Below are 243,871 nucleotides of genomic sequence, written 5' to 3'. Positions count from 1 at the left end.
GACAAAGAACCGTGGAATAGTACAGATAAATAACTTAACCAATCCATCACTCAAATGATATTGGCAATAAAAGCAGCTTTACACAGTTGTCTCTCCAAACACATGCAACTGAACTGATACAATCACCAAACATCACCTTGCCAGTAAATTAATGGCAGCATTCATAGCAGCTGTGAACTGTGTACTGTGCTCGTAAATGAGTAACATCACACCAAAAGGCAAAGTCCATGTTAAATAAGATCCTGGATACAGTAATAGGTTTTTACCCTTTCAACTGGTACAAAAACTGATACCTTTATACAAGAGATCATGTTTGCAATAACTACAACACAAGCAGTCAAAATGCTAACAAAAAGAAACAACTTTGATAATGAAATGCACTCATTATCATTATCAGAGTTGTTTCTTTTTGTTTGCATTTTGACTGCTTGTGTTGTGGTTATTGCAAACATGATCCCTTGTATAAAGGTATCAGTTTTTGTACCAGTTGAAAGGGTAAAAACCTATTACTATATTTTGCCACTGGTAAAGGAGATGTCTCATAAGATCCTGGATGTGGCTGAACCGTTGAAAAAGACAATGTTTTGTAAAAAAGAAAAAAGCCCTACAGACTCGAACTTTTTTGGCTGAATGGCTGAGGGTCGTATCGAAAGACAGGTCTAATTTGGTACACCCCAATCTTGGGTTGAGGGTGGTTAACACTTGGATGGCTCATAGCCTGGGAATAAGTTGTGAACTGGCTAGGAAATGGCGGTACATAAAACAATAGATTCCTACATATGTGCTGAGCATTGAATTGTTACTCATTGTATGCATGTGCTCTCTCTCGAGGGAATCTTGTTCCATAACATGTCAAAAATTCACAAACTCAAATTGTCCAAACATCCCAACAATTGTGTGTGCCTAGCCTAAGAATTAGCAGGCATCTTGATTTAAACAGAGGTGGCGGGTGGCTACAGCTAATTGGACTTAGGCCCCTCGAATCTAATCACCAGCAGGCATTTAAGCACAGCCTAGAGAGGAAACTTTCTCTAAGCTGGACTTGGCAAAGAGGCGCTAAGATCACCACAGGTGGAACACGTGGTAGACTACTGCAGCAGCGTATTCTGTGGCCTGAGAGCATTCAAATTAAGTAAGCCATATTATTGGCATGCAAACATGCAATGCATTTTTGCATGCAATTTAAAAAAAATTAATTTAACTCGTAATTTATTTCAATTTCACTTTCTTTTAGCCATCCGACTGATATTTTCCCCCACCACCGATGTTTAAGATTCACTTGTTATCCTGGGTCTGGTCTATAAACGACACCACGCCATGTAGCTCAACAAAATCAGGTCAACTGTTAAAGCACAAGGTGAGGAGAGAAAGCGGGGGAATCACAGTAAAGTTAAACTTAAATTCATATTGTACACTCGTAAAAAGTCAAGTGTATCGCGAGATGTTAGCTACCTCGGCTGGTTTACAGGACAACATGGGTTCGACACCTGGATATTTGGAGATTGCATGTTCTCCCCACAGTCGCGTGGGTTTTTGTCTGGGTCCTCCGTTTTTTTTTCTCCATATGTGTTTAGAGTATTTGGCTGCTATAATTTTCCACGTGGTAAGCCACTTTGTTGAGCTATCATTTGTGGCCAGGTCGCTTCTGAAAAAGAGCTATATAGCTCAGTGGGCCTTACCTGGTAAAAAAAAATAGTTCATGGTCGTTTTATATTTGTATTTAAGTTAGTTCCATGTAAGTGCAGACATTAATTTTAACCACAGTTCACCGGTTCATTCTTTAGTGGATATAGTATGGTGTAGTCTCTTGCCGCCACACACACATAGCATCCTCCCATCCCCAATTATTATAATCACACACACGAACAATATTTCCGCGGCAAACTTTTTGTTGTTCAATTTTGTACGAACTTTATTTTTATTTTTTTCTTCTTTATAAAATTCAGAGAACGTTTAGTGCCAGAACAGACAGCACTGAAACATCAGTAGAAAACACACTCGGACTTTATAAAAGAACTCGCATCCATATACAAATACTGTGGAGTCTGCCGTTAAAATGCACAAAATTAACCAAGTCACTTGACCTGCAGTGTTGGTGCCATTAAAAACGCATACTTGACGTCAATGGCTTTCGCAAGTATGCACACGAACCGACGACATCTTAATATAATCGGGGTGCAGTATATACATCCGTATATAAAAAGCTAAATGTTTAACGATATTAGCAAATTAAAGAATGAAGATATATTTGGAGTTATCAAAAGGCACGTACATTACTAGGCGTGATTAATAGTTGCAAAATTAATTCAAAGGAAATAACATAAATACTATTGACTCCTATTTTACATTAAATACACTGAAACAAAAAAAATTAAGTGGTCTCTTACAGGCAGTAGTTGAAAAAAAATGTAATTACTGCAATGCATAGTTAAGTGTGGGTAAATGTATGCGGGTACTCATGATAAAATATTTTCAAAATCACAAGACAGATTCAGTCCCTCTCCTAGCATGTGAATCTCCGCATTGGCTTCCGTTGAAGAACGCTATCCCAGCAAGTGTTTAGTGCGTACCTCGATTCTCCAAAGGGCTCGGAATGCAAGCTGTCGAGTTACCGCAAACAGGGGGTACCGTGTGAAGATTTTGCAAACAGCAAAGTCCGCTATGACTGCGAATCGCACCGCAATGGCCATGACCATCGTCACAGACTTCGTCCAGATTTCTACGTTCCTTTCTTGGTCTCCCACTCCTGTGCACAACAGAAACACACGGGTTACTGTTATCTTACTACCGAGGGAAGACTCACCGAGTCTCAAGACTCTTTAACAGAAGGGTCCTGCCCGGTATTTGTCGGAGGCAGCGGTGTTGCTGGGTGTTTAATCCAAAGTGAGGAATTTGCAGATCATTTTGGCCAATACCAGTTTAAACTGTGGGTTTTCAACTTCAGAAGAAAACCAAAGAACCCACAGGGTAACCCATGCAGAACAGGAGGACAACATACGAACTCCACACAGCACGTCACCCGAGTCGGGAATCGAACCCAGGCTCTTCTTGCTACGACTGTGCCACCCTGCTTAACTCCAACACATGGCTCGCTGGCAGCTCCACCCACTTTTCTAAAGCCCCACCCACTCAACCACTAGCCCTGCTCACAGCGAGGCGGTAGTCTCTTGCTAACGTTGGTACCGCCTACTCTGCTTAACTCCGCCCACCACTCAGGTAGCCAAGCACCTTTTGCCAATGTCATGAATCAAGCACCACACCAGAAACATTCCAAACTGGGGGGGAAAAAAAATCTCAATTTACGCCAACGTTTCAGGACATTGGGGACAGCTTTTCTGAAACTGACACCGGCTCCACCGAACCGAGACCGTTTGACAGCCGTAGGACATTAGCGTGTATCTCCCCCGTACCGAGGAGGCTCTTACAGAGACACCAACGCACCCCGTGCACCGTTGACTTTCAGGCGCCGTACCTTGGCCTTCTGCAGGACAGCGCCGGAGCAGGCGAGCGCGTAGATGGAGAGAGGACGGCGCCGCATGGCGGCCTGGCTGTTCACGGGCAGCAGTCGCACCTCCGAGTCGGCCGTGTCGCAGCAGGGCGAGTCCCTCCGACGTCCGTCGGGCACCTTTGGCGGAGGAAACGCACACGCGCACACAACAGACGCACACGCGCACACAACAGACGCACACGCGCACACAACAGACGCACACACGCACAGAACAGTTGTTGGTCTCGTCACCGCCGGTCAACGTAACTTGACGATGACTACACAAACTACAAAATTGATGATGTCATAAAACCACCAATGAAATGTCTTGCCGAGTACTTACTTTAAGGATGGGCAATAACAATGTTTTCCTAACTTTGTTGTTTCAGAAACATTTTGCGATGACATAAAATACGTAAAAAGAAAAGATAACTACATTTTGAAACAGACGATACGATTATTATGAATCTAATATCGTTCGATACGCCGTACACATCACTGCATTGCGGAAACCCCTATCACAAGTCGTGCATGAAACCGACCAACATGTAAACGAGGACAAAACCCTGATCCTTCACCAATGCTGCCAGGCGATGCCAACAGAACAGCCTTACGGTAATGTATGTATGCTGAACTTATTTCACACCGTACGCACCCCACCGTGCGAATAGGAAGTGCGGGGGAAGGACAACAAACTAAAAACATAAGGGAGTTGTGATGAGTTTTCAATTAAGATTTGAAAGTGCATAACTCCAGTGGCTCCCTATTATCGGACGGAAGGGCGTTCCACAGAAGCGCATCTGAAAACGCGCGATGGCGGTGACCACCTTCGTCCAACCAAAAGCTGCTGCTGCTGCGAGGATGACCGGAATTCGCGTGATGGTTTACGCTCCTTGACGAGATCAGCAAGGTATTGTGGTCCGTTTATGGCAAGCACTGGTGCGTGTAATGAGCGTGTATTCGTTCGGCAGCCGGAAGCCAACGCAGCTCGGCGAGCACGTGACGGGCCACGGCCGCGCACCTTGTAGGAACGATCGGTACCGTCGCGGCGGCAATGAAGGACGGTCGGCGGCCATTTTACCTGGGGGACGGCGTCTCGCTCGGCCGGCCGGGGCGAGATGGTGAGCCCCAGCGAGGGTCCTCCGGAGAGCGCGTGCTTCAGCCGCTCCATCACCTCAATGAGACGCAGCTCCAAGTCGACGCGCTCGCCCTCGCACGCGCGACACCGCTCCTCCAGCAGCCGCAGCGCCGCCGCCTCCGTCTCCCCCGAGGCGCCCCCGTCTGCGGCCACATGGACACCCGCCGCTGTTTCAATTCCGTCCAGCGATTGGGATATCGATGGATATCGTCCGGGTCGCTGCTAACACTTTTCCGTTCACGATGACGTACGTGTAAGTCGTCAGTTTTTTCCTTCCGATTCCGTTCCGATGACGCACGTATGTTTTCGAAACTTTATCAGTACCTAGGCTCCTACAAGGCCCTGCGGGAGGGCGTGTGGCACAGTTTGTCGACAGCTGTTGCTACAGTTCTCTGCGGTGAGTACAATGTCTTTAAAAACAACGGCGTTATGCTCTCGATATATAATTCGCGCTTAACCGTTTGCGCGTTCCGAGATTTAGTGGTGAACGGGACCCACCCTGCAACTTCCAGTCATCTCGGAGTGAAAAAATTTGAAGATAGGAATGGGCACATGATTAATAGCCATAGCCGTAGTGACAAGTTTACTGGTTGTGGTGTGCCAGGCGTGGAAAAACTGTCCGGGTTGCTGACCCAGAGACACATCCGGCTGAGATTAATTCCTGGTTATAGCCCTGTAGCTTCGGAGAGGGGGGCTCAGCCCCCTCTTGCATTTAATATTCAAAGTTGGTTTAATGCTGACTATATCATGCCCCCGGGTGAGGTTTTGTATGATCCAATTTAAACAAGGTTATGCAAATGGATTGTTGTCTGGTTCATCATCATCAATACTACCACCACGAACATGATGACCGTCCCATTGGAAGGTTGGCAATTCACGTGTTTGGTCAGCAGGGGGCGGTATATCCACTACCATGGTGGCAAGCAGACAAGTAGATACGCCCGTCGAGTGATTCAATGAATTGTCACATTTGGGGGTATCAATTTGACTCAAAATCCGATTATTGTTTTTTTTGGTCAAATATTTACCGCCTCGTTTGTATCAGTTGCATAAAAAACTGGGTACAGTATTGTTAGCTCCATATATTAATGTATAAAACGCCAGTGCACAGCTTATAATAAACACGGTGCAACACAAGTCTTGGCCAAACATCCCAATGCAGAAAAGATACCTGCAAATGGGATCACACAGAGCCCTCTACTGTGAAGACTTGGCAGGATCCTCTTGAAAACGAGTCCTGAGACTCAAAGGTAATAATTTCGTCATAACATCTGGAGAGCGGGTCAATACCTCAGTGGCCATTGCCTGGGAGGATGGTGATGGTCTAGTTTTATTTGAATGTTTACCTTTCTTGCACTTTGCACTACTGTCATGTTTTGATACTGTTTGTGGTTGAAACGTTCTTGTCCGCCATGACTGGACATCTGTGAAAAAGAGCTTTATAGCTCATCGGATTCCTCCAATATAAATATTCTGATACAATTGCTAGGAAACACTGTCCCTGGCTGCGTCTTAGGGCATTGCATCGGCGATGCTACCTGTGAAGGCAAACGAACCATCCCTCTACCAGACGGTGGCCCTACTGCGCTGTAGCTGGGGGGAGCGGGGGGTAAAATTTACCGCGGGGGTCAGTGACAGTGGCAACATTCCTCGCTCTGAAATGATGTGAACCGCTGAAGCAGGACACATTCCCATCAAAAAAAGATCCCAGAGTGGCAGCATTTTATCCAATTTTGGCAGCGCTTTAGCCGAACGCATCACAGTCAATAAAAATCACAAGCGAGCAGGAAAGGGATATTAAAAAAAATGAAGTGGAACAAAAATGCCTGCGCAGGTTCATGGAATTGTAGCTTCAGCCATAAATCGTGAAATTTGCTTACAGTTGTGTCCACCGCTTGTCACTTGCAGTGAAATTGATAGTTCCCACAGCTGGAATTTTTGTTGGGTCAAGGGGCAAAATCGTGACCAATTGCTTGTGCGGTTAAAATGCCAGTGGCATTACATATGTGTGGACAATGTATCAATTGAGATTTGTTTCCTCTTCACAACAAAATCGCATTGTTACAAATGGTTTGCGGTTGACTATTTTTGTCTCTTTCTGCCTCGAGATGTGTGTCGTTCATGAAAGGGTTCTTTTTTTATTTGCAACAGCTACAATCTAGATGATTGATTGGTGCTGCGCATTACCATGAGTTTCATATTCTGAGTGGAAATATTAGCGTTCAACGAGTATTCCACTTTTACCAAAACGCATCTCAGATGATCAACATTTGTAGTCGTTAGGCGGCTCAGGCGTTGAGGTTCCAAGCCGGCACCGCTAAATTCCTGGGAATGGATCTGAGTTTCAGCCGCCCATGATAACACCAGGTTTACAAATGCAAGTGAGTGATAAGCAGTGATCAGTTCTCAGCCTGGTCATTAATGACGGCTAAAAAAAACCCGTTACATATGAAACTTGATTTCGGTAAAGTCACGTAGAAAGAAAATAAGACCAGGACACAGAGGCATTGGGTCTCTGTGTATCTATGTTGTGTGTCTCTCTCTGTGTGTGTCTCTGTGTTGTCTCTTTCTGCTCATGTGTCTGTTTATGTGTCTCCATGTCTGTGTTTTGTCTCCCTCTCAAATTTAGTTCTACCTGTTGACAATTGCTTGTGTTGCCATCGAAACGTCGTATTCTAATATTAAATGTATTTTCTTTCTACGTGACTTTACCGAAAGAACCAAGGAGTAGTCACATATCAAATTCGGTTTTCCACTTGGCCTGCTTTAGCTGAGAATTACCGATTTGTGTTTACATAACAAGTGAACACTCGTTGCAGGAAATATAAAAGGTGCACCCATAGTGTGCTTTTTAAATAATTTCAGAAGTAGTTCTTTGACATCAACTTCCAGCGACAATCGTTGACAAAGGTTGATGTGATGCCAGGCATGAAAGTTGTGAGCACGACTTTGCACCGATAGCACAAGTGAAAATATAATTGCGTAAAAATAAGACGAGACTCCCAACATTGATAAAACCACCACCACCACCACCACCACCGGTGCATCCAGCCCTACAGCCCCCATTATGAGCGCACGCCCGCACGAAAACGCGCGCATCAACGAGACGACTCGGCGCGGTGGAGCGGCACGGGAGACACGGCGAGGGCAGCACGAGGAGATTCAGGGCGGCAGCGTGGAGGCCACGTGCGCAGCGTTGGCGGGGGTGGGCCCTAGGGGTGGGCCCTAGGGGTGGGCCCTAGGGGTGGGCCCTAGGGGTGGGCCCTAGGGGTGGGCCCTAGGGGTGGGCCCGAGTACGTACCGCCCTGCCTCGCCTCCGGCGCCTCGCGCGCCTCCCTGCGTTCGCGCCGCAGCTCGGAGAGGCGCGAGCGAACGTCCTCGCGACGGCGCTGCAGCTCCAGCGCCTCGGCCTGCAGGCGCGCGGCGTCGGCCTCAACGCGCCGCCGCCCGTAGCGCTGGCCTAGGCTCGGCTCCGCCAGCAGCGCCGCCCTCCTCTTGCTGTCCTTGTCGCGCGGCGCGTCGCCCCTCGCGCCGCTGGCGTCCGCGCAGCACGAGGAGGAGGAGGTGGTGGAGGAGGAGCAGGAGTCGACGTCGCAGGAGCTTCGCTCGGTCTCCTGACGCGCGCGGGGCACAAGCAGCGTGGATGAAACAAACGCTCCCCGTCGAGCATTCGCTTTCGGATGAATTTGATTAGCGGCATGAGAGTCGATGAGTAGCCGTCGGGTTTGGGTGTCCAGGTTTTGCGCCACTTTTTGATGAATGACCAAGTTTCAACGGGGTTACTCTCTAATACCAACACAAATTTATATATACAGATCCATTCATATTGCATCATATTCACGTGAGTTATAGTGCACCGTCGATACTGTGTTATGAATGTACAGTCAGACAGGCAAGACTGGAAAGACCAAATACTAAAAATAATCATAACAACAACAATCGTAATAGTTCACTCCTTTGTCAATTGCTGAACAAAGACCTCCCCTCTCCATGCCGTGTTGTGCACCCTAAGGGTAACAATAATAATTATAACGCAATTTACGTCCACAGGAAACACTCGGGTCAAGAGAGTTTTGCCTTGGGATGTTTGGTCACTTCCATTGTGACAAGCAGGGGGGGAGGAACGGGAGCCCCTAAAGAAAATCCAAACCTGGTTCAAGGTCAGGTTTGGAGTTGATTCTTTCTTGTCTCATTTTCGCTGGCAGATTAGACGTGACATTACCATTTAATTTAAATGAAATAACTCGCATAAATCATGCATCGCGATTGTAAGAATATACAAAAAAACTGTTGAATGAGTGTGGAACAAAGTACTTTATTCATGACATCACGGCGCTAGCAGCATCTGTTTCACTATGAAATGTTGCTATTTCACGAGAAACAATGGTTTAATAATTTATTTTGTGGGCGGCTTTAAACGAAATTACAGCTTTTTCTACAATGCCGTCAGCTCTCAAATGCACGGAAAGGAAACTGCAGCTGCGGCTGCGAAGGTTTTGGTTCTAAATTTAGGGCTCACTATATCGCATTTTACGGCTATTTTAATTCCAACCTTTTCCTGTTTCTCTCAAACCGAAGGATGTTTTTACAACGTCTTGCTCGGCAATTAACACAGTGGCCGGCAGACACAACGTGAGAGTATGCACTCTCGCTGTTTACTGCGTCGGCTGGGTGGCGCTTTAGAAGATTCCACGTGCCAGGGAACAAATGGGTCTTGTCTGATATTTGCACATTTTAATTACTCTGGGAGCCACGGACAAATCTAAGCGGACGAAACGAACATTTCCCGTGGTTTAATCTACATCTCATTTGCGTTTAAGAGCGTGGCATTCCGTAAGAGGGCGTCTTTAAATGATGGCACCAGAGTGCTGGAAAACAGCCAAAACTAATGACTATCATCAACGAGACGGAGAGCGGGCGACACGAATTCAATAATTTCACTGCCACCCTTCGCATCTGAATACGATACCTAGTGACTTCTCCAACCTGCACTGATCGGTGTGCTGATCAATCTACCTCCATGACTGACAGAGGAGGCTTTTTGGCCAGCAGTGGATTGATAAAGGACTGTAAATTTTTAGGCAAGGCCTTGCAATTGGTGGAAACACTATCACTTCGGGGACCTCTTGAAGAGGCCCTCCAGAAGGTATTTTTGGCCTACTCTTCCATGCTGGCCATACGTCTTGGAAGATGTGGTCACTACCACACTTTAGCCCACCGCTCGCGACCTGACGATCGACTAACCTGCCGCCAACCCATTGACACCGCTGGGTGAAGAGAAGCGGTGGGAAGCTCAATAAGCGTGCAACGTGTCGCAATTTCCGCGCCCTAGGGCGGCATCAAACTGGTGACTTCGGGATTTTAAGTCCATTACATCATCTACATCATCATCATCATCACAATCCATGGGTAGGTGCCCACTGCACATTGCGTCATTTGTTTCCACTTTCCGCTGTCTTGTGCCAATTATGCTCAAGTAGTGCCACATCTTTCTGACAGCAAACCTCTTATGTCATGACATCACCCTTATATATATTTAAAAAAACTATCGTCATTATTATTATTATTACTTCACCGTACCTTGTCGCAGGGCGCAGGAGAATCTCTCTCGTGCCCCTCCCCAGTGGCAGCGTCCCACTGCCGCGAGGAGCCAGCGCCGCCACCACCACCGCCGCCGCCCTCCAGTCCCCGCGCGATGCTCAAGTAGTCTCCGGGATCGTGCAGCAGGCGACCGCCAATGTCCCGCATGATCTCCTCGGCGAGCTCCCGCAGCCCGGCGTCGTCGTCGCCGTCGCCGCCGTCCGTCCCGCACGGCGGCGGCGCCGGTGGCACCGACGGCCACTCCGATGGCGCGCGCTCCTCGGGGGTCGCGGGGTCGCGGGGCCCGTCGCTCGCGGAGCGGAGGGCCCCGCCGGCGGTGGCGGCGAGGGCGAGGGCGCCGTCCCGCGTGAGGTTCTCGTAGGGGTCGTCGGACGGGGAGTGATCCCTGCTGCGGCACGGCGGGCCGTCCGTGTACACGTTGGGCGACGATGCCTGCCGCACCTTGATGCTGCCGACAGAAAGTTCGGAGGCGTCGTTTGTGCCGCGGCATCGTTCGGCTGAACTTCAAACCACGGATGGAATGGAAAGCGTTCACACTCGGGAAAACAATCAGCCGCCGATGACCAAATCGCCCTGGATGGAGCCAATCTTGTAAAATCTCGGAAGCTAAGCAGGGTTGACCCTCGTTAGTGCTTGGAGAGGTGACCACCCAGGCTTGCTAGATGTTGTATATAAGGTGGCAGGGCTGATTGTCTTCCCTCTCATTTGTGTGGGTTTTATTTGGGTAGTCCGGCTTCCCCCCACATGCAAGATGCGAACGCAATTGGCCAAACTCGATCCCAATCTAGCAGGACTCTCCTGAAAAAGACTTGAGGGTCAATGGGTCTTTTTAGTGGGTAAATAAATCGTTGTTATTATTACCGCTCGGCAAGCCGATCTGAAACTCACATCAAGAGTTTGAACTCAACACCCTCCCGCCCCCCCCTCCCTCCCCCACCGATTAAAACAAACACTTCCGGCCCGGTACTTTGAGACTGGCGCCAAGTTGGCCCTTCATTTATTTATGCGTTTGCGTGTTTCTACTCGTTTGCTCGTTCCGCCGCTTGGCGCAGCCACCGCGGGCCGCTCGTACCCGCGCGAGAGCTTGGCGGCGTGCAGGAAGCGCGACGACGTCTCGGTGTCGACGTGCTCGTAGAGCAGCGACTCGGGCTCCGTGCCGCAGCCAGTGGTGGCCAGCAGCAGGCCCACCCAGCGCCCCGTCTCCACCCACGAGGCGGCCTGCACCCGCGTCACATGAACGCACGCTCGCTCGGTCGGCGGACGAGAGGCAGGGCTCCGTCGGGCCCGAGCCAAAATAGCGCGGCTGAAGAAATTCGACGACGGACAGCCATGCACCTCCGATTCGCGTGGTTGGCAGCGTACGGTGTGAAAGAAGTTCAACTTGCATGCATGCATACAAAAGTGGTGGTTCGAGAGCCGCGATGTGAAACCGGTGACCCGAGTTTTGTTCCTGGGCCGAGGCTAACATCAGTGGTGAGTGAAGTCTTGTTAAGTTCAATTATTTTAACCAGGTGAGAGAGAACTCAACAACAATAACAACAAGCGTCGAATCCGACCGTCACTTTGCCTCGAGCATAATGAACGAGCGAATTAATTAGAGACTCTTCGCACAAGTGAGCAAACAAATGAATGACAGGATTGCTCAAGAAAAAAGAACAAATAATAAAAAAAACGAATTGCGGGATGTTCAACCGAATGAATAAGCGAGCGAATGAACAACCAAACGAACGAGAGAGCCGCTTCGAGTGAACGGACAAACGAACTAGCGAACGAACGAAACAAGAGGACGTTCGGCGCGAGAGCCGCCGCCGGCCGAACCTCAAGCGTGGCGACCTCCTTGTCCCCGCGGAGCAGGCGGAAGGCGAGCGGATGTTTGGGCACGAGGCCCGGGGCCAAGCGGCAGCCGTGCAGGGCGACGTTGCCCACGGGGGGCTCCCCCTTGGCGCCACCGCCGCCGCCGCCGCCGCCGCTGCCCAGGAACAGCGTGCTCCCCTCCAGCGAGCCCCAGCACTCCTGCCAGCCGCTCTCCGTCAGCACGCTCAGGCAGCCTGCGGCGCGCGGTTCCGCGGAGACGGTTACGGAGGGCGGGAGGGAGAGCCACCGGTCGTTAGGTCATTTTGTTACGTGTCATTAGCCGCGCGATGATGCGTCAATGAAAATCTATTTGTTTTGGGATTTTTTTGAATATATATAACCTGTCGTTATGTGCGTGTCTCATCCTCAATACAGACTGTGGGCGAGATTCACATTTATTTAACTGTATTTGGATTCCCCGCACCCACCCCTCCACCCTCAATTTTAAGCCAATTGCGTTGTCTGTGTCATGTCACGAGGCCATTAATCTGTTTGGAACTCCTGCAGCGAATTGCAACTATGTTAGAGAACGGCCTTCTGGTGCAGAAGAGATATCCCCGAGGCCCCTTCAATTGACTTTTAAATCCACACACTCCGCGTTTTCACAACCACCCTGCTACAGAGTCATGTTTATTACATTACACTCAAACCCAAATTTTAATCGAGGACTTTTTTTGCACATTGGTGACTTTGCCAAGCCCATCAACTCACGACACTTGAGAATCCGGTTTAATCACAAGTGGCCACAGGTCGCAAACGGGTTTTGATTCCTTACCCATACCCGTACCCGGCCCCACCAGGGTCGCAAACGGGTACCCGTATCCGTACCCGGCCAGGTACGGGTAGCCGGGTATCGGGTAGGGTACGAGTATCGGGTACCCAATTGCGACCTCTGCAAGTGGCTGAAACCTGGATTCGAACCCAGGATCTCAGCAGTGCCCAGACCTCTGAACCACCCGGCCAACACAAATTCGACTAAGTCCATGATTAATTAATCGAATCGTGCATTTGATAACCGATTCTTTCGTGAAATGATGATGCATATTTAATTTAGGATAGTGGAGGCAACAAACCTTTTCAAGGGCGGAAAATTGGAAATAAGTAAAATGGCATTAACCAACAAGAGAAAATCAAATCGATTCTTCAATTGAATCACTAACACTGAATTATGTTATAATTAATCGATTTGCGTGACTGGTGAAGCATCACATGACTAGAAATCGCCACGATTTAATTGTTTTCCTTACAATAACGAATACTACGTGATCACAGCAAAATCTCGATGCACATTGCATCAGGATCCACGTGGTGTATTTGTGTGCGCACGCCTCTCTCCCGACCAGCACAGCGTCTATTCACCCCTCTCCGCTCCCTTATTTCACGGCGAAGAGAGTTTTATTCACGTCTCCCATGGCGCTGGCCGGCGCTCAGCCAATTTTTTCCACGCGCGCCAAACTTGACAAACCCTGTTCGTTTGTTGTGCGCGAGCTCGCGGTGGCACGTGACCACACGTCAGCGGGGTCGGCCGTGACGCTGGCATCCGTACCAGAAGCGTCGGCGTCCCCCGCGCCACCAACGCCGCCGCCGCCGTCGCCGCTCGAACCGCCGCCCCGCGCGCTCCGCTGCGGAGACTCGGGCAGCTCCTTCTTCTTCTGTCGTCGCCCGATGATCTGCGTCAACCTCTTGCCCGTCGCCTTGCCGAGAGACCACCCGGGACGGGCCGCTTTGCCTAAGGAGAGGGGGGCAATGGCGCAAGGGACCGGATGGGTATGAGTAGGCAGCAAGCAGGGTAACATCCATCCACTCTACACACCACCGCCTTAGCGCGTTGTTTCCCTGCGGCTCAATATGCGTGCCCCACCTCTGGCGACGCTCATCCCACAGTGAACGTGTCGGACACCGCACCAAATTAATTGCGCGGAATCATAACAGGGTGCCTGAGAGCCAGCCCTGTTGCCTGCCTATGTGCACTGTCTGGCATAGCGGCCCCTAACATCAGGAGGAGAGTAGCAGGTGACCACGACCGGCAAGTCATGGAGTGGGACCGTCCGTCATCCGCTACGTGGCCATCAGCCAGCACGACCGTCGTATGTCATCCAGAAACAGCTTCTTGTGCTCGACCGTACCACTGACCACATCACCAGAGTCTGCCAGAACTTCCCCGTGGCAAAAAGAGTTGGGAAAACTCAAGCGACAAAACTGCCGAATGGAGCCGGCGAGGATTTGCGCCCAGTGAGGAGCTCGCGTTCGGCTCCAATTCCAAATGGCTCACGTGACGGAGCCTAAACAGGCACGAGATTGTTTTGGCAGATGCAACTCTCTCATGAAATCATGGAGGGTGCGGGGGGGGGACTTCTGCACAATCGAACAATGTGCTTGGTCAGGAGAAGCAAACCATGGACCATCTTATGAATGCCCTGCAGCACCACAATGCACTCCTCAAGATTTGGCAATGCCAACACCAGAAGCGGTGGCCTGTGCAGACTATTGAGAAAAGACCACAGAGGTTGGATAGGAGACACGAAGAAGAAGAGGAGGAGGAGGGTAACGGCAAGAAATGGTACCGCGAGCGCATTCGCCATCGCAGTCGGGCCGTGATCTAGCAATGCATGTACGCATGCATGTTGAACTTATTTTGCACCGTACATAGCCAACCATGCTAAGAGGAGGTGCGGGGGAAGGACAGTAGACGACACGCAAAAAGCAATTCTAGAGAAATTAAGTTTTACATTTTTACTTAAAAGTGCATAGCTCCAGTGACTTTCTAATATCGTGAGAAAGTGTGTTCCAGACGGCCGCAGAAACGCATCTGAAAGTGCGCGATGCAGTGAGCGTCTTTGTTCGATGGCTAGACAAAAGCCTTTGCGCGAATGACGTGAATACCAAGCAAACTTATTATAATTATATTGCGTGCGTACACGTATGTTCGCTTTGTCAAGCCACCTCTTGAATAAGGCTTCCCCACGCCACTTGGGATGTGGGGGCCCACTAACCATATTTCACCACGATGGGTCAGCGTGGGTTGGTGATTGCACGGAGCACAGGCCTGTGTGAGCATAGAAGTACAGTACAATGGCTTTTCCTGCGCTGCCCTCTGTCGCCTACCAGAGAGCCCCACAAGTTGCCGCCTACGCATCGCAGTGCAATCCATGGATTATAATCAAAAACTAATTTAACTGAATTAAAAAAAAAAACTTACCATCGCTACCATTCCACCTTATTGTACGCATACACGTACGGACGGCCCCGTATTTGCCAGACGGGCCCTTGGGGGCAAGTCCCGTCGGCGAGCACCTATTCACACGCTTAGCATTCACGCACGGCTGAGTCGCAAGCTTACTTCCGTCTTTCCCGTCCGCGTCGCTCGGCAAGCCCTCACCGCTGCTCACGGTCACGATGCTCTCAGCGTCTGAGCCCGGAGTCTCCAGGGAACACCTCTGCGAGCAGGCAAACAACGGCGGAAGGGTTGCACGTGGCTCCCGCACAGACGCTCGCGCCGTTTGCAGAGCGGTGTAGTGCGGTGTGGTGCAGGGGCACGGCCGCTGTGGATGTTGTGGGTGTCCGGAGACCACCAACATTTTTTTTAGAAATTGCTAAGAGACACCCACAACGTTTTGCGTTCCTATCATTGTCGGTACTCCAGCGCACAGATACATTCACACAGTCAGCACACACACACACATTTACACAGCACACACATTTAAAGAGTCAGGACACACACATATATTCACACAGCAAACCAAGACAAAGATCCCCCGTGTAGCCTCAACAGACTATTCACCCAGCCAACACACACACACACACGTAATGTAGCTGCACCCCTGGTGTGATTGGTTGCGAGGTGGCCAGGCTCTTGCAGCACGGCTGTACATTCGTGGATCATCAGATGGGGAACTTTGGAGATGTGCGGCCGCTCCCAGCTAGCAGTGCAGTGCCCTGTGATGGTGCGCTGTGGTGCAGTGTTGTGGGGTTCACTTTATCAATTTCCCTACACATTGGAAAACAACAGATTTTTCCATGGTGCGTGCACACTCTTAAGCTGACGCGAAGACATCATTAATCGATGGGTTTCCGAACGGAATTCTACCGGGCAGCTTTATCCAGAGCTTTCGAGTGGGCACCATAAATCCACCTTGGCACACTTATCGGCGCATACTAGCAATCATCGCAAACATTCGCTGACATGAAAAACACAAACACTGGCCAAAGCGTTTGAAAGGCTGGACCGGCGCCTCTACCTTTTCAAGCTCCTCCTTGGCCCGAGGCAGAGTGCCACTGGCCTCTGCCGCGGCCGCCGCCGCCGCCGTCGCCGCCGCTGCCACCGCCGTTTTATTCTCTGGGTCGCAGATTTCCTGAAGCACCTGTGGAGAGCGATTGTGCTTGAGCGGTGAACGGAAACTTTCCACCAGAAAACGTCCCACGGGCATCTGACTCTTTGTTCTGGGGTCACCGTGCCTACGCCTTTTTTGATTGGGCACGATGGTTGTTCTCTCGTGCCACGCGGCATTCCAAGGGTCCAGCACCCTACCCTCACCACCACCACCAACCCCTCCTCCCCGCTCCGTACCCCTTTCGCGAACGCCGGGGTCAACTCATTGAGCTATGAGGGTCATTTGCTTTTCATGCAGGCAATGAGGGAGGCATTTAAACCCGCACAATGCAATCCCACGGGCAAAAATAAAACTAGGGCCGCCTTTGTGTCGCAAAGTGGCCACGGGGAACGATATCATGTGAGATAGCACGAGACGAGCCTTCCAAGTCTGGAACATCTGCTCCAAAGAATGTAGCCCCCTTAAGATCCCTCAGAATTTGCGAGCACGTGTGCTCGGCGAACACCCGCGAGCCCCACGTTACCGACACATCAAAGTGGACGCAAAGCATTTAATCTCATCCTTCGCCGTGTACGAGTAAAGGTGATTTTTTTCTCCCCCCAAACTGCAGGTGCGCCGCCTTAACTGATATATACCGATACCCCCGCTGTGCATGCATATGTGCACACACGTAGGTTGAAATACACTCGCAACCAAACAATGCTGCAAATAAGCTAAGCATTGCACGTAGTACGCATTCGACACATTTGAATTGCACGTGGCATTTAAACTGAATGCGTAATAATAAAACCCATAGCAAGTTTATTGCTATGCGTATCATGAAATATACAGCTATATTCAATGCACACCCAATACATTAGGAAGTGTGACAGTAATTGTCACACTTACGCAGGACTTCAAACATTCACTGCTTGAATAGTACGTCGCAATAGCATCGCGCTTAATTCTCAAATCGCCAAATCCTAATTTTGCAACCTTTCCCATTCGCTAGGCCTTGCCCCTCACACCGTCACGCCACCGTCACGCTCCACCGTCACGCCACCGTCACGCGCCACCGTCACGCCACCGTCACGCCACCGTCACGCCACTGTCACGCCACCGTCACGCCACCGTCACGCGCCGTCACGCCACCGTCACGCCACCGTCACTCCACCGTCACGCCACCGTCATGCAACCGTCACGCGCCACCACGCCACCGTCACGCCACCGTCACGCCACCGTCACGCCACCACCACGCCACCGTCACGCGCCGTCACGCCACCGTCACGCCACCGTCACGCGCCGTCACGCCACCGTCACACCACCGTCACGCCACCGTCATGCGCCGTCACGCCACCGTCACGCCACCGTCACTCAACCGTCACACGCCACCACGCCACCGTCACGCCACCGTCACGCCACCGTCACGCCACCACCATGCCACCGTCACGCCACCGTCACGCAACCGTCACGCGCCACCACGCCACCGTCACGCCACCGTCACGCCACCGTCACGCCACCGTCACGCAACCGTCACGCGCCACCGTCACGCCACCGTCACGCGCCACCATGCTCACCTGCCTCCAGTGCTCCGCGTGCTCCCTGCTGGCGGCGGCGAGCACCAGCGGATCAGAGTCGGCGCGGGAGATGCGGATCTCGTGCCGCGTCTTCCGCCTGCCAGACTTGACCGCGTACGCCACCGTGCAGCCTCCCAGCGCCAGCTCCAGCTGCGGGCTCTTCTGCCGCGAGTTCTTGTAGCACTGCGTGTGGCGCGGAGGAGGCGAGGACATTGTCATGGCGCTGGGGGCTTACGCATTCGCTCGCTCGCTTGGTCCGTCCGTCCGTCCGTGATGGGCGAGGGTGGCACGACAACCCTCGTAAAGATGACTGCGCTTCTGATTTGTTCCCGCAACTCCAATGCGCACGGGTTGGCTATGTACGGTGTGAAAAAAGTTCAACATACATGGCACGATATGATTTCAACTGCCGTATAAAGTTGTGTTGCTATTCGAAACTCACCCTATTCATAACTGGACAACTTGGAAAAGGGGTATTACAGTCATCGACCAATTAGACCACGCAACGGTGGCCGGGAATGTGAACGTTTATATATTAAACAACGCGTTGGGGCACAGCAGTCTTTTTATTATCGACGCTTTCCATCTAAGATTGCGTTTTTTGCGCGAGATCTGTCTGTCAGTCGGTATCAAATGTTTGGTAAAACCCCGGAGTCACAAGCCAGAGCAAAAAGTACCATTCGCTAATTTGCGAGAGCACTTTGCACTAATTCATCCTTTCCAAGAACAAGTGCATTTTGGGAAGAGTTCCACAATACGTGTATTATTTTTCCAAACTCGTTTGTTTGTTTTAATTGTTTCAACAAGTGAGACATTGACCGCAGCAAGAAGATCGTAGTTGTTGTGAACACATCTTCCCACAATTGCGTTGGGCTTAAGTAAGGAAACAGCTGGTGGGGTGTTGGTGGTGGATGGGATGGATATTTGTGTGTAGAGCTCAAAGGACAATCCAAAACCCATTTTATATTTGTCTATCTACAGATTGAAAAGCCAATTAGAATGTTTTTTGTTTTGTTTACTCCCTGGACATTGAAACAGAGATGTGGATTGGCAAATCGGGCACCAACGAAGGCAGATGCCTCCTCTGTTAGCCCGGACAGCCTGTCAGTGGTACCAGCCGACTTTGCCGTTTCATTGATTACAGCAAGTCACAAACTGCACACGTTCTGCACTTATGTCCAGTTTATTGCACGCCGCAATAAACTGTTGTTTTTAATGATCTCCGAGAGTTTTGCGTCACATCCCGTGCAAAGAAAAAGTGGCCACAGTTTGAAATGAACCCGAAACACCCAAAAAAGGAGTTCTCTGTTCGTATTAATAACCGACAAAGAAGAAAAATAAAATGTCAGCACTAAACGGCCTTGGCAATGGCGCTAATTTCTAAAACCACATCCAGTTGCTGTCGCTAAGCCGCATGTCGCATTCATCCCCGCGCTGCTCAACGCTTCCCCCCACCCACCCACCCCTCTCTTTACGTCCCAACTATGGCACAATAACATCACTTCCTCTGGGCTCCACGCAAACAGGCCGCCTCTTGTGTTTTTTTTTCTCTCGAATGGAGTCACTGTATTACGTTAGGCCCCGGAGCTGCCACCGCCGCTGCAGAGGAGGAGCTGCAGGGGTGCGGCGGGCGGGGAGGAGGCAGCAGCAGCTGCAGGATTAGCGGCGACAGCATCTTTGTTATTGTGTCTCTAGCAGCGGGAAGTCTCTGGGTCTCCATGGGCCGAAGCTGTGCTCAATTTGTTGCGTTTTTTCTCTCTCTCTCTCGCGCGTTCTGGATCATCATCGCAGTTCCGGGGGCAAACGATTTCCTCAAGAATGACAAATTGCGGCAGGCGATCGCGCCGCAAACATCGGCGACGCCGCTTCGCTTGTGCCGCAGAAAGTTCTGCGTGTGTGTCGTGAAACGGGCGTCCTGCCACTCCGCCAACATGTCTACATAAACATAATAATAATAAAAACACCCTCGGAGATCGCCATGTCGGAGAAACATGGGAAGCAAGTTGAGTCTCGCATACTGGGCCTCATGTTGTGTGCACAGCGCCCAAATGCAACCCTCGTCTCAAGACTGTGCACAGAAACAGCGTCCTTTTGGAGTGACACGTGAGGAACCGGACACGCCTTGCAAAAAGATCTTTCATCTCAAGGGATCATCCAGGCGCACATCTCCTTTATGAATGGAAAATTAAAGACAATCCCCAGCAGTTTAATCGTGGCCATGCTACTCAAATTATGTACTGTAGAGTAAACCCACTGTGGTCTGCACTCCCTCACTAGCGGAGGAGCAGGCAAACTACACAAACTCTCTCCTGAAGCCCTCACGCGGCTTGCAGCCCTCGACATAGGCATTTAGATCCTGAGCATATTGCCATCATATGCAAGAAATAGAATAGAGCCCACGTAAAATATTGAAACAACAAAGATATATTTTCGGATGTACCCACACCTTATTGATCAGCTGTCGGACACTTTATTGCCACGATTATTGCTCTTAAGTTTGTGTTTGTGTACTGCATCGCCACGTGAAACGGAGCTAACGACCGTGAAACAAACGATTGGAATGGAACAAATGTGGAAAAAATTGGTCCAACACGCAGCTGCATAGGAGCCGGCTGAAGTGACCGCTTTGTTGCAAGAAAGAGCAATTTTGATCGGCGGTATTGAATTTTATTGCAAGGCTGAGAATTATTGAAATTGCTGACATTGTTTCTGGCAGCATGCTCAGGATGTGTTTAAAATGTACTCGCTTTCGCAACGGTACGGACACTTGAGGAAAGGGAGACAGGATTCGTGCTCTCGACTCCCTGCGCCAGGCTCCAAGTCCTCATTTGCCAGTAAAAAATATGATAATTGGTTTTTTACCCTTCTATCTGGCAACAAAACTGACACTTTTTTTTTTTACAAGGAGTCATGTTTGCATAGACCACAATACCTGCAGCCATAATGCAAACAAAAACCATAACTCTGCTAATATGCTTACCCCGAGCTCTCATACTCTGATGGTGCATTGTCTTTGAGTTGTGCGCCTTTTGGCGTCATCTGGTCCAACCCATGTGAGACTAGGCTCTAAGGAAAGCTGTCTCGGGTGTGAACCAATCAACTTCAAGGACAGTGCATACATTATCAGAGTTTTGTTATTTGTTTGCATTATGGCTGCAGGTATTGTGGTCTATGCAAACATGACTCCTTGTAAATAAGGTGTCAGTTTTGTTGCCAGATAGAAGGGTAAAAACCAATTATCAGGCTCCAAATCCTTTCCTTTTTAAATCCTTTATATTAAGTTCACTTGCTTGCGCGCTTACGACCGTGCAAATCTTTCGGTCGTTTTTAACCCACTTCCCGTGATCCAATCGACATTTTGCACACAGACTCGTTGTGCGTAACAATTTATTTTGTAAAAAATTTTTTCCAAAATGTTACACTTTTTAGGAATTTTTTTTTTATATTTAATTACCAATTGCTTAATGGTAGCAGGCAATCATCTGACCCATAGGTGGCAGCCATCTCAAGCCAGAGGACGAGAGGACTCTAGCCGCCACGCATATAAAGGATTTATAGTGAAAAACTTTGTTTTTACGGGTACATTTTTTTACCCCTCTGCCTACGACTCCCTGCCTCCACACACAAAACAAAAAACGCACACCGTTCTAGCGCAGGTCGCTGCTACATTTAGACGCCCTACAAACCCACGCTGCATCGCACTGCAAAGAGTAGTGGGGGCAGCCGTGCGATACATGCTGACCTCAACGACGGCGGAATGACCCCCCGCTAGACGGAGCTCAAGAGACCCTTTCTAGCGTGTGCTCAGCCTACTCTTCGCTCGTCTGATGTCGCGGAGGAGGGCGAGAGTACCCACACTTGACTGCGGTGCAAACATCTCTACCGCTGGGTGGAGAGAGGCAGAGAGAATCGAACAAACGTGCCCCGTTGTCGCAGCTGAACGAGATCGAACGAGCGACCTCCGGATTGCGAATCCGTTGCATGGACCATTACAGCACGGAGGCAATTCCTGAAAAAAAGATATTTTACAAAAATATATCCCACCTCGAAGGTATCGCACCGCGTTTTCATGTAAATGTTTGCAAAAGAGCGTGCGATGGAACGTTGCAAACGCGCGCAGAATATTTCGGGCAGTTGAACGTCTTTCCCAACTTCAGTTTCGAAGTTCAACCTCGGCTCTGCCGCCGACTGCCGCATGCAGAACGAAAAGTGGTGCAACTTGAAAGTGGGGGAAAAAAAGAGGCAACGGTTCCGGGAGAGGGCAGAGACGCGCGTGTACACTTTGGGCAAACTCACCAGCAGCCGGTCGCCCCTGAGCACGCACAGCTGCTTGGCCCACTGCCCGAACCGCTTCTTGCGGAGCATGAAGGCGCACATGCGCGAGCCCTGCGCCAGGCCCAAGGACGCCTCCGGCGGAGGCCACTGAGGCGTCGACCTCTGACCCTTCCCATCGTCCTCCTCTTCCTCGTACGATTCGTACGAGCTGCTGAGGGCGTCGGAATCATCTGGGAGGGTTCGGAGGAAAAGTGTGAAGGGGATCGGGGCGGAGAGGTCACACGCGACGGCACCTCCGTTCGCATCGCGAAACTCAACAGGAGGTGTGCACGAGCTCCGTGAGCAAAAAAAAAACTCCAAACACCGTTGAATAAACCTGTCCTGCATCGATTCGGGAGACGGCCTGACGTTTTACGCCGTTCAGTTTGTTTTGTTGCATGGTTACACCGCAATGCAGTGCACGTATTGAAAATAGCAGGCAGCGTGGGAAAGTTCAGTGGAGGAGAGGTCACGTGAAGTGGCCCACGTAGTAGTTTTCTGACATCACATTCCACAGGCCGTCATATTCTTAGGTTTTTTTCGGTAAAGTCACGTAGCTAAAAAAAAAATAATTAATAAAAGTAAAATTAAAATAAAATAAAAATCACGACGTTTCCGAGGCAACACAAGCTTCCGTCTTCAGGTGGAACCGTCACAGCATGATAGCTGTATCAAGTAACTTCTTGCGGAGCATGTAACTTGATACAGCTATCGTGCTGTGACGGTTCCACCTGATGACGGAGACTTGTGTTGCCTCCGAAACGTCGTGATTTATTTTTTTATTTTTATTTTACTTTTATTAATTTAAATTTTTTATCTACGTGACTTTACCGAAAAAAACCTAAGAATATGAATCCTTGCAGTCACGAAAGCTTCAAATCTAGAATTCCACAGGCCGTTCTATGGCGTGGGGCGGTGCGCCCCTCTCTTTCGCGAGAACCCAACGGACACTTTTGTCCTCTGACAAGACACCGATGGCCCAATTTGAGAGAATAAAGATTGCGAGAATACAGCAGAATAGAGCTCTTGTTCTATACGAAACTCACCTCTGTTGTCTGGCGTGGTGGAGTTGGGGGTTGGGGGGTACGTGGCGTCTTCGTAACAGCCTTCAGCATCCACACTGGAGGCTGTGGCTGGACTCGTACAGTCTGGGATACGACAATGAATCGACCTTTTATTTACATAGCGCACTTCGCATCAATAAATACGTCCAAGAGCACTTTACATAACGTGAAATATACACGGAAATGCCCAACGCTTAGAATATATAAAATATCGACAAGGTAACGTACCCTCGGCAACATCATTTTAAGTTAATTCGTGAAAGATTATATGATAACGAAGACCTCTGGCTAGAATCAAGCAATTGTGCAGTAAAAGCATTTACGCATCTCTCCTCGTGTGTTTGCACCGTTGTAACAGATGCGCTTAAGGGCTCGGATTTTTAATAAACATTTAAATTTATTTAAACTATCTCTAAAATATAAAACATCGGGAACTCACAGAGCTTTGCCCAGCAGCCATTCATTTTCCATTTTAACATCATAAAAAATGTTTCTACTGATATAATTTTTTTTACAAACTTGGGTTTAAGGATAAACATTATTTTTGGATTGTGGTATTTCTATAGATAGCAAAAGAGAAAACTTACGCTTGAAAGTTAAACAGAGGGGGAAAACATTTAGACCCTTCCCAACTCACGACACACTGATGATCGCCAGACTGCGCCGATCGTTAACCACACGACATTGGAGGCTTTGCTTTACGAGGAACTGAAATCCCACTCCAGAATATCCCTCAATGTTTACTGCATCAGCAAAAGTCTCCTCTAATCCTCTGCCAACCGGCCCTATTTGTTACCCTCGCCTCTGCACGCAATGAAAGTCTCTCATCTCACCGAAGAAGTGGTTGAACTCTGGGAGTATTCCCGATTCAAACGAGACGGCCTCTTCGTAATGATCTTCCGGAGATGAAGGAGAGCCTTCCTCGGGATCCTGACCACACAGACGCATGCAACACAAACATCCTGTGTCCAAGGGCTTGCAGACTTACTGTGGCATTGCTGTTATGACGAGCATCTTTTAGAAGGCTGCAATAGTGCCAGAAGGAGTTGGTGTTGCAAACACCGTGTCGTGACTCCCCTTTGTCTACACCCAATGCTGACGTGAGCACAACAACCGCGCCAGGTAGCCGATCTAAGAGAAGGTCCCAGGCATGGTTCAGACCCCAACAGACACCATCCAGGCACCGCTATCCAGGTTTAAAAAAAAATCTGCACGGCTTCCGAGATCCGACGAGATTTGGCGCAAGATTCTGTCAGCTACATTGAACGTTTGTCAACATTTATTTAATTAACAACGCACACTTGTGCTAGAAACATTATCAGCGTCGCATGGGGGCCGTGCTCTTTTCATTTCCTACCTTTCCCGCTACCTCTTCCGCCCGTGAAGAATCGCTCGTTCAGACCCCCGCTCTGCAGCCCACACAGTGGGGCAGGCTGCTGCTTTTGCCATCATGCGTGTGTGTGGTTTTTTTTTTACCTCCAACCCATTGGAATTCTTTTTTTTAATGAAACTCAGTAGACCGACCTGCCTCTACTGCCGTACAGTGCCTGCACCTCCCCTACGGCAACCTGGGCCGTTTGACACCCCAGAGTCTGCCGCACATTAATATCCAAGGAATGAGATCATTGTTTTGTACGGCCCTTTTTGACTCCACCACCGGATGAAGGCTTCTCCCATGACTTGTCAGTCACGGGGGGAGGGGGGGTGGTGAACACAAGAACGGTTCAGATATCACTCACCACTGCTGCCCCATCTGTTAAAGGTGATCCCAATAGAAACTTCATTTAAAATATACCCCCACCCCACCTTAATCCCTGCAATGTGCACATCCTCCTCTTTGTACAGAGCCTTGATATGCTATTTCGTTTGGACGTTTTGCAAATTAAAATCGTAATCGGTTAGGACGAAATGTGCAGTGGACATTTCGTCCTCTGCCCATGGATCGTGACGACGATGATGATGATGAATTGGGTAGGAACAATGTCTTGCTGCCAATGATGAGAAAATCACCCGAAATCGACACGATCTCATTCGAGCTCAAGAGCCGAGAGGGGATCAGCCTGGATACTGCTTCCACGGGTGATCAGTTTGCATGTTGCAAGCATTACAGGTTGTGCGCTTACGAGGGGAGCGGGAGCGGAGCGGTTAGCGCGCTGCACGATGAACCCGGCGACCCGAGTTCGATTCACGCTCACGGCCAACACCAGTGACGATTATCTGAACCGGTCCCTGGCCTCCCCCTAGGTCGACTCAGCCTCAAATTAGTGCCTGGTGCGGTGTGTAAACATCGCCACCAGGGAGACAAAGGCGGCCGGGCGTGGTGCTGGCCACCCACCCCCTCGTGTGCCTTACCAGCCTTCATAGGTGCTCGCTAACAGCACTTGCTCCAACAGTCTGTTAAGGCATTACGGGGGATCTTTGCTTTGCACTTATGTGGCAGGGAGCAGAGAGGAGTGCAGTAAAATCCATTTCAGTGTCGTACGTCCACACTCCCACACCTTCACCAACCCGCACTGACCAGGGTGGTGAAGTATGGTCAAATTACAGCAGGAGCAGCGTGTGGGAGACACTCATCCAGCAGCGGATTGCCGAAGCGCCGTACGCTGCGTTACCCTTAAACCTCTTCCGTGATATATTTCACTGCAGGTGGGGAGAAAAGTAGCGTCTGAACGTTTAAATTACTGCAACAGATTCAAAATAATGGGGGGGGGGGGGGGGTTGCAGTGGTGTAGTGGTTAGTGAACGGCACTGTGAACTTAGTTGACCCTATTTTGATTCCTGCCCACGTCTAACTTCAGTGGCAAGTGTCCTGGGGGCCCACCGACCCAACCTTCAGCAACCCGCAAAGCACGGTCAGGGAACGCTGATGGCCAGCACGGCATGTGCAATATTACTATTCTAAATCGTTATATATTAATAATAACGCTTTAAGCTTTCCATTGTTTGTGCTAAGTCCGACGAGGTGGCGAGCACGATGAATAGCCCACAGCACTCAATTGGATGCAGACTGCAGGCGGGGCAACATGGAAAGTTTATTCTCATGGATCGGCAGACAATGTCGTGGACTCCATGGGCCAAAGTTCATGTTGCACCAAGGGTATGTTCAACTGTACCACGAGACCCCAGGAACGCATTGTATACTGCAGTCGTTGCACAGAGAGAGAGCGAAAGAAAGAAAAAAACCACCCCACCACCAAACACAGAACTTAAAAACGCAAACCATATGCCATGTTCACGACGAGCGCAAATTCTGACGTACGGTTTGTTATTAAACAACAAAAAAGCAACGCCGCCAGCGTGGCCAGGCGTTTTAACACGAGCAAGTTGCTCGGTAGTTCAAGGATCCTGGCGGCACATTTGCAAAGCCTTCGCCCGCGGAAAACCGTTTATCCGCCCGTAAAAGCGGCCTGCGTTTATTGTGCCGTCTCCATTGTGCGCTTTGAGCTTCGGGCCCCGCGAAATGTGGAAGCAATAAACACTGTTGCAGTGGTCTGGACTCCGTGCTACTGGGACATGCAGGGCTTATTCCAGGATGCCACTTGGAAGCAGGATGAGAGGGCCCATCAAACGTTTAAAAAAAATATTAATTTTATTCCTCCAAGTCAGTAATAGCCCAAAAAGTAATCAGTGAGTAGTGCAAGGCCTGGCCAAGAAAACAGACATTCCGTTTCAATATGACACTAATTTCCACAAATGAAGGTTTTTGTCCGTGGCATAACAAGAAGAGCACCACGTTTACCCTGAGCCATTGCTGGCAGTTGTCCGGCGAACGAGGAGCGGTAAGTGGACAGTAATTGTGGTAATTTTATGGTAGCCTTTAACAATTTCCTCCAAGGAGGCATCCTCTAACTCGCCGGCCACCGCCACCACGAAAAAACAAACACGCGGCACAAACAACGGGAGCTGGGCCGACTTCCAGCGCGCGTAGGAGGGACGGACCGAGCACGTGGACAGTGGTGCCGGGTACTCCGGCCGTGTTTGCACAAGTGGGAAAAACTTCAAAAAGCCAGCGGTGGTGAAGAGATATTCAAGAAAACGGGACAGTTCAAAGGCAGCAACCTAAAAAATATTTCAACAAAACACACACATCTAAAGTAGGTGCTTGCGCAAATATTTTTGCCCGCTCAAGAATGCTTGTGGATTTCAAGCCTTTTTAAAAGTAAAAAAAAAACCGACGTCAAATTCTAGCCCTGGATGTCAGGCTGGGCACACGTTCACACACAACGACGCACGCGCAAAAAATACCTTGGCTGGCAAAAGAGCAACGGCGAGTGGGAGTCGCGACTCCGCTGAACCGGCCAAGACCGTTCGGAATTCTCGGCAAACTTGCGAACCTTCCCAAGCAGTTTGCGACATCTAGAACAGTGACAATAAACGCAGAAGCCCACCACTATAATCATTCCGAGTTCAGCTGCACAACTGCAACCCACTTTAGTAGGGGGTGAGAGGGGAGGGGGGAAATAATTTAAAAAGTCGCAGAGAAATTTGGTGCCCGTCAAATCGCCCGCAGCTTTTTGACAAGTGAAGGTCTCCGATAACGCTAGACATGTGCTGGAGAATCGGGGCTTGTGCGAGATATTAACTTATGCCAAAGACACATTGGCACAAATCTCAGCCGGCTCGACGCTCTGCTCCATGGTGAGTTAACGCCACCCAGAACCAGACAGCCTGGCCCTTCTGTGGTGCGTCGATGCCACCCAGGGCTATTTTACTATTGTTATTTTTACCAGGTAAGGCCCACTGAGCTATGCAGCTCATTTTTAGAAACTACCTGGTCACAAATGATAGCTCAACAAAGTGACTTATCACGTGGAAATTTATAGCAGTCAAAAAAATACACGTGATCACGGGGAAAGAGACATGTAAACTCCAGGGTAGAGATCGAACCCACGACCTCCTGCATACCAGGTAGACAAATTACCATCTTGCTACCGTCGCTAAACAGCGTTGCCCCTCTGTGGAGGCACTGCAGACAATCCCCGGGCGAGGGTTGTGATTTGTGTTAGTTTTTTGTCAAGACCTTCCCCTCGAGGGACCAATTCTTTACTGGATGAGAGAATGGGACTGCTCGTGTGTTCTCCCAGTTGTCCTTTTCAATGAGTGTGCAAAACTTAAATTGTGACCAATGCAATAATGTAGCCCAGTACATATGCTTTGCTGTTAAGAATTGAGCCACTGATAATGCCAAAGCAGTCTTTTTTGGTAGTCCAAGTTTTGTTGAAATTTTTTTCACAAAGCACAACTGCCTTTTTTTTTAAGTGGGACAAAATGCAGAGTGGCCGGGTGCAAGACCCAACATCAGTGAACCTTCATCTGCACACCCTAATGGATTTTTCTCATGTTGTAAAGAATACAGAAGCGAGGGCAACGGAGGGCAGGTTAACCGGGTCGGCGCGGGCGGTCACACTCGGCTTTTGTACACGCGGCAAGGAAGCCGGGCCCTGTGTAGTTGAGTGGACGAGTGTACGAGAGAGAGAGATAAAGCAACCCCCCCACCCCTCCCCCACAGACACTGTCATGGCCTGTACGGCTCCTGCGGTTCCGGCAACGTCGCCGAGACAGACGCCTTCCTTTGTGGATCCTCTCGCCGGGCCACGCGCCCCCAACTCCGCTTGCCATTGGGGGGGGGGGGCCCACAGAGGAGCACGTGTCGACAAACGCCGCAAGTGGGAGGACGCGAGTGGGTGGGTGGCCGGCCGGCGGCTCTAACCCCCGACGGAAAGTCGGGAGTCCAGTGCACAATCGCGGCCTTTCTTAAGTCACCGGTCCACCTAGGGTGAGTCACGGCGATGAGTCACCATCGCCAAACAGAGGCAATGGGGCCTCACAAGCAGCGGCACGCTGGAAGCCAACGCAGTGGACGTCTCCGCCGTGGGTGGAAACCCGAAGCGGTCAATAGCAAACATTCATCCCACGATCGTCTCCTCTCCGCCACTCGGATGCGCGTACAGAAATGTTGTCCACAATTGTATTATTTTTGTGTCAGCTTCCCGACGTAAAAACTGACGTACGTGTAACGAGCGTCAGAAGCACAATGCCATTCTGACACAAAATGAGATGCAGGCCGTAACTTGACGTCAGCCAAAAGGGACTCCCATCTCTGCTTAGATTGGAGAATAAAACACAACCTACTCGGGTGCTTTAAGCCTCGAGCTCCAACGGTCTGCGCAATGCATTTGTTTCCCCAACCCCGACTGGTGCTTACGTTCTGTCATTGTACTCCTGTGCCGAGCCAGACAACCTGAAGGCAAGGTCAATCCCGAGACAGACAAACTGCGCACACCCCCTGCCACCCCCCCCCCCTCTCTCTCTCTCCACGGGTCTGGCCCTCCTCGCTGGTGGTTTGTTCGCCCGATAAAGCAGATGTGAAGTGCAGTGCGCTGTGGCCCTGCTGCTTCTACAGCAACCACCAGCAGCGCCTCCCCAAGCCGAGTGATTGCTAAGAAGGAATTGTCAGGAGGGGGACTTCTACCCCCTCTCTGCCAATAAAACAGGAGGTGTGTTAAGATCTTCAAACACTAAAGAGATGTACTATTTTAAGGCGTCAAGTCTGCGTTGACCACACGTACTTGTGTTAAAACGTACAAACAAACGTGGTATATGCCATCAGAGCGTGTTTGTTTAATGAAACAAGAATAGGTTTTACCCTTTCTGACAATAAAACAGGAAGTGTTAAGTTGTTCGATCACTCAATATATACCTATTGCAAGGCGTCAAATCACACAGGCGTCTGGCAAAACATTCAAACAAACGTGGCATATGCCATCAGAGCGTGTGTGTTTGCATGTTTTGTCACAAAGCATGTGTGTTTAATTGCAACAGGTATCGATCTGGTGTTTAAACAGCTTAACACCTGTTTAATTTCCAGTAAGGATATGAAGCTCATTCTTATTTGTGTCATCATTTTGACACTGCCATAAAGGTCCCATAGGCCCAAGCAGAGGTCTGAAGCGGCGCACATTCACGCTCAGAGACGGGAAGACCCCCCCCACTCCCCCATATTGGCACAAAGTGGCTGCTGCTTTAAACGCTGTGAGAGAGCATCTGTAGCGCTGCACTGCGGTTGACTCAAAGTGAATCCCTGTATCAGTGGAAGAGGCAAGCCCCGATTCCTGTGGCACTGACCTGTGATTGGCTGAAAGTGAATCCTTGTATCAGTGGAAGATGCAAGCTCTGCTTCCCCCTACTCGCCTTCACCAACTTTCACCGACTAACAATGTATTATACTCTGTTATTATGTATGTTTTACTTTACCCAGGAAAGACTCCCCGAGTCCCGTGACTCTGTTTCAGGAGGGTTCTGCCAAAGTTGTATCAGGAAGGGGTGCGATGGCTCCTACGTATAAACTCCTTATTGAGTAAACTGCGGGGAAATATTTCTAATTTGGGAAATGTGGACCGCGACGCCTTGATCTCTAACGTCCACCATGAAGCGGACGGCGTTCATGTTGCGGTCAATACACTACGGCAGTATTAACCAGGACGGCCGCTGGATTTCAACCGCGAACCTCTGCAACAAGCGGTGAGCACACGACCGCCAGGCCATGCGTGTCCAAGAAACCTCACCCAGCGGCGGATTGTCAAAGAGCTTCAAATTATTACTTGTAAATAATAACGCTCTCGTCATTGTTGCCGTTTTCCTTCAAGCAGCTGTCGCAAAGTCAAACGACGCAGCCACGTGAACATAAATCCCCACCCTGGTGTTGTGCATGGGTTAGCGTGCACAAGCGTATCGACTTAGCTCAGTGTCCTAGGCAGGCCCCAATAGAGTGACTCGTGAGCAACGAGTCACCATCGTCGGTCCCTTCCGCCCACTTATAACACTGGTCAACACACTTTTTCTGGCATAAGCTATTCCAACGGGTTTAATGTAATTTTGGGGTGCTGAGTCCAAATCTGGCATCAGTTTTTGTCTATCACATCAGGTTTTTGAGATATCAAATATTGCATTTTCAATAAAAACTGCATAAGAAAAATATTAAATAAATGTGGATATCTACATAAAATGATATTATAAACACACTATCCTAAACATACAGCACCATATTTTAACACTAAAGCAGTCACTGACTCGCAACAACTTGCAATCATAAGTGACAGAGTTAATTTCGGGTAAAATCAATGAAAATGGGGTATGCCCATAGCATAAAAATGAGATGTAATAGAGCAAATCTGAGATCAGATTTGGAATCAGCACCCTGAAGTTAGTCTAAAACAGCTGCAAAAGTCCAGGCCAGAATTTTTTTTTTTTACCAGTCTTATCGATGATGGGGCCTAACAAATGGATGTCTCCTTCAGCAAGTATTCCTGCTTCACTCAATTGATTTATTTTTCGTTTGCGTCCAGCTCTTAACGCTGCACCTATCCACCAGGTGTTCCGTCCTTCCCCAGATCCCGTTTTCCTTCCGCTTCCGTGCGCCACCGTCGCCAGGCGCATGATCTCGGAGCATGTCCGGACCACCGTCCTCTTTTTCCCCTCTCTACTTATCCAAGTATCCAGTCGAGCAGCTGTATTAAGTTCACATCAAACGCTTTTGGCTTAAATTCAGAAGCCACCCCCCAACCAACACAGCAACTGCAGGAAACGCTCACAACACATCTCGCATGCTTCATGTAGAGCCAGCAAAGATAGCCGCGGAGACTAAAGCTTCCGAGTGCAACGTGGTTTACTTTGCTCGATTTCTTTTTTGAAAAGTCAAGTTATTTTTTTTTACACTTTACATTTATAGCAGATGAGAAGAAACTATTGAAACGTAAATCCCATAAATGAAGCGTATTCTACTTGTGCCCGGGGTGGCATTTTAAAAATTATGTTAACTTTAATACAAATCTTTTTTTTATCTTTTTTTCAATAAAAATATATTTCAATCACTCTGAATGCTTTTCAGCAGTAAGAGTATAGATGATGGAGGAAACATCAGCATACACACATCCACAAAGGCAGTTTTATTACATCATATCCTCGTGGATGTAGAATAACAATAATGATCCTGCTACTGTTTCACGGAAAATCAAGTTTGCCCTTCGAGATGTCCGCAAATTTCCATGGGCAGCGACGTTAAATTAATTTTGGAAGCCACTCCAATTTGTCACATCACGATTACATTTCTCCACGCTTGGGGGGGAAAAAAGGTAATCATTGTGAAATATATATATACACAACTTATACAATTTTGCAATGTACAAACCGAGAAAACTTGAGCATTGCTGCTCTCTTAAGTCGTTGCCTAATCCACGAGCACTCAGGTACAAGAGCGGAGACGCGGAGGATGAACGGGCGCACCTCTCGGTGTGGCGGCGGCGGTGGCGGCAAGCCGCCGTTACAACACGCAGAAGGAATGTGCGACGAATGAAGGCCGGAGAGGTCACGCTGCCGTGAAGCAGCCTCGTCTCGACGTCGGCACTTTGTGTCGGCTCGTAGGAGTGACAAGCCAACGGGGGCGGGGGAGGGCGCTATGGCTCGGCATCGTCGCTTTAATGCGCTTCGTCAAGCTCGTTATCAGCTTTTTTTGCACGCGCATAAGTAGTCGCTTGTGTCCGGAGTGGGTTCCCCGTCTCCGCTGTGCAATGGGAAAGCGTGCCCGTCTATCGACATGAATATGCAGCCCCGGACGCGCAATGCCACCTGCCTGCCGTCTCCGAAAGAAACCACCAGTGCCGACCACGGCCGAGGCATGCCGGGAGTCCAGCGTCCCCTCAACCAAACAAAGCATCGCAGACGGCTCAAATTTGCCGACGGATCCTTAAATCGTCGTGAAAATATCACCTGCGACCAATTCACACAGACTTTGGCCGATTTCGTCGAACCTCGCAAGATGCTCAGGTTTGAGCCACGATAGCACTTGGGTAAGGTCTTATTGACCCAAGAGAGATGATGAATTGAGTATACCCTAGCAGGAATTAAAACCTACCATCACTTCAATCTCAATTTGAAGCTTTCGTGACTGCAGGAATCCATACTCTTTGGTTCTTTTGGTAAAGTCACGTAGGTAGAAAAAATAATATATCACGACGTTTTGATCGCAACACGAGCAATCGTCATCAGGTGAGACAACCACGGCAAGAAAACTGTTGTGGTTGTCTACCATCACTGCTCTGCTATTAGAGCTACAGCATTTCCCAGCCAAAGCCTCATAATGATGCTCAAGTTCAAAAAGGGGAAAAAAATCACGCATAAGAATGGGTTGTGCATCACTTTCTATCACGTGTTTGTCCTTGGAAGTGTTTAATTAGCTGTGCGGACGCTGTAGGGTAGCGATCAGGACAACATGTTTTCGCATATGTTAGCGTGGTTTATGTCGACATTTCCGTAATGATGATATTACATCATAATTACGAACTATCAGGGTTGCACGTTGTAGGCAAGCAAACAAACGGACAGGCAGACGTAACAAAATTAACACGTTCAACCGTAGTTGAGAAGCATAACAAAAATAGTTGTTGCCGAAGTGAGAGAAAAAAACACGTTCTATAAGAGTCAATTTTCAAAAAGACAAATTCAAGGGCATGAGGATCAGACTACCAAAGCGTTCGCTCTACTTACAGGCGTGGGCAGCTCTGGGATTCTGGGCAGTGGAAGTTTGGGCCGTGGGAGGGTCCGAGACGGGGGAGTCTTGAGCGGAGAAGGCCCCGCGCTCTCCTCTGCAGTCAAAACAACACCGACATTCACGGGCTGAAAGCTCACCATCTCGTACAACCATCAACCACTCGCTTTCGCAAGATACACATTTTTTCGGGGGTGGTTTAACCGCCCTCCCCCAACCCCAATTGTATTCCTATTGCACACTCCCGTGTCTGTGTCGTGAGCTATTTCCGCTCAAGACTCTTGCAAGCTAGCAGTACACCACCCCCTCAATGAGATCATGGGCCTGGAAGACGGCTCGAGAAGGGCTGCGAGCCGCCGAGGCATGCGAGCGCCCAAACAAATACAACATCGGTATCCCTCTTCTTGGTTCTTTCGGTAAAGTCGAGAAGACAGAGTCTGACAGACCTGTTCTCCACCTGAGGACGGCTGCTTGCGTTGTGGCCGAAACGTCGTGAGAATTATTTTATTGTTTCATTTTTATTATTTTATTATTTCCATTCTACGTGACTTTACCGAAAGAACCAAGAAGATGAATCCCTGCAGTCACGAAAGCTTTAAATCGAAATTCATCGGTATCCCGTTATCCCAAACTACTTCTGGAGTCACTTTCGGTAGGCCTCTTTGCCCACACGACGGGCGCACGCCCCCCCCCCCCCTCTGCAAATCAGCGTTTGCTGCCAGTCGATCGAAACAACGCTTCTACTTAAAGTGGCATAAGCGCAAATGTTAAAACCACATGCATTTACTTTGCGGACGGAGGGCGGAAGGCGGGGGTTGTGCAGTTATTGGGGAATCTGGCTGCAAACATCTGCTCGCTCCACTTGCACTCAATCACGAGTGGGTACCCACACTCGGACGCCGCATCTCGGCGTTGCCCGCTCAACACCCGACTCGTGAGCAGCCCAGGTCAGCTTCCTCAAGATTCACCCCGATGCACGTCCGTCATCACGGCGAACACAACATTGAATGCTAATTTAGTTAACGAGCCTTTGATCGTTTAAAATACGTTGACTTGCAAGTGGTTTGTGAAAAGTCGACAATTGTCTCGGTTGGCTGCGTACGGCGCAAAAGTTGTTCGAGATGCATACATACAAGTGATCTGCACAACCCAAGCTAAAGTATAACCTACCGTTCGCATGGAACATTAAAATTCGCAGGTGCACGATCGCGAAACGTAATGCTTTGGGACAGTCTTAGAAAGCTGATTTATTCTGCGCTGTCCGCTTGCAAGAATTTATTTTTCCTCTTGAGTGCAACGCAATTTACAAAACTGTGTTCCCAGAGGGTGGGAAGCGGCACGGGCGGGTAGGTTATTCTCATATTTTATTCCTTGAGAAAATACGCCACGCCAGATGGTCTTGTTTGCTTGTTTTTTTATGAAGCTCCGGCAATGGGCAGGTAGTTACGGAGCGAGACGGCATAATTCAAACAACCCCCGGCGTACGTTATTGTTTCGACGAGCTCAATCTAAAAACATTTATACAGTTGTCGCAATGTGTGCGCTCCTCGCTCAGTGCGCAAACACGGTGCAATCCCGCGGCGACAAAATAAAATAATTCAGAAACATCCGAGTCGATAGTTTTCATACTTGCCGAAGTTTCATCTTGATCGGCTGAAGTTTGTTTACATTTTAATTGGTAGCGCACTTGCCCAGCAGATGCACGTGGTTCTGAAAACCCAGGTGTGATAGTTTGTAGGTCGTACTCCCTCGGAAAGAGAAGTTTCAAAGCTGACCTCTGCTCAAGCAACGGGTGCCAGACTCCCTCGACCGTTTTCCCATGGCCACCGAGTTCAATTAATGATCTAAAGATGCATCGATTCAACAATTAAACATCGATTCTCGTTTTGAAGCTTTCGTGACTGCAAGGATTCATACTCTTAGTTTTTTCGGTAAAGTCACCATGTAGGTAAAAAATTAAATTAAAATTAATAAAAATAAAATAATAAAATCACGACGTTTCGGAGGCAACACAAGTCTCCGTCATCAGGTGGGACCGTCACAGCCAGATTTGCTGTATCAAGTGATACGGAGACTTGTGTTGCCTCCGAAACGTCGTGATTTTATTATTTCATTTATATTAATTTAAATTTCATTTTTTACCTACGTGACTTTACCGAAAAAACTAAGAGTATGAGTATCGATTCTGGTGCTCAAGATACTGACTCTAGTGTGAAAAATGTATTCTATATATTCGTATAATATACGGCCAATTTGTCGATCAACTGCTGGATGAGGGCCTGCTCCATGCTTCGTCTCTCATGGAGCATGCTTGACTGTACTTCACCACGCTGGTCAGTGCGGGCGGGTTGGTGGGTTCGTGGCGAAGGACCAGTGGAGATAGCACATGCGCCCTGGCTGGGAATCAAACTTATGTAACTGGGTTTAGTGCGGGGCGCTCACCACCGTGCTACTGTGCCCCCCCCTCCCCCCCCCCCCCCATTCATGTATGTTTGAGGTAATGCATTCACATAACCCTTGCTGCCATTTGAGGCTTTACAATGTACTATAATGGGAAAAATATATATTCTTAAGTTGAGTCGCAAACTTGATTTATGCCAATTCATTGAATCGCGAGGAAGGATCGTCACAGGCCTGCAAATTATCTTCCCTGAAGCACACATTAAAATACTGTATTCTTCATCTTCATAATGCACTTGGGCGCATATCATTACCATTGTGCACAAAGCCAGTAATAGTACATCTCAAACGACTGGTGGACTTGCTGCTGGGTACCCACACATTTACACGCCCAATACCTGCGCAACTTAGTAATGGAAAGCATCCGAGAGAATGTTCATCGGGGAGATGGAACGGTGAAATCAGTTTGTGCGCCAGTGCCGGGTGGATCGTTGCATCACAGGATCCTGAGAGGTGGCGATGGTTGCTTGGGAAGGCCTTTATCCAGCAGTGGATTGACCATGGCTGCCAATGATTATTATTATGATGATGATAATCATCATCACGGACACCACGGTGGTGAGATGTTAACTACCTCCCCTGATATGCAGGAGCTCATGGGTTCGATCCTGACCTCAACATCTATATATTTTGAGTTTGCATGCTCTCCTGTGGTTACATGAATTTTTCTCCAGGTTCTCCAGTTTTTTCCTACGCATTTATAATCAACGTGCATTTAGAGTATTTGGTTGCTATAGATTTCCACACGATCGGCTGCTTCGTCATTTGTGGCCATGTCACTTCTTGAAAAAGAGCTTATAGAGCTCAGTAGGCCTTACCTGGTCTCATAAAATATTTTTTTATAGTTTAGTTTTAGTTTATGATACCCAAGGATGCTGTTACTCTCTCTCTCTTTGTTGTTATCGTAATCGTTAGACGGGCAGGCGAGCCGCTTGTGTGGGCCCCAGCACCCAGGTGATCAACGGTGGCCTCACCGCCCAGCAGCGGAACATGTGTAAGAGGGTCCCACATGTCGGCAGCTATGCCAGGCAGGGGGCCCGGAGTTTATCCAGAAGTGGGAGTTATAGCGAGACACGTGGCTGGAAGTATCGCCACGAGATGACTGCCTTCAACGAAAATGTGTTTCTGATCGGCCGCCTTTACAAAAAATACGTCATCCGAAAATAAAAATGTGCGGGACAGGACGTAAAGGCAATAAGATATTTTTTTTTCAAACCACGCCTGGGCGTGCGTTCAACAAACGCTACGTGACAGACCAGTACAGTTGCCGGAGCCATTACTCGGTGATTGCAGGAAGCTACCCGATTCTGCTTACCGATCGAGTTTGCGATAACGCAGGACTGACCGCCGAAAGTACGCGCAATAATGAGTATCCTGAAGCACTGCAGCTTTGGCTGGATGTGCTTTATCCGATTGCAGCGGAAAATCTTCGCCAGCGCGCCAGTGCGACGTTGGGACTCGAGGCACGTCATTGCAACGCGAACGTCGCGCGAAAGGCAGCGGTGCCGCTGACGGGTTGAACTTTTTCATTGGATGCGACAACGCTTTCAGTGAAGGCCGACGACAAACAGAAAACCTTTTTAATGGACGCGGCTAAAAACCTGCTCTAAACGTACACAGATGTTAAGAAATTCTTTGATTTTTTTTTTTGCCCCGCGGGCAATTCAGGTGCCATGTGCCACGCGTTTTTATCGTTGAGCTTCCCTACCGTTTGCAGAGGCGGAGGCCCTCTCCGCTATTAACGTCTTCAGGGTCGGAGAAATGCTGTTCATGTACATGTACTCGCCATCGTCTCCTGGATCAATCACACGCGGAGAACAAACAAACACACACGGGCACGCACACGCACGCCCGCACACACGGGGATGTGTAAGAGCTCGCGAAAACACAGCAGAAGCAGGATAAAAGCATACCAATTATAAGCACAATTCTCATATACAGCAACAGATGCTTACATCGCACTGGTGGTAAGAAGGGGAAGGGCAACTTCCCCTTCTTACAAGCACACAACTTCGGATATAAGCACAGCTGGCCTTGCTCCCCATGGGGTGTGCTTATATACAGATTCTACTGCGTGTAAACACACCGCAACGCTCGTGCACGCGTGTGCACAGACATGCACACAATGCACAGCAAAGAGCCCGTGGGAGGCGAGCAGTTTGGAAAGGAGTATGAGTTAAAGCCCCATGATGAATGGGGATGTACGGATTTAATACTTAGACTCTCAAAGTACAGCTTATTCACACATCAGCAAACGTGATGAGATGGGGGGGGGTGTGTCCCAAAATTTGGAGACTTGGGTCTCAAAACCAGGTTCCGTCTCTTACTTCAAAGCAACTTGACCAGAAATCATGAAAGGGCAGTCAATTACAGGTAAGTATCTCTGACAGAAAATATCAAAGCCTCTTTGAGGCACGCATTGAAGCGTAACACATTAGAAGAGAAAAACAACAACCTCCGGGGGGGGGGGGGGGATATCCGAAACAAAGCATAAAGACACGTATTATTTAAATGTTACTCCTTCATCCGTACGAATTGTAGGTCTCGAAATTATAGATACACCGGAATGAAACGGGCTGCGGGTCTGCTGTGGCTTTAGCCTGCGCGGGATATAAAACCACAGCATTCCACATTGACGATGACCACGTGAAGGCAACGCGGCAGCTGCCCGTGGCCCTTTCAGAGCCCGCGCAGGGGGCGAGGTCTGGCAGCACGAGGCGGACACCAACGACGACTGAGCTTGAGACGGGCCACAGGTTCAACAGCTGACTGACGTTGGCCCATATTTGGTCACAGGGGCACAGAATAAGTACATTTCGATTTAAAGCTTTCGTAACTGCAGGGATTCATCTTCTTGGTTCTTTCGGTAAAGCCACGTAGAATAGAAAGAATAGAATAATAAAAAATAAAACATAATAAAATAATTCTCACGACGTTTCGGCCACAACGCAAGCAGCCGTCCTCAGGTGGAGAACAGGTCTGTCGAGAAGACAGAGTCTGAATGACACACCCCAGGTGTGTGAGAATTATTTTATTATGTTCTATTTTTATTATTTTATTATTTCCATTCTACGTGACTTTACCGAAAGAACCAAGAAGAAGAATAAGTACAGTTTGTTTTTGTTTCCCAAGAAAATAATCGCAAATGATCACTGTCAAATTAGATCGGAATAGACCACGCTAGCAGTGGCTTTATTTTTTTCCTGGGCCCCAGTGTCCTAACCTCCTCTGTTAGTCCCCCTCGGGACTTCCCAGCAATGCGACGGGACTCGGCAGTGCTGGATTGAGATTCATGGTGGACCCAGGCCTTGGACCTGTCGGTTCTGGGCCACATTGACACCGGCGCACCCCCTGTGGCCTCCTTGGTCACAGGCGGTAAACATTCTCTGGATAAAAACCGAATTCATCATCGAATCCAATTATTAGGACCCCTGAATTACGGCGAACCACCTAAACGTGAGAGGGTGGGTGAGGTGGATTACCACACGGCCAATCAACAATAAATAATGACAATGAATCCAATTTCAAATTCTTCACACGCACAAACAGACGCGCAGGTAAAAGGAAACGTGGCACGACGCCGCTTCCAGGTAGGCCATACCGGACGACGATTTGAGCTGCTGGATGAAGGTCTGTATGAGCTGCTGCTTGCGTCGAGCGGTGGTTCCCAGCGGCTCCTGGTCGATGATCTCCAGGAAGGAGGAGAGTTCTGGCAGCAGCTGCTCCAGCACTGCCCAGGTTTCCCGCACAAGAGCACGCGCCGCCGGTTAATCAAGCGCCACGTCTTCCGTGCGAAACGTCAAACCTACGTCAACGGCTTTTTTTGCGCGGCGCATACCGAGCGCATTTCCCAGGTTCCCCATTGTGAATGAGACCTGTCATCACAACGGCCCGTTAGCCGGCTATAAATTGAGGGTTTGAGTGATTGATGGGTTGATGGTCAATTGCCCGTGCAAAAGTATAAGCCACCGTGGAATTGTTGGGTAATAAAAGGCACCGGAAGAAGTCGAATCGTCACCACCGCTCAAGGTAGAAGGTAGCCGTGCCATGCCTAAGAGCCGACGTTAAGTCGGTATGAAAAAGTGAGAAGTTTCATGTTTCCAGGCGGTTAGACATAATAATACTGAACGTGACCCTTTGCTGCGATGTGACTTTTATTAACGTTATGCATTCTTGGAATTTATGGCTGGTAGCTACAATGACATGTATTTGTGCTGACATATTAGCCAAACAGTGTTGATACATTTTGTTAAATTAACTCAAAACACAGCTTCATAGACATGTGGTAGCTAGCAGAATGTTTTATTACACAATATGTCTACTTTATTTATAATAGAACATATTGTGTTAACAAGTATATCTCAATGTCCATAAAAGTGTTTGCCCGTATTCCCACTTATTATTTTTATTTTTTACAAAAAACACATGTCACGACCAAGTGTCCGTTCGGTTAACAAGACGTTACATTAAACATGAGAAAAAATACACTGAGCACGAATGCAAAGAGGCCATGGACAAACTGACACAGAAGCTCAAGACGTCTCTTGTGCTGTTAGAATGCTTGAACAGGTATGGAAGTAAGTGGCCAGTTTCCGGGAGCGCACGTTGGCATGCATCTTTTTTTTGACCAAAGCCATAAAAAGGCCTCCCTTGTCCCTTCCAGACCCGTTGGCAAACAACTAAAAAAAATGGCCCACCACAACAGACCCTCTTAAATTCTTTCAGTCTCAACACCACTGGACGGGCGATGCATTGAATCCCTCAAACAAAAAAACACAAAATTGCCGCACTGTATACAAACCGAATTACAATCGAGCGTTTTGATCAAAACACCACGTCCTACATTTCCCTTGATGCCCCACGCGGTACACAGAGAGCGTCCGCATTTCCGATATCCCACTCGGTCTCTCGCTCTCTCGGAGGCAGCTTTCCATTGCTGCTTTAGTGTGGCCAAGTTGACCACCAACAAAAATATTGAGCCCATATTAGGAGCACGGCAGTTACTGGTATTTATCATTATATACAGTAACAAGCCACGTGGGCGGTGGGAAGAGAGATCTGATGTCCTCTGGCCTTCCGTCAACACGGGGTTTATAAGGGCATACGCTCTGTGCTCCTCCCAGAAGGGATTGATGCTGCTTGACCCACGCCTTGACCCCAGCAGTATACAGAATTCCAAAACCGTTTGCGGGAACCAATTGAAAGATCTTGAGTGAAACAAAAATACGTATATGCGAGACAAAAACGAGCTGCACTGCTCACGAGCATATACTGGGAGAAGTTTCCCAGGAAAAGCTCAAATATTTTGAACGGCGTGTTTATCTAAAATATTTACGACTGCTTGAAGTTTGGAGTACATGCGCAGAGCGCTTTGTCAATCCAGGGCCTCTCCATGCTGTGAAGAAGGTCATTCCGATTTGGTTTAACGGATGCTATGTCCATTCTAGTGGCTCAGCGGCAGAGCGAGCGGCTCGAAGTCGGAAGGCTGCCTGTCCACATCTTGGCTGGGGTTTGGACCCAGCCCACCATCCTTCCGGGTCAACAAAATATGTACCACTTTGTGGGGAAGTCAACGGTGCTTGTTGCTGTGGGTAGACTCGCCTCTGTAAATTCCCATCACTGGCTCAGGGCTCGAAAGAAGAGATGAGCACTGTCTCAATGGTCACTTGAGCAGGCGATAACTTGGACTTTAAAAATATATATATTTACCAGAGTGCACACACAGCTAACGCATTGGGTGTCTGGTGTGTTATGGCAGTTTAATTAATTTGTTCGTTGTTGAGCCAATGTTGGTGATGATAGGGGGCAACAAAACAACGTGGTCTGGCAGGTCACCCCAGCAATCGAGGCCATGATAGATAAACACGAGCAGACGGGTGATTAGGGCACATGGGGGGTGGAAGATGACAAGACCAATCTCAGCCATAGACAGCGAGGAGATTGCATCGCACATGACCTCAACTAAATATTTACTTTGCAAAATATGTCCAAATTGAGATGCACAGGCAGTGTTTTCAAAAAAACACGCTATCACTTTATTTGTTACAATAAGAAAAATTCGTTTTCACCGAAGAACATAGACTAGATTTTTTTGTTACATTGTCTTGGTTGCTTTTTCAATCGTTTCCAATTGTTGCCATGGGTATCGTGTGATTTGACATGAAAACATATTCCATTGGGAAATCTCATACAGCAGTGAGCGTCCATGTGTCAGAGAAAGGCCTGCAGAAGAGCTATTTCAGCAGACTTAAACAAATAAATCCATGTAAGGCCATTTTATCTTCTCCACAGTAAGAGTCACACTCTCACACACGAAAACACTCCGCTTCGAGAGTTTTACGACGACAGTCAAAACAACACTTTTACATTTTCAGAGCTGGAATTTAGTCAAACAAATGCACCATCACATTTCACGTCATTCTCTTGTATGTGGTCATTGACGGACCGGCTAAGAGCACCACCAACTCGCTATTCCGTACTTGAGAACTAATCAATACAATTAATTAATCACGGCGGGCTCTAAACACGGAATTAAACCTAGGCTCTTTCGCAGCTTCAACGTAATACTCCGACCACCCTTAGCCACCCGGTCATCTTAGAAAACGTTGAAGTTCGAGCAATCGGTACACAGATGATCGTAAATCGTGGAGTCAGTCTGTCAGCCATTGTCCTGAATCACAGACAACTGCCCTCTAGGCAAGTAAATAAGTGTGGTTTCTGCATGGAGACAGCGTTATCCTGCCGAGTGTTTCTCCATCCACCCTCGTGTTGGTGTGGTCTTTTCAATTCACGGAGCACTTGCACGGGTTGACCTTCCCAGGTGTAAGTGGTGATTAACAGGATAAAATACACGGCGTAGCTTTTGGGATGTACCGCGCGTTGTTCGGCACAATGTCCGACGTTTCGCCACACGTGCCTGGAGCAAGGTAATCATTTCGTAATGTTTCGCCCCACGTGTTGGGAGCGACTTTGAGAATTGAATTCAGCGCGTGAAATCGAATTATTTTTTCCCGGGGAAGCTCAACAGCACGTGGAACGAAACGTCGGACATCGTGCCGAACAGACCAAAAAAAACGGGGCACGCGTCGGAAACGCGTCACATTGCAAACCCCAACGGCAGTGAGCATGCCCAACGGTCTTCCTCGGCAAGCCTCACTGGACGCTCTGCGCACATTCACCTTTCACTCCATCTGACGCACGCACCCACAACCGGGTCCCTGGGGTTGGGAGGAGAGTGACCACCCCAAACCCACCCCCCGACTCCCAGACGATGACACAATTGTCCTTTCAGCAACCCCGTTTGCTCGGGTGGAGGCGGGGGAGGCGGGGGGGCACAAGAGCCTTTAATGCTCCACGTAATCAGCTTTCAGATCATTCTCAATGGGGAAAGCAGGTGGTGGGCATAGTGAGGAGAGACGAGCGCGTGCACCAGATATGCTGCCCCAACCGTGGCGAAGTAAATAAATAAATAACGTTTTGCTCGCACGTGTGCAGCTTTCGCGAGAGATCGCAAGCCGCGCTGCAGCTGTGGAGCGGGATTCAGCGTGGGGCAATCCAGTTGGGAGGGGGGTGGGGTCTTTCTTTACTTTGTTGGTGCTAGGGGCTGTTTTATATTTAACCAAACCTGAGTTCCCATCCGTGGAGTTTTAAGGGTGCCTGTGCAAATGTACGGGCCATTTCATTCGGCACCCACACTCACGATTGAAGTATATATTGACACGTTTCAAAGAGGTGCTGCTAAAAAGTTCAGCCGTGAATTTGCTTCCTCGACGCACTTCTGGCGGAAGCGCCTCTACTCGCGGAAGCTCAGTCGAGCCCCCCTCTCTACTCTACCACGCTGGCGAGATGCCTCGGAAGAGTTGGCAGTACCCATGCTTTAGCCCCTCCACAAGCAACAAGTTGATCGACTGTGCCAACATGTGAACTACCTTGCCTAATGTACAGGAGGTTATGGGTTAGATCTCGACCCTGACCCCTTGTATATGTGGAGTTTGCGTGTCTCTCTTCCCGTCGTCACGTGGTTTTTTCTCCGGGTCTCCCGATTTTTCTCCCCCACATTTAGCAACGTGCGTTTGGAGTATTTGACAGCTAGAAATGTCCACGTGATAATCCACTTCGTTGAGCTTTCATGTGTGGCCGGGTCGCTTCTGAAAGAGCTACATAGCTCAGTGGGCCTTACCTGCTGAAATAAAGCATCGTTTGCTCTGGTAACCATTTGCAATGATGGGTGGATAGAGGTGGGGTTCTAAAAGGGGGGGGGGAGAGTTCGCGGATTTAATCTATTCAAGAAAACTGGACCATTGTTTCAACTGCCAGGACGCAAGATCGAATCTAACCGATGAACTTACGGGGCTAACCAGAACAACATTGTAGGGATATGAAATGTAAAAGAGTCTTATGTAATAATAATATATATTTTTAAAGATACCAGACATTCCATTTGGTAGCATGCCGCTTGAATTTTTTTGTTTGGGGCCACCAGGTGTAGATTTACAAAAAAAAAACCTCTCCAGCTTTGCATGGTAACACATTGCATAATTTAACTCGGGACATCGGTTCTAAGTTTCCTTCCAACAGCACGGTGTTGTCAGTTACAAAACAAACTTCTTCATAGTCACGCCGAGGCATCAAAACATTCTTCCTTGTTTGTGACCAGAGTTCATCGTGACATTGACATACTTCACGTTGGTCAAACGACGAACACTATGGATAAAAAGAACTAGCGATATTTAAAACGGGCATATGCCTCAAAAACAACTTTATTAGATGAAGTCATCCTTTCATGAAAAAGGTATGCTTTGGCGCATGATAAGTGTCAAAACGTGCGTTCACACATTGTTATTTTTTACAATAAATCAAAATTACACGCAAATCATGGCATCGTTATGGAAAAGGAGAGGAATGGAAGAAAATGAGGGTGGTCTTGGCCCAGCAATGGAAACTTGCAGGCTGATAAGACCAACAAAAGCAGCACGATATACAAGTCGTGTAAAATGTATACCCTGAGGCTAAAATAATAAATGAGATGAAACAAGACAGAACAAATGAGATGGGCACTAGAGGACAAAAAAAATAAAAAAAATGAAATAGAATCGTCACCCCCCTTCAATTCGTAATTCTTTTTTTTTAAATTCACCAACGTGACCTCACGTGATGAGCAGCCACACAGCGTGTAGTGAGCGAGCGTCTGTTCGCATTGGAACTCTCTGGGAGCAGCCTCAATGTTTTTTTCTCACGTGAATTTTAAAGCACGAAGACGAGCTCCCCTGGCGTTCCCACACCTCCCCGCAATGCCACGCCAAGCCTCACATCACCGCCCGGACTGTTTACGTACCCAGATACCACCGCCGCCCAGTATCTCAGTGGAAACTTGCTCGTGGTCCTGCTGTGCCAAGCAGGCTGGAATTTTTCTGAAGCTCCAACCAGCAACCCCCCCCCCACCACCACCACCACCTTAACATGACTGTGTGAGTGTGTTTTTATTGTTTTTCCATTGCATCAGGGGGTCACGTTTCCACAGTGACCCACACAATAAGGTCGTTGAGAAAGAGGAAAAAGAAACGAAAGTTATCCACTGCCGCTGGCCCTTATCAGTTTGGGAAAAGTCACGAGAAAAGCCACGTGGCCATTTCTCGACGACAAGTCATAGGCCCTCCCTTCCATCCTATTTTACTCGACTGTTTAAATTTGTTTATGTCGCTGACCAAAGGCTCAAAACGCCAAGCGTCCAGCAACAAACAGAACTCCTAAAGTTGCACCTCCGATTAGCACGGTTGACTACGTACGGCGCAGACAAAGTTCAACGTACATGCATACGTACAAAGTAACACGCGTCTTATATTGGGCAAGGTTGTAAGAACTTGGGGAAAAATCCGATGGGAGGGAGAGTTCCAAAGTGGAGCAGTGCGAGGGAAGAAGCAGAAAGAAAAGCATCGTGACCTGCGGTGCGGTGGTTGAATACAGCCAAGGATGAGACGGAAAAAGCCAGTGTGGCAGTTCAAGTCTTCAAAGTGGGTGCAAAAATCAATGAGTGAAGTTCAATGGAACAGTGACAACGGTAGTCGTGGTTGTGATTGTGCTGGACATGCACTTTCATAACTCGGACAATTGTTTAGATACATCTCAGCATCAGCTACTTAAACTAAACTGAAAGTTACGGGGAAAAAACTCAGCTTCTAAGTATAATTTAGGAAACTCTGGAATACATCTCTGAAACGGATCCTGTATCCCAGCGAAGGTGATTTTGTTACCACGCGCTCTGGAATCACATTCCAATCCATGTGACACGCATATCAACCGTAGCATTAATAATCGGAGCCAAGCAGAAGGAAAGGTCCACGTTATAAATTTAATACGTATGCTTTCAGAGACTGGCTGAACAGAAATAAGTCTGTTACAGGGGGGGTGGATGTGGGGGTGGATGGGTTGGTGGGATGAAAACGCCCCCCCCATGGATGCACTTGTGACACGCCCATTGCCGGTCACTGCTCTCCCACGTGTCCGGTCACAGCGAGCATCAATGTTCGATTCGCAGTGATGTCAACAATGGACTGAGCTACGGGTGACGAACAAAAGAGCGCTGTGTCCCTCTCGCTCGGCTGAGATGGGGGGGTCACTGTTTGAATTTGGGAGGCCCTCGGGGTTTTATTTTTTTTCGAGAATTGAGGAATTTCTTCAGGATTGCTGCCAGCGTCGATGTCCGCCACATCCCACGCTTCAAACTCCCCCCAACGAAGGAACGAGCGGGCAAACGAGCGAGCCGCCACTGCTGTCGCTGGTGGGAAAAGATACGAAAAAAAACTTTAAGCAGCGGCTCTGCAGGTTGTAAACACGTGGGGAAACCGCACCATATAGCGCGTGCCAGTGAACCATTCTACCTTTGAGAGAAGCCGCCGAGTCAGCTCAGACGGCGTTAGACGTTAAAGTGATTCACGAGGTCAAGAGGCCCGAGCATTGGGCTCCGTGCCGCTGAGAAACTTGGGTTTGAATCCGAATGCGAGTGCTTCAAACCGGATTTTCAAGTGATTCGAGTTGACAATTTCAGATCGATCAGCCATTAAATTGTAGGCCTCAATAAAAAAAAACATTGATTTAATTATAACGTGACAAAGAATCTCATCGCAGAATGTCGGACCCCTGCTGTGGGAAGGATTGTGGAGACACCTGAAGGCGTTTGTGGGAGAAAGTGAGAAATCTTTGCTGCAGACACCGTGGGAATAAACTGACAAAAAAGACGAAAATGTACAAAAATAAAAGTAAGCCACGCCAAAATGTGATAGCGCACAGGAAGTGTAGAAAACCAACTCAATTTGAAGATAAAAAGTGACGGAGCTTTGCGTTGTACGCGCCTTACACTTGCCTCTAAAGCATTGCGCTTGATTTTTGCCGGACCACAGAGAGCGACGTCGCACGGGGAAGGGCGCGAGCTACTGACACTGGTGGCATCTGTCTGTTAAGCCCTGGTGGCCTACCGACACGCAGTGGAAAACTACCAAGGAAATCTAACATCAGCGACATGTCATGTTCCGGTGCAAGTTCTGGCAGGATCAGTTTATAAAATCTTCCTTTTAATCATAGTGAGCCCACAACGATCAACAGACACACACCGTTCTGTCGCGCGCTCGCGCACGCGGAACAAATGGAGTCTAAAGGGCTTAAGTTTGACACTTGTAGCCTCACGGGTGCCTTGGCTGTTGCCGATGAGGCATCACTCGTGGCAAGTAAAGCCACTCCTAAATCCGCACGGCTGGGCAACTGTAAGTGAAGCTCTGTTGAAACGGACTCACGCCCGGACTGTTACTTAGCACGGCCCAATTTAGCACGGGTCCCTTTTTTTTCAGTATCAAGATGGTGAGGAAGAAAAAAAACCCGTAGATATAGCTGCTCAACTCGAGCTATGAATGTCTTGATGTTTGCATTGCCTCTGTGCCGTTTGAGTTTTGGACGTTCTTTGGTCTAACGCTGGTGCAGAGACAAGGCCATATAGGAGGCCCCGTCTCTGATGTAGGCCAAACACTTTCAAGGACAATGCATACATAGTCAAGGACAATGCATACATAGTCAAGGACAATGCATACATAGTCAAGGACAATGCATACATAGTCAACAAAGTAAATGTGCTTACACGATTTACCGCAAGCATGTGTGCTCAATGCTGCCTTGATTGCCTTGTAATTGGTGTCTACGTGGCAGAGGTGTGGACTCGAGTCATGTGACTTGGACTCGAGTCAGACTCGAGTCATGAATTTGATGACTTGCGACTCGACTTGGACTTGCATAACAATGACTTTGTCCCACCTCTGCTACGTGGTGTTTGAACACCTTAAACACATGCATTCGTGCCGGATATGGTAAAGCCGATTCCCTTTTCATTACTTTAGCATGAACGGAATAGGGAAAACACATTTTGAGAAAAGGAACGGCATTGTGGCCGGCGCACCATATGTTAATGTTGCTATAATCCAGGTTCCATTTCAGTTTCTGAGCTCAGAGGAGACTTCCCCTGGGTGACGTTGGCAAAAACGAGCCCCTGGTGCCGTGAACGCAGAGATCATAAAGTGGTGGTAACGTGTCATTTAATTACGCATGGTAGCAGAGAGGCGTGCAATATATGACTTCCCACTCACCACAGCGATTCTAAGCAGTGTCACAAAACTGGATTTTTATACAAAACTGTATTACCCCCACCCCCTTATTACCATCTTAGTTGAATTGTTTCTCGTGTTTTTTTCCGTCGCATTCACGCAATTTTGTCACTAACATTGAAACGCTGACTTATGAATCGAGTGCCGTAAAATAACCGATTCTCGCGGAGCAACGAATCGACGCGTCGGCTCGTCGTCACGTGCCCACGAGCAGAGCCTTCGAGCTCCCGTTCTTCGCCGGTATCAATACCCCTGCTCTTAGCATTGCTTACAAACGTTCGGTTTTACTTGTGCTCCCGAAGAGCTAACGACGCTTCCCCTTCTGATGTCCTTACGCAGCTCGTTCTTGTTGCCACGCAACAACCCCAAAAAATATACCCCCGTCGAGGATGAAATGCACTTAGCCGGGCCTACAAATGCAATTGCAGAATTTCACGTGACCTCATCGTTGGCATATGAAGAGGAAGAAAAAATCACCCGAAATGAACCCCACCTATGTTGCGCGGCGATAATTTATAGAAAATACGTTTCGGGTGACAGCATTAAAAAAATCTTTCCCCAAAGGTGCTCTCAACAGATGACACCGAGATGGCCATCCCAGACGCTGAAATTCCCCAAACCCCCACCTAGATTTTTATGGCCCGTATATTTAAGCCGTTGCTCAAAGACCTCAGCTTTACGGACTCAGCCAGGAAAAGCCCTGACCCCCATTATGTTCACATCATACACTCGTAGCCTCGTCACAAAGAGGCCACTGTAGAAAGACCTCGGTGGGATTAGAATGAAATATGACCACGGCGCCTCCAGCGATGGGTCCAAATGTGCGCTCCACCTTGCGGCAAACGGCACCTCGCCCGCGTGCGGTCACCATTGCCGTGGAACAGTCGACGTGATCAAAGCCGGATTTAGTTCCAGGCATAACCAGCGGCCGTTTGACTGCTGTCATCAAAGAGGTAGTTAATACAAAGATCCTTGTCTGGCTGTCTGTCTGTGTTATAAATCAGACGTGGCGAAGACGATTCAAGGAAAGTGCCCTCTCAGTGTCAGCGGCCTCTGTTTTTGTGCTGCTGTTGCTCGGTGTATGTCGTCAATTTAGCATTGAGCTGGTGCCCATATCCTGTTCAAATCGGTTGAGCCAGTCGTGGGAATTCCACATTCCTATGGCGGGGACTAGTCTTTCCATAGAACAACCACTTGTGTTATAGAACCTGTAGGGATGATGGAGTTAGTGATCCCCGAAGCAGGATTTGAACTTGCGACCTTCCAATTGCGAGCTGCTTCTCCATCGCAACACTGGTTATGGCGTGTTCATGATTTTTTTTTTATTGAAGATAGGCGACATGTGGTTGAGAAAGGTTTACCAATGTTGGTATTCTGCATGAAAGTGTTGATGTGCCTCTGGAAATTATTTAGGCAGTCGGCTGCGTTGCGGCCTAACAACTGCTGTTGTCGAACAACAAATATCGGATGGCAATTTTGGCTTCAAAGAGAACCTCAGGGAGAGGTTTATATTGAAAACATCTCATAAATAAACTTCAAAGATAGAATTTCACGCACATTAAAAAATAATGAGAAAAACTACGATGCAGGTAGCTATTTTAAAAATATTTTAAAAAGTTTAATTACGTTTTAAAAACACACTACTGAATTCAGTTTCTATCGGTATATATAAAATTTTGGCATTCCTATCGTATGTTGTTACATTGGCACCGAAAAACGTAGTCATAATGAAGCTATCAGTAAGCTGTCAGATGCTTGAGCTGCACAAAAGCTCCTTTTAAAGTGGCACAATCTGTTCGTGTGGGCGCTCCGTAGGCTGTGCAAAAAAAGGGGAGCGCATTTCATTATAAAACTCTTCGTGGGGATAACGGAGGCAGCTGCTCAAGGGACACGCGGCCGCTGCTTTACATTGGCAAGAATATTCCCCGGGGAAAATGCAGGCGACGGCGAGCGATCATTTGTTTTTTATCCCAGTCCAAATGCGACACGGCGCCTCAGTTGAGCTCCGATATTTTCCACGCAGGTAAAGCGTGAGGGGGTCGTTGGTGCGAGGCGTCTGTGCCAATGGTAATCAAACACAAAGTGCAAAAATGCAGCTAAAGTTTCGAGGTGGATGGCCCAGCTGTGCTGCTTAAGACGGACCACTTCAACAGGCACACCCCCCTTCCGAGCCCAGCGCACCAACCTCTGCAGCATGCAACATTCACACTGGCATTACCATGAACCTTATGGAAGCATGGGGAAAAGTGAATGGCTGCTCAAGCAAGATCGATTTCTTGTTACCAGCACGAGGCGAGACTTTTGACCATAAATGACAGGACACCTCGAAGCACACACACACACCGACAACCGAGCATCTGAACTCACAACTATTTGAACCCTACTGACAGTGTACAGTACATCGAAACATGCACACGCAGAAATGAGCGCACACCTGAAGGCACAATTATTGAAAACGCAATTGTAAACGATGAGCAACCATACCAATTTGTTGTTTTTGATTAACGATTCCAAAATACAATGTTGTTCTGGTCACATTGCTACACCGTAATGGGTTGTTGGGCAATGCAATGCATCAGAGCTGAGTTGCTTTAGTGACTATCTTCGAAACGTATGAGTCATTAAAAAAATTCTTGTTTTTCAGTGATTTTCCTAGAAAGGCTACATTTGGCATAAATCAACTTCAAGAGGCAAGACCCTTTTCCCAATAACCTCCCCTTGGGTCCCTGAAAGCCAACTCCCAGAACTGCCATTGTGATGATTTCTCCCTAGTGCAGCCCAATACAATACAATTTGGATGTATCGTCATCGGTTTGGCATGGTCAATCAACTGCTGGATGAAGGCCTCCCTAAACCAAGTATATACTGTAGCATCTAAATGCAACTCCATCTCAAGACGCTGTAGATAAACAACGGGCATACTTGTTTTACGATGTATCGTTTTGTTGAATGTCATGCCCTCATTTAAATTTGAAATAGGGGTTGTATTTGCCAAAAGTCACAAGGATTGCGTCTAACTTTTTTTATTACAGTAAGGTAGTTGTAAATATCCATCCCCCGCACTCAAATAATGAACGGGTGTAATTTAGTTAAGAAAGTGTCCAGGCAAAAACAATCTGTTAACAGAACTTTATTGGTACCATGTGGCTAATGAAAAGCCTAAAAAACACATTCAATATTTTTTTCATCCTATAAACCGATGACCTTAAACATTTCTTAATCTAATTTTATTCGGATATTAAAAGTGTGCTAACATCCGTATAGCACATAACTGCTATCTTGTCTAAATATCTCCAAAATTATCATCATCATCATCAGCCATGATCAATCCACTGCTGGATGAAGGCCTCCCTAAGCCCACCGCCATCTCCCACGATCGAGTGATGCGACCATTTCCCTAGCACCTGCACACAAGCTGATTTGTCTCCAGACTATCAATACAATTTAGGATCCAGGGGAAGGTAGTACGATAGGAGGCCAGTACATTATATGACCCTCGTGTGACCTCTGTGTTTGGAAAAGGCACTCCCATTACAAAGCTATAATTACCTTTCAACATAATTGACCACATGCCCGTTTCAATGACAACAAATTTAATAATGTTGTACAAAAATGTTAAAAGGTGTTCTTCTCATTGAAGAAATGCGTGCCTAATGGATACATTTTTAAAAAAATCTAAATATTGACAATGCCTTGAAGGAAAATGAAAGAGAAAAACAGTAGTCATGTTTGTTGGTCGTCAGAAGCCTCCAACTGGGCATGCAAAATAGACTGCAAAGACTCAGCACCTTTGTTGATGCTGTATAATCCCCTTGGAATGCGATAGGGTCTACATTAGCCTTTATGCCACCACCTAGGTAAACACATTTTGAAACAAATCTCCGCAAAGAATCCCAGGTTATATGCAGGATCCATACGCAGATGTCCGCAGAAATAAAACACATTTCAGTACATCATTATTGGACTTGCTTCTGTGGTCACACAGTGGTTGTTAGCGGAGTCCAATTTAAACCAGACCATCTGAGTTTGACTCTAAGCCACGGCACTGAACATCTATGGCGGAGTGATATCTGAACCAGTCTGCCCCCCCCCACCCCAATACCTTCGCCATCCTGCAAAACGAGTGTGGTGAATATTGGTCAACGACCCTCAAGACCGAGAGGCAAGAGAAGGCTTTCATCATGCGGTGCTGAGGGAAAGGCCTGTACATTGTCAAAATATATGGTTATGAATGGCAACCACATCTTTTTTTGCAACATTTATACATGCACCGCTGGGGAAAAAACTGTCTAAAGCATGTGGCTACCATGGCCGATGCAACAAAAGAAGATAAGTTGTGGCCAGCAACACAATTTTACAAAAGTCTAGCGACAAAAATAACACTTGTTGACATCACTGCTTAACAACAACAACAACAAAAACATAAATAAAGCTGATGTTTTGGAAATAGATTTTCTTCAGAGAAGACAGATCGACTGACTTTTTTTGGAGATCACGCTTTATACAATGTATGGACTGGAAAAAACCAGGACGTTATAAGTAAGTTTACATTCGAATTACTTTGAATTCACAGGAGCAGTTTTCCATCACAGCGATAAGTTCTCCATTGACTCTGTTACTTAATGTTTGGTACCAATATTCACCCGAGTCATGCTTGCAGTAGCCCACACCAAGACTGCGATGCAATGGTCCGCGAGTATGCACGGCCATTCACCACAATCCACTCGCCCGTGACATCATGCGCGTGTTCACGAGGTGACTAGGGTACATTCGCGTACTCACGACGTGACGAGGGTCGCGTGAAACTGTTGGGAGCTGAACAACCCACCCACCCTCTTTCGGTGACTCGAAAACATCGTCACAGTTCAAGCATCAAATGTGTTTTTGTTGTTGTTGTAAAATGGTGACCTGTAGTGGCCTCGGGTGGCTGAAAGGATCACATTAACCCAGTACAGTAAAACCTTGGATTGCGAGTAACTTGGTCTGCGAGTGTTTTGCAAGACGAGCAATTTTTTTTAAATAAATATGAATTTGATAAACGAGCGAGGTCTTGCAATACGAGTAGTACATATACGCTATGTCTGCCGAGCGTCACGTGATCACAACTGACATACAAGTGCTTTGATATACGAGTGCTTTGGATTACAAGCACGTTTCCGGAACGAATTATGCTCGCAATCCAAGGTTTTACTGTATATACAACCTCAACTTAATCAGCCATGATCTATCCACTGCTAGATGAAGACCTCCCCAAGGCGTCACCCTCACTCGCGTTCTTTCCATGCAACCAATGTCGCACCCGCGCACGTCCCAAACTGACCAACAAAACGCATCGATCCTGACACGATTTGATGGTGCACGTATCTGAGCGTTTAAAGAATGTACATGTAATCAATGAAGCGATGCACCGCTGCCTGCGCCGCTTGCAAAACATTGGCAAAAAAAATCCAGAGATAATTAAACAGGAGACAGACGTTCATTTGGGAGTCTCATTCATTTGCAAGGAGCTTGGTAATTCCTACCCACTTGGGGGTGGGCGGATTAGAGTTTGTACTTTGTTGGGAATAGCTTGGGGGGGGGGGGGAGAGTGGACATCGGGTGGGACGAGTGAGGGGGATGGGGTAGCCACAGACAAAAAAAAACCAACCCAACTCCCCTCCCCTCACTATCCCCAAAAAAATCTCATCAATGGCCACAACCACTGCTGCTGCTGTTGCTGCTGCTCACGCGAAGACCGTATGCTGAACCCACACACGTGTCAGCACAGCGCCGCGAATCATTATTGAGGGCAGGGAAAGAGAATGTGCAGAATTACAAAGCATGCCTCATGTTTGTTTTAAAACAAATTGCGTAAACACGGAGAGGAAATTGTTTGGGTTGAAATTGTCTGTGCGCTGCGTGCACGCTGTGGCCTGGCATGTTAAGTCGCTTACCTCAAACGAGTTCTTTTTATCTGTTATCAATAAACAGACCTCCTCAAATATGTAATTAATGTTCCGTTGCTACCCAAATCGCTTCCGACCTTCTACGGCACGGAGTATAATTCTTTTCCGCTTTTGTGTTTAAGGAGCAAAAGAAGACTAAAGTGCTGAGTCTGTGAAAGTTAGAGTGTGGGTGTCGGCAAGTTTTAATGCAAACCACAGCAACAACAAAAAACCTCTCAACAAAGGACACCAAGGCTTTGGTTTACCTGCTGGAGAGAAGGGTTTGCATTTCACACTTGTGTTTCACTCCATTAGGTCATATCCTCGCTTTGTTTATCTGTCGATTTTGGTTTACTTGTATGTGTACACGTTTGCGTTCAAAAATACAGCAACCTCACTCCACACACACACATACGCATGTGTGAATATGCAGTATGTTGAACTTCTTTCGCACCGTACGTAACCAAACCGTGCGAATCGGAGGTACGGGGAGGACGAACGACAAACGAAACACAAACGGCGGTTCTAAAGAAATGAGTTTTATCAATATAGATACAAACACAACCAAAACTGCCAAGCTGCCGTTTGCAACAAACATCTTTTCCTTTTGCTGGTGACGTCTCCCCATCAACTTGTTGGGGACGTTTGTAAAGTGAGTAGCAGCCCCTGTGCAAGCGAAGCAGTCGCAACTCATACACAAAAGACAAAGATCCCCCGTATAGCCTGGACAGACTGTTGGGGCAAGCGCTGTTCGCGAGCACCTAATGAAGGCCGGCACGGCACACGACAGGGGCGGGTGGCCTGCACCACGCCCGGCCGCCTTTGTCTCCCTAGTGGCGATGTTTACACATCGCACCAGATACTCATTTGAGGCCGAGTCGACCTAAGGGCGGCCCACACAAAAACACACGTGCAACCATCCAGGTGCACACTATCCGGATGTTTTTTGTTATTGTTGGCATGGCAAGTGCAATGCTGTAACAAGTGGAAGCAATGCACAAGCGCGCGCACGTACACACACACACGAGCGCACATACACACACACACGCGCGCACATACACACACGCGCGCGCACACACACGCGCGCGTACCTCGTGTGGACAAAGACAATCAGGCGCAACACGAGGCGACCAACGAAGAGTTTCAAAGGCAACTCACCTTTTCCCTTTTCCATCACAGCCGTTCGGCTCGTCCGTGTCTCCTACGGCCGGAGAGCTCTGTCCACTCACTCACGCTGCCACTCTCTCTCTCTGACTACGCGTGGCTCTTCTTCACTCGTCGGAGTCCGCGGGATAGGGAGAGGCTGGGCTAAGCCGCTTTGGGGAGGGGCAGGGTTAGTCGTGGTGGTGGATGGAGGCTTTGGTCGGTCTGGGGAGGGTAGGGCGAGCAAAGGCAGTCTCACCACGGTTATCTTGAGCTCGACAAACACCCGGGACTTCGGGAGCATGTGGGAATGGATCGCGTCAGCCACAGGTTATTCCACTTAATCGCAGCTTCGCCGTGCAGGGATCTCTTAAGTCTGGTATTCCCTAAACGTCCACCAACTCCTGCCCCACCAACTCGCTCCCCCCACCAACTCCCCCTCCCCATCAGCCCCCCCTCCACCAACTCCCCCCCCACCACCAACTCCCCCCCCCACCAACTCCCCCCCCACCACCAACTCCCCCCACCACCAACTCCCCCCCCCACCAACTCCCCCATCCATCAACTCCGCCCACCCACCAACTCCCCCCCACCATCTCCCCCCACCACCAACTCCCCCCCCACCAACTCCCACCCCACCAACTCCCCCCACCCACCAACTCCACCCCACCACCCCCCCCCCCACCAACTCCCCCCCACCAACTCCCCCCCACCCACCAACTCCCCCCCACCATCTCCTCCCCCCACCAACTCCCCCCCACCCACCAACCCCCCCCCCACCAACTCTCCATACGGGAGAGCCCGACTCTACATGACAGCGACTTAGACAGGGCGATCCACTTCTAGACACCCCCCCACCGATTACTAATTGACCCGAGAAAAATCAGAGCGGCTTTGTTGGACACAAAGTGAATTAGAACAGAGGTTTTTTTTTTCTTCCAATATGTAATAATTGCATTGAGATTGGTGGAAGATATATTTGCATTTTCGAGGCTATGCAATAACGCGTTTGCCCCAGAACATCTCCCCTGTTATCTGGGTGGGATATCTATAAAAGGATCAGCCTGTCACAAAGGCTTCTTGTCTACTATCACCAAAATCTCTCGCAGGAATGCGCGCCCAGTCTGGTCGGATCTCGCAAGCTAAGCAGTTTGCAGCCTGGATGTTGTTGTTGTTGCTGTTGTTGTTGTTGCAGACCGTTACGTGTTGGACGGGCAGAGGGACAGTGCGGCAAAAATCCATTGTTGTACCCTACCTCTATGCGCCCATGCCTTCGCTAAGTCGAACTGACTTGCGTCGTGAAGTTATAATCGACTCCTGATCCACCCATGATGTAACCGCGACCCACACGGGCAGTGGAATGACAAAGGGCGGCTGTACACACACACACGACAACTGTGTCGTCGCATTTAAAGGTCACGTCAACACTCGCCATCTTCTCTTCTTTCGACTTGAATCGTTTTCCTTGTGCGTTTGCGCACGCGCGTGGAAAAGTAGACCAATGCCCTCTAAGCGGTGTTCCCTTTGGTGAAGGCCCTCCACCAGCAATTGCAGGGCTGCGCCTCTAACTGATTATATTAATTCCAGTTACAAATAAAAAAAACGCTGGAGTCCATCAGCCTATTGGCTTTCACGAGCACCGTTAACTCTCAAGCAGTATTTGTTTGAGCAATCAAACTCTGGGCCGGTGTCAACAGTCTGACTCTCATCATCAGCAAAGTCACGCTTGTTGTCCTTGTGATGTTTACTTCATTCTTGCTGCGTAGGCATATTGGCACGAGACAGAGAAAAGTGGAAACAAATGACGCAATGTGCAGTGGACACCCACGGTCTATCTGTCCACGGACCGTGATGATGACCACGATGATGATAATGATGAACGGGCACGTCAGATCTGTGAGACCGGATAGCGTCCTTGAGTGTACGGAGTTCTCCGCTATGTTTTCGGGGGTTGCATACCACACGAGGGGCATCGGTAGTGTGACGAAATTCACGTCTCTGATCGCGTTGCTCTTTGCAGTGCATGGCTTTGGCCTATTACCGATATCCGACGAGGGTCGAAAGCACGGATTTATCTGCGTCCATCTGTCTGTCCGCCTGTCACGGGAGGGAGCGGTCGAATGTCGCATGGGTAAAGATGAATCAACGTGAAGGAATCTCGAGTTAAGGTGTGCTACAATTATAGATTTACCCGATTGCAACCTGGCCAAATTTGTCATTCGGTCTAAAATAAAGAACAATCCACATCTCTATATACAGCTAATGCCTCCAAAGTGCATTACTTTTCTGTTTGTGTTCCTTTTGAGGTTGGTTTGCCTTATTTATTACACTTTGTTTCCAACAAAGGCTGAAAGCGTGTATGCATTAGTTATGTCCGTCCGCAGCAGCGAAGGGCACAATAACTCTTGTAAAGATGATCTAATATCTCAATGCATTTTGAGTATAGAGTTGTGTGGCCATCAATGAATTACCATATTCAAGCCTGACAAACTCAACACATTCATCAATTCTAGATTTGAAGTTTTCGTGACTGCAAGGATTCATACTCTTTGTTTTTTTCGGTAAAGTCACGTAGCGTAGATACAAAATTTAAACAAATTAAATCACGACGTTTCGGGAGCAACACAAGCGTCCTTCTTCAGGTGGGGACAACTTATCGAAAGCACGCTTAAGAAGGACATTCATCAATAACACTGCATTGGCCCCTCTGTTTCAATGCACATTGAAAACCGATCACATCGAACAAAGCGATCCCGATGACTTACAACTCCGCCACCATAAACGACACCCGCCACTGGTAATAATCACCCCACTCTTCAGTGGCGTAGTAATCAGATGATAAACAGCTCAGGGGGTGCAGCAATCGGTCACGTGGGGGCCCCGAATTGATTTGTCTCGCACGGTCGCACCTAGAGGCTACATCACAACGTTACGCTCACGGTCTCGAGCATTTCACGCTGTAGGGGCGCTCCGTCTTCGCAAAACCCACAGCTCCGTCTCTCACGGTGGTTGTCGAGGGGGCCCCCAAAAGGCACACCCTGACCCCACGCTACTGCCACTATTTATTTCAACAACGATCATCCTATGCACGATTTTATCAATGTTGTCAAGCGCCTTGGAATAAGGCGCTGAATACATCTGTATAAGATGCGTTCAGCTGCACAGGGACCCTGTTGAGCAGGACGCATGCCCATGCCACGGCAGGTGGAAGATAGGAAGACTTTCTCTATGTGCAGTGTTTTGCTCTCCTATCGTGGTTTTTGTATTGTTTGCTGTTGTAACTTGCTGACCCGCCCATTCTGGATATCTGTGGGAACGAGCTTCAGAGCCCATTCCTCCTGCAGCCCAAAAAAAGATTCCGAGGCGATGAGCAATTGATTCTCAATGTCTCCGGAGAGACCATTCCACGTGTCATCTTGATGTGGGGCGCTACGGTGGTGAGATGTTAACTACCTCGCCTTGTATGCAGGAGGTCGTGGGTTCGATCTCCGGCGCTGACGCCTGCTGCTGTATATTTGGAGTTTGCGTGTCTCTCTCCCCCGTGGTCGCGTGGATTTTTATCCGGGTCCTCCGGGTTTTCCCTCCACACTTTTTGTTTTTTTCGGTAAAAGTCACGTAGGTAAAAAAAAATAAAAACATTAAATCACGACGTTTCGGAGGCAACACAAGCTTCCGACTTCACATTGAAAAAGATGCGTTTCGAGTGTCTGGCTCACTGGCTGCTATACATCTCCACGTGGTAAGCCACTTGGTTGAGCTATCATTTGTGGCCAAGTCGCTTCTGAAAAAGAGCGATAGAGCTCAGCGGGTCTTACCTGGTAAAATAATAAAATATTTCTAGTTTTACGATACAGGTTCTTGCTACGATATGAATTACCTCATTGTGTCGGCAGACGGAGTATTAGGGCAGGCACCAACGAGGATAAGCTATCAGCCAAACTCAGCATCCATGAGTCAACAGCCACCACAAGACAGCTTGTTTTCGTAATTTATTGATTGGCTTCATTGGCTTTGTACCGTAAAGTCCCTTTGGCAAAAGTTTCCAAGTGATTCATTTCAGTGTGATTCAGACGTTATAAACACCCCGCCGTAAGGGTTAAACCACGGGCTGTCAAAGCATGCACACAACAAGAGCAAAACAAGACATGCAAAAACAGAGGTCACGAGAGAGACAAACGCACATCCTCTCAGTCCCAACAGTGGCTACAGATGTAATCAGCAGCAGAACATCATCTTTCTACTGCTGGATGAAAGCCTCCCCCAAGACGCCGCCATCCTTTGCGGATCCTGTGACGCAACAAGCTTCTCGTATCCGCACAACAAAATCAGGCTTCGTTGCTCCGTCTCCACCATGGGCGTCCTCTAGGGCGCGTGAGTTCCTCTCGCTGGCACTCAGTCGCTAGTCGCCTTCTGTTGACGTGTCCAACCCATTCCTAACAGCGTGCTTCAGCCGCACCGAACCTCACAAAATAATATTCAGGGCCTACCTTCGCTCCTCCCACCCTCAACCAGTATATATACAAGGACTGTTTTCTTGGAATTTCTCTCACTTGATACAGCTATCGTGCTGTGACGGTTCCACCTGAAGACGGAAGCTTGTGTTGCCTCCGAAACGTCGTGATTTTTATTTTATTTTACTTTTATTAATTTAAAATTTTTACCTACGTGACTTCACCGAAAAAAACCTAAGAATAACAACCCAAGCCCGCTTCATATGACGATGTCTCTAAACCTGCGTGTGGGTTGTCTCTATCACGCTCGCCCCTACTCAGCGTGCAACCGCCGCGACCCTCACCAGGACGAGCGGATTGAGCAACGAACGAACCGACGTTTGCACGTACTGCAACGCGCCTGTAACGTCGGTTGAAACCGGTGCCGATTTCGAAATGTCACTGGTCCCGAAGGCCCATTGGCTGAAGAACCTAAATTTAATGTGTTGGTGGTGAAACGTAGCATTTGTAACCAACCAAGGCGTTGCATAACACAATTCCCTCGGGATGATCCGAAATTGAGGACGACACGTTGACAAACACGGCGAGGCATATGTATGCGTTGTACATGCAAGTACAATACTGTTGGGCAGAAGTAAATGTTTGTCAACAGTGGGTGAGGTTGATTTACGTATCTCGAGTACTTATAAACGAGTGAGTTTTGAAGTATTGTAGGACGACATCAAGCACCGCCACCGCATGGCGAGTAGCCGTTTAATATACGACGCACACAAACAGCCTCGTTAGCATATCCACTAGAGCAGTGGTTCAATAACCTGGGGTGCACTCCTTGGGGGTGCGAGGTGTTCTTTCTGGGCACGTCAGTACGACTACTTTGTTTCATGAAACCTATGTATTTATTAGGGGCCGTCCATAAATGACGTCACGCACCTATGGGGGGGGGGTCTGTGACGAGGCGAGAAATGTGACGTCACATCAAAATGCGCAAATTTACATAAATATAGACAACACGTTCTATTTAATTAAATAGACTTTGTAATAAATGTTTTCTCCTACAACATCAGAGTGCAGCGCCACATTAAATACGCACTACAATGACAATAGTTTAAAGCGATTTGAAGCATGTTTTTTGGGGGGGGGGGGGGCAGAGCGTTGTGACGTCATCTTTGAGGGGGGGTCTGACTTTTTGTGACGCCGTGTGACGAGGGCGGGGATAGGTCAAAAATCCTCCAAAATTGCGTGACGTCATTTATGGACGGCCCCTTAACGTTATACAAACGTGTAACGACGATTGAGAACCTATAAGGTGCAAGGCTGCACTGAAGGTTAAGAATCACCGCACTGCAGCTATGCCAGGCGCAGCTATTCCAACACAACCTTCCGTCACTCACGAGTAGCTTTGTTACGACCATAGGCTGTTGAAACTCTGCCTACGCGAGCACTGAGAGTCGTGTAATAACAACAAGCACAGCCCACACCCTCGGCTAATGGAGGGCGTGTGACAAACCATACATCCCGGGCTTACGTGATCACACCCTGGGCAGCTTTTAAAACGAAGGATTAAAAAGCAAAGTGTGTGGTGAAGTTATTCGCCGACATTCACGTTTGAATGTGCGTTTCACACGGTAGCGGCACCAATTATAATTTTTTTTCCCCCTTGATAATGCCACGTGGGAAAAAAATAATAATACCGAAAACAATTTCATATCAATCACTCACTGCTAAAAATAAAGACGACGTCTTTTGACAGCCCCTCCAAAAAAACCACAATGCCAAAAGATGAGCAGTGGAAACAGCTCAGAAGCGTGACTCGCAGGCACGCCAAGCTGCCACGTGGCCCATGGAAACCACTCGCAACAGAAGAGAAAAAAACACGAAGCAAAGTGACTCCAGCTGAAGCTATGACGTCGCTCAGTTTCATCATCAGCCATGATCTATCCCCTACTGGATAGCGGTCTCGTCAAGGTGTGGCCAGCTATCGTGTGCGATGTAGCAATCTACCGGGCTTCAGGACACGAGCTTGATGCTGGCTCCCATTGTGCGTCACAGTGAACAGCGTGCCACTCATTGACATGCTAATTTCTCTAACCCCTCCCTCTCTCTCCGCCCCCGCCCCCTCTCTCTATTTAAGGCCTCGACACAGAGACGTGGTTTCTCTGTGTGCCTATGTACGTATCTCTCTCTCTCTATGTATCTCTGTGATATCTGTCTCTACTTATATGACTGTCTATATGTCTCTGGCTCTGTGTTTTATCTCTCTCTCAAATGTAGCATTCTCAGGAAGAACGTAATCAACCAGGTAGGGTGTTGACTGTTATGTTATCCGACTCTCTGTTGTATTACATTACATTTCTAAGTATACTAGATTTGTGTTTCTATTTCATTTATACCTGATGATGATTGCTTGTGTTGCAATCGAAACGTCGTATGCTAGTATTTTTTTTTTCTCTTTATACGTGACTTTACCGAAAGAACCAAAGAGTAATTCCTGCAGTCACGAAAGCTCCAAATTAAGTATAGAAGTTGTGCAATCCATGCGTCCCCTGTCACGCAGTATAATTCCGAGCGTTCACCTCTCCACGCTTTTTTTATTTTACAACTTTTGTTTCATCTTCCCTATCTGTCTCTCTCCGATCCATGCCCACGTTTTTTTTGTATCCATGATCATAGCACCTACTAGGCATCGGTCGTAAACGCCTCTTCTTCAGTCGGTTACCGGAAAACTCAAGCCGTGACAAACACAGAGCCAAACGACGAGTGGCCACGTGACAGCCACCGGTTCAGTAACTCAAACCACACCCCAAACACAGAGAGAGAAAGTGTGATTGGAACCCTTTTGCCAGGATCAAAATATATTGAAAAATAAGAATGTGTTTACCTTTCGATTTAAAGCTTTCGTGACTGCAGGGATTCATCTTCTTGGTTCTTTCGGTAAAGTCGCGTAGAAGGGAAATAATAAAATAATAAAAATAAAACATAATTAAATAAAATTCTCACGACGTTTCGACGCTGTCTTTCCGACAGCCCTGTTCTTCACCTGAGGACGGCTGCTTGCGTTGTGGCCGAAACGTCGTGAGAATTTTATTTTATTATGTTTTATTTTTATTATTTTATAATTTCCCTTCTACGTGTTCAAACACCAAACAGAAACCTTTATGCAAGGAATCAAGTCTGCATTAACCAGACGCAGTGCTTGTGGTGAACATTCAAACAACCTTTTCTAATGTTTCATAGAGAGAAAGTGTGGTCTGCGCGGAAACTGCTGCCACTCGAACCGTGACATGACGGGACAAATTCAAACTTGAATCAGTACAACGGACAGCTGACAGCGACTTCAACCACGACGCCGACATTGCACCAAGTGGCTTGCAATCTCTCGCGGTCCTGCGAAACAACAATCCATGACAGCCGTCTTCATTGCAAGGCTCGTGCGCCACTGGCGGTCCTGGTGGTCTTTAGTGCGCCCCCCGACAAGACACACAATTAGGAAAACACCTCCCATCATCATCATCATCGTGCTGTCAAACCCCAATGGTTTCAAATGTGTGGCGGCCCCTCGAACTGATGTCTTATCGGCGAAAGTGCCCCCCCCTAAACCCCTCTCTGAAAACGAGTTAAGAACACCGATCCACACGGCACACGAGCTGGTTTCATTGCTCTGTCTCGGCAGTGGTCATCCTTTTGCGCTTGTCCCCCCTCTCTGGCTGCCATTCTGTTACTAGTCTCGTCCACCAGCCATCGCATCTTCACGTCCACTTAATATTTCTTCGCAGCAGTCGGTATGATCTTCTTGGTTCTTTCGGTAAAGTCACGTAGAAGGGAAGTAATAAGATAATAAAAATAAAACATGATAAAACAATTTTATTATTTTATTACTTCCCTTCTACGTGACTTTACCGAAAGAACCAAGAAGATGAATCCCTGCAGTCACGAAAGCTTTAAATCGAAATTTTGTCGGTATAATGTTACCCATGTCTCCGAGCCTCATCTGTCATTCCAAGCGGCCACCACTTCATGCGCTTCTATGCACGCGTTGTCACGTTTGCTCCGTTTTCTTGATCAATCTGCATCGCGTATCTCTGATCCGTGTCTTGGCAGGAGATATAAAATCAACGTTAATAATGAAAAGCGACATCCCGTTGTGACCCAAAGAAGCATGTTTTAATTCGCGTATGTTACCCGCAGTGACACACTTGCACAACTATAAATACATGAACACCCGCGTAGCATCGGTGCGTAATGCTAACTTTCCTTTTATTATTTTCGCAGATCCAAGCCGTTGCAAAACAAAAAGTGAAATTACAGAGTTTGAGACAAATCAACGCATTGTTCAGTCACTTTAGATACGTTTGAAAATACAGTTACCGTACGAATAGAAGTCTGGCAAACGAAACGGAAAAAACAACAATTTTAAATGTCTTTCTTTTAGAATATACAATACGAACAATTCATGCTAGCATGTACAGCGGAGCTAAAATATAATGTAATCCACTTCTAAACATCTGAACGTAAGACAGCATCATTATCCTAGTTTGTCTGGGTTTACGAACAGCTTTAGTGTAAACCACCTTGGCTTTGTCATTATTCATGTAATCATGCTCTGACAGCCAGCGCCGCAATCGAGATGCTACGGTTGATAAACAGAGACATCAAAGATTATTTGCAGTGGAGAAAAGGATCGTCATTATGCATACGCCATCTCCAAACTAATTGATAACCGTACACATCAAATGGAAAATGCTTCATTTAGGCTGAAGCGTTGGTTAATGTAAATTTTCGTGAAAATTCCACTCGGGTAACAGTTTCTTTCCACCTGTATTTAATGTAACCATCATGCTACGGCAGGCATTGTGAAACATTTTTTAAAAAAGGGAATGCCCAGTGTGGCTTATCTTTTTCTCGTTGTTAGATTTTCCACTGGCATACATCGGAAATGCATTTTTGCATTGAAATTCATCAAAAGCCCAGATCATGATATACAGAACGTGATTAAGTGGTTTCTTGACAAATTGAGTGTGGGGTGAGAACCAATCTTCCCGTTCACATCCCTCACTTAACCAGAGGTGGAAATTTCACATTTCTCATTCATGGACGAGGTCCCACCCAAGGAGACCCACTGTTGACTTCCCCAAAAGGTAGTCCAGAACAAAATCAGATCCCGCAGGCATGGAGGATTGAAACGCCACACCGTATAGTGTACACATCAATCGAGTTCAACTTAATTAAATCCGATTCATACTTAACCACTTTATACTTGGTATCAGAAATCTGCGTTTGCACTTTCATCCAAAATAAACTGTAAGGTTGTGTACTATAGGAACTCGGCAGTATTTTATGTATCCGTTCCTCAACATTAAGATGCAATTGAAAATTCGTATTGAAACTGCACATTTAAAAGAGTACATATTGCAACGAAGCTACTATAATGTCAATATGTATTCGCTAAGTGTGTATGCGTAGCCTGTTTCAAGCTGGCCTTGTCAAACAGCATTATAATCGCAATTACAAAAAGAAATGTCATTAAAAGTGTAAATGTACATAACTTGTGAAATATTATAGAGTTCAACCCCAAATATGTATATGTAACAATCGTTTGCAATTTCCAAAGTAAATTCAACACACTCGGGTATAATTCAACGGGGGGTTTTTTTGTTACACGTGCTGCAAACTTCTCAATGAAATTTTTCAAAGGCCTTAAACGGCAAGATAAACACTCGTCTTTGTGCTTGTCTGACGACAGCATAGTGAGAGCGTGCAGTGCTCCAGATAAGATGCATACCGTGCGTTATTTACGGAAAAAAATATAAATGAATTATGCATTATAACAATAGTATGCATATGCATCGCAAACTTTGCCACGCACTTTGAACTCGCGTGACAGAACCAGCGTGGAGGAGCGGTCACGTGATCCTTGGGTCACTTGAAGAGACGTTCGGTAACTTACCCGAGATAAACTGCACTTACGCATCTTCTTGGTTCTTTCGGTAAAGTCACGTAGAGTGGAAATAATAAAGTAATAAAAATAACATTATTTTATTATGTTTTATTTGTAAAAAAATTATTTTATTATTTCCACTCTACGTGACTTTACCGAAAGAACCAAGAAGATGACTCCCTGCAGTCACGAAAGCTTTAAATTGCACTTACGCAGTTTTCATTTATTTTGGAGTAAAAAAAAACAACCGAGGTTTTATTTCTTCCTCCGTATTGTGGGCTGTTATCGTAAGACCAAATTTAAGTACAAGAGTAAAACAATAAACATTACAGTGAGTATACAAGGTTCTACTTTACGCGTAATCCCATAAGTGAGCATTCAAGATTGTACTTCTTCATCGGTCAAAATTAAAGGGGAAATTACTCTGGAGATCCACGACCTTATCTGGAGCGCTGGCAGTGCTGATCTTATTTTAAAAGGCTTTGGAATCAAACAGACAACGCATCAGAGTAAAGCTCACATGTAGCACAGAGCTCGCATACCGTACGTATAGAACTTAAGTAAAAATCGCCTTAATAAATGGTCCACTGGCTGAGTGAGCAGGCACTCATCCTATTTCTATTACACACAGTCAGCAAATCTCCTTCTCCTTTGCATTGTTGTCGGAAATTTCACAAACCGGTTGCTTTCTGGCTTTGTCAAAATCTGCACGAGCGTTACTGCAATGACTCAAGAGATGCTCTGCTTTCGGACTGGTCTACTGTGGTTTGTGCCATAATCTGCCCGACATGTGCCTTGTCACACTAAACTGCCATTCAAGCCAATTATGGACCAAGCTAAAAAGAAATTGACGTTTTACACCGATGTCAACGTGTATTTTGTTTAAATATGTATATGCGCAGTTTAGAACGTACGTTTAGTGTCGAGATGATTTTGATCCCGTTATATTTTAAGCTGACCGATATGTAAGAATGTGTGTCTGTGTATATATATTGGGACTTACGCACATACGTAAATAAATTACTCAATAACAACGGTGACGATCGCATAAGTTAATGCGTTCCTCGACTGGGAGTAGGTGCTGTGTAGTACGACGCATTGTATGTGCTCATACCTAGCTTTTTCTACCATATGTATGTACACGGACTAGTGTTATCTATAATAAATATGGTGTACTATATCACCAGCAATATTTAAATATTTCAATAGTACATATACGAAAAACAAGTCCTCGTGTCCTTAGCATCCGGATTAATAAATGTTTCCCAGTGCAGGAAATGTGTTTTAAGTGCTTTGTTTATGGAAAACAAAACCAAAAACCAACACAAACATTTTCAGTAATTCATCTGTTAAATTATTACACACGAGTGCCACTTTAATGTGAGTTTTACGCACCTGCAAAAGAAGCGAAGACACACCCGTTATATCTACGTCCTACCTAAAACGTCGCACCTCCCTTTCGCAAGGTTACGTCTCGACGCCACGCATCTACGTAAAGTATGCCCCATTACCGCCTCCCTTTTAAAGCTGCGGAGAGACGCCGGCAACTTTTTACTTCGTTGGCCACATTAGCTCGAGCCATTGGTCCACCTCACAGTTGGGCACAGGTCGTGACCTCGTGCCGTTGACACGCTCACCCCCCCCCCCCCAACTTATTCTCCCTTTCTCACTCGTCTCGCAACACTGACGGTAGCACCGACTGCCGGCGAGAGCGGGGAAGGGAACTCGGCCGTTGTCGGATTCCGACTCGGCCGTTCGGCAGAGGTCGCAACCGGGTAACCCCGATACCCGTACCCTACCCGATACCCGGCTACCCGTACCCGGCCGGGTACGGGTACCCGTTTGCGACCCTGGTGCGGCCGGGTACGGGTACGGCTAGGCCATGAGTCACTGGTGAGTAACTGTTTGTCACTCATTTCCCAACTTCTTGTCTCTTCTCACAATTCAAGTTCCTAGAATCAACCCACCCGCGCCTGCAACATGGCTTCATCCCAGAGGTCGCAATCAGGTACCCGATACACGTACCCTACCCGTACCCGGCCGGGTACGGGTAGGGTACGGGTACGGCCGGGTACGGGTACCCGTTTGCAACCCTGGTGCGACCGGGTACGGGTACGGGTAAGGAATCAAAACCCGTTTGCGACCTCTGCCGTTCTGGTGGTTCAACGTTGAGCCGCGTCGCGTGGCAGATGATGCCGCGTCGCGTGTTTCCCCACGAACGCTGTCACAAACGTCGAGACGTCCCACTCCTCATCAGATCGACCGCCAAGGCAGCGCCGGTGACACGGGGCCGCAATCCACGTCAGCCCCGCAATTTGGTCTGGATCCAAAGCCGGCCACAAAGAGGTGGCGCGGATAAACGCGGCTCGGGATGTGATCGCGAGGACATCGTTTTGGAGACCGGTAGAATTCGCCCGTGCGATGGCATTCCCGCCTCTGTCCAGTCACATTTCTAAGACACCATGACCCTGCTCCTGACCGCAAATGTTCCCCGTGCTAGGAGGTGTGTGGCTGGAGGGTGATTAAGGTTTATGCGCTTGATGTTGTTTTCGCATTGACAGTCAATTTGAAAACAATAGTGCATGGAAGAATGAATCCTTCCATTCTTATTTGGCCACATGTTAACATATTATTTAGTGCAGGGCATTCGAAACTTCACCACTGACTTTCCCATTTTCTCCATCCGCCTGCGAGTCCCGACGACTCCATCTTCACATTCACGAGGACAGCATTGCTTTTTGAGCCGATTTGGCATAATCGGCCACAGCTTCGCGCAGAATTGCAAACGTAAAGACAAAATATCGAGCCGTGAATTGGATCCTCTCGGTCCCATTGCCTGCAGCCTTTACTCGGGCTTTCACTGCCCATTAGTGCGTGCTGTTGGCAAGATAATGTGCCGTCTAATACCAGAGCCTAACCAGCCCTTGGAAGAAATGTAGAAGCTCTCTAACAAATTGAGCAATATGAATTTCTCCACAATAAAATGTATACTGGCAAAAAAAAAGTATGACTAAGTAAATTCCTTTGAAAGTGTACATGCGTAACTCATTTAATTTTCTTCAAAATGACACAATGCTCATAGGAAGTCCGAATGAACGGGTTCTTCCGTTAGTAATTCAAATATATTTTATATAGCTACAGGTTTTTGTTTATATATAAAGCAAAGGCATCCAAGCTGATTTTCCATTAAGGAGGAAAGAGGAAAAGAATAAGTGTGACATCAACCCAGTGTTACATGTAGAAATGTTAAAAGTTAACACATACAAATGAACTCCAAGGGTACGAAACAATGTAGCCATTTAAAATGATCTTAAGTATCATTATTATACACCTTGATGAGAATCCACTGTACAATTTGCTAAATTTTGTACAGTCCATCAAAGACGTGTGTGGTTGCCCCTCTTTCTCTCTCAAAGTGGATTTCCTCCGTGCATCTCATTTCGAGCCGGATTGTTTTCGCAAAATTCAAAAGAGCCTAAGCCTCCTCTTCATCTCGTTCTTCTTCCACAGGGGCAGGCGATCAAACTCTTGTATGCTCATCCCAAACAGCTGGTAGAATTCTTCTGGAGACAAGTGGCGCTGCGACGATATCGGGGGGGGCGGGGGGGGGGGACCACGGTTATTTAACAAGCAATAAAAAAAACATTAACAAAAAAAACGGACTGTTGACAAATAGGGGTGGGAATAATGCATTGACCACCCTTGATTCTTAACCGCACGACACAGGCACAGACTGACCCATCTGATACGTATGCCACACGCGACGAGTTGAGATCGCCCGTGCAGCCGCGAGTTGCGGCACTTGCCATTCACCGCAACGTTGAAACATGTAATCAACGCTCGAGTTCATTTGCAACCCCGAAGTGCGACAATTCAGCGAATCACAGGGAGGACAACGGTTCCACCTCTCGTGACAATTGTACCGGTGTACAACTGCAGTGGCATAGCGCTGGCTGCTGGCGAAAAAGGGGATCTGCGGCGTACGGCAGTCCTGACGTCAGCAGGCCACGTGATACACGAGAGGGGGGATCTAGGGGAAAGGTCACAGAAGGGGCCCACCAGGAACCTGCTGGTAGGTTCCAGAAAGGGGGCGTGGTCAGGGTGGGGCCAGGCCACGCTGAGAGTGTGAGAGGGGCCCTGTGGGGGGACCTCGGGGCTGTTGCTGGAGTGACTTCCCCGTCGTGCTGCTCAAGTTCATCGCCACCGTTCTTCTCGTCATTGTCTCCGTCTTCACCGTCCCGGGGTGCCACTAGTCAGACAGCCTACCAGCTGTTCTAGCTAGGTAGTGCCGCCGACAAAAGACGGCCTTAATAATGAGTGTGTTATCCCGGTGGTGCTTGTTAAATAAAGAAGGGCCTCCAAGTCTTACCGTCTCCGAGTTAGTTAGTACACAACTATAAATGCTCATTCTCAGGACTTGTAATATTTTTTAGGCTGCGCTCCAATTTATTAATTATTTGTCAATGTGTCACGCTTGTCACGTTTTCCTTAGCTTGAGGGTGTTGGTGGTTTCCAATGCGAGGGGTGTGGACCGGTTTAATTTGCCGGTTCCATTCAATTACATCTCGACTTAAAGCTTACGTGGCTGCAGGAATTCATATTCTTTGGGTCTTTCGGTAAAGTCACGTAAATACGTTCAAATTAATAAAAATAAAATAAACAAAAAACTACAAAAATATGGAGCATGAAGCGTTCCATATTTTTGACACACAAATTCGTGAAGCGTTCCATATTTTTGTAGTTTTTTGTTTATTTTATTTTTTATTGATTTGAACCTATTTACGTTACTTTACCGAAAGACCCAAAGAATATGTTCAATTACAGGTAGCCATGTAATTGAAATACAATTGCGACCAGGTTCTACATTCTGAGAAGCAATTTGGTATTAATATCCAAATTCCCAAATTAACCGAATGACCCGGAATGTCTCCTACCCCATCAGATCTCAGAAGCTAAGCAAGTTTCAGCCTGGTTAAAGCTTGGATGGTTGCCCACCATGCACACCAGGTTTCCATGGGTGGCTACGGGGCTGCGGCGCTACCATGGCGATTAACAAACGACGTCGTTGTACTGCGCTTCTATGCTCCGACGTCCGCGCTCCCCACCTCCACCAACCCGCACTGACGTGCGTGGCGAAGTGACTCATCCAGCAGTGGACACGTACATTTAAATTCCCAAGCTATATAAGGAAAGACGGCGCCTTCCCATAAAAAAAAAGCCATACATTCTCTATGCGAGCTAACTGAGCCGGGGCAGTAAAGAACGGTACAACTGAACATCGATTGAATGACAAAATACATTCACCCGCGCGTGGCGTGTCGCACGTGGCGTGTCGCACGTGGTGTGTCGCGTGTGGTGTGTCGCGTGTGGTGTGTGGCACGTGGTGTGTGGCACGTGGTGTGTCGCACGTGGCGTGTCGCACGTGGCGTGTGACACATGGCGTGTGACACGTGGCGTGTGACACGTGGTGTGCCGCACGTGGCATGTCGCACGTGGCGTGTCACACGTGGTGTGTCACACGTGGCGTGTCACACGTGGTGTGTCACACGTGGCGTGTCACACGTGGTTTGTCGCACGTGGTGTGTCGCCACTCACCTCTAGAGTGGTCCTGTCCACGGCGCGCGGTAGTTTGCTTCGTCCGCGAGTCGTAACGATCAGTATCTCGTACGGGTATATCTGCGGGGGCGTGCACTGGAATCAGCTTGGAAATACCAGGCACCGTGCTCTATCCACTGCTTAGGATAAGGCTGAAAGGTAGGGCGTAGTGGGTGAATTAAGTATGTCGTCTTCGTCAGACATGATAAATTCCACTGCTGGATGAAGGCCTCCCCCCCCCGCCCGCCCCCAAGCCATGGTCATCTCTCACAATCCCACAATCCCACAATGGAATAATCCACCTAGCCCTATGCACAATAGCTGATTTTTAATCGCTCTATTTCCTTGCGTGGATGCCCACTGGGGCACATATGCAGTATGGAGTGCCTTAACATTTGGCATTATCCTTAGTAGCACTGCTTTCTTCAATACACCCTTTTTCTTTATTAAAGCCTTGTAAATTAAAAGTATTCGTGACCACATAATACCCATTCAGTCATACTGTACCATTGTCAACAAGCACCTTCAAGTGACGAGTGATACATCAACCACTTCGCACAGTTACAAAGGCGGGTCTCACTCGATAACATATTTGTTCTTCGAGGAATAACGAAGTTTAAATGGGTTTATTTCAGCAGGCCAAGTGATGTTCAAACTCCCTGCTGACACGAGTAAACTGCTGCCAGTAATAGCCTCACGGAGGCAATGTGAGGAATTTTTACAGCGAAATCCCCTGCAGAGAGACGGTGCCCACGCTAACACAACCAAGAAGGGGAGCCCATAAGCCATCAATTTTAACTAATCAGGGACAGAGTTATGGGATTTCCCCCCCCCCTCCCATGCTCTCCCAATAGCTGTCTCCTTATACTTCTCTTTTGCCGAGGTTATTAAAGCTCCGTTCCTTTCGACCTACGAGAGGTACACGTCTTGCCGAGATAAAAAATGTACCTCATTTGAAGCGTACATGCTCGTTGCACGCTGAACACACCCGATGATTGCTAAACGTATCACACACATCATCTTGGTTCTTTCGGTAAAGTCACGTAGAAGAGAAATAATAAAATAAAAAATATATAACATAATAAAATAATTCTCATGACGTTTCGGCCACAAAGCAAGTAGCCGTCCTCAGGTGGAGAACAGGTCTGTCGGAAAGACAGCGTCTTCACCTGAGGACGGCTGCTTGCGTTGTGGCCGAAACGTCGTGAGAATTATTTTATTATGTTTTATTTTTATTATTTTATTATTTCCCTTCTACGTGACTTTACCGAAAGAACCAAGATGATGAATCCCTGCAGTCACGAAAGCTTTAAATCGAAATATCCCACACACGTAAGGTTTCGCAGCGTGTTGGGAATTTCTTCTCTCAAGCTTTCACCTTGCACTACCGAGGGCGTCATCGAAGTTAGCTTCGAAAGATGCCCACAGTGGTGATATGGCAGCTCCCTCGCCTGGTATGCAGGTCGTGGGTTCGATCCTGACTCTGATGTCTGTATATTTGGAGTTTCCGTGCCTCTCTCCACGTGGTCGCGTGGATTGTTCCTCTGGGTCCTCCGGTTTTTCCCTCCACGTTTAGAAGCATGCGTTGATCAATTTGCACTTGATAAGCCACTTCGTTGAGCTATCATCTGTGGCCGGGTCGCTTCTGAAAAAGAGCTGCATATAGCGCAGTGTGCCTTACCTGGTAAAATGAAAATAAAATGTCTGAAATAGCAGTGCGTGTTAAAGCTTTCGTGACTGCAGGGATTCATCTTCTTGGTTCTTTCGGTGAAGTCACATAGAAGGGAAATAATAAAATAATAAAAATAAAACATAATGAAATACAATTCTCACGACGTTTCGGCCACAACGTAAGCAGCCGTCCTCAGGTGAAGAACAGGGCTGTCGGAAAGATATTCGGACGCTGTCTTTCCCACAGCCCTGTTCTTCACCTGAGGACGGCTGCTTGCGTTGTGGCCGAAACGTCGTGAGAATTGTATTTTGTTATCTTTAATTTTTATTATTTTATTATTTCCCTTCTACGTGACTTTACCGAAAGAACCAAAAAGATAGCAGTGCAAGGTGAGAAGAAACGCTTAACAGGCAACCCAACTCCAAAATAACCACACATGCATGGCTGACGATGCCGACGACGATGATGATGATGATGACGACGATGAATTTTCGCAATACCTTTGGCTCCAGAATGTTTGGCATAGACACGCCTTTCTCCATTCGGGACGCCCGTGTTCCACCGCCCGCAGCAGGCTGTGGCACAAAGCGAAAAGCTCTTTGCGGCGGCTCGCACATGACACTCGTATGCGTGTACGCGCGCGCGCACACACCGTGCGCACACGTGAGTATCGCGCGCGCACGCACACACCGTGCACACGCGACACTCGCGTGCGCGAGCGTACACGCGATGCGCGAGCGACGGTCGTGGCGTAAATCGACTGCGGCCCCGCGCTATATCATTTTTCCCACACTAACTTCGAACAGCTTTCTCGAAGTGCGGTCGTATATAAACAGGGCATTCCCACAGCGCTATAATAGAATGAAGATGTGACCGCGAATGTAATTGGCACTGATTACGCTCGGGCGTTATGGGGGCAACAGCAAAAGAGCGTACTGCAGTGTGGCAAGTCCAGTTCGCATATTCACAGCAGCTGGCTACGGTCATATTTTTAACACATTTTCACGTCTCTGATTAGCACGGTTGGCTACGTACGGTGCGGAAGAAGTTCAACATACATACAACAACGTGTCGATAAAGAAAGAAGTTATACGTTAAAGTAAAGTCACCACGAACCGTCATAGTTTCCTCTATTGTCGATGGTGGCACCTGGCAAAGAGTAATGATCGAGACAAACAACATCAGAAACGCTCGCCGCACCCCCGACGCTAACAAGTGCAGCCTTTAAGTGGCCTAACAACAATTCCCCGTTCTGATCACGCGAATCTCAACCGAGCACCACGTTATTAGTACAGAAACGCACTATGCATTATGGGTAAAAGCATATAGAAGCAAGAACTCCGTTCTCTGTCGCTACAAATAAACACAAATGTGTTTCAGTCCATCGGCCTCTTGGCTTTCAAGACCGATGTAATCCGGCGACCTTTGTTAAAGCAAGCACGCAATGGATCAGTTTTGACCTTCTGGGTCTCACCGGCAGTCACATTTATTCGGGTTAGCCAGGTGTTGCTAGGCAATGCCGCAGCCCGATTGTCGCGACCCTTACCGTCGTACCCCGCAAGCCATTAAAGTGCGCTAATGGGATGAATGGCACTGGGGCGTGGGCCCTGTGAAGCGTTGCCGCACACGGTCACGGCGCGTATATTTTTTTAAGAAAACACAAGTCGCCCCACAATGTGGCAATGCTGGCACAACATCTGACAGCGCCGCCATCAAAAGTGACAGGCCGGTTCGATTGGCAGCAGTGGCATTACAGTACTGTACGAGAATTTTAATTTCCTTTCCATCCTAAACATTTATACATTAAATGACACCAAAGACGATTCGTATGTGCCGGAGGACATTATGGTAATGACACATAAAATAATCGGATGAAACATGAAATAGGAAAGGGGATTATTATGTTATTATTCATAAATATGTTTTACTCTATTGATTTTACTGATTCTATGCTGTTTAATCAATGGCACTTATAAAATGTGTCATATATTACGCTTTGTAAGGGTAACCAAATGATTAAAAATTGTATCTTGACTCAAGCATATTGTATTTTTTTGTGTTTGCAAAGTACTGTATCCCTAATTTAAAGGGAAGCGTCCCCTTACCTGGCAATCTACATGGAAGGAGATGAGAAGGGAAATAAAACCAAACACAACGAAAAGGAACAAAGGACAAGAAAACAAAACAACAAAAAACAAATGAGAGGCAGTTAGTGAGAGTTGCTTGGTCTCTCGAAAAACCGCGACAATACTCGTTCATTTACTACATCTTCAAGTACATTTTAATCCATTCTTTACGGTGCTGTGATCCAATGCCTACGGTTCCCGCGTCCACCAACACGCACTGACCAGCGTGCTTAAGGAAGGTTGAACATAACCCTCACGATCCGCGCAGTGTGCGGAGGCCCTCATCCAGCAGTGGATTGACAAAAATGGCCTTGCGTGTACGTTTCCATGAGCAGTATTATACGGGAGTTCAAAGTGCAACGATGCACAGCTTTTCAAAAGGTGGCCAACGTTTTTTTTTTGCTTTTTCTATCAATTCAGCGAATTGTTGGTAAATTGCGAGGTTTATTTTTGTTGTTGTGCAGCGTGAAACGAATTTAATATTTCCGTTCCTACATTCTGCGACTTGCGTTTGGGACAAGAGTCCACCAAAGGCGTACACGAGGCGGATGGGAGGTGGGCGGGTGTACCCGTTGTGTGGAATGTTTTTCATGTAACACAGAATGTGCACACGCAACGATGCATTTTCAACAAATGGACATTTCTCAATGCATCAAACGGCGAAATGTAAACCACCGATTTCCTCCAACACAAGCACACGCGGACTAAGTTATCCGGCACATGCAACAGTACTTACCTTTTTCAGGTCAAATAATTATAACATACGCAATTGTATTTCTTTAAACATAGACTGCATTGTAACCATGTATTTTAAAGGACACGATAATATCCATTCGGTGTGCTAGAATTAAAACAGTGATACTAACTCTAATTTGCAGCACTTTATCGTATAAGATAAAAGCCTTCCCACGGTACGTCGAATTTGGGGGAGGGGTGTTTGACCATACTTCACCACGCTGGTCAGTGTGGGTAGGTGAAGGTGTTGGTTGGGGCAGGGAGAGCTGTACCTGGTCAGATATCGCTCACCAATGACGCTAGCCACATCTGGGAATATAACTGGGGTCTGCCAGGTTCAAAGCGCATTGCGCTCACCACTGGATCACCCACTTGGTTCACAGTGACGCAATCCTTTTTAAAATGCCAACATATCTGGGGTATATTCACGTGGAATAGGAGTTTTAATGACAAGGTCAACCTTAAAACACAATTTAAATTCAACAGCAATTTTCAAGACGTTTCACTACGTCAGACGTGACTAAGGAAATCAACGACGTTGGGGGGGAATTGTGAAGCATGAAGCAGATGACGTCAACTGGATCACGACGGATTCTCAGATCAACTCTTGAGCGAGGTCGCGTCACTTTTTGCTGCGTGGCCACGGATGCCTTTGTGCAAAACAAACATGATGAAAAAATTGCAATACGTTGCGGTGTTATTATCAAATGCCTCTCATCTTACCTCGGGGATCTTGGTAACAGTTTCCATGGACGTGATGGAAATCTGTCGACTGGGGCTGTAGGAGAAAATGAGCATAAGGCACGGGACACGTTAATTTACCAAATGATACGTTTCTGTAAAAAAAAAATTTAGGCTACTAATTGCGGTTCCAATAAAGGAAATTAGACAGAAAATGTTTGACAGTGGCATAAGTTCAATTCTCAACAGTGCCTCAAATTCCTTACGTCCCTCGGCTAATTGCGGTGAAGATAACGGTACCCTTTGTGGTCAACAGGAAGTGGCAAAGGAAATAGCCAAACTGTGCGAAGTGTAAAAATAAAACCGAGATGAGGGCATTCATTATAGTTCCATTAATTGTAGTTCCAGGCCATACACACGGGTTTGTAAAAGAGCCAACAGTTTTTTTCCCCGTTTCCTGAATTACATGAGCAGTCTGACCTTTGGCAGACACTTCATGATAAACGGCTGCGGTGCGTGCACTCCTCGTGCATGCCAGTAATGAGTGTTTATCATTCCCGAGTGCCTCATTTAGGCTGGCGTAACCCCCCCCCCACTACAAAAAGCATTATCCGAGGCCGCGGCTTTCAACTTTGCATTCTTTTCTATGCCACCCCCTCTGCAGCGTCGTTGCGGCCCTGCTGTTTGTTGTCGTTCAGCGAAACCAAAGAAAGCGATTTTTCAAAACGCAAACCAAAATCAAGAGCACAAGATGAAAGTTGAACCAATGTCCTTACCCGCTGCAGACCATTCCTTCCATAACCTGGAAGGGAAGAAGACTTGGATGGAGACCCTGCACACAGCAGCGGAGCGCGTGTTAGTTAGGCCCCCGTAAAAACGCCCGCTACTCGTGGCCAGCAGGGCCTGCACATTAAACCAATGAACACTCTCCCTTGGCCTGCACATTAAGGCAACGAAGACTTTCCCTGGGTCTGCACTTTGAACCAACGAACACTCTCTCTGGGTTCTGCACTTTAAACCAACGAACACTCTCTCTGGGTCTGCACTTTAAACCAACGAACACTCTCTCTGGGTCTGCACTTTAAACCAACGACGACTTTCCCTGGGCCTGCACTTTAAACCAACAAAGACTCTTTCTGGGCCTGCACTTTAAACCAACGAAGACTTTCCCTGGGTCTGCACTTTAAACCAACGAACACTCTCTCTGGGTCTGCACTTTAAACCAACGAACACTCTCTCTGGGTCTGCACTTTAAACCAACGACGACTTTCCCTGGGCCTGCACTTTAAACCAACGAAGACTCTTTCTGGGCCTGCACTTTAAACCAACGAAGACTTTCCCTGGGTCTGCACTTTAAACCAACGAACACTCTCTCTGGGTCTGCACATTAAACCAACGAACACTCTCTCTGGGTCTGCACTTTAAACCAACGACGACTTTCCCTGGGCCTGCACTTTAAACCAACGAAGACTCTTTCTGGGCCTGCACTTTAAACCAACGAAGACTTTCCCTGGGTCTGCACTTTAAACCAACGAACACTCTCTCTGGGTCTGCACTTTAAACCAACGAACACTCTCTCTGGGTCTGCACTTTAAACCAACGAACACTCTCTCTGGGTCTGCACTTTAAACCAACGACGACTCTCCCTGGGCCTGCACTTTAAACCAACGACGACTTTCCCTGGGCCTGCACTTTAAACCAACGAAGACTCTTTCTGGGTTCTGCACTTTAAACCAACGACGACTCTCTCTGGGTCTGCACTTTAAACCAACGACGACTCTTTGGGTCTGCACTTTAAACCAACGAAGACTCTTTGGGTCTGCACTTTAAACCAACGAAGACTTTCTCTGGTTCTGCACTTTAAACCAACAAAGACTTTCTCTGGTTCTGCACTTTAAACCAACGAAGACTCTCTCTGGGTTCTGCACTTTAAACCAACGACGACTTTCCCTGGGTCTGCACTTTAAACCAACGACGACTTTCCCTGGGTCTGCACTTTAAACCAACGACGACTTTCACTGGGTCTGCACTTTAAACCAACGAAGACTCTCTCTGGGTTCTGCACTTTAAACCAACGACGACTTTCCCTGGGTCTGCACTTTAAACCAACGACGACTTTCCCTGGGTCTGCACTTTAAACCAACGAACACTCTCTCTGGGCCTACACTTTAAACAAACGACGACTCTCCCTGGGTCTGCACTTTAAACCAACGACGACTTTCCCTGGGTCTGCACTTTAAACAAACGACGACTCTCCCTGGGCCTTTATATTAAGCCAATATTAAGCCAATGAATATCAGAATCTTTGTTCATACTGGAGGAATGTGATGAGCTATGAAGCTCTTTTTCACAGATGTCCATTAAACCAACGACCAGTCCGAAAACGCGTCGGCAAAAACTGACTTGCGTCGAAATATTTCGTGTTTTTTTGTATTTTATCTTACAAATAAAATGTTATTTACGTGAATATTTACTTTTTAGAGACCTGCACTGCAGACTTACAAGCTTTCAGATTTTGCCTTTGGACATTAAAAAATTACGGAATAAAGTGTTACTTTTACGATTTAGTTTTGGTCTGTTTTTATTCATAAAATCTGTATCACTCTTGAGGACCACTTGATTTCCTTGATACATCTCGAGCTCTGGTTTTAAATATTGTAAATATAAGGTTTCACTGAAGCCCTTGCTTCTGAAATGTTGGGGCTTGGAAGTTAATCACGTCTGTGTCTGCTGTAAGTGCGATTTGTATTATCATGCATCGCCAAGTTTACGCGATAATGAACATCACATTCACTGGTCATGCATAATAAAACCGTCTCTAGCTCTCTTCTGTAACGAAATATATTTAATTGCAACGTGACACTGAATTTGGTCGAAGCTTATTGTAAATGTGACAAATTAAGAATTGTATCTGTATTTAGCACTGTGGTGAATTGTGGTGACTGTGGAAACACATGTGCACCAGTTACATGAAACTTTATTTCAATCAAAATCATTGCTTCTTACACGTCGGTTTCAATGAACATTGGTAATCCTAAGATGATATATTCATCGACAAATCGTTGCATTGTTAACCACTCTTACAGCACAGTGGATACATGGCTCTGTTCTTACAAACTAAACGTCTTGCATGTTTATATTCTAAGTGCCGGGCATTCATGTAAATGTAATTATGTGTAAAGCACTCCGCCGATATGCCTTTATGCATGTGAGGTGCGCTATTACAAAGAAATATTGATTGATTGATTGATTCATAATATTTACCCTGCCTGGTCGCTGTAAGGCAATGGTTCTTAATATTTAATGCAGCCTTGTACCCCTTTGGTTCTCAACCGTTGAAGAAAAGAGTATAATGTTAATAAACACATCGGTTTGATGAAACAAAGTAGTTGTACCTACGTGCCCCCCCCCCCCCAGGTTAAGAACCACTGCTGTAACGAAATGTCGCGGGGATCTGACCATGTCCATGGAGAGTGAAAGGCAGCCCATCGAGAGCCACACCAGGCGCATAAAGTCACTTTAAGACGCGTGTGTGTGTGTGTGCAAGTGTACAAACCGCTGCCCGTTGATTGGAAATCGTTCTAAAACTGCATCCAAGAGCCAGCGGTTGTGACCACCATGCCAAAACACGAATGCCCAACCAATGCACAGGCACTCGCGAACGGACAGACAGACACGCACTCGGCACGGAGGGCCTGAGGTCAAGACCAGAGTTGTTCAGAGTTACAAACTAGAGCTGAAAAGGAAGGCTAGAACCAAGGTTCAATGTGTATACATTCATGCGCATGGTGGAAAGATAAGGGTTAAGGCAATTCTCCATAACAATATACCCCTTTTCCACTAGCCCGTCCGAGCCAAGCCAGCGTGGGACCCTCAATGTACGGATGGTTTTCCACTGGCTATTTGACAGAAGCAAACCGTGATGCGCTGGCCAGGGATAAATTGTACTTTCACAGAGCACGTGACATGAGTCAGTGCACACCGAGGACGGTGCCACCGTAAAGTCTACACGTGTGTCGACACGTACACGGCGTGTGACGTCGGTGGAATGGCATGGCGTGGCTCGGCTTCTGCAGTGAGTAAATAAATACATGGGAACTCCTGAGCAGTGCCGGATTATCCTAGTAGCAAAAGGAGCATATGCTACGGGCCCCGCACTTTCAAGGGCCCCGCGCTAAATGCTCTCAAGCTAAAAATTCCGGTTCAGTGATTCTGCACTATAGCACTATACTGCCTTCAATTTTTATGAACGACTGGGTGTTTAAGGTTAGCGATTTGTCGTATTATATGGCTGTACAGCAAATGAAAAAATACAATTACTTTACTATGCAAGTTTAAAATGTATGTGTTTTAATATTTAAGTGTGTGTTTTTAATTAGGGCCCCTTCATAACAAATGCTACAGGCCCCGCACTAGCTTTATCCGGCACTGCTCCTGAGTCACGTCGGGCTGGCTCGGCATGGCCCCGGTATGGCTTGGTTCTGCAGTGGAAAAGAGTTATAATTGTCTCAGCTAGCCGTGGATAAACAGTGCTCCTTGCCAAAGGGTCAAGACACTGATTGAAAAAAAATGTCCCCAAACAAACAGACATGGTCCTTGGTCCTGCCCATGTATTAATGGTCACGGTGGTGGCCTTGTGTAAGTTGTGTTACAGACCCCAGCCTTGGCCCAGAGATAGAAACCTTGGCTTTCATCCCAAAATCATGGTCTTGCTCACAGGTGTGCACGTGAATAAATATAAATGTGAATTGGAAATCTCTCTAAAAGCCAAATACATTCACCCCTAGAAGTGTCAAAATTACGCCACGGCACGCATTCCAACATTGATGCCTTCCTTTTTGTCACATGTGCACAAGGCCAGGCCAAAATGTGAAAGGCGCTCTTTAAATTCGTTTTGGATGAGACAACTTCTAAGGTTGATCATATCTTTACCATTTGCAGCGGATGTGGTCACCAACCATATGACAGCACAGTGAATGACTGATTCACATCTGCGTTACACATTGGCAACACTTCATTTACTCATCGTCATTTTGCAATATCAAGGCCTCAGTGTTTATCGGGGAAAAAACATTTATTTTAACGTAGGTGTCAAAGGCGATGCATTGCAATTAATAGTTTGACGCCACTGCTGGCGGTAGGGTCTTCAAAAGAGGGAGCTCAAGAGAGCTTCACTGCAGTCATTTAATTGCACTTATAATATCCTAATCAGGAAGGAGTTTGTTTGAACATTTACTATTTCCAATGGCATGCTTCACTCGGTCATTGCAAAAGTAAAATTGCAGTTTAAAGCTGCTGAATTTGCCATCGAAAACGTTTAAAAGGGACAGATATGTGACTGACGAGCAAAAACAAAGTGTTGCCAATCCTTTCCGTCATTTTCCCCGTTGAATAATCAGAGACAAGCACGACATCAATGAATGAAACACAGGCACGCACGCACGCACGCACACAAGTTAGGACGAGACGTTGATTTTTCATGACAAAGACGCAATGCTCCATCATGATCGTGGGTACCTACCCTGCTCCTCAGGGCACAGACTCCTTGATGGAGCTTTCCAAAAAGAGCACCACAAGAACATTGATACAGGCAGATAAAATATGTGGAGCAAGCCGGCCAAAACGTCCAGTTTTTTTCCCTTTCCTTTCTCCGATAAAAAGTAAAATTCCCGCTCCAAACGATTTATCTTACTGAGCACATTCAATCATAGTCAAGGCACAAAAAGAGGTAAAGGTGCGGCCCTGATATTGTTTGCTCACGCCACTGTTGTGGGGTCTTGCTATGTCACGGGAGCTCCATCTAGAAGGTATTTGGCCTACTCTTCCGCACGGGCCAGACGTCTTGAAAGAAGTGGGAGTGCCCACACTTGACCCTGCCACGCACGACTTGCCGATCGACTAAATGTGGTGAACCCATTCACACCGGTGCATTAAAAGAGACGGGGGGGGGGGGGGGGGAGATAAAATCGAACCCGCATCCTCGGGATTGAAAGGTCGGTGTGCTGACCGGTAACACCGTGGCAGAAACCCTTTAGATGAAGTCAAAAGCCAAAAGTTAGTTCGTGTTCAAATGAGCAATGAGGCACGGCTCATATCTTGTTTACAACCCGCAGCCAGTGGTGGAATTTACACAATCCAATGGGGGCAGGGGTGACTTCCCCACAAAGTTGTAGTCATTTTATCGACCTCAAAGGTAATGATGGGCTGAGTCAGCCCCCAAATCTTTTTTTTACTTGCAACCTTCCAATTTAAGTTGCAACCTGGCCCAACACGCTATATGTGAATACATCAGATGGGAGTAGAGCAGGAAAGTTATACTGAACCATGCCACGGAACAACCTTGGCTATTCACCTGTCTGGTGCCATCATGTGGCATCACTGAGCCAGGTGAGATAAAGAAACAAAATAATCAGGAGGGCTGAGCGAAGAGTCACGCGTACGTTACAAACCTTTTTTTGACACATATCCTTGTCCGCTTATAATCGAATACTATAATCATATAATATCCATTTAATGTTTCTGTAAACTAGTTTTGCAATTGTCCTCTGATCAGTCGAAAAATAAGCTGCCCGAGCCGACTTGCGACCGCTTGGTAAGGCCTCATATGTACGTCTGTATGTCGCAACTTCTTTCGCACCATACGTAGCCAACCGTGCTAATTACATGTGCAGGGGAAGGACAACAAACTAAACACATCCAGCAGCAGTGGCTCCGATCCACAGCCGATGACGACGACGACGCCGTGTGAGCAATGTAACGCCTTACACGCATGCACGGGGGAGTCGAAGCGCGTGCGCTGCGAGGGCTCGCTGGAGGCGGAGGGCGTGCGTGACGACGACCGCGGGTCCAGCTCACGCTGGTTCTCCATCTCCTCCCGCAGGATCATCCTCCCGAGGCCCGACTGCACCTGCCGACGGCCACGGGGCGGAGCGGGGGAAGCGACGCGGGTCACCCGACGCATCCGGGTGAATGCCAAGTGGTGTGTTAGTGTCGCGTGGCCAGCGACGTGTGCAGGCGGTGCAATTGCACCGGGTAAGGGGAGGGGGTGGGGGCTGTAGGGCCGAATGGGCACCGCAGGTATCGGGTGATGATGAAGGGGAACAATGGATAGGGGGTGGACCCCATTGCATTCCTTGCAGCAGGGCGTGTATTCCAACCACGTGTGCTCTTATTGGAGGGTAATGTTGGCGCGTCCAACGCTGCTGTCCAATTGATAGAATACCGCGTTGTCGTTGGACATTGACGATAGTGATTACCGTTGCTGTTGTTGTTGCTTTCCTCATAGTGATTACCGTCAACATCAGCCACGATCCATCTCAGTAAACATGGCCGGTATAAAAAAAAAGGTAAATAAAAAGACACCATTTGTTTTGTTCATCGTAACACCGTTCCTTATCTGCCTTTGATTTTTTGCAGTTCAAATAATATCTGAATCGGGATTCGTGTGTGTCTTTTTAGTTTGCACGGAATGTAATGTTTTAAAACTCCCAGTGCGGAGTGCACCACCTTGCTCATCTCCTGCTCGTGAACGACGCGGCGCCGCCTCGACTCCTCCTCCTCCTCCTCGTGCATGGTCCTGTTCTTCCGCCACTCTGTCCTCACCCAACACCGTCCACCCCCACCCCCACCCCAACGGAGAAGCAGTCAAAGACTTGGAATGAGGGTAAAAAGCATTTCTGTGTCCCCCACATACAAATTATTTGGCCTATTTTCTTTTCAGCGTCGGTGTTGTCCGGCAGCGTTTGTTGCACCAAGAAGATTGCGGAGCGGTCTAGACCTTCTGGGGATCATCGGCAGAGTCAGTTTTTGTTAAAAAAAACTAATTCTGCCGTGTTGCCAGATGTTATTGGCATGAATATTATATCCAAGCTACGGGGGCCCTGGTCAATGCACTATTTAATTCAGACTCGTTATGCATTCATATGAGTAGAACCTCGATCTGGTTTTCCGAATTGATAATATTTTTCCCAAATTGAATAATAACGACCCCCGTTACATTCTGCACGTGCGTGATGACTGCTAAACATGTCCCACACAATGTAATATACACACGCACAACCCTACACACACACACCAGGCATGCATTGGAATCTACACTCCCTTAAATTTTACATGGAATATGTTTCTGAATGTTCAAGAATGTGAAGTGTTTAGTGAATTCATTTATATTTGAATGAAGGAAAATTTGTGAACTTCACAGGACATTTTGGTGGGTCATAAGGAGTAGAATTATGGCATTATATCTGCCATGACCAGATATAATGCAAACCCTGGCCAGATCAATCGTCTTTTTTGCACCCTTTGAAAGTAATCCACTGTCATTTATATATTTCATTTCACTCATGTGCACGTGTGTTACTCATTAGATACACGATTCAAGACACATTTTTTTTTCAATAGTGAAAATTGTGATGCTCTCTCTACGAATGTATTCTCGGTGCTTCCTTGGGAGCTTTGTGCTCTGGGCAGCTGCCCGATCTTGCCCACCCCTAAGGCCGGACCTGGTAAAGCCCCAATGACATCCGAAGAAACGGAGTCATAAATTAGGCATGTATGTATGTACACAAAGTGTACATGCAGCAGAAATAACTGCTGTTGCCATTACGTTTGAAGCAGCTCAGGCCTGGTATGTGGAAACATTAACAACTCATATTCGTGAGCAGGAGAAAACTACGGAGCCACCCTGCAGATTCCGCACATTCCAGAAACATGCCCGTAAACGCGTAGGAGTCGGCACTCTAAGAGTAAAAAATAAACATTTTTCATTTGAGCCCTTTTGTTTAGCGGCTGCGTGTTATTTGGGGAGATCTCCGACAGCCGCTTTGAAACACAAACCATGCCACAATCTTGTCATTACTCATCGACCTCCAATAACACAGACTCAATCGAGCCTTAGCGTGACTCCTAAACCACCTCATCGTGTAAAAGCTAAAATTCATTTCAACTTGACAATTTTTTTTATTTTATCAGGTCAGGCCCACTAAGCTATATATTTATTTTTCAGAAGCGACCTGGCCACAAATGATTGCTCAACGAAGTGGCTTATCATCACGTGGAAATTAATAGCAGCCAAATACTCTTAACGCAAATGTGGAAGAAAAAAAAACGGAAGGACCCCGAAAAAAATCCACGCGACCCACGGGGAGCACACCTTGCAAACTCCAAATATACAGCAGGCATCGTCAGGGTCAGGATCGACCCCACGACCTCCTGTATACCAGGCGAGGTAATTAACATCTCGCCACCGTGGCTCCCCTGCTGTTCATCCACGCCCATCAGAGGCATCATGCCGGGGAAGGCCTCACCGACGGCGGCGAGAGAAGGGGGGCAGGGCCAGTAGTCGGTCTCGATCTTGGCGGGCAGCGCGGGATCCGGGGCGTGCGCCGCCGGGAATTTGGCCGACTGGATGACGTCCTCCCCGACGACACGACCGCCCGGCCCCGACATCATCGACGACTCTGCGCACCCAGCGGCGGTAGAATCGGCGGCAGCGGGTAACAGTGACGACGGCTCTAATGTTCCAAGCGTAAGAGTCCACATTATATTTTTCATTTCTCACAGCTGAAAGTTTTGGTGGAAATTGATTGAGGGCAGAGGTAAATTTAAAGTGATGTTTTAATTCCGCAGCCACCGGCTAATGGGCTGAGACCATCAACTCACTGCTACTTGGAACACCCCGGTTTAATTCGAGGTGCGTGCCTGGATTGTAAAACCAGGATCTTGGTGGTGCCAAGCTCAGCAGTCTGAACCTCTGAGCTACCCTGGCCAACCTAGGAGGGGAATTTTCAGGTTTCCCTGCGCCAATGAGCTTGCTGAGGCAATTGTGAAAAAGTCTCCACTGCTCGAATGAGTAAAGGGGTCGTTGCCATCCCCACTGGAAAGCCGATAATCAATTGTGGAAATTCCACATTGCAATAGTGGAGGCCAGTTTTTCCCCTTAAGGTCATACGAGGCATGGCCATATATTTGAGATATGAGCTCTGGCCAACAAATATCCACCCAAATAACCTACAAGCCTCTGTGTTGTGTTCTTATAATGGGTAATGTCAACTTTACCGTACTGCTTGTAGACGGGCGGCTTCCTGTAAATATTGGAGCTGTCTTCTGCACAACGGACCAAAAAAAATACGGCGAATCAATGAACATCAGCGTATCGTAATAGCGAAATTAACAAATGCAAGGAGCTTAATGACTAATGCCATACTTTTTCATGTATCAAGTTGTTGCCGTATTCTCCAGATTGTAAGACACACTTCCCCCCCCCTGCCCCCTGTATTGTTTAAGCGAGAGTTGGTGGGTGTATCTTATAATCTGCTGGTGAGTGCGAGTGCTTGTGTGAGACTAACTTTGGATAACTTAGTTGACACTGGGCACGGTTGGAAGCTGCGTCCTTACTTTCCGGAGTGTCTTTAAAATCCGTAAAATTGGGTGACGTTTCAGAAGTCAGCAACACGGCATGTTCAAGCATCAGAATACAGAGGCGAGCAGTGAACCTGAATAATGCTATTGCCCTCTGGTGGGCAAACAGTGCGGTCCTTTCCTTTTTAACACAAAGCTAAAAAAATAAACGCTCCACCCTGACGTGAACAGCAACAACCAGCCGTCAGCTACAACGAGGGTCAGGCCACTCGGTGATTATTCCACAGCGCCGCATAAAAGGGGTCAGGGCAGGCGGGGAGGTACGCGGGGAAAGGGATGAGGTGTGGTGAGCGGAGACGGTCAAGGAGACGCAGGAGGGTTGGGGAGGATCAGGCGAATGAGCGGCAGAGATAGCCGAGAAAAACAGTGAAAATCGAGTGTCTCTCCCTCTCCCTGCTAAGCGCCGATTGTGAAGCGAGGTTCCGGTCTGCGCTTGGCGTGCCATTGTGCCAGGAGTCTTAGTGAAGCGGTCGCGGTCGGGCCCGCGTGGCGGTAACGAAGCGCACGCGCGAGCGAGCGATGTCACCAAAGTCAATTTTCTTGGTTCTTTCGGTAAAGTCACGTAGAATGGAAATAATAAAATAAAACATAATAATAAAATAAAACATAATTCTTCTTTTATTATAATGTTTTATTCTTTATTATTTTATTACTTCCATTCTACGTGACTTTACCGAAAGAACCAAGAAGATGAATCCCTGCAGTCACGAAAGCTTTAAATCGAAATCAAAGTCAATTTGTTAAAGGCCACGGGCTGCGGGGGAGGTGACTCCAGGCATGGTGCAGCCTGAACCGCAGGGGGCTGACGGTGTTCCCGCTATCCAATACCAGAAGCTCATTGCCACCCCCCCCCCCCCCCCAGATTGTATCAAATCACTTGATGCCAACCTGCGGGGCTCAGATCTCCCGACTCCATCCACCCTCCAACCCTCGACTAAATGGAATGCCTCGAATGTCAGCGCTAGCAATCGTCACGACGCCACCGCTCGGTTGTGACCATCATGCGCACGCGCACACACACACACACACGCATATGCACGTATGCGGTCGTTGTGCGCATAAGAGCATGCAATTTCCACATGAAATGTTCCGTTCAGGGATGAATGCTTGCTTTGGTGACACCCACCGAGTATCAAATGATTCTAAATGCTCATGAAATGAATAAAAAAAACATTAATATCCAAGCAACTTTCCGGGAAATTGCCGCAATTAGTAGTTGTACGTTAGATAAATGAGAAAAGGGGAGGGGGGTTCGTTTTTATTATTATTATTATTGTATGTACAGTAATAATAATTGTAAAAAAAAATCCAATGTTCTCAAAGCGAACTGCGATCTCTACGGGGGGTCACTTGCAGGAGAGGGGTCGTACCTGGCAGGTGAAAGTGTTTGGGAGACTGGGGGGGGCGGGGGGAGGGCGACTGCCCTAGGGACCGCTTTTGCGAGGGCGAGCTGTGTGTACTTGTCGTGATCATGCCTCCAGGTCGGACGGGGGTGGGGGTCAACGTGATGTGGAGGGAGGGGGGGAAGGAGGGGGGAGGGAGGGGGGAGGGGGGAGGGAGGGGAGGGAGGGGAGGGAGGGTTTGAGGGGGGGGTAGAGAGGGAGGGGAGAGGGAGGGAGGGAAGGGTAGGGAGGGTTGGAGGGGAGGGAGGGGTGAGGGGGGAGGGAGGGGGGAGGGAGAGAGGGAGGGAGAGGAGGGGGAGAGGGAGGGGAGGGGAGGAAGGGAGAGGGAGGGAGGGGGGGAGGGAGGGTAGGGATGGACGGAGGGAGGGAGGGGAAATTGAGAGTAAACAACAGATGTATAAAGCAGGATCGATGGCTCGAGAAAAAGGGTGGAGGGGTCGTAATGTGCGGGGTGAATTAGAGATAAAGAGAGGCACAAAAGCAGACAGAGATGACATGAGGAAGAGATGGATATAAAGAGACAGGCAGAGTGTGAGAAGCGGTGTGAGAGGGACGGTTGCATAGTGACCAGGCCAGTGGGTGGTGGAGTGATAAAAGGAGATAGGTGTCGGGGAAAAAGAAAATCAAAATTAAATGAGCAACATAAAATAGATACTGCATTGATAATAAAACACAAAATAAAATAAAAACACGATATACCCAGTAGTGTAGCGGTGCGATAATTCACCCCCTGACCCTGGCGATTTGATCAACTGTCTCAATTTCAGGCCACGATTCAATTCCAAGAATCAATTAATTTAGTTTAACATTGCCATCAATGGGAGCGCTCTAGTGGTCATGTGAACTCAGTACATGTACGTATAAAATACATCAAATCTGACAGGTGCTATTCAATGCATGTGACACGAGCTCAAGACTGGACATTAATCGACGCTATTGTTAGACCCCCATCCAGTACAATATGTAAAAAGTAACATTCTGCATCACGTGCAAAATACATTGTGAATACGTGCAAATCAAAATTACTTCTGACAAGGCGATATTGTTTTGACGGCTCCACACACTGGCTGCGGCAATTTGGCTCACACCACTTGGGCGATGGTCTGTGAAAGTCCATTTCAAAACAGCGTCGTTGCCCCGACAGCGATCAAAGCGACGTGGTGCGAGCCGCTAGAATGCCACGGTGACCTTGGAGGCAAGCCCACATTAGTGAGAATCTAGCATAACATAACGAAGCTGCCATGGCCAATAATTCCCAAACCGTATGTGGCATTGAATGCAGAGAGTTCAATCTTTGCATGGGTCGCTCGGCAATTATGCGCAAGCACTGCGTTACACGTGCCCTTTGGAATGACCTCGTTCTTCAAGAGATGAGAGGCTGACGCTGGTAAACATGGTAACTGCAGCAGCAGCAGCATCAGCAAAGCTACAGTCAGCGAGGCTTAAGGATGAAATAATTTGGCTTCTCTGGAGAGTGAGCGAACTGCCAATCGCGTTGCGTGCACGTGCTCCAAATAACTTGAAACTGTGCAGCAGCACAACAAAGGAAACAAGCTGAGCGAATCCGATGCATTCGTGTAAGACCCACCCTTCATCTTGTTTGCCGCCGTTGTGTGAATGTTTAACGTTTGCGGCCAACATTATCCATAAGAGGTTTTTGGGTTAGATCGCGTGGATATAAATGTGCCGTTAAACCCGCCACCACCCGACACAGCCAATGAGTAAGGTTTGTCACGTAAACAAAAACATGGCAATCCGTTACCAGTTCAGTACACCCGATGTGTTGGGGAGTCATTGTCGATGTTGTGGGTTTACTCTCCAACACACCGGCGTGCTGTAAATTGACATGTTTTGTTCACGTGACAAACCTTACTTATTGGCTGTGTCGGGTGGTGGCAGGTTTAAAGACACATTTTAGGCGATCTAACCGAAAAACCTCTATTGTGGTGTGAATGGTTTGCACGCTGGACTTCCAATCCAAAGATCGCCGGCTTAATTCAACTTTACGGCACGGCGGTTTAAACGATGGGATAATGCCTTAAATCCCCCACAGCCTCTGTACAGCAAATACACGGGTACAGAACAGGCGGGGTAAAGTGTTGTCGCTCCCACTTCTTCCAAGCATGGAAGAGTAGGCCAAATTCCAACTCAATGGGCTCTCTAGAGCTGCCTCCAGTGGAAGCCCTTCTGCCAACAGCGGCGTGTGAAAGCAATTTTCAAGGCTGTACATGCAGTGTTTTCCCTCCTCTGACCTTACTTCAACTGACCTCTGCTACCTCTGCACATCACAGTTTGGCCATGTTGGTCACGGTTTCGCCTTTTCTGGAACTCATGGTGGTTGCGGTGGAAAATGATCAGAGGGGAATGGGTACCTGGGATACCTGGGCAGTGGAAGTGCTGCGGCGATCGCGTGGCAGAGGGAGAGAACCCGTGGCGGGCGTAGCCGGGAGAGCTGATGGTGCCGTGGCTGGAGGATCGTCGCTCGAGCCTCTCATGCACCTCCACCGGGCCCTGGGGGGGGAGGGTTAAGAGGGCAAGGGCCCAAGGCTGTCACCATAATAGTGCTGACCCTTCAATGCCGTGCAATGTACGCTCTGGCCATCATCCAACGGCCCTCCTCTCCAGCTTCCCTCCCCCCCAGCTGCCCTCCCCTCTAGCTGCCCTCCCCCCCCCAGCTGCCCTCCCTCCCAGCTACCCTCCCCCCAGCTGCCCTCCCCCCAGCTGCCCTCCCCCCATCTGCCCTCCCCCCCCAGCTGCCCCCCCCCCGAGCTGCACTCCCCCCCAACTGCCCTCCCCTCCAGCTAACCTCCCCCCAGCTGCCCTCCCCCCCCATCTACCCTCCCCCCCATCTGCCCCCCCCAGCTACCCTCCCCCCCAGCTGCCCCCACCCCGAGCTGCCCTCCCCCCCAGCTGCCCTCCCCTCTAGCTGCCCCTCCCCCCAGCTGCCCTCCCTCCCAGCTGCCCTCCCCCCCCAGCTGCCCTCCCCCCAGCTGCCCTCCCCCCATCTGCCCTCCCCCCCAGCTGCCCCCCCCCCCGAGCTGCACTCCCCCCCCAACTGCCCTCCCCTCCAGCTACCCTCCCCCAGCTGCCCTCCCCCCATCTACCCTCCCCCCCATCTGCCCCCCCCAGCTACCCTCCCCCCCAGCTGCCCCCCCCCCGAGCTGCCCTCCCCCCCAGCTGCCCTCCCCTCTAGCTGCCCTCCCCCCAGCTGCCCTCCCCTCTAGCTGCCCTCCCCCCCAGCTGCCCTCCTCCCAGCTACCCTCCCCTCTAGCTGCCCTCCCCCCCAGCTGCCCTCCCCTCCAGCTTCAGTCCCCCCCCAGCTGCCCTCCCCCCCAGCTGCCCTCCCCCCCAGCTGCCCTCCCCCCTAGCTGCCCTCCCTCCCAGCTACCCTCCCCTCTAGCTGCCCTCCCCCCAGCTGCCCTCCCCTCCAGCTTCAGTCCCCCCCCAGCTGCCCTCCCCCCCAGCTGCACCCCCCCCCCGAGCTGCCCTCCCCCCCAGCTGCCTCCCCTCTAGCTGCCCTCCCCCCCAGCTGCCCTCCCATCCAGCTTCAGTCTCCCCCAGCTGCCCTCCCCCCAGCTGCCCTCCCCCCAGCTGCCCTCCCCCCAGCTGCCCTTCCCTCTAGCTGCCCTCCTCCCCAGCTGCCCTCCCCCTCAGCTGCCCTCACCTCCAGCTGCCCTTCCCAATACAGGGGTGGGGGGGGGTGATCATATTCATATAATTAACAAAAATCATAATTTTAACAAGAAAAAAGCACTTGTATGCACGCAGAATTACAAGTGACAAGGGTGTTCACAGTTACATTACAAATATTAACCCCCCGCCCTCCACAAAGGTTCATAACCAAAACTTACATTTATTTTCTGTTTTTTATAATAATCCTACATGGTGCAATAATGTCACAGGAATTTGGAATTCCTGGTGGGCCCCAAAAGGCATTTTGGAAATCCTACAGGATTTACAACGTAAGGGTTATAGTGACATTGATGAATGGTGTTTGGGTGGGATTTTAAATGATCATATTTTATACACAGGGAGCTGGGAATTCCTAATCGAATGAATTAACAACTCCCAGGTGCCCTTGCAGTGTTAAAAATGCAGTAAAAATATAAAGTCAATCCAATTTGTAGCCCCTTAACCTGTCACATTGTTTGTTTCCTTGACTGAGACTTAAGACCAAATTTGAGTTGACAAAGCAAATCAAATAAAAATTCGACATCACAAATGCTGAGGATTTTAAAAAAAGCTCGTGCTCTCGTTCAGCCAGAGAACCGTGCTGCTCCTGCCAGGCGAGCCGGACGGAGTGAAATAGGGGTGCCAGTGCCAACGTGAATTTGATGTCGCAGAATTCCCTGCGCTCGTGCAGTGACAGGTTCTGGGAGGGCTGCAAAGGGAAACGAACATGGAAGCATGCATGCACACACCTGCTCTAGCCTCTCCCCGGCATAGCGAGACTCGTACGTGATGAGATCGGGCCGTTCGATCTCGTAAATGGCCTTCACCCGCGGGATGGCTGCTAGGTCCTTATAATCCATCGCCTCATTGTCCACTCGTGCCTGGTTGGTAACCACCACCACCACCACCACCAATCCCCCCCCAGATCCACAGATTCGACCATCACCACCCACCAGTTCCAACACCACCCCCCCAACCGACACCACCACCACGGCAGAGAACACAACCACCACCGCCGATCCACACACCGCACCCCCACCGGGCAGAGTCGGCAAAGAGATACCAACACCGGCGTGGATAAAAGTTCCACCCCCCCCACCATCACAGAGTGCCCGGGGGGGGAGGGGGGTGGGGGGAGGAGAGGCGGCAGGGGATGGAGGGAAGGTTACACATGAAACACGGCGACAAGAAACAACGTTCAGACACACAGCAATGAAGCTAACCTGCAGTTTAGACAACGCTCAAACGGCAATGAGCCTCACGCGTGAAAGCAAATCCGGTGTCCCGAATGACGAGATGCGTACAAAAATGCGTGGTTCGATCAGCAAGCATTACCACTACGTGGAGTCATGAACGCGTTTCTCTCATTTGTCGTTGAAAACACGGGTGTAACTTTGTCGGCGTGCTTGCACGACGTCGTATAGGGACACACACATTGGAGCACACGGCGATGTGTGAGCGATGCGGAGCCACGGTGTGGAGGGTGTCAACTCGGGGACATTGAGAGAGACAATGAGAATTGCACTTTGAGCAAAGAAATATACGTCTAAACAACATTGTCCTTCATACACGCGTCGAAACAAGATCAACGATCGTTATTGATGAATAAAAATACGAACAAAACAACAACAACAACAATAATAATAACAACAACACAATTGGAAGACGAAACAGTTGCACGATTTTGAAAACGCGTAGCATGGAGTGGCAGGCCAAGGGGACAAACAATGAAGTGCCTAGGCAGGTAGCTAATCGTGTAGGCATATTCACTCTATAACCACAACAACAATAACACTTTACAGCCCCACGAGTCCTAAATGCTACCAAAGGTCCCCACGTTCACCGGAAGAGCTGTCTAAATCTGGGGGGAGGCGTTCACTCGGTGAGCAAGGACAGGGACCGCCGCGCAAGCTGCAGATGGGGCACTCACGTAGAGAGAATGACTCGGGGAGCCTGAAATGCTGGAGCTGGGCCGGGAAGGAATGCTCTCAGCCGAGACTCGCTGGAGCCGTGGTGCAAGGGAAGGGCAGGCGGTGGAGGAACGGAGGGGCGGGTGGTTGGGTGGAGTGTGTGGAGAGGGTAAGGTGGGTGGGGTGGGGTGGGTGGAGAGGGCAAGGTGGGTGGGGTGGGTGGGGTGGGTGGAGAGGGTGAGAGTCATGTGGGTGAGACGTCGATCCAAAACACAGGTTGGTCGCATTAAGAGAACCTTTGCTCTGCCAAAGAGAACCACCGCCTTGTGGTCGTGCACAAACCTGGCCAGTGGCACACGCTGGAGACGACAACAACACGGTTCAACATTTTTTGCATTGGACGGACGGTGGCGGCGGTGTGCAAATAATTGTGGGTTGCGCGAGATCAATCCATGCTCCATGCGGTGGTCCGTGTCGGTGGGTAGCATGCGTGCGCCCGCGTGCGCGCACTCACGCGCTTTCGCTCCTCGGCCCTGGCCGCCTTCTTGCAGTCCGGGTGCCACACGGAGGAGCCTGCGCCACAACGGGTAGCCCCCACGTGGCGACAGAGAAACGAGGAGGAGGAGGAGGGGTGGAGGAGGAGCGAGGTTATTAAATCACGCCGGGCACGATGACCCAGAGGGGTGGTTGGTCGCGGACCGCACGGAGTTGTACAGAAGTTCTAGATTTGAAGCTTTCGTGACTGCAAGGATTCATACTCTTTTTCGGTAAAGTCACGTAGGTAAAAAAAATGTAAGTAATAGAAATAAAATAATACATCACGACGTTTCGGAGGCAACACAAGTCTCCGTCATCAGGTATCACTTGATACAGTAAATTTAGCTGTGACGGTCCCACCTGATGACGGAGACTTGTGTTGCCTCCGAAACGTCGTGATTTATTATTTTATTTCTATTATTATTTATATTATATTGATTTTTACCTACGTGACTTTACCGAAAAAACCTAAGAGTATTGTACAGCAGTGGTTCTCGTAACCACTGAATCACAGTTCCTATGATCACTGTTACATTGTTTTTATAGCTTTATTTTGGTGATTTTGAAAAGTTTTGGTTTAGCCATGTTTGTTTGTTATAGTACAGAGTTAGCCTGATAACTTTAAGCTACATTTTCTTATGGTTGTTATTGTTTGACTTGCATCCCACTGGGATTTTTGCACACAGCGTTGAAATACGGTGTTTTTTTCTGGAAGACTTTGCAGTTTTTTCCAGGATTTTTCTGTTGCGTGTAGTCACTTTAAGATGTTTCTTGTTCATGTTTTTGTTTTGTTGCGGCTGCACCCGAGTCAAGAGCCGCATGGCTCACAGGGTTATACCTAATAAATGAAACTGAAATGAAACTGAATGCAGAACAGATATAAAAGTACCATTCTAAACTCATTAATCATTAACAATATGGTTTCCAAGAGGAGCCAGCGAGCGCGAACACATGACGTCACGCGTGCAGAGCGTCCGTTGATGTTTTTTTTTTATTCGCTTGAAGTTGTTAGCTAGGCAGGATACCTCACAAAATGGACAATTGGTTAAAATATTGATGTTCATTATTCACGCATTGATTTCTCAGAACCATGTTGGGTTAAAACTAAATTCAACAAGGGGTGTGCACAGTAGCCGTTGAGAACCACCGTTGCAAAGCGGAGCCCAAATCTCACGGGGGAGATGTGATGTGGTCAGATGACATGCGCTGCGCGGATTGTTTCTTGGATACAATCGCGAGATGCTCTAACAGTGCGTTTTCCACGGGAACTTTTAGCTTCTTCCCACTTGCCCACAAACGATCATTAGTGGAACATGACCAAACATTGACATTGCAAGGCCCTGCTTGAAAAAAAAATCGAGTCTCAATGAGGTTGTCCAGGATAAACAAAGGAGGATGTATTATTGCTACTTCACCGATTTGTTTTATTGTGTTTCTACAAGGACATCTAAAATGTTAAAAACTTGTCATGAAACAGCTGCCTACACAAAGAAACCCCATTTATTACCCTACTCTGGTTTTATTTGCATTCCCTGTCTTAACTCCCATGTGCTCAGTTGACCTACATGCCATAGATGTAATTAATACAAGCATATAGATATATATAAGTACATGTATTATTTAAACTAACTTTGGCTTGCAGAGGGTATATATTAGAGTTGCCACCTGTCCTATTTTTCATAGGGCATCCTATTTTTGAGGAAGCCTCATGGGAAATATATGGGTCTTCACAGGACATTAAAAGACCCGGTTGTTGTCAGTGTTGCAACCATGTACCACTTAACCTCTGTAGCCAAGTAGATATTCCCTCTTCTAGTCTTGTGAGATATGCTGATGCCCGTGATATGTCCTGGGTTTTTTTTGTCACGTCAAGTTCTCACCTGGATAAACAAACTAAACTGGAAACCTCAGAGGTAGCAACCCCAATATGTACCGATGGGACATTGATGATCATCTATAAAGACGTCACAACGTTTTTTTTTTTACTCATACCCACAAAACGGCCACTTGTTGTTTTCATCGAATTTGATGTATACGATACATGTATGTGTGCGACCTTTAACTCCACCGAAATTAAACTATACAAAACTGGAAATGCTGATTTCAATAAAGAGGATGCCAGTGAGTGTTTGAGAGGCAGAAGCACTGTACGTTGGCTTTAACACGATCATCATCATCATCGTCCACGATCATTCCACTGCCGCATTACGGGCTCTGCAAGCCGCCGCCATTCTCCCGTGATCCCTTCTACGCGACAACCCACCCCGGCACTCCACGCGCTGGGCCGATTTCAACGGTAACCACTCTCCGCTAACATCACGGACGTTCTTGGGCAACAAACGTCACAGGCTCCCCACTCCCCCCCACCCCACCCCCCCCGTACCTTGCAGGAACATTTCTTCGCCCTCCGAGAAAATATGGTGACACCTGAAGCATCGCGCGCAGCTCGGGTGGTAGCGCTTGTCCCCCGCCTGCGCGAGACAAACCGCAAGGCGATGCCGAGGGTTAGGATCCGCTCGCGACGCCGCTCCTCCACGCCGAACGCTGCCCACTCGCTCGCTCACCCGCACGCCCACAGCAGCAGCGAGCAGAGGCCGTCACGTATGCGCCCTGACCGATTACACTGGTCAACACACTTTTTCTGGCATAAGGTATTCCAAATCTGGCATCAGTTTTTGTCTATCACATCAGGTTTTTGAGATATCAAATATTGAATTTTCAATAAAAACTGCAGAAGAAAAATATTAAATAAATGTGGATATCTACATAAAATTATATTATAAACACACTATCCTAAAAATACAGCACCATATTTTAACACTAAAGCAGTCACTGACTCGCAACAACTTGCAATCATAAGTGACAGAGTTAATTTTGGGTAAAATCAATGAAAATGGGGTATGCCGATAGCATAAAAATGCTGTGATAGAGCAAATCTGAGATCAGATTTGGAATCAGCACCCTGAAATTTGTCTAAAACAGCCGCAAAAGTCCAGGCCAGAATTTTTTTTTTTTTTTGACCAGTGTTAACCGCCTGCACCGAGTGCAGTGTTTGTGTGACATGGTCGTCTATAAGAAGCTTAATGTGTTTGACTGTGAGTTATTATGACAACTACAGGACTTGGTTGAGTTGATTTCGTTGTAGACTTTTGTGAGGGCTGTCTTATGATGAACTAATCGTGACCTATGACCTAAGTAACAAAAAAAGTTTTCTTAAAAATGTCCACCATGCTAACCTCATGGGGGTTTTAGTGTTGGAATCTAAAAATCCCATTAATGTGGTGGATAATTGGAATCAATGCGAATACCTGAAGCTATGCTTATTATTGAATATGCCCAATATTTTATTATTATTTTATTATATTACACTTGTCACGTAACTTTTTAAGAAGGGTCCTGCCAAGTTTTCACAGTAGCTGCTGATGATGATGTTGCCATCTGTAAATCCAACTGAGTAATATGCAGGTCATTTTTTCAGCATTGGGATGTTTGGCCAATAACAGTAGTTTACATTGTACGTTCTCACATCTTGGAATACATTTCGATATGCAAAGATAGAAAAATAAACTGTGTGACTTCCCCTTTCTACTGCTTTACTACATTACAAACGAAGAACAATTAATGCTTGCGCGTTTTTTGTTGTTGTTGTTGTAACTCTTGAGAGTAAGCTTACAGGGTGGGACAGGAAACAAACTACTGCAGAACGAACTATCGGCAGAATGTGCTTCACGAGGACCCTTGAATTGAGAACAAGAGAGCAGAGAGAGGCAGACGGATGACGGCAGCCACTCCACGCGCAGCCCGGATAAAGCCACAGATTTCGCCTCTTGGGAGAGGTCCGAGTTGCCGGCGATCAATACGGCAGCACAAAAGAGGCCCTCTGTAAAACCCGCACAGACGCGCCTTCCCCGGCGGACGAGGAGGACGGTATCTCCTCTCTGCTGTGGCCGTGTGAGGCGTGGCGGCGTGGCGGCGTGAGGCGTGGCGGCGTGAGGCGTGGCGGGAGAGCGAGAGCTCTCGTGAATATGTTACGCAACCAAAACAAATGAAGGAAGAACGAGAATAATGGCAGTGGGGAAAAGGAACACGCGCACCGGATTAATGGACCGCAGATCATCGACTTAAGACGCTTCTGAGCAACGGACACAAAATCAAATAAAAGCTACTGGCGACAGCAAAATGCAAGCAGCCTGTGGTTGCTGAGGTTGTTATTTTTTCTCCCTTCTTCTCCTCCATATCCTCAGCGAGTGTAACTCTACACCCAACTCTGCAGCGGGACCTCGCGCACTAATTGTGGCATCTTAAGCACCGGGAGGGGGGCGGGGGGGGCACGGGCTTCACGTTAATGACCAGTGACCGGCAAGCTCTCAAGAAATAAGGTACTCGATTTAATGAGCCGCCACATCACGTGGAATGGGCCCGGCGGAATGTTGCCTGCAGCGAGACATATGTTGAACATTTACCCCCATCAAATACATGCAATTAATTTACATGCCTTAAAATAGACTCAACAGAACCGTAAACATTCATTGATTGCGACCCATGAATGTCGCCCGGTTAATGAACATACACGCGCGGTGCCACTTACGCCTACGCAAACTATTAGATGAAAGAGCGCACGGTGAGCGTGCCCATGGTCTAGCGCGCTCAAGATCGTTCGTGATTTGCTACGAAAACAGTACAGGACGCTGTTCGCCCGTGACATATGGAGGTAGGAAGACACGAATCTACAAGAAGGCAGAAGCGGGTTCACAGCTTTAAACCTAATTTTGGGGAAGACGTGGGTGGGTTGGTGGGTAAGACATGAACAGTGCCTGCGCAAAAGAAATAATTATACGTGATCAATGTTCACGTGACTGTCTGAAGTTGCTTGGCAAAATGCTTGCAGTGCTGATTGTTTGTACAGAGTGTGTTTGCAGCAGACGGCGCGCTCTTGACAGCGGCTTAGCTGTATAAACAACTCGATGTAAAGATAACACCAGATAATCATTAGCGTTGTTGTCGACAATGTAAATAACAAAACAGACCAGGCGGACTAAATGTTTCTTTGGTATTCCTGTCTCCGAAAATAGAGACTACTACGCAATCAAATCGGCTCCACGGCCTGCTGCTCGGGCGGTCTCAATTCACGACACAATCGCAGATAAACTCGTGCGCGTGTGGGTCACGGTTAAGGTCAAGAGGTGATCGCGGGCAATGCCACTGACACTCGATCCCCAGAGTTGTTGTAAAGCTGACGCGTGACCTCCAAGGTATGCCCTTGAAGCCTGCCCTGCCATCTGCCTTCTGGACGTCGCTTTTGATCGCCCACCCTCTGAGTGTCACTGCTATGCGCTGTCTCGGTCACCTTCGCTCCTCCACCCTCTGTTTCACCCTCCTCGAGCCTCCTCCTCTTCCCCATTGCATTTGCAACGCCTGCTCGCAAGTGCGTCTGTTAATTACTGAAAACACTTACAACAACAAAAAGCCATTGTACATAGAGAAAGATTTACGTTTGTGGATGTAAATAGAAATTTATATCATTGAGATTCTCATAAGCTGAGGGGTTAAAATGAAAGGCTAAACTAAACGATTATGTTACCAGGTAAAGCCCACTGATCTATATGGCTCTTTTTCACACGTGACCTGATCGCAAATAATAGCTGAACGAAGTGGTTTATCGCGTGTGGACGTATAGCAGCCAAATTCTCTAAACGCACGTTCATAAATGTGGAGGAAAAAACCGAAGGAGCCAGAGAAAATTCCACGCGACCACGGGGAGAGAGACACGCAAACTCCAAATATACAGCAGGCGTCAAGGATCGGGATTGAACACAGGACCTCCTGTATACCAGGCGAGATAGTTAACATCTCGCCACCGTGGCTACGTGAAACACATGGCTGGATATAAAACGAACACAATAAAGATAATGAAATAAATATTCAGGTGACACAAGGACACGCTCACGCGCGCACGCACGCGCAGACACACCGCTAGATTTGATGCTTGAATGGATAAAGCCAGGAGGAGGACTCTAACGTGCGCCTCGCGTCTGACCCCCCGTAACCCCGTCCACGGGGTTTTACAGCTGAGCCCCCCACCCACCCCTCAACTGCATCTCTGCGCCTCCTGGGAACGTCGCGAGAGAGCGACTGGCGCCCAACACAATGCGCCGCCTCGGCCCAAAGCGTGCGGCCTCGCCCGTAAACCGTGGGCAACGAGATGAAAAATTAAAATTAACTACTTACTTGATACAGCAAGTGTGCTGTGACGGTTCCACCTGAAGACGGAAGCTTGTGTTGCCTCCGAAACGTCGTGATTTTTATTTTATTTTTTATTTTATTTTCATTAATTTAAATTTTTTACCTACGTGACTTTACCGAAAAAACCCAAGAATATGAATCTTTGCAGTCACGAAAGTTTCAAATCGAAATGAACTCCCCGATACGTCTGCCACTGCCTACTCTGTGACCGAATCGTCGGGGCAGCATGCGCACAATCACGGCAGATTTCGGATGCTGAAGCAGGCTCGGATAGCCGCTTGGATGGGAGACCAGCATGCAGGAGGGGCTAAGCTCTGTGGATGGCAGTGCAGTGAAAAAGAAGCCGCTGCTGCACTCGCTGAAATCGTTAACCAAACCGATTCGATGCCACCGACCGTCGAGCACGGTTTTTGAATAAAAATGGATACATATGCGAATTTTATTTTATTATTTTTTATTATTTCCCTTCTACGTGACTTTACCAAAAGAACCAAGAATATGAATCCCTGCAGTCACGGAAGCTGTACTCGCATAAAGACGGTCTTAAAGAACCAAATAAAATAAATAACATTTTTGTTAAATTTCGATTTAAAGCTTTCGTGACTGCAGGGATTCATATTCTTGGTTATTTCGGTAAAGTCACGTAGAAGGGAAATAATAAAAAAATTGAAATAAAGAAATACAATTCTCACGACGTTTCGATTGCAACACAGGAACAATTTCTTGCTGTGGTTTTCACACCTGATGATGATTGCTTGTGTTGCAATCGAAACGTCGTGAAAATGTTATTGTTTTATTTTTATTATTTTATTATTTCCCTTCTACGTGACTTTACCGAAAGAACCACGCATAAGAATATGTCCGTCTTGTTTTTCTACGCTCTCGCATCTGCGCACTCCAAAGCCTTCACCAAATTGCACTGGCAGGTGCAGCCAAGTATGGTTAAATAACCGCCTCAACGACCCGCACGGCACGGGAAAGCCCTCATTCGGCAGGGGGTGGACACAGCAGGGCTGTACGTGTACTGTGCCATCGAGGTCAACGTGGACCTATTCACAGTGTGGAAAAGTGGATATTTTGCACGAGTGCCCCGAAAATGTGTGAACTATTTTCTTCGTGTTGCTTTTAAACCTTGACGTGCTTATTTTTTCATTTTTATTCCTCAGCTAAAAACAATGAATATGCGTGTATATATCTATTTTTTAAACAGGTTCATGCACAAAAATGTTATATTCTTGGTTCTTTCGGTAAAGTCACGTAGAAGGGAAGTAATAAAATAAAATAAAACATTCCCTTTTACGTGACTTTACCGAAAGAATCAAGAATATTAATCCCTGCAGTCACGAAAGCTTTAAATCGAAATTTAACAAAAATGTTATTTATTTTATTTGGTTCTTAAATGCAACTGCATCTATAAGCGGTTTACAAAACACACGGAAATAACAACAACAGTATTAACACGACAGCAATCGTATTACAAAATAAATCAAAACGTGTCTTTGGTAACACGAAGAACCCAGTGTAAACACGCAACGTTGGGCCCACCACCACCTTGCCCGGTGATTGGAACCCTTGGCCAAACGTTCCACATTTTCCGGGAACGCACGTGCACAGTTGATGTAGCATTACTTTGTGTGTGTGACAATCTATTGCAGTGCTGAGTTATGATCGTGAAATGCATAATGGATGGCTACAGTAATGGGGGAGATCAATAAACATGCTTTCAAAAATGTGATACTGTACTCGCAGAAAGATTGGCTACGACATTTATGGGAGACTGGTCAATGGACATAAATGGATTAATGAGATCCATTAGCTTTTAAGGTAATGTGTCCTGCCGTATTGCTTTAACATCGAGTAAGGTACACCCAGATCCTGGCTGTCTGTGACAAAATCACCCGAAGTGCACCCAGCAATGGAGAATGCTTGGATGCGTGGCCACCATGTGTAACAGGTGCCATAGGATGCTGTGGGGCTATGCGTTGGGCAGCAGGGTGCAGTGCAGCAACAATGGATTGTTCCTCCGTGCGTAGGAACGTCCGCGTCTCTGCGGTCCACCCTGTCACCAGCCCGCACCGACCGGCGTGGTGAAGTAGGGTCAAACAACCCTCCACGACCCCATGCCGCGTGGGGAGGACCTCGCATAGCAGTGGATTGACAGACATGGCTGTAGGTGTGCATTTCCCGTCACTAAAACCACGTCTTGTCCACGTTCACGATTGCGTCCACCTCGCCGGCACTTTGTATTCACAGTGATCAGCCTTGTGTACAGTGGCCTTGTCTGTTTAAGCATTGTTTGGGCTCTGCGGTAATTGTGAGGTGGTTATTTGCGATATCGCGTGCTCATTTTCTTGCAGGGTTGTTGCTCTTGTGTGACCTTTGTCACCCAGATCTCCCTTGAAAAGGAGAACACACACACGAGACCGCCTCCTTTCCACGGCCCCATTTCTTCCGATTATCCGCGGGTTATCCGTAAAACGGTCAAGTGCCGCATTTTTTTGTCCAACCTCTTTTTAAGTTAAGCCAGCTGTGATTTGGAAGGAAAATAAATTCAACCGAACGAATACCGTTTGCGCGCTCATCGTGGTACGGCCGAGTAGATGAGCTGCCGGGTCTGAAATTCTAAACCGTTCTGAATAAATCGTAGAAAAAAATATATATAATGACAATAAATAAGAGATTTTCCGCGCCAGCGATTCAATTCCCTGCCCCTTTATCCATCCACCGAACCACCCAGAAAGGTCGTTTCCAAGCAATTAGCACGTCTGAGCAGACCGGCGTGAACTACGTGTGTGGTACACAAACCCGCAGCATGCGTATCTAAGCCAGGGAGCTGGTGGCACAAGCGGAGAGGGGGCCATGGGGAAGGTCGTCTCGGGAGTTGGGGTATCGCCCCAAAGCGACAGTGCAGTCGCAAGGTTACATCTTTGCTCTGTAAATTTTTTTATTTTTACTGAACAGTTTGATTCGTGAACGATTGTGACGATGACTGGTGACTCACTTGCAATCTCACAGCAATGAACATTACCTCAGGCAGCCGACCACTCACCCCCTCCTCCTGACTTCATCCTTCCCACACACCCTTCACAGTGGGGAGTGGAAAACCGAACTGAAACTGGCAGTATTCCCATAAGAGCTGAGTGAGTCACGTCGGCGCCATGGTGATTTCGCCACAGACGAATTCGTATGCAAGCATACAAATGAGTGCCAAACAGTCAACGGTGTGTGTGTGTGTTCGTGGGGCACTTCCGATCTCGTTAGCATTCAATCGTCGTGCCGGTCAACCACCTTCGTTAAGTTAATTCGTTTATGCCGAACGGAAGCAAAAAGCACTTGCGTGCCCGTTCATTGAATATAATACATCTGATTTTCATCGTCACCATCTCTGCATTTCCCTTGTGGACATATCAACCAAAGACCGCCCGATCTTGTCAGATGTCGGAAGCTAAGCATGCGCCGTGACTGGACAGTGCTCAGATGGGTGACCTCCATGAACAAACAGGTTGTCATGGGGCGGGGGAGACAAGTGGTGGGTAGCAGACGGCAGTCTGGTTAAAATCCATTGCCGTTCTGTATTTCTATGCTCCCTGCCATCAAAATCACATGGACCAGCATGGTAAAGCATGGACAGACAATCTCCATGGCCCACAGAGTTTTGAGAGGCCCTCATCTAGCAGTGAATTGAATAAAGGATGGGACATGTTCCTGCCTACATTTCATACACGTGTAAAAGTATATCGGTGCTCTTTCAATCCTCTAGTGGAGCTCTTTATAGGAAAGCCTGAGCCAGCGGTGGACACTCCATGTTCTAAGGGTGGGGGCTAGGCTCTATCTGCGATAACCGCTTGTGAATTACCAGCAAGTAGTACTGTTACTCGTTTAACCAATGCTAGAGAACTGATGATCTAGGTCAACTCATGACCTAAGAATCATAAGCCTAATATTCTCATCATGGGACCTCCTTTGCCAGTACCAAAATATGATAATATGTTTTCCCCCTCTTTTCTGGCAACAAAACAGGTGCTAAGATGTTAAAACACCAAACTGAAATATTTTAATATTCTCGTGAGTAAAACATTCCGAGTCAATTTTATGAAAGCATACAACAAAAAAGCACGTGTCTACATTATATTTGTAAAGGAAAAATAATGACTGGTTTGGAAGTGGTGTACAAGCACAAACCAAAATGCAATGAACTCCGAGTTTGACTCTTCGCCATGGCTAACTTCAATTGCAAGTGACATATGAACTGGTTCAAAACGGCCGCCCTTCACCATCCCACACTGACCAGGTGGTGAAGTGATGGCCAAACAACTCCCATGACAGACACAGTGTGGAGAGGCCTTCATCCAGCAGTCGCTAGACAAAGGGCTGTATATTACCATCATTATTATTACTACCACGACGACATACTAATCTTATACACGAGGCTAACGTTTCGGGCATAGACCCTTCCGCAGAGCAGGCAGACTGAGCAGACTGAGCAGAAAGTCACTGTAGACACATCATCTAATTTCACCAAAGCGGGGGAGGGGGGGAGGGAGAAAAAAAAAGTGGAACGTACCTGTCGACCGTTGCACGACGCCACCTTTCAGCCGCGCTGCGTCAGCCGCGGAGCACCGAGCGCTCTTAGCGAGAGCGCCGAGTCAAGTGACGGCAAAAAAAACCAGGCCACTCCTTCCACTCGGCCACACTCACCACGGCAACCACCGCGGTTGGAGAGGATGGCGAGCGAAGGGAGGGGGGGGGGGCGCGAGCGAGGAAGGGGGAGGGGGGCAAGGGGAGGCTGGGGTACCGGAACCCTCCGAGGATCGTACCTAACCGTGCGTACGTGCGTACGTGCGTACGTGGGTACGTGCGTACGTGCGTACGTGCGTACGTGCGTACGTGGGTACGTCGCAGACCCGTGGCCAAACAAAAGGATGGTTCATGGGTTTAAAAAAAAATTCTGTCTAGCGAAACAACGATCACCTTGCCCTGCACCAGGACACACCCTGGATGAAAGGCACGGGTGGGAGGGAGGCGGGAGGACGGAAGGTGTGGGCTATGGGGGGAGGGGTGCATGTTATAGCCGGGTCAATCTCGGCGTCGTGACGACACAACAATCAGTGCATCGCGCAGCCGGGCAATACCAATTGAACCCAAAAAGGGGATTCTAGAATTTTCCCCCCATCACCGTCACCGCCGTCAATTATTGCAAATTTGCGGTGCGATCAATTTCGTCGGCACAGGGGCGGTTATTTTTATTTGCAATGTTAATTGTAACGTAATTAATTGTCAAGCTATGCTGTGTAGAATAACGCAGCCGTTAGGCCAGTCCCATAAAATGTCGACGTGGTGGTAAGCGGTTAAGGACACGTATGCAATGTGCACATCACAGGGCCACTCCTTGCAGGAGCTATCCCTGGTGCTGAAGGCTCTTTCCATTTGATGCCTGCAATCATTGACCTTCAGGAATAGAATGAGATTCTAGAGGTTACCCACATTTTAACAATGACGTTTCAACGTTCAAAATGAGCCCATAGTCCCGATCAATTTCATTTTACGTCACTCAATTTCAGACATAAGAGTGATTGCGGTGTAGTAATTGTAACTAATAACTGTACCCTATTACATTAACAAATGGCATTTGTAATGACGATCAGTTCAATGATATCACATGGAGCACCGATAACGCCAGATCTGAGTTTCAATTAAAACAGTGAATATAATACGTATGGCCTCAACAATAAATCCCCATCGCAACAGTCTCACGCTGGTGAGCACGTCGGCAATTAGCAGTGGACTATGCAACGGCGGCCTCGCCCTTGATTAAATGCGCGAGCATGGGAGAGGCGCTCCCTTGTGTACGCGTACATCTGCGCCACATGCATCCCGGCGGACCCCGTGAACCAGAATAGCCCTTCGTATAGCGCCCCCCCCCCCCCAATAAAACCCAGCCGAGGACGCGAAATAAGCAGGCGATTCTGGGCAAGCGCCAATGCGTATCGCACGGCGATTCCTTTTCAGACGACTCTATGAGGGCAGCTGAGACGAGCTGCGCACAGTGCTCCAGGGTAGGGCTGTACCACGTGACGATGTGCCCCCCCCCCCCCCCCCAATTTACCGTCGGAGGGTCATCGTTTATTTGTCCGCAAGCAGCACAACTGGAGGGATGGGGACCCGTCACAGCCCCCCCCCCCCCCCCCCGGATCCCTCGCCGCGTTTTGTTTTGCAGCTCTGCCGTCGCCGCGATGCGCAACTTGCCTCCAAGACTCTGCCGGTGATGTACTTCTCACAGCCGTCGCACAGAACGCCAAACTGGGAGTGGTAGTCCCGCTCGCAATAGGGCATCCCGTCCCTGCAAGAGAGACGGCCCTGAGCTCTCCGAGATCAACGGGTACATGAATTGCCATCGGGCAACGTATGAATGCACCGGTTCGCCGGTTGATGTCAATTCTGATGCTCATAATGCACGCGTAGTGCTGTGCGCATATGGATTGATATAATTTGTCATGAATGCAAGCGACTGAGAGGTGGATTAAATGACATGCGCTGGTTAAATATATCATGTTGACTGTCAATAAAAGTAAGTCGGCTTGCACAAGACACACCGCTGGACGGGATGATGGACGAAAATAGATGCGGATTGGCAGCCCAAAAGAGACAAAGGGCAGAAGCGCACGTCCACTGCGGAGATGGAGCAATGAGATCAGCGCAGCGTATGTGCTGGGTGGATTGCCGCATCATGAGACTATGAAGGATGGCGGGGAGCCATGGGGAGGCCTTCATACAACAGTAGCTTGACCATGGCTTATGGTGATGACCTTTGGGCACGAGACGCAGTACATGACAAACAATACAAACGAGGTGATAACCATGAGCTAGAAAATAAAATAAAAACACATTTCATTTGATCATCATCCGTATCGTGACTACTCAACAAATTGCTGCGGAAGACGGATCGTTGAATGCTCATTTGTAGTCGTTACAATGCCCCCAATATCTCTTCCACACTCGAGATCCTCCTCTTACAAGCACACGGTGCAGGTATCCCATATAAAAGAGGTACACGACCAAAAGGTTGAGTACAAATTCTAAATGGTATATTTTTTTAATCTGTCACTGAAAGGAAAAAATGTCAAGAGATCACCCAAATGGAAATCCTTTAGAGGGAGTGTCACACTTTTACTGGAGGAAATGCATAGGCTTTTAGTTAATATCATACTAATTATGTTAATGGAAGAAAAAGTCGTGGCGATATTGATGGGGGAGGGTCAAGTGTGCTCAGAGTGGGAGGGGATGTCATAAATACCTTTCAACTTTTCATTTATTATGAATCTATTTATTTAAAATAAAGAGATCATATATATTTATAGATTCCCCTTTCTCCTGGTTAACTAAAGGATACGGTATGATCCTTATGCCAGCAGTATTACAATGAATGTGAAAATGCAATGGGCACTGGATATGACATGCGGTCATGGTATGGGGTATAGGGAGCTATACGGACTTTCACAATGTATGTTAAATGAGGCATAGTGCGTTTCGTCTGTCGGTGCCAAGGCTTGGATCCGCTCAAGGTGGCTAAGTGGCTGTGGAGTTTAATACCGTGTCTGAGCAACGAGCTGGCATGGTGGATATCTTTGGTCTGAATCTGAGTAGCCAGCCACCCGCGATTAAACTTTGTCATCAAATGTAGCGAGTTGATGGCCCTATCCAAATCACCATGCAAACAACTATCACATTACAAATGTGCGTGGGATTTAAACCTCATTCGGCTTATTTGAGCTCGTAGAATAATTTAAAAAATTCCATCTCGAATCCGCTACATTTGTTGGGCGGTGTCTATTACCTCTTCCCATTCCTCGTGTCGTCCAACGCTCGATTCACCTCGGCCCACCCTGCACTGCGCTAGAGACCTGAGCGCCTCGTGGGCGGAGGAAGAGGCCGAGAGGTCGGACACCACGGGCGTTGTGGTTGCGTCAGATCGACCGCTACCGGCGAGGCTCGGGGAGGGGAGAAAGGGGTCCGCCGCATGAGGGCCTTGCCAGGAGGGAGCTCAAGGGGTTGTGTCCTAAGGGTGGATGCTGCTACGCCTTGTCTGGGCGTGCGCCTCCCGCATTTGACGTGGGTTTTAGGCGCTTTCGGATGCCGTACACACAGTCAACTCTCGATTGTCTGGGGTATTGGGGCAGTGGAGTAGCCTGGATTGAACAATAACCCAGTTCGTCTTCTTGGTTCTTTCGGTAAAGTCACGTAGAAGGGACATAATAAGATAATACAAATAAAACATAAGAAAATAATTCTCACGACGTTTCGGCCACAACGCAAGCAGCCGTCCTCACAGGACTCACAGGACGGCTGCTTGCGTTGTGGCCGAAACGTCGTGAGAATTATTTAATTATGTTTTTTAATTATTATTTATTATTTCCCTTCTACGTTACTTTACCGAAATAACCAAGAAGATGAATCCCTGCAGTCACGAAAGCTTTAAATCGAAAAATAACCCAGTTCTTGCAAAACACAGGTAAATTAAGCTGCAAAAACCTATTGTTCCCTTTTCCTTTTCATAAAATGGGGGTGAAGGCGTAGGATGTGTCATCTGCCTTTCATTGGTTCTCAGAGCAATCAACAGGTTTACCTGCCCACGTGTTTAACGTCACCCGGCCGCCTCGACGGGCGAGGGGAACAGCTCACAAACGAGCACGTGGAGAGATTGAGCGCGGTTAATCCGCAAACCCGGGTAATCTACCGTCGGGAGTTGCCCGTAAATCCTCACTCTCGCCCACTCACTTGCTGATGTATTCTCCGGTGAGAACCTTGCCGCACGCTCGGCACTTGAAGCAGCCCAGGTGCCAGTGCCGCTCCAGGGCAAGCAGCGCCTGCCCGTTTTTGATGTCTCGTCCACACCCAGCGCAGTCTAAAGCCACACAGTGCAGAGCGACACAAAAGAGGTGGGGTAAATTCGCCAAAGCGTCTAAATTCACCCGCATATCTCGGCTACGTGTGTGTACTGTGTGTGTACATATATTTAACACTGAGACGTGGAGAGCTGCCACGCATTGGTTAGCACCCAGCGCGATGAGCCCGGTAGCCCGAGTGTTGATTCCTGGACGCTTGAAAAGCATCAGTGGCGAGCGATATCGGAACGGATCCTGGGCCTCCAGTTCAACGTCCCCGCACTGACCATCGTGGCGAGGGTCACAGAAGCCCCGTGGCCTATGCAGCTTTGGAATACACTTATCCAGCGGTAGACGGGCCAAAGGGCTGTATATTAATTTATTATATTTATTTATATTTGGGACACTTCACCGGGTCTTGAGCCGCTACTTAAACAAGGGAGTCATCAGCACTGATGGCTTGGGAAAAGGAGCTCCTAGTACTAGGGAGAGCAGCAGAGGGGTGACCTCCTCATGCAATAATCATGAATTAAAAAGCAGTAGATGTATTGAAGGTGATTGGCATTCAGAAACCTATCGAGTGAGTGCAGAACTCAGTGTCTATTGAAATGCTTGGTTGTATTATTTGTTTGCACGTTTTATGGTTTGTTGAGCTTAACATTTATGATGTGAAAATGCATTCATCACAAAACAGCAGCACTTGGGCTGGTATCATCAGCAGCAGGTCAACGGGCCACCCTTTTCAACACCAACAGATGCCTAACGCATTATTGCTAAACAATAACGCAGCAATTAATGTTTATATATTTATATTAGTGCACGCAAACCACATGCCACCAAGACAACGTAACAGCCATCCACGGGCCAATTACGGAACGAACGAAAGTTGGCCGGAGAGGCATACGCTCAACGAGGAAAATGCCTCTCGTTGTAGACAATTACCGAGCAAGGCAAATTCGCGTTTGGACTTCACCGTCCGTGATGGTGCGCTGCTACGTGAACAGCCAGCGAAGCAGAGCGAGGGGTGGGTGGTGGCGAAGGGGGAGAGGGAGCTGGAGGGGGGCGGGGTACGCGTGTGGGCACTGCGGATGAGGTCTTTGCGGAGGGGGGGGGGAGTGCGAGCTGGTTTTGTATGCAGCCAGGACAACCCCACCAATGGGTTTCCTTTCTTACGTGCGCCTCCCTTCGCGACGCTCAAAACAAAAACAACAACAACAACCACCACCCAGCGCAGCCACAATGCACGCGATGAATGAGAACGGAGTGTACTTGGCCGTAGCTGGGATGGACGGCCCTGACCATCGGGGACACCGCGAAGGGCACAAGGATAACCACCACCTCCCCCCTCCCCCCCAATTCCTTCACCGCAGGTTCCACGCCGTGTCGGCGGTGCTCGCGGGAGGCGCATAACGACGCATCGGATTCGATCGCCGATCGAAATCGGTTTCTCCCGCGTTGAATCGCGCGAGTAGCAATCGGTTTCCGAAATTTGCGATGTGTGCACATTTAATGAAATGCTCGGATATTAAAGCATGCAAACAAAACAATTGTGAAGGAGACGAAGAAACGACCAAGGGTCAATGCAAACAAGGCGGTGAAGACGAGATGAAAATATATGAGCCTTGAACCATGACATTGCAGGCTTGGTTAACATGAACGTGTTGCGTTTTAAATCACTGAGAGGTTTTTGCGAGCCCCAAACAGCAAGCACAGCAAGGGTTTTGTGTTAAATTCTGGAACCCGGAAACAAATAAAGTAAAATCAAACTTTACTTGCGTAGCACAGTTCGCGCATACAATGCAATGCTACACAAAGTGCTTGACAAGACAATTGAATAGCGACCGACACAATTTTAACAACAATAAGATTGATACGTTAAAGACATAACATTATAATGAACTAAAAGTAGGAAGAAAAACGCATAACAAGCACAAAAATCAGGGCACCCTAATTAAAAGACAATCAAAAAGGTTACGTTTTAAGATGTCGTTTAAAAACATTCACTGATCCTAATGCCCTCGGATTCTGCGGCAGGCCATTCCAAAGGCGACGGCCGTGGGAGCTAAAGGCTGTCTCGTCACAAGTTTTAGTCCTGGCTTTTGGCACAACCTCTCCGAATGTATTCTGCTACCGCAGTGACTGCACATGCATTCTGAAACTTATAAAACAGGATATAGGCCAAAATAAATTTGAGCCTTCTTGAAGTCCAACTTTCATTGTGGCATATTTGCAATTCTGTGCCGTAAAATGAAATTGGTATGTATGCGTGTATGTTGAGCATCCACACCGTACATAACCAACACGTGCCCATACGACATGGGCACGTGTCATACTGATAGAATCGTGATTTTTAAAAAGATTGCCCATTCTAAACCCACCGCCGCTTGTTTGACTACACGTTCATGAAAACAGGTCATTTACCCTTTGATTCACTGCGGTGCACCAACTGCTGGACGAAGAGAGACGAGCGGATTTGGCCAATTTTTTCGACTGACTGCGATCGAAGGGGTGACCTCTGGATTGTAATTCCAGTGTAACAACCATTACAGCGCAGAAGTACAGAGGACTGCGCGTGTGTGTGTGGCTTTTTTTTGTTTGTTCACGGTCTCCTAGACTCCACGATGATTGTTGGCATTTGGCTTCTAAAAAGAGTTGCCTCCTTTAGAGGCCATGTGCCAGCCCTGGTGCGGTGTGACCAGCATGGCATGGAAATCCCCAGCGCTGCGTTGTTGTTGTTGTCGTCGTCGTTGTCGTCAGTGAACTCGCCAGTAACCAAACAGAGGTGACCCCCCCCCACCCGCCCCACCACTCATAGCCATGGTGCATGAACCAGTGCACTGCCGTTGCCCTATCACACACAACAACAACAACCGCCATTCGCCACTAAGTGGCGGTGACGTCACCACGACGCTTGTGCCAGGCTATGTGCACCTTGAGGCCGCGTGAAGTGTCGAACGCCCGCTGGCAAGAGGTCACGGGGCAAACCCAGGTGCCACGGGTTGACTGGCTGAGACGACTGGCTGATGCACCACCTGTGCCCCCTACTGTGCCAACTTGCTGTGTTTTAGCCACTCGGTGCTCCGCTCGTTGTTGTGAGCGTCGCTCCTCCGCCCTCCGTTGTTGTTGGAGGGCGACTGCCTCCAACTGCCCAGTAGCGTCCTTCACGAGCCTCCTCCACAGAGGCCGATCTTGACACCGCTGGTACCAGTCATCGACAAGTCCGCTCAGCTCCACGTACTCCTGTACCACATCACTCCATCTCTTCTCTAGCCCGTGCCGCGCCCGTTTAGCCCCCTCGATCCGGCCGAACAAAAGCTGTTTAGGCATGCGGTGGCTGGGCATGCGGGCTACATGACCCAGCCAACGCAGCCTTGCTTGCTGGAGGAGCTCACCGATGGAAATTTGTCCACATCTTTCAAGGATTTGTGAGCTCCTCACACAATCCAGCCTGGTTAAACCCAGGATGGATCGTAGGCAGGCCAGCCTAAATGTTTCTAACCGGCGAAGATGTTCCATTAGGGGGGTCCACGATTCGCAAGTGTAGAGAAGGAAGGGAATGACCGTGGCTGAGAAGACCTGAAGATTCGTGCAGAGTGATAAACCAGGTAGCTTCCACCACACAGCGTTCCGCAACCAATGAAAAGATAATGCCGCTTGACTGATTCGGAGTGAGACCTCTGCTGTTAAACCGGAGCCGGTCATGAGCACACTGCCAATGTATGGGAAACTCTCCACTCTCTCCATAACTGCACTATCACCAATTGGAAGTTGTGGGGGTGGAGTGTCCACTGGTACAAAATACCCAGGCAGGTGCTTAGTTTTGGTGGGGCTGATGGTAAGGCCCCACCTCTTGGTGGCAAGCTCCAGGTTCAGCAGCAGCGCCTCCAACTCCTCCTCTGAGTGAGCAGCAATTAGCAAATAATTGGCATACATAACGTGATTGAGCAATAGGGAGCCATCCCTTGACCGCACCCGGGCATCAATCAGCCTCCCACTGTATCTGTACCAAATGGAAATTCCTCCGGTACAGCTATTGAAGGCTTCACGAACTACGTGGTCAAAATGGATGTTAAATAATGTGGGAGCCAGAGGACATCCCTGTCGCACCCCAAGGTGTACAGGGAATGGCTCTGACTCCCGGCCACGTAGTTTTACCCAGGCCCGCTCACAATCATGAAGGTCCTTAATGAGTGTGAGCAGAGGGTCAGGGACTCCGAAAGCACAAAGAACAACCCAGAGCCCAGGCCTACTGATGGTATAATAGGCTTTGACCAGGTCAATAAAGCAGAGATGTAAGTCTTGTTGGAATTTCCTATACCTCTGCTGTAGCAGACGGACAGAAAATATGGCATCTGTGCAGAACCGCCCTTTCCTGAAACCGCATGTACTACAACAACCAAAATCACGTGGTAAATGTATATGAGTGGTAAATGTATATGAGTATATAATGAGTGCAGTGAGTGCAGTACATTAGGTCACGTGACCAAATTTTAAAGGAGAAAAAAAAAAACCCAACAGCCCAAACACATTCGTAAGCAGACTCGCACACAAAAGCAAATCAACAAAGAGTGCACCCTAAATGCACATATTGTCCATTCCATCAGCACATTTAACAAAAAAGCTTCCATTGTTATTATTAAACCGGGTACACAGTGTATGTTCATTGCCTCTAAAGCCGTATTTATTCATTATTATTATTTTCATCATTACCTTGTAAAGGTGGAACGGAGGTTAGCGCACTGCCGCTATGAACCCAAAGGTCCGAGTTCAGTTCCCAGACATGGAAAACAGCAAGCGGTGATGGGTATCCGAACCAGTCCACCCCTATCCCACCGAACCCCGACCCCAATTCACCAACCCAAACGAACCATCGTGGCGAAGTACGGTCAAACGGCTCCCAGGAACCACACGCCCTCTTCACACCCCAGCAGCGGATTGACAAAAGGCCAGTGCAGTTGCCTTCCTTAAACAAAGGCATGGTGTATTTTTCCAAAAGTCAATCCGTCGATTGACGCGAGTGATCGCGACAGCGTGATCGTAATGTGTCCAATTATGGGTGCACCGCGGGAAAGGGTCAGTGGTGGTGGTGGTGGGGGGGGAGGGGGCAGCCGAGTGGCCCCAGGCAACGTTCGCCGTGCCCAGCTGCGTGCGGCGAACTCCTCATGGCCAGACGCGGAGCGCGTGGTGCCGCTCCTGCCGTGCAGTGTCCGCCACGGCGCGGCAGAGGGCATCCGGCGAGTGTGGAGAGGGAGGGGTGGAACGACTCGTGGCTGGATGTGCACGCGCAGCGCTCTCGGTGCGTCATCGATTTGTCCACCGAAATGGGGTTCTCGCGCTCTCGCGACGGACGCAGGGGAAAGTCCGCGCGGGCATCGGCCGCTTGCGCCCGGTGACAGCGGCGTGGCAATGGCGCAGCAAAGCGTGGCGTTCAGGCCGATGGAGCGAGAACGACTGTGTGAATGAGATGGGGGGGGGGGGAGGAGGGGATTCAATATAAATGAGGGGGTAAAAAATTAGATGGGGGGAAAAAATTACGTGATGGGATTTTATATAGTCGAGACCCCGAATCGTAAGAAAAAATCGAATTACTTTGGGGGGGGTGTAGGTTGGGGGACAGAAGAACCAGTCAATGCCAAATGTATTATTCTCAACATTATTTAGCGTTATTACATATTATTTATTCCACAGCTATAAATACGTGTGTGAATTGGCATCACTTCGGGAAGAGAACGATCATTATTACTGCATTCGCAGTTGCAGACACACGGACACGCGCGTGCACTGTGAAAAATGCATCCGTGTTTGCCCGTGGAATTAAACACAACGGTGTCATTAGGCTGTTTGGAGAGGGAAAAAATCCCTTCGACTGCTCTGCCTTGTGGGAATAATAGCCTGAAAAATGCCCTACGGCAGGTGGTTCATTTAATCCCATCAGGTGGAGAACATTGTTGGATTATTTTAATTTTAATTTTTTTACATCCTGCAGAGGATATGACTTACTGGCGTCTCGTCGTCCATGCCCCACAGCGCTGGGATTATCCACGGCGTGCTGATCACACAACACCACGGCTGGCGTTTAGCCTCTAAGAAGGGGCGCTCTTTTAGAGGCCAAATGCCAACAATGATCATGGAGTTTATACGACCGTAAAAAACACACACACACACAGTACTTGATGCTGCCATGCGGTAATGGTAGCACAGCTGGGGGTGCAATCCAGAAGTCGCAAGTTCGATGCCATCTCCCGGCACGGCAGTATCAAACAACGGGCCAACTTTCTTAAATCCCAACGATTCACCCAGCGGCATTAATGGATACCACAGTTAGTTGATTGGCAGGTCGCTGCAGGGTGTGGTATTAAAGTGTGGGTAACGGTACTCCCACCTCCATGGAAGGCTTTTGGCCAGCGTAGAATATTGGGCCAAAAAACCCTCTGCAAACATCCTCTAAAGCTCCGTCGAGTGGAGGCCCTTCTCTCATCAGTGGTTTGAGCAAGTAATTGCGGGGCAGCGCCTTTACTTGATCGTTCATTATTGTTATACAGCGTATGACAGGTGATGGTCGTGCCTTAACAGAACCAGTAGGCTAAGGGGCTTGAAAAGGTCACCCTGAATGTGCCCTATCCCATCAAATCTCAGAAAGCTAAGCAGCCAGAGCCTGGTTGTAAGTTATATGGGATACTACCTGGGAATTCCAGGTGCTGTAGGCTTTGGCTGTGGGTTCTTTAATGTGTGTGGAGCTTTGACTGCTGCTACCCCCTCATGTTGGCTTTCTCCAGGTACTCAAATTTCTTCTGAAATGCCAAACACTCATTAGCACACATGATTTACTGCGATAGAGATTAAAGGACTCAATGACATTGTTTTATTAACCCTTTCCCATTCCGATGACGTACAAGTCATCAGTTTTTTTCTTCTGATTTTCTTCAGATGACGTACGTGCGCGGCGTCATCAGAACAGAACTGCAATAAAAAATAAGATAAAATTACTTGATCAGGACCGAAGCTCCCACAAAGCCATGCAGGAGGGTGTGTGGTGCAGCTTGGCACCAGCTTTCATAAAGTGCAGTCGTGTCGCCAAAGTTCTCTGCGGTAAGTACAATGTCTTTAAAAACAACGGCGCTACTACGCCTCTCTAAATAAAATGAAGGCTGAAACCCTTGCGCGTTGCGAGATTCAGCGGTGAACGGGACCCCACCCTGCAACTTGCAGTCATCTCGGATTGGGAAAGGGTTAATTGGTGTGAATAGAAAATAAAAAAAATTGAAAGTTGTGTTTTATTTTTACATGTTCTTTGTAGATACGATTCGCATAACGAGAGCATCATTTGAACCCGCGTGCCATCACTGAGGCTTCTATGGGCTGAAGTGTAAAAAAAAAATCACCGTTAAGAGAAGAGCAGTGGTTTCTATGTGTTTATCGATGACAAGGGCTCTTAACATTGCACGTTAACATCAACGGGATCCACTCAACATGGGCAACCCCCCCCCACCCCCTCTATATCCGACCCTCTCCCACCTCCCATTCGAAAACCAGGACCCCTATCAATGTGGCTTTTGTAGCCTGTTTTTGTAACGTTCGTTTCTAAAGAGCCGTGTCACTTTTCCCGGAGGCAAAATGAGACGGACAGTCTAAATTTTGTTTCCGAAACAAAGCCTGAGCGGTCTCCGGGAGGGCACTTTGGCTCTCCATCCATGATGAGCCGCACAAGAGCGTCGTTTTAGAATGTTTCAAGCGGCTAAACATTACACTGCCCTTTCTCGTGCCAGCGCCTGACTTCTGTGTCTGGGAAATGCCTCGCATGTGAAAGCAAAAGAACACGGCACAAGAAATATCTGTTCGCCATTTCAGCAGGGTGTTTGTGCGTGCGTGCTAGAGCGTGTGTGCGTGAGTTGGGAGCGGTGGCGTAGCAGTTCGCATGCTGCGCTACGAGCCCGTGGACCCGAGTTCGATTCCTGCTCACGGCCAACACGAGTGATAATTATCCGAACTTGATCTGGACCGGGCATAGCGCTGGTCGCCCATCCCGTCGTGTGCCGTGCCAGCCTTCATAGGTGCTCGCTGACAGCACATGCCCTAACAGTCTATTCAGGATATGCGGGGGAGATCGTTGTCTTTTGGTTACCAAACAGTGCTATGAAATCGGCGACCTGGGTTTTATTCCTGTCACTGCTATCATCAGTGGCGAGCGATATCTCAACTGGTACTGGGCCACGCCTAGGTTGACTCAGCCTTTTAGTGAGCAACGGGTGTGCTCTGAAACAACATCGGCACTGGGGAGACAAAAGTGGCCCAGCGTCGTTCTCGCCATGCCACCAACTCGTCTGCTGTTCCTGGCTTTAATAGGTGCTCGCTAGCAGTATTTGTCCAAATGTAGGCTATATTGGGGGGGGGGGGGGGCAGGGGAGATTTTTTTTTCTTTGTGTGTTTTACGCGTACGTGCCGTTTCGCCACTGGAGGGCATGCCATCATCATTCGGGGCAACACTGGGCCGAGGGGTACGTCGACCTGAGAGACCTGAGCATTTCCACTCCATTAGTTTGGGGGGCAAGCCCTCGTGTTCAAAGTAAAAAAAAACAAATGTGCCCTAATTAGCCATCACGTAAATGCTGACCATATATAAGGAAAATAGCCATCGGATATCGGTGGGTCCAATTACTCGACTGCGCAGGAGATTTTTTTTTATTGCTCGAGTAAAATTAGCTCAAAATCAGCATTAGTCATGAGCGTATAATTAATGCCGGAATAAATTACATGCGTCCCGAGCATGATATGAAGAACGGCGTTTCTCAGTTGGAACCGCCTGAAGGTTGTGCCTCTAGCGACGAGCATGAAAGTTGCACCATCGTGGATTTGCATTTTCAAACAATATTAGAGCCTTTGATTCTTTTGATAATGTCACGTAGATAAAAAAAATGATGGTAAAAAAAGTTTATAAAAATATTAAAAATGAAATGAAAATTATTAAAACAAAAAAAACACTCATGTAGACTGTAGCCTGGTTCTAAATCGGAGTGAGTGTACTGGCAGTCTTAATGTATACTGTAGCCTGGTTCTTAACCTTGGTGAGTGTACTAGCAGTCTATAATGTATACTGTAGCCTGGTTATTAAGTTTGGTGAGTGTACTGGCAGTCTATAATTTTAGACTGTAGCCTGGTTATTAACCTTGGTGAGTGTACTGGCAGTCTATAATGTATACTGTAGCCTGGTTCTTAACCTTGGTGAGTGTACTGGCAGTCTATAATGTAGAATGTAGCCTGGTTCTTAACCTTGGTGAGTGTACTGGCAGTCTATAATGTAGACTGTAGCCTGGTTCTAAATCGGAGGGAGTGTACTGGCAGTCTATAATGTGGACTGTAGCCTGGTTCTTAATATTGGTGAGTGTACTGGCAGTCTATAATGTGGGCTGTAGCCTGGTTATTAAGCTGGTGAGCGTATTGGCAATCGATCATGTAGGCTGTAGCAATGGTTATTAAACTGAGTGAGTGTACTGGTAGTCTATAATGTAGATTTATTCTGGTTATATCAGTAATAAAAATAAGAAAAATACTAAATAAAAATCTTCTTTACGGATTATAATCTGGGTGGTCTAGCAGCCGAAGGTTTGAAGGAAAACCGTTTGGTTTGTTCAATTAATGAAGCTGAATCAGTGGTGCTACTGTTCGTTTTTGTAAAGAGGCTGTTCTCCCTTATCTCCGGTTGTAGCCAATATTTTCATGGAAAATTTTGAGAAGGACGCCATCCAGGCATCCACTCTACGCCCGTCCTTGTGAAAGAGGCACGTGGATGACACGTTTGTCATCTGGCCACATGGCCGACCAGCTCTGAACCAATTCCTCAACCACATCAATTCCATACACCCAGCCAACAAATTAACCATGAAGGTAGAAAAGGATGGCATGCTACCTTTCTTGGAAGACCTAATCAAAAAGAGACCTGATGGCTTAATGAGCCATTCTTTCTACAGGAAAGTAACCCATACTGACGCCTACCTACAAGCTGATTACCACCACCATCCATCCCAGAAGAATTCCCTCATCAAAACGCTACACCATAGAGCTCAATGTATCTCCGACCGTGAACACCAAACCAGTGAACTTAAACAAGTCCACCAAGCTCTCAAGGTGAATGGATACTCTGACTACATAATCCGCAAAGCCATCATCCCAACCCTGAGGATGGAGTCAGCTGAGGATCCAATCAAAACCATCACTTTGCCATACATAGCAGGGGTAACCAAAAAGATTTCCAAAATCATGAACAAACACAAGATCCAGGTCCGATTTAATACAGTACATAAAATTTGTGATCTGATCCCATCTGTGAAGGACAAGATTCCCGGCGTCTACAAACTAAGCTGCATCTGCGGCAGCAGTTACATTGGGGAAACTAAGCGACATGTCTCGGACCGTGTTCGTGAGCATAAGACAGATTTGAAACACGCCTTTTGGCGTCATCTGGTCCAACACCAATGGAGACTAGGCTCTAAGAAAAGCTGTCTCGGGTGTGGACCAATCAACTTCAAGGACAGTGCATAGCATTATCATTATCAGAGTTGTTTCTTTTTGATTGCATTTTGACTGCTTGTATTGTGGTTATTGCAAACATGATCCCTTGTATAAAGGTATCAGTTTTTGTACCAGTTGAAAGGGTAAAAACCTATTACTATACTCCTATTCACGTCTCCACGTAAAACTCCACGTAAATTCCATTTGCCCACGGGCGCTCGAGACCAAAATCGTCCGCCAGCATCTGTTCCAGCATTCAAACTCTGGACTAGCTTTGATCCACGACGTTAAATGTGGGGAGGAGAGCATGGGACTATCTTTAGCTACTGAAAATACACCGAGAACATGTCGATCGGAGAACACACACGCGCAAAGTTCGAAACGTCACGTTGACCGTTCAGAAAGAAATAAGCTGGCTTGGACAGGACACGTCGATGGTAGGGATGGTGGCCGGAACTCGAGATTAACGGCGGAGTGGCAGCCAAAGAAGGGATCACCCCTCGAGAGGAAATCTACCACAGAGATTAAATACTAAACTCGGCTCTTGTGTAGAAATTAAATGGATCGTTGCATCCCGAAGCCATGAGAGAATGCGATGGCTTGGGAAGGACTCCATTCAGCAATGGATAGATCACAGCTGATGACGACGATGATTATGATGATGATGATGAGATATGTACATTGGCTTTAAGACAACCAAACTGCTGAGGCGTTAGAGAGGTGGAGGTTCAGGCGGCTGGGTCACCAGGACTCACTGCTGGGGTTGCTGGGGTCGCGCAGCATGGGCGAGATGGGCTGCGTGCACTCATGGCACAAGCACTCCCTCCCGTTGAACGTGACACGGGCCCCTGACGGGAACGGTTGCCTGGGGGGGGCGTGGGAACAGAAATAGAACACGGGTGGAACACTGCTGTTACTCATGGTCCTCACCCAGTGAGAGAACAGATCCCCGAGTAGTGCAGCAGTTCGCGCGCCGTAGCGGTTTAGCGCTACTCTGCGCTATGAACCCGGGTGACCTGAGTTTGATTCCCGCTCACGGCCAACACCAGTGAGGATTATCTGAACCGGTCCTGGGCCTCCCCTAGGTCGACTCAACCTCAAAGGCCACTGGTCGTGGTTGCCGGTCACCCACCCCCGCGTGTGCCATGCCGGCCTTCATAGGTGCTCGCTAACAGCACTTGCCCCAACAGTCTGTTAAGTCTATACGGGGGATATTTGTCTTTGTTTTTGTAACCCAGTGAGAAAACACATCCCCGAGTCTCTCTCTCTCTCACTCCCACCGCGGGTTATACACGTGCAGACATTAGAAATGATGCAAACATTCACGAACATTATAAAAAAACATTTATATTATTATATCTAACCGCACAATACAATTTGGATTTATAAAGTACCCACACCCATGACCAATGCACCCCAATCTCGTCAGATCTCAGAAGTTAAGCGGGGTTGGAGCGACCTTCACCAACCTGCACGGTGAAGTATGGTCAAGAATAACCGACGTGCTGCGAGGAGGCCCTTCGTCCAACGGTGCATTGGCAAAAGGGGCTGTACACGTACGAATATAAACGCAAACCATCTACCCGCGACCGCATCTCAAGACGCCGTACCGACAGGATAATTTCCATCGACAGCCTTGCGGAAGTTTCCTCTACAGCAGGGAATCGTGGGCATTGAGATGATCACATTGTGGCCAGAGAGGGCACCGGGAAGACATTATGGAACAAGCGTGAATTGTAGATGCCCCATGGAGAAGACACCCTTCCCAAGGCTACACCAGGGGTAGAGGCGGCGTGCCCTGGGGCTACACGAGCAGGCAGGCACGCGCTCCGTGATAATGAAGCGAATTCCATTGTCCGCTCCACGTGTAGCAACAGTTACTGCGGACCAAGGGCAAAGCGTTAATGGTTATTTAGTATTCAGCACAACTCCTGCCCATTGCCTATGACCCTGCAAATGTCCGCGCGCAGTGTTTTCTCCGACGTGAATTGAAACCTGGTGCAAATGCGATGCATGTCCTCACTTTATTTCCACACCCGCCAAGTGAGCGCCAGCTTGAAAGCCGTCGATTGCTCACTCCAATGGTGGCTTTCGTGAGTGAATATTTACATATATATAAATTACATCATCATCTCGCATCTTACCCCCCCCCCCCACCGGGGGATAGAAAGGTGGAGCCCGCGCTAATCAAAATAAATTCTCTGCATGCCTTGGACATTCCCGCCAGAGCAGAGGAACATCTTGGATGCGACCTGATTTGAGTGTGCGGTGTGATTAGACAGGGAGAAGAGAGGGAAGGGAGCACGATGGCGAGTAACTGCGTCGATTTGGCGGCCCGGCCCACTCGTCTTGATTTAATCTCCTCTGCAAGCGTCCGTGTGGTGGTGTGTCACCTCGCCAGGCTTAGACGGAGCTGACTCCTGAACACAACAACATTGATGTGTGCAGCGGGGCAAATCCATGCAATATTCAACAGTAAATGGTGTTGTTGGAAATACTCTGGGGGGGGGGGGGGGGGAGGTTGGGAGTGTTTTCAGAGAAAGTTAAATTGAGACTTGAATTAGGCCAGTGCAGCTTTGTGCTTATTATCAAACAATATCGGCCCGCTTTTCCAAACTGAATCGGGTCGCGTAATCCACCAAGGTCTTCCAACTTGCCCTGTCCCTCCGCCTAGCGGCATCAACCGTGGCTCCCGGACCGCCGGTCTCTCCTCGGCCAGGCGGCACCGCCCCGGTCTTTCCAGCGCGATTGCGGCGGCCTCTGGGTCTATTGCCCGGAGGACGTCCTTCGAATGCCTCCCGTTCGAAAGACGTCCTCCTTCGAACGGGTTTGTGGCGAACAGACTCGGGGCACCGTCCAGCCTGCAGGGCGCTCACCTGCACACGGAGCACACGAAGCACTGGGGGTGGTAGGTCCTGCCGAGCGCCGTCACCACCTCTCCCTCCACAAAGTCGCCGCACGCCTGGCAGCGAGTGCCGTAGAGGCGCTGGTAGTCCAGCGTGCACACGTACTCGCCGTTCTTCACGAAGAAGCCGCATTGCGCCAGGTCGCAGCCGCACACTGCGGGGGCGAGAGACAAGCGAGCCGCAGCGCGGGCACAGCGGGGCGGTGAGGAGGGAGGCAGCCAGGCAGTCGGCCGCTCTGACGCGTGGCAAACTGAGCGGGCGGTGGCATTAAGGCTGAATTAAAAACCGAAATATAAAAACACACAACTCCGATCAGCACGGTTGGCTACGTACGGTGCGAAAGAAGTTCAACATACCTACGTGCATACTTACACGGAACAATAATGTCAGGATTAATCATAAACTCACTCAACATCGTGTTTCACCAACCTTTTGTCTCCTAAGGGTCAAAGTTTTCCGATTAAATGACATTTCAGGATGGACGGGGCAGGTGATTGGCCAACATGAAGAGGTTGCCTCTGGGACCACGCTGCCAATGATTCACCCACATGCCCCACTTCGCGAGGATACATTATTAAATATGCTTCTGCATGTCCGTCTGGTAAACACACAGCCTTATGCACGCTTATAGTCCGTTAATCCACTGCTGAGCGAGCCTCCACCCACAACATATTGCCAGTAAAAGGTATTTTACCATACTTCACCAATATGGTCAATTATAGTGGGGGGGGGGGGCGTTGAAGGTGGGGGGAGGTACAGAACAACATTCATTTTTGCTGCACTGCCCTCTACTGCCCCACAACGCCAACTCCGCCTGTCCGTCTCCGTGCTGAAGTGGTCGGACCTTGCAAGCACTGCCACAGCCTCATAAGTTGCTTCGCTCTCCGAGGTCTGACGGGACCAGGCACATTCCGGACGATTTGGTCAGCCCCCCCGCCCCCGACCCCCTGTCCAGAGAAGACATTCTCGATTTTTTTTTTCTTTTTCAAAGCGGTTTGGCTTGATTTCGATTTAAAGCTTTCGTGACTGCAGGGATTCATCTTCTTGGTTCTTTCGGTAAAGTCACGTAGAATAGAAATAATAAAATAATAAAAACTAAAACATAATAAAATAATTCTCACGACGTTTTGGCCACAACGCAAGCAGCCGTCCTCAGGTGAAGAACAGGTCTGACGCCTGCTTGCGTTGTGGCCGAAACGTCGTGAGAATTATTTTATAATGTTTTATTTTTATTATTTTATTATTTCCATTCTACGTGACTTTACTGAAAAAACCAAGAAGACGGTTTGGCTTGAATTTCCGAAGTATTTACATTTGTCCAAAAGGCCATCCTCAACGAGAACGCAGCGACAAAATCGGCGGCCATAAATCCGCGCGCATCAATTTCCCGCGCCCGCCTCTCGGCCGGCACGCGCTGGATGCATTTCGTTGAATAATTTTTTGCGGTAAAACATTTTTTTCCCTCTCTCCCCTATCGGCGCGACCGCTCGCCTCGCGCGATCACTCGTCGGGCCCGTGGCGGCGCGGCCAGTGAGAGGAGCCTCGGTGGCCGAGATTGACCGTTTTAATTAAGTCTCCGTGCAAGTTAAATTTCGATTTAAAGCTTTCGTGACTGCAGGGATTCATCTTCTTGGTTCTTTCGGTGAAGTCACGTAGAATGGAAATAATGAAATAATAAAAATAAAACATAATAAAATAATTCTCACGACGTTTCGGCCACAATGCAAGTAGCCGTCCTCAGGTGGAGAACAGGTCTGTCGAGGAGACAGAGTCTGACAGACCTGTTCTCCACCTGAGGACGGCTACTTGCGTTGTGGCCGAAACGTCGTGAGAATTATTTTATTATGTTTTATTTTTATTATTTAATTATCTCCGTGCACGGCTTGCGGAGGAGCCCGCGTCACGATCAAAAGGCTGGTGGTGCTGGAGGAGGAGGAGGAGGAGAGGAGCCGGTGGAGAGACGGGGGGAGGGTCGTTGCAGAGCAACTAGGTGAGAACCGTATGTCATCGGCACCCAGCGCTCTGCTCGCGCGTAAAAAAAAATAGCAACGTTCATAACGCAAGTCCCTGCCTCCCGCGCGCCCACACTGCCGCTCCGACGCGACGTTTGCAGTCACGGGCGCGGGGACGGAAATAAATGCCCCCGTTAATTGCCGGCGCTCATAATGTTACAATATGAACGGAGAGAAAATAGGGCGCCGCACGTACCCTGAGAGTACGCGACATGCAGGGAGGGACGCGCGAGCCAAGGTGACATTTTCAACGTTACACATGTTTTATTTACAGCCCCCTTCATCGATCCGTCGCTGGGTAGGTAAAGGTTCCCGACGTCGCATCAGTCGTGGAGGTTGTTTGACCATACTTCACCACTCTGGTTAATGCGGGTTGGTGAAGTTGGGGGGGGGGGGGGGTTCCCATGACCGGTTCACACATTCAGCACTGATGTTGGCCGTGGCCGGCGATAGGGTCATAACACATCGCCCTCATCACCGCACTACAAGGCCGTAGCCATGGAGTCAACATTGGGGGGACCAAATCTTCCAGGGGGTCTGGGGGTCCCCCCCCCCCAGAAAAAAATATAAATTTGAAAACAAATTTCCTGCCTAAAATATTTAAAAACTTCACTAACACACAGGATGGACTTTATTTGTTTACAATAATGTCTAATAGTGTATTGTATTACATTGCTGATTTTCTTTTTTACCTTTTCTTGTTTCACTGTATGTAATGGCAGAGATTAGGGATTAATAAAGTACAACCATAACCACAATCATATAAACAGACATCTATTTTATAGCAATATATTTGGGGGGACATTTTGAGCATATTTGAATATTGGGGGGGGGGGGGATGTATCCCCGCCAATAAATATTATAATTACAGCCTTGCCGCACTACCAGTATACTCCCTACAAATAATGTATATACTGTGATTGATTCAGGATATATTTGTTACTTATACAGTATATAACAAATATACAGAGGTTCCCTTATCACATGGGATGCATTTGGGCTGCTTTGTCGTCTAAAAGAGTTAGCCATACCAGAGCTCTTTCTCGCAGTTTTGTTTCAGCAATGGACTAATCTTTGCACACCAAAGTGCACACGGTACAGCCCTGTTTAAACAAAAATAAATTAAAGCACCTCTCCCTAATGTTTTTTTACCAGGACCTCTACCACATGCCCGTGCTTTGATAAGACCCTATATTTTACAAAACAAAAAGCCAGATGGGGTTAGTTTTTTTTGGCCCGACTTAAATTCCTTTCGCCAACATTTATATTTTTAAAAAAACGAAAGCTTAACTTCCTGCAGAAGGACCCAGCGTTACTCGCACTGTCACTCTCACCGAGCACAAGGACATCCGGCTCAACGTGAAAGCCGTTTCTCCGTGCCGACGGCGACCTCTTCTGTGTCTCTCATCGCGAGCGCCGAACGCGTGTCTGGCCCTACACGGGTAGCGTAGCTGGTGAGTGTGCAGGCGGTGCAAACGCAACAAGGACCCTCTGGCCAGAGTGACCGAAGAACGAGGCTACAAGGAGCAGGGGGAAGGTCGGGGCAAGCGCCGGGCTACGAGAGAGGGGGCAAAAATTGGAGCGCGGTGGTGGCCCCATTTCATTCGCCGTACCAGGCCTCAAGTGGCAACCACGCGGCCTGCGGCCACACTGCTTAGCGCCATGCGGCTGTTGTGCGCGTTTGATCATCACGTTTGTCGATCAGAGACGCACAGCAGAGGTTCGTGAAAAAACACGAGGCGTTTCTACGGGAGGCGGAGGTAATGGCAAGTAACTATTGGACCAGCCCCGTATTTGAAAGCGCACCTTTCCATTCGAATTGGGCTGCCGAGGTGAAACCTTAAAATAAATGAAGCCCGTGGAATGACGTGCCCCTCCTCCATCATTATCATCATCATTCATCATCCGCCATGATAATTATCACCATCAGCCATGATCTATCCACCGCTGGAAGACAAGGGCACCTTGCACAAGCCGCCGTAACTATTGTCACCGCGTCGCAAGCCAAATTCACAAAGCCAGTGGTGAATGTTGAACGCGCGAATCGCAAAGTAACTCCTTTAAAGCTTTCACCTTTCCTGTGTTTTTTTATTTTATTTGCCACTCTAACCCTCCGAAGGTCTTTTCAACTCACCACTCTCGACGTCCGCGGCCCTATTTAGATCGATAGGCTCGCGTTCCGTTACCCCCCCCCACCTCCCAGACCGTTTGGTGCCATCGCCGTGGATTAACGCTGCTGTCATTCGGACACAAACCAGCAACGAGGGCGGGAAATTGTTGGGTTTTCCGCGCTCGATCAGCACTTTGGATTCCGTGGGGGTTTATTTACTGCTCCGCTCCAGCTACATAGATTTCGACTCACAATTCAAAGCCAGGCAGGCATGGGGTCAACATGCATAACTTCCCTAAAATATATATATGGCTGTACCGCCAACTAAACTAAAACTCAACTGGTTATAGAGTCTGCAATTCTCTGTTGTAGCTTTTTGTGGCTTTAGGTCCTTTATTAAACTGTGGCCATGACATAGAACAACAACTCTGCTTATGATTAATGTATAAAGAATATATGTTTTTTATTATATTTCAAAATAAATATGTGTATATACCCTCTCCAGGGTGGAATGGTGTCATATTATTTAGAGCTCATCACCATGAACCCGATGACCTGACTTTGATTTCCGGCCATGGTTATCGGCAGTGGCAAGTCACGTGTCAAGCGTTCATGGACTCTCTCTCTCTCCTCCCTTCACCAACCTGCACTTACAAATATGGTCAAGTTTCGATTTAAAGCTTTCGTGACTGCAGGGATTCATCTTCTTGGTTCTTTCGGTGAAGTCACGTAGAATGGAAGTAATAAAATAATTTAAAATAAATAAATTGTATTATATTATTATATTATGTTTTATTTTTATTATTTTATTATTTCCATTCTACGTGACTTTACCGAAGGAACCAAGAAGAGAAATATGGTCAAGTTTGGTTAAACAACCACATGGCCAACAGGTCTTAGAGAGGCTTTCATCCAGCAGAGGATTGACAATAGGCCATACAATTTTATCAATTATAGTTAATCATGTTGTTGTTATATCATTAAGCCCTTTACAACATGCTAATTTGCCATCCTGGACACACAAACGACCGACGACTATTTTTTTTTTACAGCGGGGTAGAGAATGAGCGCTGAGAACTTTAACAATGTTTACATTTCCACAACCGCTTCTACATTGCCACAAACAGCATGAGACAAATGAATGCTACGCGCGATGTTTCCTCATAACGAACTAAACATCAGTGAATCACAGCCAGTGGGGGAGCGGGGGGGGAGTCTCAGAAAGGCTGCCAAGTGGGCGATTGTTATGAAAGTTTCAGAACGGTGCTCGGTTTTCTGCACAAGCGCTCAACATGATCGGCGTTGATTTGTTTTTTTTCTCCGACTTGCTTCTGATCTCGCCCTCTCACACAATAATGTACAGGGGATGCGTTGCGCATGTAGCGTGCGCAAGTTAATTATGCATTCCTCTCTCGTCAAACAACTGGAGCTGAACGGGAAATGTATCGGAAAATCACATCATCAATTAATGTTGTAATTCTTTACCTTGAATTGCATCCAAATTCAAATCTGTTTAATCTCACGTAATATATGAAAATGTCAATGCGACGGCTTTGAAACTTTGTCGTGTTGTTGTTTTTTTGCCGGGGAGATTGTGCTGCGTGGACGAACAAACGGGGCGCGGGACAGCACAATGGCACAGACACACGGCGAAAAAACGCTGATGGGCATTACAGAGTCCAGATTATTGGGGCAGGATAACGTCATCTTTGCAACAACAACAACAACAACAAAAAACACAACGCACTCTTTATCTGCTCCACATAGCAAAAACGTTTTTTTTTCACCGTAGAAAACACAAACGCAGTAATACCAAAATTCATCTTGGACAGGACAGGACAGACACCTGCTATAACAGCTACGAGCGAGGGACTGGCAGCCTAGATAAATGGGGTTCAGGGGAGGGGGCCCAATGCTAAATAATGAACGCCGGCGAGAGACGTACTTTCATCGTCGGCCAAAATGCATACGAGCCCAGGAACATGCCCGGGCGTAACGGGACAAGTACGCAGGGCCACAGGGAGCCCGGAGAGGTACCGACGGCTCGAAAATTCTTCGTCCCAAAACGGCCCCTTCACGATCCCCCAGTGTGCTTTGCACCGGTCAGCCGAACCGTAAAATCTGACGGTGCGCAAAACGCTTACACCCCCCCCCCACGCGTGCATAGTTCTTTGTTCGGATTAAAGCAAGTTATTTTGCGGAAACTACAGTTACTGTTGTTGTTTTTTTAATATCCCCGAAACAAATTTTAAAGTGGTGTGTTCGTGACTAATCATTTAAGCTCCTTTTGGGTTAGATCGTGGAGGTGTAATGTGACAAGATCTAACCAATCGTGTACCATGATATTGGCCGTGAGAGTCCCACGTGTGAAATGAGCGCGTTCGTACGGTATCCAAAATGTCCACAGCTCTCTCACACACGTTTAAATACCCGCTCTTTCAAAAGTCACTCGCAGAGCAAGGAAGAATAACGTTCTCTTCATGTGCCAAACACAATCATCTTGATTCCATTGGACTGTCGGCTAGTGCAACAATTAATGATAAAAAAAACACTTCCTTAATGTGTGCGTGTGCGGGCAGTCCATGAATTTTTATGCTGTAGGCAAGAGGTCACGAAGAGAAAACCTTCCCTTCACTCTCCTGCGTCTGTTGCAAGCCCGAGGTGCATGACACACATTTTGAGAGCCACCTGGCGCTTCTTACTCACGGAAAAGTATCAAAGTCATCATATTTATTTATACTGGAGGAGTCCTATGAGCTATAAATCTCTTTTTCACAGATGTCCAGTAGGGGCAGTTAAGAACGTATAGGGAAGCTCAATGTTGAGCACTATAGTTTCACGACACATCAAAAAGATAAATGCCCTGTTCCCACAACCCAGGAATGGATCTGGCCCAGGTACGAATCTGGACCATGCTAGAGTCATCGGATCAGTCTCTCACACTTTGTTTGTTTGTTGTAGTACAGAGTTAGACTGATGGCCTTAATCTAAGCTGTCTTGTGGTTGTTGTTGTTGTTGTTTGACTTGCATCCCACTGGGATTTTTGCACACAGCGTTGGTGTACGGTGTTTTTTCTGCAATATTTTGCTGTCTTTTCTTGGATTTTCTGTTTGCACTTAGTCACATATTCACTTTAAGATGTTTTTTGTTCATGTTTTTGTTTTTTGTTTGTTGCGGTTGCACCCGATTCAAGAGCTGAATGGCTCACAGGGCTATACCTAATAAATGAACTTGAACTTGAGCATGGCTCTGAAAGCTCAATCCCTTCCGCTCTGTAATCCGTACCCATCTTTCCCCATCCAAACCTCTACGACGTGATTTTTCAGAAAGAAAATAATCATAATAATCGTTAACTCAGGCTTAGGGTAGGTTAGGCTATCCCAAGCATACATTATTTTCGTTATTTTTGCACGATGTGAAAGCCCAGGATAATTCATTGGTTCAATTGGAGTTGGCATCCAGCCTGCTTGGTGCCGGATTTGCCCGGACATGGCGCCACGGAAACCCGTGTGCAGTAGGCTGGTTCACAAACCGAGCGAGCCTGGCTCGCTTGCCGATGGTCACGGAAACGTAGCAGAAGAGTACCGTGGAGTCTGCAACGCAGACATCTTTGATACGTCTTCTTGGTTCTTTCGGTAAAATCACGTAGAAGGGAAATAATAAAATAATAAAAATAAAACTATAAAATAAAATATTTTATGACGTTTTATTTTTATTATTGTATTATTTCCCTTCTACATGACTTTATCGAAAGAACCAAGAAGATGAATCCCTGCAGTTACGAAAGCTTTAAATTAAAAATCTTTGATACGATCTGTTCACCGTCATAATCATCAACATCAGCCATGGTCAGTCCACTGCTGGATTCAGGCCTCCCCCAAACACCGTCGCCGTCTCTTGATCTGGCTTGTGTTTGCCTCGGCTGCGCCGCGCAAAAATGCGAATTCTCTCTCTCCGCTGACTACAGGAACTGGAGCACAGGCAGCGCTGAATCTACGCGACACGCGCAGCGCAGACACACTGCCGGACTCGTTCTTTTTAGCCGACGAGCGCACTGAGCGCTGATGAAACGGACGTCGTGGAGGAGAAAATCGGCCGTGCCGGTCGGTGGTAGCGCGAGCCTGAAATCCGGCACTAGCGGAGACGAAGGCTCGTGGCTTGCAACTTTAGAGAAGCTCCCCCCGTTGGCCGTCGAGGGGCCACACCCTGGGCTTGGCAGGGAAATGCGGATGCGGTTGTGCAAAGTGCAGACTAATCTCATCATCCATCCTTTCTGCATGAAAGACCGTGTGTTGCTCTCCCCCCCCCCCCTTACGTGTGTGAGATTTTCTCAAGGTGCTCCGGTTTTCCTCCCACGTGTATAAACATCCGTTGACTGGCTGAAAACACACGAATAAATAGAGGATTGCAGAGCATGGGCAATTGTTGGTAGCGCCGGCTCACCAGCTGGCTTGCCTTCCAGCTTGGTCTGTGGTTCCTCAGCGATTGTGAGACGCAAACTTGCGCGAACGACGCTAGAGAAAACTAAACATTATTATGAATATGTGCGGTGCGTGTGCTTAGAGGCAACTGCAAGGGGAACAGAGAGTTGCGTCCCAAATAACACGGATTATGCGTGCTAACATTTCTGATGTTTAGTGAAGCGTCGGGCGGATTTCCAAAGAGATATTTTGCGTGTTGCTGCTATCAGAGGAGGCCACTTCCGCTGAAACGCTGGCAACGCCGTCCGCTCAGTCGATTGAAAACAGCTTACGAGGGATGGCTTAGTCGAGACAATATGAGCAATTAATGCACAATTTGCATTATGGAAACACTGGGATTTGCTGAGGGGGGAAACAGCATTTCTGTGCTGAAGCCATGATTGCTATAATCATCAAAGGATAAATGGCCACAGATGCAAAAATGTCAGTTTATTGTCACGGATCACGGGATCTCCCTAAGGAGGAGAATATTATTCTTATAATTACTCCTGCATGAATAACATGTTACAATATGTCGCACGAGGATAATGTGTTTGCCATGTTGAATGAGCACAGTAAATCATTACTCTCGTGTACCGAGCAATCCAATTGCTTCGCTATCTTCCTTTTCCACCGTCACGCTGCATACCCCGGTTTCAAACGTATCTCGAATACATTTGACGGTGAAATGTACGAGTGCTCAGACAGTCTGAGGCACAACGCGCATTCAGGAAGGTTTGCCTTTCATTGTCACTTGATTTTTTTTTTCAAACCCAACGGAATATTCTTTTGAAATATTTCTTTAATTTAAACTCAAATAGCTTGCGTAAATGTCTTATCGCTCGGGTCACCATGTGCCGTTTGACCTTTCGTGTAACAGATACGCGTGAACAACAATGACAGAAAATATATCGAGTGGCAGGAAGAAGAACACATGGACTCGAGAGAACATCTGCAAGTTCAAACATCGCACATTCTAACTCTGTAGAAAAGTAAGTCTGTTTGGGCAAGACTTGTCGCTGGTTGGGATGATGGCCCATGGCTAGTCAACGGAGTGGCAGCCAGGGTAAGGAATTGCGTCTGGAAGTATGGCTACTGAGGAGGTGGGGCGAAGAAATGGGTTCGTGAGCAGGTGGATTGTGATGTCGCACGACTGTGAGGAATAGCGCCGACTCTGGGGTGGCCCTCATCCAGCAGTGGCTTGGTCATGGACGACGACGACTGTGAATGAGGGAAGAACAGTCGTGGACAACACTTGATACAGCGAGCGTGCTGTGACGGTTCCACCTGAAGACGCAAGCTTGTGTTGCCTCCGAAACGTCGTGATTGTTATGTGATTTTTTATTTTATTTTATTTTTATTTTATTTTTATTCGTTTTAATTTACATTTTTTAGCTACGTGACTTTACCGACAAAACCTAATAATATAGTCGTGGACAGTACTTTGAAAGCCGTGGACTCAGAAGAAGTGTCGTCTTAAGTGAGACGTGGCGATGCACCTTTACTTATCCGTTTCATCTTCATATTTTCGCTTCTGGTGTAACATTACATTGCAATTCCATTCATTAGGAGTGAAGTGCAATGCTGATAAGGCGTTCTGCCTTTTGAAATACGTCAAAACCTGAAACGTTAACGTATTTATCATTAAATTAAGCAGGTTACTTATTTCGCGGCATCACATATGCAAACAAAACAACACGGGATACTATTTATCCAACAGCGTTATCGGTCAATGGCCACTGGCCACTGCAGTGTGACCGCACTCCGCTTCGTAATTGAAACTGTGGCCGGCGCTGTTCCTCGACAATTATTAAATTCTATCTCCAGGGCCATAACGACCATTGCCTTGCGATCCCTGAGCGAAGAATGCCAAACATTCAGCACCATCAGCGCTCGTGTCAACGGCCGTAAGAATCCAAGGTCCCAAGTGATTTTCTCAAAACTAAAATTTGCGGGAAGAGAAAAGTAAACTTTAATTTATTTATGTTTCACGTGTGTGCTCTATCTGAGTATCGGTGTTTGACGTGGCCTTGAGAAAGGACGTTGCTAAGCTCGGAGCACACGCTGCGTTTCGACTCCGGGCAGGGGACGCAGCCAAACTGTGGAAGTTGGGAGCATTCGGTGGTTCTTGGTTACATTTCAGATAGAGCCCACGAAGTTCGCTCCCCCCCCCCCACAAGACAAAGACAAAGATCCCCCATATAGCCTTAACAGACTGTGGGGGCAAGTGCTGTTAGCGAACACCTCTGAAGGCCGGAATGGTACACGAGGGGGTGGGTGGCCAGCACCACGCCCGACCGCCTTTGTCTCCCCAGTGGCGATGTTTACTCACCGCACCAGGTACTCATTTCAGGCTGAGTCGACTTAGGGGAGGCCCAGGACCGGTTCAGATAATCGTCACCGGTGTTGGCCGTGAGCGGGAATCGAACCCGGATCGCCAGGTTCATAGCGCAGCGCGCTAACCGCTACACTACCGCTCCCCACCCACACTTCGTCACAGACATGAAGAGTTCAGCTGCACTCCGACAACCGTATTCTCTGGATTATACAACGCGCCGCAAAGTGACACGTATCCCACTGCGATGAACACGGTTGGCTACATTACAGCACGAAGTTCAACGTACGTACATACAATACAGTTGAACGAACGTGGTCGCAAATGCACACCGAATGCTGGATACTAAGACACACTCACAGCGTTTGCATTAGAAATCAGGGTGTAAAATCCGAAAGAAAGTCAAATATATTAAAACTTAACAAGCGCTGGCGGCTGACTTGGCATTGACGTGCGAGTTCTACTGTTTGTGACCGACTGTGTTCCGTTACAGGGCGCTTCATCGGCATTGGTGTCACACTGTTAAAAGGGGGAGAGAGAGAAAATAAAAACTTGACTAAAAAAAACCCCACAATAATTTACGTACAAATATTTTGTCCGGACGCCCATGACACCCGCAAGTAGCTGCATCCCTGACTCTGAGAGCACGTCCTGGCCACCAGGAGTGTCGGGACACAAAGCCTCAAGTGGCCCACGGGACCAAATAACAAAAAAGGAAACGAAAAAAGAAATCTCTTGCATTGCCGGTTGCACTCGAGTATGAAACGATTGCAGCTGCGTCAAGTGGGGTGCCGTGAGCTGTGTGCGAGCACCCCCACGTCTTTAATCTCGTGAGTCCAAATTGAAGCCTTGTTTGCATTTCCCAGACAGCCTTGGCTCCAAATATGTTCAGGCAACTTCTTGGTTCTTTCGGTAAAGTCACGTAGAATGGAAATAATAATTTTAAAAAACCAAGAAGAAGATGAATCCCTGCAGTCACGAAAGCTTTAAATCGAAAAATGTTCAGGCAAGTTTGTTTTCAGATACATTGCGAAAGATTATTCTATTAGACCGATTAACGATTCAATTCGCTGCTGTACGAAGGCTTCCCCGTGCCTGTCATTGGGGTTGTTTGGCCATTCTTCACCACGCTGGTCAATGCGGTTTGTTGCAGGGGATGTCCAGGACGAAGTCAAATGTCACCCGCCGCTGATGTTAACCGTGGCTAGGTATCAAACTTACATTGCCGGGGTCATTGCAAAGTGTACAATTACACCGCTCAAATTCCTTTTCAGATATCTCTGTTCTCACGTAGATTACTGCATGTTAAAAAAAATATCACACAATGAATGCAATCACAAACCCTTCGCCTACATTCCCACAATGTTCTAGATTTGAAGCTTTCGTGACTGCAAGGAATCATCTTCTAAGGTTTTGTTTTTTTTCGGTAAAGTCACGTAGAAAGTAAAATAAAATAAAAACAAAAATCACGACGTTTCGGAGGCAACACAAGTCTCCGTCATCAGGTGGGACCGTCACAGCCAGATTAGCTGTGATACAGCTGTGATACAGCTAATCTGGCTGTGACGGTCCCACCTGATGACGGAAACTTGTGTTGCCTCCGAAACGTCGTGATTTTTGTTTTTTTATTTTATTTTACTTTCTACGTGACTTTACCGAAAAAAAGAAAAAAAAACCTAAGAAGATGATTCCCACAATGCATAAAAAAACTAATTGTGACTTATAAAAAATAATGAGCCTTGAAAAATAACTTTTAAAAACTATTAAATGTTTGCATCTTGTTTTCATGATACATCTGTTGGCGTTATAAGGTTACGACTCCTTCCTCTTAATAATAATTAAGGTCGTTTGTTTCATTATTTTCTGCCAGACTTAATTCAAGTATATTTTTTTCCCTTTTGCCTACTAAAAGGACGGTATCCGTGACCACTCTCATTGGGGCCCTATTAGCAGGCACAAGATGGCTTTGCGGCAGGACAGGTAATCTTCTTTAAATGAGGCCATTTGAGAGCTGAAAGCATGCCTTCAGGAAGAGAACAGTGGCAGTGAAACATGAAAGTCACGCTGGGGATAAAAAAAATTCCCTGACGGAATCCGCCGCGAAAGACGTTGGCAAGGCATATAGATTTCAGGATTTGCATACAAAATGCACACTTCCCTTGCATGCCTGGCTGAACAAAAGTCTATTCAATGTGGGATCAAGTGGGTCAGGAATAACATTTACATCATTTCAAAACGAGATGCTGCCGTACTGTAACGGTTGTCGCTTTCGACTTGCAACCCACGAATCGCCGGTTCGATGCGATTTCTCAGTGTGGCAGTTGAGAAAATTGGCTACTGGCACGTTTATTAAATCCCCCCCCTCCTCCTCTTCAGATTGGGGCGAGAGGGGTGGAAGGCCCAGGGTGGGAGGGCCCAAGTGGGCTCCATTTATTTCCTTGCAACAGGGACGTGTGTTCTGAGCACACCAAACACGAGTCTAAAGGCTTAGGAAAAATATATAATATTAGCCTACTTTACCTGAAAAAGCCCCACTGAGTCTCAAGACTATTTAAGAAGGGCCCTGCTACATTAGGATGTTTGGCCAATGCCAGTCATGATTATTTGGATTGTGAGAGTAAACCGGGAGAGCCCGGAGAAAACCCACCGTGCGCATGAGAGGGTGACGCTCGGCACGGCCATCTCCTGGTCACGCTACGGCCCCGCGCATCTACAACACCTGGTGGGTCAAGCCCTCGTGGTCAGCCATCCAATTACTGACCAGGCTCAGACCGGCTTAGCTTCCGAGATAACCCGACAAAATCGAGCACGTTCAGGGCGATGAGGTCAAAGTGAAAAACCGATATCGCTCACGGTAACAAGACATGAGATTTTCAATTCGCGTGAAACATCCCTTGGCCAGGGTGCACAGCGGGGGGAGGGGGTGAAGGGGTCACGGCTCCTCCGTTTCGCCGAACAGTTTTCAGATTTGACGCTGGAGGTCACGAGGCCTCGCTAAAAAAAATTGCGCCATGACGGTTACGGGCGGTGCAATCAAATCCCAGGCAAAATAAAGATTAATTGACGGCACGTAGGCCGCGTGCCTTGATTATCGATGATCAGCTTCCGTTTGCGAAGCCATGGTGACCCCTGGCAAGAGGACGAGGCTTGAAAAGAGAGAGGCGGACAGTGAACAGAACGAAGAGGTGAGCTGGGAAGTGTGCCGTCTATCTGCAGGGGACAGCCGAGGAAGATGCTATTTTAAGACTGTATAACTCTGTGATTAAAGTGCTGCCGTTGCAGTGGTCATAGGTGTGGACTACTAATCATAGAATGTACCATGTTGTTTACACGGGTGCGTGCGTGCGTGCTATCCTGTTGTTTTGCCGCATCGAGTCAAAGTGACCGCGGGACAACATGATGCCCGGTGGTTTACACGCATTCTCGTGTATTTGAGATTTCATTTGCCGCGTGAAATCGAAGTAACCACAATACTCCATAGTTTTTCAAATCAAACGCCTCCCGGTACCACGTGTTATTGAGTGCGAATCTGTCGCTGTCCGCGATGACTCCAGGATAAGAGAGCTCACATCGTGGGTTTCATCTGCGAGCGGGTGGGTGGGTGGGTGGGTGTGTGGGTGGGTGGTTGGGTGTGTGTGTGTGTGGGTGTGTGGGTGGGTGTGTGGGTGGGTGGGTGGGTGTGTGGGTGGGTGTGTGGGTGGGTGTGTGTGTGGTGGAGAAACAGGAGTAGTCGGTTCACAGTACCCCATCCACCTGGCCCTTGGAAAGAACAGGCAAGTCGGCCAAATAGAACCGGGAAGTATCAGCGCAGGTAGTGGCGCCGTACCCACAACAGTGGTCACGTGGGGCAGGGCAGGGCAGGGGCAAGGCACGTCGCCGGGAGAAGCGACGGTCGAGATCAGCGACGGCGTGGCAGCCAAGGGAGGGGACGCACCGAAGAGTACACGCCCCATCGTGGAGACAGCGTGGGGGGGGGGGGGGGTAGGGGGTGTCGCTCGCTACTTGGAGCTCTCCCACCTTTGCAGGTGAAGCAGGAGACGTGGAAGTGGCGATTCTCCACGCGGAGCACCTCCCCGCGGCACAGGTCGCGGCACTTGTAGCAGTGGATCGCGGGCTTGTCCCCCAGCACGCTCTGACGCTCGTCCTGACTCTCGGCCACTGCTCATTCCATGGGGGGGGGGGGTGCGATTGTTTTGGAGGGGCAAATGGGGAGCCGGGGGGGGGGGGGGGTAGGGTGCAAAAGGTGAGACGGTGAAATGCAAACATTGCACATGAGACGATTGAAATGCGGTTAAATTGCATCCGATTTGGTTGCGAGACTTGTTGTTCAACTTAACGGAAAGCTTCAACAGTGACGAATTGGCACGTTAAACGCTGGTGCACTTGGCAATGTCGTACTGCGTTTCGCTATGCCAGGTGGCGGAGGGAGTCACGACACGAATCCGGCCAGATAATCACTTGGCCTAACCCAAAGCTCAATTTTTAATCGCAAACAAGGCTCTTGACGAATATCGGCTCCGTGCCCGACTGTTCGCTCCACGTGCAAGGGAGCTTCTTCAGGAGCCTTGAAAAACTTTGAGCAGCTCCCAAGCAAGTGGGAGCGGAACGTCGGACACGGCAGCGATCAACACACGGTACGAGCACAAAGCACTTTGGAGAGCTACAGGGCACAACTGCAAACACCGCCAGCATCGAGAGCCATCAGTTTCTACCCCAAGCAAGGCGACGTGGCATGCGTACCCTAACGTACGCCGATTTGCTCGTCACGATCTTGTTCCTTTCTTTCTCACTAGCCTACAGTGTATTTGCACTAAATCTGAAATATTCAATCGAAAATAATGTTACGGTCATGATTATTGGGTCCATGTTTGTGGGGAATATTATCAATTTTTTATACTTTTTAGGCATAAGCAATAAAAAAAAATAATACTTAGTACCCAGGAACAAATGTAAATCAACAACTTTTTTTTCGTGGTCGATCGGTTGGACTCGGATACAATTGGCGACCGCCTCGACATCCTGGCACCCCGAAGGTGGGAAACCCCCTGTGCCGTCGCCCCAACCATGGCCTGACTGGTGATGTTGACGACGTCATCAAGCCCCGCCCCCTCACCTCCTGTCCAGCGGCACACGTGAAAACGGAGGTGAGACTTTTTTTGTTTGTTTGCCAAACTCTTGGTCGCATTGTCCAATTAGCCGATCATCGGCAGGGGAATCGATTGCTAAACATAATTAGAAAGCCCAGCTCTGGAATAATGCCATCTCAACCCCACCCGCCCATCGTTGGGTACGTTACTTGTACCCCGACCTCGCTGTGTCAGGGGGGGCATGGCCTGGGAAAGCTGACATCCACCCCCCACGATCACGACCCTGCTCCCGCTCAATGTATGCCATGAAATTACCGCCGGAACTTGTAAAACTGGAGCATGTAAATGCTGTAACTTCTCACGACCTCGGCTACGTTCGACTGCAAGCTAATTATTATTTCGTCGTGAGCTTACTTTTTAAGTCTCGTAAGGCCCTCCCAGAGACAACACTGATTAAGCATATTGTCCCTTGGCTTTGCACAAGAGTGGGCCCAGGGAAAACCCACTAACGAGATGCCAATTCAATGGCATCATTATTATCATCATCAGCCGTGATCTCTCCACTGCTGGATGAAGGCCTATCCAGGCCATTGGCATCACACACAGCCCCGTGATGCCACAACATCCATTTCACTCCCGCACATGAAGCTGGAGTCTCTGCTATGAAAGTCATCGCCCAAAACATTACCCTGTTATATATTTGTACATGTAAGGCAACGTTATTGACAATGTATTGAATGGTTTGTTATTGTGGTGGTCATCCTCGTAGGCTTGATTCTCTCCTTTTTCTGCCATTCCATCACAAATCTCGTCCATCATCAGTCATCGATCCTTACTTCCCAAACTTGCGTTCTTTAATAGTCACTATACATGAAGACTAGAAGCTTATACGTGTACGTACATAGAGTATGTGTAGGTGCATACAATTAAATGAGTGGGTGGGCAATCTATGGGCTGGTTTTGACCACCCGGGTCTCATCAACATGTGTGTGAACATTGCTAACTGAACAACATTAAGTTATTATGCAAGGTGGATAGGGTGATAAAATAACAACATAAATTGTCATGGATGCCTAATGACGGGCAGCAAATACCTTGCAACCTCCCGTGGAATGAATGAATGATCAAGCGTGTACCCCAACACAGTCACGATGCGTGTCAACCTGCTTTGTCTTTACAGCAAACGCAAGCAAACGTCGGCCCCTGTCCACAGACAACCACAATCCTTCCCATCCCACACCACAAGTGCGACGTCACTGTTGATGGAACTTGACAAAGGGGCCGTCCATAAATGACGTCACACGATTTTGGACGATTTTTGACCCCCCCCCCCAGGTGACGTCATTTATGGACGGCCCCAAAGCTGTCCGCGTAAGCGTTTGTACATTAAAAAAAGACCGCATATACGAAACCGACAAAAAAATCAAGTGAGAATTAGCATCGCCATACGGGGAAAGAGACTAATAGCTTCCAAGTTCACTGGATGCTATTCCAAGTGCAATGCGTGCGAAAGAATTTCATTATCGGCGTCACACCTACGAGGCATCGTGGCAAAAAAAAAACCCGACAGCCCAGTCACCACCAACGTCTGCCCTACTTTCCCCTACAACAGCCCGCGACGGATTCCCGCTGGGCATTGCTGACGTCACCACGTGCTGTACCCCCAGCAGTTGGCTTCAACACTAAACCTGTCTCATTTGAATTATAATTACGATTTTTTTTTCTAAATCATAAATAACCGTTGAATAGCGTACACCGATCCTTTATAGTAGAGAGGCCGTATGTTCGCGTAAGGCCAGTTTCCTGCTTTGTGTTTCTTGACAGCACCAGGTCCACTCGTAAAAGAACGTTTCGCAAAAACTCTGCGCGATGACCCCACATTGCTATCGATGGTAGGGTCGGTCTCTTTTAGAGACGTCGCAATGTTTAGCCGAGCGTGTTCCCAGTTATGGCAGGAACCAGTAGAAATACATCTGACAATTTACCATTTGGACTCAGATGCTGCCATGGGCGTGATCGTTTGCACGCTGAGCTTGCAATACAGATGTCGCCTGTCCACATGTTACCTGTTCACATGTTACCTGTTCATTCTCTCGGTGGGGCGTGGCAGTCGAAGCAATGGGCAAGTCATTTTATTTCTTGCTGTGGTTGTCCCACCTGATGACGGAAGCTTGTGTTGCTTCCGAAACGTCGTGATTTAATTTAGTTATTTCTATTTTTGTATTCTTATTTTATTTTTTCACCTACGTGACTTTACCGAAAGAACCAAAGAGTATGGATCCTTGCAGTCACGAAAACTTTAAATCTAGAATGGGCAAGTTTCTTCATTCCCCCCACCCCCTATCCTACCCCATATCCCCCATGCCTCTGTCTACCCAACAGTGCTGTATGAATGTGTGCTGCGCTATTAGTCGATCGGCAGGCCACGTGCGTTTGGGTAGATTGTGGGTACTTCAACCTCCTCCAAACGAAGGTTTTCCTGCCATTTGCATTCCAACTTCGCCGGACAACAGCCTGTGGAAGGTGACATCCCAGAACTACAATTGAAATTTCCTTCAATTGCCTCTTATCCACAACGAGATAAAAAGCAATTGCACATCGTGTGGGAATCAAATCGATCATTTACGTTTCAGAATCTGAAATTGGGATATTAATAATTTTCGTTAAATAAATATATGTGATGGGTTTTGTATGCAGTCATTGGTGACCAGGATGAGAATATCAAGTCACTAGGGTTCAGAACTCAGTTTGTTTCTGGGTGGGAGAAACACAGATTCAACTCCTGACACAAAACCAATCCATCGAACCACATGGACCCAACCCCCGCTTTGTCTACATTTTCAAAATTATTTTACAACAGCGCATTTCTACATGCTGAGAATAGCTTGTGGAAGGCGATATCATCGGGCTCTACTTTTGAGATTCTGTCCAGTTAACTGCTTTAATCCACACGAGAAGGGGGAGGGGGGGGCAGGAACCACTTTCCCATTGTCACACGATGACGAACATTTAACGTGATAATTGTTTGAGCAGTCGTTGATGAATAGGTTCAATACGATCAACTCGGCCACACTTGAGAACCCAGTTCAATAACGGGCAGCGGGAAGCCAGAATCAAATCTGGAATATCACCGTTACCAGCTCAGTGCTCCAACCCCCGAGATCGGCCAGCCACCTCAAGTTTGTGTAACTTCTCAAAGAAATTCAACCCTCGGGAAAATGCCTCCACTGCCTCGGCCTCTGTATATTGAGCGATAGAAATGGCGCAAACAGCGGTTGTGTGACTGGATGGCTTGTGGTGGGTCAGAATTAAGGTTAACCCAACCCTTTATAAACCCATATGGCTGCAAGAAGAAATACGACAAACTATGTTCCGAGAGAGGGGCGCACCGCAGTGGTGAGATGTTTACTCCCTCACCTGGTATGGAGGAGTTCATGGGTTCGATTCCCACCCTGACGCCTGCTGTATATTTGTAATATCCATGCTCTCCCCGTGGTCACGTAAATTTTTCTCCGGGCCCTCTGGGTTTTCCCTCCACGTTTAGGATCAACGTGCGTTTAGAGTATTTGGGTGCTATAGTATTTCCACAAGATAAGCCACTTCGTCGTTGAGCTATCATTTGTGACCAGGTCGCTTCTGAAAGAGAGCCATGTAGCTGAGTGGGCTTTACCTGGTAAAATTAAATAGTTTAGTTTAGAAGTGCCCTTTGCATGCAGCGGTATGAGAACCGTACATGGGGCACTCCTTTACAGTTTCCCAATCAATATTATTAAAGGGAAATGGTCACACACAATCCCGCTACGCGCGCACGTTCCCACACATTCGCCGGGCACACTCCCATTCACCCACACAATGCCACACTCACTTACTTGTCAACAAATAGACTCGGTAGTTCTCGCACTCTCTCCCCGTACAGCCCCTTTTACGGAGGTCACTGGGTCCATGTACTTACGGCAATAACCTCAGCAGTAATTCACTGTTGGCGATCATCATTATCATCATCATCATCATAACTCATCTGTTGCTGATAATTGCTTGTCATTCGTCTCTGTGTAAGTGCCTCCTCTTCCACTACATCAATTCATATTTGTCTCAGCCATCCTCTTCTTCTGTTGCCTTCCACTAACACTGCCATTGCTTTTGCTCGATTGCTGTTTGGTGCCATGTTCTTGACATTACCAGGCCATACAGCAGTCTTTTTGTTCAGCAGAGGCCCAAAAGCTCCAAACCACACAAAGCAGTCAGCAAGAAACAGGATTTTTTATGAAATCTTAAGAGACGAGTGGAGATGATTCCAAAATGGAGCAGTTTCAACTTCTGAATTCCACCAATAATTTATATTATTGCTCGTCCCACCTTAGAGTTCCTTCTCGTTAGCTCACACATTCGGAAGACTTGCTAAAATTCGTCCCGGCTGCCCCTGCACGCGAACTTCAGGCAGGCTAAATTTCGATTTATTACTTCTCTTCTACGTGACTTTACCGAAAGAACCAAGAAGACTTCAGGCAGGCGTTCGCCCGCCCGCCCGCCCGGTTGCACGTACGCCACCCACCAATGTGAGCGATCATCCGTCCGTCCACGCACGCTCGCAAGGAGCAGTGGGCGATGGAGGATGCCGTGTGCTCGGTGGCAGATGACGGGGAGCTCTGCATGCTGATATGAGCTACCCGTCGGAGGCCGTCGGACTGCGAGAAGGGCTGCGTGCAGAACGAGAGAGAGCGAGAGAGTGAGCGAGAGAGTGAGTGAGAGAGTGACCGAGAGAGTGAGCGAGAGAGTGAGCGAGAAAGTGAGTGAGAGAGCGAGCGAGAGAGCGAGAGAGTGAGCGAGGGAGTGAGCGAGCGAGGGAGTGACCGAGAGAGTGACCGAGAGAGTGAGCGAGAGAGTGAGCGAGAGGTGGGGGTTTTACATAAAGCTAAGTTTAAAAAAAAAATTATGAAATGATGAACGAAGCAAAGTGCCGAATACACCGAGCATCTTATTGTTTCCACTGATCGTAAAAAAAAACAATCGTGGGACTGACCGAGGAACCGTCTGATTATAACCGTCATGGCCCCCAGGGGGAGTCGTGCTCTCCTTGGTGGAAAAGCCTTTGATTTATCGGAACACTTTCACTTGTAGCAGATGTATCCAGCCTTCTGGCAATCAGTGTGAATGGGGATAATTACTTAACGAGAGGTGGACATTGGCAAAGGGACACTAATGCAGACAAGGCATATTTAGGAGCAAGCGGGTTGGAGTGTTAAAGGTGGCTTTAAATGCTGGCACGGTCCATGACAACGGAAGATCCAGCGTAGAAAATGCTAAATTCTGAATTGGTATTTTAGCGGCAAATGTGTACACGGTGTCTGCTCCATGTTCAAAAATAGCACACAGCTGCTATTTATACCCTCAGTGACTTGGTGTTGCACTGAATCACTGTGACTTGTCATTCATCACTCACCCACCTTCCCGCACACATACACGCCCACACACGCACACACGCACACTACCTAACTACGTGCACATTATAGGAACTCGTCATTCTTTGCGACAATTTGCACACGTCTAGCGATGGTGCAGGACGCGCTGTATCCCCAGAAGGAGTGACAGCGAACGATCGACGAGACTGATGATGGAATGGCAGCAGGAGGAACGGTTCCGAGGCGGACGAACATCACGGAGATGGAGTTGTGAGCTTCAGCTCGTGTGCTGGAAGCTGGAGGGATTGTTGCATTGCGACGCACTGTGGGGGAATGGTGAAAACTCGGGGAAGCCTTCATCCAACAGAGGATGCAGCATCGCTGATGATTATCGACGGATGTGTATTTTATATAAAAAAAATATGCTGCATCAAAACATGGGACCTTTTTGCCGGTATAAAAATATGAAAAAATAGGAATCGCTTTAACACTTTCTTTTGATTTAATCCTTTCTGGCAATAAAACGGGAGGTGTTCAGATGTTCAAACACCAAATAGAAACCTTTTGCAAAGAATAAAGTCTGCATTACCCACACACAGCACTCGTGGTGAACATGCAAACACACATGGCTCTGATAATATATGGGCATCGTCTGTGAAACTGATTGGGCTACACTAGACAGCCTTCTTCATGGCCAAGCCTCTCCAGTGTCAGACCAGAGAACGCCAAAAGGCGAACAGCACCAAGACAATGCCACACGCATCAGAGCATTGAGAGCTCGGGGTGAGCAGCTACATGACGGGACCTTGCTTGCCAGTATCAAAGTGTGAAAAAATACTAGGTTTACACCATTGGAACCTCCTTTGCCAGTAGCAAAATGTGATAATTGTTTTTTTACCCTTTTATCTGGCAACAAAACTGACACCTTTTTTTACAAGGAGTCTGGTCCAACACCATGTGAGACGAGGCTCTAAGGAAAGCTGTCTCGGGTGTGGACCAATCAATTTCAAGGACAGTGCATACAGGTATTGTGGTCAATGCAAACATGACTCCTTGTAAAAAAAGGTGTTAGTTTTGTTGCCAGATAAAAGGGTAAAAAACCAACTATTATTAAAATACTAGGTTGTTTATTTGCATGTTTTGTTTGCACTGTGCATGGTTAATGCAGACAAGATTCCTCGCAAAACGTTTATATTTGGTGTTTGAACATCTTAACACCTGATGAAGGAAGCTTGTGTTGCCTCTGAAACGTCGTGATTTATTATTTATTTCTGTTATTATTTATCATTGTTTATTATTTACTTATTTATCCTTACGTGACTTTACCGAAAGAACTAAGAGTATGAATCCTTGCAGTCACGAAAGCTTCAAATCTAGAATCTTAACACCTGCTGTTTTATTGACAGAAAGGGTCAAACCGATTCTTATATTTTTTTCATGCGAAACCATGTGTGCTGTATATTTGGTTAATGTGGCGCTGTGGATGATATTTTGACGATTTAAAATTAAACAACATGAGTGCGATAAGATACAGGGGCAAGGTTTCCAGTTCAAATTAAACGCACCGACTACTGACGAACAAAACAAGGCAGAGCGATGTCACAATGAGTAGACTTCCCAATTAAATGTAAAACCCCCATGAAACAGAAAATGTATCTGACAACCCAGTTGGCACTTCACTTATTTATTTTGTTATTGATGCCATTACATAGGTCGCATGCAGCAAAAGCACTCAATCAATGCATTCGCCCAATTACTTTTGCGATGATGACCAGATATAAATGACACGCTGCGTCAGCCAGTGTTTCAAACCTTCTCACCGAGCGCTCAGTCACTCACGGGAGAGACGTGTGATCGTGTAGACGCGTCTCATATTTTTTCATTACAAGTGGCAGACGAACTGTTACCTCCAGGAGCTTTGTTCGCCCCGGATAATGTTTCTCCTTCCAATTTCTGGTGGCAGATGCCCTTCCCATTAACATTTCAGCCGCGCATTAAATAATAACAACCGATGACACCGTGCGTACGCAACTGAAGAAAAGGAAGAGAGATGTGATACTGCATTATTATTTAAAATGTAAATGCAACTTAAAATACTGGGGGGGGGAACAAAACGCAACAAGCAAGAACGCCTACGCATATGATAGAATCGAACAGTGGATATTCACGTCAACCGCGAAATTCAACCCAGCGCACATCTACACTTGCGATGCATTATTAACGAGGCCCATTTGACCGAATCAAAAGCATTTATCTCGCAGGAATATCCCGAACGGCTGATGCGTGTGAGGCGGTGTTCCATTGCCGACACTGCGAGGTACAATCCGAGGGAAATTTATATCCGGAGCAAAAGACGCTGAGTCCCATTGCTTTGTGTGCACGAGTGTCGAACTCTTTTCAAACCGTACGAAGCAAACCGTGATATAATCGAAGGTACTGGGGCAGGCGGGGGGACAAATGTATTCGGAGAAACTTTGTTGTGAAAATACTTTGCAAAATGTATTCGTTAAGACTGATTAACGATTCAATTCGCCGCTGCACGAAGGCTTTCCCCTGTACCGTGCCGGTTGTTGGAGTCGTTGAGCCATACTTCGCCACGCTGGTAAATGCGGGTCATTGCAGGGGACGCCCAGGACGCAATCAGATGTCACCCGCCACTGATGATAGCCGTGGCTAGGTATTAAACTTACGTTGCCGGTTTATTTGCAAAGTACATTAAAGCCTAATGGAGGGAGAGAGAACACCACACTCCTTCAACGCTGTGTGCTGTTGGCTCATTGGCCCACGTTGATCTGCTAACGACATTCTGCGCCTCCATTGTTCACGGAATTGTATTCTAAAAGAGCCCTCCTGACTTGTTGCCACAAGCGATTTTCAGCATTCAGAAGCTCGTGTTATGTTGAACAAACGGGAAAACAGAATCGTGTCGATGTGTGCAGGCGAACATAATGTGAGCGTTGAATTGTAGTTAAACGCCAGCGGTAATTGTTTGTATCATTAGTTTACGAATACATGATGAGTACATATTCAGAAGTTAACGATGCATTGATTTTTAAAACAACATTTTTTTTTATGCTCGCAATGAATGCATCGAACCATTTGCACAAGAACCGAATATGAAGCAACAGAATCGATGCTTGAATCATAATTGCAATTCCGAATCATGACAATCCATGGAATTGCTGTGCGAGTGGAATCACAACTTGCCTTATCCATTTGTGTTGTAAAATAATAATAGATTTGCATGATAGTTTCACATTAAGCCAGAGTTTAATTACAAAAAAAAGTATTAGACAATATCTTTTAACAACGATAATTTTTTTCCATTATGCCAGCTTTGTTTCCATATCGCCCAACATTTTTTTAAATTGCTCTCAATGGACTGGTGAAATTTGCTAGCCGTCTTAATAATAATAACGGCCACTATTCTAAAGCCACATTTATCAAGCATTTCTCACAATTACTGCTTTGGCAATGAACTCGAGTGCCATTAAACTGAGAAGAAAATATATAGCGTAGCACGGGGAAGGCACGCTTACCCAAATTACCCGCCATCCACTCCGCAATGGACTGGCAAACACATCGCCACAGGGAGCAACGCTAAGCAAAGGGTATTGAATGCTGCGCAGACAACTGACTGTTCTCTATAGAGCCTGTCCCGTGGACCACCCACTGTGTGAGCAGTGAGTGTGTAGCCCTATACGTTAAAGATGCACAGGATCTAATGAGGGTACAGGGAATACTCAGAGTTAAATAGAGTTAAGATTCATGAACAGAGAGGCATTGAGGGTGGGTTGGGTTACAGTCTATTCTAGATAAAACTTTGTGAGCCGTTTGCTTAATCACAAAAGACCATTTGAAATTTCTGCACGCTGCTTTGAAACATTATCAGTTTCGGGAAAAAGCTAATCAGTCCAAATTGAACTTACTTGCTGTTACGCAATAAAAATTGCATTAAATTCTTACAAATGTATACGGCCATCTCAAGCGGGAGGTTATGTTCTTGTGAAGATTACGTTTATTCGGGTTTTGGCTGAGTATAGAGCATCCACGGCTGGAGGAAGTCAAACACATTGAACATTTGACACATGTGCGGGGCGCAGCACTTTTGTCAATCCAGTGCTGGATGAGGGCCTCCCCACGCTGTGTGCGGGTAGTGGGGGTTATGTGACAATACATCAGCACGGCTGGTAAGTGCGGGGTAGGTCAAGGCGGAGAGATCAGGCGACGGAACATAGAAGTGCAGTACAACAACAGATTTTACTGCACTGCGCTCTGCTACCCACAGTGCAGCTGGGTGGTCACCCATCCAGGCACTATCCAGGCTCAACGTGTACTAGGCTTCCGAGATCTGACGAGATCATTTAAATGTGTCGGCGATTTTGTTACAGACAAAAATCTAAACGGCAGCCTCCTGGAAAAATCAACACACCGCATGCCCCGTACTCTGCAGAATTCCTCACGTACAATCACAAATGCCTCACCGTTACAGATTAAAACACGTGACTCGGCCTGCCAACTGCACAACCCAGCCCCTACAAATCCCGGGCTGCTGTGAATATTTTAGTCCGGCAATGTCCATTTGAAGGTCACGTCGGACATTTGAATAAATGGCAATGGAATCCTGATGGCAATGTAATTGCCGGGCGCCTGTGAGGCATGTGAAGTGGCAAGGTTGCGATTCAAAGGACATGAACTACTCGCACTGTACATGAAAGTGTGACCTCTGAACCCTCAGCCGCGACCCTCTTGAACGGACTCATCGGTCAATATCTCACGACCTTCGCTTGTAACAAAAAAGTCAACATCGAGGCTATACCTCAGGTTAATGCTTTACCCACATGCAATGTTATTTTTTCATTTTTGTGGGTTATTTTTTTTATTGCCACAAGGTAAATATCTAAAAAGCGCTACTATACTTGGGGATTGTATATTTGCATTAAATTTTCACAAGTTTTATTCATATTTACCTCATTAACGTGCATAATCAGGCTGTGGAGTTACGTATATATTGCCTAAAATATCTAACATTTTAGTTTTTTGTTTAGTTTCTCTCTGAGGGTGGAAAACTACAAATTATAAGGTGCCCAATACAGACGCGATATATTTCCTGTATCCCTCTCTCTCTCCTCTGCACACACACACAAGGCATACCTCACCAAACTTGGGATCAATTTAAAGCCAAGGCTGTATCTTTGTAACCACGTTATATTTTAAAACTTTCAGATGTTTTTACTTTTCTCCAAAAACATTACAAAAAGTTTACAGTTCAGGATAAGTAAGCAAAATATTGCAGACATTTTTTGAAAAGATAAATACATGACATCCGGTTGCACACGCAATATCTATGGGAAAAAAAAAAACTATAAACTATTTTTATTTTGACTAGGTAAGAACCACTGAGCTGGAAAGCTCAACGAAGTGGAAATGTATAGCAGCCAAATAAATACACTAAACGCACGTTTTTAAATGTGCAAACGACCACGGGGAGAACAACGACAACTCCATATATGATCAGGTTCGGGATCAAACCCACGCGGCCCCTGTATACCAGACAAAGTAGTTAACGTCTCGATACCGCGGCAGACTTCTGGAGGGACACCCCCACAATTCCCACAATCTCCTCCCTCCCCCAACACCGCTTCTATCACTGGGTGTTAATGTACGTTTTGTAGTATTTATTTATTTATTATGTGTGTGGCACCGCGTTGGCGAGATGTTAACGACCTCGCCAGGAATACAGGAGGTTGTGGGTTCAATCCCGACCCTGACGCCTGCTGTATATTTGGAGTTCGCGTGTCTCTCTCCCAGTGGTCGCGTGGATTTTTTTCCGGGTCCTCTGGTTTTTCCCTCCACGTTTAGAAACGTGCATTCAGAGAATTTAGCTGCAGTAAATTTCCACGTGATAAGCTACATCTGAAAAAATTAACCCGTAAAAACAAAGTTTTCCACTATAAACACCTTTATATGCATGGCGGCTAGAGTCCTCTCGTCCTCTGGCTTGAGATGGCTGCCACCTATGGGTCAGATGATTGCCTGCCACTATTAAGCAATTGGTAATTAAATATATATATATTTTTTTCCTAAAAAGTGTAAAGTTATGGAAAAAAAATTTCACGAAAATAAATTGTCACGCACAACGAGTCTGTGTGCAAAATGTCAGGTCGATTGGATCACGGGAAGTGGGTTAAAAAACGACCGAAAGATTTGCACGGTCATAAGCGCGCAAGCAAGCAAGCAAGTGAACTTAATATAAAGGATTTAAAAAGAGCTATATAGCTCAGTGGGCCTTACCAGCTAAAATAAAAACAGTTTCTAGTTTTAGTTTCATAATGCATTATGAGCGAATTTGCACAGCATGTGGGGAGGCCTTCATCCAGCAGTGGATGGATAGCGTGCTGCACATGACATTATTGCTGCTCGCGTGCATGGCAACCAGGAACGATTCAGACATCACTCGCCACTGATGTCAGCCTTGGCCATGGAATCCAACTCGGTCGGTTCGCTGCAAGTTGCCTCGGTCGCACTCGAACCATTTCTGTTTTAAAATTATTAAGACTCGGTGTGAATGTTGAAAAACGGCCAGGCTCAAAACTCATCGAAACATTCCACAAACGGCGGGAGGACAGGGCCCAAGCTGTCCAGCACAGCTGCCTTGTACACTCTCTCGCAGGGAATGTTTGATTACCAGTAGCTCATTCCAAGCAGTGCATTGTGCATACAACACACAGTGGCAGGGAGCAGGGAAGCAGCAGGCCATGAAAGCGTTCACCATTCTCACCCTCCCGCCGAGACATGCGACTCTAATGACTCGCAAATAGGAAATGAAAAGTTGGACCTTGGGTGTCGGCACAATTCAATCGCTGCACGTTGCCAACAGCTAAACTCCATTAGCGATATAGAAAAAACAAGTCATATTGCCAAGTCATAATTGATGTCAAGGCCACCGAATCAATGATTCAATGAAACAGAGTGGCAGCCAAGAAAAGTAACGCAACCGAGAGGGTCGTTCACTTTGGAGATGGAGCGACCAAAGGCGATCGTGGGTGTGCATTCGGTGGATTGTTACGCTGCAAGGATTGTCAGATGGTGGCGACTTCTAATGGAGGCCTTCATCCATTAGTGGACTGACCAAGGTCAATGGTCGCAATGATGATGTTTCATCTTGTGGAAATAGTTGGGTTTCAGGCAGAGGGACTACATCTCCAAATCGGGTACAAGTTGAAGTGAAATTAATTGCATGTACACCGTTCGAGAGTACAATATACACAGAGTGCAACCATTAAATATTGCCGAGCAAAATGGCGCAATTTCATGAGAACACTTTCAAGCGACACTCAAACATTTTCATCGTGACATCATTATATATTTTTTGATATGCAGTACACGTATGTATATGGAAGCATTCTCTGGGTTGGAAAGGTTCGGGAGGATTTGTGATGCATGGACCGCTGCAGGACTGTGAAAACACCATTAATCTAAGTTTCCATCCCAGAGGCAAAGTACATCGTGATCTGATACTTCAGGATAATCGATTTCCCCCAAGCAGTCGTGACCTGTGGAATCAATTTGATGGCTTGATACACCCATACGCAGGTGAATTGCATGCGTGCGTGTGAGGAGTGGTAGGACAGCGGTTAGCGCGCTGTGCTTCTAACCGGGCAGCCTGAGTTCAATTTCCACTCACAGCCATTATCAGTGGCAAACAACATCGGGTGGCAATTTAATCAGCAGTCACGCATTTTCACGCAAGCCTCTAACCTCTGTGTCTGGGAAGTGACTCGCAAGGTGAAAGCAAAATCACAATAAATATATGTTATCCATTCTGGCAGGGTGTGTGCGCGCATGCTTCCGTACTTGATTGCATGATTGTGAGTGTTGTCATTTCATGATTGTGATTGTGTGTTGTCTTTTGCATGATTGTGTGTGTGTGTTGTCATGTGCATGATTGTGATTGTGTGTGTTGTCATTTGCATGATTGTGTGTGTGTTGCCATCTTCATGATTGTGATTGTGTATGTTGTCATTGCGTGATTGTGTGTGTGTTGTCATGAAGCATGATTGTGATTGTGTGTGTTTTGTCATCTGCATGATTGTGATTGCGTATGTTGTCATTTGAGCACTGAACTACAAAACTCGACGAACTGGTTGCATTGTTTTCACGGCGATCATCATAGAAGTGGTCGTGGGCCTCCTCTACGTTGACGCAGCCATTATAAACATCAGCACCAACTCGTGCGCTGTACCGGCCTTCATTAGGTGCTCGCGAACAGCGGTTGTGCCCAACAGCCCGAAAATGCGACTGCTAGAGATCTTTGTTAGAAGATTGGCGTATGCATACACCATAGAGTACGTGTCTATTAAACAGAAGCTGCAAAACGCTAAATGACTTTCGTATTAAGAAACGAAGGTGCCACATTTTGAGCAGTTTATTCCCATGAGCATTTTGACTTTAAGAGTAACTCATTAATTCATAAGGCCAGCTGACCAAAATGTCAAGTCTTTCCGTACTTCAAAGCGTTATAATAAAAAAAAACTACACATTTTAATAATTCATTTGAATTAATATGCATACGCTAGTAGTATCGTAAATGTTATTTTATCGCTTTAAGAGAATGTCGTATTTCACAATCTCTGAGAGCATTAACTTTATATACATAATAAAGAGTCCCATGAAACGGCTTGAGAATTATACTCTTTGGTTCTTTCGGTGAAGTCACGTGGGTAGAAAAAATAATAGATCACGACGTTTCGATTGCAACACAAGGAAATGATTTCCTCTCGCCTCAGCAGTCCGCCTGCTGTATTGTTTCACCTGAGGACGATGGCTTGTGTTGCTTTCGAAACGTCGTGATCTATTACTTTTTCTACCCACGTGACTTCACCGATAGAACCACAGAGTATGGATTCCTACAGTCACGAAAGCTTCAAATCAAGATTGCCTTGAGAATTATTCGTCGCAATCTCAAAATAAATCACAATTAGCATCTCGCCACCTCAATCCACAAACAGAACAACAATTGCCGTGGACCGCTAAGGAGGTATTCTTTAATAAATCCACACCGGACTGTGCACGACGCTGCAGAAGAGACGGTCGGAAATTTGTCCCGACCGATGCGGACAGCAAAGCAAAAATGAAGAGTGGCGAGAAAATAAAATTGCTTAGAGCGGCGTTTCAGCCGCCCGGCTAAAAGATGAGCCTCATGCCTTCAAAGTCCGCTCCCCGTGCCACCACGGCCGTCGCAAGCGGTGCAACGCACGCTGGGAGCCTGCCGTGAATCAGATGGACAACAAAAAACACACACACACTAACACACACACACAAACACAGCAACCGACAGGCAACGCGTTTAACATTTACAATCGCCCGATGAGAACAATAACTTTCCCCGGCTGCACATTTGCCGTTGATCTTGTCACGGTCGTGCACATTGCACATAAAGAGATCACGGCAGCCAGCAATGAGAACGGGGGGTGCGCCCCTGTGCATGGCGCCCTGAATTCGCCTGCCGCAACCGTATTGTCTCGGATCCATTCTAACGTCATCGGTGGCCCCTGCCCGCTTAGAAACCGAGCAGCCGATCGATGACGATGCCTCGAGCTGGATTTTGACACCAGTAATCCCTGCAGGAAAGGGGAGGGAGCGAGGGAGGGGTGAGGCTTCCGTGTAAGAATACCATTTAACATAACAATGTCATTTATTTACGCAAGAAAGCCTCACCGATACTCGCTTTATTCTTCTTCTTGGTTCTTTCGGTAAGAAGACCAGGTCTGTCGGGGAGACAGCGTCATTCAGACGCTGTCTCCCCGACAGACCTGGTCTTCACCTGAGGACGGCTGCTTGCGTTGTGGCCGAAACGTCGTGCGAATTATTTTATTATGTTTTTTTTTATTTTATTACTTCCCTTCTACGTGACTTTACCGAAAGAACCAAGAAGATGAATCCCTGCAGTCACGAAAGCTTTAAATCGAAATTTACTCGCTTTATTCTTCAGGACGATCATGCGTTGGGGTTTCTGGACGACTTACATCGAAGAGTGTTTGGGAATGTGGCAGGAAACCTGAAGAAAAACTCACTGACTGCGATCGTCTTGCCACGAAACAGTCCGAGCCAACAACAGCCGTAATTCCCAGCCATGCTTCCATCCAAATACTAATCAGGCTCAAACCTGCTTAGGCTTCACATATTTGAAATTGAGTGCATTTAGAGTTGCGGCCATGTGAAATTGATTTTAGACAGAGATTTAGCCTAAGACACCTAAACGAATATTCATGTCACTTTGCATAGATATATTAAGGAATGTCAAAATATTTTAGTTCATTCTCTAGCCTGTCATTTCAAAATGGTAACACCATATGTTGCACTATTTCTCTGAAGGATGTAGAACTACCGACCAAATTCATTTACACAGTGTGCAGTTTGCAAAATAGAGGCTGCTTAACAGATGTGTGGAACATTTTGTCTTCGTATATTGTAAGCATTCATATATTTTTCATTTTTTCACACGCTCGGGGCTTCATTTCCAGCTGGATCTGTCCGCCGGGTCGGCTACCCAGAAAATATTTCCATGCCCCGGCACACCACATCCAGGATAGCTTTCGCTATGGCTGTGGCTCCTGGTCAAATGGCACCTACTCCAGTTGATCCAGAAAATATTTCGTGAGAAATTAAGCCCTGCAACCACTGTATACATATATATATATAATTCCATTGACCGCAGAGAGCCTGAATTATTCAAAAACTGGCGCATCTTGAACAATGTGCTATGGTTATGGTGAATTACTGGATTTAACACACATAAGAGGCACATGGGGGGGTGGGGTGGGGGGCTTATCATCAAATTCGATTTGTGTATGACTTGAGCAGCCCAAAATCAAATTAGAAAGCACATCGGCCTTATTCGATTTCGGAGCTGTATCTCAATCTGCAGATAACGCAATATTTGAGAATATGCACGGACATGGTGGGAGCACGGTTTTAATAATCCAGAGCTTAATCCTCTTAAGGCTTCCTAGAAAACCTTGCATATGCAATATGAAAGGAGCGTGTTAATATTGCTTTTGGGTAAACTGACTTCCTTTGACAGAATTGACACCTGGGTGTGTATTTGCGGCAGCTAACATGCTTAGGTGGTGGTTGTCCTTTCAGTAGTGTAGCGGTTAGCGCGATTCGTTCTGAACCCGGCAACACGAGGGCTTCAGCTAGGTCGACTCAGCCTCAACTGAGTACCTGGTACGATGTGTAAACATTGCCAATGGGGAGACAAAGGCGGCCGCGCGTGGTGCTTGTCCGCCCACCCACCTAGTGACCGCCGTGCTGCCCTTCATAGGTGCTCGCTACCGGCACTTGCCCCAAGAGTCTGTAGCGGGATGTAAGGACGTGGAGCGCCTTTGTCTTTGGTGTCGTTTCACACAGCTGGGAGTGGGGGGTGGCGATCAGCAATGGTTATGTTGAAATGTTACTCGCTGGGTTGGTGCAAAGCTTAATAGGAGCCCCGTGTCAACAGGCAAAAAAGTCACACTTTAAAACAATTCGTTTTCATCTTGGCCTCCTGCCAGGAAGAGAAGCCGTTTGTCCTGTAACTTTTTTTTCTGCTATAGTACAACGCAAAGCAATTTGGATTTCATCCACGGTTGTGTATCATGGAGAAAAGGGATATTGTGTATCTTTTGTGATGTGTTATTTAAACAGAATAGCCGAAGGTATCGTCGGCATTAAATATTCACCACCACACAGAATGCGTGGCTACAATTAATATCACTAAGCATTGTAACCACTCCTGGGCAATTGTTCATGAGTACACAGGTTGAAAGAGCCCTAATATGCTTACCTAAGAATACTTAATGCATTCCTGACAAGCAATCTTGAAATTGAGTAATGTGGATCAATGCCCCCACCACCTCCACCACCCCCACCACCCCCACCACCCTTCATGCTATTTCATCTTCAAGATAAATCGATATGAGAGTGTGTTCACATTCTTAAAATGCCCAAATCGCCCGAACACCGCCCTTTCTGCTTTCCCAGGGAGGGTTACTTTCTCCAAATGAGGATGTGAACAGCATTGGCGTTTGTTTCTAAGTAGCACAAAATGATAATAAATGAAGCAACACCATTTATGTATTAATAATTATTGTTACGATTGCCATTTAAAATCAATTAGGAAATCCACAGAAATAGAAAAGAACAGAGAGTGTCTCGGACAACAAAACGCACCCCCTCCTCCTCCCCCACCCAATTAGAGGAAAGGCTGAGTCGGCCATTGTGGGATTTGCACGGAAAAATGTCCAAGAGCGAGGTCGACCCAGCCCAACTGCTCTACCCCCACACCATCTGTCGCACATGTTTTTTGTTCGTTTAACACGTAGGCTTTCGCGACCAATATTATTCATAATCAACGTTTTTGGGTTTAGATCGCGTTATTTATAAATGTGTCGTAACCCTCCACCACCCGACACGGCCAATCAGTAAAAAAAAGTGTCACGTTGACAAAAGACAAATAGTTCACTGCTTTAGCCCACCGGTGTGTTGAAGCGTGCTGCTCCAAAAAGACATGCTCGCGTGGGCGGATAACTGGTTAATCGACACTCGCCCATTTGTAATGTACGAAACACAACGCACGTGTATCTTTCACAAGCCCTCTTGTTTCACGGTAACGCAGTCTCGGTCGAGAGAGAGAGAGGCACGGAGGGACGCGGCGTCGAATTGGCAACAGAAACCCACGATTTCTCAAGGGCTTTACGCCCGCTGCGAACATCAAAAACTTTACCTTCTTGCCCGCCCGCCCCAAAACGAAAGCCCAATTTTTTGGGGGGGATTTATTCTCCAGCAGCTCGCCGCTTAGATTATAAAGGGTGAGAACAAAGTCGTTCGGTTTTCTGCCGCGGTTCCAGTTTGTTTTCACAGAGTTGGCAGAAAAAAGTTGCGGTTTCTTGCAAGGGGCCACTGTGGGTGTTCACAACGTTGGTGTCCGGACACCCAGAATATAGATTAATATTTTTAACAACTGAACACATTCGAAGATCACACTGTGGTCTTAAAAGAAAGTTTATAAAACAATGGGTGGCCCCTTCATCACAGACCAAAACGTTGTCAATTATAAATGATAAGTTGTTCTTTTAAAGGCAGTACTTTTGATACATGTGTTTTTTTTCTGGCAGTGCATTACTTATTAATTTGTTCAACATTTGTTTTATACATGGTGAACAGACACCCGCCGACGATTTAGACCAAGCGTGTTTTTTGACTCTTGTGAGTTTTATCCATTCAACAGAGTGACATGGCGGCTTATTATGCCGATGATGGAAACTTTAAATCCACAGTAGCGCACCAAGTCGGCTCCGTACTGGTGAGTCACTCATCAGCATTTGTTTGGATATAATACACCTGTGATGTAGTAAAGTAGTTTAGTTTAACACACATTAAATAACGATTGTCAGTACGTCGTAAGACATGCCGTCGGTAATTCACGAGCAAATGCCGGATCACCGTGCGGCTGTAATCTAACCAGTGGCCACCGCGAACCATTCGCCAATGAGGAGGACCCACAGTTTCCCAAAGTGTGGCTGCATCCCTACGTTGAGGAGGAGGAGGCGGGGGGGGGGGGTAGCGGTGTGGGGAGGAAGGAGCAGCTGCACCCACCGCACACGGGCACATCACTGGCGGAGTAGTCGCCCGGGTTGATGCCGAGTGGCGGCGGCTGCCTGCGCACGCAGCTCTTGGGCGCCAGGTAGAGCACATTAGTGACTTCCCCATCCACAATGACGGCCAAGCTCTTGGCCGAACCGTGTCTCCGACCCTTCGTGCGCTCGCCCCCATCCAGCCTCGCCCTCTTCGGTCGCAGCTCGGTGCCACACGGGCAGCTCAGCCCCAGAGCTTCCATTTGTTCCCGTCTTCTCTGCGGAGGCTTCTTTTCCGCCGCCTCCTCTTCGTCTTCCGTCTTCCCGTCCTCTTTGCTCGAGGTGAAATGGATGGCGGTTGCCACTCACCCAGACGACGAGGTGCGAAGGCCGGGCTACAGCGGAGTTGCGGCACCAGACGGAAAACTCCCGAGACTTTACCGCAAGGCCCCTCGCCAAAGGCTTTGCGTGCGATGGATGCGCTTGGTCATTTGCTCGCACCGCACCGACCCAACGGTGCGGTGCCATTCCGAATGTGACATCTGGATGTTGGCCGACTTCCACGTCACGTCAGCGCTGTGCGTTTGCTGTATTACGTAGGCCCATGGAGCACTCTAAAACTACGATTCTGAAAGAGCGTATTCAAAAAAGAAATCTGCAACGCTAACATTGTGAAAAGTCTCACCTCGAAGTTGTCTAGTATTTTTAAGCAAAAAATTTCCTGAAAGAATTACACAAGTTCCCAAATATTTAAATAAATACGGTACAATATAATATCCTAGACTGTACGTATCCTAGATCACGCGTTTGCTTGAACAGGCAAAAGAAAAATCCTGTTCACATCCCCAGGACACTTATTGATGAACAAACATCTTGAAGGTTTAGAGCAGACAGCGGAAACGGTTTTGACGTGATCTCCACGATGGGCTCTCCGCAAGGGGCTCTCCATGAGGGGCTCTCCGTGATGGGGTCTTCGTGACAGGCTCTCCGTGATGGGCTCCATCCAAACTCCTCACCATCCTCCATGCCACACGAACAGAGCCACCGTGCCGAGACGCTGCAGGGGCTTGGTGGTGGAGCGGTGGTGCGGTGGAGCGGTGCCGCTGTGAGATGGCCGTCCTCACAGAGGGCTCACTGATTTGCACCTGGCTTAAAGATTTATTTTGAGACGTGGATAATCTGATTATAAGCTCAATCTTTGACACGGGGGATATTCTAACAAATAACACTCTTATTTCCTTCCTAATCCCCTGATCTAACCTTTGGAACTGAAATCTCCTTCACCTCTCTAAGTTCTTCTTAACGTTTAAAATATTCCCACCCTGCCAGTTCAGAGAGGAGTCAGTGCATTGCGTTTTTCCACCTGGCAGGGTTTAGTTGGGGACGACAGGGCATTGCGTGTTTCTACCTGGCAGGGTTGAGTTGGAGACAGGGCATTGCATGTTTCACCTGGCAAGATTTAGTTGGGGACAGGGCATAGCGTGTTTCCACCTGGCAGGGTTTAGTTGGAGACAGGGCATTGTGTGTTTCCACCTGGCAGGGTTTAGTTGGAGACAGGGCATTGTGTGTTTCCACCTGGCAGGGTTTAGTTGGAGACAGGGCATTGCGTGTTTCCACCTGGCAGGGTTTAGTTGGAGACAGGGCATTGCGTGTTTCCACCTGGCAGGGTTTAGTTGGAGACAGGGCATTGCGTGTTTCCACCTGGCAGGGTTTAAAAAGTTCACTGGTTTTGCATTTAAATGCTGGTAGTAGGCAGCGGCATTGAAGATTTATGAGGAGAAATAAATAAATCTTAATTTATTGCCTCAATTTCATACTTATAGTCATTATTTCTGGGTTTTTTAGATGTCCTGCCAAAAAAGATTTACATAGGAATCTAAAGATTAATTTATATTTGTTTTGTTTTAGGGTCTACTTAAGATTGCTATATCTGCAGTTATGCTATGTCAACAAGTTGTAAAACATGTTTTTTTACATAACACATTAATAACTGCTGCACATTTGCATCTTGAAACACGATTCCTATATTAACAGAATTATAAATTCTGCTTTTAACAAATGTTTATTTCTCCCTGCGACGACATTATTTTCATAATCTGGCTGAGCATTGTGTCATGGGTATTTTGTCTCCAATGAAACCAAATGTGCAATTTGTTATTAATTCACTTAAGTTTTTCGAACATCCACCACAATCCTTGCATATCTCATTATTCTAAAATAATGAATGAATCACTCTTCAACAGACATTCATATTTCATTTTAATTTAAAAATAACGTATTTGTTAGGTCCTTTGTTCCCTATGACAGCATGATGCTCGGAGCGTTCAAACATGATCCCTTAGTCTACACCCCTGCACCACGATCATTACATGGTAAAGAACCCCCCTCTAGAATTAAACACAAATAGAGACCGTGAAAGGAGATCACTGCAACGCGGAGAACCGTGTCACGACAATCGACCACAGTCTAATCCCGCTTCAATCCCACCACGACGAGGATATAGTAATAGGATGTTTAATCAACTGGATTTTCAATGCACTCTGTTTCATGCGCGTGGGTGTGCATTTGTACAGAGGGGTGACGCAGAGACGAGCACAGGGCGCTGCAACCCCAGCAACACACCCTTGACAACAAAAAGATAATCATCACTGGTGTTTGGCCCCGAGCAGGAATCGAACATTGGTCGCCGGATTCATTGCAGCAGCACGCTAAGCGCTGCACTACAAATGGAATCAGATCCTGGCCTGGCAACACCCAAAGTAAACACGGGCCCTGCTGAAGGAAATCAATGGGGGGGGGGGGGGCAGTCTGCCTTCCCACCTCCCCGTAGCCCAGCACGTGGAGACCCTCTGGCACGTGTGCCCCCCCCCCCCCACCTGCACGTTCGACAGCTCTGCCACCGAACGAACACACAGCCTGAAGGAGAGGCCTGGAGAGTGGTGCGTCAAGCGCTGACTGACATCAGCACTCGGCAGCACAAGGTGTCTCTGCGTGAAGAGCTGCCCATGACCCGCTCTCGCACGTGCTGTGCCACCCTTTAAACCCCGCTGTGCACGAGAAAAAAAAGTGTCCATTCGAAACTCCCGCAGGTGCAGTGTTCACCGTGCGTGTTCGAAAATGGCCAGTGGAAGCAGATGTTGCAGAACTACGTGTGAGATCTCTTCAAGTGGCAATTCCTTACCACGGACTGGTCGGTGCAATTTCCCACATCTCAGAGATGTAATGCAGTCATAAGTGAAAATACAAAGTCTGCGTGTGGATTTTTTCTTGTGCATTTTCATAGAAATGGGCTGAGACCAGCTCACGACTCTTGAGAAGTTGGTTTCAATCACAGGTGACTGAAACCCAGATAGGAACCAAGAATCTCAGTGCTCTGCCACCTGAGCCACACAGGCATCTATCCACCTCCTTTGGAGATTATTTGAAAAGGCGATTCATGTCATGGACATGGCTTCCATGTAGTCACCGTTAACATCAACACGTGCTCTGGTTGTGTGATTGGACGGCTTGCGGTGGAGTTTGAACCCAGGATCTCAGTGGCGCCGTCTCGGTGCTCTGATGCCCAAGTCAACCAGAATGACAATCTGTATTTATACTGGAGGAATCCGATAAGCTATGAAGCTCTCTTTCACAGATGTCCAGTCGGGGTGGGTCGGAACGTATCAACAACAATACAACAACATGATAGCAGAGCAAAGTATAGAAAAGGTAAGCAAATCAATGATGTCAGCCACGGCTGGAATCGAACTCAGGTAGCTGGATTCATAGTGCCATGCGGTGACCACTCTACGCCTGTAAGCCATCACTTTAACTTCCTTTCGAGTAAGTACTTGGCTACATCCCCATTGGCAATATGTACACATCTTAAATTTAAACAATATTGTATTTTGGTGAAACTGTGTTGGCAGTGGTGTACCAGCACAAAATGCATTACTGGCAGTGACCCTACTCATAGCACAGTCGTGAGATATCTCTACCATGCAGAAGGGTCATTGCCCGAAACGCCACCTATTATATATATGTTTGTTCCTTCTAGGGCCACAGTGCTATTGACAAATGTGTCGAGATTTAGTTTAAACTTTTGGGACTTAGTGGAAACAGCAGCACAGATTCTGAGTACGGCACATGCATTATCGCGCGGCACACACGACCCATCTATTCAAGACCCAGAAGTCATGACAATGGCTAGGTGCCTCGCAGCCGAGTTACATCCCAAAGCCTTCACGTTGTACTCCTAATATAAAGGCACTATCAGAAGAAAGTTAATGTCCTGTGAAAAGCAGCTTACCTTAAGAAGTGCTCCAGTATTTGTGGAGTGCATTAATATTTCATGTGTCTATGAGTTGAAGATCGTGTCAAGTCCAGCTTTCCCAATGCCCGGTTGGAATGCTCTTCTACGTCAATCAAATAGCAGCCATGCTCAATGTACTTTATGCAATGAACGCTTGGCGTCTCCGTGTACATGGAGTTGTTTTACAGCTGTTGAAATGCAGGAGTTTGCAGATCAAAAGACTTGGATGTTAGATTCACCATCCTGGAACACCTCAATGTTACCTTCCAGAGCATGAATTTTGTAAAGCACATAGTTTAAATAATAAACGAGGTTGATTCAGTGGCGTTGAATTTATCTGCGTACCTTGAGACTAAATTTTGAAACAAATTAATTATTGCACGCTGCAGATGTAATCAGCACATCTTGCCAATAAACATGAATAATGCGGAGTATACATTAAAAAAAAATCCCCAACACCTTTTAATCACCATGATACTTAAAACCTAAACACCACATTAAAGTGGACTTCAATTATTAATGGAACTGTTTGAAATGCACGGTCTAGGCAAGCCACCGCAGGATTTTATGAAGATACGAGAATGTGGTCACGTCTCCCCATGTATATATATTTTTTTATTACAAATAAAAAAAAGAAACCATGACTGCCCCAGCCGCTCAGAATAATGCCGCATACTTGTATCACCAATGAATCATTGACCGTAACCTCGAATATTATACAGAAAACGTCCTCGCTCAAAACCATCGGGAAATTCAACAGCATTTGTTCAAGCGAACCTGACTGTTGGCGAGACACCGAGTGGAGAAACCGGTCCAAAGTTCTGCTTGGATAGAACCAATGCTGCTGATAAGATACACTCCCAGAAGGCCGTGCAGTCGATGGATTGTGTAAAACAAAATACATTTTTTTACGTGGAAAGACAAATAATAGATGTTAATTAAAATATAAGGGTGTTTAATCCAATCGTTGATTTTAAATGGTAATAATTTTCTTAAAAATGCAATATTAATTTACAGTCCTTTGTCACTCGACTGCTGCATGGACTCCCCACACGGTTTTGGTCACGGGTGTTGTTTGTCCATACTTCGGGGTTGAGGTTAGGAGTAAAAATGTTGTGTTTTATTAATGAAGGGGGTGGGCCCAAGACCAGTTCAGATGTCGCGTTCCACCGATGTTAGCCCTAAATGGGGATCAAACTCTGGTGGCTGGCTTTCGTGTGCACTGCACTGACCACTCCGCCACTGCTCCCCACACTCCCACAGCACCCCACCCGCCTATAATTGATTTTATTTTGTTCAAAATGACAGCAATTGTATCGCAAATGACTCGGTCATCTTTTTTTTTTCTTCTCCGGGAAGAAAAAAATGCAACGTTTTGCACTTTTAAAATGGGACAGCCAAACAAAGATTGCATTTTGAAAGTGAATGGATTTTTTTTTTTCAATATACAATTGAACAACAATTGAGAACCATTTAAAATGCCACTGGCCACTTCTGCTGGCCGCGCCGCCAAACGTCGAAGGAGTCATCGTCGCGGAAAAGCACTCGCCGATTCACCTTCTACGGACAAACACAACGCTCGTTGCGAGACCCGTTAGCCTCGCACGCTTCCGTCAGCACAAATTGAAATTCCGGGGCAAATGGGCCTCGTTAAGAGAAAGTAATTGCCCTCGCCTCATGCTCCGGCAGTTGGTTTGCCAATTAGGCCACTCTTTCCCAAAAAATAGTTCAGTAGAAAAAAAACAAATCGTCATCACCGCCTATACAAATGTGCTCATCAAATTTTAACAATATATTGTACAAGAAAAAATCCGAATAAGATTCAAACACGTGCTTTGACACCTGCAGAGTTTGTGATCTACGCATGTTAACGCTGTCAAATGGGACACTTTCCTAAGTGCAAAAAATATCAATCTACCGGATGTTGTCACTTTTGCAGAGGTGGCCAGGTGAATCGGTACTCGAGGCAGCACTGGTTTGAGATCCTGGGTTCAACACCTGGTCACCGCCCATAATTACCTTCATGTTTTCCTGTGTAGCGGGTTTAATGAGTACATTTCATCTCTGGTTATTCTCTATTGTCAACTCACGGTCTCATTCACTAACAAGACGAAGTGTCTGACTGACTGACGGAGTTCCAGACGCTCCATCTCCTTGTGCCATGACTACCGAACGATTGAAAGATATTTCTCATTCATCTTATAACCTAAAAAAAACTGAACGCACCGCCATCTGCAAGTTTCAAAGCATTAGATACGCAGCTAATACCCAACTACACGTTATGATAACGCGAAGAGATAACCCGGAGATTGCACAACATTCATCATTCATCCATTGCAGAGAACGACAGCCTGCTTGTTACGTATGCAGCCACAGTGGTGTCAATGCCAGTTTTATTATATGTTTTTAAAATTAACAAAAAATCTACTCTGTCATAATGGACAGCAGGTTCCTCAAGTAGCGCATGCTACCGGATCATATCCCTGCAATCAGTGGGCATGGACCAATTCTCGAAAGAACTCCAGAATGAATCACTGCAAATTGGCCATGAACAAATAGCTCATGTTTGTTGTTCGATGAAACAAACGGATGCCGATTTTCAGTCGAAGTGTATAGGTCCGTGAGCATGTAGTTTAAACGTTTTACCGTTTTGCATGCACTTCAAGATGTAATGCCAGGCTAGGTGTATTCCAGATATTTAATTATTAGTATGTTTTTTCATTTTAAAAAATACAGTCAAAGGATACAAGCACTGCAGTCAGTTGATGGGCAGGTCACGATTGGTTGAGTGTGGGTACTCCCACCTTTCAAGTCGTCTGGCCAGAATGGAAAAATAGACAAAAATTATCCCCTCTAACTGGAGGGCCTTCTGCCAACAGTGGTACCGGCCAGCAATTGCAGGGCTGCAAGCACACAACTTTATCTGTGATTATGTAAGCGCATAGCTTTATCTGTAATGAACGCTGCACTTTCCATCGTTTTCTTGCAGGGGGCGCTGCAAACCTACGCGCCCCCTGCATGAACGACGGAGGTGCAGGGACAGACGTTCGATTACGTTGGAATCGATCTGCAGATGGCAGTCTTCTCGCACGGCCAGCAGCTCTATGTCGCCTTATCTCGATCCCGCAATCCACAACAGGTGAAAGTCCGCATCGAACCGAACCCCCAGCAAGGCCATCTACTTAACGACGAGAGAAAATTCACACGAAACGTCGTTTTCAATTAAGTCTTCCAGATGTAAGATGATATAAGCTCTTAATGAAGAAATAAAATTATCTAATTCAAAACATAATACGATTCAAAGATGTTTCATTTTAAAACTTCAAAACGGAGCATCGGGTGCTTGCGTGAATGCGTCGTTCGTGTGCAATTTTTTCGTGACTTTCCTGGCCGAAGGCCGTAAGCAGTTGCGAGGGGCGACTGTGGCGCCTCCGAACAACCCCGAGTCGTTATATAAAAGCAGACACCATCGGCACCGTTGCCAAACGTAGTCAGCAGAGGGATAATCTTGCGGGCGCCATGGGTTACCGCCAGCCACCGCCCACTTGCCACTGGCGACTGGAGGAGCCGGCGGTCACGCACAACGGGCACGCCCCGAGCACTTTCATCGTAACGTGGCGGCGGTGGTGGTGGCGGTGATAGTGGCGGTGGTGGCGGTGGTGGCGGTGGTGGCGGTGGTGGTGGCGGTGGTGGCGGTGGTGGTGGCGGCCAGGAGGGTGGTGGTGCGACGCCGGCGGAGGGTGCCGCCTCCCACACGCGGGCTAAATATAACCGCACAGCCCGCCACGCTGACGCAATTGGCACGAGCTCGCGGCGTGAATGCGTTACGGCGTAACTGCCTTATTGTCACATCAATCAAGGCAGGCGAGGGTCCAAACATAGCGGGGATGGTGCACGGTGGCGAGGAAGATCAACTCTGCAGCAGTCGTGACTGGGCCAGTCGTCGTCGTCGACAGCGGCGGCGGAAGCGGTGGCAAGCAGCAGCGTGGTCAGGATCGATTTACTGCTGGATGAAATTATCCGCAAGCTGTGACCATCTCCCACGGCTCTGTGATGTGGCAATCCGCCAAGCACCTGTACACATTGAGTCATTGGTTCATCCCCCCGATGGACGGTCCTCGGACACATTTCATTCCTTGGCTACCAGTTTAGTTGCAGTATAGCCAGACGAAATAATATTTATTAATAAGTATTTATTTTTATGGCGCGCATACATTTTAATCTAATTCATGTTATACCAAAGATGCCGAACAAATATCAGTGGATTTTTTGTGATGGAATAATTTACGATGCTAAATCATTTGTATATGTTTCCCACTGTAGTAATAATAACATATGTAGCTAGACACATAGAGAGACCATTCAATTGCACGTGGGCCACATTTAGAGCAGCATGTCGGCCAGGAAGAGCAGCGAGCGATGTGCTCCACATCTGGGCATTTTTTTGTGCTCACCTAAATAATTCAGGGTCTCGGTGCACAGCCACGTGGAAGCGCGTGAATAAAATATTAAACCCAACTGTCGGCGCCGTCGTGCCAAATATTAAGTGTTGCGGGTCTGCGTCGTGCTGAGTGAACAGAGGGGGGGGGGGTGGACAGAGTCACGGGGTTTGGGGGTGCTCGGTGCGGGAGGCCTGCGCTCCACGGAGGAGACATGTGCATCCCGTTCATTGTTTCCTGCAAAATTGCCGCTCATCAAACGTTTCTCCTGCGACAGGAAAATGTAAACGTGACAGCCACATCAAGAGTTCTAAGGCCTCCGGTTGGTAACTCTCGTCTGAGACTATTCTGGGGAGAATTTTTATTTTGCAAATGTATTTTATTTCAATATCTCCGATTAAAATCTTCCCGGATTGCTTTCAATAGTCACCAGGAGATCGATGCCAATTCCGGTAGAGATGCACGGACAGTCCGTGAGGATCGGCAACTCTACTCAGGCCACAAAGCACCACTGGCTTCTGGCCCAGAAAACCCATTGCTCCTATGTTGCACAACTCTGCCCCATTTTATGAGGGTCAGCCAATAGTAGCCCTGCAATGTTTGCTTCTAGATTTTTGCTAAGACGACGTCTACCCGAAAAGATGGAAGGATGAATTCAGTTTGTGCGGAGGTGCCATTACAGAGCAGGATTATCTGGTGGTGGCAACTTTGGAAGGCCTTCATCCAGCAGTGAATTGACCACGGCTGATGACATGACCATCATCAGCCATGTTGTACTAGCAGTCAATAATGAGGGCACGTTATTAAATGTAGGCAAATATTGTATATTACATATTTAAAAAAAATGGTTACCGCTAAAATGCACCACGCTATAGGCATTGCGATATCAGCTGCAAGCCTTGCGCGAGTGGCTTTCCATTAGAGGGGAAATTAATGCGGATGCTTAAGCATGACGAATTATTCGGCAGTGAATAACCTCGGGTGATCACGGTGCAAGACTAACAATACAATACATCACCTTGGCCGTCCGCACAGCCACGCTCTTGACAGACAATGCATTGCATCGCCGGCCTCCCAACGCCGCACACGTTGGCATAACGTGCGCCGGGATTCGCAGTGAACAGCCTCTCCAGCCGAAAGAGCTGCCAGCCTTGCCAAGGACGCTGGCACGCAAATCGTTGCATTTCAGAAAAACTCCCGGGATGGTGCGCGGTCCACGAAACGCGCACGTCCGCGTCTCTGCGCGCCGTTATTGGCTGAGGGGCTGCTGCATTACGGCTCGGGGAAGAAGCCACCACGGCTAGCGGAGCGATCGAGCGAGCGAGCGAGAGCACGGGAACATGGCTGTGATGGCCGTCCGCGGGGTGCAACGCTCCAACAGTGGATAAAGTGAAAGACTCCCCCGCGCGTTCGCTTCCTTCATCCTGCGCACATCAAGAGAAAGAAGGCCGGGTCGTATCGCGCGCCCAGGCACTGCAGGGGGGGGAGCCTCCTTACGTGGATTCGGAAGAATAATTTGTTGCTGCGAGGAGTTGCCGCATAAATCAGATGTGCGGAGCACGACTTGGGCAAAATGTAGACTACAGTATTCTGCGCGAGTGCTGCAATGCAAATTGCGGCGAAGGATGGATCTCATTGCCGCATTTCTGCAGCTGTAGCTGTGACTAATGCTGATAATTAAGCGTAGCTTGTGCTTGCTGAATCACAGGGGACAGTTCGAATCTGACAACAACATACCACCTCCTCGTTGTATACACTGAACGCCAAGTCAAATAACGCAATAGGCGTGAATCATGACACTCACGTGAAAGGAAATGGATAGATTCAATATTCATATTACTATTTGCTTTCTTTATCAGAGCCCTGCAGTTTAACGTTGCGAATAAAACATTGCAGGCAATTCAGCTTTGTGTGCACGTTCATAAAAACCTCACCATTTCTGTAATATTCGCTGTGATTGTATTGAACCAAAATCCATAGCGTCTCCATGTAGGATTATTTAATTGCTCCACCAGCGCTGTATGCATATACGTATGTTGCACTTCTTTCGCACCGTACGTTGCCAACGGCACGAATCAGAGGTGCAATTCGCGCGGTAGGCTGCGACTCAAGATTCACAGTGTGCTCCAACTATTGAGTGCACAGGCGCTGCAACTGCACCTGGTGGCACACGGGCGTTATCATGCAGAGCTTGCCATGCTGTGATCCATTGGTATTGTCTTGGTACAGCCTGGGATGGACCCAAGCAGCGAGCTACGAAGTAGGTGGGGAGTGGGGTGGGGGCAGTGGACGGAGGGTCTCATGTCGTCCCTTCCAGCAGGGCCCCCATGGCACTGTGCCCAACGCATCATTTTCTCCCATGTGGGCGTTGTCGATTCATCGCTGGATCTCTCCAGCGATCAGCTGTCCTTGTTTCCAGCGACACGTGACACGAATCTCGTTGGGGGTTTTTTTTTCTTCCAAATTGTACTTTCCAATTAAAAGCACAATTAATTTCTTTCGCAGCTGAATTGTAAAACGAAAATCAACGCGTCAAACGATACATCGTGTTCAATTCATAAGTGGCGTGCGTGCCCGAATTGGGATAGCGTTGATGGTAGCAAGCATCCTTTTAAACATATAGCAAGGAAAAAAGTGTTTTGCAGAACCTTTGAATATTTTTTTACATGAAATACTCAAATCTATTCGGAGCAAAGCATGAAGAGCATTGCACCTTAGGCCGAGTCTCGTTATTTTACAAAAGAGTCACTGAAAGCCTACGACAAATAATAAGCGAGTTACAAGATGGGGGCGGTAGAAAGCATTCCCATGAAATGCACTCGTGATGTCATCGAGCTACGAGCTCGGAAATAATTCAACTCTCACAAAGCTGCATCTACATCTGGGAGTGAAGTCGTAATCTATGTTTTATCTTTGCAAACTATGAATAGATCACCGCACAAGCTCTACATGATAATGCACATACGTTCATCGCCGCATGAAGTTATGCCGCCTTCGTTAATCCACCCTTAAAACGATGAGATATTTGTTTGGAATGAATGATATTTTGTGTGTCTCTCTCTCTCTCTTCCCAGTCAAGTTTTGACAATTTTAATCAAACCCGTAATCGTGTTTATGATTTGAGTCTGGCACATTGGCCGTTATTTCCTCTCGCTGTAATTTACTCAACATATTCATCCATATCACTGCCCTTAAAATGGAAAATATATAATCGGCAACGTTTTGGGCAAAGGCTTTAATTCATCGCTTACAAATAGCGAGACCAAGAGAGACAGAGTGGACAAAAAATGTTCATTGGTGACTGCAATTTACACGATGGTGCCGGATGATTAAAAAAAATACATTCTGATAACCACTTTCAAAATTGCCATGTCAATAGGTACCGAAAAACAACCCTTTGTGGACAGATGTGTTTACAGATCTCACTAGCACACGTGGCCATGGCATTGATCTGCTTAGACTCTGAGGTCAGACGAGCTCAGGCTCACCTCAAGCGATTGGTTCACAGGCCGTCTGGAACGCTCTTCCTTCCGACGTTAGGAAGCCACTTGGAGCTGTGCACTTGGAAATCTCGACTGAAAACTCATTTCTTCAGAAGTGCTTTTGGTGTTTATTTTGCTGTCCTTCCTCCCACACCTCCAATTAACACGGTTGGCTACGTATATGGTGCGAAAGAAGTTCAACATACATACACACACTGCGAGGACACAATGGTGGCTCTGTGAGACTGATTTAAGGGGACGTGGTTCAGCCCTTTTCGGTGACCAATTGCCTCGTGGTATCCCGACAGCATGCGTGACATGCCGCCTGCGTGGCCGGCGTTACTCCAGGCGGCTCCAGGCACAGAAAAGCCCCCCCCACCCCCCCCGTGCTGAACCTGACCATTTGGACTCTTCCCATGTGAGAGAGAGAGAAAAGATCATTCAGCACGGACCGGTAAGTAACCCTTGCAGTGCCAAATGAGTTTGTGCTTCTCGCCCTGATGTTGCAATGTTTGTGTAATGGGTTCCGGAGACACTTGTAGAGGTAACTTCGTATTTACAATATAACACTCCAACAGTCCTGATACTCTATTACAGCCTAGGGACACAGCCTAGGGACACAGCCTAGGGACACAGCCTAGGGACACAGCCTAGGGACACAGCCTAGGGACACAGCCTAGGGACACAGCCTAGGGACACAGCCTAGGGACACAGCCTAGGGACACAGCCTAGGGACACAGCCTAGGGACACAGCCTAGGGACACAGCCTAGGGAAACAGCCTAGGGACACAGCCTAGGGACACAGCCTAGGTACACAGCCTAGGGACACAGCCTAGGGACACAGCCTAGGGACACAGCCTAGGGACACAGCCTAGGGACACAGCCTAGGGACACAGCCTAGGGACACAGCCTAGGGACACAGCCTAGGGACACAGCCTAGGGACACAGCCTAGGGACACAGCCTAGGGACACAGCCTAGGAACACAGGAACACAGCCTACTCTAGCTACGCTCTGGGGTCCTCTGGCTACAATTATCCTAGGGGAGGCTACCTGACCCGACCCAGCCAAGGTGCGGGTCTAGACTCAGGATCCTAGAGCCCCCAGCAGCCCCTCCCCTCTTGGGCTGGCACAGTGGCCTCTCCCCTGGGGGTCCGAGGTAGCTGCAGATGGGTCCTGTCCACCACTGCAGGTAAGTGTGGCCCACCTATGGCACTACATTTGTACAGAACGCCTCTCGTCCGCGGCCTTTTCACACGCGACTCGTATCATCCGCGAAAGCTGTAGCGTCAATGAAGATGCCCGTTATCCGTGGCCCTATGCTTCCAATTATGTTATTTTCAGTGGATTTTATTTTTCCCCGTGGATAAGTGAAACCATTTTTTTGGAATAATCCGACATAGTATGAACGCCACAGATAAGAGGAATTGTTCTCTGCTCGTTTGCATCACACAAGTCGTTTCGGATAATTTTCCAAATGAAATGATGAATTGCCTTCCAGAAGCATTGCGGTTCATACGTATTAGTGTCAATGGGTATTACACGGTGCCCATATATAATGTATGATCGGTGAGATTTGATACAAATTAGACTTGCTGGGAGATATTAAGTAACACGGCAGCACCCGACATCTGTACAAATTGACTGCAAAACCAATACACCTCTTGAAAATTCGGATCGATACAGATTATATTCAACACTGTAGCTGCCGTTTTGTCACGCATTCCTTTTTTTGCATTTAAATACGCAGGCACATTGTGGATTTTACGAACGGAAAATGATGGTGCAGTTGGTTAGTCCACTGCCCTATGAACCTGGTGTCCTGAGTTCGAATCCTGTCCAAAGCTAATATCAGTCTTAGTTCTTTCGGTAAAGTCACGTAGGTAAAAAATGAAATTAAAATTAATAAAAAATAAAATAATAATAATAATTATTAATTTTAATTTCATTTTTTTACCTACGTCACTTTACCGAAAGAACTAAGAGTATGAATCCTTGCAGTCACGAAAGCTTCAAATCTAGAACTAATATCAGTCCCCCGTCCCCACCCTTGTTTCACCAACACACACCAACCAGCCTGGCGAAGTATGGTCACAACAATCCTCGTGACTGACACGGTGCAGGAAGACCTTCATCCAACAGTGGATTTACGAGAGGTGGTAAATGAATGAATGTTACCATATTAGTGTCATCTGACGCGTCACTAACACAAACTACACAATGCAGTACATGCCCTACTAAACGCTACTGAGTGGGCTACCTAATGCAAATTAAGGGGCGAATAGTTGAAAACAAACGCGGCAATGTCTTCATGCGACAGACAGTAAGCTCGACACACTTGGAAATGTCACGTTGCCCTCTCAACCCCCCCCCCCCACCGAACGCTGCACGGTTACAATAGCCGAGACCACTTTATTGAATATTTATAATATATAAAAGCACTCTGAGAGAAAGCGGAACAATATGCATTTTTAATCAGCTTTTTGTTGCAGAGCGCTTGATTGATGAGGAGGGCCCACGTGATCATAAACGCACGCGCGTAAGTGGCTGCATAATGCCTACCCCGTTCATGACATTTTATTTTTATTAAATTACCGTATTCTCTGCACGATAACAGATGCTCGGGAAAGTAAGACGCGCTCTTAACGTACGCCCAGTGACAAAGTTATCCAAAATCTGGTCACAAACACACACACACGTCTACCCAATTATAAGACGCAGCTCCAACTTTTGCTTTAAAATACAGGGGGGGGGTGGGGGGGGTGTGCCTTATCATTCGATGGACCGCAGACAGATTGGCAATGAGAAGCGAAGGAAAAGCACGTACAATAAATCAATCTTCATTTTACCTACCAATATCGCCCTCAAAACGAGTAGGCGTCAGTGTGTATAATTTACATCCGCACGTCTTTAATTGTCGCGGACAGCTCGTGTCTGACTCTGCTGGTGAGCCCCAGAAGGTCGAAAACCAGGTGGGAGTTTTCATGCTTCAACAACTTCTGCCTGTTAATATCAGCCTGGCAGGCTCGTGGTCAGATGGACTGACACATACTGTATATATAAATTGAATTTTGATTTTGTATTCGTTTCATTACACACGATGCCCGAGCTACGTCAGAAGTTGTGTACATCTATGCACATGTGCACGGTAGGCATCACAGAATGCATTGCGACGTTGGGTCAACGTGCAGTTGGAACCGTTGGACGAACGTTGACTCAACGTTCGTCCAACATTCCTCGTTTACCGAGATGGCCCCCGTTGTAAGCACTGAAACGGGGCTTCCCGTTAAATACCTCCCCTCTCTTTCAAGTACAATGCCAGGGGTCCCTCTGGGCCGTATTGCACCGGTGCAGGTGCACCCCCTGTGCACGCGACAGATTCCACGCTCTGTGTAGGTCCTATCTGCAGGTAACACACTTTGCGTTGTTGGTTCGCGCAAGGGCAAAGCTTTAAAGGCAGGAACATCAAACAGACTCGTTCACATTATTTAAGTAACACGCACGACCCTCCGCCCCTCCACCCCCTCTCCAAACACCTCCGCCGCTCTACAAACCGGTCTTTTGTTTCAATCAAGACGGGGGGAAATTGAAAAGCCAATTAATGAGTTGGAACCGGCTCAGGACAACATTCCAACGTGATTCCAGGTCTCCATAGAGACACGCCTGTTGCCGTTTCTTCATCTGGGCACCGACGCGATACCCCCTGGGAGTGCGTGATGCCCTTCGTGGGGGGTGCGAGACGTGGCCAGAGGGTTTTAGAAGGTAAAATCATCGAAACACAAATTAAGCACGGACACATAAGTACAACTACTTTGTTTCGTCGACCCCATGTATTTATTAACTTGGTTAATTGTTAACGATTTAGAAACAAAGGGGTGCAAGGCTGCAGTAGATGTGAAGAAGCACGCTGCTATAGCACAGCAGCTCATTATTGTCGTGCCACGTCACGTGTCCGACTCGCTGGGGACTGAGCTTGCAGGCGGATATGTGAAAAGGTCAGATATGCGAACACCTGTGGACAAATGACAGTGAAAGCGATGTGTGTACAAATAGGTTAGTGGACTTAAACAAAGCACACGTTTCTTTAACCATAGGGACGTGTGTCAATGCGCTCCAGAAGCGAGCGAATATAAAAATCAGCGAGATTAACAATACAATTTGTGAACATCCACAGACATTGACAGTTGCACTGCGCGCAAATGCTGCACTGGGCGTGGGCGGTTCATTGGCCGGGTCGGATATGCGAATGCAGCAGTGACCAGTCTCCCGTGGTTTAAATCGTTCCTGGTATCACCGGTCTTTCAGCGCCCTTGTGATGGGCCCGCTATGCTATGGCGCGCTATATCAACCGTCTATGTTCTTGTGTATTATTATTACTATAAAATAAATGTACGGCAGAGATGAACAACCCCAAAAAACGGTATCCTTGTCTTCTTGGTTCTTTCGGTAAAGTCACGTAGAATGGAAATAATAAAATAATAAAAATAAAACATAATAAAATAATTCTCACGACATTTCGGCCACAACGCAATCAGCCGTCCTCGGGTGAAGAACAGGTCTGTCGAGAAGATTATGTTTTATTTTTATTATTTTATTATTTCCATTCTACGTGACTTCACCGAAAGAACCAAGAAGATGAATCCCTGCAGTCACGAAAGCTTTAAATCGAAATTTAAGGTATCCTTGTCATCAATAAGATGACAAATCCAAAGACTGTTTCTTTGTTTAGCGTTGTCCTGCCCCTCCCGGACATGCGAATGAGACTGTCTCCTGTTGCTTAAACCGCGCACGGCATTCGTGTGACTTTTAGCGCCCTTGTAATGGGCCTGTTGTGTTAATGTCGCTATTTCAACTGTCTTTATTATTATTATAAAATACATGTACGGCAACGATGAACGACCCCAAAAAACTGTATCTTAAATTTCGATTTAAAGCTTTCGTGACTGCAGGGATTCATATGTCTGGTTCTTTCGGTAAAGTCACGTAGAAGGGAAATAATACAATAATAATAAAATCTTTTTTACAAATATATTGTTTTATTTTTATTATTTCCCTTCTACGTGACTTTACCGAAAGAACCAAGAATATGAACTGTATCTTAGTTTTTCATCAACTGGATGACGAAGTAAAAAACTGTCTCTGTGTTTCGTGTTGTCTCCCCCCCCCCGCCCGCACCTTCGATTAGCACGTTTGGCTACGAAGGCTGCGACCGGAGATCTGCATACGTGCACGTTTCGCCTAGCTGCGGCATCATTCAAATTGGACAGGCACGCTGAGAATGCATCTCATCTTACCGCAAAGTCTTGACGCTCCCACGGGAGGATTTGATTTTTGAGAATTAGCAAGAAGAGTGAAATTTGGTCTGGCTGAAAATCGTATTTAGCTCAAATGAGCCTTCGTCGTGGTGCCAGCCGAGGTTGACACGATCTTTTCTCTGTCGAAGAGTGAATTGGGGTGTTTAATGTTCACAGGCAGGATCCCAGCTTTTCCATCTCATCGGAAAAAGAAGCCACTTCCCACAATTTCCAGAAATGTCAGCACAGTATTATCTTCCCTGATTCATCCATTAACCCTGAAACAAGCCCCCCCACTACCTGACCCCCCACCCCTATTCACATTCCAGACATCATTTATCAGATGTCTTTGGCCATTAAAATCAGCAACTGAAACCTTTATCATTCAACTATCTATTAACATGTCATCGTCAGACATTGTCAATCTACTGCTGGGTGAAGTCCTCCACCAAGCCTTTGACATCTCTCGCGATCATACCATGCAATGATCCATCCATCTAGCACCTGCGCATGAGCCGATTTCAAAGCTGCATTTACACAGCGTAATATGTCGGCATGCAGGTTGAACTTCTTTCGCACCGTACGTAGCCAACCGTGCTAATCGGAGGTGCGGGGGTGGGAAGGACAACAGACTATGAACTCTTGGGCACATTCTCTCCCTTGGCTGCCACTGCCATTATTCTCAACCACCAAACTATCGTCCCCTTCTACCCCGCGCCCTCTTAACTTCTCTTAGCAGTGGCGCACACCCATAATCCTGCACTATGGGGGGCAGCGAGGGGTTTCGTGGATTGCACAAACGTTGAGAAACTCCCTTCTCCCACGGGCGTGGAGGTGCCAATTGGAACCACAATACCTTGCTGATCTCGTCAATGAGTATAAAGGGCATCATCACGTAAACTCCGGTCATCCTCCTCGCAGCAGCCGCTTTTGGCTGGCGAACGAACAAAGACGGTCACCGCATCGCGTGCTTTCAGATGCCCTTATGCGGCCGTCTGGAACGCTCTTCCTTCCGATATTAAGAAGCCACTGGGAGCGATGTACTTTTAAATATAGATTGAAAACGAATTTCTTTAGAACTGCTTTTTGTGTTTGGTTTGTTTTCCTTCCCCCGCACCTCCGATTAGTGCCGTTGGCTACGTACGATGCAAAAGAAGTTCAACATACAAACTATGCGGCAGAGCAAGTGGATTAATCGCCATCTGTTCCATCTGTACGGGGATAGAGTGCTGCCACCTCGTGTGCGTGGGTTTCCTCCAAATTGTGCAATAAATTCATTAATTCTCCAAAAAAACATAATCAAATAAAAAAAAACTAAATGCAAGACCCTCCAGATAAAAAGAGTCCCTAGGAGTCAGCGTCACTCTCCGGATACCAAATAACCTGCGCAACGTAGATTTGCTTACGTGTCACGATTGGCATTCGTTCATTGGCTACGAATGCTGAGCAGTTGGGAGGATTCTTCTTTCCCGTCACCAAATACGCATCGTGTTCATTTTCAAGTTGCGTCCGTTTCAGTTTGCCGAAGCAGGAGTGCTCATTTGAATGTAAATACTGTACAGGTGAATGTGCCTCCTACGGCGTTGTCATGACTAAGTCCGTTCTTGGCCAACGTAGTGCACGTAATGGCAAAGGCATACTGTATAATGGGGAGCGGTGGTGGAGTGGTAATGGCGCATTGTGTTACAAGCCCGGCTATCCGGGTTTGATTCCTAGCCATGCACATCAGTGGTGTTTGTGAAATCTAATTCTAGTTTGGGTATCCCCTAGGCCAGGGGTCGGCAACCAAAATAACAAGAAGAGCCATTTCTTTCCAATTCGGTACAAAATTCAGTATTTCAAGAGCCGCAATGCATCTATGTACATACGTACATATCGTCAAGAAGCAGCCCGTAAAGAGCCGCATGCGGCTCCGGAGCCGTAGGTTGCCGACCCCTGCCCTAGGCCAACTCAGATTTAAAGAAGTACTCTATTGCACATGATGTGGCACTGGCACCACACGACCTCCCATCGTGTTCTTTTGCCAGCCTTAATAGGTGTTCGCTAACATTCGCTTCTTAGTCTACAACCCTAAATGGGGGTTCTTTGTCTTTTTCGAATATCGGCTGCCATTCTCTGTACACTGTTGGATGAAACTCTCCACACACTTTCTTCACCGCCCACCGCACCCCCCCTATTCTCGCAATTCCACAATCGATCTCACTTCTCCATTTCACGTGAAAGTGATCCTATCGTCGCTACATTGGCAAAGTGCTCGCCCTCTCGGGCGCGTTCCTTCCTGAGCCTTGGCAGCCGTGCCCATCACCAATTGTCTTATCCATTGGCCCACCCATCCATCCATCCCTACCGATGCACGCTCCTCTAGCCAAAGCCGCGACGTCTCAACTGCTCCGCAGAGGGAGATCGAACCGACGAAGGCCCCCCCCCCCCCCCCTGGGGATTGCGACTCCAGCTGCAGTTACCCCCCCCCCCCGTTACAATCCCGGCAGCGGCCACGGGCTGACTTGGTCACGCGCCCTTGCGATGTGCACGTGCGCGAACCACGACACGCGCCCAGTGGCAGCGTTATAACACCGCGTGAGCGTTTGATGTCGACGCTGGCTGCATACCGCCTCGATGGGGGGGGTGGGGGGGGGGCACGTTGCGGGCTGGGTTGGTTACCAGAGGTCGCAACCGGGTACCCGATACCCGTACCCTACCAGATACCCGGCTACCTGTACCCGGCCAGGTACGGATACGGACACCCGTTTGCGACCCTGGTGAGGCCGGGTACGGGTACGGGTAGGCCGTGAGTCACTGGTGAGTAACCGTTTGTCACTCATTTCGGGTAGGGAACGGGTACGGGTACGGGAACGGGTACCCATTTGCGACCCTGGTGCGGCCGGGTACGGGTACGGGTAAGGAATAAAAACCCGTTTGCGACCTCTGTTGGTTACCCGCTAGGGTCTCGCTGGAACTCGACGTTTCATCTCTGTGGCGTATCCGACGCACCGTGTCCAGAATATTTTAAAAAATCAATATATTTAGATATTAATACTGATGTAAAATTTGCAACCCGTAACGTTGCCAGTCATTGAATACGTTGACTATACTTCACCGCGCTCGTTGGTACGGTGGGGAGGAGGAGGGGGGGGGAGGAACACAGGACCGGTTCACATATCATTCGTAAGTTGTGATGTTAACCGTGACCGAGAATCTAATTCGGGTTCCTTCATATCGCCGAAGAATCGCCTCTCATCATTGCGCCACCGCTCCCATACCCCGCATCTCTTTACCGTCGGTGATTTATCATTTACAAATATTCATCGTGCAGCCGCGCAAGCAGCCAAGGGTTGCGGCCGAAGTAAATGTGTACACGAGCAGGTCGTGGTCTATAGCACGTATGGACAAGTCACCGGGAACGTGTCCGCTACGGTCCAATGCGATGTGGCTGATCAGTGGCAATGGGTGGGCAATCGCCGTGCATGACGGGTGCTATCGGCTTTGTACGCAGCCCATACGACAAGAAATAGGCAATACAACAAATATCGCCTTAGCAGACTGTTGGGGCAAGTGCTGTTAGCGAGCACCTATGATGGCCGGCACTGTGGCACACGCGGGGGTGGGTGGCCAGCACCACATCCGGCCGCCTTTGTCTCCCCCAGTGGCGATGTTTACACACCGCACCAGGCACTCGTTTGAGGCCGAGTCGACCTAGGGGATGCCCAGGACCGTGAGCCGGAATCGAACTGGGGTTCGCCGGGTTTCGTGGCGTAGCGCGCTAACCGCCGCTCCTCCCCACAGGCACGCACACCACGACAGACACTCCACATGCCGTTCAAGGCTGCGTCGCTGGGTCGTGCGTGGGAGTTGTGCTCGGAAGAACGCGTGGCTGAGTCACCGTCACCGCCACCGACTCTCTGGAGTGCTACTCAAAGGGGGAAATTGAGTTTTCAGGTCCATGCGGCGTACAGCCGTTTCCATGTGGGCACAAATGTGTTCTTTTATTATTAAGTTGTTTGTTTCTTCCTTGTGATGGGACCTTGCAGGATGAACGCTGAGATGTATAAAGGGCAGGGCGTGACCAATAAGGTCTGAATTGGTCTGTAGTAAAGGCAGGGGGGCACTGATAAGGGGCTGACAGGTGTGGAATTATAATATGATCCGCAAAGTTAAAAAAACGCACTTCCCAATTTGTACCCCCCCCCACAAATTATCTGCTCACACACGCACACACTTCCCGGATTATAAGCCGCAAACCCCCAATTTTTACTTTGAAATGCAGGGGAGAAGGGCGCAAAGCACGGCGACCGCTGTACTGCGGTATGTATCGGTGCAGCACGGCCCCTTTCCGTTTATCCACTGCTAGATGAGCGCCTCCTACCCTTCGCTCGTCCATGCCACGCGGTTCGAGTTCACAGTGCGGTGCGCTAATCAGTGCACCACCGCTCCGCTGCCGGTGGTGTACAAGCAATGACCTTTAACTCATGAAACAAGGCTCCATCTCTCAAACACTGACCACAAGCGCTGGTCAGTGCGGGTTGATGGCGGTGCTTAGCGCACTGCACTGTGAACCCTGGGCGAGCCCACTTCGATTCCAGGTACAGGGCTCTCACATCGCCGGCTAGCATTACCTGAACCGGTCTTGCCATCATTCAATCCCCTCCTTCACCAGCAACCACCCACCACACTTCACACCAAGCCGCACTAACTAACCCAGCGCGGTGATGTATTCACAGCATAAATTTCGATTTAAAGCTTTCGTGACTGCAGGGATTCATCTTCTTGGTTCTTTCGGTAAAGTCACGTAGAATGGAAATAATAAAATAATATGTTTTATTTTTATTATCTCCATTCTACGTGACTTTACCGAAAGAACCAAGAATATGGACAGCATATCCGCCATGACCTACACGGCATGGGCAGGTCTTCATCCAGCAGTGAATTGACAGAGAGATGTTCGAACCATGCGCGGTTCCAAAAGTGGTGTCAGTGGCAAGATTTGACAAACCAATGGGGGTAGTGAGCGCGCCACCGCGCGATGAAGCCGGCTGCCCCAGTTTGATTCCCGCTCACGGCCAGCATCGACGACTAAGACATATCTGCAACGGGTACCCCAAGCTTCCCAACGATGTCGACAAGCCTTCGTTGTCACGAGTACCTCGTGCGACGTGTAAAAACACCCGCAACTGAAGAGACAAAGGCGGCCCGGGCGTGATCCTGACCACCAGCAGCCGCCTCGCTATGACCCTCCCTATCGGCGGTTGGCCCCAGGCAATCTGTGTGGCTTTACGGGGGATCTTTTGTTCACCTCTGTGTGTGTGCGCGCAAAGAACAATGACTGCTGGGCAGTGAAGTCAGCCGAGTCAGCGGGTTGTGTGTAGGCAGGAGGCGCGGGTTCTGTGTGCGCGGTAAGCGCACCAGCGTGGCGAAGCAGCGCGGCTCTCGTTTTATTTCCACATCGAGCGAAGGAATCAAGCGCAGCTATCGCGTAGCGCCGGCGGTGCAACTGCGCCGGACATCAGGGGCATGTGGGTGGTGGTGTTGGTGGGTGGGTGATGATGATGTTGGTCGGTGGGTCGGTGGTCGTGGTGTTGGTAGGTGGTGTTGGTGGGTGGGTGGGTCGGTGGGGTGGGTGGGTCGGTGGGTGGGGTGGGTGGGTGGGTGCTGTTGATGGGTGGTGTTGGTGGGTGGGTGGGTGGGTGGTGTTGGTGGGTGGGTGGTGTTGGTGGGTGGTGTTGGTGGGTGGGTGGTGTTGGTGGGTGGGTGGGTGGTGTTGGTGGGTGGGTGGTGTTGGTGGGTGGGTGGTGTTGGTGGGTGCAGTTGATGGGTGGTGTTGGTGGCTGGGTGGTGTTGGTGGGTGGGTGGTGTTGGTGGGTGGGTGGGTGGTGTTGGTGGGTGGGTGGGTGGTGTTGGTGGGTGGGTGGTGTTGGTGGGTGGGTGGGTGGGTGGTGTTGGTGGGTGGGTGGTGTTGGTGGGTAGTGTTGGTGGGTGGTGTTGGTGGGTGGGGACGGGATTGGCCGTGGGAGGGTTGGGTAAGGCGTCGTTTCGTGGGTAGCGGTGAGCGCGCTGCGCTGCGAACACGGCCACCCGAGTTTGAATCCCGCTCACGGCCAACACAAAGTGACGATTAATTATCGGTCCTGGGCCCCCTCCCCTAGGTCGACTCATCCTCAAATTAGTACCTGGTGCGGTGTGTAAACATCACCACTAAGGAGACAAAGGTGGCCGGGCGTGGTTAATTGCCACCCACCCCCTCGTGTGCCGTGCCGGCCTTCATAGGTGCTCGCTCTCAGCACTTGCCACGACAGTATGTTGAGGCTACACGGGGGATCTTTGTCCTTGTCTCTTCAGGCATCGAATTCCGTGGGACCAAGGCCCATGCCAAATACACGTGGGCAACACTTCTCAGTTATCCGGAAGGAAAAAAAAACGCCGCTTATAATCCTGATAATTAAATTGCCTGCGCGTTGATGATAACAAAAAAAAAACAAGGCGGCACAAATAATCCGGTATAACTGCGTTGTTTTGTGTGCGAGGAGCGGTGGCGCAACGGGTTGGCACACTGCGTTATATATCAGCTCCCGAGTTCGATTCTAAGAGAAGGGTAAACCAATCCGGCCCCGCCCTTTTCATCAACCCACACTGACAAATGTGGTGAAGTATGGTCAACTGCCCCTATCGTCGACACGTTAATTGACTAAAGGGGCATTAATTTATCAAATTGTCTGGTGCGCGTGTCACTATGGTGGGGATTCATAGGTCCCACGTACCTAATAGCGTGCTATATATATAATGTATGAAACATCTACAGTGTTCATATTCTTAGGTTTTTTCGGTAAAGTCACGTAGGTAAAAAATTAAAATTAATAAAAGTAATTTTAATTTTACCTACGTGACTTTACCGAAAAAACCTAAGAATATGAATCATTGCAGTCACGAACGCTTCAAATCTAGAATCTACAGTGTTACCAGCGGTTTAACGCACATATATAAGGAACTGCATTTACCGCAGTGTAGATCGTGTGATTTTAGGTCAGTACAGAATATGGTTTTGGATATGCACTGGAGACAATCGTGGTGTATTTTTAGCAAGACCCTTCTCCCTGAATTCTAACCCTCGCCTTTACACGTACCAAGCACCGTCCTGTATCAACCACATTGCTGTAACTGGAGTCGCAATCTCACTGTGATAGGACTCAATTCCCAGCTCAATATTTTCCAGAACGCTGCTAGGCTGGCTTAAAATCTTGATAATAATCGGCATAGGGCACTACCAATAGAATACAAGGTACGCCCGTTCATAACAATCCTATGTTATTGTGTCATATGTTCCCGCACACCACCACAGGATCACACGGACAAAATAAGGCGAGATGGACTGTGGTTTGCTAAAAAAAAAAAATCCAAACACAGCATTCCATCGCGACTATTCCAGCTAAAATTAAACGCCGAGCAACGAGTATAGGCGAAAGGCAATCATCGCATTGTTCTGTGCCAGTCATTTCATCGTGCCCGATTTGTTTCCGCCGAGCAGAGAATAATGGGATCCTGCCCACGCGAAGGAGACGGTGGCGGAAACAGTTGCGACGAACCGGGGCATGCCCAATACTTACATCCGCGCTGCAAAGTCATCGCACCTCGGTCCACAACGCCCACTGTCGCATCTCGACTCCAGATGCGAAGCCACTGGCGACGGAGGCATGCGTGAGAATCGCGTGCCGCGCCCGTGAACTTCAGCAAGGGGGAGTGAGCCTCTCTCGGAATTGCCACGCGCCCACAAGCTTTCTCGCGAATAACGCGATGGCCTGAACATCGAATCACACCGAATGCGGCGCCCGATTTCGTCCGATTTCGAAAACTAATCAGGGGTTTGAGCCTGGCGAATTGCTTGGGTATGGGTGAACGTCGCCAGGGCTTGCCAGGTGTTGTGGGCGTTGTGGCCAGGGGATGGCAGTGGTGAGCGTCTCCCGCTCGTATGAGCACTGCAGTGGCGTTTTCTCCGAAATGTAATCCGCTCGTGAACGAAAAGGTTTTTTTTGTTCGTCTCTGTCCAAATCGCTTGAAGAATTTTGCATCTTTAGTATAGCCCACGAACTGAATTCAATGTTATAATGTGCGTGTGTGTATCCCGTCAAATTGTCCGTAATGTTGAATGACGGAACATTTATTACAGCACAAACAGCAAATAATACCATATAATCATTCACGGCCCTTTGCCAGTCCACTGCTGGATGAAGGCCTCCCCAGCCCGGTTCAAGCAGGTGTGGTTGTTAAACCAGGAGGTATGGTTGTTGAACCAGGAGGTATGGTTGTTGAACCATGAGGTATGGTTGTTGAACCAAGTAGGGTCGTTAAATCAGGTACGGTCGTTTAACCACACCTCACCGGGCTGGTCAGTGTGGGTTCAGATATAACTATCGTATAAAGCACACCTGGCCTCGGCACTGATGTCAGCCCTCTCCTGGAATTGAACTGAGGTAAGTTCTAGTTCACAGAGCATCGCGCTAATCATTGCGCCACCACTCCACCCAGTAACCAACGCAATAATGCAGCGGGGAAAACAATAGACTGTACTGCATTTGCAATCCAGACATTCCGACGCACAAACAATTAGACGCGACCGCTACTGGCTGTGTGTACGTCGAGGTTGCTAGCAATCACAATGATCTATTATATTCTTTGTTTACGCAGGAAAGCGAAACGATTAGAGCGGCTGTCTACGTACGGTGCAAAAGAAGTGCAACATACACACATACAATGAGTCTCAAACCCCCGTTTGTCAAGAAGGGCTCTCCTGCAATGGGACATTTGGCCAACACCGCGTCGGAAGAAGCAAGCCACCCTCCTACGAGGGTGGCTACTCGGACGCTCCGCACAGGTAAATCCAAAATCCATCCACAAATCAACAATTAATCCATCTGTGGATTGAAGCAATTGCTGTACCGGCAGTACTGCCACATCCTGGCCACCTCGCAGCCCACGCATATGACACCTGGTTTTCCCAGACAGTATCCCATCAAAGTAGCCGACTAACCAGGCTCCCCACCTGCTTAGCTTCCGAGACCTGACGATTCAGAATGATTTCGCTTAAACAACAAACCCAAATGAACACCTCGTATCGACAACCACAGCTCCGTCTAACGCAATCACACACACACACACACGTGTATATATCATCACAAGCCGTGATCAATCCACTGTTAGATGAATGCTTCCTTGAGCCGCCGCCGCAGCCGCCACCTCTGCAACGAAGCACCGACAGCCTTCCCGTGGCGCAGCGGCGTGACTGCTTCAGTCGACCTGGGTGACTCGATGGGGTAAGGGGGCACCACCCCAAAGCAGTCAGCCACTCGGCGAGAGGCGAGAAAAAAAAACGCATTCCTTTCGCCCAAACAGCACTTACCAGCGTGGTGAAGTATGGTCAATTCACCAGCTCCACTCTCACCGCATGACCAACGGACATAAACGTATTAGCATAAACGCAGACACTACGCGCGCTATGCATGCGAAGGACGCCGAAACGACATCAACTTACTGGAACTTCTCGAGCTCATGATGTCCGGCGATGGATGATTGCGGGGGGGGGTCCCGTTTTCCTCTCTGCCCTGTGCCGAGTCTGTCGCTTCGTCACAGAGCGCTGCGCAAGAGGGAAGCTGGCTTCGTTCGGCTAAGCAGGCGGGCAAGGCAGCCACCACCAGGGGTGGGTGAGCTAGAGCGGCGGCAGCACTAGCGCGTAGACTGCTGCAAGTGCAGCAGCAGAGCAGCTGGCTGGCCGCACTGCCAGAGCTGTTCTCCACCCAGCCGGATCGTTCGTTTTGGGCGATCAGCTGGTGGAGAGAGATTGGACGGGAGGGAGAGAGAGGGGTGGGTGGGTGGGGGGGGGGTGAGGGGAGGGGGTGTGATGGAGGCTACAAGGTAGCGGGCTGGATGTTGCTAGAGAATTAGAACGCGGAATGAATAAAGGACTCGCTGATCGCAGCCTATGCATTATTGAACATCTTTTATTTCTGCTTCAGCGCAAAAAAAAATCAGGGCCTTAAAACATGCTTTTTAACGTGATCAATTACAATAATTGCAATCTTTCCGATATCCCCGCATATGTGAGTGATCATCTACGTCATACGTGTGCATGTATACATGCAGCATTGACAGATCAATTCGCTTGTGTGGCGAATTCATTTGCCTTGCGTCTTCCTGCCACTCGGCACGCTGTACCGCACGAAAAAAAAACATCGCCCGGAATTTAATCAGGAGCCTCGGACCTAACCGGCAGGTGCCCACAAAAAGCAACACAGTCCCATGACGTCAACCTCTGAGCGTCTCCTGCCAGCAATGTCTGTGCTTAAAGCCCCCCCTAGTGGTTGCGACAACTGGAGCCAATCAAGAGACGTTCGGGCCATGGTAAACTCCACTCCCATGGTAAACTGGACTCCCATGGTCAACTGGACTCCCATGGTAAACTGGACTGCCAAGGTAAACTGGACTGCCACGGTAAACTGGACTCCCATGGTAAACTGGACTGCCACGGTAAACTGGACTGCCACGGTAAACTGGACTCCCATGGTAAACTGGGCTCCCATGGTAAACTGGACTGCCACGGTAAACTGGACTCCCATGGTAAACTGGACTGCCACGGTAAACTGGACTCCCATGGTAAACTGGACTCCCATGGTAAACTGGACTGCCATGGTAAACTGGGCTCCCATGGAACTGGACTTCTATGGTAAACTCGACTCCCATGGTAAACTGGATTCCCATGGTCATGGGTCGTCAAACGAAAATAACAAGAAGAGGCATTTTTTTTTTATTCGGTTAAAAACTCGATATTTCTAGAGTCGCAATGCATGTGCATACGATGCGGTGATCCTTAATAAAGACACGTCACGAAGCAGAGCCTCGGGTTACCGACCCGTGCGCTCGGAGGTTAGGGGGTGCAGTGATGCGTCGATTAATTGATAAGACACCTGGAAACCAACATTGAATCGAGCGTGGTATAATTCGCTGTTTTTTTTATTGAATCACGCGGTCAATTTTATTTTATGCACAGAAAATGCCAATGTTACAAGCGAGGCTGTTGGAACGGGCAACATTGTAAAAACGAGTCCCAAAAAAAATCGAGTAGCTTCTTCAGCCAGCTTATGCAGTACGACTAATCACATTGTGCAATTTTTAAAAAACGTTTCAAGAATACAGTAGAGACATGCATTGTTGTAATGGCGAGCAGCACAGCAGATTTGCAATCCAGAGAATGCCTGTACAATGTTTCGACATCAGCTGAAACGCAGCATGGACGGGTTGTGCTTTTTCTGTAGGATTTTATTGTTTACGTATGTGATGTTTATATTTGTATACAATTAATTTTAGGTGTATCTTGTAATTGTATTGTTTTTTTGCGGTTGAACCCTAACCAAGTGCCGAATGGCTCACAGGGTAAATCCTAAAAAATGACCTGGAACTGGAAACAATGGGAATATCTTTCGATTTTAAGCTTTCGTGACTGCAGGGATTCATCTTCTTGGTTCTTTCGGTAAAGTCACGTAGAAGGGAAGTAATACAATAATTGAAAATGTTTTTATTATATTATTATATTATTGTATTATGTTTTATATTTATTATTTTATTACTTCCCTTCTACGTGACTTTACCGAAAGAACCAAGCAAATGGGAATATCTATTAAACAACTCCTGCCTCTGTCCACCCAGCAATGTGCTCACATGTGTGCTGGGGTAAAGTGTGGGTGTTGTCACCTCTTCCAAGACTTCTTGCCACCGTGGAATAGTCGGGCCAGATACTCTCGAAAAATGCCCTTTTTAAAAGTCCCTGCCATCAGCTCTGGCGTGAGCAGGCAACCTTTGCTTTTTTTTTATTTTACATAAAATATTCCTTTCCTCTCAGTGACAGTAAAGATTCTAATTATTCTCAATTAACCTATGCATTCCACAGGTCACATCATCACTCATGCCTGAATTAATTTAGCATTCACATACGTCGTCTATTATATTAAAAAAAAGAATCGTGTATGCTAGGCTCGGAAAAATAACAATTATATTACGCGGTATAGTAGTAAGTTTTTACCCTTTCAACTGGTACAAAAACGGACACCTTTATACAAGGGATCATGTTTGCAATAACCACAACACAAGCAGTCAAAATGCAAACAAAAAGAAAAACTGATGTCATGGAGCTGGGTTTGAATCCACGCCTCCATTCGGAGATCAGAAGTCCCCGCGTTGAGCACGGAAGGCTTCCTCGCCTTGAATCTGGCTCCCGAGACTGCTCGGACATCCTGACCACGCACACCTCGGCGAATTCACAAACAGCCATCACGTCGCTTGAGTCTCAAGCCCCGGGGATGACCTCCACGGAGACGGAGCGACGAAATCACAACACGAGTCCAGTTGCTCGAAGGGAGGCCGAAGGCTTGGCAAGACTAAATGTTATAAAATAAAAAAGTATTGTCAGAAGTGGGGTTCGAACCCACGCCTCCATTCGGAGACCAGATTGCCCGCGTTCAAGCACGGAAGGCTTCACTCGCCTTGAGTCTGGCGCCTTAGACCGCTCGGCCATCCTGACATTGGGAACCCCAGCCCAGCCATGTGCTTTATCAGTGGTATTCAACGTTTAACCTTCTCACGCCGGCTTGTGCCCGCCCTCACAGTCGGGCATATTTTCGGAATACACCACGCCGCCGTTGACCCTGGCCATTCACCGAGCAACCCAACGTTCCTACCAGCTCCCTCCGCAGCAATGTGTTTTACCCCCAAAATAACCTCACTAGTTCTCGAGAATACGATTTCAGGAGGGTCCTGCATCGGGGACGTTTGACCAAATCCTCGACGAAGCGTCTTGGCTTCGTGTGGGATTCCACTGGAGCGCGCACCGGTGAGACCCCCACCACAAACGCGATGCGATAACACTCAAACGTCCACACGTAAGGGCTCCCAGACCACTTGATGTACTGTCACCCCACAGGCGTATATCACCAGTGTATGTGAAAGGGACAAAGGCTGAGCCCTTGCCCAAGCCACCCCAGTTGCATCCCACTGGAGGGAGCTGTAGATAATCCCTCCAGAAGGTATTTGGCCTACTCTTCCACGCGGGCTAGATTGTCTTGGAATAGGTGGGCGTACCCACACTTGGCTCTCATCACACGCAACCGCTCGATCGACCAACTGTGGTGCGTTACTCAGTTGTACTCGAGGGGGTTAACCCGCGTCTGCTGCTGTGTGAACCAGACTACACTGTTTGGAGTGTGACCGTGCATCGATACATCGACCGATTAACATTGATATGGAATCTCGCGTGTTATAAGAAGCGATGCCTTTAGATTGCTACATGCTGCGCGTATTTGGAACACGTAACACTCTCGGCTACTTGAGGCCGCCACATTTGCAACGACTTACAAAAGAAACGGTGAGGGGGACAGCACAGTTAAGGTGAACCAAAAGTTAAACACGGAATGAGTAACGATACGATTTGGTCATGTCTACAATGCATTCTGCTCTCTCGCCTACTCTGTATATGATGAAAGGCTGAAGAAAAATGCGACACCATTGTTCAATATTGTACCAACGTTATTTGGCTCGATTAGAAGAATTTGACTTGCCAGATTTGCTTTGTGGAACCATACCGAAGCAATATGTAAAACTTGTTCGCTAACCCACTCCCAACGAACAACATTAGCAGAGCCCAGGGGTTGCAGCTGCGAGTCATATTTATACATTCAAATATATCCGCGCGTGTGAGATTGAAACCGCCCGTAATATCGTGGAAAATTATGCCATTGAGTCGGGTCACTGCCCGTGAATTCTTAATGGGCTACGGCATGGGTGGGGACATCTTTTCATTTACCCAGGGCCGAATAGGACTTTAAAATAGGTATGGTGGGTACCCATACATTTATCACACACACACACAGAGTCAGTAATGTATATCACTGCAAGATGGCCTTGCAGTGATGAAAGTAACTGAACGCGCTAAATTTAGAAGCACGATATGATTTGCCGGGTTAAAAAAAAAAACGTTCCCCCTATGGTACGCAATGAGTTGCGGCAAAGACGTGACCAGCCGGCTATTTTTTGTTTATGAAATTTCATCGCGGGTCCGATGTCGCCCCATACATGGGCAGCCTCGAACCAAAGTGATACGTGTGGTGGGACGGAGCGATTGATTAATCGAATTGCGCGAGTCGATGTTCAATTCCTATGCTGTATAATACACAACAATAGTCATTGTAAGCATCGGCATCGAGAACATAACACAATTGATAAGTGGAAGATACGTCTCGTGAATATATCTGTGTCTCCACGTGAAAATGTTTTGTTCTATGCACAATAATCAGTCCAACCGCCTTCTGAGAGTGATGTGTGGTATATGTACACTGCATAGTTACGAAAGGCGCTTACGCGAACCCCTGCAGATATTTGTGGGCGCTATATCTTTCAGAACGTGAAAATAAAAAAAATATTGTTGATCGAATCACGCACCATCGAATCGCCGAGTGCGGGTAGTGGAAGGGGGTGACGCCGTTCACCCCCCGTTCTATTTGAATGGGTGACAATCAGGGCTTGCCGGCTGTTATAGGTGTGAGGCTGCAAGGCCGCGTTGGCGGGGTCATGTAGCCCGCATGCCCAGACACCGCATGCCCAAGCAGCCTCGATTTGGCCGGATAGAGAGGGCTGAAAGGGCGCGCTACGGGCTGGAGAAGAGATGGAGCTGATGCGGTACGGGAGGATATGGAGTTGAGTGGACTTGACGAAAACCGGTACCAGCGGTGTCAAGATCGGCTTCTGTGGAGGAGGTTCGAGAAGGACGCTACTGGGCAGTTGGAGGCAGTCGCCCTCCAGCAACAACGGAGGGCAGAGAAGCGACGCTCACAACAACGAGCAGAGCGCCGGGCAGATAAAATACGGGAACAATTGGCACAGTGGAGAGCACCATTGGTGCATCTGCCACTCATCTCAGTCAGTCGACCAGTGGCAGCTGTGTCTTACTCGTGACCTCCTGCCAGCGGGCCTTCGACACTTCACGTGGCCTCATACGCGCACCTAGCATGGCACTAGCGCCGTGGTGACGTCACCGCCACTTGGTGGCGAACGGGGCACGTTGTTGTTGTTGTTCTTGTTGTTGTTCTTGTTGTTGTTCCTGTTGTTGTTGGCGAGCCATGTGGCTTCTGTAAAAGACGCGAATGACTCAGCGGGCCTTACCTAGTAAGATAAAACACCGTTTAGGTTTATTTGTATATATAATTTAAAAGTCATTTCTTTACCTTACCTATAATTTGCACTCCTATCGTTTTGTTTATTCGTTGTTGTTGTTGAAACGTTCTGGAATAAATCAATGTTCTGATTCAAATATGACAGTGCTGAGTGTCACCCACTCCGTGGTGTGTATTGGAGCTTTCCTCCCACACGAAGCCTCAACTCAGTCGTGGTACCGACCAAACATTCCGACGCAGGACCCTCCTGAGAAAGGAGCCTTGATTTTAGGGCACGGTTTTGCTGGGTTAGGTAGTAGCATTACTACGACAGTACTATTATTTGCAACCAGCGGTTTGGCAAAGGGTCATTCTGTATGTCGGCAGTTCATAGCCACGATTGCACGCACAGTTGCAGTTTGCCTTTAAGTAGAGAAATCAATTTCCATGCGGATGTTGAAACGCGTGTCAATTGTCAGTGGCTGCATGCTGCTGCCTTTGCTTCAACGAGTAAGCGCATCGCATACAGATTAGTGCCTGCGTGCGTCTGTGTGTTTGTGGAGAGAGAGAGAGAGAGCGGTGAGTGTAGCGGTTAGCGCGTCGCGCTACAAATCCGACGACCCGAGTTCGATTCTCGCTCACGGCCAAGACCAGCACCAGTGACGATTATCTAAAAGGGTCCTGGGCCGACTCCGCTAGGTCGACTCAGCCTCAAATGGTGGGTACCTGGTGCGCTGTGTAAACATGGCTGCTAGGGAGACAAAGGCGACCGGATGTGGTTCTGGCCACCCTCCCCCTCGTGCGCCGTGCCGGCCTTCATAGGTGCTCGCTAACAGCACTTGCCCCAACAGTCTGTTCATGCTATACGGGGGATCTTTGTTTTTTGTGCAAATAAGTACTGTCATGATAAAGCTGGAGCCCTGCAATTGCTTGCTCACGTCACTGCTGGCGCCAGGACCTCTACAAGAGGGAGCTCGGCTCAGAAAAAATGAAGAATTATATTACGCAGTGTTTTGGAGTTGAACAAAAAATACCGTACGTGGTATAAAATAATACTGGCAATTGTGTACCCTCCAGAGGGCATTTGGTCGGCTCTTCTTCCACGCTGACCACCACACGCGACCTGCCGATCGACTAACACGACTAGATTAGTTGCAATTACATATGCGTTACAAATGAATGCACTCGTGGGTACAATTCGTGATCGGCCGAGATGTCTAATTTTACGCGTACAAAGTGCCACGGAGAAGGTCCATTACCAAAAACGTCGTCTCGTATTTTCCATCTTGCCGAATGGTGTGAGTTTATTTTTAAACATTATTTTTATTAATGTTTGTGCTCGAACGCTACTGTTAATGCAGCAGCATGCATCGAAATAATTTGCCAAACTTAGCACGGACCCCAGGGTAGTAGCCGCTGGGATTGCGCTCGGCAAACCTCAGCCTCAATTTTCACACCCTGATGCTGTTCGTCGCAGAATAAATATGTTGAAGTCCCCACGGACGCCCTGCGAGGTGCCAGCCACCAAAAGCAGTTATTGCATCTGGACCACGAGCCAATTCGCACCAGCGGTGTACGGTGTAAGATCAGGCACACGTGGGGCGTGACACGCGCACGCGGGGACATTGCGGATCCGCCTGCAAGAAGTCGCGTTGGCGGCCGCGCAGCAAAGAGTGACAAGTCTGTACCAGCCCGTCGTGCTGACGAGGCGATGCTTTTAGAACTTATAACACTGGTCAACACACTTTTTCTGGCATAAGGTATTCCAACGGTTTTAAGGTAATTTTGGGGTGCTGATTCCAAATCTGGCATCGGTTTTGGTCTATCACATCAGGTTTTTGAGATATCAAATATTGCATTTTCAATAAAAACAGCTGCAAAAGTCCAGGCCAGAAAAAAATGTTTTCTTTTTGTTGACCAGTGTAATAAATGCATCGTACGAGTGGCCTGAATTGTCGTGAGGCCTCGTCCCGTCCCCCACCAGTCACTTTGTTTTTTTTTCCGTTAGATACAATACCACGATGTGTCCACAAGGGGGCGTACCACTCATTGCAATCACTATACTGTGTTAGGAAAAAATAAGTTTTGCTGGCTGGAGAGAGGGAGGGAGGGAAGGAAGGACTTTAACAGACGGTCACGTTCATAACACGAGCAGGCTGACAGTGAGAATTACAAACAAACCTACAGTCACGTGTTAACGTACGTAGATCATGGTCGTGCTGATCTCATCATCAATACCATGAGGTCCCTGGTTCTCTATAGTCAAAATGTTCCCTCATTCGACAGAGACACAGTTGAGCCATTTCCATTGCGCTATGTGACTGACGCCGTGTGACGAAGGGGGGGGGGGAGGGGGTCAAAAATCGTCCAAAGTCGCGTGACGTCATTTATGGACGGCCCCTTACGAGGGCGACAGGAGACCATGACAGCGACACCCAAAACGACGAAATATTTGCGCAGCCCTGGCGGGGTTTCTTCTTTGTTTTCTTTGTCCGACAGCTGGACTCATTGCACATTCACCTCGGCGGACGCCGCCGGATTAATTCTCAACCTGTATAGAGCACATGCCCACGTGCACTGCAGCAAGCGGTGACGTCAAGCTCCCCCCCTCCCCCTCCCACCGCTCCCCCCTCGAATAAAACAATCACAACGATCTGTGTGCACTGCAGTGCATACCAAGGAACACAAAGACCCCCCCACCCCCGGATAGTCTTAACAGACTGTAGGGGCAAGTGCTGTTAGAGGGGACATATGAAGGCCAGAATGGTACACGAGGGGGTGGTTGGCCAACACCACGCCCGATCGCCTTTTGTCTCCCCAGTGGCGATGTTTACACATCGCACCGAGCACTCAGTTGAGGCTGAGCCGACCCAGGGGAGGCCCAGGACCGGTTCAGATAATCGTCGATGGTGTTTGGTCGTGAGCGGGAATCGAACGCGGGTCGTCGTGTTCGTAGCGCAGCGCGCCACCGCTCCCCACCAAGGAACACGCGCACACACTCACACATCCCAGCTCCATAAGTCTATAGCGCAGCTATGTCTAACGGTACCAACTGTCCTCCTGGTGTGGCCACACACAGCCCAAGTGGTTTGAGGAAGGATGTCCCAGCATTCCTCCCCCTTACCCCATCCCCTGCCCACCCCCCCCCCAAGCATATTTCTTATCACACTTGCTAACCACATGCCCAAAAAAAAGACTCAAAACGCCAAGCGGTCAGAAACAAACAGTGATGTCAACTTTGCAATAGATCAGAGTAAATACGTGCCTCGAATTGAGCGACGTTATCAGAACTTGGGAAAAGAGACGGAGTATTGGCTAGGGACTCCAATGCCGAGCAGTGCTAGGGGTAATAACAGAAAGTGCTAATTTAATTATCCCAGCTTAAAATGTTCTGAGCGAGTGGGTGCCTCTTTATACAGCCGAGTAGTTGGGCAGGACTGGCAGAGGAGTTGGTGTGGGGGACGGGGAGTACAGGGACTCCTCTACTTACGAACGAGTTAGGTTCCAGAGGTTCTGTTCGGAATTCGATTTGTTCGTTAGTCCAACTTTACTGCTGTCGATTCCAAACATGTTGTACGGCATGTACACTAAACACGGGTAATATATTTAAAAGTTGTATAATCTCCTGTAGATGTAGATGCCACTGGTTCTTCACGTTCTGCAGATGTAGATGCCACTGGTTCTTCACGTTCTGCAGATATAGATGCCACTGGTTCTTCACGTTCTGCAGGTGTAGATGGCACTGGCTCTTCACGTTCTGCAGATGTAGATGCCACTGGTTCTTCACGTTCTGCAGATGTAGGTGACACTGGTTCTTCACGTTCTGCAGATGCCACTGGTTCTTCACGTTCCGCAGATGTAGATGCCACTGGTTCCTCACGTTCTGCAGATGTGGATGCCACTGGTTCTTCACGTTCTGCAGATGTAGATACCACTGGTTCTTCACGTTCTGCAGATGTAGATGCCACTGGTTCTGCAAGTTCTACAGATGTAGATACCACTGGTTCTTCACGTTCTGCAGACGTAGATGCCACTGGTTCTTCACGTTCTGCAGATGTAGATGCCACTGGTTCTTCACGTTCTGCAGATGTAGATGCCACTGGTTCTTCACGTTCTGCAGATATAGATGCCACTGGCTCTTCACGTTCTGCAGATGTAGATGCCACTGGTTCTTCACGTTCTGCAGATGTAGATGCCACCACCGCCATCTATTGCGCGGCGGTTGAACTTACGACTCTCGGTCCGAAGAGGCAAACTGGACATACGGCTCGGGTTTGTTCGCATCTCTGAAAGTTCTTGTGTCTAATGTTCACAAGTCGAGGCGCACCAATAAAAGCGGGTGGGACTGCTGGAGGGAGGTACTGCCAGATCACCATGTGTCCAGGTTGACCCTCCCGGAGACTTTGAAGCTTTATACATCGGTCCGTCAATTGCAAAGGCCCATGACACGTGTAGTGCGATCGGTTGCGTGTGTAAAGAACCAATGTTTTATTTTTTAGATTCATGTAAATGTTACAGGCAAATCACAGTCGAATGTTACGTGCCTAGGCCAGCGGAGCAAGCACAACTTCAAGCAAGACGAAAGTGATTAGAGAAACAGGACAAATGGGACGACAGAAACGAGACAGGCAAAACAACTGGATTCTTGAACCGTCTTGTGGTGACGAACCATGACGATTCATCAAAGCGCAGGGAGGGGAGTGAATCGTTGAAAGTCATCTGCTGTATGATTTAGGCATTAGGTATTGTAGATAAGAGGTACCCGAGTAGCTGCGACTAGGGTTAAAGGATCCAGTATGTCGTGTGAGTGCCGTAATTATCCCAACAGTTGTATTTTTGAGTTATCATTGATATGCTATTTGGAGTAGTCACATGCCAGTAGTCTGCAGTAGATGTGTTAAACCCATAGCTGTCACGTGGGGTGTCTACCAAGTACAACATTTATAGATTCAGGCAAAGCAGCATTCGGTCGCAGGGACGTTATTTACGCGCTTTCAACGGGCAGCGTCTTTCATTGGCTTAAAAATAAAGAATTTTATTTTGGCAAAGCACCTCCTGCTCAAATGATGCCCACGACGAAAGCCGTGCTTATTCAGGGGATGCCCGATGCGCCCCACAACACGTGTTATTGCACAAAGCATTCCTTGCGCGTTCACAATTAAAATTTGCACTCGGAAGACGGTGGCCCACACGTCAGATGCCTCGGTGTATAATGGAATCGCGGTATTGAATGTTTAAATCCACGTGCCAGCATCAGTCATTGCCGCACCTTCCCGTTACAGCATGTGCTGTATTGCATTCCAATGTCACTCTCTGCTGTCATTCTCAATCTAATGATTATAATTTGCATGCATAAAGCCGTGGAATTTGGCACGAAAGCCATGGAATTGGGAATATTGGTGAATAATTGGCAATCGTGAATGTTTTGTACGTCACTTGAATACAAATCTCATTTTAACTCGGTTATTTACAATTGTCGGGGAAGTGTACGGCACTGCCAATATTGACGCACTGCGCTCTGAACACTGCGACCTAAGTTCGATTCCTGGCCACGGCTAATATCAGTGGCGAGTGTTATTCCAACCGGTCCTGAGCTCCCCATTCATCAACGCACACGACTGACCAGTGCGATGAAGTATGACACGAAAAAACCCGCATCAATGACAATAATTGGGGAGGCCCTGATTCACCAATGGATTGACAACGGGCTATCGATGGTTATTTTGCTATTACTATTATCATTACTACACAGAAGAAAAAAATCTGGCAAATTAGTGCGACGGTTTTGAAAACATTATCTATCATCGCAACTGGCCGATGGGTATGTGAATGCCAACACTGCACGGCACAGATGGCACACTGCAGCAAACGTCACATCTCCGCAGCGCCCATCATCCATAACATAATCAACTAGCTGAGCCCAAAACATCAAACACTATTACCGTGCGGTAACATCATTCTAAATAGCAGGTCAAAATTGAAAGTCATCTTTACAAAAAAAAATATCCCTGGATCGTAGCTGATCTCCAGTTCGTTTCCATGCATTCGCCTAAACCGCAGCAGATGTCCGTGTCTTAGCCTGCCCGCTTTGGGCTAGTTTTGTGCGCTGTTGATAACATTGTTCATCGCCGTTTTAGTCTCATTGTTCATTGGTGGAAGCATATCTACGGCAGATTTTCCAGTCTGAAAAGAGAAAAAAACACACGCACGCAGTTTGTACAGGGATTTTGCAAGTTTTGCACACAAACAAGGCAGTGCTCAAAGTTGACATAGGTTACATTATTGGTGCGGTTTATAACCAATGCACGCGCGAGACCGTGACGATTGCAAATTCTAGTGGTGCTCTAGAAATCTGAATTTTGGCACAAATATAGTTGAGTCTGTCCCTGCAGCTGTATTTAGAATTCTGGCCCCATACATTATGCTCCGCACATTAATTCATCGAACAGGGGGCCCACCAGAACGTTCTAAACGCTTTAGGGTATTTTGCTAAACACTTAAAGGAGTGTGCTGCTACCAGTTCCCAGTAAGTCTATATAAATACGTGCGCACGCAAAAAAAACCCCCACCGTACAGCCGCGTACATTGTAGGAGCACGTATTGTTAGACATCGTCTATTAATGTGGAAGCCATGCCCAAGGGTTGCGACGTAGTCAGCACGACACCTGGCCACCTTTGTCTCCCCACGGCTGATATTTATACACCACCCCCAGGCACTCGTACGAGGCCGAGTCAACCGAGAGGTGGCCCCAGGAAAGAGTTCAGACACCATTTGCCACCCACGTCATTCGTGGCCAGGGATCACTCAGGTCACCGGGTTAGAGTGCGGTGCGCCAATCGCCACACACTGCCGCTCCCCACTACGCACGAAGACAAAGATCCCCCGTATAGCCTGAACGGACTGTTGGGGCAAGTGCTGTCAGCGAGCACCTACAAAGGCCGGCACGGCACATAAGGGGGTGGGTGGCCAACACGCTCGGCCGCCTTTGTCTCCCCAGTGATGTTTAGACACCACACGAAGCACTTTTTTGAGGCTGAGTCGACCTAGGGGAAGATGATGACCAGTTCAGATAATCGTCACTGGTGTTGGCCGTGAGAAGGAATCGAACTCGGGTTACCGGGTTTGTAGCGCAGCGTATCGCTAACCGCTACACTACCGCTCCCCACCCCACCACAAAGATCCCCGTATAGCCTTAACAGACTGTTGGGGCAAGTGCTGTTAGTGAGCACCTATGAAGGCCGACACAGTACACGAGGGGGTGGGTGGCCAACACCACGCCCGGCCGCCTTTGTCTCCCAAGTGGCGATGTTCACACACCGCACCAGGTACTAATTTTAGGCTGAGTAGACCTAGGGGAGGCCCAGAACCGGTTCTGATAATCGTCACTGGTGTTGGCCGTGAGCGAGAATCGATCTTGGGTCGCCGGGTTCGTGGCGCAGCGCGCTAACCGCTACACTGCCCCACCACACACACACACTCACACACATGCGCATATACCGACACGGCCACTCATCACTCACGTAGTTTTTGGCACCAACGCTGGCACCCGCCGAGATGAGGAGCTGAGCGAATTTGGGGAGCGCCTGGCGCATGACCTCATGGAGCGGCGTGTCCCCTTCCTGCACAAGGCGGCGGGGGGGGAGGAAAGGGCATGCGAGGAGACACGGCTGTTACAAATACACACACATGCCCACTCCGTGTGCTACTGCCGGAGCGAGTCGTTCACTCAATTGTTTCATCTATTAAAGAATTGCAAGCGACTACCATTTTCCGCCGTGAAAAGGACGGCCCACTCCCATCATCCTTCCTGCCGAATGCGGGAAACCCCCTACGAGCCACGCCTAGCGTGAAGTCGCTGATGATGCCGATAACGCCGCCTATCAAATCTCATATAGTGGCACGTGCGGGAACAGAGGTGAGACTTTGTATTTTTTAAAATATATTTTGTGTTATGCAAATGGTAGAGTAATCTAAGCAATTAATGTACCGATTATAATCGGTACAATTAATGTGAATTTAATGTAGCGATTATAATCGGTACAATTAATGTATAATTAATGTACCGATTATAATCGATTATAATCGGTACATTAAGCGATAACTTAATTAATCGCATATCCCAGCTGCGCTTTCCATCCTCCAACACAGTTGATATTTACAAAATAGAGCGTCTCAATGTGAATGCATCTCAATGCTCTGCACGGAAAGAGCTGCCCGAAAATATCGTCAGGCACTGACAGAGAAACCACATATCTCAAAACCACACGTGGAGTACAAAGCCCAAAGATTATTTTGTTTTTCATCGTCACTTATTGAACTTGCCTTAGGAAGCTCAACATGATTGTTTTGAGTCACATGTGACTATTTGGCAGTGAGTGCTACTGCACTGTTATAATCCAGTGACTTAACGGCAGTTGATAGATGGATGTGTTGATTTTTTTCCCCAGTAATTCCAGTTTTCTCCAAAACGCAATACACTCGATATAGCAATGACAATATAACTGTATACAGAGTTCTCCTGTTAAATAGTCTTGAGCCTCAATTATTTTACTTTTTTGCCTCAATTATGCTTTGCTCGGAATTTATTTTACAAAAATTGCGTCCACATTACATTTCATTTGTGATATCGGCAGTATGTTGTGATTGTGCCGTGCAGTGCACTACCTGGTATCAAGGAAAGGATTTCAAAGATTATCTTATGGACATACTTTTAAAGTCAATTCCATAAGCTACTTTATTCATAATACATATTGTATTCCTTGAAAAAAGTATTTGTCACGTGTCAATTCAATATATAATGTTTTATATTAATAGATGGTATCAAATCAAAATAAGTGAAAACTCAAATTCAAGATGATGATTTTTCTTTTGGTGCATCAACTCTCTCTTGCTTGCGAACCTGTGTCAAGTCACAGGTGGTTGCAACATTGATGTGGATCCAGGATCTCAAGTGGTTCCAGCTCCTCAGGTTCATTGACATGGCTCTTAGCCTCCGGCGCTCATCCGACCACCTAATCTAAACACGCATGTCCGATCCCAATCGACGGGTCCTTCTTGCCGGCACGCACCTTGTCCTGGGCGTTCACGTTGGCGCCACGCTCGATGAGGAACTCTGCCACGTTGTACTGCCCAACGCGAGCGGCCACGTGCAAGGGGCTGCTCAATATCTGTGAGCGAGGAAATGCAACGATTAAACTGCGGTCATGATGATGCGCGATTATATTATGATGAGATGTACGATTACACTCCGCTCGTCATCCTCGCAGTGGCGGCGGCTTGTTGGCTCGCCGTCGAACAAAGACGGTCAGATGCGCTCCTGTGGCCGTCTGGAACGCTCTCCCTTCCGATATTGGGAAGCCACTGGGAGCTATGCACTTTTAAATCATCTGGATCAGTAGTTCTTAACCTTTGCTGCAGCCTTGCACCCCTGTGGTTCTCAATCGGTAAAACACATTTATGTTAATAAATACACAGGTTTGATGAAACAAAGTAGTTGTGCTTATGTGCTTGTGCTTAATTTGTGTTTCGATTATTTACCCTATTTAAAAAAAATCTGACCATTTATCGCACCCCCTGAAAGGGCATCTCGTTCCGCCAGGGGGTGCGTCCACCCCAGGTTAAGAACCACTGCTCGAGATTGAAAACTAATTTTCTTTAACTCTGATTTTTGTGTAATAGTTTGTTGTTCTTCCACCGCACATCCAATTCGCGTGGTTGGCTATGTACGCATGCCTATCAACCCATACGGTTTACCCGTAATCTTGTAAAGGGAAATTGAGTTTTCAGGTCCATACGTTTCAATACGGGCACACAAAAATTGTCTATTTGTTTGTGTTTCTCCCTTGTGATGGGACTTTGTAGGGTGAATGTTGAGATTTGTAAGGGCACAGGATGACCAATTAGATCTGAAATTGTCTGTAATAAGGTAGGCACTGATAAGGGGTTGAAAGGTATGCGTACGGTGCGATAGAAGTTCAACATACATACATACTCATGACGGCAAGCTGCGGCACGCCAGACTTTTAGTTGACCGGCGAGATGTGTATAAACATTCTACTTACAGCGAGGGGATCGCAGTCATCATCGGTTGTTCTGAAATATCCCCCACCACCAAGATATGATTAAGTTGGCACAACCCCATCAAAGGACGGGAAAAATAATATGGAAATGTAAGTCCACAGCTCAATTCCCAATCTAACCCAAGGACCCACTGCAGTTTAGATATGTCTCCACATATACATGCAAATCATCATTTACAGAATAAATAAACAGATCTCTCTTATTTTATTTATTTGCTTTGTTACCCATACTGCTCTGCAAAAATTCGTGAGGTTTTTTTTCCGTTCACCAATATCACGTGGGAGTGGGTTGACTGTGGAAATGGATTACAACTGAAAATTGAATTTGCTATTTCTGTCCACCCCAATCCACCCACGCTGCCCCTGATAGGTCTCAGGTCTGTACCTACTTAAGCCCGTTGTGGTAAAATGCACATGTGCACCATTGATGACAATCTATTTGCTAATAGGGTTTTTCCCCTTTTTTCTGGCAACAAAACTGACACCTTTTGCAAGGAATCATGTCTACATTAACCGCAATACTTGCAGTCAAATGCAAACAAAAAACAATACTCTGGTAATGTATGCATTGTCTTTGAAACTGATTGGTCCACACCAGAGACAGATTTCTTTAAAAAAAAAAGTATTGTGTTTTTTGTTTGCATTTGACTGCAAGTATTGCGGTTAATGTAAACATGATTCCTTGCAAAAGGTGTCAGTTTTGTTGCCAGAAAAAAGGGGAAAAACCCTATTGGTATATTTTGGTACTGGCAAAGGAGGTCCCATAATCTATTTGCTGTAGTTAAAACTTATCACTCATTAGATGTGAGAGTGGGTTGGGTGTTTTCATTGTTTTCGTCAATATTATCCGGATCCCCACGATGTTCCCCGAATCTTCTGTGGAATTCCGAGCATTCTCATGTCGAACACTCTGCCTTAAATACCTGTCCAGCCACACTCCAGTTGGAACCACGCCGCAAAAAGCAGGTGTGGTTCCGTTGAAAACAAAAGTCCGTCTTGCAAAGCGAGACCTCGGGATGAACGAGCGAAGGTGGACCTCGAGTCAAGGTGCCCTTGAGGTGGACAAATTGTTCATCTGCTAACGAGTGACGCTGATCGGAGGGCGATGACGGTGATGGTGACGATGACGATGCCATGTCGGGCGGTGTTGCTGGAGATCTGCCTCCCGGCGCTGCTGCATCAATTCTGCGTAAGGCGTGAATCTGTCAGCGAGGCACGGGGCGTTTGTTTGCTTTTGAAATGAACCGGGTAGTTTAATATTGATGTCACCACATCCCTCGAGACTCCCAGAGCCAGCCTTTGAATATTTTTTTTCATAATTGTTTTTTTTTCCCCTTTTGCAGCGGCCGCAGAAATGGATGAACGCGCGCGTCGCAGCATCACGCACTCATTGCGCCTCGGCCTTCAATGAAAGGACTCCTCAAACCGCGTATTAATGTTCGCTCACATTTTCCCAGGTCCACCTTGTATGTATATGTACGTATGTCAGAGGTCGCAACCGGGTACCCGATACCCGTACCCTACCCGATACCCGGCTACCCGTACCCGGCCGGATACGGGTACGGGTACCCGTTTGCCACCCTGGTGCGGCCGGGTATGGGTACGGGTAGGCCGTGAGTCACTGGTGAGTCACCGTTTGTCACTCATTTCCCAACGTCTTGTCTCTTCTCACAATTCAAGTTCCTAGAATCAACCCACCCGCACCTGCAACATGGCTTCATCCCAGAGGTCGCAATCAGGTACCCGATACCCGTACCCTACCCGGCCGGGTACGGGTAGGGTACGGGTACGGCCGGGTACGGGTGCGGGTACCCGTTTGCGACCCTGGTGCGGCCGGGTACGGGTAAGGAATCAAACCCCGTTTGCGACCTCTGACGTATGTTGAACTTATTTTGCACCATACGTAGCCAACCGTGCCAAATCGCGGTTCTCCCTTGGCAAAACAGACTTTTGCTTGAATGAGTTCTCGTCTGGTTTCATGGGAAAGTAGCAATTTCAACTTTCGTGTGAATCAGACGGGTATTTAAGGCAGGCATAATGTCTGCTTATTTTGTTTGCATCATAGAGTTGTGCATTTCACAACGAAGCTAGAAAATGCAGGGCCGCGCGCAGAATGTTAGGAACGTCACAGAAAATTCGGCCAAGTAACTCGAAAGTTCATCTAATAGAATGTGGGCAAGTGCTGTCGGTGTACCGAGAGGAAGAGGGGGAGGTTGCCATTGGGGGGGTTGGTGGTGTAGGCAGGAGGAGAGGGGCAGGTGACACCAGTGCCGGATTATCCTAGTAGCAAAAGTAGCTACGTATGCTTCGGGCCCCGCGCTAAATGCTTTCAAGCTATCAATTCCGGTTCAGTGATTCTGCACTTGCTCTATTACTATAGTACTATACTGCCTTCAACTTTCATGAACAACTGGGTGCTTAAGGTTAGCGATTTGTCGTATTGTCTGGCTCTATAGAAGATGAACAAATACAATTACTTTACAATGCAAGTAAAAAATGTGTGTTTAATATTTGTCTGTTTTCTTTTTTAATTAGGGCCCCTTTATAACATCATATGCTACAGGCCCCGCACTAGCTTAATCGCAACGGAGCGTCGCGCCCAGAGGTCAGCAACCAAGAGGGAGAATTCAACCCAGATGGTAAAACATCGCAAGCGCTGTCGTTGAAGGCCGGGTTTCAACTTTTCTCACCATAATGGGATCGAGCGGTAAGGAAAAGGAGCCTTGCCGACGTGTGATTTATATCTACGGCGTCGGACATGAGGATCTCCTGTCCTCCCCTCTCTGTATACGAGCAACCGTTGCGTAACGCCTCCCGTTGAAACGCAGAACTAATTGCACGCCTCGATGGCCCATTGATAAGTTGAACCCCCACCGAGGCTCCTCTATATGGTCGCAACTCCGGTGAGCTGGAACTCACGACCAAACTGCGCATGAATAGCCCAGATTAGGGGCCGTCCATAAAAGACGTCACGCGATTTTGGACGATTTTTGACCCCCCCCCCCCCTCGTCACACCGCGTCACAAAAAGTCAGACCCCCCCCCCCAAACCGTATTTCCATTTTGAAAATAAAACATGCTTCAAATCGCTTTAAACTATCGTCATTGTAGTGCGTATTTAATGCGGCGCTGCACTCTGACGTTGTAGTAGAAAACATTATTTAAAAAGTATATTTAATTAAGTAGAACGTGTTGTCTATATTTATTTAAAGTTGTGCATTGTGTTGTGACGTCACATTTCTCAAACCCCCCCCCCCCCACCATCGTCACACATCGTCACAAATGTCTGACCCCCCCGCCCCCCCTAGGTGCGTAACGTCATTTATGGACGGCACCTTGGGTCCTCACTCAGCCCCTCAGCAAATTGTTGCGGGCGCTGTCACACCAATGACTCGTGCGCACGATGACCCATCGGCAGATATAATGATGACATTACCGAGTCTGTCGCCTTGATGCTGGCGCCGCTGTCCAGGAGAGTCTCGAGCACCGCCACGTGCCCTCCCCGGGAGGCGCAGTGCATCGCGGTCGACTTCAACTGGCGGATGGGGGGTGCGAGACGCGGGGCGAGTGGTGGGTGGGTGGGCAGTGGAAGAGGGGGGGGGGGGGATTTACCAGGTTAGGGGCCATCCATTCAGTACGTACGCATGGAGGGGACAGGGGGGCGTTAACCCAATTGCGTATGGGGGGTCTACTGACAATGTACGCATCGGAGACGGGGGGTGTGGGGTTGAAGCCTCGATGATGATTTGTCTACATTGGCCTTCAAATGAGTTAGATCGTCCGGCGGTGGACAATCTGTTTGCTTAAACACGTTAATATTATTAATCCTTGATCGTTTCTGCGTTGATTAAATATCGGCCGTTCTATAGGATTCGGGGGGGGGGTTCGTCAGGCGAACGTACGCAGGTGGGGGGAGGGGTGTAAAAAGTCCGCGTGCGTACAGGGAGTGGGGGAGGGGTCAAGTTTTGGCAGATTTTTGCGTACCTACTACATGGATGGCCCCTTAGCCGGGGAGTCAAGGGGGGGGGGGGTGTTGGCCGGGTATAGTGCGCTCGCATCATCTGCGCGAATCTGCCTATGCCCCCCACCCCCTCCCCCCAACGTCAGCTATGCTAATTAGTGCGTAACGCTTCATTCAGTTTCGTGTCCATCGTTCCAACTTGGATCGACGGCGACCATTTGTGGGCACAAGAGGCCCGCGCGCGGGCAGTAACGATGCTCAAATCACCAGCTGTGCCAAGAACCTCCCCCCCCCCGTCTCTGGAAGATGACACGGGGAGCAAGATGAGGCGAGCAAAAAAAATCGGTCCCTGGGCGAGATAACGTGATCGACACGTCGACTCACGCCGCCGGCTGGGAGTAGCGTATTACAGCTGTGTGCAATGGGGCACACGCACACGCGCGTGTCTGTCTCTGCGCTATGCGAATCGCTTTAAATCACCACTGCCCGCATGTATTGTTGTGCGCAGGGCCGGATTAAGATTTTGTAGGCCCCTGTCATACAGGTACTGTGAGGCCCCCAGTAATATTTTCAAATGGGAAACAAAGTTAAAGAAAGGCTAACAGAAAATAAAATTCAGCATTCACAACTTAATTTAAAACCAAGCGAGATGTTAGAAAATATGTCCGTGAACAGAACTTCAACTGATAATAGTTTTTCCCCTTTTTTCTGCCAACAAAACAGGTGTTGAGATGTTAAAACACCAAACTGAAACCTTTTTACAAGGAATCACGTCTGCGTTAACCACAACGCTTGTGGTCAGAATGCAAACAAAAAGCACACTCTGATAATATTTGCATCAAATGAAATCACTTTTCACTTCATCTCTGGAGGCCCCCCTCCAGTTGGCGGAGGCCCCTGGGCTTGCAGCCCCAAAAGCCCCGTGCCGTAATCCGGCCCTGATTGTGCGCGATACAGCTGAGCTATTTATAGATGGGCGCTAATTTAAACAACAAAAAACGTCGCCACGTGTGTCCTTCGCGCCGCTTTACAGCAACAGACGCGCGGCGTTCTCGTGCGACGGGCGGTTCTTGAGAGAGCAGAGCGAGAGAGACGTCGGAGAGATTTTTTTGGCGACGTCAAACTTTTGACACCACGGTGAATTTAAAACACACACCGACGTGGACGCAAACTCTTTAATGCAGCCTCAGGCTCTTGAGTCATTCTTTACGCTCTGCGCAGGAGAGAGGCAGTTGTCTGAAACATCCCATTACGGTGTTTTATTATTGTTTCGAAGACATGTTGAACAATAACTCTAAGTTCAGAGTTTGGAAGCACTCTGTTTCAGAAGCTACCAATTTTCAAAATGGTCGTTTGGCCATGTTTTTAAGTTACTCAAAATGTAAAACATAATCACAAAGCCAACGACTGTGCAGTATTAAGCCAGCAAAGAGTCTCAAGACTCTTTTTCAAGAGGATCCTGCATTTGGATGGTTGGCAAATGCCATTGATGAGTGGCGTGTGCGGAAGAAGCCTGGGATACAATCTGGATGCATACGAGAGGGGTATAATCACTCTGCACTGCCATCTTCTTGCCACCTTTGCAGCCCCCACGCCTACTACACTTGGCAAGCCCTGATGGTCACCCCCATCCAAGTACTAACCAGACTCAACCCCGCTTTAGCGTCTGAGATCCAATGACATTCGTGCACATTTAGGGTGATTTGGCAAAAATAAGCAAACGCACCTTGTCTTTATTTTCCAATTGAGCTCCTTTGTCAATGAGCTTCTGAACCACTTCCAAGTGCCCGGCCTGGCTGGATTGATGGAGAGCCGTGCGATGGGTCTGAGTACACGGTACATACAGGAACAAAAAACACAAAGATCGCTTGTGTAACCTTATACAAGCTGACAAATACAGTGTAAATAAAACAAAACGTGAATTACACTGAGAGACGGAAACACGTGGATCATAGAACCAACACGGATTAGATGCACAATATTGACCAATGAAAAAAGTAATTGGGCTTGTCCGACACACCTCGGCAGAAGGGATTAATGATCGAAGTGATAAGTCCCGTGATAATCAAAGGCGGGAACTCCCTGCTGTAGGGACAAGTGCTGTAAGCGAGTAGCAGCGGCTTTGAAGGCCGCTAGGAGGGAACGCACCCAAGCGGACGAACACCATGAGCATGGATCTATGAGATCAGTTCGTTTACAGGAAGTCGGGTAAATTGTCGCATCCCAGAACTGCGAGGGATGGCGACAGCAGTGGATAGAGGATGGTAAATTATGATGAAGCAGCTGCGGGCGAACATATATTAAGACATATTCTTAGGTTTTTTCGGTAAAGTCACGTAGGTAAAAAATTTAAATTAATAAAAGTAAAATTAAAATAAAATAAAAATCACGACGTTTTGGAAGCAGCACAAGCTTCCGTCTTCAGGTGGAACAGTCACAGCACGATAGCTGTATCACTTGAATTTCTCTCACTTGATACAGCTATCGTGCTGTGACGGTTCCACCTGAAGACGGAAGCTTGTGTTGCTTCCGAAACGTCGTGATTTTTATTTTATTTTTATTTTACTTTTATTAATTTTTATTTTTTACCTACGTGACTTTACCGAAAAAACCTAAGAATATGAATCCTTGCAGTCACGAAAGCTTCAAAACTAGAATATATTAAGACAGCCATGGCGCAATGAGAGGGTAGTACGGCCAGCACCACGCCCGGCCGCTTTTGTCTCCCCAAGTTCGGAGGTCTAAGTACCACACCGAGGCTGAGTGGAACTACGAAGTGCCTCGGACAGGTCCATGTACCACACACCCCTGGCGTTATCTATGGGTGGAAATTGAGCCCAGCGCACGGCAAACGACTGCAGCACCGCCACCGAGACACACCGCACACACCCACTGATTACCAAAATAAGACCTCCCGTTTAACCTTACAGACTATCGGGACAAGTGCTGTTATTGAGCACCTAGTAAGGCCCGAATGTGCGGCCGGCGCCACGCCTGGTCACCCTTTGTCCACTTAGTCAACTGAGGAGAGACTCAGAATAAGTTGAGCTGCGAACGGATTTATAGCCGCCGAGTTCACGTGTGTATTTAATGTTGTGTAATTGAAGCAGCCATACGTGGTGTGGTTGTCAGCTTTGTGTGGACTATTTCGCACGGAGATAATTACAGCATTGACCACCGAGCATGATCATCAAAAACATTTTTACTTGAGCCTCACTGGGCTTTCATCGCTTCTAGATGCTCTCACGGGGGGACAGGTCCGTGCTGTGGATACAATGGCCAATTTTACCAGTGTGCCTACTCATACAAATGCATTGCTCTTGCAATATCCGTCCTTTGGAAACGTCCCTTTTTTGGTTGTGACTGTCAAACGTTTCACCGCTGTTTATGAGAGTTTCAGTACCAGCTTGTGGGGAAGTCAACAGTGATTGTTCTACAGAAAACACATTCCCTGCCAGAGGAATGTGGAATTTCCACCACTGGTGCAAGGCTGTAAACAAGAGATGAACACCACTTCAGAAGAGCTTATCTAAGCAGGAAATTACGCTGACTTGTTTGACTAAATGGCTAACGTTTAGGAAGTTGTAACAAAAACTGAAAATATTCTATTATCATTTAATTTATTTTCTTTCTACGTGACTTTACCGAAAGAACCAAAGAGTAATTCCTGCAGTCCCGAAAGCTTCGAATCGAGTTCAAAAACTGAAAAGTGCACAAATAAGTGCTTGGGAGATGCACGCTTTGATTTAATTACATTGAGAGACAGAGAGATGGACAGATGGACTCGGGGACACGTGCAGGTTTGAGACATCTTTGGGCAAGGGGACGTCGCCAGAAAGGTGGTTGCAACGGGTGATATTGTGGCAGGGAATGTGACCCGGAAGATGTCCACCGCAGAAAGGGAGGGATACATCATTTTGTGCACAAAGTCCCCGGTGGATCGTTGTTACCGAGCACGACCATGAGAGATTGGCGACGGCTTGGTGAGGCCTTCATCCAGTCGTGGATTGATCACAACTGATGACGACGACGATGATGTTGATGATGGCAATTGGAAAACTAACCGAATCGCAAGAGTCAGGGTCACCACCCTGCTGCAGGTACTCCTCCACCACCTCCACTTTCCCTCGAGCCGCAGCTTTCAGGAACTCCGCAACACTCACCGAGTTCTCCTGATGTCCAAAGAGAGGAGAGGAGCAGGATGAACGGTGAAGGCAAAGCTGATTGATCCATCACAAACCAATATTGTCTTCCGTACTAACCATGATACCTTCCTTACATGTGGCATAACGCAATTTTAAAAACATTGTCCCCATTCTAATGAAATGTATTCGTCCAGAAAAGCCTAAGTTATTCTCAGTGCTCTTTTCAGGAGGTCCCTATACATCGGTGCGTTCGACTCATCCTTGTGTTAAAGGGTGTTTTGCTTAATGTGAAATGAATCCGGAGTGCTCGCAGACAAGCTGCTCATTCGAGGGGACATAGCACTCAACAATTTCGCACAGATGGGGTTGCGCTCGACACTCTAGCTGCGCGGCCTGGCTAAGGATTTTCAGAAACCTGCGTGGTGTACCAGCCCGCGCCTGCGTGTGCCACCACAGGCAGCTATAGAGGGGCCCATTGGCCGGAGGCTTAATGCTGTTTGGTGTTCGCGAGCCAGCGGTTACAATGTCACGTTCTTGTGCCGAGGAGGGTCGCTTATACGAAATGAAACAATGTTGATTTCCCACGAAGTGCTCTTCACATGGTAATGCAGTGACGTGGTCATAAGTTGGCAGCATTGCTATGGATTTCGAATCTATCTGTGCGGAAGCTTTAAGTATTCATCCGATGTACGTGTGGTTTTTATTGGTTTTTTCAACACGCCGCACACTCAGTTATGAAACTGGCCAAATATTGTAATATAGAACACTCCTTACATAGATTTTTCCGATTACTTAAGGCTGGTTAAATGAGATTATTCCAATATGTTTGCTATCTAAAGCCTTGCTGAGTCTCAATATATTTTTTTCACCAAGGCCCTGAATTGGTTCGTTTGACCGATTCCATAATGGGAAGAAGCTGGAGAACTGGGGGAAAACCAACACATAAATCGGGATAATACTCAACATTTCCATCTCATGACCACATTGCAGATAACGTTCGAGATTTGGAGATGGCTGTTCAAGCTGCATCGTACGTGATTTGGTTCATGCATTTAGCAAAACCAGCTAAATATATTTCTATATCGAGTAATATACAACTTAATTATATAAAAAAAACATATGCGAGGCATGATTTAAGTATGATGTAGATTTCCACTTGAACACAACATTAATCACAGATGAAAGGAATATTGTTTTTCGATATATTAAAGTATCGTTCAGGAAATCGTGAAGATGGCCAGTCCACTAAAATCTCGATTCGTTTTTTTATCCCAGTAACTTAAATCACGCCACTACTTAATCTGCAATTCAATAAGGATAATGCTTTGTATTCACACGGTGCTTAAATGATAATTTAATTAATAACAAATATGTACATACTGTACCTGCTTGCGATGGCTTGCTTTTACATATAATTAGAAAAAAAAACTCAAAACATTATTTTTATTGTTGTGTGTAAGAAACTTTTTTTTGCACAACACTATATATCCATGAGCTCAAATTCACCGTGTCCCCCCACCCCCCGCCCATATGTAGGCACACATACAAAGTTTCACTGATAACAGATAAAGGATGACGCTAAAGCGGACGAGATGAAAGGATCGCGTCGTGAGTGAACCGGTCACAACTTCGCCAAACCCGCACTGACCAGCGTGGTGAAGTATGGTCAATCAAAAGCCCACAACCGGCACGGCGCGTCGGGGGAGGCCTTTGTCCAGCAGTGGAATTTTAATTGATCTCAAGTTGACGCGTTCTCATTTGGTGTGTAAGAATTTAATTTTATCATTATAATTGTACTCAAAAATTGTAAATGTTGTGGTTTCACGTTTCAACACACCGGTGGGCTAAAGCAGTGAACTATTTGTCTTTTGTCAACATCACACTTTTTTACTGATTGGCCGTGTCGGGTGGTGGAGGGTTACGACACATTTATAAATAACGAGATCTAACCCAAAAACGTTGATTATGAATTATAATTGTTGTCATTATGCATATTTGCACACACCCAGACATTTGACGTTGTGGTCACTTGAACATTTGCTAAAACACTCATCGTTGCACTCGTTTTCGTTACATAACGACAGCATATCAGGTGTACAAACGTCACAGCAACGTACCGTCTCCTCCTCGTCAATAAGAGTCATTTTCTGCGCTCACAGATGACAAACGAAGCCAAACGGAATTCGTGGACGTCTCGTCAGTTCGCCCTTCCGGATCTCACAGCTGCGAGCTGGCTGAAATTGTTCGACGCCTTTGCAGAAGCTGTGCGGGACCCCGAAGTGCGTAGCTTGGCGACCACCCGTTGGGTTTAACACACAGACACACACACACACATATATATAGGAGGAGGAGGGGGGAAGCATGGCTTATAGGGTTGGGGGAGTGGCCCATTCAAGGGGTCATCAGTAACCGCATGGATCAGCTTCTTGAGCCACAGGACCTCCTCATTCCCACCCCTGAACTAAATCCATCCATCATCTTTGCCGACACCCCAACCCCCCTACCTCCCCCCGGCCTGCCGCTTGAGCAATTCCCACACCCCCTTATGATCGCTGTCAGTGGCCGATTCAAATGACAGTGACACAGTGTGAGAAACACACAATGTTCTCACTGTTATCACGATTGTTGTGGACATCTGTATTCTACAGATTTCGCCCATGGAACACACACGCCAAATTGCACGCGCACTTTCTAACCCGTGCCTGCTCCACACTCACCGCAAGAGTACATGTAGGTCATGCTAATTTACAGGCCCATTTTAAATCAAATGCTGGATGAAGGCCTCCCCATGCCGTCTCGGTCATGGGGGTTGTCTGTCCATACTTCACCATGCTGGTCTGTGCATGTTGGTGAAAGAAAAGTCCAGGTTTGGTTCAGATATCACTCACCACTGATGTGAGTGATGGCCAGGAATCTCTAACCATCATCTCAGATAATTGCTGCCCTCCTGAGAACCTATATGTACAGTATTTATCCTTTCCTTCTATACGTTATGTTAATATTCTATTCACACACTATATCTGAAATGGGAGCATTTCTAAACGGTGCTTGCTGTGTAAGAGCTGCAACTACAGTGACATATTCCTGTAATTACCGCAGCGCTTTGAAGGCACGGTTGTTGTGAGACACCCACCTCCCAACAGCGGCGAGTTGCCAGGTGACAGTGCAGGAAGTAGGATACTGGCCTTTCAGCATAGACTTGTCGAGTGCTCACTCCTCATGCGCATTTCGGATGCAACGAATATTCCAGTTTCTTCCAACGCAAAACAAATACGAAGGAAATCTTGTTTGAGTCATAGCAAGCAGCAACCTCATTAACAAACACATTCCTGCGGAGGGGGCTGGTAGGAACGTTGGGTTGCTCGGTCAATGGCCAGGGTCAACGGCGGCGTGGTGTATTCCGCAAATATGCCCGACTGTGAGGGCGGGCACAAACCGGCGTGAGTCGGTTAAACCTTGAGTTTTATAAGGGCACCACGGGGTGACCAGCCCCTCCCCACCCAGCCCCACCCCTCCCACCCCTCACCCAGCCCCACCCTCCCCACCCAGCCCTTTCCCACCTTCCCCACCCAGCCCCTCCCCACCCTCCCCACCCTCCCCACCCAGCCCCTCCCCACCCTCCCCACCCAGCCCCTCCCCTCCCCACCCAGCCCCTCCCTCCCCACCCAGCCCCTCCCTGCACGACGGACGGACACAATAATCCCCTGTGGGCTGGTGTAACCAGGAGGTTCCTACCAGTATAACCTTCAGACTCAAGGATGCTACCTGGGTAAATAAAGAAGGTTTAAGATTTGAATGCTTTGCAAAACAAATCCAAGTATCTATTTTATTCAGTAATTTGACATTTAAATCCCCTTAATATAACTTGACATCAGCCGTCTGGAAATAATGTTTAATGGGAATTCTGTAACGAACACGATGAGCCAGTGTCTGGAAACAGAATCGGTCGCCCCCACTAAGTTCATTTATTGCGAAGCGAAGTCGACTCGAGGCGCCCGCGGTCAGGGATAGTCGGTTCACGCATCGTGAAACTACGGCAGGGACGGCGTGCCATCTGATATCAAAGTATGCATCTGATACAAAAAAAGCTGATTTACAATTTCTGATATCAGATGAGGCATATGCATGCACCCGCACGCTGGAATTACGCAACGTGTAAATGTACCGCTCTTTCGTCAATCCACTGCTGGATGAGTGCCTCTCTACAACGGCTGAGTCGTGGGGGGGGGAGGTTATTTGACCATACTTCACCACGCTGTCCAATGTGGGTTGGTGGCAATGGGAGCATTGAAGCAAAGTACAATGGATAGTCATGCATTGCCCTATGCAATAGATAGCACAACCCTGAAGATATCTGATGACAACCTGGCATGCATGGTGGTCGCCCAGTGAAGCACTATCCAGGCTCATCCTGCTTAGCTTGCGATATGTCATGAGATTGGGTGTATTCCAGATGAAATTTATCGAGAAAAAACCCCCATTCCGGATGGAAAAAGCTCCTTAAAACACCCATACACTGTAATCGGTATTGACCAAACATCCCAATTCTGATAAATAATTACCCTTCAATTACTCAATTGGGATCTGCATGTAGTAACACTTCACAAGAACCCTGCTGAAAACCAGTCTTGACACTCAATGAGGCTTTCCTGCGTAAAAAAACGTAATAATAAATTATAAAACACGGTTGGACAGATACATAGGATAGTGTGAATCATACAGGTTAAACACAATGGAGTCCACCGCTTTCCACAATTACAATTTAGAACAAAAGCCTCCGCTCACATCGAAGACGTTTGCACATTCGGAGCACGGCAGAGATGCCATGAAATAAAAAGGCGATGTTCGTGTGTGGGCTGTACTGTCCACGTTTCTCTCCCTGCCTTCATATGCATATGACGAGACAGAGTGTGCATGCGTCTGTGGGAGCGGTGATTATTAGTACAGAGGAAAGTATAGGCTTACGAGTCAAATATAGTCCTGCTTTTGACGTCCGTCAACCTTAGGCACCCCCAACTGTGATATACGTGGCACAGCACTTGCACATGGATTTAGAAGATACGCACATTGCCTTGCAAGTAATGTGCAGTATGAATCAAAATTGCTGTCTCAAGAGCAGGTGCACGTGAGGCTCTCAAGCCATTGGCAAATGTCAGCTGTGGCTAATGAAAGGGCCTTCCTCATTAATGTTTCCAAGTGGCATTTGTTCAAAGTATATTCCCTTGCCAAAATAGTCCGCCTCAGGGAAAATTACATTCGTAACAGTTTTAATTTTTTAAAGATCAAATAAAGTATCCGCTTGCTCGGTGGAGGAATGGCGTGGTTCAGCACCGCCACGCGGCTCTATCGAATGCGCACAATGTCGAACATACGATCACAGTAGCAAAGAATAATGACTATCTCCCGTGCTGTGCCGAAAACTGTCTATATATACACACGTGTATATATATACTTGGCTCTTTGCAGAACTCACGGGCACGATGTGGGCCTTGGTATGTAACACGTTGGCCACCCCTGGTGGAGTGATTCCCGCAATGCGCTATGAACGTGTCGACCTGGGTTCGACTCCTGGCCATGGCTAACAACAGTGGCGAGCGGTATCTGACCAGGTTTTGGGCACTAATTCTAGATTTGAAGCTTTCGTGACTGCAATGATTCATATTCTCAGGTTTTTTCGGTAAAGTCACGTAGGTAAAAACATTAAAATTAATGAAAGTAAAATAAAACAAAACAAAAATAAAATTCACGACGTTTCGGAGGCAACACAAGTCTCCGTCATCAGGTGGGACCGTCACAGCCGAATTAGCTGCATCAAGTGAAGCAATGATTCAAGATGTAATCCCTTATAAGCTTCAACTTGCTTATAAGGGATTACATCTTGAATCATTGCTTCACTTGATGCAGCTAATTCGGCTGTGACGGTCCCACCTGATGACGGAGACTTGTGTTGCCTCCGAAACGTCGTGAATTTTATTTTTGTTTTGTTTTATTTTACTTTCATTAATTTTAATGTTTTTACCTACGTGACTTTACCGAAAAAACCTGAGAATAGGTTTTGGGCACCCCTCCTTCTGCACCAACCTGCACTGACCAGCGCGGTGAAGTATGATCAAACAACCCCAATGACCGACACGGCATGCAGAGGCCTTCACCTCTGCAGTAAATAATGTGATTCTCTTACAGTCCTTTGGCAAAGAGACCAGAAGGATTGTATTATGTCAATTACCTCGCGTGGTATACGGGAGGTCATGGATTCGATCCCAACTCTGAAGCCTGCTGTATATTTGGAGTTTGCATGTCTCTCTCCCTGTGTCGCGTGGACTTTTCTCCAGGTCCTCCGATTTTCCCCTCCACATTTAGAAACACGCGTTTCGAGTATTTTGTTTGCTATACATGTCCACACGATAAGCCACTTCGTTGAGCTATCATTTGTGGCCAGGTAGCTTCTGAAAAAGAGTCATGTCACTCAGTGGGCCGTACGTGGTAAAATACAATTTTTTATATAGTTTATTTGGTGGAATTACCCATACTTTACCCCACCAGTCAATGCATTGTGCCGCTTTTGTCATATTAACGATGCGAGCATTTTTTTTTTACTTTAATAAGTTTTGACAGCACATGCTTCTTACGGCCGTGAGAGCCTGTTAAAAGAGCCGGACAGCCTATTCTGTGACAGATATGGATGTGAAAAGCACATGGTGCAGTGTCCCATGGTGGAACTTAAATGTGTCCAGCTCAGCGTATGCGTGCGTGACATACCGAGACGAGTGCATTCCCATTGCAGACATTTCAGAAAGAAGCCGAAATGTTTAGAAAAACGGCAAGACGGAAAGTCCTTAAATCAAACAGTGGCAATAGAAATGGAGTCGAGCGATGGAGCATCGGCTAGCGTATGGTTCACCGACGACCTGAGTGTGAATCCCAGCCATTGCTGTGGCGAGTGAGCCTGTTCTGGGCAACCCCTTCAACAAGCCGCAACTCACCGGCGTGGTGAAGTAAGTTCGAACAACCCCCGTGAGTGAAAGGTGTGGTGGGGTGGTCTTCATCCAGTAGAGGATTGATAAAGGGCTTACACACACAAACCTATCAATATGAATGCGCTCGCGCATTTCATTGTATCAGTGGTAGTGTCATGCTAGGAATGACTTTACCAGAAAAAACTGATTCTCGTAAGGGTCCTGGGATGTTTGGCCAATGCCATTCGTGAGCATTTGGCACGTGGGAAGAAACCCAAGCGCACCGAGGAAATCTACATCAACGAGGAGATACCGGTCAAAAGCTCCGCACAGGTAGTTTCAATCCACTGACACATTCAACCCATTGCAGTACTTCCATCTCCTGGCCACCTCACAGCCCCTACGACTGCAACAAAAAATGGCCATTCCCGCATGGTTCACACATCCACACTGGGTTTGATTTGAACGTTGAGCTGCCGCGGAATTCTTATTCTTGACCAAGAACCCTGCCGACTGCCTCCCCTCTGTCTCTGAGCACGCAACACGCGGATTCTTCATCGTGGTGGCATCACGCAACCCACGCTATTACGGCCAGACACGGTGGTGGTGGTGGTGGGGGGGGGGCGGTGATTGTAAGATGGGGATGAAGGGGACGAGGGGGAACACTTTAAGGTCTCCTTATGTACCGCGATATATAATTATGCGTCGGGACGAGTGCAAGCCCAGCGGTAGTGTATATATATAACGTGTTTACAAACACGGTTAAACTGCCAGCCGCGCGTGTCGCGTTACGAGGGTTGGGGTCTGTGTAAGGCAAGCTCCCGCATTCCCCGCGTGCGAGCGTGACTTGTGCCAAGGATATTATCCCCCCACAGAGAGCGCTTTCAGCCATAAGCGATAGGGGCGATACTTTATTTAAACGGTGCACGTTTGCCGGATGGAAAATGTCTCTAAGCACAAGCTCATATATGTCCTAGTTATAGGTGCAGCCCTGCAATTTCTGTGCTCGAGGGTTGGCCATACTTCACCATGCTGGTCCTGCACGAGTGCCGGTTGATGAATTGGGGAGTGCGGTGGGGTGGGATGGGGGTGTTGCAGATAACACTCGCCACAGGATTTTTATCCGTAGCCGAGATTTTAAATCAGGTGGAAGTTGCAGCAGGTTCACAGCGCAGTGTGCCGTCAGCTTGTTGACACACACGGACGTGTCTCTGCTGAGTTCACACCTACACGTTGGCCACCATCCATGACTCATTTGCTCCCCTGTGTCACCCCTTTGATATTTTTTTTTATAAAACTGCCATCGTCTCCTGCGAGCGTCGTAAAGTGAGTGCCAAAAATAAAAGCACCCCCCACACACCCACCTCTCATGATTATGTAGTCTCTCATCTTAGCGATGGGACCTTTTTTCAATCACTGTACCATTTATTTTCATCGAATTATGAGATGGTCTCGAAAGACACACCCCAAACTTGTGTTCGTTTAAAATAGTTAGAAAAATCTGGTTACACACACACACCTACGAGATGATAAGATGGACACCCAGCCGCTTTAAAAGCTTCCTACAATACACCCACTTTGATTCGCCTCTGTATACAGGATTGAATATGCGGAATAAATCTGACACTACGGTTGGCTTGCGTGTTTTTAAGACACATGCACGTGGGACATCTTGCGATTGCAGATAAATCAACAACCGATGTTTTGTAGCGCGCTGGTGAATGCCACGTTGGATGATCCGCTGGAACGCAGGGAGTGATTTACCGAGGTCCAAGTGGGCCCACACCCTCCCTACCCTGTGGTCCTGGCTGCTTCCAAGTTTCCAAAAGCAACTCAAAAAAATAATTCCCATAAAAAAAGGTTATTTTTTTCAGACGGTCGTGTTACGGGCACTTCAAGTTCATGGTTTACGCGTACGAACAAATTGAGGGTCAGATTGGATAATGATTCAAGATTGTGTGGACGAAATATAATGTGGAATTACACATTACAGTGCACTTAATGTCTATAGGTGTCGTTCTGAGCTTGCATCTCTCCGTGCGACTTTGCGTACTTTTCAGCGTTTGTTCCACATTCTTAGTACATGTCCGTTTTCTTATCCATCTCATACTTGGTAAATATGCACTAATTACTAATTAGAAACTTAATTAGACACTGGCATGTTGTTTTTCATGATTAAGTGTATTAGGTCAGCTATCATACTTTTTCAACACATAATTATGCCACTCAGCCGAGAACCGAATCACCCACAATGCACCCTATCTCATCAGAGCTTTGCTTGGATGAACGACCATCACATGTATGGCAAAATAAAGATAGCCATCTTTATAAGTCTGTCTCTTCACATAAAAAACACACCAAGTAACTTTAACACATTTCATCAGCCACGCAGCAATTGGCGAATGTATATTAACAACACCATTGCAAGGTTCTGACCCGCCCCCACGGGACATTTGTGAAGAAGAGTTTTTAGAGCTAATAGGATTCCTCCAGTATAAATAAATATTCTGATTCTGAACACAATCAAAAGTCTGGACCGGTTTCGACATCCAGTGTCTCCTCAGCAGAATCAAGCTTGCTTGAATCAAATCTAGTGAACTGACAGATGTTTATAACTAACATATTATCTTGTGTATCGGCGAGGATCATGCTTTACAGATTGCTAAAGGCTGCGGGGCTGTGTGGCAGACAGCAGAGGGCAGTGTGGAAGAATATGTTACACTGTCGGCTTGTTTCGAGGCTTCGCACCTCGATGCTATCCCATAACTGTCAACCCCCTATCAGTCAGTGCCTACCTCATTACAGACAAATTCAGACCGTATTGGTCACCTCAACGTTCATCCTACAGAGTCCAATCACAAGAGAGAAACACAAACAAATATATATTTTAAAATTGCCCGTATTGAAACGGCTGTACGCCGTATGGACCTGAAAACGTAATTTCCCTGCACAAGACTACCGGACTAAACCGTACGGGTTGACAGCTCTGCTATCCAGCAAACAATGGACGTTGGTCCAACTGATTCCAACCACGTGCCAACACTGGCCCAAAGTTGTTCGTTTGAGTGTGGTGATCGTGGTGAAAGTGTGGTCGCCACTGCGGCTGAATTCAAATGCCCCCTTCTCACAGAACGCACGGCCACCCATGAATCCCGCGTGTCACTGTGCAACGGTTACCCGGGCAACGTCCGCACAACAACAAAGCGAAGCAATTGCCACTTCCACAATTCGACACCGTCGTGCTCAACCGCACGACAGGACGAGTCGATTTTGAAGAAAAGAACAGAAACGTTTACCAAGAGCGAGGCTTAAATTGAACACGCAAATGGACCCCCCCACCCCCACGTAAATGACGGCTACGGCGAACTGCGATACAAGCGGTAGAAATAATAAAAAGCGGTGGAATCATCATCAGTAGCAGCAGCAGTACAACTACTGCATTGACGGCATGTCTGCAATCAGGTGTAGTGGCATAAACCGGCTGTAGTTCGTATCAGTAGTAGCGGAACGATCGGCAGCTGTACTAGATAGAAGCTTTCTGCTACTGCCAAGTTGGAAGAGCGTCTGGAAGATGGAAAACAAAGTGGGTCGCCACCCATGGTGAGTGAGTGTGTGAGTGAGTGGGTGGGTGAGTAAGTGGGTGAGTGAGTGGGTGAGTGAGTGGGTGAGTGAGTGAGTGAGTGGGTGAGTGAGTGGGTGAGTGAGTGAGTGGGTGAGTAGCAGAGGTGTGGACTCGAGTCATGTGACTTGGACTCGAGTCAGACTCGAGTCATGAATTTGATGACTTGCGACTCGACTTGGACTTGCATAACAATGACTTTGTCCCACCTATGAGATGTGGACTCGAGTCATGTGACTTGGACTCGAGTCAGACTCGAGTCATGAATTTGATGACTTGCGACTCGACTTGGACTTGCATAACAATGACTTTGTCCCACCTCTGGTGAGTAGTGAGTGGGAGAGTGAGTGGGTGAGTGAGTGGGTGGGTGAGTGGGTGAGTGAGTGGGTGGGTGAGTGAGTGAGTGGGTGAGTGAGTGGGTGGGTGAGTGGGTGAGTGGGTGGGTGAGTGGGTGAGTGAGTGGGTGAGTGAGTGAGTGGGTGAGTGAGTGGGTGAGAGAGTGGGTGAGTGAGTGGGTGAGTGAGTGAGTGGGTGAGTGGGTGAGTGGGTGGGTGAGTGGGTGAGTGGGTGAGTGGGTGAGTGAGTGGGTGGGTGAGTGGGTGAGTGAGTGAGTGAGTGGGTGAGTGAGTGGGTGAATAAGTGAGTGAGAGAGTGAGTGGGTGAGTGAGTGGGTGAGTGAGTGGGTGAGTGAGTGGGAGAGTGGGTGAGTGAGTGGGTGGGTGAGTGAGTGGGTGAGTGAGTGGGTGGTTGGGTGGGTGAGTGAGTGGGTGGTTGGGTGGGTGAGTGAGTGGGTGGTGGGTGAGTGAGTGAGTGGGTGGGTGAGTGGGTGAGCTGTGTGAGTGACGGCTACAGAGCCCCTTTCAAAGCATTCACTCATCTTTCGGGAGGGCGGGGGGGAGGTTTAATTCTCACCAGCTCTTGAACACAGATAAAAAGAGTCCCCGTCATAGCCTTAACAGAGCCTTTGGCAGGCCAACGCGGCACACGAGGGGGTGTGTTGGCCAGCAGCACCACCATCCGTCGACTTTGTCTCGGCAGTGCCGATGTTTACACATCGCACCAGATACTCGTTTGAGGCTGAGACGATCTAGGGGGAGGCCCATGAGCGCTTCAGAAATGCATCACCTACGTTGTCCGTGAGCGTAAATAATTTATTTTACGAATGAGTGCCTAATCTTTTACAAAAAAACACGACAATTTAATGAAAAAAGTAATGATCAATAGCAAGTAAACACAATGCATTTATTTTTTAATAAAAGCTGGACATCAAAGCGTTTGGGTCCTGAAGAAAGTCTAGAGATTCAATAAAAACAATTATTTGATTTAAAAAGAAAATCTTCGCAACAATAATAATTGTAATGTGTGTTTATCTACTGCTGGATGAAGGCATTACCCTGCCTGCCGTGTGGATTGTTTTACCACACTAACGACACTGGTCACTGCAGGTTGGTGAAGGGTAACTCATAACCGGTTCGGATATCACTTGCCACCTATGTTAGCCGTGACCGAGAATCGATCTTACATCGTCTGGTTCATAGCACAGTCCGCATACCACTGTGCCACCACTCAAGCACCAAACACTGTTATCATTTATACATGTACGTACACTTTTAGATTACAACACTTCTAATGGATATCACGAAAGGCGAATGTTTCTTACTCTTTGGTTCTTTCGGTAAAGCCACGTAGGTACTTACGTGCAGTCACGAAAGCTTCAAATCAAGATTGCAAATGTTCTTCAAGATTGCAAATGTTCTTCTTCTGCTGCAGGTACAAGGAGCGCTTGCTGGCAAAGCAAATCAAGCGGGGTAAGAAGAGCGAACTTGCGGGCTCCTACGACTGCCGACAGTGGCGATTCCTCCGTCCCAACCTGGACGCGGACTGGCAGGGCCTCCCCCCGGTCTTGACCACCGCAAGCCTCCTCGCGTGCAACGCCGCAACACGGCACGCGGCGTCATCATCCGCCCGCTCGGCCAACTCTGCAGACGACCTCGAGCCTCACCAGATGCACGAACATCGCGATGTGACCACCGCCCAAGAATCACAGGAACCCCTGGAGCCTCCTGCGAAGGTGAACGATTCCGACAAGCGGGGATCGGCTGATAAAAAGGAGCGTTTGAGGCTACCGGCTATCGATGCCGACGCCGCATCGTTGGATGGTTTGCTGGTTCGCGTTGGGAGTCCGCGGGCTGAACCAGTGCTATTCAATTCCAAGAAGACGGGGCAAGGACGCCGGCCAAACAAGTCGTCCGGCTTCGTGGATCAGCGGCGATACCTGTCCCGGCTCACTCCGCTGCAGCAAGCGCGCCGGGCGCTCGTGGAGGAGACGGAGTGGGGCTTGCTTGAGCACCCACTCGCCCTCTACCCACACCTCCAGCAGAGCCTCGATCCGGAGGTGCAGTAACGCTCGCATCACCGTTAAAACAAAAAAAATGTATCTTTTAGCGAAGTCGTATCATCATTCACTCATCCTGTATGTACAATATCTGTCCAAAGTTACCCTCGGGCCTTCTGCTGATGCTTCCCTGCATCTCCTCTATGTTTCACCACCTAACAGCATATGTACTGCAACATTCACTCCACTGCGGATTCCTGAAGCCCTGACACACTGGGGCAATGTAGGGAATTGTTGCCAGCAATTGTTAGCACTGTTGCATTTACTAATGAGCAACTACGGCAACTTGAAACGGATTGGCACGGTGACGTTCCCATGCAACAATGTGAACGGAGAATGTTGACGTGTGTTTTATGAACAAGCGCGCAACATTCCTTGTAGTTGCCATCCCAATCACCTACAATGGAAAGCAGCAATATGATTTGTTTCCACTAATTTCCCTCAATAGGCAATTGAGTGGCAACCATCGCCGGTGACGATACCCAGCGACGATTGCCCTATGATTGCCCGAGTTTATCATCATGATCATCATCAGCCATGATCAATCCACTGCTGGCTGAAGGCCTCCCCATGCTGTCACCATCGCTCACGGCCCCGCTATGTAACAAACCACCTAGCAGCCGCACGTGACCTGATTTCGTCGTTCCATCTCTGTGCATGTTTGTGTATAAGGGCCCATATTGATGAGCATCATGGTAATGTGTTCGTTTTATCGTGACCATGTAGATGTTTGAAGAGGTGGTGAATTTGCTGGACCCAGAGATGCGGCGCTTTGAGGCATCTCTGCAGGAGGATGTGGAGCCACCCCCTGTCGAGCAGGAGGATGAGGAAGACATGGATACTGCAAATGGAGAGGCCACCGAACCCGAACCCTATCCAATAGAGGGTCGGCCAACCACCATCTCATCCACGTGAGTACACAAACTGATAACTCACAAACGTAAATGCTCATTTACTATCGATTTCTAACCCAAGGTCATTAATGGTGGAATTTTAACGAGGACAAGAAGTGTTCACGACCACACAGAGGCAGTCGATCATCGGCAGAGGAAACAGGAAACGTCTTAAATCTGGACCTGAACGAGCAGGGAGCCAGCAGCATACATGGCTGGAGGAAAGGGCCTTCCAGACCTTGGGGCAGCAGTGGCGAATGAAATACCACCCATAGAGTGGAGGTCAACAGAAGGCCTTGGTTGTTCGATCAGAGAGTACTTGGAGGTGAGTAGAGTGAGATGAGAGAGGAGAGGGTAGGCAGAGGTGGGTTCATGTAGGGTTCATGACTTCGGTGATGGATTTCTTGACATTTGTCTGGGACTAGATTGGGAGCCAATGGAGAGACTGGTGTATGAGGGTGATATAGTCTGAATTTCGATTCAAAGCTTTCGTGACTGCAGGGATTCATATTCTTGGTTCTTTCGGTAAAGTCACGTAGAAGGGAAATAATAAAATAATAAAAATAAAACAATAAAATAAAATTCTCACCACGTTTCGGCCACAACGCAGCCGTCCTCAGGTGAAGAAGCAGAGCTGTCGGAAAGACAGCGTGGTGAGAATTTTATTTTATTATGCTTTATTTTTATTATTTTATTACTTCCCTTCTACGTGACTTTACCGAAAGAACCAAGAATATGACATAGTCTGCTTTGGTAGTCAATGTTTGTGGTGCTGTTGTTAGTCGAGAGGGCAGGCACCAGAACCCATACCGCTGGCTTCCCAAGGTGGAGGGCAGCAGCAAGGAGGACAGGAGAGGCCGACGGAAACTTCCGAGTGGCTCCTCGCAAGACGAGGACCTCAAGCGCGTCACCCACGACTTCTGCGACTGGGTCGCCTCACTGGTGAGGGCCTGGTTATTTTCATTGACGCACTAACCCAGTGCTCTTCGTTGCAAGGCCCGCGGGCCACTGGCGGCCCCTCGTGGCCTTTAGTGGGGCCTCCGACAATATAGATATGTGAAAACACCCCATTACGCGGTGCTGTCAAATCCAATGGTTTCAAATGTGTGGCGGCCCCTCACACTGATGATGTCTTATCGGCGAAAGTGACTCCCCTCTGCAAATTAGTGAAGAGCACTGTACCAACCTGATCGAAGAAAATAGAGAATATTCATTAATTCAACGCTGTGGAAAAATATTATGCAATGCCTAACTTCAAAGGAGAATATGAATACACAGAGGGTGGCTTAGAATATGAATACTTATGGCAACACGCTCGCCATGCAACAAGGCGCACATTTTGACTACAGCAAGACATTCTCAATAATAATCATCATCATAAAATGTCCCCACCACTGTAGTAGGCTGAAGTCGGAGCAGAACCCACGGAGGAAAGGGGGGAATGGGATGGATATTTATGTATACAGCTCAAATTACAGCCGGCACGACGATCAGCACATTCCAGAAAGCTGGTTTCCAGATAGTGTGCAAAATAGCATTTGCCAGGCTCAGGTGGAAGTAGGGTGACACGGGGGGTGTGGATTAAGAGTCAGTGTTGTTTACAGGCATATTTTGTTCATCTCTGCGTGTGTGCAATTGTGTGTGTACGTAGTGGTCAGCGCTACGCTACGCTACGAACCCGGCAACCCGAGTTCGATTCCCGCTCACGGCCAACACCCAGTGACGATTATCTGAACCGGTCCTGGGCCTCCCCTAGGTCGACTCAGCCTTAAATGATTACCTGGTGTGGTGTGTAAACATGACCACTGGGGATACAAAGGTGGCCAGGCGTGTTGCTGGACATCCAACCATGTAGGTGTGCCATGCTGTGCTTCACAAGTGCTCACTAACAGCATTTGCCTTTACAGTTTGTTAAAGGCTATACTGTATAAAGAAAAGTTTATATTTGGAGCGACGGCGCACTGCTCTCTGAACCCAGTAACCAAAGTTTGATTCCGGGCACAGACAACAACGTTGGCAAATATTTAAACCGGTCCTGGGTATCCCCGAGGATCAGTGGTGGCGTGTGGAAAAACTACACCCCCATGTATGCCCCTCTGGCTCGAACAGGTGCTCACCAACAGCACTTTCCCCTACACTCTACCTCGACCACAGGGGGGATCTTATCTCCGTGTGCGTGCACTCTAAAAGCACCAACCAATGCACGCGCGTCGGAACTTCTTTCACACCGCACGTTGCCAACCATGCCAACCGGAGGCACCCATCGTGTTTGTGTTTGTGCCGAGGCCAGGGTGGGGAGAACGACGTGATCGAAGAGTCCACCCTGATGAGCCTCTTTGCGAGTGGCTACGAGACCAAGCCCCCGCTCACCGTGCCCATCCACGTGGTGGAGCTCGCCAACGTGCCCCCTGAGCTGCGCTCAGCGGCTGGAGCCACCCCGGACAGCGCTTCCTCCGCCAATGCCAACGGCACCTTCGCCGACAAGACCGGTGCAGGGCCGCGGGTACGCGATCGACAGCACCCACCTTTTTTTTCTCTTATTGGTTCTTTCGGTAAAGTCACGTAGAAGGGAAGTAATAAAATAATAAAAATAAAACATAATAAAATAATTCGGCCACAACGCAACGCAAGCAGCCGTCCTCAGGTGAGGACGGCTGCTTGCGTTGTGGCCGAGACGTCGTGAGAATTATTTTATTATGTTTTATTTTTATTATTTTATTACTTCCCTTCTACGTGACTTTACCGAAAGAACCAAGAAGATGAATCCCTGCAGTCACGAAAGCTTTGAATCGAAGCACCCACCTTGGCATGCCATTGCGTACGAGATGCACGGAGCCGTTGCGCGGTAGTGCAGCAACGAGAGATGCACGCTTGCTTGTGACTACTTCTTATTTTTCTTTCTTCCTTTTTCCCCCCACTCCTGTGGGGTCTGCCTTCCTGGTCCTCTTCCCTTATGCAATCACTCCTGTCCAAGGCCATCATCTCCACATCCACATAGCAATCGTTAATAACCTGGCTCACCACTTCAAACCAGCTCTCTCCACCCTGGTGCTTCCATGTTAATCGTCACGTGGTTTCCCTTTGTTCTTGCGACATGTCCGAGTTATCGGAGTCAACTTAATTTCAGCTTGTCCGAGATGTAAAACCACGACCGATTTACAAGTAACAATGCAAAAATGCATACTTTTTTGTCATTGTGATGAATGTATCGTGGTTGCATATTTACATTAGCCAATCAAATTCACCATATACAAATTAAGGAAAGCAGATTTGTATATACACATTTTCATGCATGTATTGCAAGTGATGAATTAATGCATTATTACAATTCCGAGTAAGTACATATGCGCATTTGGCATGTTTTGTATTTACACCAGTAAAGTCATACTTCCTCACATGTTGACAAATCTGTTACAATTGTATTTAAACGTTGTCGACTTGTGATGACACAACATAGTTGACGAGCTGTCTTAACTGATGCTTTCCAACGCTAACGCACCTCACATAGTACATAATGAGTAACCCATTACAGACTGAACCGGTAAATGTCGATTTGCCATGAAGAGTTGATTATCTTATCTTAACGTAATTTATATCGCGCCTTAGCCAAGACGCTTTAACCAAGGCACTTTACAGAGAATTAAGAATGGTACAATATTATGTATCAACAACCTCAACACGTTTGTCAATAACACTACCTTAAAAGGAAAAACATAATAGGCTATGATGGAAAGGCCATTGGCTGAAAAGTCTCCTATATATATAAAAAAACACTATAGCTGACCAGTTCAGTTTTTGTTATTTGTGCTTGTGCACCACGGCCAACCAAAGTATCACCAAATAATATATGTACCGTTTTGTGTGGCCTGGACTTCACCATCAGCCACAGAGTGGGAGGATGTGCTACGGGGCCTGGTATCTGCCACCTGCCACTTGGAAGAAAAAGCCTCAAAATGAGCCTCTGGAGGACCCGAACGTTGTCCAAGAGAGGGAAGCTTCTGAAGCCAAAAAGAGAGCTACTGCCATTGTAAGACTTTGAATCGCGAACATATTCTAGTCTTCGTGTCCATCTGAGAAAACCGGCTATGACATAATTGTGTGGGTTCCTAGAAAAAATTGTAAAAACGAATATCACTTTAAATATTTAATTCTGAGAACTTTAATTTCATGAAAATTACTTGTGCCATTTTTCATACCAGCGACAGTTAATGCCTTCTAACGTTTTCCTTCAATTTACCCCATCGATCCTTATCTCAAAGCAACTATTTATACATTCATACCATTGCAATGCAGCGGTCACAGCCCAAATTCAAAGCTGCGTAACTTTGGAGAGGTATTTGTCGCGCACGTTGCATCAAAACGCGCGGCACCACTAAAGCAGAGCAGCCACGCATTGACCTAAAGCGCTGTGAAAGCTGCCAGTAACAGCTCACTCGCTTGTCTTTACAGGACACGCAGCTGCTGCACTTGCACGGGGCTCTAGCATTCCGCAAGTTTGTGGACGAAAAGGGAGCTCGCCGGCCACAGGTGAGAATTTTCATAAAGTACTCAATAACGTAAGATTTAATTTTGGGTATGCGTGTCCATAGTACAGCCCTTTGTCAATCCACCGCTAGATGAAGGCCTCCCTTACACCATGCCGGTTATGGGGTTTGTTTGACTATACTTCACCACGCTGGTCAGTACTGGTTGGTGCAAGCCGTGTCTGGAAATCAAACGCAGGTTACAGAGGTCAGGGCAGTGTGCTAGCCACTGCGCCGCCACTCCACCCCAACAATGTTGTATGCACTGATAATACCCAAATATACCCATTAGACTGACGTAAAAATAAAATTGAGGGAGGCATGAGAATTCAGTTTTAATGAATGTCTGCAGAAATTCCCTACAACCAGCTGTCCATGCTGTGGACTCCCTGCCTATTAAAGTCCATGCTGAAGACCTTCCTTTTTAAATCCTTCATATTAAGTTCACTTGCTTGCTTGCTTGCGCGCTTACGACCGTGCAAATCTTTTGGTCGTTTTTTAACCTACTTCCCGTGATCCAATCGAGCTGACATTTTGCACACAGACTCGTGCGTGACAATTTATTTTCGTGAAAATTTTTTTCCAAAATGTTACTTTTTAGGAAAAGATAAATTATATTTAATTACAAATTGCTTAATGGTGGCAGGCAATCATCTGACCCATAGGTGGCAGCCATCTCAAGCCAGAGGACGAGAGGACTCTAGCCGCCACGCATATGAAGGATTTATAGTAAAAAACTTTGTTTTTACGGGTTAATTTTTTCCTTTGTCTCTGACCACCTATCTGTAAATCAAATATGCCCTCCATTTCTGTCGAGTGTTTTGAAATGCGGCCACATTAAAACGCTGTTTAAATCCACACATTGCAGTATATTCATGAGCACACCTGGTGGTTTATTCCTTGGGGGTGAAGCGGGGCTGGGATGTCACAATCCAAGTCTCACCAAGCCACAATGCTACTTCGGGCAAAATATTGTGCGCCAGGTACTTGGTTAACTTTGTAATTGTGTCCGTTATTCTGGAATACTTTAAAATGTAATTTTCTACAAACATCACGATCCAAGTATACACCAATGATCAATCAAACCTCTTTTACCTCCACGTTTAAATCGGAATTTGTATTTTAAATTTACAAGACACCCACAACCCTGCAAAACGGTGTTTTTACAATGCAGACAATGCAATATTTAAACCATTTTTTCACAAATAGCAGCAAGTATGTCCAGAACAAGGTTTCCGGCCGAATGGTTTGCAGGGGTTGGGCTCACTGTTACTTTTCTGGTTTCAGTTCCTGGAGCAGGTGTCCATGGAGCTCTCTGAGGAGGATGGGAGAGAGCAGACCTCTGCTGGCAAGCCCAGGAAGCGCCAGACTGCGGAAAAGGGACGCCAGTCATCCGCATCCACCACTGCAGAATCCGTCCTCAATTAAAATCCAAGCGGCATCTGCCAATAATCAACATAGACGTTTCACACGTCACTTCCCACCGTGATTTGGATTAACGCTGGAAAAATTATTAAGCCTATCTTTATATACTGTAATTGTTTTTTTTACACGGTTATTTTTCTAATGGGGTAGAGTGTGGTGGTGCAGTGGCTCACACACGGCGGCCTAAATCCAACGGCGTGAGTTATATTCCTGACCGTGACGAACATCAGTGGCGAGAGATGGTCCGGGGCACCCCACCCTCGTGACGAACTCTTACAGACGAGCGTGAAGTATGGTCAATCAATCCCCCTGACCGACACAGAATGGGGAGGATTTCATCCAGCCACGGATTAACAAAGGGCTATTAATTGATATTTTTTTATATTCTTTTTTTTGTTTAATCTAACAGTTAATATAACGTGAAGCACAAGTGATTCCGTACCTGGAACATTTGGTGATCAGGTAACCTGCCATCAAGTGGGCTTGATGACGTTCACACATTTATACCACCTCTGCACCGTCACAAATGTTTTATTGTTTTGCATCACATATCGCTTGTCAACAAAAAACACAGCGCACAAAGACCACAATGATTGTGAACGTAAACATTTATTATGCAAAACAAAGCAACAGTGAGTGTAGAAAATCAACCTGAGATCGAAAATGCTGGCCAAATACACGCAAGCCAAACACAATGAAATATACTGGAGTGAAATAAAGACACCGTGTAGATTGTAACAATGTAAAGGTTTCAAACATAATTCAGTTGTCACAACTGTGGAACATGTGCCAAGAATCAATATTGTTTCTTTTTTAATGGTGTTGCCATCAAGCACTAAGAGCCCAAGTACAACCTTTAACTCCATCAAATAAATATAATACTGTTCTCTTTGCATAATAAGAAAACTAATTCTGTCAATTTAAGATTTTTCTAAATTGACCCTGAATTCATCATTTCACTTTTTTCCAAGACTGAAATATTTTTCAAATATTTTCCAGTTGAAAAATAAAATATAAACTCTGAAAATGTGTTTATGGCACAAAATACCTGTGCAACAGGAAATATATATATGGTGTATGTAACAGCAAGTGCCACTTACATATTGAGATATACTGTTAATTTGCAGTATATAAAAATATTGCCATAAAATTTAGTATTTATATATTTTAACCAAACACACATCTTTACTGTACTCACATTTTTTATATGCTATATTATTTCAATTGAAACCATTGCATAATCTGAGCTTACATTGTAAATGTTAATAAGAAAGCTAAAGAAGCACCACCATCGATTCGATCAGTAAACATTTATAATTTCTTGTGCTTTCAATTCAATTTCCCTACGGTGCAGTGAATGTAAAATTGGGCAGTAGCAGCAACCTTGGCATTGAAGGACAAGTTGTAGACCGAGGATGGTACGTGGGTATTTAAGATAACAATGACTAAAACTGTCCACAATGAAGCATCGCCTATGGAGATATCTAACATGTTTAAATTTACCGTACATGTGAGCAACCTTCCACAGTGGTATTTTTGGTCCTGGAAAGACTAGCTCCATCCTCACTTCCTGTGCATAATTCAAGTAGAGTATTGGTATGTGCCCTCAAAGTTCATTCTCATTACCTCTCATGTACAGTAAATTTGGCTGCAGTAACAAATGTACGGGTATTCTCTCTATGCCAAGAACACATGAGAGGCAATTCATGCAAATTCCAGTTAAGCAGCTTAACATTCTGCAACGTAAAGCATTTCTTTACACAAGCGCACACAAAACACAGACAGTAAAATGGCACACTTTTTTTGGCATACACTGCAAGTAAAAATCACATCACCATGACGAAAAGGTTGCTTGGAATACAGCTATACACGCAAACATTGCAAAAGCAAGTCAAGTGGAAACAGTTCAACTTTCCCATCTGATGATGACGATGAGGCCGACGTCCCGCGGGGCAGCAGGAGTAAGCCTTGACCAGGGCCCAGCAAGCCTCTCATGTCAGAGTTTCCCCTTTGGTCACCTGCACAAACGAACCGAGTTCAAACGAAAAGCATGGCTCCAAAAGACCACAATCAGATTTTATTCTTTCGTGGATGTCGGCAGCCTTCACGCGGCCCACTCTAAGTGAGAAATCGCGACGAATGCTATAAACGCGGCGACCAAACATCGAGTTATCGATCTCCCGGTCTCCAGAGCAACTACACAAATCAGATAATCCCAGCGAAGTGAGTCCAATGAAAAATTACGGATAAGTACTCACCCTAGCTTCGATGTACTCGATCCTGCGTTCCAACGCGGTGAGCTTCTCGTTGAGGGTTGCCAACCGCGATCGGCATGACATGTCTACAAACACAACAGTAAACTTCCCAATCTCACGTGAAATTCTAGACAATTGGCTACGAACGGTGCGAAAGAAGTTCAACATACACACATTGCTGTAACTTGTCAGTTGCATGATTTTGGGCATACAGTTCGGATGCTTCTTCTTGGTTCTTTCGGTAAAGTCACGAAAGAACCGAGAAGATGAATCCCTGCAGTCACGAAAGCTTTAAATCGAAAAAGTTCGGATGCTATTTAAAAAAAGTGGGTCATCATTTACAATAGAATATGGCTATCGGCACAGCTTATATAAGTACAGCTATACTATAAGCAACACGTGCTTCAATTACACTGGTAATTTAAGCTCACTCCACTTTGGATATTAGCACACCTGGGCTTGCTCCAAATGGCTGTGTTTATGGGGATAAACCGAAGTTTCGTTAGAGCTGGTTTAGCAAAGCAGGTCATGGGCAAAAAGGGCCTGATGTTTGGTTCGCTTCACTCAGGTTGGAGTTAATGATACGTCAGTCACAATTGACCAGGTCAAGTATTCCTTTTATTATTCTGGTTAGGTGTTGTTGGCCAGATATGAGGAGCTGCTTGGTCTGGTCTGGGCTTGTCAAGGGCCTGACTCGGGCAGACGAATTCGCTGTTGGACAGGCACGGATGGGTCACCGCTCCATGAATTCTAGGGTCGTCCCCAAGAGCCGCTGGGCAACCACAACAAAACAGACGTCCTTCTTCCCCTTACGAGATCTCTGCATCCACACCAGAGGTCGCAACCGGGTACCCGATACGCGTACCCTACCCGATACCCGGTTACCCGTACCCGGTCGGGTACGAGTAGCCGTTTGCGACCCTGGTGCGGCCGGGTACGGGTAGGCCGTGAGTCACTGGTGAGTCACCGTTTGTCACTCATTTTGGGTAGGGTACGGGTAGGGAACGGGTACCTGGGTAACCATTTGCGACCCTGGTGCGGCCGGGTACGGGTAAGGAATCAAAACCCGTTTGCGACCTCTGATCCACGCACGCAGAGAGACACAGGGATGGGGGTTGACACGGAGGTACAACTGTACGCATGTGGTCACATGTTCAATGTGCCCCCCCGAAACCCACAAATGACAAACCTGTCAACCCCTCATCAGTGCCCTACCTCATCAGTGCCCTACCTCATCAGTGCCCTACCTCATTACTGACCAATTCAGACATTATTGGTCACCCACGTGCCCCTTATACATCTCAACGTTCATCCTACAAAGTCCCATCACAAGGGATGGGCCGATGGGCCTGAAAACTCAATTTCCCTGTACAAGAATTCGGGGCGCAAACCGCATGGGATGATTGACAGGTGCGAAATGAGAATTGTTTTCTTTTAATTGACGTCGGAGCTTCCTCACAACCGCTCCCACGTCCAAGCCAAGATGATAGCAGCGGGAGGCCACACCGTGTTGTGCCGACGAGGGCCTGACTCTAGCGGCTGTATTCATCCACAGCAAGGACAACAACAAGATCTCCCCGCTGGTTCTACACGAGCCCAAGTCACGAACCTCACCATTTCTCATGTGCGCAGAGAGCGGCGGCGTCAACGTATTCGTCGCGACGACGGTAAAAGCACCACCGGTCAACATTCACACCCACAACCCAGCCAACCGTGAACTCTGAAGCCTTTCTAGCGCTCATTGTTGGGGCTTCAAGGGGCTTCAAGCGACATTGGCGAGCACCGATCACGGGCAGGGAAGTGGTCAGAGGAGCCACGCCCGTTAGCAAGACAAAGATCCCCCGTGTAGCCTGTACCGGAGTGCTGGGGCAAGTGCTGTTCGTGGCCAGTAGCAGCACCCATGAAGGGAGGGGGTGGTAGGCAAGGCACACGAGGGAGGGGGGGGTGTGGGTGGCCAGCAGTAACCACGCCCGGCCGCCTTTGTCTCCCCTCGTTCGATTCGCGTTACACCCCCCCCTCCTCCTCCAGCACCACCACACCGTCACGAACCATTCCGGTAGTGTGGACGCGATTCGCTCACCGAATGAATTCAAGAAGTCGGCGATCTTCTTAATGCTGCTGGTGATCACCTCGATGTACTCCCTGTTGGCCCAGTCCTGGTGGATTTGCCTCTGCACTTCGTCGTTCTGCGCGGCCATGGCGAGACGGCGGATTTGTGTTCACTGAGCAATCGGCCAGCCACAGACACACACACCGAACACTGACCCCCCCTCTCTCTCCAGCACTGTCAAGCCTTCCTTCCTTCCTGTCGTAGTTTCCTTCCTACCTCCCCCACCAATCATCACACGAGCCATGCAATTGGGGGTGAGTTTATTTCACGGCATGAGCCACCAGGGGGCAGCACAGGACAAGTTTACGGAGGCAAAGGGAAGCTATGAAACTGTTTGTTTTCATTTGAGCAGATAAATCCCACTGAGCTACATCGCTCTTTTTTCAGAAGCGACCTGGTCACAAATGTTAGCTCAACGAAGTGGCTTGCCACGTGGAAAATTACAGCAGCAGCAGCAGCCAAAACACTCTAAACGCGCAGGGAAAAAAAAAACGGAGGACATGGAGAAGAATCTATACGACCACGGGGAGAGAGAACACACCAACTCCAATTATACATTCTAGATTTGAAGCTTTCGTGACTGCAAGGATTCATATTCTTGGGTTTTTTCGGTAAAGTCACGTAGGTAAAATTTTTTTTTTTATAAAAGTCAAATAAAAATAAAATCACGACGTTTCGGAGGCAACACAAGCTTCCGTCTTCAGGTGGAACCGTCACAGCACGCTTGCTGTAACAAGTAAATGAGAAATTCCAAGAGATCCGACCCCGTATATATACTGGTTGAGGGGGGAGGAGCCAGGACAGGCCCCTTTTTTAATTATTATTAATTATACAGGCGTCAGGGTTCGGGATCGAACCACGGCCTCCTTACATACCAGGCGACGGTGTTATTAAGGCATCTCACAACCGCGACACTCATCCACATCTCGGCGATCGAACAGGCCAGCTGCTCAAGTTCGACAAGAACAGCGATGATTTAAAGTGAACATTGTCATTTTAGTTTTTTGGTGATTGGTCAGCTAAAAAAAAACGCAATATATTTGTCAATAACACTACCTTAAAAGGAAACAAGTATATAATGGGTCATGTTTTGGAAAATGTTCCTTCTTCGTATGTGTTATGAAGAAATCAGTCATATGCTATGAAGAAGGGCCATTACACAAAACGCTGCCCATTGTGGTAGACATATTTCCTTTCATGGCGGTGTTATTGAGATGTTTTATGTGGATACAATCCAGCCAAATACAATGTTAAGGTTTTCCTCAATTGACTGTTGTCTCATCGGTAAAATTTCTTTAAACGTACGTTTTTAGTCAGGCTCGTAAATGTAGTCTCTGGTGGGTGGTAGCCGTAGTCACCTTTGATTTTCACCAATGACTCACACTGCGCACGTAAACACAGATCGTGTTAAATTTCATATTAAAATTTTATTTTCCATTCTCTAGATTTTTCCGGTTTTTATTCGGGTTTTATTATTTGTTCTACCTCTGAGGATTAAAATATTGTGGTTCATTGCCTTGCGACAAAACATTTAAAGAAGGACCCAAACGAGATGTTATAAAACTCAATGGGGCTTCATGGTTAAACAAATTGAACTATTATTAGAGTTAGTAAGAGGCAATTGAAGGTGCAGTATCTCAAATACCTGTAAAATGTAAAGGTGCAGCCCTGCAATTACTCTCTAAAGCCACTGCTAATGAATGAGCCTCCACTATCTGAAGCTATAGAGAGCTTATTTTAATGTAAATTTGGCCTACTCTTCCGTACGAGCTAAACATATTGAAGAGGTGTGGAGTACCCACATTTTACCTCACCACACGTGACATGTAGATGGATTAACTGGTCTATTTATACTACTGGATGGACAGAGGCACGGCGATTTTTTTTTAAATAAAAAAAACTTGCACCTTTGTTTCAAAGGCCACGCCAGGAAAATTAACCGGCAACATCTGGCCTGAAAGTCCAGCGTGCTAACCACTGTACCACAACATCAGCCCCCCATTAACTGAAGTTCTGCGAAATAATCTTGCAGAACCCAAACGCTCACACGGGGTGAATCCTACGCCGCTTTCAGACAGATTTCCAAATGGAGCATTCTTAATGACTTGACGGCAATTGAATACATTGGAATGCATTTGGGAAACAAAGAGGCGCTTTAAAGTGGCGAACCAGCATATAAAAACGTGTGTAATGGGCGTGGGAGATTATCTAGAACACGAGGAGATGATTATTAAGGAAGGAAAGATGGGGTGGTGAAAATGCCAATTAGAGGGATTAATATTATTGGGTCTTTCGGTAAAGTCACGTAGATAGGTTCAAAGAAAATAACAAAAACTAACATATCTACGTGACTTTACCGAAAGACCCAAGATTATGAATTCCTGCAGTCACGAAAGCTTTAAGTTAGAGGGATTGATGTCAGCTCTCAATTCTTGTACGCCGCCTACTGTCCCTTATTTGAAACTACAATATAACATTTGACGTAAAGCAGTACCGTACATCCTTTATTCAATCTGAGCTGTATAATGCTAAAATGTGACAGTTACGAAATGCATATATAAACTACAACAACTGATCCTTATGGCAGTACCCCGGTGTACCAAATAATACAACATGGTCAAGGCAATTAAAGACTTTATTTCAGGGACACTTTTTTGTTCCAGGGGTGTACTTAACTCCGCGACTGGGGTACCAATCAATCCTAAATCAGTGCCACTCCGCGATGTCGAAACGCAGCGAGGAAGATTGCGCTGAAACCCTGAAGGCTCGCGGTACGCACCGTAGTGGTGCATCGTGCACAGCTCGTCGAGATGAGTCGATTGCCGCATCGCCGACCATCAACAGAATAAAAATGACTGCATCAAGAACATTGTGCGAGAGCCGGGGTACTATGGTTCACCAGGGTACCGCCATAAGGTTCAACTACCCACCATTCATTGACATTGCCGATATGATGGTGATTAATGTGTGTGACTTGTGCCAATAGAGTATGTTTGTTATGATACAGTACTGTACAGAAATTGCACACTTTTTCCACAATTACCATTTTTGCATGCAAGGAAGTGCTGCACATACATTTAAGACATGCATGTACATATGCAGCACTTTCCTTGGTCCACTGCTATACGAGGGCCTCCACGTGCTGGCCGTTGGTGTTATTTGACCATACTTCCCCACGCTGGTCAGTGTGGGTTGAGTTAAGGCATGGAGCACAGATGGAGCCTAGTACACGACAAACATGGATGTGATGCAGTGCCCCCTGCTGCATACGACAGCCGCTAATTGTATTTAAAACCAGCACGAACTTCATTTAAAACCAAGCGAGATGTTAGAAAATATATTCGTGAATAGAATTTCAACTGATAATAGGTTTGTCCCCTTTTTTATGGCAACAAAACAGGTGTTAAGATGTTAAAACGCCAAACTGAAACTTTTTACAGGGAATCATGTCTGCATTAACCACAATGCTTGTGGTCAGAATGCAAACAAAAAAAACATACTCTGATAATATATGCATTGTCCTTGAAACTGATTGGTCCACACCAGAGACAGCTTTCTTTATTTTCAACTGTTTATATTAAAATTAATCAGTGACGCATAATTCCAAGCGCTCCCGATGTGATCGTAATGGCTTTCCCCCCACCGCCAGTATTATTCATACGCAACAATGCCGTGTAGGCTCTTGCACCAGACAATTGCTCAGATAAAATGTACAAATGATAGATTTTTCAGAATACAATTTCACAGATATGATTCTGGGAAATGCAACTTGGCAGGCTGATACACCAGGAATAAAGAGGTATTTTATTTTATTTCAGAACCAGAGGTGGGAAGGCTGGCAGCCGTGCTTCAAGCTATCATTTCACGGATGTCATGTCTGTCACGAGTCTGAATTTATATGCATACACAATTTCTTACCTTCGTGGGGTTTTTTTTTCTTTCAAATTTGTTGTGGAAGATTGGCTTCGTATTTTCTATAAATGTTGCAACCGGTGGAAGCTGCTGGTGGTCCAACCAGCAGGATCTCGTAATGGTAGCTGAGCAGAATGTGGATAGTGGTTATCAATTTCTGATGTTCCCCCCCACCCCCCCCCCCCATTATAAGAGATGAGTCTTCATGCAAGGCATACATCAGTCTGAGAACATCGCCTTTGAGCCATGATGCTCATGAATATAAAAAAACCACTTACATCCGTTTGGCAATTCACTCCTGCAGCCAAGCCTCCAGCAGTGAATTTCTTAAATTTCTATCTTCACTGTACTTGTTGCTTTCCTTTCCTACTGGCGAACCGTCTTAGTTCCCTCCAATAATATATATTTGCATTTTTTCGATGTGCATGTCCCTGCATTTGTGCAGAGTTTTTGCACATGAGGTCGCATGTGGAATGTTCATCAATCCAAAAAGTGTTGCATTAAAAGGTCTGTTAATTAATTGAACGGCACATGGCAAGACCTAGGCAGAGCCAATTGGTTATGGAAGCATATGTGCACTAACTATATACAGTATATATCTGCACAAAATTTGAGCTTATAATTTGCACAAAAGTTGCACACCCATCACTGGTGGTCTCCCAGATGGTTACATGACAATTAACATGACAATGCAAAGCAATGCCATGTTACTTGCCAGCTAAATGACACTAATTAGCCAAAAAAATTCACAAACAATAAACTCACTCGAGTGCCTTCTGTGTGTAGCTCCACATTTCGTATCTAATGCATGAAGGAGTATTGCTGGCATGTGCTCTTGTGCAAAACAAAGACACGTACAAAGATCCCCCGTATAGCCCTAACAGACTGTTGGGGCAAGTGCTGTTAGTGAGCACCTATGAAGGCCAGAACGGCACACGAGGGGGTGGGTGGCCAGCTGCCTTTGCCTCGCTAGTTGCAATGTTTGTACACACCATACCAGGTACTCATTTGATGCTGAGTCGACCAAGGGGAGTCCCAGGACCAGTTCAGATAATCGTCACTGATGTTGGCCGTGATCGGGAATCGAACACGGGTCGTCAGGTTTGTAGCGCAGCGCACGAACCACTACACTACCGCTTCCCCTTGTGCACACACACACACAGTTGTGTGTGTGTGTGTACGCTGGAACAGCTGCAGGTGTGGACGTTGGCGCCAAGAGCCATACAGGTACATAAACTACTGTTACTCACCGTGCCTCGCATAACGAGTGACGATCTGGCATGCATGGCCAGGGCCCAGGAGGTTGGTAAGACATTGAGTCTGAGCATGGGCAAAATGGGGTTTGGGTTGGTGGATTGCCAGACCGTGCGTGGACTGAGCATGAAGAACGTTTTTAAGCGGCCAGTATCATATTATTATAAAGCACAGCGCACTAGGTTGGCCCGGTGTATTTTAAACTGTGCATTAATGGCAAGAATCCAAGGCACTTGCAAACGGAGTTATTTATTTATTTGCTTCAAGCGGCGGTATGTATAAATATTCTGCTTTTTATTTAAGGGCTGAAAGGCATTCAAACCAAACTAACTTGGAGTAAACCGAAACAAAATGCTGGAGCGTGCCCAGCATTACACAGATGTTTGCAAGGGGCCTTTAAAATAGCCATGATGAAGTTCCAGTGCGTTTCTTACAAACAGACCTGCCTTTGGAAGAGTCCGTTCAAACAAACATTAAAAAGCCAGCCACTTTGCAAAAGGTTATAAAATAAAATTCACTTCATTTTTAGGCATAAACAATATACCACGGCTATATATCTCCCTGATCAATACTTTAAAAAATATTATTTTATTTTGTATCAAAACTGTATTGTCATTTACAGCCATTTGCCAGTTCAGTTGTCGACCATACTTCACCAGTGAGCGTTTTCCAGATTTTACAGTCACCAGTCTCCAGAAAGTACTGCATTCTGTGCAGCAGAACAAATCATTTTGCTTAATTAATTTTTCAATGCACTTGAATTGATTTTCACGGCTGCCTGCGCCTGCTTGGCAGTCAACGTGACTGGTAAAAAAAAATCGAAATCCCCCTCAACAAAATTTATGGCCATTTCCTTACAACTTCTTAGAAATGCCGTAATAATGTTACTGCCGGTTGATGTGCTGTATCATATCTCACGGTACCACAGCACTACTTGAGCCACAGCTGGAGCGGGGAATTTTTTAATCAACAAATGAGCTCGTCATGTGGAATCAGATGGAACAATAAAGTACATCCTTAAAGTGATAATGTTGACGCATTAAAAGTGATGAAACATAATTAGTAGAAGCTAAAAAGTTGAACGGCCACATCAACCAAGGTTCCTTTACAAGTGACCAAAACGTTGTTTTTTTGCTAAACTTTAATTACCCAGCAGCACTTTGCCAAAAAAACAAATGCTTCATGGCAAAGTGAGGCAATTTTTGAAAGTGTGCATTTGTCAAGATACACATGCTCATCTGGATGAGTGATTGTGCATTTCCTGTAGTGCAGCTGTTCAGGGCTTGGGCAAGGTCAAGCCAGCCAGGGAGCCTGTAACCCTAGGCCAGCAGACAGGCCAAGCAAGGCAGGCGAACCGGTGTGCGCTGCATGGCATTACTCTGTTAAGAAAAGTGCGATAACTCCACAAGTGATATCGCGTGCAGAATCGCGCAGCCGTTCATGCTCCCCATTGAGAAACCGCGGAAGACAAGTATATAGGGCACGCTCTCGTCGGTCTCGTGTGTGCAACCTCCGGGGCATAATTCTACACTGCTAATCTATTATTACATTATTTACGGTGTTTTCAATTATAATTCCATGCGTTCATTTCTTTGGATGAAACGTACCTGTCTTTGTTAAACAGGGGAACGCCTTTGAGCTACGTGCAGGTCTCATGAAAGGCGACACTGTGCTCTCTTTAATGGGGAAAAGTTGAATAATTGCACGCAAATTTCCATATGAATGTTGCCAATTTTTCGGGTACATAATGGCCTACTCTGACTGCTCCAGGCTGCCATGTCAGACAGGCATGGCCAGTGTCTGAATGGTCTAATAGGTAACATTTAAACGCCATAAAGTTGGCCCAAAACTTCATATTATTATTTTCTTAAAGCATTCCACATATGATTTATATAGCAGTTCCACCTTCGTAGGCCGCTTTTTGGTCTCAAGTAACCGGCTCCTATTCATATTTGTCTTCAGTTAAAGAATTAAATATTTGTTTTCGTCACTTCGCGTGTGCGAGCTGCCCTCTGTGGTTCTCTCTCCTTCGTTCTGCTGCTTTGAAGTTGTTTCAAAAAGGCCACTTTTAACACTTGCCTCAACACACGGGCGCTTTACACCTGCGCGATTAAATCTCGGGGTGGGTGCTGTGGCCCAGTGGATTAAGGCACTGCTAACAAACATTTAGGGAGAGGTGAACATTTTGTTAAAACAGTGTATTAAAAAGTACACGTACATGAGGAAATATAGAAATGTGTTCGAGTGGTGTAACGGCGGTGAGCGCACTGCGCTAGGAACCTGCCGACCAGATTTCGATTCCCGGGCGAGAACTAAATTAGCGAGGAATGGTATCGGAAACAGTTCTGGGTACCGCCTCTTCACCAACTCGAACTACTGACCAGTGTGCTGAAGTATGATCGCACAATTCCCATGACTAACACGACGTGGGAAGGCCTTCATCTAGCAGTAGATTGACAAAGTGCTGTAAAGTATATCATCTCTCCGCCCCCCCCCCTCTCTCTATATTTAAGGCCTCGACACAGAGGCGTGGTTTCTCTGTGTGCCTATGTATGTGTCTCTCTCTATGTGTCTCTGTGTTATCTCTCTCTGCTTATATGTATGTCTAAATGTCTCCGGTTCTGTGTTTTATCTCTCTCTCAAATTTAGCATTCTCTGGAAGAACGTAATCAACCAGGTAGGGTGTGGACTGTTATGTTAGCCGACTCTCTGTGTTGTATTACATTACATTTCTAAGTATACTAGGTTTGTTTTCTACTTCATTTATACCTGATGATGATTGCTTGTGTTGCAACCGAAACGCCATATGCTATTATTTAATTTATAATGTTCTCGTTATACTTGAATTTATCGAAATAACCAAAAAGTAAGTGTGAGCGTGTCTGTTAATCTATAATTGAGGTGCATTATTATATTGGTAGCAAATTTCCTGTACTTCTGTATTGCCCTGATACATACGTACTTAACGTTTGTGTATATTGATTGGCATTTGAATGAACGAATGAAAACAAATAATGTTAGTTTCACAACTATGGGCCATGAGCACTTTTAAGCCTCTCGGGATAAGAAAGTTTCCAGCCTCCCCTTGGGCCTAGCCTAGCCCTGAAGATTGAGTTCGGCTATAATGCTCATTTGCTTAAGACCAAATCATCATAAAGGTGCCAGATTTGAACAGACATCACAAGATAAGCAGAGCTGAGCCTGAGTATTATTGCTTGGGAGACTACCTGGAACTTCCTGATGTTGTAGGCACGAGGCTGGGGGTTGCGAGGTGGTCAGGAGATGGCATACCATCCATAGGCTCAGTTCACACATTGCATGTATTTGGTCCGTCTTGTGGTTTGAATCTATCCGTACGGAGATTTGTGTTTTATTTACTCCTTTGCGTGTGGTTATTTTCCTTTTCAATACTCTGGTTCCCTCCCACATGAAGTTGCTCATCAATGGGCTCATCAATAGAATTGGCCAACTGTCTCAATGCATGACCCTTTTGAAAAAAGGTCTTGAGACTCAATGAGAATTCCCTGGGTAAATAATAATTTAATTTGTTTATGTAAACACTGCAGCAGCAGCAGGATGTAGGATGTCACCTTCTCTGTTGACACGATCTGCACGTTTCGGTGACATTACAGAGGCTGTTGAGGAAAAGAAAACAAAAAAAACTATTGAGAGGTCATGGGGTGGAGGAAAGAATGGATATCAGATTCAGGAAATCTGTGACTGGCTTAGGAGGGAGGGTGGGGGGATGAGGGAGTGTTGGTAAAGGCATCTCTTTAAATACTTCCTCCGCATGCATTCCAGCATCGGCCAATATTAACAAACCCTGCGCCGTGGCTAAATAAACACAAAAAATGCTATGGCCCTCGCGATAAAAGGGGTTATTGTTTTAAAAAAAAAACAAGCCACACTTCCCGCTTGAAAAAAAAATCTGCTTTCAAGAACAGCATGAGCGAGCAGTGGTGTCCTCGCAGCTGGAGAAGGACGACTGTACGATCAACGCAGCGGAGAAACACGTGGCTTTCTTGGTAAAAGCGAGCCGAACCAACGTTGGTGTTCGCGGCATCGACGTCGAATGGCAGAAGCTGGAGGATTTCCAAAAACAGCTTCTGTGATGCGACGTCCCCACGGATACTCGCTTGCGAGGATTAAAGCAGAGCCACGAGTGGGCCGGCAAAGTGAAGATGTCAGATTGCCACGTAGAATGGAAATAATAAAAATAAAACATAATAAAATAATTCTCACGACGTTTCGGCCACAACACAAGCAGCCGTCCTCAGGTGAAAAACAGGGCTGTCAAGGAGACAGAGCTGTTCTTAACCTGAGGACGGCTGCTTGCGTTGTGGCCGAAACGTCGTGAGAATTATTTTATTATGTTTCATTTTTATTATTTTATTACTTCCCTTCTACGTGACTTTACCGAAAGAACCAAGAAGATGAATCCCTGCAGTCACGAAAGCTTTAAATCGAAATGTCAGATTGCGTTAGACGGGTGGGATTCCAACACCGAGTGGGTGCGAATCTCATTTCAGAGAATGTAATATCCGCCAAGCCGATGCAATCGTCACCCACCGCTACGTGCAGAAAAGTTAATTTAAGCAAAGTTCGCATCCTTAAGATGCTGCTTTTCTAATGCTTCGTCGTCCAGTCGGTGATGCCGATGTGGTGAATGTGGCAGGGAGCTCTGATCGCAAGCACATTTGTTGCGAAACAATATTCAGTGTGTCCTTCAACAACAGCAACAAAAAACAGACGCGCGCACAATTGTTATTTATAACATTTTATTAAAAACTATCAATAAATTAGATGTCAGGCCAGTGGCGGCTTGTGCTCAAATGTTTTGGGGGTGTTCATCATTTGACACAGGGTTAGAGGGAATGTCTGGGGGCCTGGAAGCATGCCATCATGCC

The 243,871-nt window shown here is 47.5% G+C and overlaps 5 protein-coding genes and 1 non-coding gene across 17 annotated transcripts; 1 reads left to right on the top strand and 5 right to left on the bottom strand.

Moving 5' to 3' along the window:
• Positions 1-1,902: 1,902 nt before the first annotated feature.
• LOC144931498 (actin filament-associated protein 1-like) lies at positions 1,903-56,272 on the bottom strand. The gene is made up of 18 exons (XM_078855392.1): positions 56,075-56,272; positions 39,950-40,078; positions 38,057-38,143; positions 33,888-33,985; positions 24,179-24,275; positions 23,328-23,429; positions 22,264-22,472; positions 17,968-18,150; positions 16,319-16,441; positions 15,421-15,517; positions 13,627-13,809; positions 12,045-12,274; positions 11,299-11,444; positions 10,206-10,674; positions 7,927-8,239; positions 4,569-4,768; positions 3,473-3,625; positions 1,903-2,746 (listed from the first exon to the last, which is right to left on the bottom strand). The coding sequence occupies exons 1-18, from the start codon at positions 56,088-56,090 to the stop codon at positions 2,720-2,722; spliced, it is 2,862 nt and encodes a 953-aa protein (XP_078711518.1). The 5' UTR covers positions 56,091-56,272; the 3' UTR covers positions 1,903-2,719.
• Positions 56,273-64,747: 8,475 nt separating this feature from the next.
• Positions 64,748-186,060, bottom strand: LOC144931494 (actin-binding LIM protein 1-like). 10 transcript variants are annotated; one of them, XM_078855378.1, is made up of 22 exons: positions 185,776-186,059; positions 138,667-138,807; positions 123,703-123,886; positions 121,582-121,691; positions 110,214-110,340; positions 107,685-107,778; positions 97,579-97,666; positions 95,173-95,231; positions 94,679-94,750; positions 93,498-93,629; positions 91,458-91,587; positions 87,311-87,358; positions 86,560-86,766; positions 84,761-84,846; positions 84,020-84,161; positions 82,776-82,808; positions 78,031-78,086; positions 77,297-77,351; positions 74,829-74,861; positions 74,213-74,287; positions 72,041-72,121; positions 64,748-70,024 (listed from the first exon to the last, which is right to left on the bottom strand). In XM_078855378.1, the coding sequence occupies exons 1-22, from the start codon at positions 185,792-185,794 to the stop codon at positions 69,966-69,968; spliced, it is 2,031 nt and encodes a 676-aa protein (XP_078711504.1). In that variant the 5' UTR covers positions 185,795-186,059; the 3' UTR covers positions 64,748-69,965. The 10 variants fall into 10 exon arrangements, with proteins under 10 accessions (XP_078711504.1, XP_078711502.1, XP_078711508.1 ...); XM_078855376.1 differs by having other exon boundaries at positions 91,449-91,587; positions 185,776-186,058; XM_078855382.1 differs by having other exon boundaries at positions 86,560-86,712; positions 185,776-186,058.
• Positions 186,061-188,697: 2,637 nt separating this feature from the next.
• On the bottom strand, positions 188,698-188,814 carry TRNAL-CAA (transfer RNA leucine (anticodon CAA)). Its single transcript has 2 exons — positions 188,777-188,814; positions 188,698-188,743 (listed from the first exon to the last, which is right to left on the bottom strand). It is a non-coding gene; the product is annotated as a tRNA-Leu (tRNA).
• Positions 188,815-195,898: 7,084 nt separating this feature from the next.
• LOC144931496 (uncharacterized) lies at positions 195,899-229,357 on the bottom strand. Of its 3 annotated transcripts, none has more exons than XM_078855388.1 (8): positions 229,282-229,357; positions 226,288-226,467; positions 209,542-209,649; positions 207,204-207,302; positions 204,953-205,051; positions 200,507-200,605; positions 198,959-199,057; positions 195,899-197,620 (listed from the first exon to the last, which is right to left on the bottom strand). In XM_078855388.1, the coding sequence occupies exons 2-8, from the start codon at positions 226,465-226,467 to the stop codon at positions 197,531-197,533; spliced, it is 774 nt and encodes a 257-aa protein (XP_078711514.1). In that variant the 5' UTR covers positions 229,282-229,357; the 3' UTR covers positions 195,899-197,530. The 3 variants fall into 3 exon arrangements, with proteins under 3 accessions (XP_078711514.1, XP_078711516.1, XP_078711515.1); XM_078855390.1 differs by lacking the exon at positions 229,282-229,357 and adding an exon at positions 211,740-211,884 and having other exon boundaries at positions 226,288-226,370; XM_078855389.1 differs by lacking the exon at positions 229,282-229,357 and having other exon boundaries at positions 226,288-226,557.
• LOC144931495 (putative protein FAM47D) lies at positions 219,790-230,128 on the top strand. Its single transcript, XM_078855387.1, has 8 exons — positions 219,790-220,178; positions 221,968-222,592; positions 223,319-223,503; positions 224,268-224,427; positions 225,776-225,988; positions 227,369-227,512; positions 227,935-228,012; positions 229,296-230,128. The coding sequence occupies exons 1-8, from the start codon at positions 220,150-220,152 to the stop codon at positions 229,434-229,436; spliced, it is 1,575 nt and encodes a 524-aa protein (XP_078711513.1). The 5' UTR covers positions 219,790-220,149; the 3' UTR covers positions 229,437-230,128.
• On the bottom strand, positions 230,128-233,986 carry LOC144931497 (putative protein BRICK1-A). Its single transcript, XM_078855391.1, has 3 exons — positions 233,769-233,986; positions 231,692-231,774; positions 230,128-231,451 (listed from the first exon to the last, which is right to left on the bottom strand). Exons 1-3 carry the CDS (start codon positions 233,884-233,886, stop codon positions 231,425-231,427), a joined length of 228 nt encoding a protein of 75 aa, XP_078711517.1. The 5' UTR covers positions 233,887-233,986; the 3' UTR covers positions 230,128-231,424.
• Positions 233,987-243,871: the final 9,885 nt, after the last annotated feature.

Source organism: Lampetra fluviatilis, chromosome 4, assembly GCF_964198595.1.
Source record: "Lampetra fluviatilis chromosome 4, kcLamFluv1.1, whole genome shotgun sequence".
Lineage (NCBI taxonomy): Eukaryota > Metazoa > Chordata > Hyperoartia > Petromyzontiformes > Petromyzontidae > Lampetra > Lampetra fluviatilis.
This window is presented reverse-complemented; position numbering and strand designations above follow the sequence as displayed.

Excerpts from the sequence above, each read along its gene's own strand:
- LOC144931497 (XM_078855391.1), bottom strand. The coding sequence starts at position 233,886 with ATGGCCGCGCAGAACGACGAAGTGCAGAGGCAAATCCACCAGGACTGG. Across the intron at positions 231,775-233,768 it reads CGACTTCTTGAATTCATTCG|ACATGTCATGCCGATCGCGG; the intron begins GTGAGCGAATCG and ends TTGTGTTTGTAG. Across the intron at positions 231,452-231,691 it reads TCGAGTACATCGAAGCTAGG|GTGACCAAAGGGGAAACTCT; the intron begins GTGAGTACTTAT and ends TCGTTTGTGCAG.
- LOC144931496 (XM_078855388.1), bottom strand. The coding sequence starts at position 226,467 with ATGATGGCCTTGGACAGGAGTGATTGCATAAGGGAAGAGGACCAGGAA. Across the intron at positions 207,303-209,541 it reads ACCCTGACTCTTGCGATTCG|ACCCATCGCACGGCTCTCCA; the intron begins GTTAGTTTTCCA and ends CCGTGTACTCAG. Across the intron at positions 200,606-204,952 it reads GCATCAAGGCGACAGACTCG|ATATTGAGCAGCCCCTTGCA; the intron begins GTAATGTCATCA and ends CCTCGCTCACAG.
- LOC144931495 (XM_078855387.1), top strand. The coding sequence starts at position 220,150 with ATGGAAAACAAAGTGGGTCGCCACCCATG. Across the intron at positions 225,989-227,368 it reads AGACCGGTGCAGGGCCGCGG|CCACAGAGTGGGAGGATGTG; the intron begins GTACGCGATCGA and ends CTTCACCATCAG. Across the intron at positions 228,013-229,295 it reads AGGGAGCTCGCCGGCCACAG|TTCCTGGAGCAGGTGTCCAT; the intron begins GTGAGAATTTTC and ends TTCTGGTTTCAG.
- LOC144931498 (XM_078855392.1), bottom strand. Across the intron at positions 18,151-22,263 it reads TCAGGGGCGACCGGCTGCTG|TGCTACAAGAACTCGCGGCA; the intron begins GTGAGTTTGCCC and ends CGCCACACGCAG. Across the intron at positions 15,518-16,318 it reads CCAAGGAGGAGCTTGAAAAG|AGGTGTTCCCTGGAGACTCC; the intron begins GTAGAGGCGCCG and ends GCCTGCTCGCAG.
- LOC144931494 (XM_078855376.1), bottom strand. Across the intron at positions 78,087-82,775 it reads TCTGTGCCCTGAGGAGCAGG|GGTCTCCATCCAAGTCTTCT; the intron begins GTAGGTACCCAC and ends TGCTGTGTGCAG. Across the intron at positions 72,122-74,212 it reads CAAACATTCTGGAGCCAAAG|ATATACCCGTACGAGATACT; the intron begins GTATTGCGAAAA and ends ACGCCCCCGCAG.